Source organism: Rhinatrema bivittatum, chromosome 3 (genome assembly GCF_901001135.1).
Source record: "Rhinatrema bivittatum chromosome 3, aRhiBiv1.1, whole genome shotgun sequence".
NCBI lineage: Eukaryota > Metazoa > Chordata > Amphibia > Gymnophiona > Rhinatrematidae > Rhinatrema > Rhinatrema bivittatum.
In genome coordinates this window covers 196834953-197086266 of record NC_042617.1, presented here as the reverse complement: position 1 = coordinate 197086266, position 251314 = coordinate 196834953, and the positions used below count along the sequence as shown (strand labels likewise).

Genomic DNA, 251314 nt, shown 5'->3' with positions numbered 1-251314 from the left:
AGTAACCTGATCAAGAAAAGCTGGAAAGCTATGAGCACAAATGCTTGTAGTTTGGGTAATAAAATCCCAGATCTGCAAGCCCTAATGGTGGAGGTGGACTTGGACATTGTTGCTGTCACGGAGAGGTGGTTCACGGAATCTCATGATTGGGATACGGCAATCCCGGGCTATAACTTGTTAAGGAAGGACAGAGGGGATAGGAAAGGGGGAGGAGTGGCTCTTTGTCAGAAACAATATCCAAGCATCTGAGCTGCAAGGAAGATGGAGCAATGAAGAAGCACTATGGGCTGACCTAAAAAAAGATGATGGGGCATCCATTTTTATTGGAGTGGTTTACAGGCCTCCAAACCAAAAGGAAGAACTTGACAGAGATCTGGTTGAAGACATCCAAAAGATGGGAAAAAAGGGAGAAGTGGTGATCATTGGAGACTTTAATCTGTCTGAAGTAGACTGGAGAATCCCTTCTGCAGAATCTAACAATAGTAGAGAAATAGTGGATGCCCTGCAAGGGGCTCTGTTCAAACAAATGGAAATGGAACTCACGAGGGAGTGAACTATATTCGATTTAGTGCCCACTAATGGAGATAATGTCTGATGTCCAGGTGGGCGCCCACCTCAGCACCAGTGATCATCAAACTGTATGGTTTCATATCACAAAAAGGATACAGAGAAGAAGCACGAAGACCTGAGTTTTGCAGTTCAAAAACAGAGACTTTGATGAAATGGGGTAGTACCTGGAGGAAGAACTAGAAGGCTGGGAAAACGAGAGATATGGAACAGTGGACCAAACTAAAAGGAGCAATTACCAAGGCAACTAATCTATATTTAGATAGGTTTCATTTTTCTTTTGCTTTTCTTTACTTATCTGGTTCTCAAAGGAGGTGGCTGAAAAAATAAAGGCTAAAAGAATAGCGTTCAAGAAATATAAAGGATCCCAAAGGGAGGAGCACAAAGAAGAATATTTGGTAGAACTGAGGGAGACAAAGAAAGTAATCAAGATGGCAAAAAGTCAAGCAGAAGAAAGGATTGCCAAAGAGGTAAAGAGAGGTGAGAGAACATTTTTCAGATACATCAAAGAAAGGAGAAAAGTTCAAAGTGGTATAGTGAAATTAAAAGGTGAAAAGGATCAATGTGTGGAGAGAGAAGAAGAAATGGCAGAAATATTAAACGAATACTTCAGTTCGGTGTTCACTAAAGAGGACCCTGGAGAAGGACCGTCACTAGTTAACAAGAAACAGGAGGGGAGTGGAGTAGATTTAACTCAGTTTACAGTAGAGAATGTATGGGAAGAGCTGGGGAAACTGAAAGTGGACAAAGCCATGGGGCCTGATGAGGTTCATCCCAGGATACTGAGGGAACTCAGAGATGTGCTGGCGGGTCCGCTGTGTGACCTGTTCAATAGATCCCTAGAAACAGGAGTGGTGCCGAGTGATTGGAGAAGAGTGGTGGTGGTCCTGCTTTACAAGAGTGGGAGCAGAGAGGAGGCTGGTAACTACAGACTGGTTAACCTCACTTCAGTGGTGGGAAAAGTAATGGAGTCACTGCTGAAAGAATAGTGAACTATCTACAGTCAAAAGAATTGCTTGACCAGAGGGAGCATGGATTCACCAGGGGAAGATCCTGTCCGACAAATCTGATTGACTTTTTTGACTGGGTGACTAGGGAATTGGATCGAGGAAGACTGCTCAATGTCATCTACCCAGTATGGCAATTTCTTATGTTCTTACTTGGATTTCAGCAAAGCTTTTGATACGGTCCCACACAGGAGGCTGGTGAATAAAATGAGAAGCTTATGAGTGAGTGCCGAGGTGGTGGCCTGGATTGCAAACTGGTTGACTGACAGAAGACAATATGTGATGGTAAATGGATCTTACTCTGAAGAGAGAGCGGTGTTAAGCGGAGTGCCGCAAGGATCAGTTTTGGGACTGGTCCTGTTCAATATCTTTGTGAGTGACATTGTGGACGGGATAGAAGGTAAGGTTTGTCTTTTTGCGGATGACACTAAGATCTGCAACAGAATGGACACGCTGGAAGGAGTGGAGAGAATGAGATGGGATTTAAGGAAGCTGGAAGCGTGGTCGAAGATATGGCAGCTAAGATTCAATGCCAAGAAGTGCAGAGTCATGCATATGGGGTGTGGAAATCCGAAAGAACTGTATTCGATGGGGGATGAAGAGCTGATGTGCATGGAGCAGGGAGCAAGACCTTGGGGTGATAGTGTCTAACGATCTGAAGTCGGCAAAACAATGTGGCAAGGCGATAGCTAAAGCCAGAAGAATGCTGGGCTGCATAGAGAGAGGAATATAGAGTAAGAAAAGGGAAGTGATTATCCCCTTGTACAGTTCCTTGGTGAGGCCTCACTTGGAGTACTGTGCTCAGTTCTGGAGACCGTATCTCCGAAGGGACAGAGACAGGATGGAGGCGGTCCAGAGAAAGGAGACCAAAAAGGTGGATGGTCTTCATCGAATGATTTATGAGGAGAGATTGAAGAATCTAAATATGTACACCCTGGAGGAAAGGAGGAGCAGAGGTGATATGATACAGACTTTCAGATACTTGAAAGGTTTTAATGATCCAAAGACAACGACAAACCTTTTCCGTTGGAAAAAAATCAGCAGAACCAGGGGTCACGATTTGAAACTCCAGGGAGGAAGACTCAGAATCAATGTCAAGACGTATTTCATAAGAACATTAGAAAATGCCATACTGGGTCAGACCAAGGGTCCATCAAGCCCAGCATCCTATTTCCAACAGTGACCAATCCAGGCCATAAGAACCTGGCAAGTACCCAAAAACCAAGTCTATTCCATGTTACCATTGCTAATGTCAGTGGCTATTCTCCAAGTGAACTTAATAGCAGGTAATGGACTTCTCCTCCAAGAACCTATCCAATCCTTTTTTAAACACAGCTATACTAATTGCACTGACCACATCCTCTGGCAACAAATTCCAGAGTTCAATTGTGCGTTGAGTAAAAATGAACTTTCTCCGATTAGTTTTAAATGTGCCCCATGCTAACTTCATGGAGTGCCCCCTAGTCTGTCTACTTGTCCGAAAGAGTAAATAACCGAGTCACATCTACCCGTTCTAGACCTCTCATGATTTTAAACACCTCTATCATATCCCCCCTCAGTTGTCTCTTCTCCAAGCTGAAAAGTCCTAACCTCTTTAATCTTTCCTCGTAGGGAAGTTGTTCCATTCCCCTTATCATTTTGGTAGCCCTTCTCTGTACCTTCTCTATCGCAATTATATCTTTTTTGAGATGCGGCGACCAAAATTGTACACAGTATTCAAGGTGCGGTCTCACCATGGAGCGATACAGAGGCATTATGACATTTTCCGTTTTATTCACCATTCCCTTTCTAATAATTCCCAACATTCTGTTTGCTTTTTTGACTGCCTCAGCACACTGAACCGACGATTTCAATGTGTTATCCACTATGACACCTAGATCTCTTTCTTGGGTTGTAGCATCAAATATGGAACCCAACATTGTGTAATTATAGCATGGGTTATTTTTCCCTATATGCATCACCTTGCACTTATCCACATTAAATTTCATCTGCCATTTGGATGCCCAATTTTCCAGTCTCACAAGGTCTTCCTGCAATTTATCACAATCTGCTTGTGATTTAACTACTCTGAACAATTTTGTGTCATCTGCAAATTTGATTCTCACTCGTCGTATTTCTTTCCAGATCATTTATAAATATATTGAAAAGTAAGGGTCCCAATACAGATCCCTGAGGCACTCCACTGTCCACTCCCTTCCACTGAGAAAATTGTCCATTTAATCCTACTCTCTGTTTCCTGTCTTTTAGCCAGTTTGCAATCCATGAAAGGACATCACCACCTATCCCATGACTTTTTACTTTTCCTAGAAGCCTCTCATGAGGAACTTTGTCAAACGCCTTCTGAAAATCCAAGTATACTGTATCTACCGGTTCACCTTTGTCCACATGTATATTAACTCCTTCAAAAAAGTGAAGCAGATTTGTGAGGCAAGACTTGCCTTGGGTAAAGCCATGCTGACTTTGTTCCATTAAACCATGTCTTTCTATATGTTCTATGATTTTGATGTTTAGAACACTTTCCACTATTTTTCCTGGCACTGAAGTCAGGCTAACCGGTCTGTAGTTTCCTGGATCGCCCCGGAGCCCTTTTTAAATATTGGGGTTACATTTGCTATCCTCCAGTCTTCAGGTACAATGGATGATTTTAATGATAAGTTACAAATTTTTACTAATAGGTCTGAAATTTCATTTTTTAGTTCCTTCAGAACTCTGGGGTGTATACCATCCGGTCCAGGTGATTTACTACTCTTCCGTTTGTCAGTCAGGCCTACCACATCTTCTAGGTTCACCGTGATTTGATTCAGTCCATCTGAATCTTTACTCATGAAAACCTTCTCCATTACGGGTACCTTCCCAACATCCTCTTCAGTAAACACCGAAGCAAAGAAATCATTTAATCTTTCACGGAGAGGGTGGTGGATGCCTGGAATGCCCTTCTAGAGGAAGTGGTGAAGACCAAAACTGTGAAGGATTTCAAAGGGGCGTGGGATAAACACTGTGGATCCATAGAGTCTAGAGGATGTGAATGAAGAGAAGAGGCATGGGGGTGGCTTGCTACTACATGGAGATTAATTCCCTTATTCAATAAGGGGCGGATTTTAAAACGAGCGCGAATAGCCTACTTTTGTTTGCGCTCCAGGCACAAACAAAAGTACGCTGGATTTTAGTAGATACGCGCGGAGCCGCGCGTATCCGCTAAAATCCTGGATCGGCGCGCGCAAGGCTATCTATTTCGTATAGCCGGCGCGCGCCGAGCCGCGCAGCCTACCCCCGTTCCCTCCAAGGCCGCTCCGAAATCGGAGCGGCCTCGGAGGGAACTTTCCTTTGCCCTCCCCTCACCTTCCCCTCCCTTCCCCTACCTAACCCACCCGCCCGGCCCTGTCTAAACCCCCCCTTACCTTTGTCGGGGGATTTACGCCTCCCATAGGGAGGCGTAAATCCCCGCGCGTCAGCGGGCCTCCTGCGCGCCGGGGAGCGATCTGGGGGCGGGTCCGGAGGGCGCGGCCACGCCCCCGGGCCCGCCCCCGGAACGCTCCCGACACGCCCCGAAAACGCCGCGTGGTTCGGGCCCGCCCCCCGACACGCCTATGTAAAATAGGCTTCCCGGCGCGCAGGGCCCTGCTCGCGTAAATCCGCCCGGTTTTGGGCGGATTTACGCGAGCAGGGCTCTGAAAATCCGCCCCTAAACATACACACGGTTAATGCGACTCCAACATTGCTCTATGCTTCAGCGGCAAGAGGAAATGTGGGGAAAAAAGGATTTGCATTCACAAAAAAGCGGGGGAGTAGCTTGCTTGTTGCAGCGGTTACTACCCCAAATCAATTAAGCCTGATACTTCAATTGGAATACATATCCAGCGCAGCTCACTGCTTCAATGGCAGGGGGAATGAAGAAAAGATGATTTATATTCAGACAACAACCAACAAGGAGTGAATTGCACAGGTTGGGTAAACAAATAAGCGTGGGAGTAGCTTGCTTATTGTGGCAGTTACTACCCCTAACTAATTAAGCTGGATACTTCACTTAGATGCAGCTCCAGCACTGCTCTCTACATCAATGGCGGGTTGGAAGGTAAATAGAACCGAAAAGTTACTAGTAAAGGCAAGAGTATCAGATAAGTATGAGAAAAAAATAAGTGTGAAAGCTTGCTGGGCAGACTGGATGGGCCGTTTGGTCGTCTTCTGCCATCATTTCTATGTTTCTATGTAAGAAATTCAAATTATTCAAATTAACCCAGTTCATAGACCACAGGTCTGCAGCCTTTTTGTGGCATGTGCCTAAAGGAAGCATCACTATTAACTTTTCCATAAATGGGTGCCCCCACTGAGAGGCAGCTGCTGGGGGGGGGGGGGGTGTCTCTGCAGAAAATTAACAACCAACCAAATGACAATCGCCAAGTCACATTCCCAAGTTTATATTATAAGACTTTTTTCATTTATTTTTCATTTTTAAATGATCAAAAATAATGCATTTGGGTGTAGACCACGGCCTCTTGAGTGGAGAACTGTAGTGGCTGTCATGGTATTAATGTGCTAGGTGCTCAGAGGAGTTGAGGCACTGAAAGCAGGAGTATTTATTACTGTAGGGCTAAAGGGAAAGAATTGTATTTTTAGGTATGATATTTTAGTTTTATTTATTTTTGTATGTGTCTTATTTTATGGCTTTTATTATGTATGTTTTCATGTAATCCACCCTGAACTGTAAAATTAGCAGAATATAATTTTTTTTTTTTAAATATAAGATTTGCATACACCCTGTATGCATATCTCTCATGCATACTCATTAGGGATATCCTGAAAGCCAACTATTGCCCTTCGGGAGCCAAGGTTCCCCCCACCCACTGTAATCTAAAATTGCTACTCTGGTAATTTATTTATTTAAAAGAATTATATTCTGCTAATTCTATGGTTCAGGGTGGATTACATGAAAATATATGTAATAAAAGCCATAAAATTAGAACAGTTTATATCTCCATTCACAGGGATCATCACATGTTAGATATTAAAAGAAATGCCAACAAGTTATGCAACCTTCCTAGCATATTTTTCATTTAATTTCATATTTTAAAAAATAGTTCTACACTCCCTGGAAGTCAGCACCTGTGGGATACTACTGCTCAGGAAGCGTGAAACTATAACAGCATCTTTTTTTTTTTTAATTGGAAGCTGTATTCTCCTAGGACAATCAGGATGGTAGTCCTCACATGTGGGTGACATCATCCAATGGAGCCTGGCACGGAAAACTTAAAGTTTCTAGCAGATTGAGCATGCCCAACCTGCCACTATCCACGCATCCATGCGAGATCCCCCTTTAGTCTCTTCTTTTCCGCAATGCAGTTGCCTTGTGGTCCATGGTGCTCCAACTTTTCAAATTTTTCCTTGATTTCTTTGGATTTTTTCAGATTCTCATCTTCGCGGTCGGTGCCTCCTCGGTGTACAGTAAGGCTTTTTTGGCCAATTTTTCCTAACTCGCAGTCTATTCCTGACCCACCTCCCCACGGTGTCAGTCTGTCATCGACCACACGCGGGATATATTTTTCATGTCATCAACTGGTTTTTGTCTGTGTCCTCAGTGCCCGTGGACCATGTCCATCTGCATGAGGTTTGCATCCTCTGCCTGGGTGCCTCGTGTGATGTCCGAGGGTGCAGTCTTTATGACCAGATGATGCCCAAAGGGCGTCGGGCGCACCTCAACAAAATGGAGAAACTTTTTTGGACCCCAAAGTCCTCCACGCCTGCATCAGTTTTTTCAACACCCAAGGATCGCAGGGAGCCATCTAACCCGCTCTCCCTTGTGACCCCTCTGGCTAGTACCTCCAAGGACCAGGGAGAAGGGGATCGATCCTCGATGGTTTCTCCACTCTCCTGGACCTCGGAGTCATCGGCTTCCTCGATGCCAGGGAAAGACCGGGCCAAGAACCATAACCAATCACTGTCCAGACACGGATCCGGAGCAGCATCGGCAACCACCGAGTCGCCATCAAAGCAGCGCCGGCCATCGGAGACCATATCCTCTGGTGCCCCCAGTAGCCTGAGGTATTCCACACCGACACCAGTGCAGGGCACCATGCCTCCTCCGGGACCTGAGGATGAGCCAATGATGCCTCATCCCCCTCCATAGTCCTGGCCACCCAGGACTTCCAGGAGGAGTTGGACCGCAGGGTGCAATCGGCGGTGCTCAAGGCACTGCAAGCATTGTCAGAGCATATCACGGAGGTGTCACTGGTACGCCCATCTCTGTCCAGCCCCTCGTTAGCCGTTTCATGTGGGGTCTCCTCCAATTGAGGCCTCCTTTTCAGCCACCAGTGGTACCCTGGAACCTCAGCATTGTCCTAGCAAGACTGATGCGGCCTCCCTTTGAGCCACTGCAATCCTATGATCTGAAGTTCCTCACCTGGAAAGTCATATTCTTGGTGGCGATCAAGTCCGCTTTCAGGGTCAGTGAGCTTCAGGCCTTGATTATGTACGCATGGGTACATGAAGTTCTTCCTTGACACTGTAGTTTTGCGTACGCACCCCAAGTTCCTACCCAGGGTGGTGATTGAATTCCACATCCACCAGTCAATTGTTTTACCCACCTTTTTTCTGAGGTCTCATTCCCCCCAGGGGAACAGGCTCTCCACGCCCTGGACTGTAAACGGGCTTTAGCCTTCTACCTCGATCGCAGGCAGTCCACCCAACTCTTCATGTCCTTTGATTCTAATAAGCTGGGGAGGATGGTGGGAAAACAAATCTTGTCTAACTGGCTCGCAGATTGCATTGCCTCCTGCTATATGCAAGCAGGCCTTCAACTAGCCAGCAGGGTGAAGGCTCACTCTGTGTGAGCTATGGCAGTGTCGGTGGCTCATTTGCATGCAGTCCTCGTTGTGGAAATTTGCCAAGCTGCATCTTAAGAGTTCTCTCCACATGTTTGCAACTCGCTACTGCCTTGACATGGATAGCTATCAGGACAGTGCCTTTGGTCAGTCCGTCCTACATAACCTGTTCCAGACCTGAACCCAACTTTACTCGTACTTCTTGTGGGAACTAGACCGCCCCCTGTTTACCTACAGCATCGCAGTTGTGTTGTGCCCGTTGGCACCTTGTTTGCCCGCTGTTGGTCTCTCTGAATGCGTGGAGCCGTCTGGAGCTCTACTCGCCCACATGTGAGGACTACCATCCTGTTTGTCCTAGGAGAAAGCGTAGTTGCTTACCTGTAACAGGCATTCTCCTAGGACAGCAGGATGTTAGTCCTCAGGAATCCTGTCCGCCTCCCCATGATGTTGGGTTTGTTTTATTTTTCACTCGTATTTTGCTATGTTATGAGACTGAAGGGGAACCTTGCATGGACACATGGATAGTGGTGGGCTGGGCATTCTCAGTCTGCTAGTCAAAGCTTCTAGAAATTTTTCACAAACGTTTTCCGTGCTGGGCTCCATTGGATGATGTCACCCACATGTGAGGGCTAACATCCTGCTGTCCTAGGAGATCATCTGTTACAAGTAAGCAACTACGCTGTTTCCTCTATAATGGTGCTTCCTCCTTCAGTTCTTTGATAGTCTTGGGGAGGGCTACAACTGAGTAGCTCCTGTAGGACAACCCTTTCCTCATCATCCACCCACACCAGTCCAGATTCATGGGTTTATATTACACTACCAGCACAGATGGAGACTGAGAACAGGTTTGTTGATGTCACACCCCTTATAGGGTAAACCATTAAACATTAAATTCTCTGCTTAATTTATATTGTTGCAGAAAAAGGAGGAAAAGCCCTCAGAGATAATCTGCCATGGCTTCAGTGAGCCAACTTAAGCAGCTATATAATCTAATCACAGGTTAGAAAAACCTCCCTAACCATCTTTTTTTTTTTTTTTTTTTGCTTGAGCAGCTTGTCACAATGATGGTGAGCAATTAAGAGTGAAAATAAAGCCGCCGTTCCTCTGCATTCAAGCAGGCCCGTCCCCACCAGTGGGTTATGCACCTTTGCCAACAGAAGAAAACAGAGTAAGAAGCTGATATGGATACCTTTTCCTGGATAAAAAGAATATGCCACACAAAAAAAGGAAAGCTCGTATACGAGAAATTACTTCTACTCCTGAACGGGATTCTTCTCAGCCAAGGATTGACAAAGTCTTCACTAAAATGCCGACAGATTACCTGGAAGTTGGTGTCGCTGGAGCCGCTACCGAGCTCCCAGACCTTGGAAATATCATTAAGCCCGGGTGCACCAATAATGCCAGAACCACCGCGGGGGTATCCTGAGGACAACCCGAATGTGGATAGCCCGCGAGAGCCGCGGGAAATTCTTGCGAATAATTTTCTAATGGCAGCAGGCGACCAGAGGAGAGTGGAAAGTTACTCCGTCTCTTCGGAGAACCATGGGAAACCGGGTTCCAGGAGCCTTGAAAATCGGGAGAGTCAGCGGACCCCAGAACAACGTAGAGAAAGTGGAGAAGGCCTTATCGAGGCAGGAACTGTGAGTAATAATATTACATTATTTCCTGTCATGTAGCAGATGGACTCAAGACAAGTGGGTATAGTGTGCTCGTGCTAGCAGTTGGAGATGGATCTGACGTCAGCACGGGTACATATACCCCCACAGGAAGTGAAGCAACTCAGTAATTTCCATCTCCAAAGCAGTTTGGAGCTACCTCCCGCTCGCTGAGCGTGTTTCCAAATTCTAAACTTCTACAAAAAAGAAAAATAATTCTCGACTTGCTGAAGACAAGCCCCGCACTCCTGCGGGATACCATTCGGTTCCTCCCCCAGTTGAGTTTCCCGAGCTGACTTCCGTGGTCCCTCGGAGGTGAGAGCCTCGGTCCGGTCGCCGGGTCGCAGCAGGGACCTAGCCCCCGAGCGAGGAGGGCTCGGGCGTGGCATAGAGGCAGCCTCGGACCCGGCGTGGACTTGGCCCCCGAGCGAGAAGGGCTCGGGTGCGGCCTAGAGGCAGCGGGTGCACTTCCTAGAGCAGCGGTGAAGGTACTTCCCCTCTCCCCCCGCAGCCGGAGACCGCCCAGGTTCCAACCGGGAAGCGCCGAAGACAAGGTAAGGTGCACATCTTTTCTGTGGTCTCCGAGGAAGTGTGGACTAGCTGGGCCTGCTTGCGAGGCAGCACGCCGAAGAAATGGCCATGTTTCTTGGTATTCGCATACTGCGATAAGCGCCCGTTGCTCCCGCTGCCGTACGCTTTTCTCATAGGCACACATTGCCCCCGCTCATAGGCGCATGTTTATAAGACGCCCGCTCCTAGGCGCACGTTTATAAGACGCCCGCTCATAGGCGCATGTTTATAAGACGCCCGCTCATAGGCGCATGTTTATAAGACGCCTGCTCATAGGCGCCTGTTTATAAGACACCCGCTCGGGGGCGCACATTGCTTAGGCGCCCGCTCATAGGCGCACGTTTCTAAGACGCCCGCACATAGGCGCATAGTCCGGTTGGGTGGTAATAACAGCAGACATGGAGCAGCAGGCATCCACGGAGCCGGCTCCTCTGGGCTCGGACATGCGAACTCTGTCTCTGCTCGGTATGTAACCTCAGAGCCACCCAGAGCGAGGACTCCCTATGTGCCCAATGTGAGGAGGCCATGGGAGCACCGGGCCAGAGCAGGTCCCAGCCCGGCGGTTCCTCGGGGAACACTCCAGACTTGGCAAGCAGCGGCGAGCAACCAGGGACGTCGAAAGGCCTGGTGCCCTTACGTCCAGATCTGGCCTCCTTTTCCTGGGTGGAGTTCTTCCAGGGACTTCACACCTTTGTTCAGATGCAGTCTGCCCCTCCAGTGGGTCCTTCCATTCCGGTGGCCCTGGACCCTCGAAACCTCGGCTCCGCCACTCCCTGCCCGGCAGCCCCAGCCTGGGGGATCCAACTTGTTCCGGGGAGGGAGAAGAATTCCCCGAGGAGGATGAACTTCCCTCTGGGACGGCTCCATATCGGACCATGAGACGCTACTTTCAAAAGGAAGATCTTCCAGGCTTGGTGTCACAATGCCTTTCAGAACTGGCCATTCCGGCCCAAAGCGCCCAGGGGGACCCGAAGATGAACCCTCTCCTGGAGGGTCTGCGCCAGACGGCCCACCATTTTCCTCTCTTACAGGCAGCACAGCAGCTGATTGAATTAGAGTGGGAAGTGCCGGAGGCCTCTTTCCAAGGGGGTCGGGCATATACCCTCTGGACCCGACATCTAAGGAGCTTCTGGCGTGCCCCAAAGTAGATGCCATCGTTAGCGCCATTGTGAAGCGCACCACCATTCCGATTGAGGGGGGAGCGGCCCTCAAGGATGCCCATGACCGACGCATGGACACCATTTTGAAGAAGGCGTTTGAGGTGGCAGCTATGTCCTTGCGAATTGCGACTTGCTGCACCATGGTTACACGTTCCTGTTTGTCACAGGCCCGAACTAACACCCCTGGGGAAGACATGGAGTCCGCTCTCGCATAATCTCACTGACGCAGCCTCCGACCTCGTCCGTATGGCTGCCAAAGGAGTGTCCTCCTCGGTGGCGGCCCGGAGGCAGCTATGGCTACGCAATTGGGCGGCCGACGCTTCCTCCAAGTCCCGCCTCACGAGAATGCCCTTTAAGGGTTCCCTACTGTTCGGCAGCAACCTCGAACAATTGGCTAGGACATGGGGTACCTCTCCATTACCCCGTCTCCCAGAAGACAGGTCTAGGAGGAGCCAGTGCACCTTTTCAAGGCCACCTAGAGGTGGCAGCTTTCAGCGCTTCCACCCTTATAGGACCCGCTACCAAGCACCCCGTCCTCCGGCCAGGAATCAGCCCTTTCGGGCTAAGCACAAGAGGAGACCCAGCCCGGGTTCTGGCCCCGGCCGGACGCCGCAATGACAATCAGCCGACCCATCCGGGGGTAGCGGCCATAGGGGGCAGGCTAATCCTCTTCTACCACAGGTGGGTCGAGATCACCTCGGATCAATGGGTCCTTACCATCATCCGAGAAGGATATTACCTGGATTTTCTTCGGCTTCCGCTAGCCAAGTTTGTGGAATCTCCCTGCTCACCTCTCAAGCAGACAACATTGGAAGAGACCTTACGGAGGCTCCTGGCCCTAAGAGCCATAGTCCCAGTCCCTGCAGGGGAAACAAGTTCTGGGCATTATTCCATTTATTTCATAGTGCCCAAGAAAGGGGGCACTTTCCGGCCAGTCCTGGACCTGAAGTCTGTCAACCGACACCTCCGGGTCTCCAGCTTTCGCATGAAAACTCTGCAATCCGTCAAGAATGCAGTACGACCAGGGGAGTTTCTCACCTCCCTGGATCTGTCGGAAGCCTATCTACATATCCCGATTCATCAGGACCACCAGCGCTATTTACGCTTCAAAGTCCTCAATCAGCACTTCCAGTTCCGAGCCCTACCCTTCGGGTTGGCCACTGTGCCACGGATCTTTACCAAGGTAATCGTAGTAGTGGCAGCAGCCCTCAGGAAGGAAGGAATTCTCGTCCATCCCTATCTGGACGATTGGCTGATCAGAGCAAAGTCGCAGGAGGAGAGCCGCCGGGCAACCGGCAGGGTTATAGCCCTCCTGGAAAGCCTGGGTTGGGTAGTCAACTTAAGCAAGAGTTCCCTACAGCCGTAGCAGTCGCTGGAATATCTCGGAGCCCTATTCGATACCCAGGCGGACACGGTCAGCTTGACCTCCAAGAGGATATTAAAGCTTCAGAATTGTCTGCAGGTCCTGCTGCGCACCTTCCGGCCCACAGCTCGGGATTACCTGCAAGTCCTCGGCCTCATGGCATCCACTCTGGAAGTGGTCCCATGGGCGCGGGCTCATTTGAGACCTTTGCAACACGCCCTCCTATCCCGGTGGAGCCCACGATTGCAGAACTACACCGTACACCGCCATCTACCAGCCAGAGTACGGATTCAGCTATGATGGTGGTTGCAGCCCGGCCACTTGAGCCGGGGCTCGAGAATGTCCTCCCCAACCTGGACCCTGCTCACCACAGATGCCAGTCTGAACGGCTGGGGAGCACACTGCGAAGAGCTCACCGCCCAGGGGCGGTGGAGCAGAATAGAGTCGGGGTGGAACATCAACCGACTGGAAGCAAGGGCAGTCAGGCTCGCATGCCTGCACTTTTCTCACAGACTCTGCAACAGAGCGGTCAGAGTGATGTCGGACAACGCCACCATGGTGGCGTACATCAACTGACAGGGCGGAACCAGGAGTCAACAGGTATCCCTGGAGATCACTCCACTGATGATTTGGGCAGAAGCAAATCTCCAAGATATCTCCGCCGTCCACATCGCAGGGATGGACAACGCCAAGGCAGACTTCCTCAGCAGAGAAAGCCTGAACCCGGGAGAATGGCAGCTGTCGCCCAAGGCTTTCCAGCTGATCGTAGACCAGAGGGGGACGCCGGGCATGGACCTACTAGCGGACCGGTCCAACGCCCAAGTTCCCAGATATTTCAGTCGCCGGCGGGATCCTCTATCCCAGGGGATCGACGCCCTGGTACAACCATGGCCTCAAGGGATTCTGCTATATGCCTTTCCTCCGTGGCCCCTGATGGGCGCCATTCTACACAAGATTCAGTGGCACAGAGGCCTAGTTCTTCTAGTGGCCCCGGATTGGCCAAGAAGACCCTGGTACGCAGACATGAGAAGACTGCTGGCAGGGAACCCATTACCCCTGCCTCCTTACCGGGACCTGCTGCGGCAGGGCCCCATCATCCATGAGGATCCGGCTCAATTCTCTCTTACGATTTGGCCATTGAGAGGGCTCGACTGAAGAAGAGAGGTTACTCGGAGGCGGTAATCGATACACTCCTCCGAGCATGCAAGTTCTCCACATCGCTTACATATATAAGGATCTGGAGAGTTTTTGAAGCTTGGTGTGATTCTCACAGCACCAATCCACATGCCGCTAAGATACCTATCATTTTGGACTTCAGAAGGGTCTTTCTCTCAGCTCCATCAAGGTACAGGTAGCAGCGCTATCTTGCTATGGTCCCCGGAGGGACGGCAACACCATTGCCACACACCCTGATGTGTCACGCTTCCTGAAAGGAGTCAAGCACATTCGCCCGCCACTGAAGTGGCCGGTGCCTCTGTGGAACCTCAACCTAGTGTTGGATTTTCTAGCGGGATCCACCTTCAGGCCCCTGAGCGGTCTGTCCCTTCGTTTGTTGACCTTGAAGATGGTGTTTTTACTGGCGGTCTGTTCCGCCCATCGCATTTCAGAGCTACAAGCACTGTCCTGCTGTGATCCGTTTCTCAGAATCACTCCAGAGGCTATCCATCTTCGCACAGTTCCTTCCTTCTTGCCGAAGGTCGTCTCACAATTTCACCTCAACCAAACCATATCCTTGCCCACTAAGGATTGGTTTGCAGAAGTCGAAAGAAGGTCGACTACTACGTCATCTCGACATTGGCAGATTACTGCCCAGATACCTGGACATGTCAGAACCAGTACGAAAGACAGACCACCTGTTTGTCCTGCACAGCGGAAAGAAACAAGGGGAAGCGGCCTCACGGCCGACCATCACCCGCTGGATCAAAGAAGTCATCAAGGCAGCCTATGTAGAGGCAGGAAAGCCGCCTCCACTACAGGTCAAGGCTCATTCTACCAGAGCGCAAGCGGCCTCTTGGGCAGAAACCGGGATGCTGTCACCGGCGGAGATATGTAAAGCGGCGACGTGGTCCTCCCTTCATACTTTCTCCAGATTCTACCGTCTGGACGTTCAGGCCAGGGAGGACACAGCATTTGCGAGGGCAATCCTACATGGACCTCTGGCAGCCTCCCGCCCAGTCCGGGAGTAGCTTTTGTACATCCCACTTGTCTTGAGTCCATCTGCTACACGACAGGAAATGTAGAGATTACTTACCTGATAATCTCCTTTTCCTTAGTGTATGCAGATGGACTCACCATCCCGCCCAGCTGCTGGTATTCATGGAGATTCGCCGATTCACAATAAGCCATGTTTTGCTTATATAGGGCCTCCACCCTGCTGGGTGTCGACGCCTTCCGGTTGAAGAACACTGGTGGTCTCCAGCTACTATCAATCTGTCAGGGTAATCCTGTTTCTTTAATTGATCGGTCAGCTACACTTATACAGCTCATACAGCTTTTGCAAGGAAGATTACTGAGTTGCTTCACTTCCTGTGGGGGTATATGTACCCGTGCTGACGTCAGATCAGTCTCCAACTGCTAGCACGAGCACACTATACCCACTTGTCTTGAGTCCATCTGCATACACTAAGGAAAAGGAGATTATCAGGTAAGTAATCTCTACATTTACTGCATCTCTAGCTCTCGCGCCCTCCCTAGAGGAAATAAGAAATATTTTGATCTCAGTGCAAAGTTGATTAATACCTTAACTATTACTGTTCAAGAAGCCATCACCAAAGTACAAGTAATAGATGAAAAAGTAGTAACAATGGAGAAACAACTAAAAACAACAGATGGGAAAGTAAAAGAGATTGAAAATATCCAATCCAATCTGATAAAATGATGGAAAACAAGATGTAAATCCTTGAAAATCAATCCAAGAGGGCTAACTTGAGGATTTTAAACTTCCCCAAAACGAAGTTATCATCTCCTTTGGAATTATTTAAAAGTTACCTTTTAAAATATTTTGAAATTCTCAACAAGTTCATTACCAGCTATATCAATGATGTATTACCTATCTGAGAGACAATCTTTGGAGAATAGTACACAGCAACAGGAAAAGAAAGAAGATTCAGACTTGAATTTAACTGATTTTTTGGAAAAATCTTTTGAGGCGGATATAAAATCAAGAGCCACGTTATTAGTGCAATTTTCCTATATAACTGAAAAGGACAATGTGTTGAGACATTATTTCAGATTCAAAAAGCTGAAATTTCGTGGGCAACCCATTCAAATCTTCCCTGACATTGCGAGGGTAACTCAAATAAAGAGGAAGAAATTTCTAGCGATGAGAGGGGAGGTGGTGGATAGGGGAGTAAAATTTGTTCTGCGTTTTCTGTGTCGTATTTTGCTTTGTGGTAATACTAAATATATTTTCAATGATCCGGAACAACTTAAGTCATATTTAAATGATAGATCAAGTTTCTGAGATCCTCTTTAAGGTATTGGTAACAAGGAATGTTAGACATACCCTTAGTGCTCTTGCATACTTAGAAATGTTATTTTCTTAAAATTTCTGCTATGTTTCTACTCTTGGTCTCCCCTTTTCTTTATTTTGAATCAATGTGTTTCACAATCAGATTGTATATGTTGTGGGTTCTACCAAGAAAAATTATTTCTTTGAATATTTTTTCCTAATCTGTATTGTGTATATATCACATTGTAAAATTACTTTTATAAAAGCAAAAGTGCAATAAAGTACAAATAAAAAAAAAAAAAAAAAAGCTGATATGGATATATAGTCCTGCTCCAACATCAGCCTGCAGTATTCTCCGTTTCCAGCAGATGGACATACATTTTCCTATTGGGGATTGCCTATGAAAAAAAAAAATAGATGAAAAAAACAAGACGACAATTATATAGCACTGCTTGCCTCCTGAGGTGATACCATTGGGTCCCTCCCTCAATTGAGAACCTTCAGTCTTGGTAGCTTTGTTCTGGAGTGGACTTAATAAAAATTGCAGTTACAGGCTGAGCAAGGCTCGGCGGTGAAGGTTTTTGCCCTCTCACCCTCGTAGCTGTGAACCCATTCCTGCTCTCAATCAGGGAGGGCAGAGCTCAGGTAAAAGGCTTTTATTTAAACAGAAAAACACAAGTATTTTAGTGAGCCTACTCCCTACCAGGTCCTTCACCTTGGCGTTTGCCATCTACCATTTGCACGTCTGGGAAGTTTTGTGAGCTGTAGAGGCAGCTTGGGCATGGTGAGTTGAGCAGCCTTTTGGCTAGGCCCTGCTATCAGGCTTCCTTCCTGGGCCACATTGTAGGCTGTGGTGGTTCCTTTGCGCGTTTGGTGATGTCTGCATGCGCAAGCGCCCCTTCTTGTGCACCTAGTTAAGCCCATCGCTGAGCACGATTTGCGCAGGTAGCTGTGCATTTTCTTTGCACATATTTCAACATATTTTGTGTGTATTAAGTGCATATAGTTGAGCGCATACCCTGACCATTGCGTGGGTATTGAGCACATAATTAACCATTGTGCAACCTCAAAAAGCCTGTAGCCATTTCTGCTGCATAAGGGCGATACATCCGGAGCTTTCTACAAGCCATTGTCAGCACTACCTCGATGCTCGAGGAGATTTGCTGCCTCCCAAATTTGCCGACAATGGTCTATTGCTTCGGTCTGCGGGGAGTGGAGCTGAAGGCAACATGACAAGGGTGTCTCCTTCGTTGGTTGATCCACTGGCTAAGTCATTTTCAGGGAAGACTCGATCTCAGGTCATCAAGTTCAGGCCTATAGGGCCTGGTATGAAGCTGCCATCCTTTTCCTGGAATTCTTCCAGAGATTATAGACCTTTCTACAGGGGTGTCCTGAGTCACAATACCTTCTAAATCAGGATTACATGCTTGAAGTTCCCCTGTGTCTGCCACCATGGGCAAATGCCATGGCACTGCGCATCTTGACAGTGTTTGAGTTGATGTGGCTCAAGACAACACTGAGGATGATTTGGGTTGCTCTCCCCCGGATTTAGAGCCACATCATACTCTTCTATATTTCTTTCATAAAGATGAGTTGCTGGGTCTGATCTTTCAGACTCTAAAGACCATTGGAGTGGCTGGGAATTACTTTGCAGAAAGACTCCATATTGGTCACCTTATGTTTCTTTGCCCTCCTGGATGCTATTCAGGAGTTGATTGACCTTTAATGGAGTGCACCAGAGGCGACCTTTAAAAGGGGGGTGCACCTTGGCGGGTATATACCTTTTGGATCTGTAGGCCAGAGAGCAGTTGTGTTTCCCAAAGGTGGATGCATTGGTGTGTTCTGTCATTAAGCAAACCATCATCCCAGTGGAAGGAGGGGCAGCTCTAAAGGATGCTCAGAATAGGAGGATTGAAGCTATTCTTAAGCCTTTGAGATCGTGGTTATGAATTTGCAGATTGCTTCTTCTTGTGCCTTGGTGTCTCGAGCTACCGTGTGTCTTTCGCAAGACTCTGGCAGAGCCATTTCAGTGTTAGAACCAAGGGCAGCTTTCTTGGCTGATGCAGGATATGTCCTGGTTTACACAGCCACCAGATGAGTTGCTTCCGTAATAGCGGCTAGAAGGCAGCTATGGCTGCATAATTGGTCAGCCAACACTATTTCTAAGTCCAATCTCACCAAGCTGCCCTTCAAGAGGTTCCCTTTTGTTTGGCAGTGAGTTGGAAAATATGGCAAATTGATGGAGAAGCCCAGGTCCCTTGTTTGCCGAAGGATAAGAAGCCGGCCACTTTCATGACTATAGGCGAATTGGTTCTTAGAGGGGAGCTTTTTCTCAGAGATCCCAGCTCAGTCCTTTTGCCCCAAAAGGCTTCGGAAAGATCTGGGCTCCAGGAGGTGGAGCCTTTCAATCTTTTCAATGAAGGTTTGCAGACTCATCTGGTGCAGGAGATAGAAAGCCATCTATCTCACTATCATCAGGTGGGTCCTAGAAGTGATTCAAGATGACTGTCCTCTAGAATTTCTTTGCATTCCTCCAGATGCCTTTATGATATCTCCATGCAACTCCCCTCAGAAGAGGGTAGCAGTGGGCACTACATTGAAAAGACTGTTAGCCCTGAAGGCTGTGATTCCCATTCCCAAATCGCAGCAAAATATGGGCCGCTTTTCCATGTATTTTGACGTACCCAAGAAAGAAGGGTCCTTTTGACCTATCCTGGATCTCAAGAGAGCTATTGTCATTTGCAGATCACTCATTTCCGAATGGAAACCGTATGTTCTGTCATAATGGCAGTACAATCGGGAATATTTCACGTCTCTGGATCTGACAGAGGCAAATCCGCATATTCCCATTCACTGGGAACCTCAACGGTTCCTATGGTTTGCCATTCTGGGTCACCATTACCAGTTTCAGGCCTTGCCCTTTGGCTGGCTACTGCACCCAGGACCTTCTCCAAAGTCATGGTGGTGGTAGTGGTGTTCTTGCACAAGGACAACATTCTTGTGCACCGGTATCTGGACGACTGGTTGATATGAGCCAAGAGCATGGAAGAAAGTCTCTGGGCCTCTCGCAAGATAGTCTCCTTACTACAGGAGCTAGGCTGGATGGTGAACCTAGCCAAGAACAGTTTATGGCCATCTCAGACACTGGAGTATCTCAGCGTTTACTTCAATATGAAGCAGGGCAGAGTATTTCTGCTGGAGAGTCTAATTCAAAAGCTGATTGCTTAATTTCTCACCCTGATAAGCACTTCTCACCAGACAGTGTGGTCTTATTTAGAGGTCCTGGGTTTGACAGCAGCCACATTGGAAGTAGTTCCCTGGCCAAGAGCTCATCTGCAACCTCTTCAACGCCCATTGCTTTCCCCCTGGAGCCCGAAGTCGCAGGACTACGCAGTGAGACCTGCTATTGGAGGTGAATGCCCAGTTGCAGTGGTGGTTGCTGGCGGATCATTAAAGGAAGAGAATATCTTTGGAGATGGTTAGTGCTCATAACAGATGTGAGCCTTCTGGGTTGGAGGGCTCACTGTCAGAAGTTGATGGTGCAAAGTCACTGGAATGCCAAGGAGCTGCAGTGGAGTTTTAACGATTGGAAGCTCGGCGGTTCATCTAGCATGCTTACAGTTCTCCGAGCATCTACAGGATCAGGCAGTCTGGATAATGTCAGACAGTGCGACAACAGTGGAAGGTGGAACCAAGAGTCAATAGGTGTCTGAGGAGATAGATGCGCTCATCTTATGGGCGGAGAAACATCTAACATATCCGCGTCTCATATTGCCAAAAAGGACAATATCAGAGCTGACTTTCTCAGCAGGAGGAATTCGGACTCAGGACAGTGAGAGCTAGCGAATGAAACTTTTCAGCTCATTGTGAAGCACTGGGGCCACCCATACCTAGACTTGCTGGCGACCTCCGTTGACGTGAAAGTTCTGCAGTTTTTCATTTGCAGTCAGGACCTGGCAGCACTGGGCATCGATGCTGTCATTCAGTTGTGGCCGAGAGGCAGCCTGCTATATGCCTTCCTATCCTGGCCTCTGATAGGCAGGATCATTCGGAAAATTGCAAGTCAAGCTGACACCAACCTTTTGGTGGCTCCGAATTGGCCCCAGAGGCCGTGGTATGCCAATCTGCAGAGACTGCTGGTGGGACCCATTCTACATGACAATCTGGGTCAATTTTGTCTTACAGTTTGGCCATTGAGAGAACTAGGTTGTTGAAACATGGTTATTTGCCTGCTGTGATTTCCACTTTGCTTCAGGCCAGGAAATTTTCTACATCTCTGGCCTATGTTAGTGTTTGGAGAGTTTGAGGCCTGGTGTATTGAGTGAGGTCATCAGCCTCTCAAGGTGGACATTCCCTTAATTTTGGAATTCTTACAGGATGGATTGCGTAAAGGACTGGTCCTTAACTCCTTAAAGGTTCAAGTGGCAACCCTCACTTGTTATAGGGGGCGAGTCAATGGTAGGCCTTTGTCTTCCCATCCTGATGTGTCCCAGTTCTTGAAAGGAGTTAAGCACCTTCATCCTCCTTTACAACTTATGGTGCCTCTGTGGGACTTTAATCTGATTCTGGAATTCTTGGCAGGTCTGACCTTTCGACTGCTGTGTGGTCTTTCCTTGCGACTGCTTACCTTGAAGACAGTTTTTTTCTGGTGGCAATCTGTTCTACACATAGGGATTCCGAACTGCAGGCCCTTTCTTACCATGAGCTTTTTCTGCGTATGACTCCGGGAGTGGTACAGTTTTGGACTGTACCCTCATTTTTGGCGAAAGTGATTTTGGAGTTTCATTTGAATCAGTCCATTTCCCTGCCTACTTTGGACAGGGACAGAGATAAAAGTGAATATAATCTTTTACGTATGTGCTGTGCTACTTAGAGTTTACTAAATATGTCCCGAAGTCTGATTGTCTGTTTGTGCTTCCTGGTGGCGGCAAATAGGATGCTCCGTTGATGCGGGCAACTGTAGCCCATTAGGTTAAAGAAGTCATTACAGCCGCCTATGTAGCTGCAGAGATTCCTTTGCCAAAGCACATTAGACTGCATTCCATGAGGGTTCAGGTGGTATCATGGCTTATTGTCACCTGTTGTGATTTGTCGAGCGGCAACGTGGTCATCATTGCACACCTTTTCCGAGCATTACCGTGTGGATTTTTGTGCTCAGGAGGACCCCATGTTCACATGGGTAGTGTTGACTGGACCATAGGCAGCTTCCCACCCTGTTTGGAAGTAGCTTTGGTACATCCCACTGGAGGGGATTGGCCTGCCTGAATTTAGAGGAAGGCAAAATTACTACTTACCTGATAATTTCCTTTCCTCTAATGAGGGCAGGCCAATCCCCGACCTACCCTCAGCTGCTGCATTTTTACCTTTGGTTTGCCTTTTTGGTGTGCACATTGCAGAGTGGTGTTCCTGCTATTCGTTTGAAGACTAAGTGGCTTAACCAGCCCCTCAGTTTAGTGAATATTTATTCTTTTGGCTGAGCTCAGTGTTCTCCCAGGGCAAGCAGGATGGTAGTCCTCCATATGGGTGATGTCACTGGAAGGAGCCCTATCACGGAAAACTTTTCTGTCAAAGTTTCTAGAAATCTTTGACTGAGTGCACTGAGCATGCCCAGCATGCCATGATGCCTGTGTCCACAGGGGTCTCCCTTCAGTCTTCTTTTTTCCGCGATGCAATTTGCCTCGCGTTCAGGAGCTCTGTGAGAGATTTCTCACAACTTTTCCTCCCGGAAACACTTGAAGTTTTACTTCACAAATAATTTTTCCCTACACAGGTCTCCCTTTGCATACATTTCATCGATGCTCTGTGAGTACTATACCCTGTTTTTTGGTCGGTTCCTGTCACCTCACTAACGTTTCCCCTGGGTTACCAACTGAACTGCTGGCTTCTCTCTCCCTATGTTTTTCACCCTCTGTCAGCCCCACGATACCTGTGAGTGTCCTTCCTGCGATCCTCCACCGGGTTCATCGGGGCTACAGGGATAGGGATGTCCACGGTTACTGTTGCCGCCAGGGCCGCTGTCGATGCCATCGATGCTCTCATCGATTCCTTTGATGCCCTCATCCATGCCGTCGATGCCTCTTTCGTTACCTTCGATGCCACCCATGACGCCGTCAGTGCTTCTGTCTACTACCGAAGCACCTAAATCAATGTCCTCGATTAAACAAACCGCTCCATGCTCCGTGTTCTAAACCAGAGCACCATTTAATCCTTGGAACCTCTCTACCAGCAACACAGGATTGCTTCGAGACATCCTCCTGTTGCCAGTAACAGGACTCTCTACTCGATAGTACCTGCCTTCCAGCCTCTGATTTATGGCCCAAAGTCCAGGATAAACTAGCTGATCTGCCATTCAAAAGGTCCAACAGCCAGTGCCTCAATTGCAAGACCACCGAGAGACCTGCAACAGCTCTCTACGTTTCTTGTACACTAGAGAGCGAGAGAGAAAGATGCTTGAAAGACCTTATACCGCTCATGCTCTCGCCTGAGACTAACTGATATCAAGATTATACCGGCTCCGCCAGTCGGGCAGGCTCCTGGATTCTTCGACCTTGCTAGGCAACAGAGCGGCCATCCCACTGAGAACCAGGGCTCAGGGCACCGTTCCCCCGGCATGACAATGCGGAGGATTTTAATCCCGCTATTTCCTTCTTTCAACGGAAAGCAGGCAATCTCCGCACATCCTGTACTTCAGACTCTCAACAATTTTCTTCAGACAGGAAAGTTCAGAATCGTGTCTCTCAGCACCATTCTTCCCTTACTACAGTAAGTGGGTTGCCTCTATTCTCTTGTCTTTCTATGCACTTCATAGTGAGTCAACAACATTTTCAATACCATGTTCCTGTACATACCCGGATCAGTCCAGACAGTGGGTTGAGCCTCCTTTCCAGCAGGTGGAGACAGACTAAAACTTGAAGGATGCCCTACATCAGGACAGAGCCTATCCTCTACCCCTTCAGTATTCAGGTGCAGCATCTCCCCTTCGGTTCTCTGCTGTAGGCTAGTCAGCCTCTTCTTTCTTTTTCAGCTCAAGCAAGTAGTTCTTTTGATTCCCGCTTGTTTTAGAAACAAAGGGAAAAATCTGAAGGAAATTTTGCCTTCTTTTAGTGCTTTTACTGTTTTTGTGTGGGAGACGTCTGTCTCCCAGCTCTTGTCTGGCTCAGGGGGGCTTTGCCCCTTTTGCAGGAGGGGGTTCCCTGCATAGTCCTGAGTCCATGGACGCTTCCAGGTGTGGGGACCGACGCTCTCCGGGCCTCGTTCCCCCTCTGGCTGCCGAGAGGGTTTTAAACCCGCTGCTGCGCTCAGTAAAAAAAAAAAAAAAAAAAAAAAAAAAAGTTTAAAAGTTTCAAACTTTCAATAAGTTGCAAGTACTCACCTACCTCTAACTTATTTGCAGCAGTTGACCAGCTTTTTTATTTTTTTCTGGTCAAAGTAGGGCTAGAACCGGCAGCCAGAGAAGCAGAAGGCAGCAGGTTTCCCGCCTGCTCTCTCCTGCTGTGCAGGCTGTCAATCAAGCTTTTTTTCTTAAGCCGCGGCTTAGCTATGTCCCGGCTGGCAGTCTGCCTTTCTTGTGGGCTGCCCTCTTCGCGTTTTTCGCAGCAGGGCCTCTGCACTGCTTGCCTGCCGGGTGGGGAAGGTCCCTCCTCAGCAGGACAAGCAAATTTAGCCCGGGGCTCCACTCCTCCCAGCATGGCTAGGCCTTTCCCGGGTCGGCAGAGCCCGGGAACGGCCGCCATCTTGGATTTTTCATCTGGGCCGATTTCAGTGCTCCCTGGGGCTGGGGGGCCAGATTTTTTTTATTTAACCCCCGATTTGGCCCCCGCGGGTGCCCAGGATGGGGGTCCTGACCTTCCCTCGCCTCCCCCCCCCCCCCCCCCCCCGCCAAATCCAGGGTCCCTTTTTCAGCGGATTTCGTCCTCCTCATGCACAAATCTTATCTAGCTAGCCTGCATGAGCTGGACGAAAGCTCCCCCCCTTGCTCCCCCTGCCAAAAATCCCTCATTCAGTGCCGTTGACCACTGGACTGGCCACGGAGCCCCAGGGACCGGTGCGGGTGGTCCCGGGGGTGCCCCCCCCCCCCCGTGTCTCCCGTGTCCTCGGACCCCGCTGCTTCCTCAGATTCAGCAGATGCCCCCCCCCCCAGAGGGGGATGACCCTAGAGCCCTCCGTCTTTTTCGTAAGGTGGAATTAGAGCCCCTCCTCCCTTTTGTTTTGCAGGAGCTGGGTCTGGAGAGTCCCTCCGTGGATAATCTCATGGCCTTGCTCCCTAAGGATATGAACCCGGTTCTGGGAGGGCTCCGGGCTCGGGCCTCCGACCTCAGCCTTTCCCTTCCACCCCATGCTTAAGCTCCTTATCCTGCGGGAATGGGAGGCTCCTGAGGGTGCGCTTCGGGTGGGGCGTGCGATGGATAAGCTCTATCCCCTCCCGGAGGAGGGCTTGGAGCTGTTGCGATATCCATTGATGGATTCTTATGTTTCTGCAGTGGCCAAGCACACTACAATTCCGGTGGAAGGTTCCACGGCCTTGAAGGATTCACAAGATTGTAAGCTGGAGGCTCACCTGAAGTGCATCTTCGACGTTCTGGCCCTCAGGGTCCGGGTGTCTTGCTGTAGCAGTCTCATGATGCAAGCGGGCCTCCAGTGGGTCCAACAGTTACTCTGCGCCTGGGAGCTTCCGCCAGGAGAGGCAGAACAAGCCGAACGTCTGGAGGCAGTAACCACTTACGTATCGGACGCCCTCTATGATCTGGTCCGTGTCCAGGCGAAGGCGATGGTTTCGGCAGTGGCGGCCCGGAGGCTCCTTTGGCTACACCACTGGTCGACTGATCAGTCCTCGAAGACCCGGCTGGGCACGTTGCCCTTCAAAGGTAAGATGCTCTTTGGTGAGGATCTCGAGAAGCTTATGGACTCCTTGGCTGACAACAAGGTCCATAAGCTCCCAGAGGACCGCCCTAAGTCTTCCCGATCCTTCGCGGCCTCTCGCTCTCGCTTCAGGGGCCAGCGTCGCTTCGCTTCTCGGGGGCAGGGCGGTTCTGCGAGGGGGTCTTCTCGTGCGCAGTCCTGGTCCCAGTCCTTTCGTGGCAGACGGCCCTTTCGCGAGGGCCAGCCCGTGCGTGCCACCGCTAAACCTACCACGCAATGAAGTTCAGCCGACCCATTCCTCGGTTCCTTACCTCGGCGGACGCCTCTCCCTGTTCTTCGAGGAATGGGTCAAGATCACATCGACATTATCAGAGACGGATACGCTTTCGACCTCATCAGGGAACTTCCAGATCTTTCTTTTCTCGCCTTGCGGCTGGGCCAAGAGGGACGCGGTGGTCCAGACTCCCTCCAAGCTTCTGGATCTGGGAGCGGTGGTCCCAGTCCCGGAAAGGGAAATTGGCACTGGCCAGTATTCTATTTACTTCACCGTGCCCAAAAAGAACGGGTCCTTCCGCCCAATATTGGACCTCAAGAGGGTCAATCAGGCTCTCAAGATCCCCCACTTCCGCATGGAAACCCTGCGGGCGGTCATTGCGGCGGTCCGCCCCGGAGAGTTCCTTGCTTCCCTCGATCTCGCAGAAGCTTATTTTCATATTCCCATTCACTGCGACTATCAGAAGTATCTCCGATTCCACATTCTCAACCAGGACTTCCAGTTTCGAGCTCTCCCCTTCGGCCTCGCGACCGCTCCTCGCACCTTCACGAAGGTCATGGTAGTAGTAGCGGCAGCTTGCGCCGGGAGGGGATTCTCGTCCATCCCTATCTGGACGATTGGCTCATCAGGGCCAAGTCGGAGACCTCTGCCGGCGGGCGCTGGATCGCATCTTGGAGCTCCTTGCCTCTCTCAAGTGGATAGTGAACTTTTCCAAGAGCAAGCTTCAGCCCTCCCAGGAGTTGGAATTTTGGGAGCCCACTTCGACACCCGAGTAGGCAAGGTTTTCTTACCTCTGGCGCGAACCCTCAAGCTGATCGATCAGGTCCAGACTTTGATTGCCCTTCCTTCCCCGACAGCCTGGGATTATCTCCAAGTCCTGGGATCCATGGCTTCTACCATCGACCTTGTCCCCTGGGCTTTTGCTCATATGCGTCCATTACAGAAAGCTTTGCTGTCCCGTTGGCAGCTAGTGTCTGAGCAGTTCCACGTAGTCCTTCCATTCTTGGATTCTGCTGCCGACGAATTACAGTGGTGGCTGTCTCTTCCTCATCTTCTGCAAGGGATGCCTCTTCAAGCTCCACAGTGGACGATAGTGACCACGGACGCCAGCCTGTTGGGCTGGGGTGCGGTCTGCCTTTCTCAGTCCACCCAGGGAACATGGTCGCAGACTCAGTCGCGCTGGCACATCAATCGACTGGAAACTTTGGCGGTCCGCCTGGCTCTTCAGGAGTTCCTTCCCCTAATCCGCGGCAAGGTGGTACGAGTCCTGTCCGACAACTCCATCACAGTCGCCTACATCAATCGCCAAGGGGGCACTCGCAGTCCCCTGGTAGCCTTAGAAGCCAGCCGTCTCCTCGCTTGGGCGGAGCGTCACCTACAGTGCCTTGCAGCCTCTCACATCGCTGACTTCCTCAGCCGGCAGTCGCTCGATCCGGGAGAGTGGGAGCTCTCGGACGCGGTCATGGCTCTGATAGTGGACAGGTGGGGTCCTCCTCACCTCGACCTCATGGCGACTCTGTGCAAGGCCAAGGCCAATCGGTTCTTCAACCGCTGGAGGGAGCACGGCGCAGAGGGCGTGGATGCTCTGGCTCTACCTTGGCCAGCGGACGTCCTTCTGTACGTGTTTCCCCCGTGGCCACTGGTGGGGAAAGTTCTCAGGAGAATCGAGCTCCACCGGGGACCGGTGATTCTCGTCACTCCTGAGTGGCCGCGAAGGCCGTGGTTCGCGGATCTCATCAATCTAGCGGTGGACGGGCCCCTGCACCTCGGTCATCTTCCTCGTCTCCTCCAGCAGGGGCCTGTATATTTCGACCAGGCCGATCGCTTCTGTCTTGCGGCCTGGCTTTTGAACGGCATCGCCTGAGGCACAAAGGTTATAGGGAGGAGGTCATCTCCACCCTGCTGCGAGCCCGGAAGCAGTCGACTTCTCTGGCCTATGTGCGCATCTGGAAAGTTTTTGAGTCCGTGTGTACGGAGGCGGGTGTCCCTACGCGCTCCGCCTCTATTCCTTTGATTCTTTCTTTTCTTCAGAAGGGTCTCTCTAAGGGCCTCTCCTTCAGTTCTCTACGCGTTCAAGTCTCTGCGCTCGCTCTCTCCTGGGTCGGGTGGACGGTCATGCCTTAGCAGCTCACCCTGACGTGATTCGTTTCCTGAGGGGCGTTAGACACCTCCGCCCCCCCTCTCGGTCTACGTGTCCGTCGTGGAGTCTCAACCTAGTCCTTCGTGCTCTCTGTGCGGATCCCTTCGAGCCTCTTCACCACGCTACGCTCAAGGATCTTACTCTAAAGACTGTCTTTCTGGTCTCTATTTCCTCTGCTTGCCGTATTTCCGAGCTTCAGGCGCTGTCCTGTCGGGAGCCCTTCTTGCGTTTTTCGGATTCCGGGGTCTCTCTGAGGATGGTTCCTTATTTATTTATTTATTTATTTAACAACTTTTCTATACCGACATTAAAATACACATCATATCGGTTTACATTGTAACAAAAGGTAGAAAATACAAATAACAGGGGGTGGGGTGGGGGGAAAAACTAAGAACGTGGGGTCAGAGGGGAGACCCCAAACTAAGATAGGGAAGGGGAGAAGGCGATAGGAACAGTAACATGTTAATTAAATGCAAAGGAGCAAAAGATATACTATAAATAATATACATAATATACAAATGGAGCCAGGAATCGAAAGGGTGGAGGCAGTTATACGATTAAATGAGAATACACATATGCAATTATACAAGGGGGGTGGGGAGGGGGTTACCGGGGGTCTGTGGGGGTGAGAATGTTAATCTGGGAAGGCTTGATGAAAGAGCCATGTTTTTAACTGTTTTCTAAATTTGAAGGGGCAGGATTCCATACAGAGGTTGGGCGGTAGGTCATTCCAGAGCTTAGGGCCGGCAATGGAGAAGGCGCGATTCCTGGTGGTCGAGAGGCGGGCTTTCTTGAGAGAGGGAACTAGGAGAGTACATTTATGAATTGTTCTGGTCGGGCGTGAGGGTTGTGTGGGTTGGAGGGGTTCATTAAGCCTTCTTACCTAAGGTTGTCTCCGCTTTTCACCTCAACCAGTCGGTAGAACTCACCGCGTTCTCTCCGGAGGAGGTCGCGGGTACGGCTGGTGGCGACCTCCGTCGGCTGGATGTCAAACGAATCTTGCTTCGTTATCTCCAGGTCACTAATGACTTCCGCGTATCGGACCACCTCTTCGTCCTTTGGAGTGGTCCCAACCGGGGTAAGCAGGCTTCTAAGATCATGATTGCGCGTTGGTTGAAAGAAGCCATTTCCTCGGTGTACCTTTGTCAAGGTCGTCCGCTTCCTGAGGGTCTGAAAGCCCATTCCCTGCATTCTCAGGCTTCTTCGTGGGCGGAGAGTCAGTTTGTCTCCCCGCAGGAGATTTGCAGGGCTGCCACTTGGACGTCTCTGCACACTTTTGCTCAGCACTACCGTCTGGATGTACACGCTCCGGTATTCGGTTCCTTTGGGCGGCAAGTGCTTCGAGTGGGACTGTCTCGGTCTCTCACCCAGTTTAGGGAAGCTTTGGTACATCCCACTGTCTGGACTGATCCGGGTACGTACAGGAAAGGAAAATTAGTTCTTACCTGTTAATTTTCGTTCCTGTAGTACCACGGATCAGTCCAGACGCCCTTCCCTGTCTGTCTTCTGTCCTCTCAAAGCTTGTTTTCTTGCAGGTCTGCAGATTTTCATATATTTCTTTGTGCAAGATTACTGAGCAATTACACCGGAAGCCTTGGTTGTTTTCTTATACCAAGTTGATGCAAGAGCGTATAGGTATACCATGTTTTTCTACATTATTCTATATTTGCTCCGTTGAGCTTTACAGTTACTTGCTTGATCCTATTCTTGGGTTTGTTGTTTTATGCTTTGACATACGTTATACTGAAGGGGTAGAGGATAGGCTCTGTCCTGATATAGGGCATCCTTCAAGTTTTAGTCTGTCTCCACCTGCTGGAAAGGAGGCTCAACCCACTGTCTGGACTGATCCGTGGTACTACAGGAACGAAAATTAACAGGTAAGAACTAATTTTCCTTTCTACCATTCGAACTACATTCGACAACTTGTGTATTCATCAAATGCCTAACAGTGACTGCCACATTTCTACAAAGAACAGCAGCATTCATGCTTTCCTTACTTGGATGACTGCTTAATATGGAGTCAATCCAAGCAAAGGGCTCTACGTTCTCTAAGATTCACTATAAATCTACTACATTTGCCTAGGATATCTGTTCAACTACTATAAATCCCATATGGAGCAGTTCTGGGCACTACAGTCGCAATGAACTTCCTGCCCAACAACCGCGCAGTCATCCTGTCAAATTCTCCACATCTCTGTGCACATGCAACATAGCCTCAGCCCCTCAATTCTTTCATTGCTGGGCCATTGGGTTTTCATTATCCATGTCACTCATATGACCAGACTAGCCATAAGTAACATTCATTGGATTTTCAAATTTCGGTGGCTCTAAGCTGTTCGACCGCTTTTGTCTCTGATCCATATTACCAATCCCTTACCAAATCCTCAGATGATCCTGGCCACGGTCGCATTCACCTAGGGTTGAAGAGTTAAAATCCACATCTTCCCAACCCAAAATGCATCTATTCAGCTCCATGAAGCTCCACATCAACTTTCTGGAGCTTCGAGTCATGCGTTATGCTTTATGCCTTAAAATACTGCCTCTGACACAAACCTTTGTGCATACAGACAAACAGTATAGTGGCAATGTGGTATTTCAACACACAAGCACACACAGCCCCTTATCTGCTCTGCCAGGAGGCAGCACAGCTCTAGCCCTGGGCCCTTGCACACTCCATGCCTCCATGGGCCACTTATCTGATAGGCATACCGAACGTAATAGTAGACCTTCTCCATCCTCACGAATGGTCTCTAAATCCATGTGTGGCGAGCAAAATCTTCTAGCGCTAAAGTCAAGCAACCTTTGACCTCTGCATCCGAATCGAACCACAGAGCAGACAGATTCTACTCCCTACACATGCATCGAAATGCGTTCCCGTGGATGCCTTTGCTTGCCTTGCAACAAAGGCCTCCGCTAGGCATCTCTTCCGATACTGCTCATAGCCAAAACTCTTGTGATGCTACAGCAGGACAGGTTTCCAATGATTCTCATAACCGCATCCTGGCTTTGATAAGTATGCTTCCCTATACTTCTCGACCTATCACCCCAGTAACCAATTCGCCTGCCCACAGATCAATCTCATAACATAGACTCACTGATGTTCTCAGGTACTGGTACCTTCACAACACACTTCCACATGTAAATCTTACCATTCAAAATGGGCAAGATTTACCACATGGTGTGCACAAAAAGGTATTAGCCCCTTTTTTCTGCACAACTCCATCTTTCTTAGGCTATCTAGCATACCCCTCGGATTCTGGTCCCCAGACATCCTCCGCACGGGTACACCTCAGTTCCATTTCACTGTACCACCTGCGAGTAGGGGATTTCCGATTAATGGCTCAACGCCTTATGAGTCGGCTTATCATGAATTCTCTACAGATTAAGCCTCCTCTATGATCACTGGTTACGGAACGGGGCCTACATGTAGTGCTTATCAGACTTGTACGTTCCCTGATCAAGCCTTTGCATTCCTATACCTTTAAAATTCTAACATGGGAAATTCTTTCCCTTGTAGCCATCACTTCTGCTAAAAGGGTCAGTGAGTTACAAAACCTTGTTGCATACTCACCCGACACTAGGTTCCTCCGTGACCGCGTGATCCTCCGTACGCACCCTAATATTCTTCTTAAGGTAAATGCAGCCTCTCACTTTACTCAGAATATACTCTGTCCACTTTTCCCAAGGCCTCTCTCTCACCAGGACGAGAGGGTTTTCCACTCCTTGGAATGTAAGTGTGCACTTGCATTCTATCTAGACCGCACTGCACTCCATAGAAAATACACCCAGCTCTTTCCTTCTTAGACAAAGACAAGCTGCAAGTTCCAGTGGGCAAACAAATTCTCTCCAACTGACTAGCAGACTGTATCGAATTCTGCAATGAAAAAGCAGGCCTTCTTCTCCAGCGGTGAGTGAAGGCACATTCTGTAAAGGACATGACAACATCTGTACCACACTATCGTTCAGTAACAATTGCCGACATTTTCTGGGCTGTGACTTGTAGCTCTCTTCACACATTCGCAGCCCTTATTGCTTACATATGGAAGTCTATCAAGACTGCCTTTGGCCACCGGTCTTCTACAACCACCTGCTGTGATATAGGCTGCCTCATCATTGCCAATAGCACACAATTATTGTGCCTGCGCACGAGTTGTCTGCTATTGGCCTGTTCTAATACGAGTCAGCCTGGGAGAAAGCAGAGTTGCTTACCTGTAACAGGTGATCTCCCAGGACAGCAGGATGTAGACCTCACGAAACCCACCCGCCACCCCACAGAGTTGGGTTCGCTAACGTTTCTTATTTTATTTTTTCGCTCGCACTTTTGCTACAAATGAGACTGAAGAGAGACCCATGTGGACACAGGGATCATGGCATGCTGGGCATGCTCAGTGTGCCAGTATCAGTCAAAGCTTTCTAGAAACTGATAGAAAAGTTTTCCACGATAGGGCTCCGTCCAGTGACGTCACCCATATGTGAGGACTACAACCTGCTGTCCTGGGAGAACACCTGTTACAGTTAAGCAACTCTGCTTTCCCTTTTGGTTGGAAGTATGAATGGCTGATTGCTAATCATTTTTTAGTTTAATCAGTTTGGCCATAGTTTGGCTTTTACAGAGGATACTGGCTTGCTGATGTTAGGGCAGGACTATATATCGATGAGGTCAGCTTCTTACCTCAACTCCATTGGCTGCCAGAGATGAATAACCTACTGGTGAGGATTGGCCTGCCCTCATTTATAGGAAAGGAAATTATCAGGTAAGTTGTAATTTCTCCTTAGCCAGCATTTCACACTAGATTCAAACTGGGCTGCTTCAGAGTAATATCTACAATAAAATATATTTCATTTATTAAACTATTGTCAAATAAATCATGACATTCATGCAAATTCACTTACTGCAATATTCTCTTCACAATATCCAAATACTTAGCTGGACTCTGAGCACAAGCCCTCTATCTTTTCTCGAAAAAAAATGCTCACACATGCGCATTAAATTCTCCTATTTGAAAAAATCATAATTGATTTTCCAATGATGAATTGCTTTAGCCAAAAAATAGATTCCATTCAATTATTGAATTCATCCCCATTAGTTCTAGACTTTTCAAATGAAAAATCCTTCTGTGTTCTAGTTTTAATAACTTCTCTGTCTCCCTCTCTCAGATCCCTTTTAACATGATCAATTGCAAAACATAGCTGTGTAAAATCATGATGCTTATTAATACAATGTGATACAATTGGCGATTCAAGTTGTTTGTTTTTAAAACAACTTGTGCTCTGCGATCTGTGTGTACAAGCATCTTGTTTTCCCACATAATATAAAGTACATGAACACAAATGACAATCAGTGGCGTACATAAAATGTTAAAAATATGTGATTATCAATCAGATTAATGAATTTTTGATCTGAGCTAATTCACAGATTGACATTGGATATGAATTTGCTCTATACCAGTATCCTCAAGTTGAAACGATTATGTTACTTAAATATCAAGAAGCCAGCCAACCAGCTACAGCCCGGCTGGGCTTTAATTCCACACCCTGTTAGGGAGGTGGACCGGAGACAAGCCTCTCGCGAGGCCTCCGAGGCAACACAAATTTAAAGAAAAAAAATAAAAAAACCCAGTGGCGCCAAAGCGGACGGAAGCAGGAAACAGGAACGGGTAAGCCCTCCCCGGAAGCCCTGACGCCTTCCCAGAGCCCTTTAAAGGGCTGAAACCGCTCGAGGCGTCGCGCGCCTAAGGAGCGCAACAAAGGGGCCTGCCCCTTTGTGTGCCCCTTCGTGTGAACCGGAGCACAAACTGAAACCACCTACACCAAAAGACTCTGCCACACACCCCGGCTTTTAACCGACGCACGTTACATCAACAGCAACTAAGCTTACTTCCAGCGATCCCATTTTCCAGGGCTCACACCCATACCTGCCTCCTCAACACTTACCCAGACCCGCAAGCTTGCAAATAACATCACCAGCAATCATCCAGACTCACAAACAATCAATTAACATCGACAGCATTCATCCAGCCTCACCAGCAATTCATCCAGCATCACCAGCATTCATCCAGCCTCACCAGCATTCATCCAGCCTCACCAGCAATTCATCCAGCATCACCAGCATTCATCCAGCATCACCAGCTATCAATTAACATCACCAGCAATTCATCCAGCCCCACCAGCAATTCATCCAGCATCACCAGCTATCAATTAACATCACCAGCAATCATCCAACCCAGACACCATTCACCCAGCGTCTCCAATACCTATTGCACCATTTTCAACATTACACCACTGTTCCCAACCAATTGAGCCACAACAATGCACCTCTGCACCATACCTAAAATCTGGCACAAAATCAGAAAGCACACAAAACCAGCAATTCATCACATCACACGACAACAAAGACTATTACCTATAATGATCTCACCGATAACACAATTCCTAGGACTCTCTTTATTTACCTTAACACTATTCAACGCTCAGTCGCTCTCCAAAAAAATGGACATCCTCAGTGACTACCTCATAGAAGCCAACCCAGATATCTGTGCAATTACAGAGACATGGCTAAAACACACAGATACTGTACTCATAAATCAACTGCCCATACAATCTTACGACTTATTCTCCGTCCCAAGACCCAAAAAAAGAGGTGGAGGTCTCTTTCTTGCAACAAAAAAAGGTCTCAATATTACCTTACAACTTACCAATTCCTCCAACAAACTAGAATTCTCCCTCTTTAAATCTATACAAATCCAAATAGCTTTAGTCTACGCACCACCAGGAACCTTAGAATTGGATCCCTCTCTACTGATAGAACTTATAGCCAAACACATAAACGCCGACAAACCTGCTATAATCCTCGGAGACTTTAATTTACATGTAGATGCTTCTCCACAATCCATCAACTGCCAAACAGTTCTTTCCTCTCTCAAACATTTGGGCTTTACTCAAATTATCAACAGTTCTACCCACAAGGCAGGCCATACTCTGGACCTCATCTTTATTAACGAACCCTTTAACATTCATACTAACCCAACTTGCTCACCAGTACCATGGTCAGACCACAAAGTTATCCACACCACCCTCAAGATCAACAACCCACCACCTCAAACCACTAACAAAACCACCATCCACTTCAGAAAACCATGCTCTCCAGACATACTCAGTGAAAAGATGTCGGATGCATTAAAGCAACTTGATCTCACAGACGCAACAACTGCAACTACCTCTTGGATCAATATTAACAATAAAATTGCAGATCAAATCTGCCCAACTACAACCAAAACCATACAACCCACACTAGACAATAAGAAACCTTGGTTTACACCCGAACTTAAATCCCTTAAACAATCTCTTAGAAAAAAAGAACAAAGCTGGAGAAAAAACCCAACCACTTCAACACATGCCATCTACAAATCCATCCTCAACAACTATAGGAATACAATCCTTAGAACAAAGAAAGAATTCTACGGAAAAAAAATACACCACTTCATATTCGATTCAAAAGCTCTTTTCTCCTACGTCTCCTCTTTAACCAAACCATCTCCTCCTACTATCCCAGACCACCAAGCTCTCAACAAAGCAAACGAACTAGCCAGCTACTTCAAAACAAAAATCACCAACCTTACTCAGTCAATCACATCCAACAGCCTTACCCTAACACACCATCTCACATCCTTGCCGCAACAAACCACAAACCTGGATTCATTCGAGCTCACTTCTTCACTGGAGATTGAAAACACACTCAAAAAATTCAAATCTTCCTCCCACCCATCTGACCCAATACCAACAAATCTCCTCATCGCCATACCAAACACCATCTCAAAACCAATTGCAGAAATTATCAACACATCCCTTTCTCAAGGTTTAGTTCCTAACCAGTTAAAATTGGCAATACTAAAACCATTACTAAAGAAACCAAACGCTTGCCCATCAGACCCAGCTAATTTTAGACCCATTGCAAACTTACCACTTATCGCCAAACTGATGGAAAAAATTGTCAACAAGCAACTGTCAGATTATCTGGAAGATCATAACATTCTATCCCCAGCCCAATATGGATTCCGAAAACGCCTAAACACCGAATCGCTCTTACTATCTCTCACTGACACAATCCTCGTTAATCTGGAGAATAAACAATCTTACCTGCTCATTCTTTTGGATCTTTCCGCTGCATTTGATATGGTAAAACACTCTACTCTAATAGACCAACTAGCCAACATAGGGATCAAAGGCACAGCCCTTAGATGGTTCCATTCCTTCTTAAGCAACAGATACTACAAAGTAAGGATAAACAACAAAGAATCGCACCCAATCCTGACAGAGCAAGGAGTCCCACAAGGATCATCACTTTCACCCACCCTCTTCAATATCTACCTCCTCCCTCTCTGCCATCTACTCTCAAACCTTAAGCTTACCCATTACCTCTATGCAGACGACATACAAATCCTCCTTCCGATCACAGAATCCCTTCAAAAAACCATCACGTACTGGAACGAATGCCTACAGCCCATCAAAAACCTACTCTCAAGCCTTAACTTAGTATTAAATGCTAATAAAACCGAAATGCTCATTGTCTCCCAGGATCCACGCACAATCTCTTCCAGCCTTTCTCTACCTAACACAAACAACTCGTTCTCATCTGACGTCAGAGACCTTGGAGCATGGCTAGATAATCATCTAAACCTAAAAAAGTTTGTAAACAATACTACAAAGGACTGCTTTTACAAACTGCAAGTCCTTAAAAAACTTAAACCCCTCCTTCACTTCTCCGACTTCAGGCTAGTACTGCAATCCATCATTCTTTCCAAGCTCGACTACTGCAACTCCCTGCTACTAGGTATTCCCGCCAACACTATCAAGCCATTACAGATGGTTCAGAATTCAGCGGCTAGAATTCTAACTAGCACTAACAAAAAAGACCATATCACCCCAATCCTTCGGAGCTTACATTGGCTCCCCATTAAACAAAGGATACTCTATAAGGTATTCACTATCATCCACAAAGCGACAAACAATCTAGCCCCCATCACATTAAGCTCTCAACTCCAACCGCACACTTCCTCCAGACCAATCAGAAGCGCATACAGAGGAACACTGCATGCTCCGCAAATAAAATCATCATTGAGCAAACGTGCGCTATCTTCAGCAGGCCCACACCAGTGGAACACGCTTCCCCCAGATCTTAGACTAGAACCCAGTTATCAAGAATTCAAAAAAAGACTGAAAACTTTTCTCTTCCAACAAGCTTTCCCAGACGCTTAATCTTACTATGACTGACAGACTTCCATCCCTTAACTATGGACACTGTATAAAGTACTACTTTTAAGAATCTGCAACTGGACAATTATCTGTGAGCTCAAAAATTCACTTTAAAAAAAATAAATAAAAAATTCACTTTATTTCATATATATATTAGGCATTGCCTATATTTATATTTATTGCTACGTTAAATAGTTATAATTCTTATATAAAATATTATATTTCTTTATTTATTACCAGTTAAAATATTATCACTTTATTTAGCACTATGTTAATTGTCAACCAGTTATACTGTTCCATATGTTATACGGTTCCATGTAAAGCTCCGCTATCTGTTGAGCAGTTCTTCGTTTTATGTAAACCGGAGTGATTTGTAGTCCCTACTAGAACTTCGGTATATAAAAATTAAAAATAAATAAATAAATCATAATGTCCTCATCTGCACACAGTAGAGATGTGCTTCGTTTAAAGTTATCGTTCGGGCTTCGGATCGAAATTTCGTTTTCCCACAGTTCGGGTTTTTTTTGGCAATGTTTGACGAAGTGCGTTAGTGCGCACTAATGGGCCTTACTGTGCACTAACAACCAGTTAGTGCGCACTATCTCAGCATTAGTGTACAGTACACCGAACGAGATAGTGCGCACTAGCTAGATGTTAGTGCGCACTAGCTAGATGTTAGTGCGCACTAGCTAGATGTTAGTGCGCACTAGCTAGATGTTAGTGCGCATTAAGGCCCGTTAGTACACACTAACAGGTTAGTTAGTGCGCCCTAATAGCACTTACAGCGCACTAAGTATGTAGTAGTGCGCTGTAACTAATGTTAGTGCGCACTAAAAAAATGCAACTTAAAATGAAAAAGTATCAATTCAGGAGTTCGTTAGCTAGAAAAACAGTGCGCACTAATTGGTATTACTGCGCATACGAATACACATCCCTAACACACAGTGCCAACTGGTTTTGTTAGTCAACTGCTTACATTGGCTTTAACCAGGAATTACTTAACATGAGCAAGCAGCACTCCTGTAGCATTCCAAACCTCACCCTATTTTGACAAAGTACACACCACACAGAAAATGGGTTTAAACAAAGCCACCGTTTATTAACACAACACCAAAACCCGAGCCAAATCTTAAATAATACATCCCCCAAACACCCCCCCCCCCGAAAACCCCTTCAACATTCATTGCTAGCTGTTATCTAACCTCCACACCCCAGAGGTGGCCACACAGAACTTATTTCCTCACCCCACCCCACCCACAACAGCGGACCTCTGCCAGCAGCATAGGCTTCTAGGTCACGACGCAGCAACTCAAGCAGTGACCTCACTGCCATTGCACAGCCCATGAGGCAGCCCCCCCCCCCCCCCCCCCCCCCAGCTACACATGCTCTTCCTTCCAGATTCTCAACACAATCAAAAGTTTCATACATTGCAACCCCTTGGCTTGGGTTACCCACCACAACAAGGATGCCATAACATCCTTGTCCTCCCAACTGCGGCCTACTTATTTAGATTCGAGAACTTCCTGAAGCAAGTTTTTAACATCAGATAAGTGAAATCATTCCGGTCGAAATTGCCCCAAATAACCATCCCATGACCACTATGTTTAATTCAAAAAAACCCTTGAGCCACGAACTACATACCCATTTGCTTATTAACCTCTTTCATAGAGGCAACACACTAAATTTAGACCGAATTATAATGTTAGACCAACCCAACTTAGTACCTCTCAAAATGTTTAGTAAACAAGTTAAATCCTTCCTTGCTGCTACAATAAAGTCCCAGCAAGACCCCTTCCCCACATCATTATCCCCCCAAATGGATGACCAGGAGCTCTGGCTGCCATCTCCATATGGACTGCTGGGAAGTCATTTGAAATAACTAGTCCCATTTCATTCCACGGAGCCCCATCCAGATCACCCGATGATTCTCAACTTCCATTCCCGGATATGTGCCATAAGACCGAGACAAGGCCTGATAACACTCCCGATGTATGAACGAATAGCCCACAATCCAGGCATACCCAATCTCTATCATGCCCACCCGAGGCACTGCAAAAAACACAAAATCAATATTACATTCCAAATATTACCATACCATTACAAGATATTTTGGGAATAACCCAAACAACATAAATATTGCACTCCTGGTACCAAACCCTCACCAAATATAAATCCCATAATGTTGGGATTATAGGCTTTTCTCCTGATAGCTGATAGAGTATGTCAGGGGTTAACTATCAACACATCTATCTGCCCTTTTCTTGGGCCTATGCTGAGTATAGCAGAAATGTCATATTCCAACCGCAGTTAGCAATAGCTTGTAAACAACCCCTAACAACCCCCATCTGCCACTAGCTAACAGGAAATCAGTCTGCACGTAGACATATCTAGTGCAAGCTTTTAGCTGCCCTCGAAACAGCTCTTGGCCTACTTGCTCTTATGTGGTTTTCACACTTAGACAGTTCAGCACAACTGCCTCACGACCAGCTGGTGACCTCCCCCCTCCCTGCTGGAAATACTCTGCCCACCTGCACCTACTCGGAAAGAAGGCACAGGCATTTACGGTAGAAAACGCTGTAGCAGCAAAAACATGTGACGTATGTATGCTATGCTATGGAATTATGTACAATAAAAGGAGAGGCTTCCCAGAAGCCGAGAGGACGCTTCACCATGAATACTGTCTGAGGTGTCTTCATTGCTGCTAAATTTTGCTGCTGCTACATCTGGTGACCCCGACGTGATCCAAGACGTGATCCGAGACGTGACAACTCCCTGCTCATTCGGCTGGACAAAGCCTAGGTGCGCATCGTATCAGTAGACTCACTTCAGCAATCGTAAGTATTTTTTAAGTTTTTTTTTCTCAGTGAGTCTGCTCCCCACACTCGTGAGTATGGGAGGGGAACTTTCCGGTCAGCAAATGCTTCATGCGAAAGAACTGAAAAAAATAGTAAAGAATCATTATTTCGTCACCAAGGGAGAAATAGTACAAGTTAAATTAGGAGACGTAGAAAAATTGATAGGAGAAATAACTTCCCGTTGTCCCTGGTATCCGGAACCTGGAACTCTGGATGTTAAAGATTGGATTAAGATAGGCAATAGCCTTCATACGTCTCCACGAGCCCCCATAAGGCAATTGTTGTTCTGTCAGAAATGCACAGAGGCTCTAGAACACATAGGGACCAAAAATCTCAAAGCATCATCTTCAGTTCATGAGTCCTTAGAAACAGACAGTAAAAAAACAGACAGGCCGGCCATCGGTACACCTGCTCCTCACACTCCTCCGCCATATCCGCAAACTACCTCAGAGACAGCAACTTCGCTGTATCCTCAGCTTCCCATGCCAGAACCCATGACACAGCCCATTCAGACCTCCCAGCCTTATTCAGAAAAACAGCCCCTAAGCACAATCGAGCCACAACCTGGCCCGCGCGGTGTAGTTCGAATGGGTTTTCACCAGGAACAACAAAAAGGAAACCTTACAAAGGAAAAACCTCAGGAAACTAAAGACACTGAAATCAAAGAAGCTAGCCTCCCTCCACCTTACCAGCAAGTCCTTCCCCCACCAACCACCAGCTCCCTGTACCCCCAGCTGTCATTGCCTGAGACAGTCATTGATTCTGCATCACCGATTTGTCTAGGTAAATTACCATCTCAAACCGCCGCTCCCTGTAATGATTTATGTGCTGCGGTCAGCATGGAGTTTCAACTAGAACAGGTGAATGGAAATCTCACAGGGGAGGAATTATTGGGAGGGATTCAAGCATTTCCCATCACGGAGGTGCCTAATGTTCTGGATGAGATTCAGTATCAGTGGTTACCACTACCTTATACTATTTTAAGGGAACTCCGCACAAGCATCAAGGAGACAGAGTTCCATTCCTCTTACACCCGAGGGTTGCTAGAGGGATCCCTGACAGCAATTGAACTGAACACCGCCCGGAGTGCCGTAAGCAGTAACTATGCCCTCAGGTCTTCCAAGAAATTAGCATATATGACCTCGGGCCAAGTAGCCACATTCCTGATATCACAGTGGCGTTATAAACAAAAACAGTTCCAATGTGAGAGAAATGATTTAATGAGACAGTACAATGCTCTGTTGGAAACCAGAATAAAGCAAATAATTAAGCAGACAAAACAAACCTGCAAGGAATGTATATCTTGGACTTTGATAGTCAGTTACAGGAAACCTATATATTTAGAGCGCATTTCCCTACAGGAAATGGCAGTGGCCCCTCATACATCAGAAAAGATTCAATGCACATAGGACCTTACGTTGCAACTGTGCTGAAATTTGGACAAGACACTGTAAATTTCATGTGAAATGTTCCCCTTTTCACAAAGTTAAATTGGACCACATTTAAAATGACCTTGTTACTCTGAGCCTTATTTTTATAGCTATTGTTTGGATTGCCAGTGCACAAAATTTGCATATTTTTTTCTTAGTATTGCAGTTTCTCTCCCTAATTTCTGTATTTGTTATATCTCTGATACATTTCTTTAACTGTGCGCTGCAGCTTTCAAACGGGACACGAGACAGATCAGATCTCCTGCTGATCCAAGCCTCTTTTCCCTCAAGCTTCAAAACTAAACCTTTTTAATACTTTCAAACTTCTTTAATACTGAACTGAGGTTACTGACAAAGAAAATTTAGAATCTGAAAGGACATTTTAACCACAGAGTTAAACTGTCTCTTAGGGAAGTAAGAGTTGCTTTAGCGTGTGATAACAGGCAAAACACTGTTCTAGGGAAATGCTTCTGTCAGTTCAGTGCTGAGCGAACAGAAAAAAAAAAAAAGAGGAAGTAAGGGTTATGGTAAAAGGCACAGCACTGCTTATAGAAGTATGTTTGTCAGTGCTGTGCGGCGAACGAAAAAATAAAAATAAAAAAAATAAAAAGTTACTTTTGTTTAAACGGAGCATATTTAAGCTCTACTTATTTGATAATTAACTGTTTGATGCTTAAGTTCCAATTATTCTGATCAATTAGTATTGGTATTGCATATTGATTTTAACCTCAGAGTATTATTGATTAAATTTATTTTAGGTTGACATCTATACAGTGATAGTGCATCCACTAGGAGGCACTGTGCTATTCTAACAGTTGTACTATATTATTATTTTAATAATTCTTTGTATACTAGTTTTTATCTTTCAGGTCTATGACCCTCCTGTCTTAAGGAAACTTCAGTTTTATTTTCTTTTTCTAAATTTTATTCAGAATTCTGAACCTTTATTTTTTTTACTGATAGAGGTTGCTACATCTAAAGCAATCCCTCCCAAGCCTTTTCTTGCAAATCCAAATTGATTTTATTAAATGGTATAATAGAATTGATTTTCCGAGGTTAAAAAGTAAAAATTTCACTTTAATCATTACCTTCATAATTTTTTGCTGTGTGCCAGATTTTAATATTTTCCAGATTGACAGCCTTCCTGCCATGAGAGATGTGAAGATGAACACTTTGCAGCTTATTTTAACATTTTTCAAACATTTCTCTCACACCTTTTTGATTTTTGATCTAATTTTATTTCTGATACACTTAAGTTGTTTCTTCATTGTTTTTAATAATAAAGTGGGAAAAACATTATATAAGATTAGTAATAGTAGAATTATAGCCATGATGAAATCTTCTCATTAATTAATTTGAATTTCAGCTTTTTTCCTATATTAGGTATCCGAAGCCATAAGAAACACATATCATAATTAAGCCTTGATGAATGAAAAATTGATACATCTTGCTGTAAGATTGACTACGCCATCATTAAATTTTATTAATCTTGCTGCAGCAGTCAGCGCAAAGAGCAGAACTAGCTGCAGTCATTCTAGCTTTGCAATGTTTTATCAATGCTGATTTAAACATTATTTCTGATAGCCAGTATGTTTGTAATGTTACTTCTTCTCTTCCTGGAGCACATGTAACCCCTTCATTAGACGAGAATCTGCTATCCCTATACTTACTCTCATTTACTCTGGGCTACTCCCCAGAAGGGGGAAACTACTAAACATGTCATTAATCACTGTATTAAAACATTCTCTATAATGGGATTACCCTCTGTTCTGAAAACTGATAATGGCCCTGCTTACAGCAGCCATTCTTTTGCTGAATTTTGCCAACAATGGAACATTAAACACATATTTGGCATACCCTACAATTCCACAGGGCAAGCCATTGTGGAAAGAGCAAATCACACTCTTAAAACGGCCCTTGACAAACACAAACAAACAGAAAGCGGGAAATGCCATTGGACTTCCCCCTAAACAGGACTGGCTGAACAAAGTATTGTTCACTTTAAATCATCTAAACATATCAAATTCAAATCAGACCACAGCCGTGGATAATCATTATGGGACTAGGGTTAGTCACCCACAGCCGCCAGTTTTGTATAAAAATATTACCTAATCCTGTCTGGCATGGCCCCATTCCCTTATTAACTTAGGAATGCAGGCATGCTGCTGTGCTTACTCCCACAGGTCCAGTTTGGGTTCCGACCCGTTGCGTGAAGCCTTGGAAAGATGGCATGGCATCAAGGTCTACAGGACCCGATCCCCAACTTCTCCCTGAGCCTCCACAACCCACAGAAGGACAGAGACCAGACTCCCCGCAAAAAGCAGCTCCAGATGACCTGGGGATAGATCAAAGCCCTATCCCACCAATCTGCACAACTCTTGGAACAGCAAGGCCTTGAGAAAACTCCAGAGAACTTCTAATTAGCTGCCTTCTCTTGCCTGAATGCCAACTCATTAACAATTGTGTTCTGTATTCTCATATTTGGCTTCATCTCTCCTGCCATGGCGATGTCTGAACAAGAACTATTGGCAATCCAATATGTACATTACCGATGCACAGATTTTATCACAACTATTGAACCAAACAGATTGCTGGGTTTGCATGCACATGCCAACCCATTCCAGAGAAGGACTATTGATGCATGCAGTTCTTTTTAACCTATCAGGATGGACTACTTACCCATGGACTTACAGATGGGTCTTTATAAATTCACCAGTCAATTACACAGCAATGCATTTGGATAGTAGGGTACAAATGAACGCTGTTTTTGTTGGAATATAATAATGACAGTATCACAGGGCTCAGGGTAGGGAAATACCCATATTGCAATCAAACATTCATTCTGCACCACATCATGTCTAGAAAATACTCCTTCCTTAATGCAACCATCACTGAACACATGCACAATTTCACAACATCTCCTGGCTCCAGGTCTCAGAAAGACTATTCTCATTGTATTACTTTATATTGTTATTTTAATATGTTGCTGTTGCTGTATTCATTGCTTACCCAATTTCATGTCCATGCTGAAACCTCGCTTTTCACCTAGATATAAAGATGTCCTGTATGCTGCTTAATAGGGAATCATGAGCCCTGCAGTAGTTGCCACACCACGCTGCATAAGCTCTAGGTGATGTGGAGAATCATGAGCCCTGCGGCAGCTGGCACACCACGCCGGTTCAGCTCTTTTCACCACATCCCCCCTTTCCCTATCCCCAGCCTTACACAAGCACAGCAGGTTCCAGTTTGGGTCTCAAGCATGGATACAGAAATATTCTTTACGCTGCTTAAATAAAAACAGAAAAGGTGAGATGTTGGGATTATAGGCTTTTCTCCTGATAGCTGATAGAGTATGTCAGGAGTTAACTATCAACATATCTATCTGCCCTTTTCTTGGGCCTACGCTGAGTATAGCAGAAATGTCATATTCCAACCGCAGTTAGCAATAGCTTGTAAACAACCCCTAACAACCCCCATCTGCCACTAGCTAACAGGAAATCAGTCTGCACGTAGACATATCTAGTGCAAGCTTTTAGCTGCCCTCGAAACAGCTCTTGGCCTACTTGCTCTTATGTGGTTTTCACACTTAGACAGTTCAGCACAACTGCCTCACGACCAGCTGGTGACCTCCCCCCTCCCTGCTGGAAATACTCTGCCCACCTGCACCTACTCGGAAAGAAGGCACAGGCATTTACGGTAGAAAACGCTGTAGCAGCAAAATCATGTGACGTATGTATGCTATGCTATGCTATGGAATTATGTACAATAAAAGGAGAGGCTTCCCAGAAGCCAAGAGGACGCTTCACCATGAATACTGTCTGAGGTGTCTTCATTGCTGCTAAATCTTGCTGCTGCTACACATAAGCCCCAGGCTTCCATTTCCCAATGCGTTTAATGTCTTTAACAAGACATACCCATCTCAGCCGCAGTGATGGCTGCCCCAATGTGGAAAGAAAGCGTTTTATAAACCTCGGGGTTCCAACCCAAACTTGAAATAACCAAAGAAAACACCCTTGCAAATTGAAAGCGAGTCAAAGGAGACCCATCCTCATGTACTAAGAAAAGGCCACCCACTTCAGGTCACAACCTAACAAAATCCTGTGCTGCCCTCACTCGGCAAACAAATACTTCCCCTGCCCTACCCAATCAAACTGTCTGCCCCTTTCCAAACTGATCCACTTGTGATCTTATAATGAGAAACTGCACCCCTTCATCAAAAATGTGCACATTATCTTTCAACAAACCTAAAGAATCTCATCATGATTTTTGACTCAGCTACTAATTCCCCTACACTCAAAGCCCCAAAAAAGGCAAACAAGACCAGCACACAGCCAGTAATCTCACTAAAATAACCCTTAACTCTTTATACCTCATAGGTCGCCTGGTGTTAGATACCTTGCCCCTTTTCCTCCTCCAACCCCCCCAACATTCTCTTAATCACAAAACTAGCTCCTGGGTTACCCCAACCAGCCAGTTTTTGGAAAAAAGAAAACCTGGCTATCCTGGCTCTAACAAAACCCAAAGAAAGCCCAAACTCCCTAATCTAAATTACATATTGCATGATTTCAAAATCATGCACTAGACCACCCGTCCACCCCCTGGAACCGAGAAATTCTGAAATAGCACCTCTGCCTCTTAAATAAAATGCCCGTGTTGCTGGCACCATTGAAGCCTTTATCAGCTCTCATGCTTCAGCAAGCCAAGTTTCCATATATAGGCTGGAACCGGAGCTCCTTCCACGTCTGCGTGTGGGGCCAAATGCCTGAAAGAATCCCACTTGCAAAGAGAAAGGGCATCTGCAATTAAATTTGACACCGTGAATTTGCTTAAGTCTAGCAGTCTAGCAGTAATATTCCATCTTAAGCACAAAAGGACAATCTCCCTCAATAAAGCAGACACGAACTCATATCTGGCTGACTGCCTGTTAATCACTTCTATAACACCTATATTCTCACATCAAAACAGAACCCTCCTATCCCTTAACCCATGACCCCATAAAGCCAGGGCCACAACAATAGGGAGGAGCTAAAAAAAAAAGTGATGTTTCTAGTGACACCCGCTTCAACCATTCCACAGGCCACCGAGCCACACACCAGGCTTCTTGCCAATACACACCAAAGCCCATGGCACCCACTGTAGCAGAATATAACTCTTAACTGTTGGTTGGACACCTGTTCCTTCTGCATAACTAGTACTCCATTGAAAGAATCCAAGAACGAATCCCACACACCCAACTCACTCTTTATCCTTTTGGTCACCCGAATGAAATGGTGTGCTACTTTAATTGCTATCGTCGTAGATGAAAGTCTGCAAATAAACATATGGCCCTTAGGAATGACCCAGCAAGCAAAGTTAAAAGAGCCTATCAAAGACTGCATCTGACACAGTGTAACTTTCTTGAAAAAATGCACTAATCGCACCAATTCCTTCAACCTTCCCACCTTCTCCATTGGCAAGCGACAAACCATATCCACTAAATCTAGTTCTATACCCAAAAATGTTTTGCTGTGAGCAATTGATACTTCAAACACCCTTGCCACTTCCATGAAACCCTGTAACAGTGTCTTGCAATCCTGCCCCCTCCACCCGCCCCCCATCCATGGGTCCCACAAATAAGAAATCGTCCAGGTAATGCAACATAGACTCACATCCCACCATCTGAACCATCACCCAATGAATGAACTAAAAATCTCGAAAAATGCACAGGACATCATGCATCCCATTGTAAGGCAACAGTCCACAAAAAAAATGATCCTGAAAGATAAAGCCCAGCAAGTGAAAACTGTCCGGATGAATAGGTAGCAACCTAAATGATTCAATATCCGCTTTGGCCATAAGGGCACCCCGCCCCACTCTTCTCACTAAATCAATTGCCTCATCAAAACTTGCATACCGAATAGAACACCAGTCATGTGGAACAAAATAGTTCACTGATGCACCTAAAGGAGTGGGCAAATTCAATATCATCCTAAACTTGCCTGCTTCTTTTTTAGGCACTACTGCCAACGGGGACAAATGCATGACCTCGAAAGGTGTAACTGTAAAAGGACCTGCAATCCGCCCTAAATCCAACTCCACTGTAAACTTATCCTGAACCATTCCTGGAAACAAGTAACCGACCTGGCATGCCTTAGCCCACCCCCACACCCCAGACCTTCATAAGGAATCAAAAATCCTTTGTCAAAACCCTCCCGCAAAATAACTGCTGCCATCTCTATTTGAATATCTCTCCAACCAGCCCAACATTCTTTCTAAACAAACAGTTGTAGGAACTCTACTAAACAATACATCCTTATTTGCCTCCCCCCCCCCCCCCCCCCCCCACACACACACACTGTACCACCCCCAGCTCTTTTACCACATTTGGAAGCTGAATGGGCTTCTCCACAAATTGAGCAAGTATGCTGGAATTTGCACCATGGACAGGCTAGGATGGAGGGTTCTCAAATCATGCTCGGCATCAGGCACCACCGCGCTGCACTCCTCACTGCCGCTAGAATTCCTGGCATCCATGGCAGTTTCCTCAGGCCCAGGACCAGCAAATACATGCGGGAGCTGAGGGTAGGGCCCGCTGAGAAAAACAGAGGGGAGAGAAGGGGGAGGAGTGGGAGAGGGAGGAAGAGGCAGGACGGGAACAAGAGAAATAGCTGGAAATGCAGAGGTAGGCTCCCGAGGGGAGGCGGACCCGAAGAAGCCATAAAAGCACAAAAAAAAAAAAAAAGATGGCAGATCTTCCAAAGAAAAGACAAAATTATGATGGAAGGAGGGAGCTGCTCACAAAAACCCTCCAAACCAAACAAGCACTTGACTAAGGTACTGAAGGAACTCAAAAATGAAATTTCTGATCTATAAAAATTTGTAACCTATCATTAAAATCATCCATTGTACCTGAAGACTGCAGGGTGGCCAATGTAACCCCAATATTTAAAAAAGGCTCCAGGGACGATCCGGGTAACTATAGACCAGTGAGCCTGACTTCAGTGCCAGGAAAAATATTCTCAAGATCAAAGATCAGAATCATAGTGCATATAGAAAGACATGGTTTAATGGAACACAGTCAACATGGATTTACCCAAGGGAAGTATTGCCTATCAAATCTGCTTCATTTTTTTTGAAGGGGTTAATAAACGTGGATAAAGGTGAACCGGTAGATATAGTGTATTTGGATTTTCAGAAAGCGTTTGACAAAGTCCCTCATGAGAGGCTTCTAAGAAAACTAAAAAATCATGGGATAGGAGGCGATGTCCTTTCGTGGATTACAATCTGGTTAAAAGACAGGAAACAGAGAGTAGGATTAAATGGTCAATTTTCTCAGTGGAAAAGGGTAAACAGTGGAGTGCCTCAGGGATCTGTTCTTGGACCGGTGCTTTTCAATATATATATAAATGATCTGGAAAGGAATACGACGAGTGAGGTTATCAAATTTGCGGATGATACAAAATTATTCAGAGTAGTTAAATCACAAGTGGATTATGATACATTACAGGAGGACCTTGCAAGAATGGAAGATTAGGCATCCAAATGGCAGATGAAATTTAATGTGGACATGTGCAAGGTGTTGCATGTAGGGAAAAATAACCCTTGCTGTAGTTACACGATGTTAGGTTCCATATTAGGAGCTACCACCCAGGAAAAAGATCTAGGCATCATAGTGGTTAATACTTCAAAATTGTAGGCTCTGTGTGCTGCAGCAGTCAAAAAAGCAAACAGAATGTTAGGAATTATTAGGAAGGGAATGGTTAATAAAAAGAAAATGTCATAATGCATCTGTATTGCTCCATGGTGAGACTGCACCTTGAATACTGTGTACAATTCTAGTCGCTGCATCTCACAAAAGATATAGTTGCGATGGAGAAGGTACAGAGAAGGGCAACCAAAATGATAAAGGGGATGGAACAGCTCTCCTATAAGAAAAGGCTGAAGAGGTTAGGGCTTCTCAGCTTGGAGAAGAGACAGCTGAGGGGGGATATGATAGAGGTCTTTAAGATCATGAGAGGTCTTGAACGAGTAGATGTGACTCGGTTATTTACCCTTTCGAATAATAGAAGGACTAGGGAGCATTCCATGAAGTTAGCAAGCAACACATTTAAGACTAATCGGAGAAAATTGTTTTTCACTCAGCGCACAATAAAGCTCTGGAATTTGTTGCCAGAGGATGTGGTTAGTGCAGTTAGTGTAGCTGGGCTCAAAAAAGGTTTTCCTAGCGTGTAGCAGATGGACTCAAAACAAGTGGGTATAGTGTGCTCGTGCTAGCAGTTGGAGACGGATCTGACGTCAGCACGGGTACATATACCCCCGCAGGAAGTGCAGCAATTCAGTAATTTCCGTCTCCAAAGCAGTTTGGAGCTACCTCACGCTCGCTGAGCGTGTTTCCAAATTCTAAATGACTAAATTCATAGACGAAACCTACCTGAAGACGAGCCCCACACTCCTGCGGTGATACCATCATTGGGCATTCCTACACTTTTTGGGCGCACAGGCATGCCTGCGGACGACCTTACGGGCCTCACTTGGATTTGTCCAGCAGAGGGGTGCGGGTACATTGGCTGGGGCGCAGGGGTATGGTCTGGGACGAGTTGATACCTTGCGTACGGAGGGAGTGTGAGCGGCGGGGTCTGCCGCGCGCCCTCATGGTCCACTTGGGAGGTAATGACTGGGGTAAGATGTCCGGGAAGCATTTCATTAGCATCGTCCGTAAGGACTTGATGACCATTTCTATTTTGCTGCCGACCACCGTGCTGTGCTGGTCAGACATAATCGTGCGGCCTGCTGAATGGGAACAAGTGATGTGGCGTAGGAGTCGGTCCAAAGCCAATCAACAAATTGGGTCGTGGTTGGCCCGATTGGGCGGGCGCCACATTCGGCATGACTGGTCCTGGGGAAAAGTCACGGGGTTGTTCGGGAAGGACGGGGTCCACCTGTCATTCCTGGGGATGGACCTCTTCCTTAATTCCATTCAGGAGGTTCTGGAGGAACTGTTTCCTCGGTAAAGTGAGGCCGCATCTTTGGGGGTCACTGGGCATGGTATGCCCGTGTCTTTGGCGGTTGGCCCGAGCCATAATGTTATTGTTATTGTTGGTTAAAGGGGTTTCAGCTTGAAGCGAACGGTGGTTGACAACTGGGGGCTGTTGTCGGTGATGGGGGCTCCCTGCTGAAAGTGGTGGGAGACTCTTGGCCAAACTCCTTGCAGGTTGGCGGCGGGAGTCCACCCGGGTTGGTTCCTTGCAGGCAGGTGGCGGGAGTCCGAACCCGGTGTGAAAGGCTGGAACATCGAGCCGAGTGGCTGGTATGAACTATCCTGCCGGGGAGCGGCGGATGGTTGGGGGATGGAAGCTGAAACGTATTTGTTAATGGTTAATTGACCGGCTCGGGCCTGTATGTTAATTAAGCTGCGGCCTTATTTTTCCCAAACGGATGTTTAATGTCATTATTAGTTGTGAAAGGATGGTGGTGAGCGAGTGTGGTCCTGGATGCACATATTATGGCCAAAGACTTAAATGAACGTAAAGGAGGCTCCAAAATGCAAGCAGGTTTGCCTGGAGCAGTGCTTCTACAGCAACTTGGCTCACATGCACACATGAGCCGGACCCAGAAAGGGCACCCTGTACTTGGGGTGGGAAGTGAGCGAGCATCTAGGCATCATAGTGGATAATATATTGAAATCGTCGGCTCAGTGTGCTGTGACAGTCAAAAAAGCAAACAGAATATTAGGAATTATTAGGAAGGGAATGGCAAATGGTGGATGTAATAATGCCTTTGTATCGCTCCATGGTGAGACTGCACCTTGAATAAAGTGTGCAATTCTGGTCGCTGCATCTTAAAAATAAGATATAGTTGTACTGGGGAAAGTGCAGGGAAGGGTGATCAAAAAGATAAGGGGCATGGAACAAATTCCCTATGAGGAAAGGCTAAAGAGGTTAGGGCTGTTCAGCTTTTAGAAGAGACAGGAGGGATATGATAGAGTCTACAAAAGCAGGAAAGGACTTGAACAGGTAAATGTAAATCAGTTATTTACTCTCTCAGATAATAGGACTAGGGGACACTCCATGAAATTAGTAAGTAGCTCATTTAAACAAATTGGAGAAAATTATTTTCCACTCAGTGCCTTTTCTGCTGGGACATCTCAGAAGTGGGTAGAGAGCAGCAGGACCCCTGCCTGGAACTAAGCTGCACCGACAGGTCCCAGGGCTCTCTTTCAGCTTCTTGATTGGCACCCACTGCAGCCTGTCCAAACAGAAGGCACTGTTCCACTTTCAGGCACCATGTACAGTTTCTTCCCATCATGATCAGATGACTTCTCTGCCCCTTCCGCACCAGTTCCCCCCACCTCGACTTCAGAGAAAAGCCACTGAGCCACGAATGCTCCAGCCAATCCAACACTGCACTGCCTTTTCACAGTGGATGGGATGGGATTCTGTAGGTGTCAAATCACTCCAGGAGCGAGCAGACCTCCTCCCCAAACCTCACCATTCAGATTTAAAATATGTGTTCAGCCTGTGCAGAACACACATTTTCCAGTCTGTGCAATTTTTTAAAACTCCTGATGCATTAGCATAGCATTAGCTTGCTGCATCGGGAATTAAAAAAGAATGTTAAGAAACCGTGAGCTAAATTTGGCACACAGTTTAATGGATGTTATTGATTCAGCTATTAGCTGCTATTAGCTAGCAGTCCACACCATATTGAGTTTTCTCTTATCTGCATTTGGTTATAAAGGGAGGTAGTCTATCATGATGGGTTTATTTATTTAAAAGTTTTTATATACACACAAAAGGCATTTTTATACGTCCATCTAGGCCTTGAGCTTGAAAGGGTTAGAAAAAAGCTGCCTTAGGGCTAAAAATTATTGCGGCGGTTACTACCCCTACTACCTCTAACTAATCAAGCTAGATATTTCACTTGGATGCAGCTCCATCACCGCTCTCTACATTAATGGCGGGGGTGGAAGGGAATTAGAACCAAGAGCTAAGAGAAACAGATAAGTATGGGAGAAGAAATGAGGGAAGCTTGCTGGGCAGACTGGATGGGCCATTTGGTCTTCTTCTGCCGTCATTTTGAAAGGCCGACCGGATCGCAGTGTCCGGTCGGCCGGGGTAATGTGGGCCCAGGCCCACGAATAAAGGCAGGTACGGGCCGAGTCAGAGTGCCCGGTGGGCACCTGAGAGGCCAGGATGTGGGGGGGGGGGGGGGTCAGCAGAAGGTCGCGGGGCGGCGACAGCTGGGCGGGGGTAGGGGCACGGGCTGGGTGCGAGCGCACGTGTGCATGAGAGCACGTGCGTTCGAGCCGGGAAGTAGGGGGGTTAATTGGCTGTGGGGGGGGCGGGACAAAGCTGTTTGGCGGGCAGGGATTGGGGCTGCAAGGGTCTCCGGGGGAGGGTTTATGCGGGCGTTGAGCCGGCTTGCTCAGTTGCTCGTGGCTTCTGAGCGGCAGGCTTCGTTTTTGTGCTGCACGGGGGTTTTTTGGTGCCGTGCAGGTTTTTGTGCGGGGCGGGCTTGGTCCTCGGTTGACCGTGGGAGATTAGCGCTCGTCTCGTTCCCTCAGCGCCAGTTCTTGTGGTCTGTCGTCTGGTGTGCTGTTCGTGATCCGGAGGAACAGGTCGCTGGGGAGCCGGGGGCTGCCGGCTTGTGTGTGTATTCTGGGCGCTGGGCTGACTCGCTGGTTGTCCTCATGGATTCGGAGGAGGCTGCCTGGGTCCCTGGAGATGAGGAGGAATTCGGTCTGCCTATCCTGATGCCGGGCCGGCCTGCTGCAGGGTCCGGGACCAGTCGGGTGAGTGCTCGGGGGTTTGGTGGGGTCCGAGGTGGCAGGGGGGGGGGGGTTTCCACAGTTCCCCTTCTGCTTCCTGGTGCTGAGTCCGCGGATGCGGTGGGGTCCTTGGTGTCCGTCTTTCCTGTGTTGGGCAGGGGGCTGAGTAGGGGCAGGGGGGCTCGTGTTTCCCGATCCCGTCCCCGGGGTAGGATGGGTGCTTTGGCTTTTGTGGGGGGGGCTGGGCCTTTGGGCGGTGAGGGGGCTGGGGTGGGGTCTGGTGGCCGGGGGCGCATTGAGGGGGGGCTTCCTGAGCCGGTTTTGGTGGGTCTATCGGGGGTTCCGGGGGTCATTTTCCCTGGGGAGCCTGGTAGGCCTGTGTCTCAGTCCGGTAGGGGGCGGTCCCGGGGTGCCCGGTTGCAGGGTTTTGGTAGTGGTTCTCTTCGCGGGGCAGATAGGGGGTGGCGGGCGCCGGTTGGGGGGGCTGCAGTACAGGGGCGCGGGGTTTCTGTGGGCGGTGGTGGGGGAGCTTTGGGTCTGCCTTCCCGGCCTCGGGGGGGTGCGCTTTGGGTTGTGCCTTGCGGGGTGTCGGGGTCTGATGAGAGTGGAGTGGAGAGTTCTGGCCTTCTGGAGTTGCCTCGGGGGCGGGGCAGGCCGGGGCCGCTTGGCCGGGGTTTTGGGGCTGGCTCGGGTGGGCCGGTGGGGCTGGGGGGGTCCTGGGCCGCCTCGGTGGAGGTCGGGGGCGTTGCTGTTGCTGCCCCGGGTCTCGCTCCCGGAGGGGTATCTCCGCTGGTGTCTGGTATTCTTTCTCCGCAGGAGGAGTGGGACGAGGGCCAGTGGGATGCTCCTGGCCCTTCGCAGCGGGAGGCTTGGCGGACGGCAGCGGTGTCAGCTGAGCGCGGTATGCCTCGGGCGCCGGAGGGGCCTGTCGGTGCTGCGGAGGAGGAGCGGCTTCCTCAGGGTGAGTTGGTTATCTTTCCTCGGGAAGGGGAGAGGGTGTCGGTGGGTGCCTTGGAGGATGGAGGGGTGGGGGCGTTAGGTGCGGTGGGGGTGGCGCCAGTCCGAGGGGGGGACGACGCGGGCGTGGCTGCGGGGCGCAAGAAGGGAAAAGGGAGAAAAAAGCGAGGGCGCTCGAGTTCGTCTGCGTCTACCTCGTCTTCCTCCTCCTCCTCGTCCGACTCTTCTGATTCGGGTCAGTCCATGGGCGCTGGGGCGCCGAGTGCGGCCTCTGATAGGAACCCGCCTGCTTTGGTGGCCCTTACGGAGTTATGGGAGGAGGTTCCCCGGAGCCTTAGGAAGAAAATTTACGGCAGAAAGTTTATTGATATTTTCCGGCTCATGGAGGGTCGTAGGGGTCGGAGGAAGGGGAAGAAGAAGAGGAAGACCGGGGATCGTTTTCCCGGGGCGCATCCTACGGTGGCCAGAAATGTCCATAATTGGATGCGGGCTTTTTTGCGTTTGGCCAGCGTCATAGGGCACCGGGACCCTAAACAGTACGGTCCCTTGCTGGCGTATGGTGACGCCATTCTGGCCGCCAGCAAAACGTACGAGGGTTGGTCGTGGTTGAACTACGACGAGCGGTTCCGGGATCGGATGGAGGGTAACAAGTTCATGACTTGGGGTACGCAGGATGTGGGCCTTTGGCTGACGCAGATGACGTCCAAGACTCCTGTTAGTTCGGGACTGCAGGGCGGTAGTTCTGGTCGGCCTTTTCGTTCGGGGCCTCCCGCGGCTGGAGCGGGGCGGCAGACTGTCGGGACCGGTGATGTCTGCTGGCGGTTTAATAGGTCGTCCTGTCTTTTCCCGGATTGTAAGTTCCGGCACGTGTGCGCCTCCTGTGGGGCTGGTCACCCCTCCTCTCGCTGCGGACGGCGACAAGGGGAGGGAGGGGGGGTTCCCCCGGGACCCAAAGCCCCTGGTAAGTAACACCTTTGCTAGGGCGGCCACTCCGATCAGGGTTGAGGCGTTGGTTCCCTGGTTGCGGGCTTACCCCAAGCCGGAGGTGGCTCGGCTCCTTTTTGACGGGTTCTCTGGGGGATTTACTATTCCGTGTGCGGAGCAGGGGTTGGTGGGTGGGGGGATCTCTTGTCCTACGGTGACTCGGTTGTTGCCGGTGGTGACGGCCAAGTTGCACTCGGAAATTGAGCTAGGTAGGATAGCGGGCCCCTTTGAGGAGCCCCCGTTGCCCGATATGATTTGGTCCCCCTTGGCAATTGTTCCGAAGCGTGAAGCGGGTAAATACCGCCTAATACATAATCTCTCGTTCCCGGCTGGGGGGTCGGTTAACGATTGTATTCCAAGGGATTTGTGTGCGGTTCGCTACGCTTCCTTTGATTCGGCCGTGCGCAGGGTTCGGAGGTGTGGCTTGGGCGCCTTGATGGCCAAGGTGGATGTGGAATCCGCTTTTCGGCTGTTGCCTGTTCACCCGGGGTGTTTTCGTCTCCTGGGTTTTCGTTTTAATCACCGGTTTTATTTTGACAAGTGTATGCCCATGGGCTGTTCCATCGCCTGTGCGTACTTTGAGGCTTTTAGTTCCTTCATTCACTGGGTCGTGGAGGTACGGTCAGGGTCGCAAGGTATTGTGCATTACTTGGATGATTTCCTCTTTGTGGGGCGAGCAGGCACATTGGACTGTGCCATCTTGTTGCGCTGTTTCCAAGGGGTAGCCAGGGATTTTGGTCTGCCGCTGGCGTCCGGTAAGACGGAAGGCCCGTGCTCTCGTCTGGTCTTCCTGGGCATCGAGTTGGATTCCGTAGCCATGCGTTCGCGTTTGCCGGATGACAAGGTGCGGAGGCTGCGGGAGTTGGTACGGAGGGCGGTGGAGCGGCCTAAGTTGTCCCTGGTAGAGTTGCAGTCCTTGGTAGGGAGCCTTAATTTCGCGTGCAGGGTGATCCCCATGGGTCGGGTCTTCTTGCGACGGCTGTCTGCGGCTATGGCTGGCGTGCTCCGTAGGCATCATAGGATTCGGGTGACTGCGCCGATGCGGGCGGACTTGCGTGTGTGGGACGGATTTTTGGTGGATTTCAATGGATCGGAATTCTGGCAGACGGACCCCACATCCAATTTTGCTCTGGAGCTGTACACCGATGCGGCGGGGTCGGCGGGCTTTGGGGCGTATTTTCGGGGGTCTTGGTGTGCTGCGGCGTGGCCGGACGCTTGGGCTCAGTCTGGGGTAACGAGGAACATCACCTTCCTGGAGCTCTTTCCTATTGTGGTGGCCCTTCATATCTGGGGCGAGCGGTTGACTGGGAAGAGAGTCGTATTCTGGTGCGATAATCTGGGGGTGGTGGAGGTGATCAATAGGAGGTCCGCTAAGTGCCTGTTGGTGTCGGACCTCTTACGGGAGTTGGTGTTGCGTTGCATGTCTCTCAATGTGACTGTTTGGGCTCGGCATGTTCCTGGTGCTGTTAACACTATCGCTGACTCTCTTTCTCGTTTTAAGTGGGACTTGTTCCGAGAATTGGCCCCGGATGCGGATCTTCGCGGGACTTCGGTGCCGTCTTTCCTTTGGAAATTTGGTTCCCGGAAGCCTGGATGTTGCTGAGGTCTTCGCTGGCGCCCTCCACGTGGTCTGCTTACGTGGGTGGGGCGCGCAAGGTGGTTGAATTTCTTTCTTCTGTTGGTTGGGCGGGGGGCCCGGTATCGGATGGCTTGGTTTTGCTTTTCTTGGAGGAGGCCCGGCGCCTGGGTGGTTCTCGGGCGGCTGTGACTCGGCAGTTGGCCGGGTTCTCCTTCTTCATGCGAGCGCATGGGTGGGGATTCCCCTCTGGGCGGTTCCTGGTGCGGCGGTTGTTGTTGGGCTGGTCCCGGTGTTCGGCGAGGCCGGTGGATAGACGGTGGCCGATTACGCATGATATCTTGGTGCTGCTCTGGGAGTCGTTAGCGGGGGTCTGTTCTTCTCCTTATGAAACCGTTCTGTTTCGGACGGCATTCGTCTGGGCCTTTTTCGGCGCTTTCCGGGTAAGTGAGCTGGTTGCTCGGTCGGCGTCCAGTGTGGAGTTTCCCGGCCTCTTGGCTGCGCATGTGGTGGTCACCACTTCCTCGGTTGCCATTCGCATACCACGGTCCAAGACGGATCAGCGTGGCCGTGGTTCTTCGGTGGTGTTACAGGCGGTTCCGGGTTTGCGTACTTGCCCGGTGGCTAACGCGGCGCGGTACTGCCTTGTTCGGGCTTGGGGTGCGGTCCAATTTTTGGTTCATGCCGATATGCGGCCACTGACGAAGTATCAGTTTGAGATGGTTCTTCGTTCCGCCTTGACTGCCGTGGGGCTCGACGCTCGGTCCTTCGGGACGCATTCCTTCCGTATTGGGGCGGCTACGGCTGCTTCAGAGGCGGGGTTGCCGGAGGGAGTCATCTGTAGGATTGGCAGGTGGCGTTCCAGGGCGTACAGGGGTTATGTGCGTTCCAGGCCGCCCCAGCCGTGAGCAGTAGTTACCTTTGTTTTCTTTTCAGGTGCGGTGCCTGCTGGGAAGTCCGCGTGGATCATCGGCCACTCGTATACCCACTGGGCGCATAAGCATGCGTGCGGACGTCCTTATGGGCCCCATCTGGAGTTACAACGCAGGGGGGTGACGGTGTTTTGGTTGGGGAGGAGGGGTATGGTTTGGGGTGACTTGCTTGCGTGTGTGCGGCGGGAGCGGGATCGGTTGGGTCCTCCGCAAGCGGTGGTAATTCACCTTGGGGGGAATGATTGGGGAAAGATGTCCAGCAGGCAGTTTATTGGTATGGTGCGTAGCGATTTGATGGCAGTGTCCCTTTTGTTGCCGTCCACGGTTCTTTTGTGGTCGGATATCATCCTGCGACCCGCTGAGGCGCCTAGGGTCATTTGGAGGAGGAGTAGAGCTAAGGCCAACCAACAGATTGGGTCCTGGTTAGAAAGGGTGGGAGGCAGGCACATTCGTTACGAATGGTCTTGGGGTTCCTCCTCAGGTCTTTTTGGTAAAGACGGGGTGCACTTATCATTCCTTGGCATGGATCTCTTTTTGAATTCCATACAGGAAGCCTTGGAGGACATTTTTCCCCGGTGATTGGGTCCGCATCTTTGGGGGGTCACGGGTTTGTTTTACCCGTGTCTATGGCGGATGGCCCGAGCCAATGCAAGTCAATTATTATGTAAAGTTGGTCGCCATTAAAGGGGGGGGGCAACTGGGGGCTATTGTCTGAGTGGAAGGCCCCTTGCTAGGAGAAGGCGGGGGCCGCATTGGCCTGATTCCTTGCTCGCCAGCGGCGGGAGTCCACCGGATGAACCTCTTGCTTAATGGCGGCGGAGGTCTGATCTTGGTGTAGGGGCCGGTGGGGGTGTTTGAGTCGGTTGGCTGGTATTGACCGCTTGGCTGAAAGGCGGCGGTCAATGGGGGATGTTGGGATAAGTTATTGTTAAGCATTAAATGTTATAAGGCTCGGGTCTCCTGGTCAATAAAGCTGCGGCCCTGTTTTTACCCAATCTTTTGTGGTGTCAGTTTGTACAAAGGGCGGTTGTGAGTGAGTGAGGTCCTGGATGCCCATATTATGAAAGGCCGACCGGATCGCAGTGTCCGGTCGGCCGGGGTAATGTGGGCCCAGGCCCACGAATAAAGGCAGGTACGGGCCGAGTCAGAGTGCCCGGTGGGCACCTGAGAGGCCAGGATGTGGGGGGGGGAGGGGTCAGCAGAAGGTCGCGGGGCGGCGACAGCTAGGCGGGGGTAGGGGCACGGGCTGGGTGCGAGCGCACGTGTGCATGAGAGCACGTGCGTTCGAGCCGGGAAGTAGGGGGGTTAATTGGCTGTGGGGGGGGCGGGACAAAGCTGTTTGGCGGGCAGGGATTGGGGCTGCAAGGGTCTCCGGGGGAGGGTTTATGCGGGCGTTGAGCCGGCTTGCTCAGTTGCTCGTGGCTTCTGAGCGGCAGGCTTCGTTTTCCCTCCCACCCGCCCTGTTATTCTGTTATTTCTGTTATTGCTGTTATTTTGTTGATTATGCTGTTGTTTGTTAATTATTGGGGGTTTGTCGTCGCAGCGGGGTGGTTCTGGCGGATGGCCCGAGCCAATGCAAGTCAATTATTATGTAAAGTTGGTCGCCATTAAAGGGGGGGGCAACTGGGGGCTATTGTCTGAGTGGAAGGCCCCTTGCTAGGAGAAGGCGGGGGCCGCATTGGCCTGATTCCTTGCTCGCCAGCGGCGGGAGTCCACCGGATGAACCTCTTGCTTAATGGCGGCGGAGGTCTGATCTTGGTGTAGGGGCCGGTGGGGGTGTTTGAGTCGGTTGGCTGGTATTGACCGCTTGGCTGAAAGGCGGCGGTCAATGGGGGATGTTGGGATAAGTTATTGTTAAGCATTAAATGTTATAAGGCTCGGGTCTCCTGGTCAATAAAGCTGCGGCCCTGTTTTTACCCAATCTTTTGTGGTGTCAGTTTGTACAAAGGGCGGTTGTGAGTGAGTGAGGTCCTGGATGCCCATATTACTATGTTTCTATGAAATATATTTCAGTTGCACATTGGAGGCATACTGATCCTAAGAACTGTGAAATATAAAAAGCATGTAAAATTGTTTGATATTGAAGTATATTTAATAAGAGCAACTCTTCATCGAAGCATTGGTGGTTCAGTGGTAGAATTCTCGCCTGCCACGCGGGAGGCCCGGGTTCGATTCTCGGCCAATGCAACATAAATTTTTCTAGCATAGAAATATTTTTAAAACAGAGTAATACCTCCAAAGCTTTTCGATTAATTGTATAATTTTATGTAGTTATTTATGTTTCCCCTCGTTGTTAAATAATTCTTCAATTTCAATTTGCTGTCTAACCTTTGTTTTTTCCTCTTTCCCACCTCCTCTTATCACCCTCATATCCGATGCCGACCCAGCCGAGCTCAAAAGTGTATATCTAGGAACTAAATAGCAGAAGGGGGGGGCAATGCCTCGCACATTTCCATAGGCTCACAACATGGGCGCGTTACGTCGCAGCAGGAAAAACAGGGACCGGGGGAGGTGACATTACGCGCACAGAGGAAATGACGTAGAATAAACTGACTTCAAAAACTTTGGTGCCGGGTGAGGACCGGCCAGGGAAAGGGGTTGTTGGGAGTTTTATTTGGTGGGCACGGAAGGTGGTAGGTCCTGGAGTGTCTGCGTTTCGCCGGTCGGTTGGTTGGTTAAGGGCGGCCTGAAATTCGCCAGTCCAAGCCTGGAGGATCCGGGAGCGCGAGAACGTGGGAGGAGCAGGATCCGAGCGACTCGCAGGTGAGAGAGCGCACGCCTGCTGCTGAGGTCTCGCCTCTGCCCGCTGAGCACCTGCTGCAGTGCCACCACCTCCCCGCCCCTTACTGCTACTGGGGTTGGCGGTTTCCGAAGGCTACTTATGATGCACGGATTGCTTCCCTCTTCATTCGTTAGGCTGCATGCCTCTTTGGATCTTTCAGTGTTTCTGCCTTTTTGTGTTTCCTTCTTGGATTTGTTTCAGGAGTTGACACTTTTTTCTTTTGGGTGATTTATGGATATGCCCTTTTACATGGATTTTTAACAAAATAAAAGCTCGTCCAAACTTAAAAGTAGCAATATCTAAAGTTGAAGCCTTGGCCATAGGTGCCACTGCTTCCAAGACTTGGACTGATTCAACCGTATTTTGGCCAAAAGCTGGATTGGAGATCTTATTAGTTTCTGTATCACGTCTTGTGTGGGGCTGATCTACCTGTTTTTAATTGTGTGAGAGCTGCCTTAAATTGCTGGTTGTCACTACCTTACTTGCATATAAAAACTATAGCGGTGGACGTTGTCCGTATGTGTTTGGACTTTCTTGGCAAACTGAGCATTTTGATGGAATCGGTGAATAAAAATACTGGTCCATTAGTCTTTTAGCATTTGTTATTTTAAGTGATCATTCTTTTGAATGTTGTTTTACATCTGTTGCATGCTTGTGATCCTGAATACCTTTGCTTGTTTTTCAACTGCACCTTAACAAAGAAACTATTATAAATTTTAGTGTGTATATATACTGCATTTTGTGCTGTATGTTTTTATGCAACTTGCTTTTCTAATGTTTGAGACAAGGCGGTTTTTCTTGTGATTTATGCCTGGTAATACAAATCAGGAAAAGGATCTGGGTGTTGCCACATGAGCGCCGAAAGTCAGGCTTCTTGTAAGGCGGGACATGAAATTGCAGGCAAGCGGAAACAAGTAATAGTTGTGTACGCCCACTGGGTCTACAGGGAGTGGCATTTGTTGAGCTATGGAGAGCTTCTGTTCATCTACAGCAGGTTAAGTCATTTAAGTACAATCCATGTTTTAGTGTGCATTAAAACTCACTAGTATATGTTGCCAGTGCCTGGATCATGGTGAATTTCAGAATTCACCTGTACTTCATAGAGACACTCTGGGGGGGGAGGGGATGACCATCCTATGAAAGATGGGGATATCTACTTTCTAGTAGAAAGTCAAACTGGTTTTTTCCAGACCTTGTCTTGAATTATAATCATTGGCCATACAAATGTGATTTTTTTTTTTAAATAAATTTTCAATATACAATTTTTAGAAAAAATAAAAGAACTTTCAAGTAAACTCCAACGTATTATTGTTCTCCCGGTTCTCCTTTAAGAACAAGAACACCACATTGGTGTTTCAAGTAAAGTTCTTTTATTTTTCCTAAAAACTGTATATTGAAAAATTCTTTAAAAAAAATCAAATTTGTGTATGCATATATATATATTTTTTTTTTTTTCACGAGTGTGTCTATGAAGTACAGGTGAATTCTGAATTTTACCATTGTGTAATTGATTATTTACCCTTCGGTTCAATTTCTATAAGTAATGTGTAGATCATGCCAAAACATAATACCAAAAACCAGGAATGCAGTGGTGCCATCAGTTAGAATCTGACATTTGATTAACCAATCTCTCCAACTCATACCTGCTATGCCAATCTATTGGTGTTTTGAGTTGAATCAGGGTCACAGATAGATACATGCAGGATAGACACAATCTCCTCATTGGGTGCTCCTTTATTGCTTTGTCTACGAATGCATATTGGGGTACATTTTATAAAAAAGCACGTAGTTTTGTTCACGCACCAGGTGCAAACAAAAGTACGCCGGATTTTATAAGATACACCCGTAGCCGCGCGTATCTTATAAAATCCGGGGTCGCTGTATGCAAGGGGGTGCACATTTGTGCACCTTGCGCGCGCTGAGCCCTGTCCGTGCTGCCTGTTCCCTCCGACCTTTATTCCTAAAGTTACGCCTGCTCGAGTTATGCTGCGACACGCCCCTGATGCCTCCCAGGAAAGCCCCCGGGACTTATGCACGTCCTGGGGCTTGCGCGCGCAGCCGAGCCTATGCAAAATAGGCTCGGCGCGCACAGGGGGGGTTTGGGGTAGGTTTTCGGAGGTTACGCACGTAACCCTTTGAAAATATACCCCATTATCTCATCTTTTATTTGTGACTCGCTTTTCCACAAAAGGAGTTCAAAGCATTAGTTAAATGATCAGCACAGTACTACAGAGCAGGGAATAAAGAGAGAGACTAATCAGTTTAGTTTTCCTTATCTAAAGAACTCTAGAGATGGGGTACAGTGTATTCCTATTCCAAAAAATAATCAAGTGGAAGGTGACAGTATAGAAGATAAGGAGAGTGACCATTTAATCATGATTATTGGGTACAGATCAAAATCAGGTGACCATAATAGATTTAAAATCTGAGCACAAGTTTAGGGTTCAAGTAATAGTTGCCAATGATTAATGGTATCAAATGCTGCTTTGACCAACAAAACTTTCAATAGTTTTCTAAATAGGAGGCCAAAAACCAACCCGATGTAAAGAGGATAGGGAGTTCAGAAGGGTGGGACAGGGCTTTATTTGACCCAGGACCATAGTTTTGTCTTGGGAGGTGGGTTTGGGGGGGGAGGGATGGCACTGGGTTCTTTTCCCTGCTTTTATTTCTGGTCCCAGTTCCATGAGGCGTTCTGATTCTTGAGCTGTAGCTGCTGCAGGCTAGGTGGACTTGGGGGCGAGGGGCAATATGGGTTTCCTGATGAGACCTGATTTCTTCCTTCTGTGTGGGGATTCTGGCAAGTCATGGCATGTTGCTCTTTTTTTTTAATGGCACCTATTCCAGGGAGGCTTGCATCTGTGTTCGTAACTGCACCAGCCCAGCACTCATCGTCAGAGTGGTGGTAAACAGGAGTTTTGCATCCATTTTCATGCCCATCTGTGTTTGTGTCCCTGTTGATCTGCCACTGCCGGCCTTTTCCTTAGGGCATCTATCATGGTTCTGGCCTTATACTGTTGGCAAGTCTACGAGGTCTGGGTGTGAGACAGGGCAAGTGGCCTTAATCTGCTTTTTTTTTTTTTTTAATTTATTGATTTTTAATCATATTTATAAAAGTAAACATAACATTATGTAAGGTTTATTTACCTCTTTTTTTCATGGATAATCTACAATATAAATGGGCTCTGACCGGCCCGCAAATGCGCAGTAGAGAGCAGCTCTACTGCGCATGTGCGGGCGAGAGAGCACGTCGGTCGGAGTGGAGCAACATGGCGCTGGGAGGAAATGGAGCCATGTAGGGCTGCCTTGGGAGCAGTGGTGGCGGTATCCAAGTGTTGGGTGGGCCAGCAACGAGCCCGGTGGTGAGGCACGTGCGAGAGAGACCCCCAGAGACCTCCCGACTGTGCCGTCCAGCGGGCCGCGCTTAACGGGACCCTGGGGTGGCGGGTGAGTGGCTGACGTCTTGAAGCAAGAATGAGGGACCTGAGCTGCTGCCGCCGCTGTGCAACAACATCGGGAGAGGGAAGGGGTTCTGGATGAGGTGAGAGAGGAAGGAAAGGGAAGATGAGGGGATGGAAGGAAAAGGGAAGAGGATATGAGTGAGTAAAGTGGGAAGGGTAAGAAGTTGTGGAGAACAGAGCGGCTCTAACCATCTGGTCTGACCAATGGAATCTCGCCCGTTTTAATGGGCTTAACGGCTTGTAAATAAGAAAACAAAAAACCCCCTCACAATATTCTTCAGGTCTTCATCTAGGAGCCACTAAAGAAAAATAAAAATCAGATATAAACCATCCCTCCCAACCATTCCTACAGTCACTCTTCAAATTGTTTTGTTCAAAATGAATGTTTCTAGATGAAGCGCATCTCCAAATATAAGCATATTACCGTTAAATATAATCACACATTACAGGGGAATTTTAAATAAAATGGTGCCCTTATAGATTGGACTTGGGTCTTTAATTGGAGAAATTGCTTCCTCTGCTGTGTCTCCCTAGAGACATCAGGAAACACCTGGATTTTTTTTGCCCACAGAATTGGGAATCCTTTATATTTAAACAGCTTTTCTTTCAACAATATTTTATCACTAATCAAGACAAGACATTTGCAAGAAGATCTGAGCTGGAAATAGGTGCAACACATTTATTGTACCTTCCTTCTTGTTCATTACTCTGTTCTTATCAGGAATATAATGAGACAAAAGGAACTTTTCCTCAGGCAAGAACTGAAGATTTCAGAAGCACATTTCTTAAACATCTCTTACCCAGAAATTAAGTGGGAGTAAGGAAAATTTAATAGGCGAAGATTATTAAATCTGAACCTATTCTCAATAGCTTCACATTTTATAGTGAATAATTAAATTATCCTTAATTTGGATGCTATTGATGCTTGTATGTTAAACATAACTGTAGCCTGGGAAGCAGAATTAGTTTCTAAAGATACCAGTCTAGAATCAACTTCAGTTAATTTTTTTGATGTATCAGAAGACAACTGACACAGCTGAGTAATTGAACTAGACACATTTTGAATCTATATGCATTACAATCTTCCATATGTCCTTCAAAGTTATATCTTCCAAATTCAGTGCGGTGTTTAAGCCCTATCCAGTTTTAAGGGGCCAGAAACAGGCACTATGGATACCCAAGTATTCAGAGGGGCCATTGAATTACCAGAAGTTACGATAGTCATGTCCTTGATAGTAGGATCAGGGGGTTGAAGTTTTCACAAAAATAGATAATGAAGAGAGATTAGCAGAAACCTGTCACGATTCAACCCCTTACTGACCGGTGGTTTACAGAGGGTTATGATGGGGGTAACCTGTTGTCAGGACTTAAGGAGAACTCTTCCAGTTCGGTACTCACTTTCTCGTGCAGTGGTGAGCTGGGGTGCAATACATGTAGATCCATTGGACCACGAATGGTGGTAGATGCTTGAGAAGGGGTGAGTATTCTCCCCTTCTGCTTTTTACCCATGCTTAGTCAGCTCAACAGAAAACTGAAATAAGGGTTGCCATCTTTTGGTAGGCCCCCGATGCTACGGTGGAGATCGCATTGGGGCTGCCCAGATGGTGCTGGCAGCTTTTCTCCTCTCATGCGTTCTGGAATCGGCAGGCAAGGTAGGGGCTGGCTTAGTCTCTCACAACAGGTTGCAGTCTTTTGTAGGCCCCTGGCACTACGGTGGACATCACGTCGAAGTTATCCAGATGCTGCCAGTGGTTTTTCTCTCACATATCCTGGAATTGGCAGGCAAGATGGGGCTGGCTCCAATGATCTGCTTTCTAGCTAAAACTTAACTACTCAAATTTTGGGGGGGATTACTGTTGGGTTGTCACTCTTAGGACACTATGTTGATTTTGGTTGTGGAATCCATTAACTATCCCATCTGGTGTTTTATAGTCCTTCGCTCCTCATGCTGGGTCAGGTTGTACAGCCAGGAATGTTTTCCCTGTGGTCCAGTCTGGAGAATGACCTCTCCTATATGTTCTCCAATGCCCACCCAGAAGGCTTGAATGATTTACTCTCTTCATCCAGCTTTCATAAGAATATAGGAATGCCAGGCTTGATCAGACCAGGCAGGGTGTGTGCGTTTACGTGCCCTGTCATAGACAGCAGAGGCAAGATTTTGTCTCGGGTTTCCTTGGCTTGATGATTTGGTTACTGGACTGCTCCTCATTCTTGCCATTCTCATGCAGGAGAGATCTGGTTCTTGAGTTCCATTGTTCTGCATCAGCTTCTCATGGCTGTATCTTACCTTGTAAAGGGGCTGTCTGTTTGGGGCTTGTTTGATTCGTGACATTTGGTAAGAATTTCTTTTTGATATGATTGCTTCAGGCTATTGTCACCTTGTCTGTCTGAGGAAATAGGATTCTTGAGTCTCCTACCTCATGCATTGTATCTGTGTGGGACCCCTGTGCTGTGCTTCCCAGGTGGAATCTGATCCAGAGCAAGGAATTGTCAACTCTTGAAACCCTTCTTCATGGATATTCTTGAGGCAGTCACTAATGGGGGGCCCCATGTTTGTTCAAACTGTGTACACATGGAGAGGGATCTTTTACTTCATGCCACTCTCCTTCATCAGACTTGCCTCAGGGTGGTCTTTTGATATCTTACAAACTTCTAGGTTGTGGTACTTCCTGTGCTTATGTGCTTCTGGCAGATGTATCATGCATGTTTTTTCCTTTTACCCCTTTCTCCCAATTCAGTTTTGTGCCATCCATAATCTTCACAGCTAGTAAATCTATGAAGTCTAGCAATAAGATGGGCATGTTATCATACCACTGAAGATAGAAAGGTAGAAATTTCTATATCTGATTGCACTTGTAGAGAAGTACTGGCAATCAAGCTACCTTGTCCTGACACACCCTTCTGTGCCTCTCCCTGCTGTTTCTGCATGTTTTTGGCATACATTTAGATGTCGTTATGTGTATCAAACAAGTCGAGTTGTGACCATTACAGTGTATCTTTGCTTTGACTATCCATGCTGATATACACATTTTTCTCAGCCAGCAAGAAAGGTGACATCATCAGAGCATGCTGCACGGACCCTTCTCTCCTAGCTCATAGAGCTTTTGCTCTACTGAGAATGGGTAGGAGTTCCCTCATGGGTGCTGCTTTGTGAGCCCCTCAGTCATTTTTTATTGTCAGAGCTTCTGCATGGATGTGAATGTGTATGTGTACAACTAACCCTGCCCCTGATGGCATCTGCCCACAGGGTTAAAGGGCAGAGTGCAGCACAGGAAGCCTGACTTGCCTTTCATGTTGTGACCAGGAGATCTGCAGTAGCAAGATATTCCACTTAAATGACTGCTGCCATAAATAACCATTGTTTCCACTTGACCGTGACTCAGCTAACCCTGCCCCGATGTCATCTGCCCTCATGGGGTTAAAGGACCAAGTAGAGTGCCTGAGGGACACAGGATTTGTGCATGCATGAAGGAGCACACAAAGGAGCTTCCCTGTTTGTGCAACTCTTCATGTGTGCCTTTTGTATCCTTTGCATGTTGTGTATTCTTACATTTTTTATATTCTGTGTATTTTGTTAAACATTTTTCACAAATTTCAGTTTTATTGTTTTTTTGGTTCCTGGAACAACCTCTTCAGCTCCCATGTGTCCTCCAGTGGAGTAGTCATATTCTAGTATTGCAATTCCCGTTCTTATGGGACATGGTCAATATGGGAATCTGTGTTCTGATAAGTTGTTCAATAAAACAGACTGCTCATCTTATGTATATGTTCCTCTGACCACTCACGAAGTCAAGAATAATAGATTTAATTTATTGATATGTTCATAATAGAACTTCAGCTATCTATGATGGCTAAACGATCACCCAGATGTATTTTGCATCATGGAATCCATCTTTTAGAAATGGACCACAGTGTCTTGTCACAATTGTGCCCTCTGAATTATATTTTCTCAAAGTCTAGGTCAAACATACTGTAGGGGAAAGGGTGGCTTACCTGTTGCAGTCTGTGATAATATCCGTCTACTGAAAAATGAGACAAAGTTGAATTTAGATGCTCATTATGAGACTCTTTTTCTGACTCTTCAGTCCTGACCTGGGGCATTTGTCTTTTTTAATTGTCATTCCCCCCCCCCCCCCAGCCTTATGACATCAAATTATTCTCCAGTCATTGAAGCTTTGTCTGTCTATTTTTTTTTAATTTTATGCATTTTCCAATGTCACAACAAGAATTATCACTTCTGTTTGCATACAGATAACATAAGTAGAGGAAACATTTAAAAAGAAAGAAACAAACATTTGCATTAAGGAATAAGGCATTACTTATCTGTTCACGTCGGGTAATGCTGGGAGAGTAGGTGCAATAAGCGGATATAAGGAAAGAAAAAACACAAGGTTTTAAATCCATTGAGAATAAAGAGATACAAAACATCCGGTAATACATTATCCATCCTCCGAGCCCATTGCTGTAGCCTTTTGGGTATGTGAGTCCAGAAATGCACAAAGCTGCGATGATTTGAAGAAGCCATATTTATGATTCAAGTATTGCATCTCACACTTGCATGAATATTTCAAAGGAACTTGCCCCCTAGGGCTAACACCTTGGAGCGCATTCCAAGAAATTTCTTGGGTGGTTCTAGACAAATCCGGATACATCCCATATCTTTTTCACCATGGAAATATGCTGTACGATTTGCGCATAAACAAGCGCAGCACAGAATCTCGGTCAGTTGAAAGCGCAAAGGAAACTTGAAGTGTTAATCTTCTAGATATGGGAAAAATAACCCATGCTATAGTTACACAATGTTAGGTTCCATATTAGGAGCTACCACCCAAGAAAGAGATCTAGGATTCATAGTGGATAACACATTGTAATCGTCGGTTCAGTGTTCTGCGGCAGTCAAGCAAACAGAATGTTGGGAATTATTAGAAAGGGAATGGTGAATAAAACGGAAAATGTCGTCATGCCTCTGTATCGCTCCATGGTGAGACCGCACCTTGAATACTGTGTACAATTCTGGTCGCCGCATCTCAGATATAGTTGCGATGGAGAAGGTACAGAGAAGGGTGACCAAAATGATAAAGGGAATGAAACAGCTCCCCTATGAGGAAAGACTAAAGAGGTTAGGACTTTTCAGCTTGGAGAAGAGACGGCTGAAGGGTGATATGATAGAAGTTTTAACCCGTTGTAGACCTATCATGATTTTAATGTGAATCAGTTATTTACTCTTTTGGAAAATAGACTAGGGGGCACTCCATGAAGTTAGCATGTAGCACGTTTAAAACTAATCGGAGAAAGTTCTTTTTCACTCAGTGCACAATTAAACTCTGGAATTTGTTATCGGAGGATGTGATTAGTGCAATTAGTGTAGCTGTGTTTAAAAAAAAAAAAAAAAGGATTGGATACGTTCTTGGAGAAGTCCATTACCTGCTAATAAGTTTATTTAGAAAATAGCCACTGCTATTACTAGCAACAGTAGCATGGAATGGACTCAGTTTTTGGGTACTTGCTAGGTTCTTATGGCCTGGATTGGCCACTGTTGGAAACAGGATGCTGGCCTTGATGGACCCTTGGTCTGACCCAATATGGCATGTTCTTATATTACAGTATCTATTGAGGTCTCAAGTATATCTGTTAAATTTAAAGAAACCTGCTGGTTTATTTTCAGTTGTAGTATCAACCTTGGCTGGAAGATAGTATATCTTTGAAATAACAGGGAATGCTTGTAATGGCATTTTCAAAACTTGAGTAAGGTATACTTTAAACATTTCATATGGTGATATCATTTTCACATAAGGAAAATTAAGAACCCTAAGGTTCAAATATTTTAGAGAATTTTGTTTTCCAGTTTTTTTCCCCATTCACAATGTCCATACGAATACATTTTTGCTGCCAAGCCTCAACATTTTCCACCTGAGATTCCAATGATTCCAAACTTTGTATTTAAGAACATTGAATTTTCAATATTTAGAAAACGTTGGTTAGAATCAAGAGTGATTTTAGTCATTAACTACTGCTGATTCCAACAATTTTATAGCAGACCACAAAGAGTCTAAGGTGATCTCCACAGGTTTCTCCAAGGAGGGTATAGCAACCGTAGCAGACCTGGGCTCTATTACACCCGCTGCAGCCTGGCTCAAACTTCTCGTCCCCAAATCAATGGCTCCTGACAGAATACCAGAGTCTCTGGTTGACAAAATGGGTGTAGGCCTCACCTGAGGAGAAATCTCTTTACTGTCCAATATTTCCATGAAGGGAATTTCAGGCGGCAATTTTCTCTCCTCTTCCTCTCTGTCTTCTGGAGGGGCCAAAACGATATTCACATGTTGGGGTGGAGGAGTACTTGGAGCGGTGGGACTCAAGGATATTACTTCAGCCAGTAAATCAGACACCCGCTCCATGTTGGCATCTACAGTGACTTTCTACTGGCGTTGTCCCCGATGCTGCCGCGAAGAAGGTCTGAATCCTCTGCTGAGGTGTCTCCGGGGTGGGAGATGAGGTGGAAATTTCCCTCACCTTTGCCTTGAGCTTAGTATGCGGCATTGTGCAGAGGAAATACAGTTTAGAAATTTTGCGTGAGGGGAGCCTTCTTCGTGTCTATCTCATGCGGCGGCCATCTTGCTCTCCCCTGGGTTGTCTGTTTACTTTGACTTAAATTATGACTTGGCGATTTTAATATGCACATAGATGCTGTTCCCGTATTTATAACCTGTGAAGGGTTTTTATCATACAGCACTCGGCTGGGAAATTGTGTGCTTGTTCCTACACATTATGAAGGGGACACACTTGTTTTGATATTTCTCAATGAGGACACTTCTCATTGGGTGTACCTAAATCTCCTGCTCCGATCTCTTAGCTGGCCCTTGATCAGCTGTTTGAATTAAGCCAAAAATCCATAATCAGTTTTTAAGGAGAGGTCATGTTAATTTGGACATTTTAAAAACAAATGGCTGCCTCATTTAAATATGCTCTGTTCTGTTTTGGTACAAGAGGCTGGCATAATTCTTATGGCCTAATTCACTAAGGCATTTCTCACATTCTCTGTCTATGGGGAAAATGCCTTGATGAATCACGCCCTTAGTTTGGTTATAGATGAAATGGCTTCTCTAAAGCCAATTTTTTTAGATCTGGTGAAAATAAGGCATCATGGTTTACCAGTAACCTGCAAAAGGTTAATACATACTTCTGCAGACTGGAATACCGTTGGTGCAGAGAGAAATCTTTTCCAATACAGTGATGTGTAATAATGCTTTAGAGAAATATAGAGCTGATGTCACCTCTGCAAAAAGGGACTATTAATCTAGAAGAATACAAAGAGCAGAGATTAAGTCTCAGGAATACATAGTAACATAGTATTGATATTAGAAAAAGACCAAATAATCAATCTAGTATGCCTAGCAAGTTTCTTATGGTAGTAACTACCGCTCTGTGCAGGTAACCCCCATGCTGTATGTTAAGGATAGCAATATTTACAGTCAAAACCAAGCAATTGTCTAACCTATAACAAATTACTTCTAGCAACATTTTTATATGGTGAGCAGTCTTCCTGTTAATTCAGGCAGTGGTGCTTGAATGTGCCTTGCTTTTGGAATACACCGTAGAAGCAGTCCTGTGCTTTATCCCTAATATCTGTATATCAGTACCCCACACCATAAAAGTCTGGGCTAGTGTTGCCTGTCATCAGAATCCATTACTCTTCTCCCCCCCCCCCCCTTTCCCATCAAACTGGAGCATTATGTTGTGGTTGTGTCAAAAGCATCAAGGCTAATTGTTAAGGTTAGTAATCCCCGAAGCCTTTTTTTAAGGGTACTAACTGCCACTCCTTGCAAGTTAACCCCATGCACCCTTTTCTTCATTATAAGCCTTTAGGGATCCACAGTGTTTATCTCATGCCCTTTAGAATTTGTTTACTGTTTTTAGTCTTCCACACCATTTCTGGAAGGGCATTCCAGGCATCCACTACGCTCTCCATGAAAAAAAAAATTTCCTTATGTTGGTTCTGAGTCTTCCCCCCTTGGAGTCTCATTCTGTGACCCCTGGTTCTACTGTTTGCTTTCCAACAGAAAAGGTTAGAAGTTCATGCATCATTAAATCTTTTCAGGTATCTGAAGGTCTGTATCGTATCTGCCCTGCACCTCCTCTCTTCCAGGGTATTCAGAATCTTCAGCCTCTCCTCATAAGTCTTTCAATACAGACCCCACACCATTTTGGTCGCCCTTCGTTGGACCGCCTCCATCCTGTCTATATCCTTATTGAGAGATGGGCTGCAGTATTGAACACAGTACTCCAGGTGAGGCCTTGCCAAAGACCTGCACAACAGCATCATCACCACCACCTTTTCTTACTGGTTATTCCTCTCTTTATGCATCCCAGCAATCTTCTGGCTTTAGCTATCGCCTTGTTATATTGCTTTGCCGCCTTTAGGATGCCAGACACTGTCACCCCAAAGCCTCTCTCTCTCTCCCAGCCTGTGCACATAAACCTTTCACCCCCATCACATACATAATTATTTTCTGTTGTATCTCTAATGTGTTGGTTTCCACATATGGCATGAGCTGATAATATGGAGGACCCTGACAATTTTGCAAATAATTTTATTTTGAAAATTAACACCATTTGTTCAGAATTTTTCTGTTAAATTTGTGTTCCAAACTATATCTGACTTGTTTAACTGGGAACACATTTCAGCATTCTCTGAGGATGAGATTTTACAGGTTTTGGGAACTATGAATACTTCCTTTTTTCCATTTAACTCTGAAATCCAGTAATTCTGAGAGCAATGAGGCAAGAAGAGATCTTTGTGCCACTAGCTAAACTAGTAAATGCTTCGCTAGCTGAAGGTTATATGCATTCTTGGTGAGACCTTTATTCAAGAAGCAAAATCTTCATAGCCATAATCTCACTAATGTGTATCTGATTTTCTTCAAGTTTTATTGTAGAGACAGTGGTTGAGTCTGTAATTCAGACCCAACTAAAATAATTTCTAGATGATATTGTCAATTTGGCTTCTGCCCCAAATTTAGTACCGAGTTTCCTACTGGTATCAAGCATCAATATGATTTGTCAAGGATTTGATGTTTGTAAACAATTTTTGCTAGTTTTACTTGATATGATTAAGCATATGAATGGCAAAGTTTTGAAATCTTATTGAGAGATCTATTAGTATCTTGTGTACAGTATTGAAATGGTTTCAGTCTTTTCTGTCTGAACACAGTAGGAACATAAGAAATTGCCATACTGGATCAGACCAAGGGTCCATCAAGCCCAGCAACCTGTTTCCGACAGTGGCCAATCCAGGCTACAAGAACCTGGCAAGTAAATTCCCACCAAGTAAATTCCATGCTACTGATGCCAGTAACAGCAGTGGCTATTCCCTAAGTCAGTTTAATAGCATTTAAAGGACTTCTCCTTCATGAACTTATCCAAATCTTTTTTCAATTCAAATTTTTATTGCTTTTTCATAAAGTATCATTTACATACTTCATCAGGAAAAATAAGACATGTAATATACAAATATTCTTGAACAAACCAAATTGCATACATGTGCTTATATTCGAGGAAATAGAAACATGACTCCTAGATTGCTATATAGAGGAGTTCTAAAGTAATACTAATCACCAAGAAAAACTGGTTTAACGTGTGATGTCAGTTAGCATTCTTTGAATTGACGTATTAGCCTACTGCGATGGAAGTAGTCACAGTCCTAGCATACAAAAAGGACTTAAGTTGCTCTGCCGCTATAAACACATATCTCTCCTCTTTTCGACTAATTAGACATCGACAAGGATATTTAAGCATAAACAAATATCCTAATGCTTGAACTTGACCTGAAACTAAGAAACTCTTTTCTTCTGACCTGGGTTGGCCTAGAAAAATCTGGAAAGATTTTTACTGTTAGACCATGAAAATCTTGACCCAAATTTAGGAAATAATTCCACCTAACCTTACTTATGTCTCCCTCAGAAATGAGAGACCTAGAAGGCACTCCTGTCTAATACTTCAACCTCAGTTTTCAATAAATTGGGTCAAGTTTTCTAGGGCACATATATGATTTTTCCCGGTATTTTTTAATGATCTTGTCAGGAAAAAAGCCTTATTAACTAACAGCATTTGTTCACTTTTAAACTTTTAAACAATCAGAAAAATACTTTAACGGTGCTTAGAGTACTTTCACCCAAAGCTCTAGGGAAATTAGTGAACCTTAAATTTAAATGTTTGGAGAACTTATCCAAATCTTTGTTTAAACCCAGCTACACTAACTGTAGTAACCACATCTTCTGGCAACAAATTCCAGAGCTTTAATTGTGCGTTGAGTGAAACAATTTTCTCCAATTAGTTTTAAATGTTCTTATGTACTTGCTAACTTCATGATGTGCCCCCTATCCTTCTATTATCCGAAAGAGTAAATAACAGGTTCAGACTTACCCATTCTAGACCTCTATCATATCTCCCCTCGGTAGTCTCTTCTCCAAACTGAACAGCCCTAAATTTTATTTTTTTTTTCCCTTTCCTCAAAGGAAAGGGAAAAAATGTCACTTATTTTGGTCACCCTTCTCTGCACTTTCCCCAGTGCAACTATCTCTTTTTTTTTTTTTTTTTTTTTTTTTGAGATGCTGTGACCAGAACTGTACACAGTACTCAATGGGGTGGATTTTAAAAGGGTTACGCGCATAACCCTTAAACCCCCCCCACCTGCGCGCGCCGAGCCTATTTTGCATAGGCTCGGTGGTGAGCGTAAGTCCCGGGCTTTGTCGGGGGCGGTGCGACGTTTGGGGCGTTCTGGGGGGTGTGGCCGAGGCCTCCGGGTCGGGTGATGGCATGCCAGCGGGCCACCGACGCACGCAAATTACGCCTACCTTGAGCAGGTGTAACTTTTGCGATAAAAGTAGGGGGAGTTTAGATAGGGCTGGGGGGTGGGTTAGGGAGGGTAAAGTGGGGGGAGGCGGAGGGAACGGGCAGCGCGCGCAGGGTACAGAAATGTGCACCCCCTTGCGCGTGCCGACCCTGGATTTTAAAAGATACGCGTGGCTACGCGCGTATCTATTGAAATCCGGCGTATTTTTGTTAGCGCCTGGTGCACGAGCAAAAGTACGCGCTCGCGCTTTTTTTTTTTTTTTTAAATGTACCCCAATGTGTGGTCTCATCATGAGCGATACAGAGGCATTGACGTTTTCCGTTATATTCATCATTCCGTTTCTATAATTCCTAACATTGTTTGCTTCTTTTGACTGCTGCAGCACACTGAGCCAATGATTTCAATGCATTATCTACTATGATGCTTAGATCTTTTTCCTGGGTGGTAGTTCCTAACATGTAACTACAGCATGGATTATTTTTCCCTATAGGCATCAGCTTGCACATGTCCACATTAAACTTTATCTGCCATTTGAATGCCCAATTTTCCAGTCTTGCAAGGTCCTCCTACAATTCATCACAATCCACTTGTGATTTTTAACTATTCTGAATAATTTTGTATCTGCAAATTTGATAACCTCACTCGTCATATTCCTTTCCAAATCATGTATAAATATATTGAGAAGCATTGGTCCAAGTACAGATCCCTGAGGCACTCCACTGTTTACCCTTTTCCACTGAGAAAATTGACCATTTATTCCTACTCTGTTTCTTGTCTTTTTTTTTTTTTAATTTATAGTTTTATTAAGTCGAAGGCTAATCAAACAACGGAAATATACATAACACCGACATAGCAAAAGATACAAAAGCTTTCAACTTTTACAAACAGTCTACCCTGTTCCTCTTCCCCTCCCTCTTCCATGAGTTCATGTGAGACATTAAGGTAGAAATCACCACACCTGGTGTGTTACTATGTGTAATGCAAAATTTACAAAGCTGACTCTACTAAGATGATAAATCAATGTCCTGGTATGAATCGTATCTAGTTATCCAATGTTTTTTGTTTTTTTTTTCCCATTCCATGAAGGGTGACCATGTGGCCTGGAAAAGAGTTGTTGTTTTGTGCAGCGCTGCTGTAATCGCTGCCATCTTGCAAAAGTAATGAACTTTTTGTTGAACTTGCTTGAGTGACGGAGTGATCGGCTGTTTCCAATGTTGTGCAATGACCAACCGTGTTGCAAAAAAGACCTGTTGACACACAAAAGCTTGTGGTTTGGTCAATTCTTTTATGTGGTAGGTGGAGTAGCATAAAACCAGAGTCCAGTAGATCGGGCACGTGCAAGATGAGTTCCATCCAATGTGCCACTTCTGTCCACAAGGAGAACACAGGGGGGCAGTACCACCACATATGCATATAAGTGCCTTGGAGCCCACAATTACGCCAGCATGAATCATTTATATTGGGATAGCGTTTATGCAATATTTGAGGAGTCAAATACCACCGTGTGAGCATCTTATAACAGTTCTCCTGCAGAGTTGCAGATACGGAACACTTTTTCGCTGCCATATACAATTGTGACCATTCCTCAGCAGTAATAACCCGATCCAGATCCCTCTCCCAGGCCTGAGTATGAGGGAAGGGTTTAGTATCAGCCCCCTGCAATAAAACATACAATTTGGAGACCATCCCCCGTTTCTTATCAATGTCATCACAATAGTGTTCAAACAGTGTCTTGCCTTGGCTATGGAGGAAAACACTGGGGCAGTATGAAGAAAGTTGGAAATCTGATAGCCTGCTAGAAAATCCCTAGCGGGTAGTTGATATACATCTTGACGCTGTGGCCATGACAACACTGAGCTGCCACCAAGAAAGTGCTCTATTTTTGTGATTCCCCTCGTATACCATCCCTGAAATGTAGGGTTAAGATGCCCAGCGGGGAAGTTAGCCAGGTGCGAAACATGGGTGGAATAAAAATACATGCGATCCCCTATAACATTTTTCTTCCATTTAGCCCAGAGTCTCATGGTGGTGTCGATAGCTGGGGGTAAAGTGCCCACATTAATCCAAGTGGTACGTGATTGCCACATCATGGCGGATAGTGGCATGTTTCCAATAATATGTTCCACCATGGATACCCAGTGTTTAGCAGAGGACACCCTGTGACTGTCTAATATTACAAGAAGTTGTGCCGCCACATAATAGCATTCTAAATTAGGCATTCCAAGACCTCCCCTATCCTTTTGGTAAGTACAGTAGATGGTGAGAAATTCTTGGAGGTCGCTTACGCCATATGAAATCAAAAAGTATCTTTTGCCATGAGTGCAGAATAGCAGGGCTAAGGTATACGGATAAAGTAATAAACAGATATAAGAATCTGGGTAATATGTTCATTTTCACTATGGCGATTCGCCCCATCCAGGAATGCTGACCCCTGTTCCATGCCAGTAAATCTTTTTGTATATTTCTAAGTAAAGGAATATAGTTAAGGCGATAGAGATCATTGACATTCGCCCAGACATGCACTCCTAGGTATTTAATAGAATCTGTTGCAAGCTTAAACGGGTAGAGCTGGTGTAGATCCCTAACAATACCTTCATCAACCAACACGTTAAGAATCTCAGATTTATCTAGATTGATTTTGAAGCCGGAGACCTCACTAAATCTTTTAATTTCAGTGGTGATCTCCGGCAATGAGGTAGTCGGATTGGTAATTGCCATGAGAATATCATCTGCAAAGAGATAATTTCAGGTGCAAATCCCCCAGCTGCACCCCAGTAATATTAATAGAGTCTCGCACCCGGGCAGTGAAGGGCTCCAAGAAAAGAGCAAATAGCAAGGGCGATAGTGGGCACGCCTGTCTAGTCCCGCGTTGTACCGGGATCGTACTCCCATATCACCCATTAATTTTTATTTGGGCCTCGGGGTGATGATAAAGGGCTTGGATCGATTGAAGGAATGTAGACCCAAAATTCATTTTTCGTAGTGTTGCAAAGAGGAACTCCCAATGCACTAAGTCAAACGCTTTTTCTGCGTCAATTGCTAGCAGCAAAAGCGGTATATTCTGTTGCTTAACCCTCCACATGGCATCAGTGACTTTACGCACATTATCTGCCGCCATCCTTTGAGGAATAAAACAGACTTGGTCCCTGTGAACCAACCCTGGAAGTACCAAATTAAGGCGAGCTGCCAATACCCTGGCTAAGATTTTTAAATCTACATTGATAAGAGATATTGGTCTATAGGAGCTGCATTGAGAGGGGTCTCTGCCAGGTTTCGCCAAGACCGTGATGCCCGCTATATTGGTATGTGGGGGTAATTGATCTCCTTCTCGTAAACTATTAAAGTCTACAAGAGGGGTAGTAATATTCACACTACATTTCTTATAGTAAGTTCCCGTAAAGCCATCGAGGCCAGGAGACTTGCCTGCTTTCAAATCGCTAATAGCCTCCTGCACCTCTGCCTCGTTAATTAGGGCGTCCAAGACCTCCTGCTGGTCTGCAGACAGGCTGGGAATTGATAGGGTTTGAAGATACTGCTCAATAGACGGATCGGAGATATTGTCATCTTTTTATAGAGGCCTTCATAAAACTTTAGTAAAACACTCCCTAATCTCCGGTGTGGTAGTGACATAGTGCCCCTCCGGGTGTTTAATCTTGGCAATATTATTCTGGATGGCACGGTGCTTCAACTGTCGGGCTAATACTCGGCCAGCTTTGTTGGAACCTTCAAAGTATGTTTCGTGCGATCCAAAGCATGGGCCACCCAAGCTGCATCTAACAGATTTAATTCTGTGCGGATCACCCCCAATTGCTGCAATATGTTGGGATTCAAGGAGAGCTCATGTTTTCGGGCCAGTCTACTCAGAGCCTTTAATAATTCCACTCTACGCTGTTCTCTTTTCTTTTTCCCCGCGGAAGCTAGTGCTATGAGCCTTCCACGGATGACTAGCTTGGAGCATTCCCATAAGGAACCTGCCGCCAACACAGAGCCAGTATTCTGCTGGAAATAATCTTTAAGATGGCTATTGATTACGTTACACTGCTCCTCATCTCCCATTAAGTCTTCCCTTAGCCTCCAGAACTGCATTCCGGTGTCTGAGGAGACTGGCATCAATGTTACCCAAACAGGGGCATGGTCTGACAATGTGTTATCGCCGATACCCACATCTAAAACCTGATTCTGGAGACCCTTATCCACAAAAATAAAATCAATCCGAGAGTATGAAGTGTGTGGAGGTGAGAAATAGGTGTACATCCTAGAAAAAGGGTTACGGGATCTCCAAATATCAACCAGACCCCAGTTTCTCATGGTTGTGGACAATTCAGACGATGCCACCCAACTACCTGATTGTTTGCGGTGTGAAGTATCTAATCTCAGATTGCGCACTAAATTGTGATCACCCCCCCACAAAACCTGACCTTCCACAAAGTGGGACAGTTTGTCATCTAAGGAGCACAGGAAGGATCCTTGATCCTTATTAGGAGCATATATATTCATAATGGTGTAAATTTGCTGATCCAGCTTTATCTTTAGGAGGACGTACCGCCCAGCTGGATCCGCTATATGAGAGAGAGATTCATACGTGACTACCCGTGAGATTAATATGCCCACCCCAGCGTATTTGTTACCTCGGGTGCTTGCGGCCAGGTATGCATTGGGGTAACCAGCAATCTGTAATAACCGTTCATGATGTTTGCGTAAATGAGTTTCTTGAACTAGTGCTATAGAAATCTGCTGTTGCAAGTCTCTCTGTAATAATTGCCTCTTTTTTTGTGGGAGTTAAGACCCTTAACATTTAGGGACCATACCTTTAATGCCATGTTTGCATCCTAACCCCCCCTCCTAACAGTTATAGAGCTACGGTCCCCCCAAAAGTACAGTCTGACCAGGATCAGGTATCGTGCTACACCATGCAAACCTTGTGAACTCTGGACCATTTTCCCTCCCTTCCCATCCTCCCCATACAACATGTATCCTCGCCCAGGATACCTCCAAATGTGGGGTGAGAGGACACCATGAGGCATGTGGTTCATCCGGCTTATAATATCTGAGTATAGTGCAATGATTATGAAAAGTTTTATATATAAATCTTATCAGTCCTTGAGTGCAACAATACCTTCCCAAGATATGCACTAAAGCATAAGTTCCTGTAATAGGCGCATGGTAGGCATCCAATATGTGTAATCCATAGACAGAAGCCCTCCACCTGAGATCACAGGCCTGATGCTTGGTTTCGAGTGACTTGTGATGAAGCAGTCTTCTGCCGTGCCAGGCGCTTGTTATTGCCTACTCTTTGCCAGCCCGGTGTGGCCGTCATGCGGAACGGGACCTCCCCCGGTTTGCTGGTAGGCAATGCATTGGTGGTGTTGGCTTTAGCGAAAGCTTCCCGGGCCTCCGCCCAATTCTTGATCCGATGGGTGACTCCCTCGATGGTAAACATTAATCCGAAGGGGAAAGTCCAGCGGTACCGGACCGCCCTCTCTTGCAGAATGGAAGTCACTGCCCTTAGCGTGTACCTTTTACGAAGTGTGGAGGCCACTAGATCTGTATAAATGCTGACAGTATGGCCTTCCCAAGCCCAGTCACGCTGCTTTCTGGCCACTGCGTAAATTTGTTCTTTCTCATGAAATATTTGCATGCAGAGTAAAATGTCTCTCGGCCGATCCCCATTGCGGGGGCCTTGTGCTCGATGCGCCCTTTCAATACTATAAGTAAGAGAAGATGGCTCCCCCTCTGAGCCTGCTGACAATTCTGATTGCATAATAAAGCATAGCAGGCGGGCGGCCACCGCCTTGCTATCCACGTACTCGGGCGTATCGGGGATTCCTCAAATACGTAAGTTGTTTCTACGAGACCTGTTTTCTAGGTCTTCTAGTTTTTCTTCTATGGCCATGCGCTCAGAACGACTTACAGTTTGTGCTTCACTCGCCCTCTGCATAAATTCTTCTTGCTGCTCCATACGGGTATCGAGTTCGTCAATCCAATTACCTAGGGCGGCCATATCTTCTTTAATATCCGAAATGAGCGATTGGAGCTCCTTCTTATGTTTCATGTCCGCTCGGAGCGCCACAAACCAGTCCCGGAGCTCCGCGTGGGACGGCAAATCACTGAGGGTCTGTGGCGCTGCGTGGTCTAACTCGGGCTCCTTGTCGCCGTCTGAGACCTGCTCCTCCAACTGCACGTTAGAGTCGCCGTCCGTTTTCGTGTAGGAAAACAGTTTTAAATTCACAGTTTTGCGCTTCCCCGCCATCGGGTACCTTCAGGGCGTCTGGGTATCCAAGTAGTTCCAGAAAAATGCAGCGGATGCCTGCGATATTAGTGAAAATTTACAGGATGATGCCGGGAGCTTTCTCTTAAGCCACCATGCTTGCTGGTGACGTCATCACGCCCCTCAATGTCCTGTCTGTTGTCTTTTAACCAGTTTGTAATCCACGAAAGGACATTGCCTCCTATCCCATGACTTTTTAGTTTTCTTAAAAGCTTCTCGTGAGGGATTTTGTCAAACACCTTCTGAAAATCCAAACACACTACATCTACCGGTTCACCTTTATCCACATGTTTATTAACTCCTTCAAAAAAAGAAATGAAGGGGGAGAAGGGAGGAGGTCCGTTCTTCCTGCACTTTGCCACTGCCGGTAATTATCATCATCTGGAGGCGTGAGAGCTGCAGTTGCGCAGCTGTGATGTCAGTTCAGATGTCCCCCCTACTGACTTTAAAAACCTGCGGAGGGGCAGAAACACGCCTAAGCCGGGCGCACAGCTTGGTCCGGCTTAGACCGGAGACCGGCAGGATATTATGTGTTTGTTCTTATATTATTTCCCTAAATGGGCAAAAAGAGGAAAGCGCGGATCGTAACATCTTCTCCCATGCAGCAGCAACAACGCACTGGACCCATGGACCACCACGTGGTTAGAGTGGTGGAAACTCCCAGAGAGGACAGTTTGGGAGCTTCTTCTTTTGTCTCCCTAAGTCCTGCAATGGTCTGACTTCCAGTCAGACTTCCATCAGACGACGCGGCTGGAAAACCCGGTAGGTGCAGCCCAAAGGGACTCTAGCCTATTGAATCAGGCCAATTCTCCATGGACTGAGAATGTAGCTACTTCAATTATTCAAGAGACGCAACCTTCCGGTAATGAAGGGAACTATACCCCTGTGGTATTACAGGGAATTTTACCTTGGACGATCTAAGGAAAATGATATTAAAATTTGATAGTAATGATTCATTCATCTTTATAATATTACTAACAGTGATTAAGGTTAACAGGAATCTAATTGAAGAACAAGGAAAGAAAATTGTTAAATGCGAGAATGAATTGATTTCTATAACAAATAGAATGCAATTAATACAAAATTCTGAGAGTGCCTTTATTCATGATAGTTGGGTCATTCATAAAGATTTAGAATATATGGAGAATTTATTAAGAGCAAAAAATTTAAAAATTATTAATTTTCTTATGTCTCGTCTTCTGTCGTCTTGGGAGCTGTTTAAAAATTTTTTTAGAAGAGAATCTATTGTATGAAGATGAGGAGATCCCTAAACTTTCTAAGATTTATTATTTGCCTAAAAAGATTTCCCAAGAAATTGGGGGACAAATTGTTGAAACATTTTTTTTTTGCCGTTAGAGATATGTTATTCTGTGGTCATAGAGTCCAAATCTTCCCTGATGTGGCGAGGACCACTCAAGCAAGGAAGAGGACTTTTTTGTCCCTGAAAAGTCGGGTGTTAGCACTAGGTGCTACATTTTTTTTTAAAATTTCCCTATTTGGTTTTGTTGACCCAATCCAGTTAGAAACGTTTATAGTAGATAAAAAATCAGGTGGTATTATCAGTGACAGACACCCAATAAATAAAGATATAACGCCTTTCTCCTTATAGTTTTTTTTTCTTTTTTTCCTTATTATCCAGCAAATTTGATTAAGTTTTGATGGACATTTCTTTGGTTGATTATTTGTCTTCTCCCTAATTATAGGGTTTATGTGTAATGTAATAAATGATTATTGATGTTATGGTATTTTCTGTTTATAATAATATATTACATTGTATACATATTTTCCTGTTTTTCAAGATGTATATCATTGATGAAAATTAATGAAAATCTAAATTAAAAAAAAAAAAAAAAAGCAGATTTGTCAGGTAAGACTTCCCTTGGGTAAATGCATGCTGACTGTGTTCTATTAAACCATGTCTTTCTATATGCTCTGTGATTTTGATCTTTAGAATAGTTTCCACTATTTTTCTCAGCACTGAAGTTAGGCTCACTGGTCTATAGTTTCCTGGATCGCCCCTGGAGCCCTTTTTAAATATTGGGGTTACATTGGCCATCCTCCAGTCTTCAGGTACAATGGATGATTTTAATGATAGGTTACAGATTTTAACTAATAGATCTGAAATTTCATTTGAGTTCCTTCAGAACGCTGGGCTGCATTCCTTCCAGTCCAGGTAATTTGCTACTCTTTCGTTTGTCAGTCTGGCCTACTACATCTTCCAGGTTCACAATGATTTGGTTCAGTTCATCTGACTCATCACCCTTGAAAACCATCTTTGGAACCGGTATCTCCCCCACATCCTCAATAGTAAACACAGAAGCAAAGAATTAATTTAGTCTTTCATCAGTGGCCTTATTTTCCCTAAGAGACCTCTTTAACCCCTTAGTCATCTAACAGTCCAACAGACTCCCTCACAGATTTCTTGCTTCGGATATTTTAAACATTTTTATTATGAGTATTTGCCTCTACGGCCAGCTTCATTTCAAATTCTTTTATCCTGCTTTATCAGTGTTTTACACTTTACTTGACAATGCTTATGCTTTTTCCTGTTTCCTTCAGATGAATTCTTCCAATTTTTGAAGGATTTTTTTTTGTGGCTAAAATAGCCTCTCAGCTCACCTATTAACCATACTGGTAATCGTTTTGCCTTCTTCCACCTTTCTTAATGCATGGAATACGTCTGGACTGCGCTTCTAATGTATTTTTAAACTATGTCCTCGCCTATTGTACACTTTTAACCTTTGCAGCTGCAACTTTTAGTTTTTTTTCTATTTTCCTCATTTTATCAAAGTTTACCTTCTGAAAATTTAGTGTTAGAGCTGTAGATTTACATATTGGCTCCCTTCCAGTCATTAGTCCAGATTTGATCATGTCACATGGCAACTACGAACCTCGCTCCTATGGTGGACAGCCATGAACAACTTGCTCAAAGGTCTACCTTTCCAATAACCAATTATGCAAATGACGTTAACTACAGATGCATCCACCTTAGGCTGGGGAGCACACATTGGTCATCTGCAGACCCAAGGTACTTGAACAAAACTCGAAGCTACATTTCAGATAAACGTCCTAGAGCTTCGAGCTATATGTTATGCGCTGCATGCGTTCAAGGACTGCCTCTCCTACAAGACTGTTCTGATACAAACAGACAACACAGTAGCCATGTGGTACATCAACAAACAGGGAGGTATGGGCTCGAATCTCCTTTGTCAAGAAGCAGCACAGATTTGGGACAATTATTGCTCCCTGCTCAAGCAGAAAAATCGCTTACCCAGGGACGCCTTTGCTTGCCATTGGAATTCAGGCCTTCTGTATGTGTATCCTCCAATACCGCTAATAACCAAAACTCTAGTGAAGCTACAACAGGACAAAGGGTCCATGATACTCATAGCCCCATATTGGCCTCGACAAATATGGTTTCCAATACTCCTCGATCTCTCGATCAGAGACCCAATTCGCCTGGGCACAACACCCACTCTCATAACTCAGGATCAGGGCAGGTTGCGCCATCCCAACCTTCAATCCCTATCCCTCACAGCGTGGATGTTGAAAGCTTAATCTTACAACCACTCAATCTTTCAACTAATGTCTCTCAAGTGCTTGTAGCTTCATGTAAACCCTCCACACGAAAGAACTATCGTGTGGAACTGAATGCTCATTGTGGCTAAGTATTCTTGCTTATTACTTATAAGTGTTTTGTGGAGGGCTTCTGTGAGTAATTCCTGTCTGTGTTTTCATTTCTTTATAGTAAGATATTATTCTAGTAAATTAATTTGCTGTTTGGTTGCTCTGCTATAGAGTTAAGATTTAAAACAAAAAAAAAACAAACCAAAACCACTCCAGCTTTTAATCTGATAAAATCTATTTCTCATTTGGAGTTAGCTGGCACAAATAATCTGTTTAGATCTTAATATTGGGGCATAAAGACTGTTTGAAAACAATTTACAAAAAAGGACAGACAGACAAACTTCTAGAAGTGACCTGATCCAACTGGATTGGGTGGGTCTCAGAACTTGGGGGAAGTAAACTTAGAGAAGCAGAACCATTGTTGCCAGTGCAGAGGGGGAGCTGATTTCATGCATTCAAATGCCATGCAAAGCAGCTCATTGTAATAGGGGAGGGAATCTGGCGAAATTTATGCAAAATATCGCAAATATCTTGCGATATTGCCACGATAAGTCTATATCATGCAATATATTGCATTTATTTAATGATATATGCTGTTTAGCGCATGTTGTAGCCCTACCGCAATTTTATGAATCTCCCCCTGTTTGTATTTGAGGCAGTGGAGGATGAAATGACTTGCCCAAGGTCACAAGGAGTTTTGGTGAGATTTGAACCCTGGCTTCACTGGTTTCCCTGGTTTAGAGCCTACTGCTCTAACCAGTAGTGGTTCAGTGGGGACTTGGGTTTGCTTCCTGGGTTCTCTGGAGATGATGTAGAAATAGTACTCGCACTTTCTGGGGACAGGGATTCCTAGTCATTGCACAGCAGCAGCACTTAGTATCTGGATTTAGCGCCCATGACTGCAAGATTCTGGAAGGAGTATTGGTATATGGTTCCTGGCTGCTGACTGTCACTTCACTGATGCTAAGTGAGTTGGGAGGGGACATAAAATGGGGAAAAAACAGGTCACATGATGAGGTGAACTCAAGCAGACATGTGGCTTTGAGCTCCGGGCACCATCCCTCTGAAATCCCTCTTTATTGGAGTAATCCACCTAGACTCCTTACTGAAAATAGTGGGGTGAGTTGGATTTATGAATAAATCTTTGGGAATTATGCCCCCAAAAGTGGCAAAAAGAGATGAGGAAAAAGTGAAAACTGCTGATGAGAAAATGGTGGGCTCGGGCATGGCAGCGGGACCTGCTCTATCTAGCAAGACTACAGTTGTAGTAGTGGCTTTGACAGAGAAATTAAGCTCCATAGCAAAGCAGATAACAGAAGTTGAAAAAAAAATTCCCTGGTCAAAATAATTCCAGATTAAGCAGATGGAAGGGAAGATTTCAGTAGTGGAAGACTGAGACTGTGGTACTTACCAGAAAAGGTGTGACACTGGAAAAACAAATTAAAAGTCAAGGACAAAAATTAGAGGGCCTAGAGAACTACACCCACAGGAGCAATATAAGGCTAGTAGGCTTACCTGAATCAATAGATTGCAAACTGCCTAGCATTTTGAAAAAAGTGTCTGCCTGACAAGTTGGATATGACTGAGTAACAAGGCAGCCTAGTAATAGAGCTCTTAGGCTGGGCAGTTGCAGAGCATGGGATAATTGGCCTCATCTCATTATCTCAAAAATTTTAAACTTTGCACATAAACAATCCATCTATAAGCGTTCTGCAAATGCCGGAAGTGAAATAGGGTGAAAATCTTTCATGACTACTCCTTGCAGTTGTCACTGATGCATAGAGAATTCATGCCGCTATGCAAGGATTTAGTGGAGAAACAGATTAAATTCATGCTGCAGTACTCGGCCCGCCTGTGAATCTGGCGCGATGGTTCTATGCAGATTTTCGATCAAATAGAGGAAGCACGGTAGTTTGTGAACTTTCGGAATAAACCTTAATAATGGACAAAGAAGCATATTGCAATATGCTTATTTGATTCACGTTATAGTAGGATGGCGGGAATATCAAATTGTTGACTTTTATTTCACAGCTGCCCAATTAAGGGCCTTGGTAGACATTGCTCGGGTACATTCAAAGAAACAATGGGCTATAATTGAACAAGCTATCGTGGGAAGCACGATAGCTTGTTCATGATAGCTTGTTGCCATGGTAATGCTTCTAAAGCATTACCATGGCAACCATGGAACTCCTGGTTAACCAGTACAATCTATTCCGTGGACCTTCCACACCACCTTGAGAGTATGGTTTTGTGGGAGAATATTCTTACTTCTATTAATCACTTATAATACATTTTTTCCAGCTGACTTCCAGAGTACAACCTTCCAATCCTGGAACAGGGATGGTATCTCCACAATTGGCCATCTTTTTAATCATGGTTCTCTGATCTCTCTGGACCATCTTACACAACAACTTTCTCCAGGGCAGGGTACCTTTTTATGCTTATGTACAGGTGAAACATTTTATAGACTCACTTCTTCATTCAAATTCATTACGAACAAGTAGGTCTTTGAAATTTTTGTACCAATGCTGATTAGATTACTGGATTAATTTACCAAAACTTATGGCATATTAAATGATTCAGGGAAGAAAACTTTTAACCATATCACGCGATGGAGGAAGATTTAGGGGCGGAGCTTAACCGTAAAACTTCGTATATCTTTACGAATGCTGGCAAATCCTCCATTTCGGCTAAATTACAGGAGCACTATTATAAAATGTTTCGATGGCACCTTGCCCCGGAGAAATTACATAAAATATACCATCATATATCAAACCAATGCTGGAGAAATTGCAGCTTGCTAGGCTCTTATTTTCACTTATGGTGGACATGTCCTAAGGTGGTTGTATTCTGGAAGGCCATAATATCTTGGTTAAACACACTACTACATGTCTCCCTTCTATTGGACGCAAGGGTAGCATTACTCAATGTCCCATATACGGGACTGGACAGATATCAGCAAAAATTTTGTATTCAGGTATTCTTGGCTGCTCATTTTACCTTTGCTCTCCATGGGAAAGCTGAAAATACCCCGGCCCTTTCAGAGGTTTTACTCAAACTTGCTGAAATTAAACGAATGGCTGCACTGACAGCAGTAAAAAATGACAAATTATTGTTTTTCTATAAAATTTGGAAGTTTTATCAGGACTAAATCTATCTCTTGCATTCTTCTTGTGGGATATATATGCACTTGTAGTAAAGAAGAAAAAAAAAAAGAAAGCTCTCCGGATAATCTACCATTTGGAATACGATTTTGAGTTTTATCCAGTCTCAGATGTTCCCCTTTTGCGTTACATAAGAGTCTAAATAAGTAATGATACTGACCCAAAGAATGATTACATGATTTAGGGAGTGCAATGTGTGGTTTTGCCATTCTTGTTGAACTGAACAGCAACAAGTTTTTGTCTATTTGTTTATTTCTCATTTATATACCAGACATTGCTGTGTATGAGCATTTAGAGAGCTCCAGGGGGTGGGGGATAGAGGGCTAGGGGAGGGTAAGGGACGGTGATGGCCTTTCTTTATTGTGCTTATCCTTTAGAATGTTTGCAGTTTTGTTACAATCTTTTATGTCTATACGCTGTGTTGCAAACTTGATGATAATAATAAAATTCTAATTAAAAAAAAAATTGACTTTTGCTGGTGACAGCAATTTTATGTTTCTGGCAAGTTGAGTTTGCAAACTGGCACTGGCCATGTTTTGGAAAGATTATTCGTGTGAGAGGCTGCAGGAACGTACCTTTAATTTACAGCCTGTTTAGGAGTTACTTATTTACCGGTACACAAATTGAGTATTTAGAGGCTATCTGAGTTCCATTAAATGGGCTCATTGGACACATGATGAAGAGTGAATGGGCATTTTGCACTGGAGGCTGCCACATGGCATGGAGGAGAAGTGGCCATGCATATAGAAGGTACTGAACAACAGAGTCCAGGAACTTACGGGTTTTCGTGCCGGAGGAGTTAGAGGGAGACCTTAGCAGCTCTCCACTGTAGAAATTAAGACTTGCAATGTTTCATGTGTTCATAGGTTTGCCTTTTGAGAACTTTCTGTTTAGGAATTAACATAGTGGTGGCTGGCTGGCTGGAGATAGGTTTAGTTGAAGTTATGGGGATAATTCTGTACAATTATGGGGAATTGGTTTTGCTGAAGGGGAAAGTATGTGTTGATTGATTCTTGTTTCCTCTAAGCTGCGGGTTTGGGGGGGTGAAAGAGGGATGGTGATTGATCATGCCACAATCTTACTCTCTTAAGGAGGCTGTTATATGTGTGTATTGGGATTGGAATTGGAGGGGGTAATGGCAAGGGGGGGTGATAGGAAGGGAGGTGACAGGGGAAGGGGGAGACAGATACTTGGAAGGGATTCTATAGAAATTGGTGTCTAAGCTGGGGGGATACACTTACCTGGATTTTAGTTTTTTTACTCAACTATACTAAATTAGTTAATTGCCATGTGATGCACGCAATTAGGATATTAACATGGAATGTAAGTGGAATAGAGTCTGTAGTTAGGCTATATCTGCATGGAATTTCTTCATAGCCTTCAACAATTTATATCTTATTTACAAGAAACTACGTTAACTAGAGAGCATGAGAAATTGTGTAAACAATGGATGGGGCAAGTGTTCTCAGCCTCCTTGGGGGATTGGAAAGCAGTGGTTGCAATTTTAATTAACCGCTCAGTACCATTCCAGGCAAAGAAGATCATATAAGACCCTTTGGGGCGCTATGTCATTGTGGAGGGGATGCTCTTTGGGTCACCTATAATGTTGGAGAATGTATATGCTCTGTATATATGCACATGTTTTGTCAGTTTGATCAATCTCCTTGTGCAATACTCTTAGCTACCTATCTTATTGGGAAGAGATTTCAATATTGCACATGATCCAGCCTTAGATCTCCCATGAATTCTTCTATGTCCAACGAAGGGAATATCCTATATATGTTCTTCTTTGAGCCTGTTGGTTGTATGGTGTAGCCTTCATCCCAGGGGACGTGACTATAGTCGAGCTAGGCTGAATTATATACTGCTGTCTATTTTTGATTTTAAGGGGGCGGGACAATGATAGGGTCCCATAGAAATTTTGGATCAAGCACCAGTGTGAGTGGACTTGAAGGGCCTTTGGCCCCAATCTTTCCATTTGTGAAGGTTCCCTAAATATTTATATAAGGATTTACAATTTTGTGAATATCTAAAAGGGAAATGGAAAGATTTTAACTTCTTTAATCACTAGCACCATAATGACCCACTATTATTTTGGGAATCCACAAAGGCAGTTCATAGAGTGAAAATTATTTCATATGTGGCATGCAAAAATCAGGATATGGCCCAGGAAATAGTGAGGCTGGAAAATCAATTATGAAGAGAAACTCATGTTGGGTAGGATCCCCTCATCAGAGAATAAGGCCTCAGTATTTAGCCATACAGGTTAAACTGAAATCCCTAATTATACCAGAGAATGAAAAAAGGTTTGTTCTATAAGCATACATTTTTCCACTATGGTAACAAACCTGACCATATGATGGGGAACTTAATGAAAAATAAACTAGGTAAACGGTATATCATAGAAATGAAAAATGCTGAAGGGAAAGTGGTCCACATATCTTTGGAGATAAGTGATATTTTCTATAAGTATTACCAAGATTTGTACATGGTGGGAAGTGAGGATATTTAAACTATTCATAAATATTTAAAAGCCTCCTCCCTGCCAAAATTAATAAAGGAACTACTGCAAGCTCTAAACAGACCCATAATGTTGCTGCGAGAAATTTGGATGGTCATTCACCACTCTAAGCTGTTCAAGGCTCCAGGGGAGTGGTATGAAATCTTAATTGATGAAGTATGTGGCCCTTTGGAGAGGGTGTTTCAAGTGCTCCCTGATATTGAGGAGATGCTCTTTGGGTCAAACAGGGCAAATATAATTGTTCTTCCTAAACTAGGTAGAGATCCTGTGAATCCTGGGGCATATTGACCAATTTCTCTGCTCAATTATGATATGAAACTTCTAGCTAAAGTTATGGCAGATCGTTTGGCCCCTTGTTTGGAAGGGCTGGTAAGGGTCGAACAAGTAGGATTTGTGAAAGGTAGGGCATCGGTAACTGTCAGGAAGGTCTTGATGATCATGGTCCTGATGATGCAAAAGGCATGGTTGTTGTTAATTCGTTTCGATGTTGAAAAGGCTTTCAATAGGGTGGACTGGGTGTTCCTGTTTGAATCTTTGAAGTTTTGGGGATTTGATGGGAGGTTCTTGTATCTTTTGCAAGTGCTATATAGGAATAATAGAGCTCAAATAATGATTAATGGGTACATGTTTCAGGAGTTCACTTTACATCGAGGAACAGGGCAAGGGTATCCATTGTCACCTCTTTTTTTTATTTGTGCTTTCCTTGGACCCTTGATTGAGAGACATTATGGCTAATGCATGAATATGGGGCATTTTGATGGGCGCACAGACCTTGAAGTTATCAGCATTTGCAGATGACCTTTTGTTACATGTAATGGAGCCAGAGACTTCTATGAGGGGAAGTATTGAAGGAATTTCAGTGGTATGTACAACTAGCGGGATTTGGATAAGTCTGAATCAGTTAAAATAGGGGACTGGCATGCAAAGGATTGGATAGGAGAGTTTCCTCTTAAATGGGCGGATACTCAAACATGATACCTAAGAATCATATTCTCTCAAGACCTGAATTTGTTGCAAAGTATGAATATAAAGCGGTTGTTGGATGCTTCTAAACAAGTATTGAGGGCATGGGCTCCACTTAACTTTTCTCTATTGGAGAGGGTATATTTACTTAAGATGGTGATCCTGCCCAAATGGTTGTATGTATTTAGCATACTTTCCTTATACCTTGGTAAGATTTCTCTACAGATATACACCAAGGAGGTTAAAGCCTATCTATAGAACGGGAAGAAGGCCCATATATTGATGAAGCAACTTATGAAACCATAGGTTAAGGGGAGTTTAGGATTACCTAAATTAAAATTATAAAACATAGCAGCAAACTTGCACCATATTGGGGACTGGTTATTGGGAACTAAGTTTTATATAGATAACCAGCCTGAATCCTACTTAATGTCCTCACTTTCATCATCCTATATTCTTCATATTACCAATGGCAGTTGCCTACCTACCTCTTTAATCACTGATTAATCACTCCCTTTCAGAAATCGTGGCAATGGCTTACTAGGAAATCACATTTTATTTATTTATTTATTTAAAATCATTTATTTATCGCCTAACAGAAAATATCTTCCTAAGCGATTTACAACATAATTCAAAACATATGTAGGACCAAAATACATATCATCCTCAATACTTCTGGGCAAATTTTTTAATTCCTGTTTACCAAGACCTTCTATTTACTAAACAATTTCATTTAACAAGTAGGTTTTTAAAACTTTCCTGAAGTTAGAAAGATCTGTTTTCTCTCAGACTAAGCAGTAAATTATTCCAGAGATAGAGAATCGTTATGGTGAATGATCTTGCCTTCAGATGGGTATGCTGGAACATTTTGACATCCTGAGCCCTTAGAAAACAGCCTTTCTGGGACCTTAAACTTCTATTCTGGCTAAACCTCAATTGTTGTGAACCAATTCCTTTCAGGGTTTTAAAAGCCAAAGTCAAATTCTTAAACTTATACCTAGATCTCACCGGTAACCAATGTAATTCCAGTAGTAGTATTACCAATTGTCAGTAATACCGATTTTCTGCCCAGCATACAATCGGAGGGCCCTCTGAGATGGAGAAGCCAAGGGTTGAAGTTAATAGGCAGTTTTGAATGAACAGGGAAAGTGCTTTTCATTTAAAGAACTGTAAGAAGTATTTGGAATCCAGGGGAAGGATTATTTTAACTATCTTCATGCTTGTCACTATGTACAATTTTTTAAATGGGAGACATTGATTCAAGAGAATTGGGAATTGGTGCAAGAGTGGTTTGATATTGATGACCCGGGTAGAGGCACCCTTCTTTCTATAAAGCATTGCTTCGTATTGAAGGCCCATGGGACTTCAATTTATTATGGTCCAGATGGTTAGATTTGCAAATGCAAACCCCTATTAGAATTCTAGTCACAAACATTTGCATGTTACTAAGATTTCAAACAATATACAAATAAGGAAAACCCAATTCAAATTCTTAAACAGTGCTTTTATTTCTCAACGTCGGGCTTTTTTAGCACACATTACAGATTCAGAGTTATGTATGAAATGTTCAACTACAAGTGGGACTTTGGGACATTCCTTTTGGATATGTTCCAAGATTCAGATATTCTGGAAAAAAGTGTTTTTCTTATTTGGAAAAAGTAACATTATTAGTGTTAGTATTTGATTCATCAGTATCCCTATTTGGAGAGATCTGGGCAAAGTCTCGGTGTTCTACATTTGAGAGGAGGTGGATAAGGAAGGCAATGGTGTTGGTGAGGCAGATTATATTACATCACTTGAGATAACAGGATCTTCCTTCCATTGTTTTCTGAAAAAATAAAATACATCATCTATTGGTAATGGAACAGATGTCCTGTAAATTTCTCCATTGATGTAGTACAAAGTTTACTTTGGATACATGGCTTCCATACATTATGACACAGTCAGCTTTTGAATGATTTTTTAAACAAATGTTCATATAGGTCAATTTTATTGGTACAAGTGGGTATTCATACAATTGTTATATTATAACTGCTTATTATTTAGGAGGGAGGGATTTGAGGAGTGGGAGGGTAGGGTGGCTCAGGGTATGAATAACTGGATTGATGTTACTGTGATTATTGTTTCGTTGAACTTTATATGGATTATGTATCTATAACTGAGAATCAGTAAAACAGATTGATTAAAAAGAAATAAGAGAAAAATCCCTGGGTACTTGCAAATGAAGGCTCATGATGCTATAACCCCAACAAAGACTAGTTCTAAGTGAGCTGGAAGCCCAAAGATGTAGGAAGAAACTGGGCCAAAAAATGACTTGCATCGATATTCCATTTTGTATGAAATATTAACATTTAAAACTGAAACGTTTTTTTTTTTTGTTTTATTTTTTTTATATAAAGCTATTCAACATGAGTCTTCTGATGATTACTGAGAATGTAAAACTGGCCCGTGAGTATGCTTTGCTGGGAAACTATGATTCTGCAATGGTCTACTACCAAGGAGTTTTGGATCAAATGAACAAATACCTCTATTCTGTCAAGGATGCATTTCTGCAACAGAAATGGCAGCAGGTAAGAGAATGTCTCATATGCAAATATTTCATTGTCTATATATCTTCTAACATGTTTATTCAGGTGTTAGAACATATTTTAGTTAATCATGGACTGCAAAATGAGTGTATCTGCCTATAGCTTTGACATCAGGTGGCCATCTCAGAAGATGTCATTGCCTCCGAGGGGGCTTCAGTTCTGTCAGGCTATATCCCTGCAGGTTCCCTCCAAGGCCATGGAAGTCTCTGCTTCCATCGCCATCTTCATCATTGGGGATCATGGCTCAGCCTATACTATTGGTTGTGAGTAGAGGAAGATTCTATGGGAATCTCATTAGCTCCCTTGCCTTAGCATCTTCTGAAGACCTCTGCTGCTCCAGTCTTGGACAGACTTGCAAAAGCACTTAAAATCAATTCCAGAAAGAAGCTGACCTGAGGATGTATGTCTTCAGGTTGTTATAGTTCCTGCAACCATGTTTCCAGTACATAAGCTGCCACATCCTTGTCGGAAGATCATGAAGCAATCTCTCACTTTGTGTCTACTGGTAGCCCGTAAGCTTGATTTAAAGTACAGGGTGCAAACTGCCCCTGGTTTTTTGAGTCTGGTTTCCTCACTACTGTATTCTCAGGCATGCCAGCTGAACTCTGGAGTTCTCTAATACACCGCCAGGGAAGATGCAAATCTTCTAGATATATTTTGGCAGAAAGTGTTTCAGAGTTGTATGCTAAGTGCCTGGATTGCAATACTTTTCATGAGTGTGTTAAGAAATCGAAGCTGTTGCTGGAGTCATTTACCTGGCACTGGCTGATATGTGTAATGGTGGACGATGCAAAAGAATAAAAAATGCCTGAACCATGCATTTCATAGTGCAATTTATTTTGGTGGCAGTCATTGGGATGCACAGGCTGGCATGGTTACAAGCTAGTAGTCTATGTAAGACATTTACAGTTGTCTTGCAGGTAGGTGTCCCCTGTGCTGAAGATAATCTATTTGGGGACAAAGTCAAGGAGACAGTGGCTCGAATTAAGGAGCATCATGTTATAATAGTAGTTCTCCAACTTGTGAGGACCAGATAGAAAACTATTTGGCCAGACATCTGTTCTCTTTAAAGTATCTGTTCTTTCAGATGTGCCCCTTCTGCTTTTACCAGCATCATTGGGCCCCCTTCTATTCTGCAGCAGTAGCTTCCTACTAAGAGGCATCAGAGAGAGGTGTTGGCAGAAATCTCCTCAGCAAATGGAATTGAAACCGGACCCAAGTTTTTGATGAAGCTCAAACTACACTCCCTGCTTCCACTAGTGGGGGATCAGGGAGGTTCCAGTCCTTCCAGAGTGGCAAAAGATCACCAATGCCTAGTGTGCCCTAAAGATTTAGAGTGAGACTTCACATGTAGGGGGCTCTCTTTTTCTTGCCTCCTTCCAACCCAATGTTTTTCAACCTTCAATTCAGTCTAGTCTCCATCTGTCTGGCTACAGCTGGAAGTGAAGTCGCTCCTTCTGCAGAATGCAATCGAGCTGGTATCTTTCTAGGAGCTTGGTCATAGAATTCTTCTCCTGGAACTGACTCATCCCCCAAGAAATTGTGAGGGTTGCGATCCAGTGTTCATCTAGATAATCCACAACTGAACATCATGCAAGAATTCTTAACCGCAATAGAAACTCTACGTCTAACCCAACTAGTAAATGGACCAATCAACACAGCTGGATATACGCACAATGTGGTATTGGCCCAACTCCAATTTCTGAGTGAGCAAAAATTTGCAACCAAGGGAAGGCCCCTGCATCAGCCCTGCTGCTTCAGAGAAGCTCTCTAGGACAGCAGCCTCCCACATCAGCAGTAGGTGTCTATCCTATAAAAGGCAGTGCTATCAGTTCAATTTGGGGAGAGATGAAGGGAAGGGCTTGCCATCAGCTGTACATAAGAACAAAAGATATACCATGGCGGGTCAGATCAAGGATCCATCAAGCCAAGTATCCTGTTTCCAACAGTGGCCAATCCATGTCACAAGTACCCAAATATTTAAAGGATCCCAAGCTACTATTGCTGGTAACAAGCAGTGGCTATTCATTATTGATGATTAGCAGTTTATGTACTTCTCCTCCAGGAACTTATACAAACCTTTTTTAAACCCAGCTACGCTAATTGCCTTAACCATATACTCTGCCAATGAATTCTAGAGCTTAATTATGCGTATGTGTGAGAATTTTCTCTGATTTTGTTTTAAATGTTCTACTTGCTAATTCATGGAGTGTCCCTACTACTTTTATTATCTGAAAGTAAATAACCAATTCACATTTACCTCTTCAAGTCCTTTCATGATTTTGTAGCCCTCTATCATATCCCCTCTCAGCTGTCTCTTCTCTTCAAGCTGAACAGCCCTAACCTCTTTAGCCTTACATCAGAGGTGACCTGTTTCATGCCCTTTATCATTTTGGTCACTCTTCTCTGTACTTTTTCCAGTGCAACGATATCTTTTATGAGATGCGGCAACCAGAATTGCACACAGTATTAAACGATACATATCATAATGCCTCTGTATCGCTTGATTTGCCATTCCCTTCCTAATAATTCCATTCTGTTTGCTTTTTTGACACCACAACACACTGAGATGAAGATTTCAATGTATTATCCACCATGGCACTTACATCTCTTTCCTGGTTGGTAGCTCCTAATATGGAACCTAACATTCGGGCCGATACAGTACAGTGTGCTCCGGTGGAGTGCACTGTTACCCCGCGTTTGGACGCGCTAGCTCTACCCCTTATTCAGTAAGGGGTAATAGCGCGTCGAAAACGCGCATCCAAACCCCCCCCCCCCCCCCCGAAACTAATGGTGCCCGCAACATACAAATGCATGTTGATGGCCCTATTAGTTATTCCCGCGCGATACAGAAAGTAAAATGTGCAGCCAAGCCGCGCATTTTACTTTCAGAAATTAGCACCTACCCAAAGGTAGGCGTTAATTTCTGCTGGCGCCGGGGAAGTGCACTTAATATCATGGCGATATTAAATCGGAGGTCCTAAAAGTTTAAAATAGTTAAAAAAAAAAAAAAAAAAAAAAAGGCTCGCGGGTTGAAAACCGGACGCTCAATTTTGCCGGCGTTCAGTTTCTGAACCCATGGCTGTCAGCGGGTTTGAGAACAGACGCCGGCAAAATTGAGCGTCGGCTGTCAAACTCACTGACAGCTGCCACTTCCGTCAAAAAAGAGGCGCTGGGGACATGCTAGGGTCCCTAGCGCCTCATTTTACCGCGAGCCCTCATTTGCATAGGAGAGTGGCCTGTGCGTGCGCCAGGAGAGCGGGCGTTTGCCCGCTCTCCTGCGCGTTTTTCTGAATCGGCCTGATTGTGTAACTACAGCACAGGTTATTTTTCCCTATGTGCATCGTGTCCACATTAAATTTAATCTGCCATTTGGAAGCCCAGTCTTCCAGTCTTGCAATTTATCACAATTCACTTGTGGTTAAACTACTCTGCCTAATTTTGTGTCATCCGCAAATTTTATCACCTCACTCGTACCCCTTTCCAAATCATTTAAAAATATATTAAAAAGTATCTGTCCAAGTACAGATCCCTGAGGCACCCCACTGTTTACCTTTTTCCACTGTGAAAACAAACCATTTAATCCTACTCTGTTTCCTGTCTTTTAACCTGTTTGCAATCCACAAAATGACATCAGCTTCTGTCTGATTACTTTTTAGTTTTCTTAGAAGCCTCTCATGAGGGACTTTGTCAGATGCATTCTGAAAATCCAAATACACCATGTCTACAGGTTCATCTTTATCCACATGTTTATTCACCCCTTCCAAAAAAATGTAGATTTGTGAGGCAAGACTTTCCTTGGGTAAATCCATGCCAACCGTGTCCCATTAAATCATGTATATCTAAATGTTCTGTGATTTTATTCTTTATAATTTGTTTCCAAAATGTTTCCTGGCACTGAAGTCAGGCTCATCAGTCTGTAGTTTCCTGGATCACCTCTAGAACCCTTTTTAAATATGGAGGTTACATTGGCCACCTTCCAGTCTTCAGGTACAATGGATGATTTTAATGATAGGTTACTAATTACTTATAACAAGTCTGAAATTTCGTTTTTGAGTTCTTTTAGAACCCTGGTGTGTAAGCCATCTGGTCCAGGTGGTTTACTACTCTTTGTTTTGTCAATCTGGCCTGTTACGTCTTCTAGAATCACTGTGATTTGGTTCAGATAATCTGAATAGTCACCCTTAAACTGTCTCCATAACAAGTATCTCCCCAACATCCTCATCAGTAAACAATAAAGTAAAGAATTAAATTAATCTTTCCTCAATGGCCTTATCTTTCCTTTAGCGCTCAAGGGGTTAATGGTCCAACAGACTCCCTCGTAGGCTTCCTGCTTCGGATATAATTTTAAAAGTATTATGAGGTGTTTTTTTTTTTTTTCTCTGACCAACTTCTTTTCAAATACTCGCTAAGTCTGTCTTATCATTGTTTTACATTTAACTTGCCAGTGCTTGGGGTTTTTTTTTTTTTTTCCTATTTTCTTCAGATGGATCTTTCTTCCAAGTTTTGAATGAAGATCTTTTGGCTAAAATAGCCTCTTTCACCTTGTCTTTTAACCATGCCGGCAATTGTTTGGACTTCCTGCCATCTTTCTTAATGTGTGGCATACGTCTGAACTGCACTTCTAAGATGGTATTTTAACAATGTCCATGCCTGTTGCACATTCTTAACCCTTGTAGCTACACCTTTCAGTTTTTCTCTATTTTTCTCATTTTCTCAAAATTTCCCTTTTGAAAGTTAGGTGCTAGAGCCGTGGATTTACTTATAGTCCCCTTCCAATCATTAATTCAAATTTGATCATTTTACCAATCTGCCCCCACCACCATTTCTTCTCTCACCAAATCCTGCCCTCCACTAAGAATTAGATCTAAAATAGCTTCCTCTCTTTTCTGTTCCTGAACAAATTGCTCCATAAAACTGTCATTTATTCCATCCAGGAACTTTATTATTCTAGCATGTCCTGATGTTACATTTACCCAGTCAATATTGGGGTAATTGAAATCTGTAAACAAAAAAGGGGAACTGAACTTTAATTCAAAATATTACCTATAGTGACGGTGTCAGCAAGCCAGACATTGTGATTCAATCCCGAATCCAACCGGACCTCTAATCATTCACCATCACTTGAACAACTATTTTATTATTTTTGTATGAAACTATTTTTTATGTGTTTTTCTTTTTCTTTAAACAATTAGTCAAAAAGACTTATATAATTCACTCCATAAATGACGTGAAGGCAAGAAGTAGCTGGCATTCTCTGAGTGTTGTATACAAAAACGCCCAACACGGCCGATGTTTCGCTTATTAAAGCTTCCTCAGGGGCATCTAGATGGATATCAACATGGGAGTGTTTTGCCTAAAAATTTTAAAGAAACAGTCTTAGCAACTTTCAATGAAATAAAGTGAAGAACAGTACTTATCTGACTGCCGTAGTTCACGCAAAAAATCTCTTCGAACGGTTTTTACAAAGGGGTTATCCGCGCACATGCATTCGAAAAGCGTATTTGCGTGCAAAATTTGCACATCGTGAGTGGTTATTTTTGCCTAACAATTCTACTGATAATTCCACTCAAATCACTTGTATTTTACCTTTTTCAACACAGGCATATAAAATCCGCAGAGCCATTTACAATAACTGGCATGTGTTGCAGTTGCATGAAGTTTTTCAGTCTCCCCCCCCCCGGATTACATTTTCAAGAGCACCCAATTTAAAAAATATGTTCGTTCAGATTTCACCACCAAGAATAATGACAATATTGTTATGGGTTCTCATCAACCATGCAATTCTTGTTCAGTCTGTCCAATGTCTATGTCAACAGAGAGTGTCATCTCACAATCAGGTTACAAAATTTTCTTGAAATATGTAACATCTTGTATTTCCACAATGGTAATCTATATGATTGTATGTCCATGCGGATTACAATATATAGGCAAAACTAAACGTCTTCTGAAAACACGAATGATAGAACACAGATCCAACATAAAAAATTCCCGGATTGAAGAGCCACTGGTCACACATTGTTTAACACATAAACATTCTTTCAATGATCTTAAATTCTGTGCTATCGATCATGTTCCAGTGCACTGGTGCGGCGGTAATCGTGAAGGACAGCTATTGAAACTAGAACAACGCTGGATATATCGACTGGGGACCGTGAGTCCGGCAGGTTTAAATGCTGATCTGGAATTACATCCTTTTTTAGGATAGGAAAATTTGTTCTCCCATATATACAATGTCTTATCTTTCCCAGGATTCAGTGCTATATTACTAATTAATCAACAAAATTTTTTTTGACACATGACACGTCATCTTCATGACGTCACACCTGTTGTATATTTGATAGGACGTAAACGTTAGCCTCGTTTCCTCCCTACGACGCAGAAGAATGTTTGAGACGTCAGGTCCATTTTGAATCGGTAACCTACAGCGGTCAGATAAGTACTGTTCTTCACTTTATTTCATTGAAAGTTGCTAAGACTGTTTCTTTAAAATATTTAGGCAAAACACTCCCATGTTGATATCAATCTAGATGCCCCTGAGGAAGCTTTAATAAGCGAAACATCGGCCGTGTTGGGCGTTTTTGTATACAACACTCTGAGAGAATGCCAGCTACTTCTTGCCTTCACGTCATTTATGGAGTGAATTATATAAGTCTTTTTGACTAATTTTTTAAAGAAAAAGAAAAAAACATAAAAAATAGTTTCATACAAAAATAATAAAATAGTTCAAGTGATGGTGAATGATTAGAGGTGCGGTTGGATTCGGGATTGAATCACAATGTCTGGCTTGCTGACACCGTCACTATAGGTAATATTTTGAATTAAAGTTCAGTTCCCCTTTTTTGTTTACAGTTCTCCAATAGGGTTACTGTGTTGACTCTCCTTGATATATTTTTTTGGTAATTGAAATCTCCCATTTTTACTGCACTGCCAAATAGGTTAGCTTCACTGATTTCTCTTAGCATTTCATAGTCTGTCTCATCATTTTAGCTAGGTGGATGGTAGTTTACTCCTATCTATACTCCTTCCCCAATACACAAAGGATTTCTACCCATAAAGGTTTGATTGTGCGTTTAGTCTCTTGCAGCATCTTTATCCTGCTGGACTCTATGCCATCCCCCCATCACCCACCACCACCAAGTTGCTCCTCTCTATGGTTGCAATATAACTTGTACCCTGGTATTGCATTTTCCAATTGATTATCCTCCTTCCATCATGTCTCTGAGATGCCAATTAAGACTTTCTAATCATTCACTGCTATACATTCTAACTCTCCCATCTTACTTCCTAGACTTTTGGCAATGGCATACAAACATTTCAAGTGTGTGTTTTGTTTCTATTAACATTCTGCTTTTCAGCTGACAGGGATAATTTGGAATGTGTTAGCTCAGGTGATTCTTTTTAAGCGCATGAACTACTTTTCTTTTTCTTGGAACCCCTCTGTTGGGATGCTCTAAGTATACTATTTCATTAGTATCCTTCGAAGATACCTCCCTCCAAACCATGCGCTATCTGCTTTCCCCTTAGAGCAGCTTTTTAACTAAATCAATCTTTTTTTTTTTTTTTTTTTTGTTTAGTGCCAGTAGCCTGGTTTCACCCTGGTTAAGGTGGAGCCAATCCCTTCGGAAAAGACTCCCCCCTTCCCCAAAAGGTTGTCCAGTTCCTTACAAAACTGAATTCCTTTTCCTTGAACCATCGTCTCAGCCACATATTGAGACTCCAGAGCGCTGCCTGCCTCTGTGGACCTGCGTGTAGAACAGGGAGCATTTCAGAGAATGTTACCCTGGAGGTTCTGGATTTTAGCTTTCTACTAAGCCTAAATTTGGCTTTCAGAATCTCCCGCACACCTTTTCATACCCTAATAGTTTACATCTGCTCAAAAGCTTTTAAGCTCTAAAAATTTCCCAAAGCAGTATTTACCGATTCTCTTCAGCTACCAGCAAGATGATCCTTTCTGCTCAGTGCTCCTACTGGATTGTGGGTTATTGAGCTCTTTCCCTACAATATATCTTGTGTTTGTAAGGCAAATTAGTACTACTGCGTTAGGACTGCTGCCTCCCTCCCACATCATTGGAGGGCGACTAGACCCTACAAAAAGGCAGTGTTAGCAGTGTGCCAAAAGGGCACGCCCCTAGGATTGAATTTTGGACCACTCTGTGTGTATTCTTATGTCTTCGGGATGAGCGATGGATAAGAAACGGTACTGTGCACTTTCTCCCATACATTACGGCTGTGTCTTTCCCTTCATCACTGCCCAACCTAGAGGCTGTTTTGCATCGCCAGGCAAGAATAGAACTAGGGACTTGGGACATCAGGACTTAGGGAGACTGAGGTCTCATTGAGAATGGAGCCAATCACCCCCACAGATTGATTCATTACCTCAGATGAGAACTGCGGTCGGGAATGAAGGGGTTGGTACTGCTACTTTCTCCCAACTTGGTGTTCTTCTCAGCTCTGGGTGCATTTTCGTTTACACGTTAGGGGATCTGGAATATTTTGTCATTTGCCTGGAAAATACTTTTTTCTAGAATCTATTCCATGTTAGGGTCTCTTTGGGCAGTTATCTAAGAGGGTTTAGGAACATTCTCAGCTAAAGATCAGGGTGAAAAAATGTAAAACAAAATTAAGGGCAATTGCTCTAGATTGCATGAATGTAATGTTAATCTCCATAAGGCTAATCAAGAATTACCTCAGATTAGAAAACTTGGATAACTTTTTAAGAAGATTGAATTTTAAGATTTCCTTAACTTTCCTAAATGTCCTTTAACTTCTCCAACAGAGATGGTAAAAGAAGTACTATCTTGATTTTTTTTTTTTTTTTGAAAATTTCTTTAAAAAAATGCCCTTAATTGCTAAGGTTCACTATTTCTCCAAGGGCAAGCAGGATGGAAGTCCTCACACATGGGAGACCTCTCCAGATGGAGCTCCAACACGGAAAACATGTCAAATTTTCTAGAACTTTGACTTGCTACACAGTGTGCCCAGCATGCCCTGTACCATGTGTCCATGCAGGGTCCCTATTCAGTTTCTCTTCTTCATTGGAGCTGCAGCATCGCGGTGTATAGCTTTACTATTTTTTGGCATATTTCTGGAAAACTTCCAGTTTCGCTGTAACGTGGTTATTCGCAATGGTAACGTTCCTAGTTAAGGGTTTTCGATGTTTATTGGTAAGTTTCCTTTCTCAGTCTATATTCCCCGGCAATGCTTCAATGCCTGTCGTCATTGATTTTGATCTTGCCTCCTGTTTGTTTCGTCTCGTCAAGGCCGCGTCTGGGTTTAAGCAATGTCATCTGTACCTGAGGACCATGTCAGTCACTGATCCTCCTGATGAATGTGTCCTCTGACCGGGGTTGTTGCAAATGCACCCAGCTGACTCTGAAGGGACATCGCCTTCGACTTGACAAGATGAAATGCCTCTTGGGGTTGAAGTGCAAGCTATCGGCATTGGCAACTGAGCTGCACAGATAGCCATCAACATTGGCGGGACATCTGTTCCATCTGCAGATAGGGGCACCAGAGACCGGCTGTCATTGGGCTCCTCCAGGCTGAGGACGTCAGGTTCCTCGTCAGCCTCTGTACCGGGGAAAGACCATGTCTAGCATCAAGGGAAGCTGGAGAAGCATCAGTCTCTGTCTATGCATGGGGAAGCACCAGCTCCTGCTGTGATGCCCTTGAAGTGACCCTTCCGGCAGGAGTGCCAGTCCTACATTAGTGCCAGGGGTCCGCGATGGTCTCCATCGGTCCAGGTGCCTGCCACCAATCCTCATCTCTGTTCTGAAGAGGATATGGTCACCCCTCCTTCCTTCCAGTTTGTGTTGGAATGGGCAGTGGTTGAGGAGGAGCTCGAGAGGTGAGTACAGCTAGCAGTTGAGCGGTCAATGCAGGACATAAGTCCTGTGGCACTGATGGACAGTGCCATCTTGGAGCCGCTGTTGGAGTCTCTCCATGCACTCATCAGCGCATTACTGACCCAGCTGGTGTCTTTTCCCAGGTTGGCATCTGTGTTGGAGCACCACAGTCTCCCCTTGCTGATATGATAGTTGTGCCTGGTTCCTCGGAAGAGGAATCTCCGCGTAGGCTGCCGAGACCTGCAGCACCCCTGTCCTGCCCCATTGGACCAAGGCCGAGCACCCAGGGCCCCATCCCTTATCTGTGTCAGTGAGGATGAAGGCCTCTATGACCCCTGTGGGAATAATAATACGGAGTCCTCCACTGATGGCTCTGAGGGTTTCCCCGACCAGAGGAGCAAAGAAGGTCTCTGCCTGAGGACCTAACATTCGCAGGTTTTGTTCAGATGATGATGGAGGCCAGAGCAGAGAGCGTGTTAGCAGATAGACTGAGTTGTTCCTTCAGACACCATAAGTGGTTTCTGGACCAGGGGGTTGCGGAGCTGATCTTCCGCCTCTGGGGGAACCAGAAGTGGATCTCTTCATGTCTCCTTGCAACAGAAGGATACCTCTGTTCTACTCCCTGTACAGGACAGACTGCAAACCAGCCTCAGAAGCCCTCACCCAGCATTGGGGCAAAGTTTTGTCTTTACGTGTATCCTCAGATTATCTTAATAGCGAAGACTCTTGAAATTTTGCAAGGACAAGGGGACTATGATCCTCATAGCCTCTTATTGGCCGAGATAGGTCTGGTTTCCACTCCTGGGAGAGGAGTCCATTTGGAGGCCATTCAGTCTGGGGACTTCTCTAGATCTCATCATGCAAGATCGAGGCAGGTTGAGACATCCCAACCTCCATGCCCTGTCGCTCACAGCCTGGATGCTGAGAAGTTAGTTTTGCAACCACTTGATCTTTCAGAAGGCATGTCTCTGGTCCTGGTGGCTTCTAGAAAGCTTCCACTAGATGGTCTTATGGACTGAAGTGGAGAGCTTTTCTGTGTGGTGTGAGCAGAAGGCTGTAGATCTGTTCTCCTGCCCCACACAAATTCTGCTTGACTACCTTCTAAACCTATCTGAAGCTAGCTTGAAATGAAACTCTGTTAGAATTCATCTGAGTGCAGTTGGTACGTACTACAATGATGAAGATGGTATGCCCATCTCTGTACAGCCTATAGTTATACGTTTCATGTGGGACCTTTAATTGAAGCCTCCCTGCTCTGTCTTGGGACCTCAACCTGATGTTAGCTCAGCTGATGAAAGTTCCTTTTGAGCTGCTGTGCACCGGTGACCTGAAGTACCTGACCTGAAAGGACATATTTTTGGTGGCAGTTCCTGCAGTGTTAGCAAGCTCCAGGGCTCAATGACTTATCCCTATATGCAAGGTGTTGCATATAGGGAAAAATAACCCTTGCTGTAGTTACACGATGTTAGGTTCCATAATAGGAGCTACCACCCATGAAAAAGATCTAGGAATCATAGTGGATAAAATCATCGGCTCAGTGTGCTGCAGCAGTCAAAAAAGCAAACAATGTTAGGAATTATTAGGAAGGAAAATGTCATAATGCCTCTATCGCTCTATGGTGAGACCGCACCTGGAATACTGTGTACAATTTTGGTCGTCTCATCTCAAAAAAAGATATAGTTGTGATGGAGAAGGTACAGAGAAGGGCAACCAAAATGATAAAGGGAATGGAACAGCTCCCTTATGAGGAAAGGCTGAAGAGGTTAGGGCTGTTCAGCTTAGAGAAGAGATGGCTGAGGGGAGATATGATAGAGGTCTTTAAGATCATGAGAGGTCTTGAACGAGTAGATGTGAATCGGTTATTTACACTTTCGAATAATAGAAGGACTAGGGGGCATTCCATAAAGTTAAGTAGCACATTTAAGACTAATCAGAGAAAATTCTTTTTCACTCAACACACAATAAAGCTCTGGAATTTGTTGCCAGAGGATGTGGTTAGTGCATTTAGTGTAGCTGGGTTCAAAATAAGTTTGGAAAAGTTCTTGAAGGAGAAGGCCATTAACGGCTATTAATCAAATTTACTTAGGGAATAGCCACTGCTATTAATTGCATCAGTCACTAACCAACCTCTTTCCCTTCTCAAAAATACTCCAACATGAACATACAAGGGAATGTTTGCTTGGTGGTAATCTTGTACGGGGGTTATTCAATGAGGGTAACCGATTTGCAGTTATCCTCTCGTGAACCTCCGTCTATTATTCTTTTATTAAATTGAACAATGTCTCAAACTTTTTGAATTTTTTTGGAATTTCCAATTTTTTCTAAAAATCCCTTCTCCCCTGCTGCTTTTCCGCCCCACTGTTATCTTATTTCATACTTATCGGGACGTCGCCTCTGTAGTGTCTTATGGGTACGGAGCTGCTTGTCCGACACGGGCCATGTTTCGGCACGGTGTGCCTGCTTCAGGGACTGTGGGAGAGTATGCTGTGTCCAATACTGGGTTCACAGCGTGTAGTAAACTTGTGTACAGCTTCTTTTGTCTTACGTGCGACGCCTGTTGTGCTTGTCGCACGTAAGACAAAAGAAGCTGTACACAAGTTTACTACACGCTGTGAACCCAGTATTGGACACAGCATACTCTCCCACAGTCCCTGAAGCAGGCACACCGTGCCGAAACATGGCCCATGTCGGACAAGCAGCTCCGTACCCATAAGACACTACAGAGGCGACGTCCCGATAAGTATGAAATAAGATAACAGTGGGGCGGAAAAGCAGCAGGGGAGAAGGGATTTTTAGAAAAAATTGGAAATTCCAAAAAAATTCAAAAAGAGTTTGAGACATTGTTCAATTTAATAAAAGAATAATAGACGGAGGTTCACGAGAGGATAACTGCAAATCGGTTACCCTCATTGAATAACCCCCGTACAAGATTACCACCAAGCAAACATTCCCTTGTATGTTCATGTTGGAGTATTAATTGCATCAGTGGCATGGGATCTTCTTAGTGTTTGGATAATTGCCAGGTTCTTGTGGCCTGGTTTGGCCTCTGTTGGAAACAGGATGATGGGCTTGATGGACCCTTGGTCTGACCCAGCATGGCACTTTATGTTCTTAACACTAAGTTTTAACATGACATGTCTTGCTTAATGTAATGATGGTCTTCTTTCTTAACTAGTCAATCATCCTGCCAACATTCTTTCCCAGGCCCCATTCATACGAAGGCAAATGAGCCCTGCACAGTTTAGTCCTCAAGCAAGCCTTAGCTTTCTATTTGGAGCAGACAGACACCTATAGGCAGTCCACCCAACTTTTTGTTTCTTTTGATAGAAATATGTTGGGCATTGTTGTTGCCAAGCAAACACTATCGATTTATATCTCGTTCTGTTATGCCCAGGCAGGACTGCATCTTGGAGGTCATGTCAAGGCTCATTCTGTCCGAGCCATGGCTGCGTCAGTGGCCCACATGCAAGCAGTTCCCATGGAGGAAATCTGCAAAGCTGTGAGTGGAGTTCTGTTCACACATTGACATCTGACTATTGCTTGGATATGGATGGCCAACACAATAGTAGTCAATAAATCATGAGCTATGCTCAATCGCTGGAATAATATATATTTTCTCAATAAAGTTATTTATTTCTTTTGAAAAGTTATTTGAAATAAAAAATATTTTATGACACCTACTATATACCGTGTATGTGTGAATTAATTGTTTATATATTATATATGAATAATGTAAAGGAATTGGAGGAAAGTTTCATATAAATTCATTGGTGTCTCCGCACCACGATTGTGTGGTGTTATAATCATTAACTGTCCCCCTCCTCCTGTGTGAGTTTTTTTTGTGAGATTTTTTGGTTAAGTTACTTCACCTCTGTAACCTCTTCCGTGTGGTGAGCATCAAATAATTTATATACCATGACGGTATTTTTTACTAGGAGCTCTGAGCTCTCTATATAAACTGTAAGCTATAAAGGAGTAAAGTTCAGACTTCCCTTTGAGAAAGTTGGTTGTGTTGTCCGGTTTCACACGATGGTCCCTCAACTTTCTCAAAGGGAAGTCTGAACTTTACTCCTTTATAGCTTACAGTTTATATAGAGAGCTCAGAGCTCCTAGTAAAAAATACCGTCATGGTATATAAATTATTTGATGCTCACCACACGGAAGAGGTTACAGAGGTGAAGTAACTTAACCAAAAAATCTCACAAAAAAACTCACACAGGAGGAGGGGGACAGTTAATGATTATAACACCACACAATCGTGGTGCGGAGACACCAATGAATTTATATGAAACTTTCCTCCAATTCCTTTACATTATTAATATATAATATATAAACAATTAATTCACACATACACGGTATATAGTAGGTGTCATAAAATATTTTTTATTTCAAATAACTTTTCAAAAGAAATAAATAACTTTATTGAGAAAATATATATTATTCCAGCGATTGAGCATAGCTCATGATTTATTGATTATAGTTATAATCGCTGTAGCAGTGGCAATTTTGATTTCTCCTGGTTCAACACAATAGTAGGGCTAGCTAATCTGTCATTTGAAATCTGTTTGAGATGTAGAAACAAACTCTCTCCAGCCTAGATCCTGTTTGGCTTCAGGCTGTCTCCCCCTCTTGTCACCATCAGCACCATTGTTGTTGTGCCTGTTGGCACCTGTATGAGTTTTTGTTGGCCCCCCTTTTATGTTGGGGGATAGCCTGTAGCTAGGGATTCACCCATGTGAGCATTACCAACCTGCTTGTCCTCTGAGATGTTAGTCTTCACGAAACCTGGCCACCACCCTGTGGAGTTGGGTTTCTCCTGTTTTTTGATTTATGTCTAATTCTGTGTTGTAAGACTGAAGAGGTACTCCGCGTGGATGCATGATATAGAGCATGCTGGTCATGCTCAGTGTGTGAAGTCAAAGTTCAAGAAACTTTGACACAAGTGTTCTGTGTCTGGGCTCCATCTGATGTCACCCATGTGTGAGGACGAATATCCTGCTGTCCTCTGAGAACATCTGTTTCAGGTAAGTAACTCTACTTTATCAGATTGTAAGAAGGTTTCTTCATGTTCAGATGTGGATAAACCAGCAATTTTCCCTGACAACTTTGATCTTACAGGATTTTTAGAACAAACTGATTCTGAAATTATGGAAATGCCAATGCTTTTATTTACATTTGCTCAAGAATCTGATAGTTATTTTTTTCATCTCGGAGAGGTCTTTTTTTTAGGCCAACAGATTGTGCTATTTACAGAAGTTAAATGCAGAAAAGATGGAAATGTTCTTCTTTTGAAGAACCAGAGTGAATGATTTAGGGGGTATTTTATTTAAATTTTTCCTGTAAATGTGTAAAAATTAAAGGAGTCTGTGACAGAGCGTACAGACAACTCTCTCATTCTGCTTTATGGAGCCTTGTTCAAGGTTTTAACCCAGTTCTCCTCAAGACAGAATGCAGCAAGGGATTCTGGGTGAAGGGAGGTTCTTTTCACCCTACCATGACAAACTAGGCCTAGAAAGGCTTGGTGAGGCCCTAGGGAATTTGTAGGACATCATGATACACCCAGACGGTGGATGTTTACCTGTTAGTTGTGCCTGATGCAAGGTGAGCTAATATCTTGATTCTTGTATTTTTGGAGCACCATAAGTAAGTTGGTCCAGTCTTATTATATTCCTGTAGCTGCAGCAGGCCCGAATACACTACAGAGTCAAATGTATTTTGTTTTGTTTTTCAATCCAATTCAGTTAGCAGCTCTTCAGAATAGTCAATTCCAGGTACTTCTAATTATGACTTGTTTGTTTTGGCATTTTAAAACTTTTCAGTGCTTTTATGGTGGTTTTTGCTATATTGAGAGAGAGAAAATATCCTGTACAATGTTTCAAACAGATGCAGATTTCAAAAAGTGATAGGGCCATTTCAGATTTTACCCTTTCACCCTCTTCAGGGGGTTTAATATCAAACAACGGCATCCCTTTTTTTTAATTTTTTTTATCTTGGACTGCTTTTATCTTGGACTGCATGGTTTAAATCTATCACTTTTTGAAATCTGCATCTCCCATTTTCCTTATCTTCTGGCTATTCAGCAAGAACCACATTTTTTTCACCCAGCATGATCAACTCGTTCTATAGAAATTGTTCTCCCATTTCTGTGTGTATCACCTGAATTTCAAAACTTTTATCTCCTCTACATATGACTGCAGTTTATTCAGCTTGTCTTCCTCAGGAGCATTCTCTGGCCATGCCTTGTGTTAATGGTACTGCAAGCCTCTCCCTTTCCAGTGCTATTTTAGCATCTTTTTTTTTTTTTTTTTGTGGTGGTGGACGTTATGTAGCCATCTCCAGCAAGTACCACTTTACAAATTTATGTATATGCTGGTTCTGTCTTTTGGTTTAATTATCACTTTAGCTCCTGTGTTAACTTGATTAATTTAGAGATTATTTCTTCCTTGAGGCAAATGTGGTGTCTTTCTAGCTTGGTTTCATACATGCCTCAATAAATTGGTAGTCTATAAGGTGTCATCGTACTCTGTCATTTTTGCTATTACAAAGTAGCACGACATCACTGGAAGTTTATCATACATAACGTCACCCTTTAATTTTTATTGAAGACTTTAAACTAGATAGTTATGTGATTTAGTCCTATGGCATTTGTGGATTGCTCTCAATTTCAAGGACTTTTCCTTAGTTACAGCATAAAACCTGCATTTTAAAAAAATTCTACTTTTCTAGGATTAAATATCTTGCTGTGGTTTCTTGTATTTGCTTGCTTTAGTGGAATTACGATGTAAGATTTTAAATGAAATGCTAAGAAGTGACTGCATTGTCGGACAATGACTGCTCTGATGAGAGACTTTTGTACATGTTTGTCATATAACATTCTTTTATTTGAGCCCTTTTAGATGAGAAAATACATCAAAGCATTCATGATATGAAAAGTGGAGAGAAAAATGCATTTTTTTAAATATTTGAATAAGTAGTCTTTTTTTTTTTTTTTTTTTTTTTAAAGGTTTAGTTCTTTTATCTGGTTTCTTTATATACTCTTCCCTGTGCACATGGCCAAGGCACTTATGGAAACATTGCTGTTGACCTTCATCTGTTACTGAGCTATAAACCCATTAAATCTAGGGGGGAAAAAAAGATGTGTGTTTAGCCTTATCTAGAGGGTAGATGAAGCTGTTCACACGCTCTCTGAAAGAATTGCAAATATAATTCCCAGTCTTGGAAGAAAACTGCTTGTCACACACTCCAACTTAACCACAGGAATGGTGGGAAAGCATTCTCCGTTGGAATTTGACAGCAAGAGAAGCACCAATCCGGATGGTCCCCCAGATACTTTCATTGATTAACAGTGACTGCTGGTCTTACATTTTATAATTGGAAATTGATCTGTCTTCTCTAGCAGAATCAAATTTCCTACTGGAGTATTATTGTCGAACCCATTAGGGTTTTGACACTAGATATAGTTGGTTCTTCATGAACTGTGTGATTGGAACAATTATGGTGGTGCTCATTGAAATCTTCATTAAAATTACTTTTTCATGGTCACACTAAATATTTTAGCATATGAAGGTCATGCTTTTTCTTACAAATTAACAGCGTTGATAAAACTTTATATTTTCTTATGATAGATTTGGCAGGAGATAAACGTGGAAGCTAAACATGTCAAGGATATCATGGCAACGTTAGAAAGTTTTAAACTAGACAGCACCCCAGTGAAAGCTACACAACAAGATCATCCATCGCAGGATGGGGAAGTTTGGTCCTTGCCAGTACCTGTTGAACGTAGGTAAGGGGAAAATCACAAGCACTGACAGACATGAAATTGGTCAAGTAAACCTTACTAAAATGTGTACTGAAGAGCAGAAATGTTTTTTGTGCAGGGTTACAGCTCACAGGAATTCCTAATGTTGCATGTTAAATAAAACCTGTGCTGCCAAAAAAAACTATGTGAAGGTGCTGCTGCATGTTGCTAGTCATGAAAAAGATAAAACTAGCAAAAACTCAGACTGGAGACCATGTATTTTTATTTTACCTTTATGCAGACTCTGACCTGGGTTTTAGTACCAGTGTTACTACTGGCCCATTCTTGATCATGAAAGAAATTAGAGACTGGACTGGAAAGAGAATAAAGCTGAGTTTGTGTATGTAGTGAGTACAGTTTTTACAAGAAGATATCTGCTTTTAATTGAAAAATTAATCTTTGTGCACGAAGCCTATGCTTACACTGATGCAGTGAAAGATTTAGGATGGCACACTTTGAGAAGATGAGAAAAAAAAAAAAGTACACCCAAAACTTACTAGTGAAAGATTTATGTACCTATTTTATTTAAATTTTTTGGTATCACTGGTAATGTGTGAGCCCCTACTTTTCTATTACTGTAGAGGGCCATTTTCAAGGTTATATTTCCTAGCGTGTAGCAGATGGACTCAGGACCAATGGATATAGTGTGCTCCTGATAGATTGAAATCTGACTCAGTCTCCAACTGCTGACATCAGCAGTACATATACCTGTGCAGGAAGCTCTGCTCTCCCCAGTATTTTTCAGTCTCCTTAGCAGTTCGGGACTATACACACGCTTGCACAGTGTTAGAAAATCCAAACCAAAGAAGAAAATAGACTTAGTTTTTGGGTACTTGCCAGATTCTTATGGCCTGGATTGGCCACTGTTGGAAACAAGATGCTGGGCTTGATGGACCCTTGGTCTGACCTAGTATGGCATGTTCTTATGTTCTTAAAATTCCAAAACCAAGAAGAAATAATCTTACCTCTGCAGACAAGCCCTGCTCTCCTGTGGTGATACCTAAGGGTCCCTCCTCAGTCGAGAATTCCTGAGGTGATTTCCGAGATCCCTCAGAGGTAAGCCTCAGTCTGGTAGCCGGCTCCCGGCGTGGACTTAGCCCCCAGGAACAGGAGTGGCTGAGAGGCAGCGGGTGCAATACTGTGCGCGGTGGTGAAAGTACTTTTCCCTCTCCCCCCGCAGCCGGAGACCGCCCGGCCCGAGACCGGGAAACGCCGAGACAAGGTAAGGTAGAAAACTTTCTTAAAGTCTCCGAGGCTCGGATAGCCGCACAGATCTCCAGCCGGCGCCTGTCCTAGCAGGTTGATCAGCCCCATACGGGCTAGACCGCGATCCGGTACGAGGGTCCTCCCACGTGGAGACCCTCCGGGGGCGGGGGGGAGGTCGCCATCTTGCCCACGTGGTCGTCTGCGCCATTTCCCCCTTCGATCGCCGTACTGTCCGCTGAACTGAGCCAAGTGAACAGCGGCGAGCCGGGCACATAACTTACTTGTGCGCACAGCGACATGTGCATGTGTGCCGGGCGCACAGCGACGCTCACTAGGGTGCCGGGTGCATAGCACCACGCCCAACGACGCCAGGTGCACAAGTTCAGCCTGTGTGCACAGCAGCACGTGCATCTCTGTAAGCGCACATAGTGGCCTGCACACATATCTTCGCAGTTTGCACGCACATCTTCAACGCCCCCGGAGCACACATCTAAGCCGCCCGGTGCGTGCATATAAACGCACAGACCAGTCTTGAACGACCCTATGCATCCAAACCATGGCACCATCGGCCAAGAAAGCCAAGGCACAAGTCCTCTGCCCTGCCTGCCATCTAAGAGCTGCGCAACACGAGGAGGATTCTGCCCTGTGCCTACAGTGCGAGGCGGCCCTGGGGGAACCAGGACAAGGGCCCCCCCTGGCCAATAGAGGAATCCGGCTCCACCAACGATAGTACCCCAGACCTCTCTATCCCCAGCTCTGCCCCTTCTCAGTTGGGCCCCTTGGGGAACGCCGCTGGCTTCAATATGGACCCAGGAACCTTTTCTGAGTAGAATTCTTCAGAGGGCTGCAAACCTTTGTCCAGGCACAATTGATGCCACCGGTGACACAGCCACAGCCTCCACCAGAAGACCAAAACATTCCAGGCCCCTCTTGGCCTCCCCAAGACGTGCCCCCTCCGGACAAAAGCCTCCTCTTAGGGGACACGGACACCTCTGAGGAAGAACCAGACTCCCTGGAGGAAGGAGAAATCCCTCCAGGAATGGAACTATACCATACTATGATGCGTTTCTTCTCCAGAGACGAGTTACCAGACCTCGTGTCTCTGAGCCTGAAGGACCTGGCCATCCCAGGCATAAGCGCCACAGCGGAACCAAAGACGAATCCTCTCCTGGTCGGGCTCCATCAGGCCTTACACCATTTCCCATTGCTACAAGCTGTACAACAACTGATCGACCTGGAATGAAATGCTCCAGAGGCCAGCTTCAAAGAAGGACAGGCCCTAGAAGCCCTATACCCTCTGGATCCCTCAGCCAAAGAACTCCTAGTGTTTCCCAAAGTGGACGCCATGGTCTGTGCTGTCACAAAGCACACTACCATTCCAGTCGAAGGAGGAGTGGCACTCAAGTATGCCCAGGACAGACGTCAGGAATCCATCCTTAGAGTCATTTGATGCAGCAGCTATGTCACTACAGATCGCTGCCTGCTGTGGTGACACGTGCCTGCTTATCACTTGCCAGGAACGCTACCACGCCCATCGAAACATTAGAACCAGCGATATCCTTCCTCACGGATGCGACGTCCGACCTGGTGTGCACCTTATCCATTGTGGCAGCCAGAAGGCAACTCTGGCTCTGAAGCTGGTCAACCAATGCAACCTCCAAGACTAAACTCATGAGAATGCCCTTTAAAGGAGCCCTCCTGTTTGGAAATGAACTGGAGAAGTTGGCCGACAAATGGGACGAATCCCCAGTACCTCGGCTACCGGAGGACAAGAACAAAAGAAACCATCGCCCCTCTCCCCGAACATCCAAGGGCAGAGGATCACAGCGCTTTAGACTGTACAAGAATACATACCAAGCACCTCACCCCGCAGGCAGGGGTCAGTCCTTTCGGAACAAACACAAGAGGGGAGCCAGCTCAGGTCCAGGCCCCAGCCACACCCCACAATGAGAATCAACAGACCCATCCACAGGAAGAAGCCATAGGGGGCAGGTTTGCCCTAATCTACCAAAGATGGGTCGAGATAACATCGGACTAGTGGGTCCTAACTATCATTCGAGAGGGATACTATCTGGACTTCCACAGCAACCCTCCAGACAAATTTGTGAAATCCCCTTGCCACTCCCCCTCCAAGAGGACAGCAGTGGAAACCACACTGACAAAATTGTTCTCCCTAGAGGCTATAACACCGGTGCCCAAGCACCAACAAAATACTGGGCATTATTCCATCTATTTCATCGTCCTCAAGAAAGAGGGAACGTTCCGGCCCATCCTGGACCTCAAGTCTGTCAACTGCTACCTGAGGTTACCACACTTTCGCATGGAAACCCTACGTTCGGTCATAAGGGCAGTACAGCCGGGAGAATTTCTGACCTCCCTGGATCTGTCAGAAGCCTATCTGCACATCCCGGTTCATCACGACCACCAGCGTTTTCTACGCTTCGTGATCATGGACCACCACTACCAGTTTAGAGTGCTACCCTTTGGACTAGCCACTGCCCCTCGAACATTCACCAAAATCATGGTGAACGTGGCAGCGACACTGAGGAAAGAAGGAATCCTCGTATACCCATACCTGGACGATTGGCTGATAAGAGCAAAATCTCCAGAAGAAAGTCATCAGGTGACCTCCAGAGTCAAGAACCTACTACAAAACCTTGGGTGGGTCATCAACACACCCAAGAGCTGTCTGCAGCCCTCCCAATCTCTAGAATACCTGGGAGTCCGGTTCGACACCCAACAGGACAAGGTCGTCCTTCCTGTTACAAGGAGAAGGAAATTGATGGACCAGTTGAGAACTGTTGAACGGCGTTCGCCCCACGGTATGGGACTACCTCCAAATCCTCAAACTCATGACATCAACCCTAGAAGTCATACCCTGGGCAAGGGCCCACATGCGACCATTAGCAACGTTCCCTACTGTCACGATGGAACCCGATGTCCCAGGACTACACCGTCCACCTCCAGTTGCCGGTGGAGGTACGGATCCAGCTCCTATGGTGGCTACAAGAAGACCATCTGAGCAAGGGAGTACGACTATCCCCACCAACCTGGGTCTTGCTCAGCACGGATGCGAGCTTACGAAGGTGGGGAGCCCACTGTCAGGAACTGATGGGACAAGGAAGAGTCGGAATGGAACATCAACCGACTGGAAGGCCGGACAGTCAGGCTAGCCTGCCTACGATTCAGTCACAGACTCAGAGGAGAAGCTGTCAGTCATGTCTGACAATGCCACAACAGTGGCCTACATCAACTGCCAGGGAGGAACCAGAAGCCAACAGGTGTCCCTAGAAATATACCCCCTAATGACGTGGGTGGAAGCAAACCTGCAAGGGATCTCTGGCGCCAACATCGTGGGAAAAGACAACGTCACTGCGGATTACCTCAGCAGAGAAAGTCTAGACCCAGGGGAATGGAGGCTGTCAACCACAGCCTTCCAGTTGATAATAGACCGCTGGGGAACCCCAGCCATGGATCTTCTGGCAACCCGGTCCAGTGCCCAAGTTCCCAACTTCTTCAGTCGCAGAAGAGACCCTCAATCCCAGGGGATCGACGCCCTCGTCCAAACCTGGCCACAGGAAGACCTGCTGTATGCCTTTCTTCCATGGCCACTACTGGGCGGGATCATCCGCAAGATAGAACACCACAGGGGGCTAGTACTTCTAATGACCCCGGACTGGCCAAGAAGACCGTGGTTCGCAGACATGCGAAGACTTCTGGCGGGGAACCCCCTGTCTACCTCCACACAGGGACCTGCTCCAGCAAGGACTGATCCTTCACGAAGACCCAACTCTATTCTCTCTTACGGTCTGGCCATTGAGAGGACTCTCCTGAAGAAAAGTGGATACTTGAGGGCAGTAATTGACACCTTGCTCCGAGCACTCAAGTTTTCCACATCTTTAACTTATATATGACTATGGAGAATATTCGAAGCCTGGTGTGAAGACAGTGACATCCTTCTGTGGACAGTCAAAATTCCCATGATCCTGGAATTCCTGCAGGATGGCCTAAAGAAGGGGCTGTCTCTCAACTCCATCAAGGTTCAACTGGCCGCGCTGGATGGCATCAGTCTATCTTCCCATCCAGACGTCTCCTGCTTCCAGAGAGGGGTCAAGCAAATCCGACCACCACTAAAGTGGCCGGTACCCCTATGGAATCTCAATCTAGTACTTGTCTTCCTAGCGGGAGCTTCCTTCAGACCCACACGCGGTCTGTCCCTACGGCTCCTGACCCTGAAGACTGCATTCCTAGTGGCAATATGTTCAGCCCGTCGCATCTCCGAATGTCAAGCTCTATCCTGCCGGGAACTGTTCCTCAGATTCATACCAGGATCCATACAGCTTCGCACTGTCCCCTCCTACCTTCCAAAGGTGGTTTCTCATTTCCATCTAAACCAAACCATCTCGCTGCCATCTCCAGACGAGCATAAGGACTCGGAAGACTCACGCTGCCTACGCCATCTTAACGTCGGCAGACTCCTAGTCCGCTACCTGGAAAGATCAGAATCTGTACGAAAGACGGACCACCTATTCGTCCTTCACAGCAGGAAGAAACAAGGGGAAGCAGCCTCGCGGGCAACCAAAGCCCGCTGGATCAAAGAAGTAATCAAGGCGGCCTACATAGAGGCAGGCAAGCCTTAACCTCTACAAGTCAAGGCCTGTTTCTGCCCAGGCAGTGTCCTGGGCAGAAACAAAGATGCTATCACCCGCCGAGATCTGTCGGGCGGCGACGTGGTCCTCCGTTCACACCTTCTTGAGGTTCCAGGATGTTCAGGCCAGGGAGGACACAGCATTCGCAAGGGCAGTACTAAGTGGGCCACAGGCAGCCTCCCACCCGGTTCGGGAGTAGCTTTTGTACGTCCCATTGGTCCTGAGTCCATCTGCTACACACTAGGAAATGGAGAAATTACTTACCTGATAATTTCGTTTTCCTTAGTGTAGACCTATGAACTCTGTATCCTGCCCACAGCTGCCTCAAAATATGGAAACCTTGGGTGACAATCCCAGAGAGCAAGACAAGCAAGGGTAAGCTAGACTTACCCCCAGTTAAGACACCCATAGTTACTGTGTGTCGGCGTTTCTCAGTTGACGACACTGGCGGTCTCCAGCTACAATTCACGTCAGCTAGTTCAAGTTAATCAGGTTAATCAAGCTATCCAAACACACACACATCCACTATTGCTTTTCGAAGAGAATACTGAAGAGCAGAGCTTCCTGCATGGCTATATGTAGTGCTGACGTCGGATTGAAATCTGACGCCATCTCCATCTGCTATCAGGCGCACACTATATCCATTGGTCCTGAGTCCATATGTCTACACTAAGGAAAACGAAATTATCAGGTAAGTAATTTCTCCAATGTAAGTACATTCTCCCACATAAAACAGTGTTTTGAAATTTGCCTCCATATATGTGGCCAAAAGTACATGTATATTTCTAGTTATTTCAAAAGGGGGATGGGACTAGGGCCGGGTAAAGTAAAATACATATGGGGATTTTATTTTGAATGTACTTTAAAACTGGTGCAAAGTACAAGGATATAAAAGTACCTGCCTTTCCTGCTAGTCTCTTTAATTTTAAAAGGCAAACTTGGCAGTAGTTTTCCTTTCAAATTGATCTGAGAGTAGTTTTCCTGTAAGATCTGTGAGTTTGTGCAATCTGTCTGGGGACTCTGAAAATTATCCCCTTAATGTGTGTAATGAATGAGGTCATCTTTTCTTTTATTTGTTGTACACAAGAAATAAAATAGAATTATTTTTGTATTTATTATGGGTAAGACCCCCAGGGCCCAGGAAGCGGCAGTCTGCTCAGTGCAGTGATCAGAGACCTCAAAATAATCGTGTAAGTGCAGCGGTCAAAGGCCAGAACCGCCCACCTTCTAGAAATGCCAATAATGACCGAATTAAACCAGCCAGAAGTCGAGAAAAGAAAGATCAGCAGAATAAAGGAAAAGAAGAAAAGGTAAGTACATGGGTTCAAATTTCCAGTGTAGCCAAAAAGGGTTGCTGTATTGTTAAAGGAGGGCAAAGCCATAGCGGCTGTGACAATTCATTGTTTCCTAATCTATATGCTGTATTGAAACATTGAAATTGATAGCAAAGGCTGCCAGGCCGATCAAGTCTGCTCATTTTCTCTTCCTACTTCTTGTACTGTAGTCCCTTTTGCTGTTTTACTTGAAATGTTAATAATTCACATAAATGTACCAAGATTGTATGGATTAAGTAGGTTTGAATATATGCAATTTTACTGGCAAAGATTTTGAGGTTTAAACAGAAAATTACATACAGTATATCACTCATGGTAACAGGCATACAAAGTGGTGGAATTAGTGCAAGCTTGAAACAAGGTTTAAATAAAGAAGTAGTCATTTCTTTGAAGATGAGAGATTTAGCAGTCATACAAATGGGTTACGTGACTATACTTGGCACCAAATGAGTAACTTCCAAAGTCTTTCTGCAGGTCGGTTCCCCTGCTACAGTAGGCAGAAGTTTCTCCTCTATTTCTTATTGTCTGCTGGATGCATCAGGCATTGTACATAGTGCCCATGCCCCATTCCCTGAGCCTACCTGTAAGCAGGCACTGCATGTGAAGGCCTGTTTGCGACCTGATCACAGGTAGAATTTCGGCGGCGTGTTTTTATCTCCTGCTCGACTCTCCTCCCTGCCAGTCTTCCTCCTCCTCTGATGTGCGTGGTTTCCTGTCATACCAATGACAAGGTCCTGGTGAGGGGAGGGGAAAGCAGTCATGGCTGAATGACATCATGGCCCGCGGCACAGTCATTTTTGTTCCTGGCCAGCCTTTTTTTTTTTTTTTCCCCTATAGCAATTCTGCAATTCATGTGAAAAGTCTCTTCCTACGCTGACCTGCAGAAAGACTTTGGAAGTTACTCATTTGGTGCCAAGTATGGTCATGTAACCCATTCAGCCAGACTAGACTTGACTCAAAACATGTTTTATTCATTTCGTTAATCATTTTCGTTATTCCCCATTTATCTGATCCAAGTTCTATGCCCTGTTCAATGTAATCGCATTCTTACATGCTTGTTTTTTCCGTTTATAATGTAAACCGAGATGATATATAATATTTTACATGAATCCCGGTATATAAAAATGTTAAAATAAAATAATAAATAATTTGTATGACTGCTAAATCTGCTCATCTTCAAAGAAATGACTACTACTTTATTTAAACCTTGTTTCAATCAATGTGTAATGGTAAATGGAAGCTGCTTTAATGATAGAACAGTGTCAATGATCAGTTTTGGGTCCGGTTCTGTTCAATATTTTCATAAGTGACATTGCGGAGGGGTTAGAAGGAAAAGTTTGCCTTTTTTGTGGATGAAATTAAGGTCTGCAACAGAGTGGACACGCTTGAAGGAGTAGAGAATAAAAAGTGATTTAAGAAAAATTGAAGAGTGGTTGAAGATTTGGCAACTGCAATTCAACGCCAAGAAGTGCAGAGTCATGCACCTGAATGTGGAAATCCAAAAGAGCTGTACATGATGGGAGGTGAAAGACTATTGTGCACAGACCAGAAGAGGGACCCTGGGATGATTAGCGATCTGAAGGTGGCAAAGCAGTGTGATAAGGCTAAAGCCAGAAAGGATGCTGAGGTGTGTAGAGAGAAAAGGGAAATAATGCCCTTGTATAGATCCTTGATGAGGCCTCACCTGGAGTACTGTGAGTCCTGGAGACCATATTTCAAAAAGGATAGAGACAGGATGGAAACTGTCTAGAAGAAGGCGACAAAAATGGTGTGGGGTCTATTTCAGAAGTACTATGAGGACAGGCTGAAGGATCTAAATATGTATACCCTGGAGGAGAGGAGGTGCAGGGGAGGTTTGATACAGACCTACAGATATCAGTGCTGTACAAACCTTTTCCGCTGGAAAGGAAAGAATAGAACTAGGGCTCATGATTTGAAACTCCAGTGGGAAAGACTAAGAAGCAATATCAGGAAATAGTTCTTCACAAAGAGGGTGGTGGATGCCTGGAATGCCCTCCCAGAAGAGGTGGTGAAGATGAAAACAGTTAATGAATTCAAAAGAGCATAGGACAAACACTGCAGATCCTAAAGACTTAAAGGGATGATATACCACTTCTGCATGGGGGTAGCCTGCTCGGAGCAGCAGTTACTACCATAAGCAAATTGCTGGGCAGACCACATGAACAATTTATTCTTTTTCTGCAGTCATTACTTTGTTACTACGATGCTTAATTAGAGCCATAGCAGAATGGCCACCATCTAAGAGGCAATTTTTAAATAGCTCTCAAAGCTCCAAAGTCTTTGGGTACTTTGTATCTGTTTTCCTTTTTGAAAATTGCCTACAAACGTAACCTTTGCACCTGCAATTTGTGTAGACAAATTTTGCTGGAAAACAACCTGCCTTTCTCCCTTTCACAGGGAATGCCTCCCTTTAATCCAACTAAACAAATATGCATGCTGTGGAAGCTAGCATGTACTTTTAGTTGGGCAGAGAACTTTTTTTTTTTTAGCCTAACCATTTTATCTAGATAAATGGCTTTGAAACATTCTTTTAAGATTTACCCCCAATTGAGGAGGTTTGTATGGTTCTGACATGCAGTTTGGTCCACACATTTGCATCCCATTTCTGTTTAGACACTACTTTCCAATTTGGCTAGTAGGTTGGAGACTGTTCATCCTCCATGATCTCCTGGAGGGGATAGAATTTTTCTCCTTTATTTATAAAGATGCATAGAAATGCAAACCTGAACTTATGGAAATGTTCAAAAGCCATAAACAGCAACATTTATCTGAGTACAAAGCATCCATCGTTTAAAACACACAATACAAAAATCATACCAAAGCACTGATAAGACATTTATCCACATTTGCACACAGCAAATAAGACTTCCACAGTTTCATGTCAATCAAGAAGAATATTCTAAAATCTTCAAATGGTCCTTTACCAATAATGGTAAGTAATCATGGAATATCTGCCAAGCTCTATCTTTAGCTCTGTGTGTAAAGGGCATAACATTGTTCTAATTGTATCCAGTTGGATAAGGACTGATGCCATAACAAAATAGGAGGTGCACCTCCTTGAAGCCAAAATTTCAGGATACAGAAATGTGCTATCAAAACAGCTACATAAATTTCATATATCCTTTGGACAAAGGCAGTTTAAATTTAGATAATCCTAATAGTAGTAAACCTCCATCAAAGTCTAAACAAATTATAGTAACCTTTTGAATAACAGATAATTTTATCTTTTTTTGGGAAGAAGTATTTAGGGCACAGTAAAAATGTATGCACTGAAGTACCTCTATCAACTTGACTTTCTATGCATAAATCTGTTTTAAGTTAAACCTGATTTGCAAGCTTTTACTGCATCCACGTAACTGTGATGTAAAATCTTAAAATATATTTCCTGGTGTTTAGCAACACTCTCAAAGCATAATATTATATCAGCAGTGATAACCTCTGCTTCTACAGACTAGGACCAGTAAGATGCTAATTCCTCCATATCTGGTTTATGCTTAAGCAAATGCATTTTAGACCAGTATGACAGCTTATATATTTATGCCCACAGAACAGAGAATCATCTTTTAAGACTCAGGATGGTAATGCCCCTCAGAAGACCACTGCAATTGCCAAATGTCTTACTTGCAAATATACATAAAAATATTGATGTGGTAATTCTTAATTTTAACTGTAATTGCTCAAAAAAATGAGGCTAGTCCTTTTGTTTGCCATTCCTGAAAGACTCTTTCTTAAGGGCCTGGAAAAGATTCCAGATTGCTCACCAAAGGTAAACAGACAGAAATAGTAGGATGAGCACCTCACCATTTACATAAGCTCCAAGTTAATAAAACTAGTCTAAAGGACATAGTTTTAACCTCTCTGATAATTCGAAGTCAGCCATATTTAGCAATCCAATAATAGACAGAGGAGCAGCCTTAGATTCCAACATACATGGTGTACAATAATAAACCTTTGAGATCCATTCTCCCCCAAAAAGAAATGGACATGCTACATTGTAAAAATGAAAAATCGGGCATATTCAAGCACCACAATTTCTTTGGTATCATTAATTTAGCGTAGCTTATTCATACACCTTGCCCTTTGCAAATAAAATGAACCCCAATAGATTGTAGTCCTGCTGCATCTTTAGCCATTAGCCAACATGGTAGATTCGTAATCTGTATAAAGGTTTAGGCATAAGCGTCATTGTAAATGGAGCATAGCTACCAAATAGACTGATTCTTGTCCTGTATAACAACTATCAAAGAACTAATGTTTAGTTTATATAATAGATGGTATTATTACGGAATACAAATTCCCAAATATTTACTCTGTGTGGTAGCCCATCTAAAAAAAAACCTCCCCTGATCAGTTGATTCTAGTATTCACATGTAATGGCACCACCTCCAATTTAGAAAAAATGATCTGTAGCCCAGCAAAGATTCCAAATCCAGCAAAGAGATCAAGTACCTTTTTAGGCCTAGATGTCTGAAGAGTGCCTAAAAATAAAAGTATGTCATAAGCTAACCTGCATATCTTACATTCAGATAGACCCAATTGCAGCCCTTTAATCTCTACAGATATTTTGATTTTAAGGGCCAGAGATTCAATCATCAAAATATATAATAAGGAGCAACCATGTCTCATGTCCAGAGTGTAGTTAGAAGAGCGACCTGACAATTCTAAAACAAGCTTGTGGGGAAGAATGCAACTGCAGTGTTGAAGAAAGATCTTTTGTATACCATATTGCTCTAATATCCAAAACATATACTTACATTGGACTTCTATTAAAAGTCTTTTCATCCTCAAGACTAATCACTATTCCTTTGCCTTTCTCCAGATAGAGTATAAAGTGCTTCCATCAACTTCTGAATACCCCCTGCATGAACCTAGCCTTTTAGCTTAAAATTTCAAACAAATATTGATCATATGAGCTCGCTTCTAATAAGCGTTCCCCTTATTTGGGAAAGAGTAATGAACAATAATTTGCACCCTGAGGAAAATTTCCCCTGTTGCAAACAAGTGATACAACTGTAGCACCTGAGAAGGCATAAAACTGTGTATTTTATAAAATTGTGAGTCCAGTGCATCTAAGCCAGATGCCTTTCCTAATTTTAAAGTTTTAACAACACAATCCACTTCCCATTTAATAACAGGTGTATTTAATATCTGTAAATGGGAAGCGGAAATATTTAGTAGAGAAACAACTTAAAAAAAATCAGTATAAATGTTATCTGGAGTAGATTCTTAAAAGTACAAATCAATATAATATTCAATCAAAATTTCAATTGTGAGGAATAGAAGAAACAATACCTCTCATTTTTCAAAGCTAAAATATAATGTTGTGACTTCAAACTTTGAGACAATCTAGACAACAATCTACTAGCTTTATTTGGCTTTATTGCCAAAATGAAATTTACTACGCAACCTCTGCAATGATCTAAGTTCTCTGATGTAACAGTTGATTAAGGAAACTTCTAATATTCTGCATGGCAAATTTAACCTCCTCAGTCCCCTTAACCAACTTCTGAGTTAAGTGCAAAATATCATCATCCTTTGCTTATTCTGATGAGTAACATAAGCAATAAGGAGTGAGGTTATTACTACCTTGCCTGCTTTCTAGAAAATATCAGGAAGAATATAAAAAATGGAATTATATTTCACATATTCCTTACATGTATCACCAATATATCCTTTAAATGTCTCATCAAAATATAAACTAGGTCTAAGATGCCATTTAAAAGTTTTAGCTTGAAATATACCTGATTGAAACCACAGGCAAACAGGTGCATGATCCAAAATAGTTATACAGCCTATATCTGCCTGCATAATGAGTGACAGCGATGACTGAAATAAAAGGATATCGTTAATATGAGAATAACAATTATATGGCTCAGAATAAAAAAAAATCTAATTCTCCTGGATGAAAAATCTGCCATGTATCTAATAGCGGAGGTTCTTTCATAAGATCTTGGACTCCCAAAAGATGAGATTTTTTTTGTTTTAACCAATCTGGGTGATTTAGTATCTCTAGTGAGATCAGCTGTAACATTAAATTCCCCTCCTAGAAAAATGTTGTCCTAGCAAGATCACAATTTTAGAGAAGAAAGAATGGTTTATATTAGGTGCCAATACATTGCAAAAATACCAAACAAACCATTTTTATGATGTAGTGTATGGCTAACTATCTCAGAACACTCTTTGGGATCATGGACTTTTTTCTAAGAGACAAGGAAGATTCCTATGGAAACAAAACTCCCCTTAGGACAATATTTAAAAGCTATTTAGATAGATAACTAACAAGTTATTTGCTGTGACAGAGGCAGTGCTGGAGGCACTGGGAACAGGGAAGAGGGTCCCTCGCTCCAGCTGAGCTGAAAAAGGTATCTGCAGGATACAGGTAGGGTGCAGGTAGGACACTTCCTTGTGGGAAGGGGGAGAGGCAGGCTGATTTTGTTTTGAATGTAAAAGCAGGACAGGGCCCGGCTTACAATACTGGGCAAATTGCTACCAAATTAAAAAGGGGTTTTTTTTTGGGGGGGGGGGGGATTTAGGATGCACTCCTGGCTCGTATTATGCTTTTGGGGGGGAGGGAGGGAGGGGATTGGATAGCTTGTGATTTACTTTAGTTTAACTGCTGATGACAGCGCCACTTAGCCAGATACCGTTTCAAGATATCTAGCTAAGTAGCATTTTATCTGACCACATATGGCCACATAACTAAGAAACCTACCCAGCTATATTAAAACATAGCTGGTTAGGTTTCTTAGCTATCCGGCTATTTGTAGCCAAATAACTTTTTAGACCGTTTTATATTCAGAGGGCTATTTCTCCCACTGAATGAGACAACTTTAGCCCGATAACTTGTTCACTAGCCGGCCTACTGAATAGGGACCACCACTCTGCTGTTATGCGCATGGGCCTGCTCACCTTCACGGTCCCAGGGCAGGTCCCGGGTCGGCCTCCCTAGCTGGTAGTTGCCAGCTCCTCTAGTCCCCGGTGGCGGTTGCCGGGCCTTCCACTGCGTGCCAGGCCTCATGCCGAGGCTCGGCATCCTCAACGATGTTGGCCACGCCCCTGCGCGCGCGGACCGCCCGACCTCTTATAGGGCCAAGGGCGGGCCTTAGCTCCACGGTGCGCCCTGATTGATCCCCCGATTAAGGAAGTTCCTGTCTGTGCTTCCTTGCCTTGGGAATCAGGTCAGCTTGTATGCTAGATTGACCCTGCGTTTGTTCCTGCTCTTGTCTTGTTCCAAGTCTCGTTCCAGTCCTGTTCCTGCCTCATTCCTGCATCCTAGTTCCTGCTCATCTTGTTCCTGTGTTCGTCTGTACGTTTCCCCAGGTAGTACCTCCATACTGTCTAACTGGTACTGACCTCAGCTTGTTACTTGACCTGCCCGCCTGCCTCAAGACCTCAGCTTGTTCCTTGACCCGCCTGCCTGCTGCCTGCCTCCTGACTTCGGCCTGCCTGTGACCTTGTCTGACCTCTGCCTTGTTGACCATCCCACAGACTGACCTCTGACCTTTGCTCGCCTGATTTCGTCCCTAGATTCTGGCTCTGTTCCTTGCCTTGTCATCACCTACACTGTGCTGGTCCTCCTTGCTCCATCGGACCTCCAGTCTCGAACCCGATCGTGCTCTCCCTGTGTCTGTGGGCATGCCGGACTTCTATTCTCCCAGGAGACCCTGTGAGGCCCACCTAAGTCCAAGTGGCCTGGGTCCCTACGGGCTCCTCCCGGGGGGACCTCTGGCTTCCAGTGGTGAAGCTCATCAGAGCCTCTGTCTCCTCCAGTGCTCCACCCCCTGGAGGCAGTTGCCTTCTGTTCCCTATCAGAAGGTTGTCTCTCCACTGCCCCAGGACAAGGGTCCACCTCAGAGCGCAATATCTGCAGCTTCTCAGTTCATGGTCATCACCAGAAATCAAAACTCATTTTTATGATTTTGGGTTTTTCTCTTTTTTGAAAAAAAAAGATTTTTTTAAAATCCCAGCAAAAATATTTCCTGCCTGTTGGCGGCAGTGGTTGTGATTATCATTGTTCACCTTTTTCAATTAAAAAAAAACCAAAAAAAAAACCAGTTCTTAGCTAGAGAAGCCCAAAGGTGTTTTGAATCTACTTCTCTTTGGGGAAAGTGATGTTGTCTTTGGAGAGTACCTCTTACAGATAAACAGTGGTTCATCAGTTATATACTCCTTCCCACCTCCTCTTGAAGGAGTTCTTCCACCCTTTGCAGTAAACCTATAGATATAAAATGGAGTGTGGGCACTACAGCATAGGAACCATTGCGCAGTTTCAGTATTTTCAAGTACAATAATACCCTGACCAAAAAATGAATAAATTGGTTTAACCAAGGTTACAACAAATTTAAGTGGGAGAAGTAGAATTTTGAGCCTTGATTTGCAGTCCATTGGTTGAATCACTAGGCCACTGCTTCTCAACAAATGGAACTCTGGTCATGTGACCTACTTGTGTGAATTGTGAACCTTTTTTAGAAAGCACTCATTACAGGTAAGCAAATTTTCTATCTCAAGCAGTAGCCAAAGGAATGATTACAGTATTTAGATATAGTGGAAATACTAATTTCCACAAACACTGGTCACAGGCAGTATAGGAAAGTAATTAAAGCAATTATTCGTGTAGTAGGTATTAAGATAATGTAACTCTTCAAAAATTACAACTGGCTCTCTGAAATTATGAAGGTAGCAGCAGTCTATACTTAACTTTGATTTCTCCTTTGCTTGTTTGATTGTCATATAAGATTAACCTGTTTTGTGTCAAAATAGCATGTGGTGTGATGTGCCTCAAAGGGATTATTACATACAGAATTCTGACGGAAGTGTCAGTCACACTGGAGCCAGTCATTCTGTCTTAGAAGCCTTTGAAATTTTGGGCTTTTGAAATGATTTTCATGTTAGAATTATTGGAAAGTAAAACTTCCTATAGCACCAGTAGAAAAAGGAGGTAATTTTAGAACTGGTTGCAAGCTTTTGGAGAATTATTTGTAGATATGGTGTTAGTGAAAGTGTTTCACAGGAGAGTGAGGACAAATCTGGTCAAAAACATTCTGCAAACATTTCTTTAATGCTTAGTGAAAGATAAGTTCCCTGTACTTCCAGGATCAGTCCAGACAGTGGGTTATCTTCCCCTTCCAGCAGATGGAGTCAATTAGAACTTTGAAGGATGCTTCCTTATAAGGTAGTGCACCCTCTACTAATCCTTAGTATTCTCTTGACTCCAGCTGATGACAGTGGTGGCTTTCGTTCCCCACTGAGATGACTAGAAAGCTATTTTAGGAAATTTCTCTATTTTCCTCAGCTTTCCTTTCTTTTGGATGGATCAAGTCTAATTTAAAAAAAAAATCTTTGAATTTTGAATTTTGTGAGGGAATTATTTGGAGAGCTTTCCTGTAGCCTCCACTCCTGTTTTAGTGGGAGCATTCTATTGCTTGCAGGCAGTACTATTTGCAGCTCTCCCCACCCCTCCCATCTCTGTTGTCGGGGTAAGTTTGTTTTTATTTCCTTTTGACAGGTTATTTCCTCTCTTCCTCTCTCTGGGGTGCAAGTTGGTGGTGCCAACCTCTCCCCCTGTGGCTGCTATCCGACCCGCTGCCCCTGAGACGCAGTTTTCCTCGGGGCAGCCGGCACAGAGAGGCGTTATTCCTCTCTGCCTCTATCTGTAAGTCGCTGAGGGATAGAGAGAGAGCAGGACTGAAGCAGAGGTGATTACCCGCTTCTTACAGCCATGAACCTGGTGAGCGTGAGGAAGAACAGGCTGAAGCAGAGGTTTTTCCCGCTTCCCACAGCTTTAAACCTTGCCTGTTTCTCGCGTTAAGAACAGCTGGTTCCCTCGCGGCTCAGTCGGGGTTCCCCATGCCTCGTTCGTCCAGGTGCTGCGCTTGTGGAGAGCCCGGGTCGAGGCTCTCCCGCGAGGGGATTTACACAGCTTGCCTCCCTGGTGGGGAGGGACCCTCTCAACCGCTGGGCCGCTCTGGTTCTAGTCTTCTGGTGTGCCTCGACACTCAGGGGCCGGCCCTGATCCCGCTGACCGCGGGAACGGCAGCTATTTTGTCTCCAGACTCGGCTGCTCCGGCGCTAACAGGAGAAGAGCAGGACGCTCCTTTTTCATCTCAGCTGCCGGTTTTGACACTCGTTCTACCTCTGGAGCCTTTTCCTCCATCAGGGGATTTTCCCACTCTTCATCCATCGGGGCCACCTCCGTTTTCCACGGATTTTGTTCTCCTGCTTCACAATGCTTACCTGGCCAGAATTGGCCAGCACCAGGAATTTTTGGCGGGACCTCCTCCTCCTAAGGTACCCAGAATGGCTAATTCCACTGAGGTCTTGGGAAATGCCCAGACCGTGGGGAGTGCCCAAGGGTCAGCGGTCCCGGGACCATGGGTACCTCCGACCATCTCAAGCGCTCAGTGTCCGTTTAGTACACCCCTCTGCGGGGGGGGGGGGGGTTCTGTTCCTCAGCAGGACCTGGATCCAGATGAACCTTCAACTACGGCTCAATTGGAAGGGGATGATCCTATATAATATCCTATATATTAACACTATGTAATTAATCTGAACACTAATTAATTAATTTATTGTAATTGACTAAATTGTTCCAGCTACTCTTCTTCTTCTCCAAGTTCTAAGTTTCGCTTGTTTATTGTAACTTTCTTCACTACATATCAACACCAGTTTTCGTTCAATGTTATCACTCCCCTGTTTTCTGTAAACCGGCATGATATGATTTTATCATGAATGCCGGTATAAAAAAGCTTTAAATAAATAAATAGAGTCCTGCGGATCTTCCAGAGGGATGAGCTGGACCCCCTCATTCCACATTTCCTACAGGAATTGGACATTGAGGCCCCTCAGGACCCGCCTGAGCCTAATCCACCTGCAAAGAAAGAGGACCCCCTTCTGGCTGGTGTAGGTCCTTTCCTTCCCATCCCAAGTTCCTTCAACTGTTATCCAGGTAATGGGATTCTCCGGAGACCTCCCTCAAGGTCGGCAGAGCCATAGATAAGCTATATCCTCTCCCGGATGTTTTCCTGGAGCTTCTTAAGGTTCCCAAAGTAGATTCTGCAGTCTCAGCGGTGACGAAAAGAACTACCATTCTAGTAACGGGTGGTGCAGCCTTGCGAGATCTTCAAGATCGAAAGCTGGAAGTTTCTTAAGAGAATTTTCGAGGTGTCTGCCCTGGGGGTCTAGGTGGCCATTTGTAGTTCCTTCGCTCAGTGTGCAGGCCTCCGCTGGCTTCAACAGCTGCTCAGCTCCCAGGAGTTGCCTCCTGAGGAAGCACTTCAGGCAGACCACTTGGAGGCAGTCATAGCATATGGAGCAGATGCTCTATATGACATTCTGAGAGTACTGGCCAGATCTATGGTTTCTGCAGTCTCGGCTAGATGCCTCCTCTGGCTTCGCAACTGGTCGGCAGATTCTTCTTCCAAGTCGCTGCTGGGATCCCTACCCTTTAAGGACAAGCTACTATTTGGGGAGGATCTGGACCAGATTATCAAGTCCCTTGGAGAGAATAAGGTATACAAACTGCCAGAGGTTCGCCCTCATTCTTCTAGGTCTTTTAATTCCACTAGAAGCCGATTCAGGAATCCACGTAATTTCCACCAGGCAAGGCTGCACCTCCTCGTCAGCTGTCCTCTCGATCTCAATCCTGGACTCAGTCTTTTCATGCCCAAAGACAGCCCCGCTCTGGTCCGGCCCAGGGGACGTCCTCCAAGTCTTCACAATGAAGCTATGTCGGCCCACTCCCCGATCCCCAGGATAGGGGAACGTCTCTCCCTTTTTTACGAGGAGTGGGTCAACATCACGTCAGATCAGTGGATCCTGGATATTCCAAGACACGGCTACGTGTTAGAATTTGCTCGGTCGCTAAGAGACAGGTTCCTGTTCTCTCCATGTGGCCCAGTCCAGAAACAACTCATAGTCCGGCAGACACTTGACAGGCTTCTGGCTCTTGGAGCGATTCGTCCAGTCCCCCCCTGGAAGTAGGCCGGGGACATTTTTCGGTATACTTCGTAGTCCCCAAGAAGGAAGGTTCCTTCCGCCCGATCTTGGATCTCAAGATGGTCAACAGGGCCCTCAAGATTCCCCACTTTCGGATGGAAACCTTGCGCTCCGTGATAGCGGCGGTACACTCCGGAGAATTTTTGTCCTCCCTGGATCTGATGGAAGCTTATCTACTCATTCCCATCCTCCAAGCGCACCAGCGTTTTCTGCAATTCAAGATTCTGGGACAGCATTTTCAGTTCCAGGCTCTACCCTTTGGTCTTGCGACCGCTCCTCGAACCTTCACGAAGGAGATGATAGTAGTAGCTGCCGCTCTTCGGAGGGAGGGAGTCTTGGTGCACCCATACCTGGATGACTGGCTCATTCTGGCAAAGTCCTCAGCCCAGTGCCACCAGGCGGTCGACAAGGTGTTGACGCTTCTTCACGCCCTTGGTTGGCTGGTCAACTTCGCCAAGAGCAGCCTTTCTCCATTTCAGTCTCTGGACTTCCTGGGGGCGCATTTTGACACAGCGCTGGGCAAAGTGTCTCTGCCCCCGGACAGGACTCATACACTCATAGCTCAGATACAGCGATTCATCAGTCTCTCGCTTCCAACGGCGTGGGATTACCTCCAGGTCCTGGGATCCATGGCTTCCACCATCGATCTGGTCCCTTGGGCGTTTGTACATATGCATCCCTTACAGCGCGCCTTGCTCTCCCGCTGGAAGCCGGTGTCTCGGGGCTTCCACGCCATCCTTCCTCTCCCGCAGGGAACCAAGGATAGTCTCTCGTGGTGGTTCAATCTCTCATCTTCTCCAGGGTGTTCCTTTGGACATCCCGAAATGGGTAATCATCACGATGGATGCCAGTCTCTCTGGCTGGGGAGCGGTGTGTCAGATGAGTTCTGCGCAAGGGAAGCGGATGCCGTCCTAAGCAACTTGGCCAATCAATCGCTTGGAGACCAGAGCAGTGCGCCTGGCATTGAAACACTTCCTTCCTCTCGTCCATCATTGCGAAGTCCGAATACTCTCAGACAATGCGATCACTGTGGCCTACATCAATCGCCAAGGGGGCACGAGGAGCCGGCATGTCTCTCGGGAGACAGACAGGTTGATGGCGTGGGCGGAGACTCATCTCTCCTACCTAGCGGCTTCCCACATCACAGGCGTAGACAACGTTCAAGCCGACTTTCTCAGTCGTCAACATCTAGATCCTGGAGAGTGGGAACTCTCAGAAGAGGTGGTGAATCTCCTGTTCCTCAGATGGGGGACCCCCTATCTGGATCTAATGGCAACCTCCCGGAATGCCAAGGCAGCTCTGTTCTTCAGTCGCAGAAGAGAGTTCGGCACAGAGGGAGTGAATGCCTTAGTCCTCCCCTGGCCCCGTCACGTTCTCCTCTACGTGTTTTCCACTTTGGCCTCAGGTGGGCAAGGTGCTCCGGAGAATACAGTCCCACCAGGGTCCGGTAATGCTGGTAGCGCCGGAATGGCCCCGTCGTCCGTGGTTTGCAGACTTGATCAACCTCGCAGTGGACGGACCTCTTCGTCTGGGTCACCTTCCACGCTTGCTGCATCAGGGTCCGGTATCTTTCGCCCAGGCCGATCTATTCTGTCTTGCAGCCTGGCTTTTTTTTTTTTTTTTTAGTTTGGTTTTATATTTGTGACAATATGAACAAACAATGTCAACTACACGATTCCAAGTGTCACATTTTCAGATTTCCAGTTACATACATACGTTCCAGAACTACAAAACGTTGTCAGTGTATGTAATTTCCAGCCAGACTCTTTGATGCCGGAAAAAACAGCAAAGAACAATGTCCAGAACAAACTTTACAACTAAACAACCTCCCATACTCCCCCCCCCCAGGACATTGGTCTATTAAACAAAAGAAATAAGTAACCTAGGACTGCAACAAAGAAAAAAAGTTAGAGATATACTCCAGAACAGTTCAAGATATAGGTAAATCATTAAGCAGCAAACTTCTGACAGAAGGAGAAACAGAGTTCAAATATGTCTCCCAGCGGTTCACAAATTGTATACAGGGGCGAAACCATTCCACTTTAAAGATATATTTATCCAAGAGACAGGTCTGATGGATAAGGTTACGTAATTGCGTTAGAGTCGGCGACTCAGGGGCCAACCACTTTTGCAAAATGCATTTTTTGGCTAATAGGATTACCAAGCGGAACCACCACTTCGTAGTTGTCTTAGCAAAAAAGATGCCTCGACTATCATCCCAAAGAAACACATTAACATAAAACGCAAAATGCCTGGCACAGAGTCTTTGAAGATAAACATGCACTTGTTCCCAAAAGAATCTAATTTTAGGGCAGGACCAAAATTGATGACCTAAGGTGCTCCTAGGGGCTCCACACTTTGAACAGCCACCGGTACCACCCTTCCCCATCTTACACGCCTGCGCAGAGGCCACATAAAATCTATTGAAAAACTTAAATTGAAGTTCCTGTAAAGGGGTCGGTACAGAGAAAAAATGAGACCTGGAAAAACACTTTCCATAATAAGGTGTCGTGAGGGAGGTTCCCAGTTCTCGATTCCACCCAGTGACCACTCTGTCCCATAAAGGTAAGACCCGAGAGTCCTCCAATAATTTATACCAAAAAGAAAGCCTATGGCGCGTTGGGTCCACCATATCTAAATAATCTGACAAAAACTCCCAAGCAGATTGATGTGGATCCGGTAAGTGTAAAGCATGGATGTAATGTCTGACCTGCAGGTATGCGTAAAAGTGAGAATTTTGCAGCCTGGCTTTTGAGAGGTGCCGGCTGAGGCGTGGATACCTAGAGGCTGTTATCTCGACCCTCCTCAAGGTTAGAAAGACGTAAGAACATAAGAAAATGCCATACTGGGTCAGACCAAGGGTCCATCAAGCCAAGCATCCTGTTTCCAACAGTGGCCAATCCAGGCCATAAGAACCTGGCAAGTACCCAAAAACTAAGTCTATTCCATGTTACCATTGCTAATGGCAGTGGCTATTCTGTAAGTGAACTTAATAGCAGGTAATGGACTTCTTGTCCAATCCTTTTTTAAACACAGCTATACTAACTGCACTAACCACATCCTCTGGCAACAAATTCCAGAGTTTAATTGTGCGTTGAGTAAAATAGAACTTTCTCCAATTAGTTTTAAATGTGCCCCATGCTAACTTCATGGCGTGCCCCCTAGTCTTTCTACTATCCGAAAGAGTACATAACTGATTCACATTAACCCGTTCTAGACCTCTCATGATTTTAAACATCTCTATCATATCCTGCCTCAGCCGTCTCTTCTCCAAGCTGAAAAGTCCTAACCTCTTTAGTCTTTCCTCAGAGGGGAGCTGTTCCATTCCCCTTATCATTTTGGTAGCCCTTCTCTGTACCTTCTCCATCGCAATTATATCTTTTTTGAGATGCGGCGACCAGAATTGTACACAGTATTCAAGGTGTGGTCTCACCATGGAGCGATACAGAGGCATTATGACATTTTCCGTTTTATTCACCATTCCCTTTCTAATAATTCCCAACATTCTGTTTGCTTTTTTGACTGCCGCAGCACACTGAACCAACTATTTCAATGTGTTATCCACTATGACGCCTAGATCTCTTTCTTGGGTTGTAGCACCTAATATGGAACCCAACATTGTGTAATTATAGCATGGGTTATTTTTCCCTATATGCATCACCTTGCACTTATCCACATTAAATTTCATCTGCCATTTGGATGCCCAATTTTCCAGTCTCACAAGGTCTTCCTGCAATTTATCACAATCTGCTTGTGATTTTAACTACTCTGAACAATTTTGTGTCATCTGCAAATTTGATTCTCACTCATCGTATTTCTTTCCAGATCATTTATACATATATTGAAAAGTAAGGGTCCCGATACAGATCCCTGAGGCACTCCACTGTCCACTCTCTTCTATTGAGAAAATTGTACTCTGTTTCCTGTCTTTTAGCCAGTTTGCAATCCATGAAAGGACATCGCCACCTATCTCATGACTTTTTACTTTTCCTAGAAGCCTCTCATGAGGAAATTTGTCAAACGCCTTCTGAAAATCCAAGTATACTACATCTACCGGTTCACCTTTATCCACATGTTTATTAACTCCTTCAAAAAAGGGAAGCAGATTTGTGAGGCAAGACTTGCCCTGGGTAAAGCCATGCTGACTTTGTTCCATCTCCTATATCAGGGTATGGAAAGTTTTTGAGAACTAGTGTGCCTCCATACCTGTGTCGCCATGGACCACCTCTGTGGCTCAGAATCTTTTCTTCAACAGGGACTGGACAAGGGTCTGGCCTACAACTCGCTGAGAGTGCAAGTTTTTGCCCTAAGCGCTCTACTTCATAAACGAGAGGGAACTTCCCTCTCCTCTCACACGGATATCATCCGATTCCTCAGGGGGGTGAAGCACGTGAAACTCCTGGTCCATGCTTTTTATCCTTCGTGGAGTCTCAATCTCGTTCTCCGAATCTTGGTCGGTCCACTCTTTGAACCCATGCGTTCTGCGACCCTCAAGGATATCACTCTCAAGACGGTTTTCCTGGTAGCTATCTGTTCTGCCCGCAGAATCTCGGAGCTTCAAGCACTCTCGTGCAGAGAGACCTACCTTCGTTTTACGGATTCGGGAGTTTCCTTGCGCACTGTGCCTGCTTTTCTGCCCAAGGTAGTTTCTGAGTTTTACTTGAATCAAACGATAGAGCTTCCGTCCTTCTCAGCGGACGCATCGGCGGATCTACACAAGCTAGATGTCAAGCGTATCCTCGTTCTCTATCTGGAAGTCACTAATGATTTCGCTTGTCGGACCATCTTTTTGTTCTCTGGCATGGTCCGAGGAAGGGGGCCAAGGCGTCAAACTAACATTGCTCGCTGGCTGAAGGAGGCGATCTCGGTGGCCTACATTGGAGCGGGTCGACAACCTCCGGCAGGTGTCAAGGCCCATTCTCTTCGAGCTCAGACTGCTTCCTGGGCAGAGATGCAATCTGTCTCGTTCCAGGAGATTTGTTGAGCCGCAACTTGGAAATCGTTACATACCTTTGCTCGTTATTATCGTCTACACATACAGTCTCCTACTTTTGGCTCCTTTGGCTCTAGGTCATTCGAGCAGGGCTTTCCGGGGCCCACTCTACGTAGGGAAGCTTTGGTACATCCCACTGTCTGGACTGATCCTAGTACGTACAGGGAAAAGAAAATTATTCCTTACCTGCTAATTTTCATTCCTGTAGTACCAAGGATCCGTCCAGACACCCTCCCTGACTGTTTTATTGGGTTTGGGATTGCCTCTCTGCTCAAATTGTTCTTCAGTGCCTTTTTCCTTTGGCTGGTTAATGAACCATTAACCAGCCAAAGTTGTTTGACACTGTTTTTTGTGCCTTTTGCACACTGTTATTTGTTACTTAATTCTATTGTTCTTGATCCATCCTGATTTTCCTCTTTGCTTTGATATACTCCATACTGAGGATTAGTAGAGGGTGCACTACCTTATAAGGAAGCATCCTTCAAAGTTCTAATTGACTCCATATGCTGGAAGGGGGAGATAACCCACTGTCTGGACTGATCCTTGGTACTACAGGAACGAAAATTAGCAGGTAAGGAATAATTTTCTTATGTACATGGTTTTCTGAATAGGTATTGAAAACTGACAGACTACTATATGCAAACCCATTAATATTTATATAAACAATTTGTTTATTTTTAGAGCAAGTCATCTGATGTTTCAGAGTCGGAACCAAAAAGATTTGATGGCACTGGTTATGATAAAGACCTAATAGAAGCTTTGGAAAGAGATATAATTTCTCAAAATCCCAATATCAGATGGTGAGTTAAATTTAAAAGTTTAAATTTGGAAGGTGTTTAAGGATAGGCTGCAGTTTCTTTAGAATTGTGTTTAGTAGATGTGTGTTGTCCTTTAAAAGGGGTGAGAAACCATCCTAAAGCTACTGCCATTTGAGGACAAAATTACCTAAGTAACTTTATGGGGGGAGAGCAAATCATAGGTTTTGAATGTTTGAAAGAGATATATTGCTCTTAAGGTATACTTTAAAAAAAAAAATTTTTTTTTTTAAGATCAGTCTTCCTGTTTTTCACTTTGTGAACCGAGCAAATTATATTTTGTGGGAGATTTGTTTTTAATCAACTAATACCAAAGTTATAGCAATTTTGGACAGGTGGCTAATTGGGTAGCTGTTTGATTTATTATACTCCAACATCTGTAGAGAGATTTATTGTGGTGTAAACTTTCTATGGAAAACAACCAAATTTGATAAGGCATTTTTGGCAAGTCCATTGACTCCACCTCTCAAGTAACCATGGCTGGCTTGATTCTTAACTTGATTTCCTGAGGAATATAGATGTGCTCTTTGCCTGCTTGAAGGTTCAGAAATGCTTTCTTTTCAGCCTTTGCACGCAGTACATACAGCTTCCTTGCGCAAGGAACCTCATTAGTTGCTTTGGACTAGAATGACACCTGCTTGCAAATGGAATTGTTTCTCCTCTATCTGTGCTCCCTGAATATTAAAATACTTCAGGGTATACAAGCATATCATACTAAAACTGTACCCATATGCTTTTTTAAATTGCTGCAACTTAAAGTGCCTTATTTCTGTCGCTTTGCCTCAGTTCCTTAATGTATTTTCTGATTTATTTTCCTTTATTTTGATGCACTTTTGACATATCCCTGTGGTGACTTCTGTGTCTGTACTTTGAGACACTAAAAATGTAAATATTTACTTGCTGTAACATGCTTCAAGCTCTGTAGCTGGAAATAATAACGAAAAAGGAAAAGTTGAAGATATAGGCTCTGTATTTTCCCCTTCTAAACAAAAGACACGTTATGTCTCTGGGAAATCTAGAGAACATATGCATAGAGGTATATCCAAGTCACAGGAAGTACCTCTAATTTATATTAGGGAAACACCTCCAGTATTATATACTGCTTTTTTTGGCCTAGAATCAATACTATGGGTTTGCACAGTATTGAAATCTTACTGTTGTAACTGTAAGTTCATAGAAATGTCGGCAGAAGACCAAACTGCCCATCCAGTCTGCCCAGCAAGCTTTCACATTTATTTTTTTCTCATACTTAATCTGTTACTCTTGGCCCTTATTAGTAACATTTTGGTTCTAGTTACCTTCCACCCCCACCATTGATGTAGAGAACAGTGCTGGAGCTGCATCAAAGTGAAGTATCAAGCTTAATTGGTTAGGGGTAGTAACCGTCTTAATAAACAAGCCTCACCCACGCTTATGTTTACCCAGACTATGCAATTCGGTCCTTGTTGGTTGTTGTCTGAATGTAAATCTTCTTTTCTTCATTCCCCCTGCTGTTGAAGCAGAGAGCTACGCTGGATATGCATTGAAAGTGAAGTATCAGGCTTATTTGGTTTGGGGTAGTAACCGCCGCAACAAGCAAGCTGCTCCCCTGCTTTTTTGTGAATGCAAATCCTTTTTTCCACATTTCTTCTTGCTGTTGAAGAATAGAGCAATGTTGGAGTCGCATAATCTGTGTGTATATTTATTGAATAAGGGTATTAATCACCAGGTAGTAGCTGTTATTCCCGCAAGCCACCCCCATGCCTCTTCTCTTCATTCACATTCTCTAGACTTTATGGCTGCACAGTGTTTATCCCATGCCCTTTTGAAATCCTTCACAGTTTTGGTCTTAACCACTTCCTCCGGAAGGGTGGTCCAGGCATCCACCACCCTCTCCGTGAAGAAATACTTCCTGACATTGGTTCTGAGTCTTCCTGGAGTTTTAAATCGTGACCCCTGGTTCTGCAGATTTTTTATTTTTTTTTTTCCAATGGAAAAGGTTTGTCGTTGACTCTGGATCATTAAAACCTTTCAAGTATCTGATATAGGCTCTGTATTTTCCCCTTCTAAACAAAGGACACGTTATGTCTCTGGGAAATATAGAGAACATATGCATAGAGGTATATCCAAGTCACAGGAAGTACTTCTAATTTGAATTAGGGAAACACCTCCAGTATTGTATATTGCTTTTTTGGCCTAGAATCAATACTATGAATTTCATGTGTTCCTTATTTAAACAATTGGCTGGTCAAGAACTAATTGCAGTCAGGAGCAGATTAACATATGCAAAGCACCATCTGGGTGCTGTGGTCACTAGAGTTTATCTACCCCAAATCTAATTTGAGCTTGACAACTTGGTTGGAATTTATAGAGGCTCTGCTAGACACTATGCAAACCATTGCTTGTCTCCCCTATAATAGTGGCTGCAGCAGAAGGAGTGATTCAGAATCAGCTTGCTCTACATTGAAAATGTTGGACACCTGGGCTGGCTCAGTGGCATTTCTGCACATTGCTGTATGGAGGTCTTTGATTAATTTCCTTGATGAGGTTTTCCACTCTGTTCTAGCCATTCATAGCCTTTGAGGGAAGGAAGACCCAGCCATGGGACTTTCTTCCTAGTGGCTGGATTTAGGGTCCATGATTGCAGATTTCCATGCTTGCCACCTAGGTTAGGTGAGCTGAAGGAGGTATATAAAGTGTGTGTGGAGGAGGGGGGAATAAAATTCCTGGGTACTTGCAATTGATGGCTCATGGTGCTAGATTGCAACCTCAGTTTTGACTGAGTTGGAAATCCACAGGTGCAAAAGGAATCTTTTTTTATTTAAAAAAAAAAAAAAAAAAAAAAAAAAAAAAAAGTTCTACATCTGATCTTCTGGGTCTTGCAGCCTAGATGTTTAAAGAGAATTAGATGTCTGAAATCATTCTGGCTTCAAAGAATGAATCCACCAGGTCTTAGTTTTTAATTAGGCAGTTTGCAGTTTGGTGTAGGGAAAAGATCCATCTCTTGTCCAACACACAAGCTGCTTGTATACTTTCTACATCTGAGTCTAACCTTTAAAACCAGCCTTGTCAGGGTTCACGTCCAGTGCAACTGGTATATTATCAGCATATAGAAGGAAACCCCATTTTTCTACAGCCTTTATGTATCAATTCAAGCAATGCTTGATTAATTTGAAGCATCCTGCAGTGTCAAGGGGATATCAGGATGGGGGCTGATATTCAGCCACGGAGCAGCTAGTTAAGTTAGCCAGATATAGCTATCTAGCTGACTTAATGGAGGTATTCAGCGGCACAGCCACACTGCTGAATATACCTGGTTACATTAAAATTAGTTGGATATACTTATGCGGCTAACTCTGGCTCGCCCTGAAATGTCTCCTGCCTGCCCCAGACCGCTTCTGATTTATGCGGCTAAATTCTAACATATGGCTTCAGATATCACCACTTTGACATTTAGATGGATAACTTTTCAGTTATTCGTCTAAATGACTTCTGAATATCCGCTACATCGTTTGTACCTAGCTGATGAAAAACCCTTTCAGTCTTTGGATTCCTGTAGGCTTAAATAACTGACGAAGGGTCATTCCAGCCTACAGTCAGTGAGTTTCTCTCCCTAGTGACTTATCCATCATATACCAGATTTCATTATCACAGAGTGGTACTTCTTACATATCCTGAGGTCTAGCTGAAGGTGATGTTGAATTTCCACATTTAATCAGTCATCCTTCCAAGACTTTTCCCTAGCCACATCTCAAAGATGAAAGGACCCTTCATCTCTGGTTTAAAAGAGATTTCGATTTTATATGATAGGAAAGTGATTAAACTAAACTTTGTTTTATTCTTCAAAGAGCAGACTAAAGTCCATAGAACAGGGGTAGTCAATTCAGGTCCGATTTTTCAGGATATTCATGAAGAATATGCATTTGAGAGATCTGTTTGACTTATATTCGCATATAGTGGAGGTATCTTACGCATATTCATTATGGATATCCTGAAAACTAGGTTTATCTGTGGCTCTTGAAGACTGGAATTAACCACCCCTACCATAGAAGGTTCACTCAACTTTTTGTTTCTTTTGGCCTTAATAGGCCTGAAAATATGGTGATAAAACTCATCATTTCTAACTGAATAGCACATTGCATCTTTTTATTTTATTTAAAATATTTATATTCTGCCCATAATAATCAAATAATTCTAGGTGGATTACAAAATAAACATAAACTGTGAAATACATATTAAAACGAACATGAATCAGAACTAAAACACAAATACTAAAAATGGCAGCACACACAAATACTAAAAATGGCAACACACATATATATATATATATATATATATATATATATATATATATATATATATATATATATCTATCTCTATCTATATCAACAATGTCACTCAAGTCTGGGAATACCCCTTAAAAGTCCAGGATCAGACATTGACTGTCCACCATAAGGCACACCCAGAAGGGAATCCTGGTCCCAGGGCATTCCCTGAGCAAGGGATTAAGAGAGTAGGTCCAGGAGGAAGGCATGTATGTTGCCAAGACTGAGTGTTAGAAGTTTTGATATATGCTGCTGAGGTAAGTATATCTTTTATTTTGCTGCACTGTGAATAAAGCATTTTCTCTGTGGAGAAAAGGCTGGAGTCCAGATTGTTTTATCCTCTAGCCTGTCTAAAGCCTAAGACTGCATGGCATCACATATGGTGGGATTTCTGTTCTCAGTGCCAGCACAGAGACCCATGCCAAAGAAATCAGGAAATATTTTTGCTGTGGGCTTCTCTGCAGTGGCAGTCAAGAGTTAAGGCTAAGGAGGCTAGCCCTGCCTGTATAAACAGGGATGTCTAGTGAGTTAGAGCCAGACGGGCTAGGTTATTTTTTTCCCCTCTTTCCCTGCCCTGAAGCAAAAGAGGGACTTTTTTTTTTTAATTCTTGTGCTCTTGATGAAGGCAGTGGGCCTCTGGGATCCGGAAAAACTTGGCTACAGCGGAACACGTACTAAAGCCCAGCATGGAATGTTTTTTAGGCCCTCGCAATAGGCAGCAGCAGGTACAAACTGCTATACAGATCCAGTGTGCTTAGTAGCAAACCGTGCAGGAGAATTTAAACAAGCAACAGGCTTCCTTGATACGGATTATAGAAGCCAGGCACCAGCAGCTACAAATTGTTGTACAGGCCCAGGACGCCCAGCAGCAAGTACTGTAGGAGTAACTGAACAAACAATAGGCTTCCTTGATACAGATGGTAGAAGTCATAAGAACATAACATATGCCATACTGGGTCAGACAAAAGATCCATCAAGCCCAGTATCCTGCTTCCTCCAGTGGCCAATCATATCATAAATACCTGGCAGGATCCTAAGGGATAAATAGATTCCAAGCTGCTTATCCCAAGAAAAAACAGTGGATTTCTGCAACTCCACCTTAATGGTTTATGGAGTTTTCATCTAGGAACGTCTCAACTTTTTTTTTTTTTAAATGCAGCTACACTAAAAACGTTCACCACATCCTTTGGCAATGAATTCCAGAGCTTAATTATGCATTGAGTAAAAAAACCTATTTTCTCTTATTAGTTTTAAATGTATTACCTAGTAACGTCATTGTGTCCCCTAGTCTTTGTACTTTTTGAAAGAGCAAACAACTGATTAACATTTATTTGTTCCATCCCACTCATAATTTTATAAACCTTTGTCATATCTCCCCTCAGTCGTTTCTTCTCCAAGCTGAAGAATCCTAACCTCTGTAGCCTTTCCTCATAGGAGAATCATTCCATCCCCTTTAACATTTTGGTCACCCTTCTCTGTACCTCTTCTAATTCTGCTATATCTTTTTTTTATTTTTATTTGTATTTTTTTTTAGATGATGTGATCAGAAGTGCACATAATCCTCAAGATGAAGTTGCACCATGGAGTGATAGAGGCATTATGATATTCTATTTTATTCTCTATTCCTTTCCTAATAATCCCTAGCATTCTATTTGCTTTCTTGACTGCTGCTGCACACTGAGCAGAAGATTTCAGTGTATTTTCAACGATGACACCTAGATCCTTTTCCTGAGTGGTGACTCCTAATGTGGAACCCTGCATTATGTAACTATAATTTGGGTTACTCTTCTCTAAGTGCATCACTTTACACTTGTTCACATTAAATCTAATTTGCCTTTTGCATAGTTAGTCTCCCAGTTTTGCAAGGTCCTCTTGCAATTTCTCATAATCCTCTTTGAAAATTTTTGTCATCAGCAAATTTGATCACCTCACTTTTTCACATTTCCAGATCATTTATAAATATATTAAAAAGCAGTGGTCCCAGAACAGATTCCTGGGGCACTCCACTATTCACGTTTCTCCATTGGGAAAATGTATCATTTAGCCCTACTCTCTGTTTTGTCTTTTTAACCAGTTGACATTCCACAGTAGGACACTGCCCTCCATCCCATAACATTTTTAATTACCTAAGTATTTTAAATGCTTTCTAGAAATCCAGATACACTATATCAACTGGCTTAACTTTATCTACATGTGATGGCATAACATTTATCCCAGGACAAGCAGGATGCTAGTCCTCACATATGGGTGACGTCACTGAACGGAGCCCAGGCGGGAAAACTTTCTGTCAAAGTTTCTAGAAACTTTTCACTGGCCTCGTGAGGCCACTGAGCATGCCCAGCATGCTATGATATTCTCTGCCACAGGTGTCTCTCTTCAGTCTTCGTTTTTCCGCGCTGCAGTTAGCATCGTGGGTCCGGAGCCGTTGAGTTTTCTCAACTTTCTCTTGAAACTTCTTAGTTAAAATTGATATTCTCTCTCATAAAAATATCTCGGGGTCTCTCCTTACCGGCCGGTAAGTAACCCAGTCTTATATTTCTTTTTTCGGAGAGTAGAAAATTACCTCAGTCGAATCGACGGCCGTCGATCGATACAAAGATGTCAACAGGTTTTAAAAAATGCCCTGTTTGTGCCAGAAAAATGTCACTTACAGACCCACACACCGAATGTGTGTTGTGTCTGGGTGACAAACATGATGTACAGAATTGTCCGCAATGTGCGGAAATGACGCCGAAATCTAGGAAGACCAGGCTCGAGAAAATGGAACATTTATTCAGCCTGCAGCTTATACCTTCTCCGTCGCAGTCATCGAGATCGTCTCCGGCTGGAGCGACTAAGCGAGTAATACTTAAAAAACCTCGCCCGGGACCGTCGGGGGATCATTCGTCCCCTTCATAGTCTTCGACGTCAACAAAATCGTCTGAAAAATCAAAGTCGAAACACCGACAAAGAAGCCCCTCGTTGTCCGACCCGGCTTCCCAGGAGCCCTCGACAGCGAAGCGGCCTAGATTTCAGGAAACGTCGGAGTCTTCAACGCCGCGGCCTACTTTGACTCCATTGCCGGCACCAGATCCAACACAAGGTACATCTCAAGAACTTGTGCTTCAGCCTGCACCACCGCCCTCAACCGCTCTGCTTCCAACGGTTGTGCGGCCGGAATTGACAGATTTAATCCGACAAGCGATTTCACAGGCTTTGAAGGAACAACTTACAATGCCGACTTCACTGTTGATGCTGATGATTTCCACATCTATGCCGGCAAATTTGCCGATGCCGGTGGGCACACCGATGCCGGGGTCATTCTTGACTCCGACGGTACACAGAGACTCGACGTCGATATACGCTCAAATTCCGGCTATTTCATCTATACCGATACCTGCGATGTTACCACCATCGACAGAATCGACACCGAGAGCACTACCCTCGACGACTTCATCGATGCCACCTATCCTTCCCTCGATAACAACAGAGCAAGAGGATACTGATGCTCAGGAATTGGCACTTTTTCAACGACTTTTACAAAAATATCAAAAAGTCGTCGACACAGCTCCTCAGAAGGTTATGGAGGTTAATCCTCCAATAATTTCTATCGATGACCCTTTACCTGGACCATCAGGTATTTCTACAAAGAAAACCCCAAGAACTCCATATCAAGATCCAGATGAAGAAGATTCTTGGGACGATCAAAGGACAGATTCATCTTCTGAAGAGTTCATGTCAGAACCATCACCACCTGAAGTAAGGAAAAGATCCCCACCAGAGGACTTATCCTTTTCAAGTTTTGTCCAAGATATGGCAGATACAATTCCATTCAAACTTTCATCAGAAGATGATTCAAGACAACATACCCTAGAGGTGCTACAGTTTGTGGACCCACCAAAACAAGTTTTGGCTATTCCCATCCACGAAGTCCTGTTGGACCTACAACAACGAGTGTGGGAACACCCTTGCACAGTTCCAGCAGTGAACAAACGTGTGGACACTACTTACCTAGTGCAGCAAGCACCAGGCTTTCAAAAGGCACAGTTACCACATTAATCTGTGGTGGTAGAATCTGCCCAGAAAAAATCAAAAAGGGTACGTCCACATTCCTCAGCTCCTCCAGGATCATCGCTTTCTAGACTCCCTAGGCAGGAAAGTGTACCAAGGTGCACTTCTATCTTCCAGAATCTCTGCCTATCAACTGTATATGACACAGTATCAAAGGGATCTCTGGAAGCAAATGGAGCACTTCACAAATTCTCTCCCAGAACAATTTCAAGAATCTGCACAAACCATCATTGCCAAGGGCCTGGAGGCTGGGAAACATGAGGGTAAGGGCTGCTTATGACAATTTTGACACAGCCTCAAGAACAGCAGCAGCTGGCATTACAGCAAGAAGATGGGCCTGGTTGAAGGCATCAGATCTCAGGCCTGAAGTACAAGATAAGCTTGTAGATCTGCCATGCCGAGGAGATAATTTGTTTGGCGAAAAAGTACAGGATGCTGTCCAACAACTTAAGGATCACACAGAGACCTTAAGACAGCTATCACAATTACCTCAGGAACCTACAACCCAGGCCCCTAGACGTTTTCCACGTAGGGAACCTAGACGACCATACTACAGACCAAGAAGGTACTACAATCAGCCTGCCAGGGCTAGACCTTCTAGGCCTACCCAGCGCTCTCAGGCCAGGCAACCAAGAACAGCCCGTACCCAGCCTCCTCCACAGACTGGTCCAGCTACGGGTTTTTAAACATAAATCCAGAGATCAGACCCACCCTCCTAAACCCCGAACACCTACCAGTGGGAGGAAGAATTTCCTATTTCCACACAAATTGGGGAAAGATAACAACAGACCAATGGGTATTTTCCATTGTAGCTCAAGGTTACAAACTAAATTTTCTCTCAATTCCTCCAGAATTCCCACCAACTTCCTACCCACAACAAAATTCCCAAATAATTCAATTACAAATAGAATTATCCACCCTCCTGACAGCCAGGGCCATTCAACCAGTGCCCAGGTCTCAGCAGGGCAGAGGATTCTACTCCAGATATTTCCTCATTCCAAAGAAAACTGGAGGCCTACGTCCCATCCTCGACCTCAGAAATCTCAACAAATTTCTAAAAGAAAGGTTCAGGATGGTTTCTCTAGGCACAATGCTCCCACTTCTTCAAACAGGGGATTGGCTCTGTTCTCTGGATCTTCAAGATGCCTTCGCCCATATACCAATATACCCTCCTCATCGCAAATATCTGCGCTTCAAGGTGGGCCTTCAACATTACCAATACAGAGTACTGCCATTCGGACTAGCTTCTGCTCCCAGAGTCTTCACCAAATGTCTGGCAGTAATAACAGCACACCTACACAAAAAAGGTGTACACGTTTTCCCATATCTGGATGATTGGCTCATCAGAAGCCAATCTCAACAAGGAGCAATACAGTCTCTCAACCGAACAATTGCTCTACTGCACTCCATGGGATTTATCATCAATTATCCAAAATCACATCTAACTCCAAACCATCTCCTACAGTTCATAGGAGCAGATTTGAACACCAACCTCTCAAAGGCATTTCTACCAGAAGATCGAGCAAACACATTGTCTCTACTGGCAAACGCGATTCACTCCAAGAAACAAGCAACAGCTCATCAGTTTCTAACATTACTAGGCCACATGGCATCCACAGTTCACGTCACTCCTATGGCAAGACTGGCCATGAGAGTAACTCAATGGACTTTAAGATCACAATGGATCCAAGCCATTCAACCACTTTATTCTCCAATTCAAGTAACCCACCAGCTACGTTCTTCTCTACTGTGGTGGGTGAACAAGGACAATTTGTGCAAGGGCCTACCCTTTCAAAAACCAGTCCCACAAATAACTCTGACTACAGATGCATCCACCTTGGGTTGGGGAGCTCACATAGGGAATCTCCAAACACAAGGAACATGGACAAAGCTCGAAGCAACATTTCAAATCAATTTCCTGGAACTTCGAGCTATACGTTATGCTCTGCATGCCTTCAAGGACTGCCTTACAAACAAGACTGTGCTGATCCAAACGGACAACACAGTAGCCATGTGGTACATCAACAAACAAGAAGGGACAGGCTCGTACCTCCTTTGTCAAGAAGCAGCTCAGATATGGGGTTGGGCCTTGAACAACTCAATGTTTCTCAAGGCCACTTACCTAGCAGGCATTCACAATGTAGTGGCGGACAGACTCAGTCGTCAATTCCAAGCACACGAATGGTCCCTAGATCCCTCAGTAGTGACCAGGATATTTCAACGTTGGGGACAACCGACAGTAGACCTCTTTGCATCACATCTGAATCACAAAGTGGACCACTACTGTTACCTATACAACCTGAACAAGGGACCATCCAAGGACGCATTTGCTCGCCCTTGGAACTCAGACCTGTTATATGCGTATCCTCCGATACCACTCATAACCAAAACTCTAGTGAAGCTATAACAGGACAAGGGGACCATGATTCTCATAGCCCCATATTGGCCTCGACAAGTATGGTTTCCCACACTTCTAGACCTCTCAGTCAGGGATCCCATTCGCCTGGGAGTAGCTCCCACTCTCATAACTCAGGGTCGGTTACGACATTCCAACCTTCAGTCCCTATCCCTGACAGCATGGATGTTGAAAACTTGATCTTACAACCACTCAATCTTTCATCCAATATATCCCAAGTTCTTATAGCTTCACGTAAACCCTCCACAAGGAAGAACTATGCTTCCAAATGGAAGAGATACACTTTGTGGTGCAAGCAAAACGACATCAATCCTTTCACTTGCCCTGCAAAGTCTTTACTAGACTACTTGTACATCTTTCAGAATCTGGTCTACAGACTTCATCTGTAAGAGTACATTTAAGTGCAATTTCAGCTTACCATAATCACGTAGCAGATGCACCTATCTCTACACAACCTCTTGTCAGCAGGTTTATGAGAGGTCTAATTCACCTCAAACCACCAATTAGACACCCAGTCACACAATGGGATCTAAATTTGGTTTTAGCAAGACTCATGCGTTCTCCTTTTGAACCCATAGATTCCTGTGATCTTAAATTTCTCATATGGAAGGCTATCTTCCTCATAGCCATTACATCAGCTAGAAGGGTTAGTGAGTTACAAGCACTTGTCACATATGAACCCTACACTAAGTTCTTACATGACAGAGTGGTTCTCCATACTCATCCTAAATTCCTTCCTAAGGTAGTTACGGAATTCCACTTAAACCAATCTATAGTTTTACCCACATTCTTTCCAAGACCTCACTTCTCACCAAGGGGAAAGAGCCTTACACACCTTGGATTGCAAGCGTACTCTGTCTTTCTACTTAAACCGCACTGCAGTTCACAGGAAATCCAATCAACTCTTTGTTTCCTATGACCCAAACAAACCAGGTAAAGCAGTGGGTAAACATACTCTATCCAACTGGTTAGCAGATTGCATACAGTTTTGCTATGACAAAGCAGGCCTTCCTCTCAAAGGGCGAGTAAAGGCGCATTCAGTAAGAGCAATGTCAACCTCAGTAGCACACTATCGTTCAGTGCCAATACTTGACATATGTAAAGCAGCAACATGGAGTTCTCTTCACACCTTTGCAGCTCATTACTGTTTAGACAAGCAAGGAAGACAAGATTCAGCTTATGGACAATCTGTCTTAAAGAACTTGTTTCCAGTTTAAACCCAACTCCTACTACAACCAAACTTCTGTGATCTTCGGCTGACTCATTCAACAGAAACATTGCACTACACAATGACTCAGCCTCTAGCTCGCTATTCACCCATATGTGAGGACTAGCATCCTGCTTGTCCTGGGATAAAGCAAAATTGCTTACCTTGTAATAGGTGTTATCCCAGGACAGCAGGATGTAGTCCTCACAGAACCCACCCGCCTTTATTTTTATTATTCTTTTTTGCTAATGCTTTTGCTACATACTAGACTGAAGAGAGACACCTGTGGCAGAGAATATCATAGCATGCTGGGCATGCTCAGTGGCCTCACAAGGCCAGTCAAAAGTTTCTAGAAACTTTGACAAAGTTTTCCCGCCTGGGCTCCGTTCAGTGACGTCACCCATATGTGAGGACTACATCCTGCTGTCCTGGGATAACACCTATTACAAGGTAAGCAATTTTGCTTTCTGCATGGGGTAACTTGCATAGAGCAGCAATTATTACTATAAGAAAATTGCTGGGCAGACTAGATGGACCATTTGGTCTTTTTCTGCTGTCAATAAAATGTTACTTTGTTACTATGTTATTTACACCCTCAAAAAAAAAAAGTTACAAATTGGTGAGGCTAGACTTCCCTTGGCTAAATCCATGTTAGCTTTGTCCCATTAAACTATGCCTATCTGTATGTTCAGCAATTTGGTTGTTTAAGATTGTCTATGCCAGGGAAAATGGTATAAACAGACTCATTGGTCTGTACTTTCCTGGATCACCCTTGATCCCTTTTTAAAAATTGGCATGGGGAGCCCTACCGACGGAGGAGCCGCGCTGAAAAGCGCTCGGGCGAGAGGGACCAGCCCCAATTGAGAACACAGCTGATTCCGGTGACGTCATCTTTCCCTGCCTGCTGCACATATTTAAATCGGTGTGCAGCGGCAGAGGACGGGAGCCCTACCGACGGAGGAGCCGCGCTGAAAAGCGCTCGGCGAGAGGGACCAGCCCCGATTGAGAACACAGCTGATTCCGGTGACGTCATCTTTCCCTGCCTGCTGCACATATTTAAATCAGTGTGCAGCGGCAGAGGACGGGAGCCCTACCGACGGAGGAGCCGCGCTGAAAAGCGCTCGGGCGAGAGGGACCAGCCCCGATTGAGAACACAGCTGATTCCGGTGACGTCATCTTTCCCTGCCTGCTGCACATATTTAAATCGGTGTGCAGCGGCAGAGGACGGGAGCCCTACCGACGGAGGAGCCGCGCTGAAAAGCGCTCGGGCGAGAGGGACCAGCCCCGATTGAGAACACAGCTGATTCCGGTGACGTCATCTTTCCCTGCCTGCTGCACATATTTAAATCGGTGTGCAGCGGCGCGCAGCCGTCGGCGCGCTGCCGAAGCCGCGCGCCAAAGGGGCGCGCCCCTGGGGAATTTTTGTTTCCTGGAAGGAATCCGCTTGAATTCGGCCACCAATGGGAAAAAAGAGGAAAATAAGACCTATGGCGTCGACTCCCGTTGGAAACACGATCAGAGGACCGATGGACCAACATATACTCAGACGGGTGAGTCAGACCTCAAGAGAGGTAATACCTGATATCTCCTTCTCTTCCGGAGCCTCTAATAGCCCTGCCCAAAACCAGGACTCCAACACTCCCTCTATAGAAAATGGGGCTAGTAATATTGCTAACCCAGAACTGGTGTTAATATCTCCAGCCATTAGAGGGAGTACGCCATCTAGACAGGAAGAACTATCTCTGCCTATTGAATTAGAGACAGAGATACCAGATCCTGATAAAATAACTTTGATGGATGTTTGGAAAGTCGTCAATAAAATGGAAAAGATGCTATCTTTGTCCATGGTACAATCAACCAATTTTACCAAGGAGACTAGAAGTATATTGGATGCCCACAGTAAGAGGATCGAACAGCTGGAAACAGCAAGTGCAACTACCTCAACACAAATAGTGTCATTACAAACATTAGGAACCACTTTTATGAAGGACTCCCTAATGATCTATAAGCAACTAGAAGGGATTGAAAATCTTATGAGAAATAAAAATTTGAGAGTATTGAATTTTCCTAATACTAGACTGATTTCAGGTCAAGAAATGTTTAAAAAATATGTTAAAGAAGTTTTGAGTATTCCAAAAGATATTTTGTTATCTAAATGTTATTACCTGCCTAGTATGAAAAGAGAGGAGGATCCACAGGAGGGGGGACTAGATATTATCACCACAGATAGTCCCAACTTAACAGCTTTCCTGGAGGCATCTGTGGATGATATTTCAACGAGGGCCACTCTTTTAGTGGCCTTTGTTTTAGAGCAAGATAAAAATCTAGTCCTTCAGAGTTATTTTAAAAGCAAGGATTTCTCTTTCTGTGGCCAAAAGGTCCAGATATTTCCGGATGTCTCCAGAAGTACTCAGTTGAGGCGTAAGCAGTTTCTAACACTAAAACAGAGAGTAATTGGCCTTGGGGCCACTTTCTTTCTTAAATTCCCATGCAAGTGCATAGTCACTTTTCTTAAAAATAAATTTATTTTTTTGGAACCTGCACACCTAGAAGTATTTCTAGTAGACAAGGGGGGATGAGTACATATAGACGGCCCCAGTTGGGGTGAATTAACTGGTGAAAAAAGTTATTCCTCCAAAAACACAATATTGTGATTTCAGTTATAATTTCTTTTTTCTTTTTTTGTAAGCTCCCCTATAATGTGGACTATGAAAATTGGAATTACAAATAGAATTGTTTTCTTTGAATGTTGGTTGAAATTGCCTTTGTAATCCATAAATATTCTTTGTTTTTTATCATTGTAAAATGTTTTAAAAAATTAATAAACTACAAATTAAAAAAAAAAAAAAAAATTGGCATTACATTGGCATCCCTACATTCTTTAGGTACCATAGACTATGTTAATGATAGTTTACAAATTTCCAGTAGTAGGTCCGCAATTTCATTTCTCAGATTTTAGCACTCTGGGATGTATACCATCTGGAACAGGCGATTTGCTACTATTTAGTTTGGCAATTTGCCTAGTACATCTTCCAGGTTCACTGAGATTTGTTTCGGTTCCTCTGAATCATCACCTTTGATTATCATTTCTGGCATGGGTATATCTCGTGCATCTTCCTTAGTGAATACTGAAGCAAATAATTCATTTAGTCTCTCTGCTATGGCTTTTTCATCCCTAAGTGCCCTTTTTACCCCTTGATCATCTAATGGTCTAACTGACTCCCTCACAGGCTGCTTACCTCATATGTATCTTAAAAAGGCTTTAAGAGTTTTTGCTTCCACATCAGCTTCTTTTCAAATTATTTCTTTATTTTCCTTATCAATTCTTTGCTTCTATCTTGCCAGTGCTTATGCTGTTTTCTGCTTTCTTCATTTGGATCCCTTTTCCATTTCTTGAAAGATGTTTTTAGCTATTGTAGCCTCTCTTACCCCACCTTTTAACCATGTTGGTAGTCCTTTAGCCTTCCTTCTACATTTTCTAATGCTTAAAAATTTCATCTTGAAGCACAAACCAGATGTATTTCACACAGGGTTCATTCCTGAGCTAAACTTTTAACCTTTGCAGTTGCTCCTTTCAGTTTTTTCCTAACCATTTTCCTCATTTTATCATAGTCAACTTTTTGAAAGTTAAATGCTATCACAGTAGATTTCTTTAGTGCCCTCCCTCCAGACAAGTTTGATCATGTTGTGATCACTATTGCCAAGTGGCTCCAACACTAAATCCTGTGTTCCACTAAGGACTAGGTCTAAAATAGTTTCTCTTCTTGTTGGTTCTTTAACCAGTTGTGCCATGAAGTAATCATTTATTTCATCTAGGAACTTCTCTAGAATGTCCTGTTGTGACAGTCACCCAGTCAATAGTGGGGTAATTGAAACCACCCATTTATTGTGCTGCTGATTTTGTTAGCTTCCCTAATTTATTTTAGCATTTCATTGTCTGTTCATTCTTGCCAGGTGGACAGTAATACACCCCCCACTGCCATTTTAGTCCCCTTTTCACCTGGAATATCTATAAATTAAGATTCAGCATTGCATTTATTTTTCCTGCAGAATTATTATTTTGTTTGACTTAATGCCCTCTTTCACATATAGTACCATCTCTCCACCAATTTGATCCATCCTACCATTTCAATATAATTTGTACCCAATATCAGTGTCCCATTGGTTATCCTCCTTCCACCGAGTCTCTGAGATGCCAATTATTTCTCTCTTCATCCAGTCCTCTCCCATCTTATTTTTTTTTAGACTTCTAGCATTTATATACAAGCATTTCAAAGTATGTTTTATGTTTTGTATTAACAACCTGCTCATCAGTTGACAAGGGTAATTCAGAATCTGTCAGCTAAATTAGACACCTGGTCCTCTTTGGCATTATATAGCCCGACCTATCGCTCTGAATCCTATAATATCTAAGTCCCTGAAAAGACCCAGTCTGTTTTCTTGTGAACTTTGAACTAACTGGTTGCCTAGCAGTTTGGCCACAGTCCACTTGGAGCACCTGTCTAGGCAATTAACTGACAAGCACCAGCGAGGCTGTCTTTCAAGTTGCAAACCCTGATGGAAAGGCCAGCTATGCAAAGGTTAAAGTTGCCATACTTGAGAGCTAGTTGTAACCCAGAAGTGTACTGACAGCTATTCCAGTGGGGAAATCTCCATCCAGGAAAAAGTCCACAACCTTTTCAACTGGTTAATATGTAGGCTGGAAATGGCTACAGCCTGAGTGGAAGATAGCCACTGAAGTAGCTGAACTGATATTATTTGAGCAGTTTGTGGATGACTCTGACCCACCTGTGGTACAGTAGGTACACCAGCACCTGAAGGTTACTATAGAGGCAACCAATGCTCTTCATCAGGCATATTTGGTGCCATAGTGCCCCAAGCCATCTGAGAGTCCACCTTCAGAGGGAATGGGATGTTGCAATTCAAAAGTAAGATAACAGTTGAGATCCAGATCTGGCACTCTATTTCAGCTGTAGGGAGAGAAACTATTTTTCTTGTGACTATCCTTGGGAAAGGGGTGAAAATATAGATGTCAATGGGAGGAACCTTCATCTTTACAACTTTTGTACATTAGCTCCCGCTTGAGTGGTTTTACTATTGTGATTCTGGTAGAACTGGATGGCTCTCCCAGGCAAGATCTGGTATGCTCTAGGAGCATAAAGGCTCTCATCTGGAGGGAGCAGATAAAGAGTATAAATCAACCATAAGAAGATGGTGACCCTTGCTTGTATACATGATGATCAGCAACAATACCTGACTAGTCAGGTCTTATTGACAACCTCAGCTGGACAGGCCAGCATAGAAGTGGGCCTACTTCCCAGGCTCGCTGTAGTTCTGGGATGCAATTATGTAAAGTTTGAGACTGTCTGGGCCCAGCATATTATTAACTCAACTAGCCCAGATGATGGTGCGGCATCTTTCCAGGAAGCTTTCCTGTCAGAAGAGCCAAACTTAAATGTCAGGAAACTTAAGGTGTTCAGATCATGATGGCAGTACCAAAGAAGAAAACATAATTTGTTCCAATATTTAGAGACTGCTATAGATTCACCCAAGTTCCACTTGGGGTAGTGGAAGTTCTTCAAACTCCATGATCCCATAACTCCACCAGAAGTGAACAAGGAGAGCAACCTGGCTAGTTTTAGGAGTACCCAAGAGGAAGATGATTTAGTCCTGCAGGGCTTTGAGGTCGGCAAGCACGAGGTGCGATCCACCTACGACGTCTTTGAAACTGCAGCTCGTGTAGCTGCTGTGGGCATCGGCGCCCATAGGATGGCCTGGCTCAGGGCTTCTGATCTCCTTCCAGAGGTGCAGGAGAAACTAGCTGACCTCCCCTGCACAGGTGACAACCTCTTTGGGGATAAGGTCCACTCTACTCCCTCAATCTCAGGGAGGTTTATGCTCACATAGCCATCTTCCCCGGCCACAGAAAATACCTCCGTTTCATGGTGAGGAAGGTGCACTACCAGTACAAGGTGTTGCCTTTTCGGGCTGGCGTCCGCCCCTCACGTCTTCACCGAATGTCCAGTAGTGGTGGCTGTGTACCTCCAGCGTCATGCAGTTTCACGTCTTCCCGTACCTGGACGACTGGTTGGTTGGTCAAGAGCAATTACCACAAGGGGGCCCTGTGTGCTCTGACCCTAACAGTGTGGATGCTGCAATCTTTGGGATTCGTGATCAACTACCTCAAATCTCCTCAGCTGGACTTCAAAGGAGCCAAGTTGGACACTGTACAGGCAAAAGCGTTCTAGTCCCACGACCGGGCTCTTAGTCACCTCACTGGCAACTTTTGTGTGCAGCAGCCAGTGTGTGACTGCCCGCTTCCTGCTCAGATTGTTGGGCCACATGGCGGCCTCGGTCCATGTTATCCCTCTCGCCCGATTGTGCATGCGCAGGGCATAATGGACTCTGCGGGTGCAGTGGCGACAGGTCTCTCAGGACCTCAAGACTTCTCTCTCTGTCACTGAATCCTTGAGGACATCTCTGTCCTGATGGGAGGACATCTCTAACCTACAGTGGAGAGTTCCCTTCCAAGCTACTCCGCCTCAGGTGGTACTCACAACCGATGCCTCTCCTCATGGCTGGGGCACCCATACCATGTTTCTCCGATAATAAGACAGGTCTTATATTCTTTTTTTTTATCTCCGAAAAAATGGCTAGGGCTTATTTTCAGGGATGTCTTATTTTCGGGGAAACATGGTACTAGGTATCATATGGCCAACCAGACCGATTTTATTTCGGCTGCCTCAACCCTTCAACCACCCATTGCTCCTACCATGTGACAGAGGCCGGCCAATGGCACAGAGAGCCTGACACATGGAAAGGGCAAAGGACCATCAGCACCATTTTGATTACTGGTAGCCGACTGCCTGAGAGTGGGATATCGCTCCCAGGACCCCCCGCTGGACCACCAGTCAATTTCTGCAAGTTTTGTGGGGGTTGGGAGGGTGGGGGGTGCAATAAAGTAAAATTGAAGGGTTGGGGTGGATTGGGGGGGGGGGTTTACAAACCCCCCCCCCAATCCACCCCAACCCTTCATTTTTGTTTTTATAACCCCCCCATCTGCCCCCCCCCCCCCCGGGTTTCGGACCCCTCCCCAGGGACCTTCGGTAAGTCTTGGGGGGGGGGGGGGGGGAGGCCGCAAGTCTTGGAGTGGAACCGCGTGTCCACTTAAAAGCTAGGGCTTATTTTTGGAGTAGGGCATATATTTCAAGCCCTATTCCAAAAATCCTGAAAATCAAGCTAGGGCTTATTATCGGGGAAACACGGTATGGATGGCCTCCACACACAGGGTATCTGGACTGCTCATGAAGCCCGCTGCCAGATAAACTTTCTGGAGCTCTGGGCAATTCGCTACGCTCTGTCCCACAAAGACGGTCCTGATCTAGACAGACAAATAGGTAGCAATGTGGTATATCAACAAACAGGGAGGCATGGTCTCGTTCCTCCTCTGCCATGAGGCAGTGCAGGTGTGGACCTGGGCGCTGTCGCAGGGTATGTCACATGCGACATACCTGCCCGGGTCCTTGAACGTGCTGGCGGACCATCTGAGTTGCTTCTTCCAGCTACACGAATGGTCCTTCAGTCCGGAGGTAGTAGCCAGCCAAGCTGTTTAATCAGTGGGGTACTCCAGATGTGTACCTTTTTTGCCTCCCTGCACAATCACAAGGTGAGCAGGTTCTGCTCCCTGTCGTCAGGAGGGCGGACATCTGGCCTACAATGCCTTCCAGGGAGGAAGATTCAGAACCAATGTCAGGAAGTATTTCTTCACGGAGAGGGTGGTGGATGCCTGGAATGCCCTTCCGGAGGATGTGGTGAAGACCAGAACTGTGAAGGACTTCAAAGGGGCGTGGGATAAACACTGTGGATCCATAAAGTCAAGAGGCTGCCAATGAAGAGTGGGTGACTCGCCAGAATGATGGCTACTGCCTGGAGTCAATACCCTTATTAAATAAACATACACATGCTTACTGTGACTCCAACATCGCTCTAAGCTTCAACAGCAAGAGGAAATGTGGAAAAAAGGATTCACACTCACAAAGAGGGGAGTAGCTGGCTTGTTACGGCGGTTACTACCCCAAATCAAATAAGCCTGATACTTCACTTTCAATGCATATACAGCATAGTTCTCTGATTCAACGGCAGGGGAGAAAAAAAACTGATACTTCACACATCCAGCAGAGCTCTCTGCTTCAACGGCAGGGGAGAAGAAAAGAGGGTTCGCACTCACAAAGCGGGGAGTAGCTGGCTTGTTACGGCGGTTACTACCCCAAACCAAATGTGCCTGATACTTCACTTTCGATGCACATCCAGCATGGCTCTCTGCTTCAACAGCATGGGAGAAGCAGAGAGCCATGGCTCTCTGCTTCAACAGCATGGGAGAAGACTGATACTTCACGCATATCCAGCATAGCTCCCTGCTTCAACGGCAGGGGAGAAGAAAAACAACCAATAAGGGCTGTATAACATAGTCTGGGTAAAACAAATAAGCATGGGTGTAGCTTGCTTATTGCGGCGGCTACTACCCCTAACTAATCAAGCTAGATATTTCACTTGGATGCAGCTCCATCACTGCTCTCTACATTAAAGGTGGGGGTGGAAGGGAAATAGAACCAAGAGCTAAGAGAAACAGATAAGTATGAGAGAAAAAATGTGTGAAGCTTGCTGGGCAGACTGGATGGGCCATTTGGTCGTCTTCTGCCGTCATTTCTATGTTTCTATGTTTCTCCCTCCACTGGGGGAGAGGTCTGCTGTTTGTGTATCCTCTTCTCCCGCTCCTCTTGAAGACCTTGCTGAAGCTTCAACAGAACAGAGGGACCATGATTCTCGTGGTACCTTTTTGGCCACAACAGGCCTGGTTCCCTCTCCTGCGGTACCTGTCGATCAGGCCCCTCATCCGACTGGGGACCACGCCCGATCTGATCACGCAGAACCAAGGCATCCTGTGCCATCCGAATCTCCGAGCGTTGGCCCTAACGGCTCAACGGATGTTGAGTGCTTAGTCCTTTGGCCCTTGCCCCTCTCGGACAGTGTCTCCCGGGTGCTGGTGGCTTCTAGGAAACCTTCCACCCGGAAGTCCTACAGTTTGAAGTGGAGAAAATTCTCTGTCTGGTGTGTGCGACATGGTTTGGATCCATTCACATGCCCCCTTCCCCAGCTGCTGGGCTATTTATGGCACTTTCTGAGTCTGGGCTTCAAACCAGCTCCGTCAGGGTTCATCTCAGCACTGTAAGTGCGTACCATCGAGGCATTGCAGATACACCTGTATCGGTGCAGCCTTTAGTGGGTCACTTTGAGGGGCCTGCTCCAGCTGAAGTTCCCTCTTCAGCCTCCTGTTGCGTCCTGGGCCTCAACATTGTCCTGGTGTGGCTCATGTGTCCTCTCTTTGAGCCGCTGCGTTCCTGCAACACGAAGTTCCTCACCTGGAAAGTTATATTCCTGGTAGTGCTTACTTCGGCTCGTAGGGTCTGTGAGATTCAGGCCTTGGTTACATACCTGCTATACATGAGGTTTTTTTCATGATCATCTGATCTTGCGTATGCACCCTTAGTTTCTGCCTAAGGTTGTGACTGATTTCCCCCTTAATCGCTCCATCGTTTTACCCACCTTCTTCCCTAGGCCTCACTTCCACCCAGGAGAACGGGTTCTTCATACTCTGGATTGCAAGAGAGCCTTGGCTTTCTATTTAGATTGCACAGCCAGTCACAGGTAGTCCATTCAGCTCTTTGTGTCCTTTGATTCAAATAGGCTGGGAGTTGCCGTGGATAAACAGACTTTATCCAACTGTCTGGCAGATTGCATCCCCTTTTGTTATGCGCAAGCAGGCCTTCTTCTGGCCGACAGAGTTAAAGCTCACTCTGTGCGGGCTATGGTGACGTCAGTGGCTCATATGCGAGCAATCCCCGTCGTCGAAATTTGCCAGGCTGCAACATGGAGTTTGCTTCACACGTTTGCAGCTCACTACTGCCTGAACAAGGATGGGCGTCGGGACAGTGCCTTTGGTCAATCCGTCTTGCACATCAGTCTAGACCTAAATCAAACTCTTCCTGCGTAGTGCCCCTGGTGAGAGCGAGGTAGTCCCCTGTCGACTAACAGCACTGCAGTTGGCACTTTAAGAACATAAGAACATGCCATACTGGGTCAGACCAAGGGTCCATCAAGCCCAGCATCCTGTTTCCAACAGTGGCCAATCCAGGCCATAAGAACCTGGCAAGTACCCAAAAACTAAGTCTATTCCATGTTACCGTTGCTAGTAATAGCAGTGGCTATTTTCTAAGTCAAATTAATTAATAGCAAGTAATGGACTTCTCTTCCAAGAACTTATCCAATCCTTTTTTAAACACATCTATACTAACTGCACTAACCACATCCTCTGGCAACAAATTCCAGAGTTTAATTGTGTGTTGAGTAAAAAAGAACTTTCTCCGATTAGTTTTAAATGTGCCCCATGCTAACTTCATGGAGTGCCCCCTAGTCTTTCTATTATGCGAAAGAGTAAATAACTGATTCACATTAACCCGTTCTAGACCTCTCATGATTTTAAACACCTCTATCATATTGGTAACTGGTCTCACCTGCTAACAGGGACAGCCTGGAGCTTGGTATTCATCCACATGTGAGGACTACCATTCTGCTTATCCTAGGAGAAAGTGCAGTTGCTTATCTGTAACAGGTGTTCTCCTAGGACAGCAGGATGTTAGTCCTCAGGAATCCCATCCGCCTCCCCACGGAGCTGGGTTCTCCTTCCGGTTTAATTAATTTTTTTGCTCATATTTGTCTATGTTACGAGACTGAAGGGGGACCTTGCATGGATGTGCAGATAATGACATGCTGGGCAAAGCTTCTAGAAACTTTGACAAAAGTTTTCTGTGCCGGGCTCCATCAGATGTCACCCACATGTGAAGACTAACATCCTGCTGTCCTAGGAGAACACCTGTAATAGGTAAGCAACTGTGCTTTACAATCTCTCGTTAATGTATTTTTCAAGCATCATTAGTATCTCCTGTTCTTTTATTATAGATCTTTACTTTATGATTTTAGTTAGGTTATATGTGTTTTCAATAGCCATGTTTTTAGTTCACTTTGAAATCTTTCTGTTTTGGTGTCAATCGTAGCATTTCAGGTAAAGAATTCTAGAGTTTTGGGCCCGCTATGGAAAACACACGTTCTCTTACCTGCGATGGGTGTGTGCTCTGTTTTATTGGAACAATCAGTCCTTTATTTTGTGATCTTAGTGTTCTCTGCGATGTATATGGTAATAATGTCACACCTATCATACTGGTGTTAGTAGTGTGAATTATTTTGAAAATTAGCATTAATACTTTAAAATAGATTCTGGATTGTATTTGCAGCAGTGTAGAGAAATTAACAAGGGTGTAAAGTGATCAAATTTCCTTAATCCTAACAAGAGCCTTGCTGAATCATTTTGTAGTATTTATAATGGTTTTAAGAGGCATGTGGGAAGGCTGAGAAATAAGGAGTTACAGTAGTCTAGGTTTAAGAAAATTAGTTTGCAGTACAGTTCTGAAGTCTTCAAAAGTTAATAAAGGTTTCAGCCAATGTAATATACACAACTTGGCGTAACCTTTATTAATTTGTTGATGTGCTTTTTCATAGTAAGGTTTTCATCTAGCTGGATACCTAAATCCCTTACTTTATTTGAGGGAGTAATTTGGAAATTGCCTAGGTCTAGAGCTAGTGATTTAGCTATTGAAGATCTTCTGCTTAACTAGATGATTTCAGTCTTTTTAGGGTTTAATGTTAAAGTTGCGATAGTTCCTGCTGAATTATTTTCATTTAGGTTGAAAGTGTCAATACTGTATTTTCAACAAATTTGGAGAATGGAATATAGAACTATGTCATTGGCATATAGGAAGAATGTAATTCCTAAGTCTGCCAGTAGTTTGCATAGTGGGATCATATAGATATTGAAGTGTTGCTGAGAGTACTGAGCCTTGAGGGACACCTGTATCGACATGGAAAATATCAGATATATGATTGCCTAGTTTGACTTGGAATGTTCTATTAGATAAGGCAGAGAACCATTTGAGAACATTGCCTTCAATTCCAATATTGTTCAACTGCTGGCACAACAGGCTATGTTCCATGGGGTCAAAGGCAGCTGTTAAATCCTATCTTGTGCTAATCAACTTATCAGCATCAAACCCTCTTAACACAGAATCTGTTAGAGAGGAGTAATGTCTCAGTTGAACAATGTTTCCTAAATACGAATTGATTTGGGAAGAGAATATCTTGTAAATAACTTAGGCGACCAAGTTGGGATAACACTGCTTTTTCAAGTATTTTAGATAGAAAAGACAGATTAGATATTGGTCAATAGTTGTCCCAATCATCAATTCTTCCAGTTTTTAATTTTAGGGATTGGCTTTATCACAGCTTGTTTTAACCCATGTGATACAATTCCTTCTGAGAGAGTTAAGTTCACACGTTTACATTCCATTACTTGTTTGGATATGGTGTTTTTATGGGATTGTCTGTTCACCATGGCCTCTTGGAGAAAGTCCAACTTTATCCCTCCCAAGACCCATTATATTTCAGGTTGTCTTTCATGTTGGAAAAAATATGCAAAGGATACAAAAAAAATAAAAACCCCAAAAACTTCCTCCAGCAAAAATGTTTTCAGCTTTTTGGTGGATCTTGTTTCCATTTTTTGTTGAAGACCATCTTTAGATGGGGAATACTAGTTGTCTGACTAAATAATGTTTGTATCTCAAAAAAGATATAGTTGCGATGGAGAAGCTACAGAGAAGGGTGACCAAAATAAGGGGAATGGAACAGCTCCCCTATGAGGAAAGACTAAAGAGGTTGGAGAAGAGACGGCTGAGGAGGGATATGATAGAGGTGTTTAAAATCTTGAGAGGTCTAGTACGGGTAGATGTGAATCGGTTATTTACTCTTTCAGATAATAGACTAGGGGGCACTCCATGAAGTTAGCATGTGGCACATTTAAAACTAATCGTAGAAAGTTCTTTTTCACTCAGTGTACAATTAAACTCTAGGATGTGGTTAGTGCAGTTAGTGTGGCTGTATTTAAAAAAGGATTGGATACGTTCTTGGAGAAGTCCATTACCTGCTATTAATTGTTGACTTAGAAAATAGCCACTGCTATTACTAGCAACAGTAACATGGAATAGACTTAGTTTTTGGGTACTTGCCAGGTTCTTATGGCCTGGTTTGGCCTCTGTTGGAAACAGGATGCTGGGCTTGATGGACCCTAGGTCTGACCCAGTAAGGCATGTTCTTATGTCCAGAGAAAGTAAAGTTGCTTACATGTAAAAAGTGGTGAACTGCTGTCTTCAAACATCAGTCACATACGGTAGCCTCTCCTTCCCTCCTCTTGGAGCTGTCCCCTCCCCAGTCAAAGCTATGCTAGTAAAATCGATGTAGGCTAGAGTGCCATGGCAGTGCAGGAATTCCCATGCATGTGCAGTAAAGGGCTTTCTAGAAATCTCTGGAAGGATTGTCCAGTGCTGAATATGGTTACATGATGCACTTATGACTGAACTGCTTTCTTCAGAGAACATCTGTTACAGGTAAGCAACTTCACTATCTGTAGGGCCACAACCGTTAGAGCACCAAGTGAATTGTCAGACTTGTGATCTAAGAATTCACAGGATCAGCTAAGCATTGATTTTGGTTCGTGCAGTGCTGACGCCAGGCTTTAGCATACCTTTGTGTGTTTAATTTGGACTTTTCATGACACTGTATCTGGGTACATTTTTTTTTTTCCATAAAAGAAACTTCAGCATGTTGGTAGCAATTGTGAAAAAGTTTGCGGGGTTTTCAGGCTCATGGGTACATTGTATCTGCAGACCTGCAAGCTTATTTTCAAAGGAAAACTCCCTGTGGTGCTTCCCTTTGAAAATTGAGACAGCTGTGGGAAGTACCTGCATATTTTTCCTTTCCTTTCCCTGACCTAACCCCACCCTTCTTATGCCAAAGATGTGTGACAGCATTGGGACATTTACCCATAATGATGTGGGGGTAGGGGGATTTCAAACTCAGCATTTCTGCAGGCAAAAAGCTGATTTGCCAATGGAAATGACTTTGAAAAATGCCCTCATTAAGCCACTTAGATGTTCTAGTGGAATCTTTTATACCACATGGTAGGGTTTTGACTTGATGAAATTGGGAGTTTCTCTTGCAATTAAAAGATGTTATAAAATCAAAATAGTTGTACATTATCCATTTTTTACCCTTTTGTAAGTAACAATCTGAAAATAGTATGCCTGTTGAAACCTTATAAACAGCCAAACTTTAAAAGTGAAAATACTTGCATTTAAAAAAGAAAGAAAAAAGGGATATACTTTCTCTACCCAGTTTTGCTGAATTTCTTTCAACTAATTTTAGGTTTGGAACTGAAATTTGATAAGGGTTTAATACCTCTCATATTAAATACCTCTTTTCTAGGGATGATATTGCAGACTTAGAAGAAGCCAAAAAATTACTGAAGGAAGCTGTAGTATTACCTATGTGGATGCCAGAGTTCTTTAAGGGAATTAGGAGACCATGGAAGGTATGAAAAAAATATGTATCTCTTATAGTCTAAAAATTATTATTATTATTTTTTTTTTTAAAGAGATATCCAACGCCTAGGCCTTCTAGTGTTAGGCGATTAATACATTTTAATAAATGAATGAAATGATCCACTGACACTGAGGTGCTTTATAGTGTCATACTGAATATTCCTATTTCAATTCTTGTCGTAGTTGTTTTCTATTTTATAACATTGCTTATAATTTTTTCAAACATTTACAGTAGCAATTTGATACTACATAAGCTTGTGTAAAGTCTGTACTTTTTAAGTGGCAATAAATATTGCAGTTATGAATAACTAACATAGGGGGTCATTTATCAAAGTGCTATATGGCGTTTTCGCATGCAAAAAATGCCTTTAACGCATACGAAAAATCCATAACGCATAGTGCGATGCAAATTAGAAAAAGGGAGGAGTTTGGGGCGGGATTTGTGGCCAAGTAGGCTGGCTTCATAATTTGCGAAGCCATATCGCACAGCTTTAATGCGTATTTTAACTACACCGTTTTCATTTGCGTAAAGCCATGTGATAGGGCTTTATCGCACTATGCTTGATGTTACTCAGGTAGAGAGAACATTGCACAAATCTCATCTTTGTGTGAGTTTCCTCACTGCAAAGGTCATCAAATCTTCACAGGAGAGCACTGTTCTGTTTGTACGTGTCACTTTGAATGTCAAAGTGGCCCCTAACCCCCTACACTAATACCTACACCTTACCTCGAGTGACTAGGTGACTACCTACCTAGTATGATGGGCATTATGGCTAAAGTCTCTCTCTTTCTCTTTCTCTCCCTTTCTCTTTTTCTCTTTCTCTCTCCCAGTTTCTTTTTTTTTTTTTTTTTTTTTGTAGAAGGGCCCTGATAGCTAGGCTGGATCTCCAGCAGCTTAAAATGGTCCCCCCAGTGGTTGTACGTAGGAAATACAAACAATTCTGGCGAAGCTCTAAGATAGGCAGTTTATCGCAAAGTGCGCTATTATCATAAAACACGCCCCTTTTCCTATTGCATGCGATATTTAGTGCATTTTGATAAATCCAGGCCATAATTGGCTACAAATCTTATCCTAAAAATACTTCATTGTACCAAGACTGCCTTTCCACTTATCAAGCCTTTGGAACAGTAACACTAATATTAAATTGCTGCCATGTTTGGAGGAGGTTGCAATCGCCATCTGTCTGCAGAGATTGATGCAAAATGGTAATCCCAGTGTATAAAGATGTAAGAGTCTTTTGGCATGACAACTTCACAGGTGTTTAATTGGTGGTTGTCTCATATATTATGAAATGATACTCATTTTGAGTAAAAAAAAAAAAAAAAAGGCTAAGTAACTGGATTAACTATTGACAAACTAATCTTCCATTAAAATATACATTTTAGTTTGCACTCATTAAAATATTACACAAAAGTCTTTGTTTTATGCAATTACTCCCCTTCTATTGGCTGAGGGCTGATATTAGAAAGATTGAAGCCTCTTGTACACAATTTTTATGGCATAAGAAGAGAGCTAGACTGTCACTATCAAGACTGGATACCCAAGAAGGAGGGTGGTTTAGGTTTTCCGAATTTTAGATATATGAGAGTGATAGGTGACTGGCTGTTGGGTAATGGTGATTATTTATTTTTTTATTTTTTTATATACTGGTGTTCGATTTTACATATCACATCGGTTTACATTCCAACTAAAAATGCAGGAAATCAAGCTTTTCCTTTGTCAATACATTGAACAATAATAAACATGGAAATTGATTATATAGATTATTCAGTTGAAAGTAAGGGATTTCATCCTTTTGATTTAAAATGTATATTACATGCTAAGCCAGAAGAGATTCCTGTGAGTCTAGTGAGGCAGGATTTGATGCACCCTATGCGCAGAACATGGAAACTATTTAGGGGTAAATTTGGTTTATCCACAATAGCGTCCCTTTTATTACCCTTACAAGTTAACCTCAATTTCCCTTCGGCTTAAATAATTGCTTTCTTCGGCATGAAGGGATGGGAATTTCCAATGTCCTGGGTGATTACATAAATAAGGAAACACAAAAGATGCACACTTTTGCATAAAGTCACCAGACGGGTTTCACAGCAAAAGATCATTTTCTTTATTTACAAATTCATAATTTATATTACAGCTACAATAAGTAAAAGGAAATAACCCGTGGTGTCTCCTGTTTTTAATGCTTAAGTGAGGATGTGTCATAAGCATTAAATCATTCTGTATCTACTGCTATGTAACGTTTTATGCAGTTTAGACACATACTTTGTTGGAAATACTGGTAGCGGTATGGAAAACTGATTTAAAAATTGGATGAAGGACATGGGAGTTTGTATTAGACTGAGAAAAAATGGAAATATTTTATGTCTGTCCTTATGTTTTGATATTTTTCTGATGCATTATTAATAAACAGTTATTTAAAAAAAATATATATTTTATCCTGCCTTATTTGTTTTAAAATTTATCAATCTTTAGCCATAGTACTTTAACCCTAAATTTTTTGGACAGGGAGTATTGATGGTTGGTCCACCTGGAACTGGGAAAACTCTTCTTGCAAAAGCTGTAGCCACAGAATGCAAAACAACGTTTTTCAATATCTCTTCGTCAACACTTACTTCAAAATACAGAGGAGAGTCGGAGAAACTTGTTCGTTTGCTGTTTGAAATGGTAAATATTTATTCTGGTAGCTGTGAAATATGTTATGGTGTACCTATTTTTATAGTGGTTTGCTACCTGTAAATTTTCCTAGCTGTTTGTGGTAAAAATCCTTTGAAAATTTAACCCAGGTATCAAAACATTACTGTACTGCTCTTTGGAATCCATTTGCCACTTGGTACTTTTAGTTGGTCCTTTTTCTTTCTTTTTTCAGCTTCAGCTGTTCAGCCCAAACTTTATTCTTACTCCCTGGTTGTTGCCTCTAGAGGCATTGACCAGCTCCCCCTCTTCATCAAAATATCAGGGTTTAAGTTCACTGTGTTTTTTTTCTCGATAATGATGAAGAAATTAAGTGATTTCAAGAGATGCCTGCCCTACAGCCATAGGATATCTGTTGCAGATTATCACTTAAATTTGCATGTTTTGTTTGGGCTTACAGCTTGATGACCTTGGCTGTGGTATGTGCTCAAGAATATCTCCTATGTACATCAAGTTTCAAAGTTTGCATTTCCTTGTCGTCCATGTCAGACCAGTCCAACTCACACTCACACTCACACTCTTACTCTCACACTCACACTCTTACTCTCACACTCACACTCTTACTCACACTCTTACACACACTCTTACACACACACTCACACTCACACTCTTACACACACACACACACCCTTACACACACTTCCAAGCTGATGTCAATGCCACTATAGTGGTCTGGTGCTACCTTCAGCTCTTCAGTATTTCTTCGTCTCCGGCAAATGATGCAGACATGTGGTCTGGTGCTGCAGCCAGGAGTAGGCCGCTCTCGGGTGGACTTTAGGCCCAGGGTCCCAATGGAACGAAGGCAGCACCTTGGACTCTCTGGACAACAGTCCCAATTCTCTCTTTCCCCTTGGGAACAGTTGAGGTCTGAGTTACTTTGTTCCCTTGGTGAGTCCAGTAGCAGGAGCTACTGATGGTGCACACTCCCTCTATTCTCGAAGACCAACAAGGAGGCAGTAAAGTGGGTTTTTTTTTTTTTAAGGCAGCTTGTAACAAATGCTCTTTCCCGAACTTGCTCCTGGTCTTCTATGATGCTTTTCTGGATTTGGACTTGGTCAGGGGTTCTGATATGATCACTCTCCTCCCCCCTCCCCCCTTCCCTCTTTCTGTTTTCTTCGGGTATGGCTATAAAAGAGGGAGGTATGGCACCACAGGTGTGTTAGCTGGTGCTTTCTTCATGGCTTGGGAGTGGGCAGATGCCAGATGGGAGGGTGCAATCTGTGGAGGAGTCAGCATCTTGCAAAACTGGGTGGGTTTCCCAGATTGAGCCCTGGTTCCTACGATGAAACAGGGCTGCTTTGGTGCTCTTCATATGGCAGAGTCAGCAGACATTTTATCACTGCTTTGTGCCAAAAATAATAAATAATGCATGCCAGGCTCTTTACTTCCCCTCTTCCTTCACAGTTGAATAGAGAAGTTCTGTTGGGGCTACATATTTTTCCTCAGGAACAATAGCCTGCATAGATCCAGTCTAACAAGTTATTTCATCAGGTGACCTCACATGCATGTTTATCCTCTCTCCTTCCCTTTCTGATAACTGAGCAATGGAGAGAGCAGCCTGCAAAAACAGATCTCTTCCCCCTCTACACACATGAAGCTTCTCAGAGGTTCTTTTAAAGCCAAATTAGGCTTGTGAAGTTGTAGACTGATGTAGCCTGTTAATTAATAAAAAAAAAAAAAAATCCCAGGGTGGTCCTGCTTGGACAGCTTCTTTATGTATTCCTCCTCAAACCCTTCCTAGCCCTTATCCATGTCCTCACACTCTTTTGTTTTATTTATTTATTAGGTTTTTATATACTGGCGTTTAGACTAGCCATCACAACTGTTTACAAACATTTTGTACAAAACATCCAATAAGAATAGAAATAAGATGAGCTATTAGTCATAAAACAGAGTTAATAAAGATAAAAAAATTAATACAAGGCTTCTCAGTTATAAAAACAGTTAATAACCAGTAAAAGAAAATAAAAGTATAAGCATATAAAATTAGGCTGTAAAAACTGGGGTACTTAATTTTTATCCTCCAGTTATATTTTTATCCTTTACCTGGAAGAACTTTAGGTTAGCCATGGCAACATTTGGGGTGCCAAAATACTTTACTGGCTGGGAAGGTCCTAGGTAATTGTCTGGGCAAAAGGGCAAGGAGATAGTCAGTCCAGCAGACAGGGAAGATTACTCCTTCAGAAAGGGACAATGCATCAGTGGAAGGCTGCTCAGGAGAGAGGAGCTGGTGACTATTATGGGGCATGACCTTTTGCAGTTCTTGGATGAACAGTGAGAGGGGAGTGGGCTGAAGGAGACATGACGGGGGTGTCCAATCCCTGGATTGAACCATAGGCAGTCGTCAAGAGCTGCTGGCTCTCACGACGTCTGGTTCAGGCCGATGGGGCCTGGAATAAACCTGTCCTCCTTTTCCTGAGTAGAATTCTTCCAGGGATTGCAGATGCTTCTACAGGGCCAGTCTTCTAAATTGGCACTGCCTATTAAGGTTGGTCCATGCACTTCAAATGATCCTCCACCTGTCTACATGGTCAAGTGCTGTGATACAATGCAGCCTGACTAAGCTTGAATGCAGGTGGATCAATATGATGCCAATGGTGGTGGGGAACATTCCCCCAGATTTGGAGCCATATCGAACTCTTCTCCATTTCTTTCATAGAGATGAGTAGCCAGGTTTGATCTCTCAGGCCTTGGAGACTCTGAGTAGCTGGGCCTGACTCCTTGCGGATGCAGAAGAATGTTCCTATTTTGGTCACCCTATGCAAGGCATCTTGTTTCCTTCCCCTCCTGAATGCAATCCAGGAGTTGATTGATCTGGAATGGAGTGCGCCAGAGGTGTCTTTTAAAGGACGCTTTCCTAGCGTGTAGCCAGACGGACTCAGGACTAATGGGTATAGTGTACTCCTGATAGCAGATAGGAGATGGAGTCAGATTTCAAAGCTGATGTCAGCCTACGTATACCCGTGAGAATGCTCATCTCTTCAATATTTCTCCATGTCCCATAGCAGATGTGGACACTATTCCACACTAGAATAGTGTTAACAATTACAGCAAAAGGAAAAAAATGTACCTTTAAGAAGATCAAGCCCCAGTCGAGAATGCCTGAGGTGATTTCAGATATCCCTCAGAGGTGTGCCTTGGTCCTGGCGTGGACTTAGCCCCCAGAGTGGCTGAAAGGCAGCGAGTGTGCATCCGAGCGCGGCAGTGAAAGTAAAACCCTCTCCCCCCCCCGCAGCTGGAGACCGCCCGATACACAAGCGGTAAGCGACGAGACCAGCTAAGAAGGAAACTTTACTTTAAGGTCTCCGATCTCCAGAACTCAGATCGCTGTACCTGACTCTGCTTCCAGCGAGTTAGAGGGAATTCCGATCGGGTCGAGCAGCCTTGGTTAGGCTAGACCCCGATCCAGTCCAAGGGTCCACACACATGGAGACCCTTAAGGGGGGGGCGCCATCTTGCACGCGGTGGTCGTCGGTGCCATCTTCCCTCCCCCCTCGGCGGTACGTGCAGGATCTTCCGGTGGCCTATGCGCATAACATGTGTGCACCCCATAGTCACGCGCACAACTCGGAGCCGAGTGCACTTCCGAGCCGCGCAACTCTGTCACTACGGATATGCACAAACACTCGTTGTGCGAATATCTCCGGTCACGCACAAATGCCGAGCGCATAACTACGGCTACGCACAAATTCTTGCACGCAGTGGAACTTGTGCACCTAGCATAGATTCAAATGCACCAGTGTCTAAGAAGGCCCTTTCTTTGCACAGCCTGCGACATAAGAGCTGCGCAGACTGAAATGAAGTCCTGTCTATGCCCGCGGTGTGAAGAACCCAGAGGGAACGGACCCCCACTGCTGGAAGAGGTCCGAAACTACTGAGGAATGATTCCCAGACCTACGTATCTCAGCACAACCTCCCCACAGGAGGACACCACTGGGGCATAACTCCACCCCTCTCCTGGGATCATCATAGACCCAGGGACCCTCCTCTTGGGTGGAATTCTTCAAAGGGCTGCGAACAGCCTCCGCTGCGCACCAGGCTCAACCCAGGCCGGGAGCACAAGATCCTCCCAGCACTACTCGGATGCCTCAAGACAGGCCTCACCTAACCAAGAATTTCCCTATTAGGGGCCCAGACACCTCAGTGAGGAGAGTGACTACCTGGAAGGAGAAATTTCTCCAGGGATGGAACCATGCTTCACTTCCACAAGGACGAATTACCAGCCCTTGTTTCTCAGACTGAGACACGGGGCATTCCGGGCACTGACCCTATGGCGGAACCAAAGAGGAACTCTATCTTGGTGCCTTCTCGTAAGGCCTCATGCTACTGTTCTATGTTGGAAGCCATCCAGGAACTGATTGACCTGGAATGGAATGCCCCGGAGGCCAACTTCAAAGGGAGGGCGACCCTTGGAAACGCTATACCCTGGAAACTGCGGCCAAGGAGCGCCTGCGTTCCCGAAGTGGATGCTATGGCCTGTGCAGTCTCAAAGCGAGCAACGATTCCCATTGAGGGAGGAGCGGCCCTGAAGGACAGATGACTGGAGTCCATCCTTAAGCAGGCCTTAGACGCAATAGCAGTGACACTGCAGATTGCTTGTGGCTGCGCACTGGTAGCATAGTGCCTGATTGCTCTTCTCGAGAGACGCAAATTTGGCCGGAAATACGATGGAATCTGCAGCATCCTTCCTCAGACGTAAGCTCAGACCTAGTGTGCACCCCAGCCAGAGGCGTTGCCTCAGTAGTAGCAGCCAGAAGACAACTATGGCTACGAAATTGGTATGCGGATGCGACATCTAAAGCAAATCTCATGAGATTCCCCTTAAAGGATCTCTTATTCGGGAGCGTTTTGGAGAAGTTGTACATAGAAGTACACTAATTGTATCTTTTGTTACTACTCAAGATGTGAGCAGTGTTATGAAAATATACTTTAAAACATTTCCAACAAGTTTTCATGGCCAGGTGGTCAAATTCTATCCTGACTTAGCACCAATTACCAGAACAAGACGTAGGGAATTTTTAGCCCTACGTCAACAGATTGTCTCTTTGGGATTTGTTTTTTTGTTACAGTTCCCATGTAGATGTGAGTTAAAGAAGAACAAGTGTATGTATTCTATCAAATTGACCAATTACAAAAATTTGTGGAGGCACAGCAATCTAGTATAGGCCCAATAGAAGCGCCTATAGCAGAATCATCTCCTACAAGTGTTACACAGATAAGTGAGTAGCTATGATGGGCATAGAAATAGAAACAGTTGGTTGTGAATTTAAAGTTGTTTAATTATCTATAATATATCTCCTTAATTTCCTAGTTCCTTAACTCAGCCTCCAACTTTTCTCTTATGTTTATTGCAAATATGAGTATTTTTCTTTTTTAACCTTATTGTTTTATTAGATTTTGCATATATGGAAACAAATTGAAGAATTCAAATAATTTTTGTAATTATTTCTCAATTTTTTCAAATTATTTTCATATTACTACTTTGTTTTCTGTATATGCATGGTATTCTTTTCAACATTTGTTTTGATTAATAATTTCTTTGTAAATCTGAAACTAAAATGATAAAGAATTAAAAAAAAAAAAAAAAAAAGTACTCATACTAATTGTGCAATTCTTTTCCCCCCCTTTTTTTTTTTTTTTTTTTTTTCTAGGCACGATTCTATGCTCCTACAACCATATTTATTGATGAGATAGATTCCATCTGTAGTCGCAGGGGGACATCAGAAGAACATGAAGCCAGCAGGAGGGTAAAGGCGGAACTGCTCATTCAAATGGATGGTAAAATAATCTGGAAAACCTGCTGAATAGGATTTCATGCTAGCATATATTAAGATTTTTACTCTGGCAATAAAACAGGAAAACTAGGCAGGAAACTTGAGCCACTTTTTTTTTTACCAGTCAGGAAGCTTTTAAGGTAATATGGTAAAATATTGGCAAAGTTTTTGTGATCTGGCACAATCTCATAAAATAGGAAAGCTCCAGCATCATTTGAAACACGAATATTTTTCAGATAAGTAGGCTGCTGTTTTAATAGCATTCCACAAGCGAGCAATTATTACTGGGCTGTTTTTCTCATTTTATAAAAGCTGGAAAAATTGAAAATAAATGCCCAAAATCAGTTTGACAGGCCTGGGATTTGAAACCAGACTTTTCTGGTGTTCTAGGTGCCAACCACTAGCTAGTTTCTTATTCTTTGCAAAAAAAAATAAATTAATTTCTAACTTTGTGTAATAACTAAATACTAAATTTAAAAGCAGATTTTCCATGGATTATTATAAATATCTGTTAAATGTTATTCAAGTTTCATAAAGCATTGAAGTTTTAAAAATCATATAAAACTCAATGCTTCAGTTTTTGTAGGATTGGGAAGCCTACATTTAAGACATCAAGTGCAATATAATTAGGGTGACTTTCATAGCATGATTTCTCCAAGCAGGGCTGAATTAGACATGCCACATAGGGTGATATCAAAAGATGGCACAGACAGACACATCTCTCAAAGCTTAGCAAAAGGCTCACTGAGCGTCCAAAAAAAAAAACCCCGCATTTGCGAAGGCTCGAAGAAGATGTAATTAGAATTTTGTAATTTTACTATACATTTGCAAGGATAGCAAAGTATAAACTTAGTGCAACATGTCAAAGCCTCAGATCTCATAGATAAGAATTTTTTTCACCTTTCGGTTATCCGAATGATGTCTGGATAAATTGTGTAGAACGGCAATTGTGTAAAGGTGATGGAAACTTCCTTTTTCTTTATTTTTTTTTTTCATGGATATTTCGCTATTTTTGTTTTTCTTATGGTTCCCCTCCCCCCTTTATTTCCTATGTATTTAGGGCTACACTCTATTTCTTTGTGACTTTATTAAGAATGTTAAGATTGGATTTCTTGTCTCTTTATTGCTGATACATGTTATATTGTGTTAAATTGAAATGCAATAAAAATAAAATGTCCTAGCGTGTAGCAGATGGACTCAGGACCAATGGGTATAGTGTACTCCTGATAGCAGTTGGAGACAGATCAGATTTCAATCTGATGTCATTCCTAGTACATATACCCCTGCGGGAAGTGCAGCTCTTCAGTATTTTCTGTCTCCATAGCAGTTCGGGACTCTATGCACGCTAGCACAGCGTTAGACCTAGCCCCCGACTTTGAGCGAGGCTGAGAGGCAGCGGGTGCAACTTCGAGCACAACGGTGAAGGTATTTTCCCTCTCCCCCCGCAGCCGGAGACCGCCCGGAACGAGACCAGGAAGCGCCGAGACAAGGTAAGGTAGAAATCTATTTAAAAGTCTCCGAAGCTCGAGGAGTCGCACAGGTCGCTAGCCGGTAACAGTGCCACTGGGTTGATCTGCCCTAGTTAGACCCCGTTAAGGTCCGAGGGTCCTCCCACTTGGAGACCCTCCGAGGTGGTCGCCGTGACCATTTTGATCTGTTCGCCCTGTCTTGTGCGCACAACGTCGCACGCCCAAGTACTGTGCGCACAAGCGACTTGCATAGCCACGTGCTTACTGTGTCGGGCGCATAACTTCAATCTGTGCGCACAACAGTGTGCACATCTCCCTGAGCACGTACCAATCCTATGCGCACAACTTCGACGCACCGGAGCGCATAACTGTATTTTACGCGCACAAGCCATGGCACCACCGAAAAAAGCTCAAGGCTCAGGGCCTTTGCCCAGCATGCCACATTAGAGCTGCACAGCATGAGGAGGCCACGGCCCTGTGTATACAGTGCGAGAAGGCCCTGGGGGATCCAGCCCATGCCCCCCCCCACCCCCAGCTGGTGCAGGGTTCCAGCTTCTCGAACAGTACGCCGGACCTAGCGTCTCCCAGCGGAACCCTCCCTCCAACGGGGCTCCTCAAGGACACAGCACCTCTTAATTTAGACCCAGCATCTATCTCCAGGGTGGAATTTTTGAAAGGCCTGCATACCTTCGTCCACATGCAACCGGGGCCTCTGATAATACGGCCACAATCTCCACCAGAGGACCTCAACATCCCGGGAACCTCTATGCCCAGGGAAGTGATTCCACCCCCCCAGAAGCACCACCTTCGGGGACACGGATAACTCAGATGAGGAGTCAGAACCCTTGGAGGAAGGGGAACTCCCTCCGGGGACAGAGCCCCACCAAACCATGAGGTGCTTCTTCACCAAGGATGAGCTTCCAGACCTGGTCACACACAGCATGAAAGAGCTTGCTATCCCAGGCACAAGTGCCTTAGGGGAACTTAAGACGAATCCCCTACTAGAGGGTCTCTGTCAGACCTCCCGTCATTTCCCACTATTACAAGCCGTCCAGCAGCTAATTGACCTGGAATGGGATGCCCCGGAGACTAAGTTCAAAGGGGGGCGTGCACTGGCAGCCATGTACCCTCTGGACCCAGCTGCCAAAGATCTCCTGGCATGTCTGAAAGTGGATGTCATGGTTTGCGCGGTTTCGAAGCACACTACTATCCCAGCGGAGGGAGGAGCAGCACTCAAGGATGCTCAAGACAGACGTCTGGAATCCATCCTCAAACAGTCTTTTGACGTCTCCGCTAATTCTCTACAGATCGCGGCCTGCTGTGCCTTGGTGACACGCGCCTGCTTATCACAGATCAGAAACAACACTCCTGGGGAAGCCCTGGAACCAGCAGTATCATTCCTCACGGATGCCGTTTCTGATCTGGTACGCACCACAGCTAGAGGAGTGTCATCAGCCGTGGCAGCCAGAAGACAACTCTGGCTCCGAAGCTGGTCGGCCGATGCATCTTCCAAAATGAGACTCACAAGGATGCCCTTCAAGGAAACCCTCCTGTCCGGAAGCAAACTAGAGAAACTAGCCAACAAATGGGGCGAATCCCCACAGCCGCGGCTACCGGAGGACAGGAATAAGAGAAACCAGCGACCCTTCCCCTGAGCATCCAGGGGCAGAGGATCACAGCGCTTCAGCACATACAGAAGCATATATCAAGCGACTCGCCCCGCAGGCAGGAGCCAGTCCTTTTGGAACAAGCACAACAAAAGGAGAGCCAGCTCGGGCCCAGACCCCAGCCGCACCCCACAATGAAAATCAGCCAACCCGTCCAAAGGAAGAAGCCATAGGGGGCAGACTTGCCCTATTCTACCAAAGATGGGTTGAGATAACTTCGGACAAGTGAGTCCTAGCCATCATTCGAGAGGGATGTTACCTGGATTTCCATCACCTCCCTCTGGACAAGTTTGTGGAATCCCCCTGCCACGACCCTTCCAAGAGGATGGCAGTGGAAGCTACACTAACCAGATTGCTAGCCCTAGAGGCTATAACACCGGTGCCCACACAACAAATAAATACTGGACATTATTCCATCTATTTTATCTTTCCCAAGAAAGAAGGAACGTTCAGGCCCATCCTGGACCTCAAGTCTGTCAACAGCCACCTGAAAACTCCTTGCTTCCGCATGGAAACCCTACGCTTTGTAATAAGGGCGATACAACCGGGAGAGTTCCTTACATCCCTGGATCTATCGGAAGCCTACCTACACATTCCGATCCATCAGGAGTGTAAGTGTTTTCTACGCTTCTTGATCCTGGACCATCACTGCCAGTTCCGGGCACTACCATTCGGATTAGCCACAGCACCCCGGACGTTCACCAAGATGATGGTGGTAGTGGCAGCAACACTGAGGAAGGAAGGAATCATCGTACACCCTTATCTAGACAATTGACTGATCAGGGCGAAATCCCCAGAGGAAAGCCACCAGTTGACCAGCAGAGTCAAAACTCTACCGGAGAGCCTCGTGTGGGTGGTCAACACAAACAAGAGCTGTCTGTAGCCCTCCCAATCTCTAGAATACTTGGGAGTCCGGTTCGATACCAAACAAGACAAGATCATCCTGACATCGACAAGGAAATCAAAACTGATGACCCAGTTGCGAACCCTGTTGAGTGAGCTTCGCCCCACGGCATGGGACTACTTCCAAGACCTCGGCCTCATGGTATCCACACTGGAAGTAGTGCCATGGCAAGAGCTCACATGAGACCTCTACAGCGCTCACTACTATCACGCCCAGGGGCAATGGAACATCAATGGCCTAGAAGCCCGGGCAGTCAGACTAGCCTGCCTACGGTTCGGTCACAGACTCAGACTAATCAATCAGAGTAATGTCAGACAATGCCACAACAGTGGCCTACATCAACTGTCAAGGAGGAACCAGAAGCAAACAGGTGTCTCTGGAAATAGACCCCCTAATGTCATGAGTGGAAGCGAACCTTCAAGAGATCTCAGCTGTCCACATCGAGGGGAAAGACAACGTTGCTGCAGATTACCTCAGCAGAGAAAGTCTAGACCCAAGAGAATGGAGGCTGTCGACCACAGCATTCCAATTGATAGTAAACCGTTGGGGAACACCAACCATAGACCTCCTGGTAAACCGGTCCAACACCCAAGTGCCCAGCTTTTTCAGCCGCAGGCGGGAACCCCAATCCCAGTGAATCGATACCCTGGTACATACCTGGCCACAGGAAACTCTATTATACGCCTTTGCACCGTGGCCCCTATTGGGAGCAATCATCCACAAGATAGAACACCACAGGGGACCAGTACTTCTAGTGGCTCTGGACTGGCCAAGAAGACCGTGTTACGCAAACATGCGAAGGCTGCTGACAATGAGCCCCGCCCGTTACCTCCACACAGAGACCTGCTTGAACAAGGACCGATCCTCCACGAAGATCCAGCTCGATTCTCTCTTATGGTCTGGCCATTGAGAGGACTCGCCTGAGGAAGAGCGGATACTCAGGGACAGTAATTGACACCCTGCTGAGAGCTCACAAGTTCTCCATATCCCTAATATATATAAGGATTTGGAGAGTATTCAAAGCCTGGTGTGAGGACCACAACATTGTTCCACACTCAGTCAAAATTCCTGTGGTTTTGGAATTCCTGCAGAACGGACTACAGAAGGGATTGTGTCTCAACTCCATCAAGGTATAGGTGGTTGCATTGTCATGCTACGGAACCAAGAGCGAGAGCGGCAGCATAGCCTCTCACCCAGATGTCTCCCGTTTTCTGAAAGGAGTCAAACAGATCCGACCACTCCTAACGTGGCCGGTGCCTCTCTGGAACCTCAACCTGTTCTTAGACTTCTTAGCAGGAGCCTCCTTCAGACCTCTTTGCAGCCTGTCTCTCTGACTATTAACATTGAAGACAGCCTTCCTGGTAGTAGTCTGTTTGGCCAGTCGTATTTCCGAGCTATAAGCACTGTCCTGCCGGGAGCCGTTCCTCAGACTCACCCCAGGAACCATCCAGTTACGCATAGTCCCATCCTTCCTCCCCAAAGTGGTTTCTCACTTCCACCTTGCTACCATCGCCAGATGAGCATAAGAATTCGGAAGAGTCTCGCAGTCTACGCGCACCTCAACGTCGGCAGACTCCTAATCCGATACCTGGAAAGGTCGGAATCCGTACGAAAGACAGACCATCTATTCTTCCTTCACAGCAGGAAGAAGCAAGGGGAAGCAGCCTCGCGAGCAACCATAGCCCGCTGGATCAAAGAAGTCATCAAGGTGGCCTACGTAGAAGCAGGCAAGCCACCGCCTTTACAAGTCAAGGCCCATTCCACTAAAGCCCAGGCAGTGTCCTGGGAGGAAACAAAGATGCTGTCACCCACCGAGATCTGTCAGGTGGCGACGTCCTCCATCCACACCTTCTCCAGGTTTTACTGCCTGGATGTTCAGGCTCGAGAAGACACAGCATTTGCAAGGGCAGTACTAAGTGGGCCACGGGCAGCCTCCCACCCGGTTCGGAAGTAGCTTTTATACATCCCATTGGTCCTGAGTCCATCTGCTACACGCTAGGAAATGGAGAAATTACTTACCTGATAATTTTGTTTTCCTTAGTGTAGACAGATGGACTCAGCATCCCACCCATGGCTGCCGTTATTCATGAAATTCTCGAGTGACATCCCCAAGAGCGAGTGATTCACGGGTAAGCCATGCTTTCCTCCAACTAGGACACCCACCCTATAGGGTGTCGACGTTTCTCAGTTGAGGGCACTGGCGGTCTCCAGCTATAACCAATTCAACCAGTTCAAATCAAGTTATCCAAGTTATAAAGTTAATCAAGTTATTCAAATTATTCAGTCATACATATATCCACAATTGCTTTTCAAGGAGAATACTGAAGAGCTGTGCTTCCTGCAGGGGTATGTGTACTAGGGCTGATGTCAGATTGAAATCTGATCTGTCTCCAACTGCTATCAGGAGTACACTATACCCATTGGTCCTGAGTCCATCTGTCTACACTAAGGAAAACAAAATTATCAGGTAAGTAATATCTCCATTAAAAAAAAAAAGGCTCACTGAGCATGTGCAGTAGATCTCTCTCACACATATGCACACACATCCTTCAACAGGACTTAAGTGCTGCTAGTACTAAAAAAAACAAAAAAAGGGGGGAAAAGTTTTTGCAATATCCAGGTAGAGGCCTAAAAAGAAACTTACTGTCAACTGCTTCAAGGCCTACACCTGTGGACACTGGATATCTGTCATAGATTTCCATGAGGCTATAGTTAACTGCTATATCCTTCATCATATGTTGTTCTCTCCCCCCCCCCCCCCCCCCCCCCCCCCCCCCAAGGGCTGTACAGTCTTGTGTCTGGAAGATGCAGTATCTCTGAAGAGCACTTAAGTCCGGAAATTGGAACCATACTTTATTCTAGAGCAGAATATCTTCGGGCTCTTGCCATACTGGGTCAGTGTTCTTATTCCTGTCCTGTGGCATTGGTTTCTGGATCTGCCTCAGGCCAGGGTCAAGGAAAGCAAAGAAATGCCATGTTAGGTGCCACTTTTTGTATCTCTTCTAGCACCAGGCACATTCTGGAGGTGGAGCCAGTTGGAACCAAAGAAAATGAAACTACTTAGCCCTGCAGCTGTGGGGCCATCATCAGCACCTAAGGTAGTTAAGGCTACTTAATGCAAATACCATGATGGTATGAAAATTTCCATGGTGCCCTCCAGAACACTGTTGGTCGATCCAATATGAAGCATACACTCTAAGGTACCATAAGAATGGAGACATGAGACGCTGCTGCTGATTCCATCTAAGCCTTCAGCAACTGTGGTGCCAGATCAAAGCACATTGGTGCAGAAGGCCGCTATGGAGGTCTCAGCGTGGAGCATGGTATAGTCAGCGCAGAGCATCTCTGAACCTAATCTTTCCTCAGAGCTAAGTACATTATTGTTTTCCATCAAAGTGGGGAGGAACCTGCATGGATTTTTGAAGAGTATGTCTTTCTCCAACTCTGGCCCAGAGAGCACAACACCCAATGGATCAGCTCATTGAATTGGTGAAGAATTTCTTTGCCTCCTTGACTTCTGAAGACAGGAGAAGAGCTTCTGTTATCTAAAATGGGATTGGTATTCCCACAGATGGTGCTCTACATAGTTCCATGTCAGTGTGTATCCCAACTTGCCGGCCATAGGAGTTAGCCCTCAACAATTGGGCAAGCCTTCTCCTGTGATCAGGGAGTCCCATGCTGAGTCAGAGGAAGGAGCTTCAACTAGATCAGCTTCTTTCCTAAGCAAGTTGCCTCTAGGGCGGCAGGTTTTCACCTCTCTTACCATCGTCATCATAAGAGTCTTGGATCAGCACTCCCCCACTATCTGAATCAGAAGAACATTCAGCAAGAATTTTGTTGAATCCCTTGACTGATTTACCATATTATCCTCCCCTTTAGAAGACCTATGCTATTTCAGATTTATGGATAAATTGGCAAATGCACTGGGCATCAAGGTTAAGAAAGAGATGGACCTTAGAATGGAAATTTTTGGTCTTCTATATCTCCATTGGATTTGGCAGTGACCCCTGTGCACAAGTTGTTTCAGGATCTCCAGTCCAGGATGTGGCAGAATCCCACTACTTGCCTGCCAGTAACCAGAAAACTTGACTTTAATTACAGGGTGCAACCAGCCCCTGATTTTGGAGTGGTCCAGCTCAGTTGAAGTTGTCATCTCTCAAGCAGGCCAAGAAGAGATCCCCCAGTACCACTCTGGAGAAAGACCTGATGCTCATGGACTCCTTTGGAAAGAAAGCCTTCAAGAATTCTATGTGAGTGCTCATATAGTGGCATGCCAGATGTACAATATTGCATGAGTATATTAAGAAGTTAAAGCCCTTAACAGGCTTATTAGACTCTTTTTTTTTTAAGTAAACTGAGGTTCATAAAGTAGTGAAGAACGCAGAAGAGGGCAAGAAACATCTAATCTACTCTATATATGAGATTTGATTCTGTTGCCAGAACTTTGGCAGTAGCTGTTGGGGTATACAGGCTGGCTTGGTTATAAGTCAATGGACTTTTAGAAGATTTACATGATCAGACAGATGTTCCTTATACTGGAGATAAGGTCAAAGACTGTAGCTCAGATTAAGTGACCTTATTTTTGACAGACATCAGACCTGAATCCCCATAACCTCTGATGGGGATTCCTTTCCAAGAGCATTGTCTGGGATCACTTCTCTTTACTTCCTCCCAAGAAAACCAAGCAGCTGAGACCTATTCTGGATTTACAAAAACTGAATAAACTACAGTTTATTCTCCAGACTATCCTCCCAGTCATTCAGCCTGGGAATTGGATGTGAACCTTGGATCTCAAGGACTTGTATGCTCATATCCTCATCCATCCATCCATCTCACTGGAAGTACCATAGTTCCATAGTGGATGGATCTTATTACTACTAAAAAGTCCTACCATTTGGCTTGTCTGCAGTCCCAAGTGTATTCACAAAGTGCCTGGTGGAGGTAGCAGCGCATCTTCATTGGCTGGGAGTCTTCATCTTCTCCTATCTAGAAAAATGGCTGTTGATGGGTCCATTTTAATTGGAGGTTTTGACTTCCTCTGGAAGACCATTCAACTCCTTTAGTTTCTGAGGTTCCTGGTCAGCTTTAAGTCAAACCTCACTCCTGTCCAGAGTATTCAGTTCATAGGAGACTAGATAGATTCAGCAAGGGAGCAGGTGTTTCTCTAGAATGAAAGAGCTATAGTGCTAAGGGGCTTAGTGAAGGCCCTCCTGTGGCAGGATTGGACTCCAGTGAGATTAGTCTTGGTCATCCTTGGTCACATGGCAGCTGCAGTTCATGTTCCCATGATATGATTGAACATGAGGGCATATGATGGTGCCTTTGTTAGCGGAACCAGCTAAGGCAACCATTATCCCTTCACATCTTGGTGATGGCCTGAATAAAAGCAGCTCTAGAGGGTTTGAAGCAGTTCGTCCATTGGATTTGGATCCACCTCCAGTGACTCTTCACTGATGCTTCTACTAGGGGGTAGGGAGTCCATACTAGTACAGCTTGAACTCAGGAGACAGTCTTTAGCAGAGAGTCGTCTTCAGATCAGCCTCCTAGTGCTGCATGCCATTCATTAAGCTCTGAGGGCTTTCTCTCACATGTGCATACATTGCCTCTGCCTCTCACTAAAACCTCCACTCATCAACACCCTCTCTCACTTACATTCCACCCACATATACTAACTCTGACTCATGATGGGGACCTGCCTCTCTCCCCTGGTGTCTTTGGCCGCCAGCAGTATGGGCTCTGCTAGCAGCCTCTGGTCTTCATCTGCCAGTGGGATGGGCTCCATTGGTGGCCACTAGACATTTTCTTTGGTCTCTGCAGGATGAGGTCTGCAGTGGCCTGTTGTCTTTTCCTTTGCTGCTGTAGGAAACAGCCTGCTCCTTCCTCTTCTTGGTGTTTACTGGTATATATTTGATTTATATTCCACTTTTCAGGCACTTCAAAGCAGATTAGGTTCAGGTACTGTAGGTATAAGAACATAACATGCCATTCTGGGTCAGATCAAGGGTCCATCAAGCCCAGCATCCTGTTTCCAACAGGGGCCAATCCAGGCTACAATTACCTGGTGAGTATCCAAAAACTAAGTATGTCCCATGCTACCAATGCTAGTAATAGCAATGACTATTTTCTAAGTCAGTTTGGTTAATAGTAGTTAATGGACTTCTCCTCCAAGTACTTATTCAAACCTTTTTTAAACCCAGCTACACTAACTGCATTAACCACATCCACTAGCAACAAATTCCAGAGCTTTATTGTGCGTTGAGTGAGAGAGAATTTTCTCCGATTAGTTTTAAATGTGCTTCATGCTAACTTCATGGAGTGCTCCCTAGTCCTTCTATTATCCGAAAGAGTAAATAACTGATTCACATTTACCCATTCTAGACCTCTCATGATTTTAAATGCTTCTGTCATATCCCTCCCTCCCCCCCCCCCCCCCCCCCCCCGCCAGCCGTCTCTTCTCCAAGCTGAAAAGCCCTAACCTCTTTAGTCTTTCCTTAAAAGGGATGGAACAGCTCCCCTATATCATTTTGGTTGCCCTTCTCTGTACCTTCTCCATCGCAACTATATCTCTTTTGAGAGTCGGCAACCAGAATTGTACACAGTACTCAAGGTGCAGTCTCATCATGGAGCGGATCAGAGGCATTGACATTTTCCATTTTATTCACCATTCTGTTCCTAATAATTCCTAATACTCTGCTTGCTTTTTGACTGTCGCAGCACACAGAGCAGACAATTTCAATGTATTATCCACTAGGGAGGAGGAATAGCCTAGTGGTTAGAGCAGTGGACTATGAACCAGGAGACCAGGGTTAGAGTCCTGCTGTCGCTCCTTGTGACCTTGGGCAAGTCACTTTACCCTCCATTGCCTCAGGTACAAAAACTTAGATTGTAAGCCCTCTGGGGATAGAGAAATACCTACAGTACCTGAATGTAAACCAGTGTGATATCTCGATTGAGATCGAATGTTGGTATATAAAAATAATAAATAAATAAACTGACGCCTAGATCTTTCCTGGGTGGTAGTTCCTGATATGGAACCTAACATCATGTAATTATAGCATGGGTTATTTTTCTTTATATGCATCATCTTGCACTTATCTACATTAAATTTCATCTGCCATTTGGATGCCCAATTTTCCAGGCTCACAAGGTCCTCTTGCAATTTCGCTGCCCCAGTGGGTTCACAATCTTAAGTTTGTACCTGAGGGAATAGAAGGTAAAGTAACTTGCCCAAGCTGCAGCAGCGGACCAGGTTTTCCTCTCTATAGGAGTAATGAAGAGGCCTCAGACAGCTTTCATGGCAGGCAGGAAGAGAGAAGGCAAAGAGGGTTTGTCCTCAGAGCCTCTTCCTTTTATTGTACATTCATACAAAGGCAGATGATGTGTCATTACATGATTGGCTACTTTCCCATAGCAACAGAAGAGTCATTACACCATTGGCTTTGGCTCAGGGGGTGTGCACGGATCATATCATTGGCTGCTGAAATCTATACCGCCTGACTTTGTCCTGCCTCTGACTAGGGAAAACCCAGCCCCTCCCCCAGGAATTCAGGGCCAACAGGTATCCTTTCCCAGGCAGAGACTTAAGCACAAGTGATGCTTTTATTCAGGCAAATGTCAGGGAGAAGGGAAGTTAGTGTTTAACCCTGATGAAATGGCTTGCTGGCAAGCGCATATTTCCCACATCTCACCCTTTCTGTTTTTGTTTAGGGCAGCTCAGTAAAGCTTTAGACCCTTACTGAAATCTGTTATGTCTTGGTATGGGCTGGAAATAGGGGAAGAGGGATTATGGAGAGAAGAAAGCTGATTCGGCGTGGTGTGCCAGCCACCGATGAGCTTCTGAATCTCCATATCACCCAGAGCAGGTGCAGGTGGTGTGCCAACTCTGCAGGGCTCCGGATTCCCTATTAGGCATCTTACAAGACATCTTTGTATCCGGGCTGAGAGCAAGGTTTCAATATGGATATGAGGGTTGGGTATGCACTGAATACAGCATCACAGGCAGATAATTAAGATAATTACAGTAATTATAATAGAAATCACCCCTTAGAGACCAGAAATATCAGGGAGCCAGGACCATAGCCAGTCCCATGGAGAAGTTGGTATTCTGTCTGAAAATGGTGCATCAGCAACCATGGTTTCTATCTGCTCTATGGTATGTGTGAGGTTTGCTTTATAGTCTGATATGTACACACAGCAATGAGATCCAATTAATGCACAAACACCACCCTTTAAGGCTAAGATGGTTTCTAAGGTATAGCTGTTCTGTAATGCTACTTCTCTAATCTGAGAAACTTCTGTTGTGAGTAGTTTTAATGCATGGACTGTCTGATTAAATAGGGCAGTCGTCCAGTTAGCTAGGATGTGTAAGTCCCTGTAATTCATAGCTGTTCCCATTGGAGGAAACAGGCTTCTAGCTATCTGAGTTTCTGTATACTTTTCTATGGGATTATTTATCGCCTCCCTTTTGTTACGGAGCCTTGCTTTGGGTAAATTTTTACGCCCACATAACATCCATATGTTTCCTAACAGATTAGTGGACATGTCATTGGTTATCATTTGGGCTATATAACTACAAAAGGTAAATCCTTCATCCCCTCTATACTTTCTGTACCTGCTTGGGTCTCCCACTGCACATCCTGAAATCTGCCAATTGTATACATATATGTGGTATAATTATGCAAGTGTTCAGTGATTAATACAAATGTTCGGTTACAATATGGATATTTCCCACCTGAATTCCCTTTCCCATCCCCTGTATCAATAGTCCCAACAAAGAGCGGCAGTCTCTTGAATACAGCTACCAATGTGTAGTATGGTATTATTAACTGGAGAGTTAATGAAAACCTCTCTGTAAAGGATAATTAGTCCATACTGTAAGGTTAAATGGTACAGCATGCATCAGTAGTTTTCTGCAGGCTTGGGTTGGCATGTGTGTGCGGATCCAACAGTCTGTTCGATTCAACAGGTGTGAAAAGTTCTGTCAGAGTCCTTGTTCTGAAATCGCCATAGCTGGAGAAATAAGGCAAAAGATGAGGATGCAGAACACAATTGTTAATGAGTTGGCATTCAGGCAAGAAAAACGGCTAATAAGTTCTCTGGAGTTTTCTCAAGGCCTTGCTGTTCTAAGAGTTGTGCAGATTGGTTGGATAGGGCCTTGATCTGTCCCCAGGTCATGTGGTGCTGCTTTTTGCAAGGAGTCCGGTCTCTGTCCTTCTGAGGGCTGTGGAGGCTCAGGGAGAAGTTGGGGATCGGGTCCTGTAGACCTGGACACCTTTCCATCTTTCCACGGCTTGATTGGACCTGTGGAAGCAAGCAGAGAAACATATCCTCGTTCCCCATTTTAAGGGAACGGGACCGTACCAGACATTAAATAATCTATACAAAACTGATGGCTGTGGGTGACTAACCCTAGTCCCATAATGATTACTCATGGCTGTGTTCTTATGTGAACCTGATATGTTTAGATGATTTAAAGTAAACAATACTTTGTTCAGCGGGAAAATCCTACTTTGTTCAGGGGGAAAATCCAGGGGCAATCCCCCTTTTTTCTTTTTGTTTGGTCCAGAGCTCTTAAGGGTATGATTTGCTCTCTCCACAATGGCTTGCCCTGTGGTGTTGTAGGGGATGCCAAATAAGTATTTAATGTTCAATTATTGACAAAATTCATCCAAAGGAATGGCTGCAATAAGCAGAGCCATTTTTAGTTTTCAGAACGTAACCCCATTATCAAGAAAGTTTTTATGCAGTGATCAATTTTCATTCAGTAAAATAGCAATAAATGTAAATTAATCATTTAAAGGAAAAGTCATTTGCAGTAAGCAGAATCAAATGACAAGTATATTAGACATTATATTAAACATATGTTACACAAGACTGACATATATTCATTCATCTTGCAAATATTCATTTACACAAAACTGACACATTCATCCATCCTGCAAATATTTCTTGCATCAAGACAGACAACAGATAACACATAATATGAGCTAAAAATCTTATCAAAAAGTTATCAAAAACAAAATTAGATCAAGGATCAAAAGTCAAAAGGTGTTAGAAAAATGTTAAAATAAACTGCAAAGTGTCCATCTTCACATCTCTTCATGGCAGCATCAATCTGGAAAATATTAAAAACTGGCATACAGCAAAAAATTACTAAGGTAAGGATTAAAGTGAACTTCTTACTTTTTTAACCTTGAAGAAATCAATTCTATCATTCAATTTAATAAAATCAATTTGGATTTACAAGAAAAGGTTTGAGAGGGATTGCTTTAGATGTAGCAACCTCTGTCAGTAAAAGTTTTAAGGTTCAGAATTCTGTATAAATTTTGTGAAAAAGAAAATAAAACTGAAGTGTCCTTAATACAGAAGGTCTGTAGGCCTGAAAAATAAAAACTATTATACAACAGAATTATTAAAACAATAATATAATATAACTGGTAGAATAACATAGCGCCTCCTAGTGGAGACCCCATCATTACTTTATAGATTGCAACTATTGTTCCAGGTTGCAATCAGTAATACTCTGAGCTTAAATTCAATGTGGAATATCAGAATAGAATTTCTTCTTATAATTATTAGAATAGGAAATTAAACACGCTGTTTGCTCAGCTCTGTCTGCTGCATGCTAAAGTGACTGTAACTACTATTAATCTGTCTGAGTTATAACATATATAAACTAGAGAGAGAAACTGCAGTACTAAGTCCAGTTTTTTTTCTTTCTTTTCAAAAGTTCTCCCTCCCTCCCCCATGAGTGGCTAGCAAGAGTTACAGAAAAAGGGGGGGGAGGAGCAGTGTTTCTCAAAAGAAAAGAACTGCACCCAAGGAGTTAATCCTTCAGTCAATAGAAACTTAAAGATAGCTTTGTTTAACAATTGACCACAGACAATGGCTTGGCAAGTACTGATTCCTTGCAGACAGGTTCTATTTTTCTCCTGTAGGGCAAATCACAATAAAAGTAGAAGTTCTGTGCACTGGCAATTCAAACTATAAACTTAAATCTCAGAGAAATGGAGTCATTTTAAATGTGAGCCAAATTAACTTTGCAAAAGGGAAACTTTCACATGTAATTTACACAGTAATTGTTCAAATCTCAGTACAGTTTGTAACATAAGGTTCAGCATTCACTTTGTGGGGGAAAATACTCTCAAAGTATGCAGATTTTTTGTAACTGAATTCAAATAGAAACTACTCCTTAAGCATGCAGTCCCTCTGCAACTGAACATCGAAGACCAGGAGAAACCATTTTTTCCAAATTTGTACTGTCTGCACAGTTACTTTGCCTAATCTGGTCTGCAAGAGGTCATTGAAGTGTATAATTAAATCCTTTTTTTCATAATGATATTTTCTTTGCTTGTAACGCAGGAGTGCAGCTGCTTGGCCCAAGGTCTTATACGCTGATTTCTTTGAAGACCTGGGGGCATAGCCACTGCACATGGCACTCCGGGCTGCACTCAACTCTATTGCTGCCACACCTAGTTCTTTGTTTCTTTCTGTAATGGGAAAGGCTTGAATCCCTTTCAATAATTCCTCCCTTGTGAGATTTCCATGTTCTAGGTGGAATCCCATGCTGACCGCTGCACATAAATTGTTACCGGGAGCAGTGGTTTGAGATAGTAATTTACCTGGACAAATTGGTGATGCAGAATTAATGACTGTCTCAGGCAATGGCAAATGGAGGTTCAGGGAGTGGTTAGTGGGGGAAGGGGGTTGCAGGCAAGATGGAGGAAGGCTAGTTTTTCTGACCTCAGTGTTTTCTATTTCCTGGGATCTTTTCTCTGAGGTGGATGCAGAGGAAGCCACAGGAGCCATGTGAGTGTGTGTCCCCAGATGTTCTATTTCATTTTCTGTCCCCCTTTGTTCATGGTTCTTTTCTGTGATGGGGAAGGCTTGAAGTCCTTCTAATAATTCTGTTTCTGTAAGGTTTTCTTTCTGCAGTTTCTGCTGAAATTCAATGCTAATCGCCCCACCCAGGCCAGGTTGTGGCTCTATTGTTCTCAAGGGTTGGTTTTCTAAAGAAATGGGGAAGGTGTGAATTGCTTGTGCTTTGGGTGTAGGTATGGGGAGCTGAGGATACAAAGAATTTGCTGTCTCTGAGGAAGACTGAGAAGATGGGGGAAGGGTATGTCTGCCTGCTTCTAAAAGCACATGGTTTGAAACTGCTGTTTTTAAACCTTTTTTTTCTACCATGTGTTCGATGGCCTCTGTACATTTTTGCCAGATTAATCTTAGCTTTATGGGAGCTCTGGGAGCCGTATGAAGATAATTGCCGATTGAGATCCATTCCTGGGTATTTAGAGTTCCAGACTCCATCGAATACCAAGGGCAACGGCAAGCTATTTCACTTATTAATTTTTCTAAGTCCCCCAGGCTGACTTGCGCTATTTTTCTTCTGGTGATGAAATAATGATTATTGATGATTTTCTGCAGCTGCTTGGCATGTAGCCTCTGCTGCATAGATAAATCACTGCCCATGCTTACGAGTGTGGGAACAAACTTGCTAAAAAATACTTAAATATACTAAAAAGTACTTTAATATACTTACGCTTAGCAGATCTGTTGAACGGTACGTACCTTTAAGCTATGACCAGCCGAAATAAGCATGGAGTTTATCATCACTGTCGCGGGTCACCAGATATAGCAGTAATGAAGAGGCCTCAGACAGCTTTCATGGCAGGCAGGAAGAGAGAAGGCAAAGAGGGTTTGTCCTCAGAGCCTCTTCCTTTTATTGTACATTCATACAAAGGCAGATGATGTGTCATTACATGATTGGCTACTTTCCCATAGCAACAGAAGAGTCATTACACCATTGGCTTTGGCTCAGGGGGTGTGCACGGATCATATCATTGGCTGCTGAAATCTATACCTCCTGACTTTGTCCTGCCTCTGACTAGGGAAAACCCAGCCCCTCCCCCAGGAATTCAGGGCCAACAGGTATCCTTTCCCAGGCAGAGACTTAAGCACAAGTGATGCTTTTATTCAGGCAAATGTCAGGGAGAAGGGAAGTTAGTGTTTAACCCTGATGAAATGGCTTGCTGGCAAGCGCGTATTTCCCACACCTCTCCTAGGGCCTTCTTAGTGCAGTGCTTACATTTTCTGAGCAGCTGTACTTCCCACAGGACCACCTGTTATCATCTGACTGACCCCTAGGGGTCTGCAGACTGCAGGTTGGGAACCACTAGGCTAGAGGACTGTATTGTGCGCTGTTATGCACTAGCTGGCTTACAGTGTCTGTTTATCAGGTTAGAGCCATGGCAGCTTCAGTGATTTATCTTGGAGCCGCTTCCATTGAAGACATTTGCAAAGCTGCAAATTGGTTTTCAGGGAACACCTTCACATCCCACTGTCCGGACATTTCAATTTATTAACATGTATATCCTGCATGTATCATACATTCACAGCGGGTCACAAAAGTGCGTACATAGTAAATTACAAAAACATAGACATTCCTATGAAAACAGAAACTTGTAAGTCAAACTCTAAAGTCAAAAGGTGAAAGTTTTGGACTAGCAGTTTTGTTTAGCTTGTTCACCCAGTAGTCGACTTTCCACTGGCGGGGCCAGTTTGCTTATTCTGTAATTGCTCTGCTCTGCAACCCTCAGTTTGGGACTCCTCACATGCATTGGCTAATTCAGTCATCCTTGTTGATGGAGAAATCAAGTTTGCTTACCTGTAAACAGGGTTCTTTGCAGGATGAATTAGCCATATTTATTAGCCACCCACCTCCCTGGAGAGTCTACTAACTAGCTAAGACTTAAGTTCTGAAATAAACTGAGGGGATCATGAGTCAGCATGCATGCAGGAACCATTGTGCGTATTCAGCAAGACATTTACTGAGCTTTGAGAGGTCTATTTTGCATCGTTGGATGACATCACCCCATGTGTCTTTATTAAAAAAAATTTTTTAAATGTAGAATCCACCTTTCATGACATTTCAGAGAGGATTCACGCAAGCACAGTGTGAACACTATAAGAGAGGGAAATAGTATCTTTAACTATTCACCCAACCATATATTAAACTAGACTGGAGACAATATCATAGGCAAAAGTGCTCACAATGAGTTCTCGATCTGCTGTCTCTCGCCCTCAATGGGCCGCAGGCAGTAATCAGCCTGTGAGCTCAAATGGTTTTTAATCATTTATTGTCTCCTGTCTACCCAACCCTCACTCCAAAGAACATACTTTATTTAATCAAATAGTCTTTAAACCATGAAAGTGCAAAATTATCGAAACAGTTCATGTATTTCTCAGAATCTGTAAACTTACTACCGGTTAATAACTCACTAATAATCAACAAGTATTCAGCCACGTGAGTGGTCATTCAAATATCAAAAAGGTATACTTCCATTATCCACCCCGACATGGTCCATGTTTCGACTCACAAGGAGTCTTTTTCAAGGGGAATGAAGCTGACAGATCACTATGTCACCGGTATATTATTTTCATTCAGTTCCTATGAAATAATATGAAAAAATATATAAAATTAATTAAAACCAAAATCCTAAACCCGCACACACACACTAGCAAAATGCTCCCAGCTACTATTCAACTGAAAAACTCCGTTAGGGCTTGAAGGCTAACAGGTCGATACAAACATCATCCTTAAAAATGACAAACCATTCAATCTGAAAAATGTCATTCGGTGTAAAGAAAGTAAAAAACTCACCGGAACGCCAGAATCATTGAACTCAACTTCACAGCATGGCGATGAACGCCTTTGTTCAACCGAACTGACTAGCCTGATTTAAATAGCCCGCTGAGTAATACAAAACCGGAAAACTCAGAAACACCTGGTTTCCGGTAACATGTTTATCCACCGAAAACTACTAGTCCCAGCATGCCCTGCCGTAATAGATTAACCCTGCTAATACAAAACAATCACCTCCTATGATTTCAAAAAACAGACCAATCAATTTCTTTGTTGAGTCCTCTCGGGATCACTGAATCAAAAAAGTGTATCCATTTTTGTTCCCTTTGAGTAAGGTACAGATCGAAATTGCCCCCCCGATTACTCGGAATGGGCTGTTCAATCACAGCAAATTTTAATTCTGCAAAAGTATGGTTCTTGTCAACGCAGTGCTGGACGCATGGTGCCTCCAGTCTGCCTCTAGTGATGGCACTCCGATGTTAAATCATACGTGTCTTGAGACATCTTTTGGTTTTCCCAGTGTATAAGAGTGGACACGGGCACCACAGAGCATAGACCACTCCTCTGGATGCACAGGTAGTGGCCGCCGCCAATTTAAAATTACCTTTAGCAAAAAATGGCAACGTGTTACCATCATATGATTGATCACAAACCGAACACTTCATACAAGGATGATGCCCGGCATGAAAATTTATTGCCATCAAGTTATCCTTCATCTCATCAGAAAAATCTGAATGTACTATCAGGTCCCTGATGTTTTTACCTCGTTTGAACGCAAACATTGGGAAACTTTGAAAACCATCATGCAGACTTAATATATGCCAATATTTTTTAATCACTTTTTGTACTTTAAAAATCTGGGATGAAAATGGTAATACACATACCAACTGTTCTGTATCCCTACTTCTACAAGTAGGTTGTAGTAGTAAATCTCTATTAATCCAGCGGGCACGCTTATATGCCTTTTTGATGATATGTAAAGGGTAACCACGTGAAGTAAAATTTTGAATCATCACCTGTGCCTTCAATTTATAGTCAAATACGTCTGAACACAGACGTCTTAATCTTAAAAATTGACCAAACGGTAAGTTGGAACGAAGATGAAAAGGATGACAACTGTCAAACCGAAGAACCGTGTTCCTATCGGTCGGTTTTCGATAAATAGAAAATTGGAACCCCATCTGCTGAATGCTGATAGAAATGTCTAGATAAGAAACGTTTTTTCTGTCAAAAATATAAGTAAAACTTAAGTTGACATCACAATTCTGTAACCATTGCATGAAGGCTATGAAAGTTGATTCATCACCTTCCCACACAACCAGGATATCATCAATGTACCTCCTCCACAATTTCACATGTTGACCATAGGGGTTATTCCTCAGATGTTTATACTCAAAATCTCCCATGTACATATTAGCAACATCTGGTGCCATAGTGGCACCCATCCCCACTCCTTTGGTTTGATGGTAAAAAATATTGTCAAACATGAAAAAATTGTTTCTTAAAGCCACTTCTGCCAAAGCACTCACAAATTCTGCAGGAATACGATTGTTTAAATTCCTGGTATGGAGTGTATCTTTAATAATATTAATGGCCTCTGTCTGTGGTATGTTGGTGTAAAGAGATACTACGTCAATGGTGGCTAGTGCTAACGCATCATTGGGGAATAAATCTCCTGTGATATCTTCTAGTTGAGTCATCAAGTCAGTGGACTTGGGTGAATAGTTAAAGATACTATTTCCCTCTCTTATAGTGTTCACACTGTGCTTGCGTGAGTTAACTATTGAGAGGTGTTGCTTCTGTTGAGTGATTTTATATCAGTAATCTGTTGAAGCTTTTAAACTAGTGACCATGGCATCCAACTGGCAGGATGTTTTTAGCTTCACACACACACACTTACAATAAGTATTAGAGACTCCTTCATTTTTTTCATTACCGGAGGTGGTGACAACACCGATAGATGTGTGGACACAGGTTTTGAACTTGAAAAAGCGGTTGGTTAGAACCGAGATGCATGGCAGTACACTCATCGAGTATTGCAGAGTACAGCGGATACCGCGGGGGCTCCGTATTAATAAAGAGCCTCTGCTTTACACTGAGGACAGCACATTTCTGCATAAATGGAACCAGATATTAAACAAATGTTCCTTAGATTTGATGCTGGCAATCATTGAACAAGCAAGAACTACTGGAGATATCATTAAAGGAGAAATTGCACAGTTGATGGATATAGCCAAAGGTGATATGGCTGCCTCTGATTTTGAACAAAAATCCATTGAAGTTAATGAGATTATGACACCATTTTCCAAACAATTGAAGGACACAAAATTAGAGAAATACGTGAGGGACGAAAAAGATTACCAGAAGGGGTCAGTATACTTCTGGATGCAGCCGAATTACAACAGAAATCACAATCGGAGGGCTCGGACTTTTGATAATTCGAGCTCTTCTTCAGATTCTTCGGGAGAAGATAAAGAAGATGGTGAACATTCGAAAACTGGTGTTCCTCCAAAACAGAATAGAAAAGTAAGATTCCAGAACCAACATCAAAAAAACCAGCAAACGTCAGGACGGAATCCAGGGATGGGGAACAATGCAGTACGCTCACGTCCAACAACTCGATCTCAGCAGGATCAACATCTACGGTAATTAATTTATCTAATTTACAGCTAACTGTAGAACAGACTGCCATGCTTGAGAAAGGTTTGTCATATGTACCTACGGTTAAATGCGATATATTCGAGATTGAAAAATTTTTTCATAAGTTCATCCGGAATCTGTCTCTTAAGGTTTTCTTTTCCAAAAACAACATCTGCACTCCGGATACGTCGATTGTTACACCACAATCTAAATGGTACCCCCCAGGACCAATGGATTCGGCTATTAGTACTTTTCGAGATCTGGTATTAAGTGAAATAAGGAAGAATAAATTTTTCTCTTACAATACAGATTGGAACTGTTCTTCCAGAGAAATGTCAGCTTTGAGATCTTTAGCCAAGGAATCTTCAGTTATTGTAAAATCAGCTGACAAGGGTGGGGCGGTTGTTGTCATGAATACTGATGACTGTTGTGCAGAAGTTATGAGACAGTTACAAGATACTACCTATTATAACAAATTGGATATAGATCCCACAGCTGAATTGAAGTCCAATATTGATTCTCTGATTGAGATGGCTTTCACTAAATTCTGGATTACATCGCGAGAAAAAAGGTTTTTGGTCGTGGATTTCCCTAAGACACCAGTATTATACGTTTTGCCGAAGATACACAAATCTCTTGATAAACCACCAGGGAGACCTATAGTTTCCACTAGAGGTTCTTTATTAGAACCGTTGTCAATTTTTGTTGACAAATTTTTGGCCCCTTTGGTTAAACAATTACCATCCTATGTCAGGGATTCCACTGACTTGATGACTCAACTAGAAGATATCACAGGAGATTTATTCCCCAATGATGCGTTAGCACTAGCCACCATTGACGTAGTATCTCTTTACACCAACATACCACAGACAGAGGCCATTAATATTATTAACGATACACTCCATACCAGGAATTTAAACAATCGTATTCCTGCAGAATTTGTGAGTGCTTTGGCAGAAGTGGCTTTAAGAAACAATTTTTTCATGTTTGACAATATTTTTTACCATCAAACCAAAGGAGTGGGGATGGGTGCCACTATGGCACCAGATGTTGCTAATATGTACATGGGAGATTTTGAGTATAAACATCTGAGGAATAACCCCTATGGTCAACATGTGAAATTGTGGAGGAGGTACATTGATGATATCCTGGTTGTGTGGGAAGGTGATGAATCAACTTTCATAGCCTTCATGCAATGGTTACAGAATTGTGATGTCAACTTAAGTTTTACTTATATTTTTGACAGAAAAAACGTTTCTTATCTAGACATTTCTATCAGCATTCAGCAGATGGGGTTCCAATTTTCTATTTATCGAAAACCGACCGATAGGAACACGGTTCTTCGGTTTGACAGTTGTCATCCTTTTCATCTTCGTTCCAACTTACCGTTTGGTCAATTTTTAAGATTAAGACGTCTGTGTTCAGACGTATTTGACTATAAATTGAAGGCACAGGTGATGATTCAAAATTTTACTTCACGTGGTTACCCTTTACATATCATCAAAAAGGCATATAAGCGTGCCCGCTGGATTAATAGAGATTTACTACTACAACCTACTTGTAGAAGTAGGGATACAGAACAGTTGGTATGTGTATTACCATTTTCATCCCAGATTTTTAAAGTACAAAAAGTGATTAAAAAATATTGGCATATATTAAGTCTGCATGATGGTTTTCAAAGTTTCCCAATGTTTGCGTTCAAACGAGGTAAAAACATCAGGGACCTGATAGTACATTCAGATTTTTCTGATGAGATGAAGGATAACTTGATGGCAATAAATTTTCATGCCGGGCATCATCCTTGTATGAAGTGTTCGGTTTGTGATCAATCATATGATGGTAACACGTTGCCATTTTTTGCTAAAGGTAATTTTAAATTGGCGGCGGCCACTACCTGTGCATCCAGAGGAGTGGTCTATGCTCTGTGGTGTCCGTGTCCACTCTTATACACTGGGAAAACCAAAAGATGTCTCAAGACACGTATGATTTAACATCGGAGTGCCATCACTAGAGGCAGACTGGAGGCACCATGCGTCCAGCACTGCGTTGACAAGAACCATACTTTTGCAGAATTAAAATTTGCTGTGATTGAACAGCCCATTCCGAGTAATCGGGGGGGCAATTTCGATCTGTACCTTACTCAAAGGGAACAAAAATGGATACACTTTTTTGATTCAGTGATCCCGAGAGGATCAACAAAGAAATTGATTGGTCTGTTTTTTGAAATCATAGGAGGTGATTGTTTTGTATTAGCAGGGTTAATCTATTACGGCAGGGCATGCTGGGACTAGTAGTTTTCGGTGGATAAACATGTTACCGGAAACCAGGTGTTTCTGAGTTTTCCGGTTTTGTATTACTCAGCGGGCTATTTAAATCAGGCTAGTCAGTTCGGTTGAACAAAGGCGTTCATCGCCATGCTGTGAAGTTGAGTTCAATGATTCTGGCGTTCCGGTGAGTTTTTTACTTTCTTTACACCGAATGACATTTTTCAGATTGAATGGTTTGTCATTTTTAAGGATGATGTTTGTATCGACCTGTTAGCCTTCAAGCCCTAACGGAGTTTTTCAGTTTAATAGTAGCTGGGAGCATTTTGCTAGTGTGTGTGTGTGCGGGTTTAGGATTTTGGTTTTAATTAATTTTATATATTTTTTCATATTATTTCATAGGAACTGAATGAAAATAATATACCGGTGACATAGTGATCTGTCAGCTTCATTCCCCTTGAAAAAGACTCCTTGTGAGTCGAAACATGGACCATGTCGGGGTGGATAATGGAAGTATACCTTTTTGATATTTGAATGACCACTCACGTGGCTGAATACTTGTTGATTATTAGTGAGTTATTAACCGGTAGTAAGTTTACAGATTCTGAGAAATACATGAACTGTTTCGATAATTTTGCACTTTCATGGTTTAAAGACTATTTGATTAAATAAAGTATGTTCTTTGGAGTGAGGGTTGGGTAGACAGGAGACAATAAATGATTAAAAACCATTTGAGCTCACAGGCTGATTACTGCCTGCGGCCCATTGAGGGCGAGAGACAGCAGATCGAGAACTCATTGTGAGCACTTTTGCCTATGATATTGTCTCCAGTCTAGTTTAATATATGGTTGGGTGAATAGTTAAAGATACTATTTCCCTCTCTTATAGTGTTCACACTGTGCTTGCGTGAGTTAACTATTGAGAGGTGTTGCTTCTGTTGAGTGATTTTATTTCAGAGAGGATTACATTCTGGTACTGTCAAGGCTAATTCATCATGCTGTCTACAGAGAACCTGGTTTACAGGTATGCAGTCTTTGCTATCCAATGTTTGTTTGAAAGGTTCATGTTGGAAAGGAACACAAACTTGTACAAGCACTCAGCTCAATCTCCCTAACAGTTGGTTCCTTCCAGCTCCTACCTAGGGGAAAAAAGTCCACAAAATGGCCAGGGCAGAAATCAAGTGAGGGCACTCTGTCGCTCTAGATCTAATGAGCTGTCAGTCTAATAGAGTTTAATACTTTGCTTCAAAGTATTTGTTTAAAAGTTGGCTTATTTATAATTGAGAAAATCCACTGTTACCAAACCACATGTGCAAAGCTTAAAAAAAAAAACCTGTTTATAGAATATTAGGGCTCTGAAATTACCGACTTGTATTTGTAGACACTGTTAATGTTTCTCTTGAATATATACTGCCTTCCTCCTTTTGTTTCATTTTATTTGGGGGCTGATGTCCTAAAGAGTTTTTCACATTTTGTGTCTATAGGGGAAAAGCTTCCTAGATGATATTCAGCAGCAGCAGAGTGGACAAACTTAACCAATTAACTTTGTCCAGATATTCAGCCATGCTTAATTGGTTAAGTGTGCAGCTGGCTAGCTGGTTAAATCTAACTGGAGTTGCCTACGTAGATTTAGCCTGTTAGTGCCAACCTGCTAAGTTTAAAAGGCCCACCCTAGGCATGCCCTCTCTTTTTATCTTCCTAAATCTGCAAAAAGCAATTTTGTGTTTGCAAAATTTAGCTGGCAGCAGTGAGAATATTTAATAGGGATGTGTATTAATTTCAAATGAATGGGGGGAAAATAAACAAATAGGGTCCAACTTATTTCTGGGGCCCCGAAATGAATTGAGTGAGACACTCAAACAAATAATTAGTTTCATTTGTTTTGAATAGAAAGATTTCTATAAGCCATTAAAGTCAGGGGACTCAAAAATCAATAGGAGAGCAACAGGTGTACAGTTAGAAATTGATACAAAGTATAGAGCATCCAGCTAGTAGACATGGGTAGGATGGATATATCAAGGAGACAACAGGGATGACATATCACATTGAAGCATTTTTCCAGCCCAACTTATTGCGCACCAGGTACAGTGATGCTGATCTTGATGACTGAGCATGTCAGAGATTTGCTGTGCCTTCCTTCTGAAGGCATTGTCTATGAAGGAGCTATTTCTTTGAACTTTCTCTGAGTTCTTAGTTAACTTTTCCCCAAAAATCATTTTGGCTACTGCCCATTTTAGACACTTGCTGTGCCAGTCACACAGTAGAGGAAAACACCCAGGCAGCACTGTGTCAGAGAAGCTCTGGTTCAGAACAGACATTTTGCATGGTATTCTATTTTTCCTTTGTTGAGGCAGACTGGAGAGTTCTTACAGAGCTTCTACTGATTTTGTCTCTGCCTGGGCAGTGGGCATAAGGTGAAAACTGAGAGCAGGGCAGAAATTGAAGCAACCCAGGTTGTGTTGTGAAGCCTGTCACAAAGTTCAGCAGTGTCTGAGAACTAGTGCACAATTTGACACTCAGTGCAGGATTGTCTCTGTTCCCCCCTCACACACACTAGCATAGCACAATTGTAGGGCATACAGCTTTTCCACAATTTCAACTTGGTTCTCCCACACTGTTTGATGGTTGATTACACTAGGGTGGTTTGTCCAAAAAAGCCCTCATTCAGAGGAAGAAATACTAGCACAAGACAAGAGATGCTCAAGGGAAACCCTTTCCTGTACTGAATGTATTAAGAGGTTAGAGTTGTAAGAGGGAACTCATGCAAAACCTCAAATCAGGAAATGCAACAGCCAGAGTTCAGGTACATGATATGGGAGTTCCTTTCTATAAAAAAACAACCCTCACAACTTACTATTAACCCTGGCCCCTATCATTTTGAAACCATTTCCATGCACTACATGTGATATCAGTCTCATTTGGAAAGCCCATTTCACAAGAAAATCCAAATTCCACCCTACACTTGGAGTCTTTGTGCCACTCAACTTTGCTTTTTTACCCAGACCTTAAACCTAGCAGTTCTTTGTCACTGTGCCTTGTTGTATCCCAGACTTTACACCTGGAGTTGCTCTTGCCAGTCTGGGTGTCTCATGATGCTTTGGAGTCTTAAAGCCACTGTTTGTGCTGCTTTACCCTTTTTATCAGTGCCTGCCCTGGGTTTTTTCTGCCATCTTTTCTGCTTCATTCCCCCTTCATACTGCCTTACAAAGCTGATGCCACTTTTGGTGCAAATTTGCCACTTGAGATGCTATCAAGGGTTCATGTCACTGTTGCTGGTGCCCTCTTTAGAGTTCTGGGGTGGTGGTCTCACTTTTTTCTGCTTTTTGGCTCCTCACAATGATTTGGAGAACACCTGCCAATGCTGGTACCTCTTTTCCCCTTTATGGAACTCTAAGACTTTATGGAGTCTTAGACTATTCATGCCAGTTTTGGTGCTACTACCCTATTTTCCGGTATATAAGTTGGGTTTTTTTTTTTTGTTTGTTTTTTATTTCTGTCAGTGCATCTTATACAGCGACTTATGTGCTCTTCTTATTTTTTAAATAAATTGCTTCTCTATCTCTATCCTTCTCATTGGCGCCCTGTAAAGAGAAATGCAGGTGTGTCTTATATAACTAACTTTTTCATTAAAATGACTGTTTATAGAGGGGTGCAACTTATACAACAGTGTGACTTATGCACTGGAAAATAAGATATCCAGTATCCTCAGTCTTAGGTACATTGGAGTTCTTTCCCCCTTCTGTTGATTTTCTTCCCACAAGTTTTAAGACAATTTATTAGAAAACTCCAATTTTGGAGCCCAATATAGGATGTGATGCTTTCCCCATTGACTTTAATGCAAATGAAAAATGGATCAATTTAAATTGGGGGGGGGGGGGGGGGTTCGTTTTGAAATTTAAAGAAATGAATTGAGGACCCCACAAAACAAAATTTGAAACAAAGTGAAGTTTTATTTCTCCTGCACAACCCTGGTTAGATTTATGTGGTCAAAAGTCACATGGCAGAAATATTTTTAATATCAACCTCTTAGTATTTAGGTCACTCTATTCTTTTTTGTAAATCTAACATTTTGGTCTCTGGAAAAGAGAAGTGGCATCCATCAACAGCAGTAGCTAGAGGTCAAAATGGGGAAGGGAAAACACTGCGCTCGATTACTGTCCCAGGTACCCCCCCCCTCCCCCAATAAACAAGCAATAACCAGTTGGCTTTAAAATAGGCCGCAGTTTAATAGCAAACTAACCTGAACCCTTACAACAACTTTAACTATAACAAAATCCCTCCCCAAACGCCCTCCTCCCCCACCCTTTTCCTTGGCCTCCACCATCTTAACCCCAATGGTGGAGTTTTTTCTCTCCCATTTCCACTTGCTCCGCCTCGTACCAGCGAGAGCAAGCTCTACCGTGAACCTTAGCCCCACGGTTCTCCAGTCCTGTGTAGCAGCCCCCCCCAACTACACGAGGCACTCCCCCCTCCCCCCCACCAACCAACTCCCCCCTCCCAGCATTCCAACATAACATGGGCTCAGGTTTTCTGCCACTAAGAAGCCGACCTTGTCGGCTTGTTCCCCCACTGCGGCCATTTTACCACCTGCTAATCTTCTCCAAACCCTCTTGTAGTGCGTTGTTGAACAAGTCTATCACCACTTCTGAGAAATGAACCCCGTCCCCACTAAACAATCCCGCTTCTACTTCCCAAGACCATGAGTGTCTTACCCAGAATCCCCCTTCCCAACCCATCCACTTCCCCTTTTGTCTATTTAATTGCACTATTAACACTACTCATTATCAGCACTACTCATAGTTGAAAACATGTCTCCTCAGTTAAAAGAAAAATTTGCTTGAATACCGCGGTTCTGCTGACTATTAATTTGACAGCCCATGTCTGTCAAAGTACTCAAACCAGTTTTTTACACAACTAGCCAACAAAGCTATATTAGCGTTTCACATCAACTGATGACTCAATCAGACAGCAAGAAGTCTTTCAGCGTTATGCTCTAGTCTAATATCAAAAAATTATTTTTAATATCTAAAAATTTTGCTTGGATGCCGCAGTTCTGCAGACTATTGATTAGACAGCCCATGGCTATCAAAATGCACAAAATGTTTTTTAAGACTTGCCGCCACAACTATGTAAGCGTATCACATCAGTTGATGGCTGTCAGACACCAGGCGGTCGTGCAACGCTGTGCTCTAGTGTATTACCAAAAAGTATGATTTAAATGCCCAAAATTTGAAAATGCATCTAAAGTAATAAAACAAAAATTTTTTTATTTTTAAACCTTACCGCCACAGCTAGGTCAGAGTCTCGCATCGGCTGATGGCTCAATCAAACGCAGAACCGCAGCATCCAAGCAAAATGTTTTTATATTAAAAATAATTTTTTGATATTAGACTAGAGCTTAACGCTGTAAGACTTCTTGCTGTCTGATTGAGTCATCAGTTGATGTGAAACTAATATAGCTTTGTTTGCTATTGTGTAAAAAACTGGTTTGAGTACTTTGACAGACATGGGCTGTCAAATTAAGTCAGCAGAACCGCGGTATTCAAGCAAATTTTTCTTTTAACTGAGGAGACATGTTTTCAACTATGAGTAGTGCTGATAATGAGTAGTGTTAATAGTGCAATTTTTGTACCCCTGGCTTTCTTTTCAAGCTAAGAGCAGTCAGAAATTTGTATAATTATCCTTTAGATTAGAGCAGACACTGTTTCATTCAGACTATACATTGCCATTTAGTTTAAAAGACTTGTTACTTTGTTTCTATACAAGTGGAATGTGTCATGTTAATTATGTCTGGTCTTTCAGCACACTGAGAGAGCTTACCAGACACATGGAGACTAACTATCAGCAATAGAATGAATAGGTAAAAATCTTCTGTTGCACCAAATTTTCTGTTACCATAGATTGCACCAATGGTTTAGATAGACTGCACATTATTTAAGCATGTTCAATATGGGAACACATAATAATCATCGCACAATATATAAAAAATTTTATAATCTTGTCTGAATGACGCATGTCTGTCTTAAGTTTGTTTTTATTCGTTCTTTTTTATTTTTTATTTTTATTGTATATAATTTCAAATAATGTATTTATGTATGGTGTATATGTTTTTAATGTTTTTATTTGTATTTATATGTATTTATATGTTTTCACAAATGTTTTATCTCTGCTAGCCCCTGAAGCAGCTCAAAGAGCGAAACTCGGCCTGAGTCGGGCTTTTATTCCATTCTGTGCTCAATAAAGATTTCCTGGTGTCTATTGATCCTTCTTCTTCTTTGGTTGCTACTGCAATATTGGATCAATTTCCAATCTGTTTCTTTATACAACAGATCAGTCCAGGATCCCGCCCAGCTGCTACTGCTGAAAGACTAATTTACCTAGCGGTTAGCTGCTGTACATAGGGAATCTATCAGAATGATTCTATAATATTTTGGTTTTTGTTATGAACTGTGGTTCAAACCTGATTTTCAGGTATTGGGGTCGTTTGTTTCTGACCTTTGAGGGAGTGTGTTCCTGTTCGTCCTTGTTTTGGGAATTAGATTTTTTTTGGTCAATTATATTTTACTTGGGTATCGATAAATACTGATGAGCTGCAGCTGGCACACTTGGGATACCAGTGCCTCAAAGCTTTGCTCTCTGACTCCATCTGCTGGTGGGAGTGCATAACCCACTAGTCTGGGCTGATCTGTGGTATTACAGGAATGAAAATTAGTAGGTAAGAACCAATTTTCCTTTGAGTGCTTGCAGTCTCTGAAACCCCCATCTTGCGTCCACGTCGTCTGATACCACTCTTCCACAACAGTTCTATGACCTGGAGGAGGGGTCAAGGCACCTTCTACTCACCATTTATGAGGACTTCGAGACGTCCACCCAGACTTCAGTGGGGGCCCAAAGAATGGTATGGTTGTGCACCAGTGCTATTCGGGAGGATGTGCATGAAAAACTAGCAGACCTCCCATGTAAGGGTGATAATTCATTTGGGGACAAACTGTGGGAAACTGTCTCCCATTAAAGGAGCAGAATGTGGCGGTCCTGTCATTAGCGTCACCTATGGACTAGCAGGCCTCGGGCAGAAAATACTATCCAAGCTTCAGAAGGAGCCATTATCGGCCCTTTCAGGCCATACCCGCCCTATCGCCCGCCAAGTTTCCAACAAAACAGGCCGCAGCAACAGCAACCCCGAAACAGACCCTGGGGCCAGCATCAGCAATGTCCACAGCAGAGCAGCATCCCAAAACACCAACAGGGTTTTTTAGGGATAACCGGGCCACCTCTACCACCATGTGTGGGAGGCAGAATATCTTCTGTCTACGATTCTTGGACAGCGATTACCTTGGATCATTGGGTATTGAACATTGTCAGAGAGGGTTACCCATTGAACTTTAAAAAATAAAAAAAATCAAAAAAAAAATCTCTGAAGTCGATTCTACCCTTCCTGCAACCCAATGATTGGATGTGCTCACTGGATCTCAAGGATGCATACTCCCACATCCCAATGCACCGCTCCTCCTGGCGCTACGTATCGGCCCTTTCAGGCCATACGCGCCCTATCGCCCGCCAAGTTTCCAACAAAACAGGCGCTACGTATGGCGCTACGTATGTTTTCAAGTCAATATGCACCACTACCAGTACAAAGTCTTTCCCTTTGAACTGAATGCCACCTCAAGGGTCTTCACAAAATGTTTAGTGGTAGCAGTGGCCCATCTCAGAAGGAATGGAATTAAGCTATTCCTGTACCTGGACAATTGGTTAATAGTTGCACCGAAACCCTCCACTCTACAGAGTGGCCTGAAAATGACAATACATTGTCTGAAAGAGCTAGGCTTCATCATCAACTACAAAAAATCTAGCCTCCAACCCACACAAACCCTACAGTTCATTGGAGCCCAGATAAATACTGTTAGGGGAAAGACGTTCTTGCCAGTGGACAGGACCCAAACACTTCACACCCTGGCCTTCAAGCTGAAATATTATGCATGCACCTCTGTCCACCAGATCCCGACCCTACTGTGCCACATGGCAGCAGAGATATATGTAGTGTCGTGAACTCATTTGCACAAGCGATACATGCGGTGGGGGCTGAAAGCATGCAGTGGAAATTCTCCTGACCACTTTCCAAAAATGTAAGTCTGACCCCAGATATGCAACTGGATCTGACATGGTGATTGCACCCAACAATTCTTACCATCAGAGCACCAATCCATCCCCCAGCCCATCAAGTGGTTCTTACCACAGATGCCTTAACCAAGGGATGGGAAGCCCACTTGGAGCATGTGCATATGCAAGGTCTTTGGTCCACATGGGAACGACAGTAGCAGATAAACCTGTTGGAGCTCAGGGCGATAAAAAATGCCCTTCACACATTTGGAAACTTCCTGCGGGTCGAAAAATGTCATGATCCACACGGACAATCAGGTAACCATGTTCTACATAAACAAGAAAGGAGGGTCTGTTTCCTGGATCTTGTGCAGGGAAGCTATCCAGATCTTGGAGTGGGCAGGGGAACATTCCATTTCTCTCCAGGCGATGTATCTTCCAGGCGTAGCAAACACCACAGTTGAAAGATTAAGCAGAGTATTTAATTCGCATGAATGGGCTCTTCACCAAGACATGGCAAACCAGCTCTTTGTGACGTGGGGTCTTCCGTGCATGGACCTCTTCACTACAGTATGCAACATGAAGGTGAAAAGATTCTGCTCAGTCTATCCCAACAGGTAGTGATTCGCACAGAAAGCATTCCTCATACCATGGTCAGAGGGCCTTCTTTACGCTTACTCGCTGATCCCGCTAATCTCCGGGACAGTACAGAAGTGTATTGCGCATGTCACAGACCTCATTCTGATTGCTCCAGCTTCATCCAGACAACTGTGGTTCGCATAAGTAGTTCAACTTTCCATTGCCCCACCCCCATCCCCTGGGCAACAGCATGGATCTCCTAAATTAGGAGCATGGCACCCTACTTCACCCCATGCACTCCTTGCTACATCTCACTGCTTGGAGGTTGAACGGAGTGTACTGAGCCACTTGCACTTGCTGGCGGAGATCCAGGAGGTCTTGGTGTCTTTCAGGAAGACGTCTAACAGGAGAAATTATCAAGGCAAGTGGCACTGGTACTCACCCTGGTATGAGGGTAGAACCTTTCTCCTGATCCCCAGAGCTGTTACTGGAGTATCTCCATTCTCTGTATCAAGAGGGTCTGGTGACTGCATCTGTGCGGGTCCATGTGAGTGCCATCGCTGCCTATCATCACCTGTGCAACGGCCTCCCAGTGTCCAACCACCCTCTGGTCTCCCTATTCATGAAGGGGATATTGCGATTAAGACATCCTGTGATTAAAATGCCTGTTCCATGGGACCTTAACCTAGTGCTGGAAAAGCTTATGCTAAGTCTCTTGGAACCACTGCATACCAGTCACATGAAGTATTTCACATGGAACATGCTCTTCCTGGTTGCGGTAACCTCGGCAAGAAGAGTCAATGAGTTAGTAATTGGTCCACTACTCCCCGTATCTGCAGTTTCACCATGATAGCCACCTTGCAATCTCATCCGTCATTTTTACCCAAGGTGGTGTCAGCTTTCCACCTTAATCAAACCATCACATTGCCAACATTCTTCCCAAAACCACCCGGCAATGAGAGAGAATGGCTGCTCCATACAGTGGACTGCAAAAGAGCCTTAGCTTACTATAAAGGTAGAACGCATTTCGAGAAAAGGACTTTGCAGCTATTTGTTTCCTTTAATCCGACTGTGCCGGGCCTCCCAGTGACCAAACAAACTCTGCCCAGTTGGATTTCATGGTGTATTCACTTCTGTTATACCATGCCATCAGCAGCCCTTGCTAGCTCGCCAAAAGCACACCAGGTAAGAGCAGTAGCAGCTTCAGTGGCTCATCTCCACAAGGTTCCATGACTGGACATTTGTAAAGCTGCTAAGTGGTCATCACTGTATACTTTTGTATCTCATTACTGTCTTGTTCATCAAGCCTCTTTGGACACAGCTCTGGGCTCGGCAGTACTGCAGTCAGTGACAAGATAGCGAGACTGTCCGCTACGGGGGTGGGTTGAGTGCACAGTGACAATCCAGGACGGCAGGACTATGCTACATCCTGTCCATGAATCCTCAGACTGTGCTCTTAGCCCTCAGCTGGGGTCTCCCAGACAGCATGGGTAATTCAGCCTGCTTCTCTGTGGGGGGAAAAAAGCAAGTTTGCTTTATGTAAACTGTGTTTTCCATAGATAGCAGGATGAATTTTCCATGCTGATCCACCCACCTCCCTGAACATCCTCTAAGTTCCACGCTTCGCTTATCAAGCTATGTTATAGACCAAAGAGAAAACATGGTGCCGCGTGGGAAAGGACACGCAGCCGCACATATCCAAAGCTCAGTGATCTTTGGGAAGCTCCGCCCCGGAGGGACGTCCCAGACAGTATGGCTAATTTATCCTGCTATCTACAGAAAACACTGTTTTATGGTAAACAAACTTGCTTATCAGAGTGCATGTACCCCAATAACTTTATCTTAACTAGCTGTATTTAAATGATATAACTAGTTAAGTGCCAAAAACAAAATTAAAAAAAACAAAAAAGGTAGTGGACCTGCAGGCCCAATCCCCTATCCTACTAAATGTGTTAAACTAAAGTTGGATATTGTACCTGATTTCCACCACCCTCCCCACATATGTAAGTCCACTATTGAGTTCCTATCAGCTCTGTGAGCAGCACCCAACCCTACCCCAATATTGCTTAAGATAATGGCTTGTGGGCCCCTCCTCAGCCCCCACCCTACTCCCTGCAAGCGCAACCTCAGCCTGAATAATACTCTAGCAGCAATGCAGGCCAAGGGTTTTTTCAGAAGTGCTAGGTGGAATGGAAAAGTTTGGGTTGGGGTTGCCAGGATGCAGGGAGGGTTGGAGTGGATGAACTGATCTGGAAGCAGATACCTTTTGAGCAATTGTGGAGGGAGGGTTGAGGCAGCTCATAGATCCAATAAGCCTGCAAATTTATTTTTATCTTTTGGGGGAGAGGGGGAATCGGATACAATGTCAGACAATGGTTTAATGTATTAAGTGAGGTGGAGGGATGAATGATTGCACCTGCAAGCCCACTAACTTTTTTTTTTTTTCCTTTCAATTTTGTTTTTGGCACTTATATTCAAACGATATAGTCTGTTATCTGGTTAAAGTAATTTAATCCTGTGCCAAAGCTCATCCATGCTTCGCCAAATAACTTATTTGGCTATCTGAATATCTCATTAGCAGGGTAAGTTATTTGACTAAAATAATACCTTCATTTTATCTGGATACATTTTATCCATTAATGACTTAGCTAGATAGTTAATCTAGTTACAGGGATCCGATATTCAAACCTTGCTTTATCTGGCTAACTTCAAAGTTATCCGAACAATCCCCTTTGAATATTAACCTTTTGATGTAAAGACAGGAAACGAGGTATGATTGTTCCTAGGAAGCCTATTAAGTTTAACATTATATCACTATTTTTTCCATTCTTTTTATCTTGACATTGTAGACTATTTTCCAAAGCAGGTGCAAATGCAACTTTCATGTGTTCTTATTTAGGTGTTGGAGGGGCATCAGAAAATGAAGACCCTTCCAAAATGGTTATGGTCCTTGCAGCTACTAACTTTCCATGGGACATTGACGAGGCACTAAGACGACGTCTAGAGAAGAGAATTTATATTCCCTTGCCATCAGGTCAGGTTCAAATTTCATTTGGAATACCTGTAATTTTATCACTGGATTCCTATGGGCCGAGTCAAATACAAGGTTTTCTTCCTCACTTGTGTTTGTGGGTTGTTTTTTTTTGGAAACTTACTGTTTGTTAAACATCACAGTAGAACTAAAAAAAAAGTATTATTCACATGCTGGAGGGAGAAAAGTTTATGTATGATCTTCTGTGGGGCGGCTAGATTGAATTTTATGCCTTCGGAAATGAGGTTTAAACCGTTTTAAGTCTCTCTTACAGTTTCTGACTCTATTGATCTGCTCACAAATCAAATTTATGTAACTTTGTTCATGTCAATTTTTTCTGTAAATAAAAAGTTTAAAAGAAAAGTATTCACATTACAAAATCAATCAAAATATATGTACGTTTAACACCGAACAGATTCTTTAAGGGCTTCTCTAAACAGAGCAACAGTGATGTATATCCTTCAGTAAATTAATTTTAACACTCCCACCCCATATTTCCGTATCACCTTCCATTCCACCAGTCTTTAAGTTTAAACATACACTCCCCCATCCAAAAATGAAACTGTGCCTTTTTCTCTGACTCTCAAGAATTTTTTTAATCTGTTCCCATTCCTTTTGTCCCAACAGGAATCTCTCCCTGCATTTAGCTGAAAGTAATTCCATTACCATCCATCAACTTAACTCATATATAGAAACATAGAAATGACGGCAGAAAAAGACTGGCCCATCCAGTCTGCCCAGCAAGCTCCCACACTTATTGTATTTTTATTTATTTTTATTTATTTAAGATTTGTATATACCGGCATTCATGATACAATCACATCATGCTGGTTTACAGTTGAACAAGGGGTGCAAAATACATTAAAACTGGAACAAGTGCAAGGAAATTGCAGTTACAAATAACAAGGGAGATCGAACTGGGAGAATAGAGAAATACAGTAGTAGATTATCATGTAGAGTTATTTACAAAGAGCAGCTGTGACCGAGTTGTGGAAGTTGATGAGGAAGCAATTAGGAGGGGTCCGAAAAAGCTTGTTTGAATAACCATTTTCCCATACTTTCCCATACTTATCTGTTTCACCAACATTTTCCCATACTTATCTGTTTCACTAACCACCAAGTTCAGGGCCCTTGTTGGTAACTGTTTGATTCAAATTTCCTGCCACCCCCTGCCATTGATGCAGAGAGTAATGTTGGAGTTGCATCAAAGGTCAGCATGAGGCTTAATAGTTAAGGGTAATAACCGCCACATCAAGCAAGTTACCCCGATGCTTGTTTACCCAGACTGCACAGATCAATGCCTTGTTGAATGTTGTCTAAATGTAAATCCTCTCTTCCACATTTCTCCCTGCCATTGAAGCAGAGAGCAACATTGTATATGCATTCAAAGTGATGTATTAGACTTAATTGGTTTAGCGTAGTAACCACTGCAATAAGCAAGCTACCCCTATGCTTGTTTACCCAGACTGCACAGATCAATGCCTTGTTGGATGTTTTCTGAATATAAATCCTCTTTTCCACATTTTTCCCTGCCATTGAAGCAGAGAGTAATATTGGAGTTGCATTAACCGTGTGAAGGCTTATTGAGTAAGGTTAGTAATCACCAGATAGAGCCTCATTTCCAGCAAGCCACCCCCATGGCTCTTCTCTTCATTCCCATCCTCTAGCATTTATGGATCCACAGTGTTTATCCCATGCCCCTTTGAAATCCTTCACAGTTTTAGTCTTCACCACTTCCTCTGGAAGGGCATTCCAGGCATCCACCACCCTCTCCGTGAAGAAATACTTCCTGACATTGGTTCTGAATCTTCCTCCCAGGAGTTTCAAATCGTGACCCCTAGTTCTACTTATTTTTATTTTCCAATGGAAAATGTTTGTTATTGACCATGAATCATTAAAACCTTTCATGTATCTGAAAGGCTATCATATCACCCCTGCTCCTCCTCTCCTCCAGGGTGCACATATTTAGGTTCTTCAATATCTCCTCATAAGTCATTTTATGAAAACCATCCACCTTTTTGGTCGCCCTTCTCTGGACTGCCCTCATCCTGTCTCTGTCCCTTTGGAGATACGGTCTCCAGAACTGAACACGGTACTCCAGGTGAGGCCTCACCAAGGTCCTGTACAAGGGGATAATCACTTCCTTTCTCTTACTAGATATTCCTCTCTGTGCAGCCCAGCATTCTTCTGGCTTTAGCTATCGCCTTGCACATTGTTTCGCCAACTTCAGATCGTTAGACACTATCACCCCAAGGTCTCTCTCCTGCTCCGTGCACATCAGCCCTTCACCCCCCATTAAATACAGTTCTTTTGGATTTCCACACCCCATATGCATGACTTTGCATTTCTTGGCATTGAATCTCAGCTGCTATATCTTCGACCATTCTTCCAGCTTCCTTAAATCCCGTCTCATTTTCTCCACTCCTTCTGGCATGTCAACTCTGTTGCAGATCTTAGTATCATCCGCAAAAAGACAAACCTTACTTTCTATCCCATCCGCAATGTCACTCACAAATATATATTGAACAGGACCGGTCCTTTCAACACTGATCCTTGCACCACTCCATTTAACACAGCTCTCTCTTCAGAGTAAGTTCTATTTACCATCACATATTTGTCTTCTGTCCATCAACTAGTTTGCAATCCAGACCACCACCTTGGCACTCACTCCTAAGCTTCTGATTTTATTCACAAGCCTCCTGTGCGGGACCATATCAAAAGATTTGCTGAAATCCAAGTAGATGACATTGAGCGCTCTTCCTCGATCCAATTCCTGAGTCACCCAATCAAAAAAGTCAATCAGATTTGTCTGACAGGACCTTCCCCTGGTGAATCCATGCTGCCTCTGGTCCAGCAATTCTTCTGACTGTAGATAGTTCACTGTTCTTTCTTTCAGCAATGACTCCATTACTTTTACCACCACCGCTCTTCTCCAATCACTCGGCCTCACTCCCGTTTCTAGGGATTTAGTGAACAGGTCACGCAGCGGACCCACCAGCACATCTCTGAGCTCCCTCAGTATCCTGGGATGAACCTCATCAGGCCCCATGGCTTTGTCCACTTTGTTTTCCTAGCTCTTCCCATACATTCTCTTCTGTAAACAGAGTTTCATCTACTCCACTCCCCTCCAGTTTCTTGTTAACTAACGACAGGCCTTCTCTAGGGTCCTCTTTAATAAACACAGAACCGAAGTATTCGTTTAATATTTCTGCCATTTCTTTGTCTCTCTCTACACATTGATCCTTTTCACCTTTCAATTTCACTATACCACTTTGGACTCTTCACCTTTCTCTGTATCTGAAAAATGTTTTGTCACCTCGCTTTACCTCTTTGGCAATCCTTTCTTCCGCTTGACTTTTTGCTGTCTTGATTACTTTCTTAGTCTCCCTCAGTTCCACCAGATATGCTTCCTTGTGATCCTCCCCTTGGGATCCTTTATATTTTTTAAACGCTGTTCTTTTAGCTTTTATTTTATCAGCCATCTCCTTTGAGAACCAGATAGGTATCATTTTATTCTTGCTTTTCTTTACTTTTCTAACATATAGATTAGTTGCCTTGGTAATTGCTCCTTTTAATTAGGTCCACTGTTGTTCCACATCTCTCATTTTCTCCCAGCCTTCTAGTTCTTCCTCCAGGAACTTCCCCATTTCAACAAAGTCCGTGTTTTTGAACTGCAAAACTCGGGTCTTCGTGCGACTTCTCCGTATCTTATTTGTGATATGAAACCATACCGTTTGATCACTGGTGCTGAGGTGGGCTCCCAACCGGACATTAGAGACACTGTCTCCATTAGCGAACACTAAATAGAGTATAGCTCCCTCCCTCGTGGGTTCCATTACCATTTGTTTGAACTGAGCCCCTTGCACGGCATCCACTATCTCTCTACTATTGTTAGATTCTGCAGAAGGGATTCTCCAATCTACATCTGTCAGATTAAAATCTCCAACGATCACCACTTCTCCCTTCTTTCCCATCTTTTGGATGTCTTCAACCAGATCTCTGTCAAGTTTTTCCATTTGATTTGGAGGCCTGTAAACCACTTCAATAAAAATGGATGCCCCATCTATTTATTTTTATTTATTTATTTTTTTTTTTTAGGACGGTCCATAGTACTTCTTCTTTGCCCCATCTCCCTTGCAGCTCAGATACTTGGATATTGTTTTTGACATAAAGAGCCACTCCTCCCCCTTTTCTGCCCTCTCTGTCCTTCCTTAAGTTATAGCCTGGTATGGTGTGATTCCGTGAATCACGTTTCCGTGACAGCAACAATGTCCAAGACCCGCCTCCACCATTAGGGCTTGCAGATCTGGGATTTTATTGCCCAAACTACGAACATTTGTGCTCATAGCTTTCCAGCTTTTCTCATTCAGGTTACTGCTTTTCTTGGACTCCTTTTGTGACTTATTTAGCTGACTTTTGTTATCCACTTCACCCTTTTCCATTGCATTTGTATTTGGTGGGTGACATTCTAAATTCCTTCTGCCACTCCCGGCATCTAGTTTAAATGCCTTATGACATAGGACTTGAATTTGTCTCCTAGGATCCTTTTTCTTGCCACAGACAGATGTAAACCATCTTTGACAAAGAGCTTTTTACTGTTCCATACATGGCCCCAGCCCCCAATATATCCAAAACTTTGTTCCTTGCACCAGGATTTGAGCCATACATTGAAGTTATCAATATGTTTTAGCCTCTCTCTCCCCTTTCCATGAACAGGTAACACTTCTGAAAAGGCAATGGTTGTCGCGAAGTGACCAATCTGCTTCGCTAGAGACTGGAAATCTCTCTATACCACTTGGATGCTGGTCGTTGGTTCCCAGGTGGATGATATCAACTTTAGAGTCTTTGCTGCTTTCTTTGATCGCTTTGACTATCTGAATAGCACTTTTGCCAACCGATGATCCTGGAAGGCTTTTAACTGGAGTGTTTCCCTCGAAAAGAGTCCCCAAATTAGTGCCCCTGATAGTCACATAGCACAATGAGTTTTTTCCTTTGGTTATTGATTGTATTATGAAATTTCCATATGCATTAGATTTCTTCTTTCTTTTCAGATACCTCTTCAATCTCTTTTGCAAGAGCTTCTTCATTATCTAATGCAGAGAAGACATTTTGTACTTGTGTCACTTGAAAGAGCATGTGTCTCGGCATCACAGGTCTTACTTTACCAGAGCCTACTGTAATCCTGTTGTTTTTTGGGTTTCTTAACGTCCTGTGTGAGTGGGTGGGTAGACATGTGGGCTGCACAGTTGTGAAGAATGGGTGCTGTGGGTCACAGATCTTATCCTACCTGAGCCCACTGTAAACCCCATTTTCCTTGAATTTTGGTTTTTCTGTGGTAATGGGGAATTAAATCCTAAATACTGTAAAGTGGGTGAAAATTTCTTTATTGCAGCTAATTCAGCTTTAACTTCAGAGAGCTCCTTTTTCAAGGAAAAGAGTTCTGAACAAATGGGGCAAGCCCTAAGTTTCCAGATGATTTCCCTCAAAATAAAGGCTCCACAATAGTTACATTGGATAGTCCTCATTTTGGTAAATGTATTTGATGGAGAACACCTGATGAATGAACAAATTTCCAAATTATCTTGTTACCAATTATGTATTCAGGCAGCCTATATCAGAAAAACAAACCCTTGGGTGGGTGGGTAGAGGGGCAGGGTGGGAGGGAGTTAAACAGTTAACACTTGGCCATGGCTGTTCACTGGACCCTGTATCTGCTATTGATTTTTAACAGACCCTCTCCCAGATTGACTAGCTAAGTTAAGCTTTTTCCTTAGCTCTCCCCTAGATTATGTAGTTATGGCTGTCTCCTTGAAGTTCAAAGCAGACTGAAGACTTGATTGCCCCCTGCAATGTACTATGACTCACCCACCCAAAGCTAAAGAGCCCACTCCCCCTCCCCCCTTTTTTTTTTTTTTGCTTAAACAAATACATAGCAATTTAATACAGCAATATCAATATCTGGGACAATATAGAGAATAAGGCTAGCACTACACAAAACACAGAAAAATATAAGCAAGAAGCCCTCTCAAATAAGTTGGTGATAGATGGAGGGGAAGTACCATATTCCATTGTTGCAAGATTACTCTTCCCCTCATTTTTAGCTTTTTAAAAATATTCAGTTTCTTTCCCTGACCACCAACTCTCTGGCACATGAAGCACCAATAATCCTGGATCTTCAGTAACGTCTAGTCCCAACATATTCCAGTTATAACTTTAACATTATCCCAAACCCTTTTAATTACTGGACAAGAAAACAGCACATGTCATCCCCTTTACTACCATACTTTCTCCAATATTAATCTGATCTCGATTTATCAATAGTTTTTAAATGCCACATCCAGTATTTTTACTTCACTAGGTTCAGTGATCTGATGCATTTCTAAATACCTTCTAGTATCTGGTCCCAGTCATTCTGTGATATTTGCAGACCTAATTCTTTGTCTCAGGTTTCCCATATTTGTAACGTCTTTTAAGTCCTTAGCTTATGGTATCGCTTTATATATTTTATTAATTCACCCCTTCATTATTCTGAAAAATCACTTTTGCTAGCTCTGGGTAAATTGGCCCAAACCCCAGTGCTCATGGGTACATTCTGAAACTCAAGAAAAGTAAGGGGAATTCTACAAGTTCAAACTTAATCTTAAAATGTATTTATTTAGCATTTTTATATACCGATATTCAGGTAACAAAGTTACCAATCATTTCAGTTCACATTTTAACAATAACCGTGACATGAGGATGCCTTACATTGAACAGGGTGGTCGAACTTGGATACAAAGAACTGGGTTTTACAAAGAGTAAAAGACGGCGATTTTTTAGTTAAAACATATGTACAAATATCAATGTGTCAAGATAGGGATTACTAGTGGGAAATGTACAAATAGCGAATTGCCAGGACGGGGTCATCTAGTAAATGGCCAAAATCTGACCGTTTGCAAAAAGTCCATTTATTAAAGAGCCGGGAAAGTCTTCAACTTAGACCGTTGTCATACCTTGTTCTGGTTCCAGAGCCTGCATAGCTCATCACAGTCCAATATACAGGTTATGCCTAATATACCTCCCCACCCCTTTCCTTTTAATTGCTCCAGGTCTCCGTGAAGAACTGGACCGGATGGTTCTGGAGGCCGTCGATAAGGCGATGCTTACTGTCCCCTTTCCAGTCATTTTAGGACTGTTTTAGGAATTTATATTTATATTGATTTTAGCATAGATTTTATTAATTATTGTATGTACTTAGTATAGCTTATTAGAATGTTAGTACTTATTGTTTTACTATGCTGATTTATATTTAATTTTAATTAGCATATGTTTTTGCTTTGTTTATTGTAAACTGATATGATGGAACCCCGACATGTTGGTATATAAAGAATAATAAACTATAAAATCTGTATCTTCAGGATTCAGAGCCCCTCCGACACCTAAAAGATGTAGTTCTTTACATAAATATGAAATCTCCTTCCATTTCATATTCCTTAAACCTCTGATCCCTGGGGAATTGTCTATTGTAGGATCGCTCACACAGTTATAATCTCTTACCATATGTAAGTGTCCCTTTGTATTCACTAAAATTATATTTACTAAAGCATTAAAAAAAAAAGGTGTGATTATCTTATTAGGAGCATAAAGGTTGCATATTGTAACTTCCTTCCCATTTGGTTTTCCAATAAGAATTATGAATCTCCCTTCTGGGTCTTGTATCACTTTCTCTTCTTGGAGATGGACACTTTTATTAACGAGAATAGATACCCCATCTTTCTTGCCTTTAACTGCTGAGAAGAAACAGACATTCACCCAATGTCTTTTCAATATGTCAACTCTCCAGTTCTGAAAGATGTGATTCCTCTAAGCAGCCTACTGAGATCTTATGTCTTTTCAAGACATGCAACACCTTGTTCCTCTTGATTGGTGTTCCCTACCCATTGATATTCCAGGAGATGAGCCTCAAGACATTACCCATTTTGGAAATGTGCCGTAAATGAGAAAGGTATACCCATATGTATAGACACGAGGCACCCAGCCTTGCCTCATTCCTTAGCTAGAAAACTAATTTTTATATTAGCCAAATGCATCCAAATTTTAACTTACCCTGATGTTATTCTTATACCATAAACCTTGAATTCTCCATTCACAACCCCCCCCTTTCCTGGTTTTCAAAGCTCTTCCTTGATTTTTTTTCTCTTGGTATTTTCCCCCTCCCCCTTCTTTACGTGCCCCATCAGGTATGTCAAGTATATGTACTGATGCCATCCCCCATTGAATTAAAAACCCAATAACACTTAATTCTGCATTATCCCTTCTAACCCACCCTGTCCTCCACGTATCGGAAAACATTGCACAATTTACCCCAACATCAGACACAAAGATCATCTTTCATAAGTCTTGTGAATTTATACACATTCCCTGAAGCCCCCTTGCTCTTATTCACAGAGCTCTTCCTGGAGGATCTAATATCTAATATCGGGCCATGCTAGAGTTACCCCAAAAGTATTGGGGTAACTCTAGCATGGCCCTGTTGGTGCATGCAGTCTATATGCCCCACTCTTCATGTACTTAACTCTCCTGGAACCACTATGGATATGAACAATCTGCATTTAGACACTCAACAAGCAATCCCTTCCCATCCAGCAAGACAATCAGACATTTAGCAAAGACGTAAAAGGCACAATCCCAGGTTTCAGTTGGAAACAGCGGTGAGATCTGGCAAATTCATCCCTCCTCAATGTTCCCCTCCCTCTGCTGAAGTTGCTAGGCCTCAAGAACAAAAAACTTTATTCCTCCTATGTTAGACACATAAACGGAAACTATCTCTAAACTCCTTATCAGGAAAAATATAATTATAAAACCAGCATAGTACCAAAGTTCAAGGCAATTGATCAATAAACTCTTTAGAACATAAGATATGTCATACTAGGTCAGACCAAGAGTCCATCAAGCACAGCATCCTGTTTCCAACAGTGGCAAATCCAAATCACAAGAACTGGCAAGTACCCAAACAAATAGATCTCAAAATACTATTGCTTATTGATTAATAATAGTTTATGGCTTTTTCCTCTAGGAACTTATCCAAACCTTTTTTTTAACCCAGATACACTAACTGCTGTAAACACAGCCTCTGGCAAAATTCCATAGCTTAACTATGCACGGAGTGAAAGAATTTTCTTTGACTTGTTTTAAATGAGCTACTTGCTAACTTCATGGAGTACTCCCTAGTCCTATTATCTGAAATACATTAAACTGTAAAGTGGGAGCACTGAGAGGAGAGGATCACCTTGCTGGTGGCTGAAAGGAATCAGTAAGCTTTGCTTGGGAAATTTTCTGTTTTAAAAGTATTGGGGCGAAGTAAACTATTGGGGAATATTATTTAGTGTGTTTGTGCTTTCAACCATACTGACCTTCCTGCAAGGGGGACTGGGTAAGGGATTAGACCTTTAATTCCCCAAAGGTTCAGGTGGCAGTGATTTCCTGTTATAAGGGATGGATTCAGGGGGCCTCTGCTTCTCATCCAGATGTTATCCTTTTCCTTCACACAATCAAGCAAATCAGTCTTCTCTTCAGGGCCCAGGTTCCTCATTGGAATTTTAATTTGGTCCTTTCTGTGCTCACGGGTCCTCTGTTTGAGCCTCTTAGATCCTTCAACAATGCATATCTATCTCCAAAGGCAGTATTTTTATTGGCCATTTGTTTGGCCAGATACATTTTGGAATTACAGGTCTTATTATGAAGAAATATTTAGTGTTTTCAGCTGAGGCAGTCTTTTTGTCCAGTGCCAATCTTTTTATTCCAGCCTTTGCCAAAGAGAGTGTCTTGGAAAGGATAGGATTCTTTGCTTCTTTCATGCTTTTTGAGTGCTCCTCTGGTATCTGAAGATGACTAGTCATTTTAGGAAGGCTGGTATTATTTGGCTGTCCTCATAAAGGAATGGCATCTTTGACCTGATCAGGGAGACAATGTCCTCTTGAGCATAGATGCTGAAGGGCCTACAGGTTACAGAGTACCTTTATGCTCATTCTGTGAGGGGTCAGGCTTCTCTCTGGGCAGAGATAACTGCAGTTACTCCAGATGACCATATAGCCGCCTTACAAATATCATCTTTGCATTCTTTCACTAAGCTATTTCAGTGGCCAGGCTGATTTATATGGAATATGCCTGAATGAATATCTTACAATTACTTCAGACACTACAACTTTTTTAAAAACCCTGAAAATGTGGTTTTTTCAGCAGGTCTTTGGGAAAACAGATAGATGAAGTACCTGTCATTCCTTCATCCTGGACTAAATCATGACCAAGTATAGTTATAGTGAGCCTTTTATCAGGCCAAATTGTATGTCTTTGTTTCTTTTTTTTTTCTGTTTTTTTAGTTTGTATATGTTATATACTTGTAAACCACCACGACCATAGAGTGTGTGGTAGAAAAATTTATTTTAAATAAGCATTACATGGTGGATGTACAGGCTAAAACAGATGCAACCTTTGAGAAAAGTGTTCTCTTAGAGAGCTCTGTCTTCCTCCCATCTGTGCTGGTTTGGGTGCTTCCTCTTTATCTGGCCTAATCTAGCAGGATGATAAGAGAAGAGATATTTAGTCTTAATTGTTAATTTCCTTTCCTTGAATCCTGCTAAACCAGTTCAGGACCCTTCCCGGGAAGTTAGCGCCTGTACATTTTAAGTTGCCCTTGTTAGAGAGGTCTCGGGTTTCACAGATAAATCATATTTCCTACTATCTTTTTTGTAAGGAGAGCTTAAGGTTTATTTGAATCAGTTAGGCTGTTTATGCCTTCCACTTCTCTTCTGTTGGAATGTGAAATGGGGATTTCCCCCAGTTATTGGTTTTCTTGCAGAATATTTAATGAAATTTTATACAGGGTTGTTTCTCTTCCATTTCTTTGACTGTAAGGATTCTGGCAAATAGCAGTACTATATCAATACTAATACCAGTGATGTCACTGGAAAAGCTGCATTCTGCTTCAGTCTGCTGGCAGGGTGGCATAAACCCACACATTAGGACTGGTCTAGCAGGATTCAAGGAAATGAAATTAACAGGTAAGAGTAAATTTCTCCATGGGGTCCAGTTTCCCATCTCTTACTCTACCCATGGCTATTTGTAAACATGACTCAACTACATGTCATGAAACAGAGTACCTCCTTGGCAATGTTGTGGTCAATGGGAATTTTATGTTTGAACTGCAGAAAATTAGCAGTAAGAAAAATGGTGATCCTTTTGGAATCTTTAACACAACACATTGTGTAGTTGTGTATCAGTCTAACGTTATTCTGGTCACTGAGCCTTCAGAGATTGGTTAAAGTGGTGGGTCTGGAAAGGAGGGATTGCTAGTGCGTAACTGATGTGCACATACATTTTTTGATTTGTTTATTGACCTAGCAGTTTCCTCCTCTTCCATTATACTTCTAGCTCAGCTGGAACCAGGGCTAGCATCTGGTGCCAGGAGCTTTTGTTCACAACTGTCTGGGAACCCACCTGTTTCTCTGAAAGTGCACTCTTTGCTGTTCCTAAGGTTTCATTGTTCCTGAAACAAGATTGCCACCCTTGAAGCCATAACATACACTTTCTCATATGTACAATGGTTCTTAGTTTCACATACAGAGTAGTTTTAATTTAAGCAGCCATTGGTTTTCTTCTTTTTTTGGGTTTTGTTTTTTGGGTTTTTTTTAAGACTCTAGGGAACTTTAGATTATCTGGAAAAATCTACTCTCTGGAATAGTCTCCATCCAAATGATTCCAGATTAATAATGCTCTATTGTAATACAGTTGTGCTCATAAGTTTAGATACCCCTGACAGAATTTGTAAGATATGCAACATTTTAAGAAAACATGAGTGTTCAGACAAAAGGCATGTTTATTATTTTTCATGTTTCAAATTAAACTACTTTATGCATCAAAGAATAGCACATTCATTAAACCATAGCAATAAAGGAAATAATAAAATGGTCCTGCTCATATTTTGTTGAATAATTGAGCCATATCTGCCCATCTGGTCTGTGGCCCACTTCTATCTCCTTCCTAAAAATCTACGCCAACTTAGCTCTATACTCTTCAATGCCCTTCCTTCTCAGTTACTGGGAGATCTGCCTCTTAATACTGTGTAGGCGGAAATTGGTCGTGCAGCAAGCCACTATAGAATAGATCACACAAGGACATTCCTGATCCTCCAGATGTTGTTGTTGTTTTTACTTACTCCATCACATTCGTATTTTGTGCTGTGTGCAAGGGGGGAGGGAGGGAGGGGAAGGGGGGTTGGGGAGGTTGGGGTGTGGGTAAATTGTTAAAAGGTGCCATAGTTTGGCATTCTCTCTTGCTATGCTGTATGTTGTGCAAGTTTGACACCAATAAAAATGTTTATGCAAAAAAAAAAAAAAAATGGTCCTGCTCAAAGCTTTATATACCCTTAGTTCTTTTTTTTTAACACTTTATTTATAAATTTTCAATTAACAAACAAGATTTGTTTATATCAGAGAAAAATCAATTTGGATATTTTACAAGGTAAAATACAAAGAAATATACATTATAGAGAAAATAATACATTGTAGTTATCCAATCCAAAAATATATAAAGAAATAAGAAAGGGGAGGGAAGACGAAAAATTAAGGGGAGAAAAAAGGAAATAATGCCCTTAGTTCTTAATATCATGTATTGCCCCCTTTTTATATCAATGACTGCTTTCAATCAGAACATAAGAAAATGCCATACTGGGTCAGACCAAGGGTCCATCAAGCCCAGCATCCTGTTTCCAACAGTGGCCAATCCAGGCCATAAGAACCTGGGAAGTAGTCTTGTGATAGTTGTGAATGAGATCCTTTATTTTCTTATATGGTAAAGCTGCCTATTCCTCTTGGCAAAAAGCCTCCAGATCCTGTAAATTCTTTGGTTGTTTAGCATGAACTGCATGTTTGCGTTCTCCTCAAAGTGGCTCTATGAACTTGAGGTCAGGAGACTGTGATGGACACTTCAGAACCTTCATTTTCTTCTTCTGCAGCTGCTGAAGGGTCGACTTGCCCTTATGTTTCATATCATTGTCATGTTGTAAAGTCCAGGTGCATCCCATGCACAGCTTCCTGGCTGATAAATACAAATTATCCTCCAATATTTCCGGATAGGTTTCTGCATTCATCCTGCAATCAATTTTGACTAAAGTGCCTGTGCTACTGTAGCTTGCATACCCCCAACAGCAGAGATCCACCTCCATGCTTCACGATAGGGATGGTTTTGACTCCTTTCCAAACATATCGTTTATGGTTGTGACCATAAAGTTCAATTTTGGTCCCATCACTCCAAATTATTTTGTTCCAGACATTTTGAGGCTTCTCTAGTTGCTATTCTGTATATTGTAAGTGGGCTGTTTTGTGGCATTTGTGCAGCAATGGCTTTTTTCTGGAATGCAGCACATTTTTGTTCAGGTATCTCCTTTTTGTGCATGCTGAAATACCCACACCACCTTATTTCAGAGAAGCCTGTATTTCAGTAGAAGTTGCGTGTAGGCAACAAATTTTCCTGGCAGTTGTCTGAAATCTTTTTTGGTCTGGCTTGGTATTAATCGAACCCTTAATTTTCACTTCTTTAATCAGTTTGAACAGTACTGAGTGTCATTTTAAAATCTTTGGATATCTTTTTATATCTTTTCCTGATTTATAAAGTTGAACTACTTTTGCTTGCAGATCATTTAACAGTTCTTTTGCTTTCCCCATGCTTCAGTAATCACCAAGTCAATGCAGCCCTAGTTGAAATGCACAAGGATTTCTCAAGAGCTAAGAAACTCATTGACTATTTATACACAGACCCTAATTTACAATTAAACAAGGCACAAGTGTGCCTTGTTTAATTGTAAATTAGGCAATGAAATGGCAATGAAGGTACAAGTGTGCCTTCATTGCCATTTCAACCTGTGTGTCAAATTGAGTGTATATTATCAGCCCACACATTCAAGGGTATGTAAACTTTTGAACAGGCACTGACAAAAAGGACCGTAAATACACTGCCTCCTTTCAAAACAATAGAATGTATAAAGACAGGCTACCAATTACTGCTCACTCTTTTATAAATATTTCAACACTTAAAGTCAAGATATACTCTTTATTGTCTACTCAGTATTTTTCATTATTAAATGTTCCACAATTAAACATCACACAATATTTACTTCCTCACATTCAATCCACATGCATACCAACTCTCACACCCCACTCCCCATCCCATAACCCTAAAACATTCAATATTTCTGTTAATCCCTACTGCTCTGTTTTAACAAAATTTCTCCCTCAAGAGCCACAACCCTCTCTGGATACTAAATTGCTCTAGTTATACTTTATTTACTATGTGTACAACTTAATTCAATCTTTTTCACAGGCCTGACCCACTTTAAACTTAAGAACTCATTAATCATGAAACATCACTAAAGGCGGGTCACCCTCTTCACTGTAATAGTTACATCAACCCCATTTCTCTTCCAATACCAGCAATGTCTCTGTGTTGTATCTCAAATCAAAGTTGTATAAATGTTTCTCAAATCAATGCTACAACAGAAGAATGATTCAAGCCACACATCTTTAAGTTCATTGCTGAAATGTACCAGACGCCATGGCGTTTTGGTGGCTATCCTGCCGCCTGCATCAGGGGAACTTTTTAAACCAACTTCGGAATCCAACCGGCTCGTTGGTACAGTTGTAAATATGGCTGTTCACTCCAAAATAACAGAAAACATCACTCTGGCCACTGGCTCTCGAAAAAGATAAATCATACATCATTTGTAAATCAACGCTAATATACCCCCCTCCCTCCACACCCCACATATACACTTACCCGAAAACACACCAGATCCTTGTTCATTCACTTCTTTTCGCGGCTATGAGCCTGGCCGCTACATTTCAGCTTTAAAAAGCCTAAGCCCCATCCACCCACCCCTCATGTTGTGACATCACTGACGCACTATTTCCTTAACCATCTCTTATGTCATTCCTCACCCCTTTTCTCATCTACATCCTTCATCCAATGATGTAACACCTTACACAAATCTGAAGTCACTGTATTATTCTATCTTATCTCTCGTAACCCCAACCCCCATTCAGTTCCTCTCTTGTATCAAAAACAACGTGGGGGTGGGGCTTGGGCTTTTTAAAGCTGAAATTTAGCAGCCAGGCTCATAGCTGTGAAAAGAAGTGAATGAACAAGGATCTGATGTGTTTTCGGGTAAGTGTATAAATTTACAAATGATGTATGATTTATCTTCTGATTCGTACAAAGAGAACCTTTTTCGAGAGCCAGTGGCCAGAGTGATATTTTCTGTTATTTTGGAGTGAACAGCTGTATTTACAACTGTACCAACAAGCCGGTTGGATTCCAAAGTTGGTTTTAAAATGTTCCCCTGATGCAGGCAGCAGGATAGCCACCGAAACGCCATGGCGTCTGGTACATTTCAGCAATGAACTTAAAAATTTGTGCGGCTTGTAGCATCGATTTGAGAAACATTTATACAGCTTTGATTTGAGATACAACACTGAAAGACAATGCTGGTATTGGAAGAGAAATGGGGATGATGATGTAACTATTACGGTGAAGAGGGTGACCCGCCTTTAGTGATGTTTCATGATTAATGCGTTCTTAAGTTTAAAGTGAGTCAGGCCTGTGAAAAAGATTGAATTAAGTTGTACACATAGTAAATAACAAACAAAGTATATCTAGAGCAATTTAGTATCCAGAGAGGATTGTGGCTCTCGAGGGAGAAATTTTGTTAAAACAAATAGTAGGGATTAACAGAAATATTGAATGTTTTAGGCTTATGGGATGGGGCGTGGGGTGTGAGAGTTGGTATGCATGTGAATTGAATGTGAGGAAGTAAATATTGTGTGGGCTGGTTTTAAAGGTTGTATGATGTTTAATTGTGGAACATTTAATAATGAAAAATATTGAGTAGACAATAAAGAGTATATCTTGACTTTAAGTGTTGAAATATTTATAAAAGAGTGAGCAGTAATTGGTAGCCTGTCTTTATACATTCTAACTTTTGAACAGGGCCATTTTATTATTTCCTTGATTGCATTGGTTTGTTTAATGATTGTGATATTCTGTGATGCATAAAATAGTTAAATTTGAAACACAAGATGTGCTTTGTCTGATCACTCATGTTTTCTTAAAATGCTACACATCTTACAAAGTCAACTGGGGTATGTAAAATTATGAGCACAACGTTATACTAAGTGCCATGTTTTGTGAAACCAATCTGAGTTTGTGTGATTGCTTTTTTTGTTGGCTTGATTGGCACATTTAAGGCTTATTTGGTTGATTGGGGAGAATCGACAAGTGAGAGGTGGAATAGAAGCTGCAAAAATGTTTTGCTATCTGTATAGTATAAGTGCTACCTTGCCTTTATACTTAAGTGCATGTGAAGATTGTAATGTTTATATTTACATACTATGTATGTTCTTAGTCTGTAAACTGCTCTGATATTTTTTGGAAGGATGGTATATAAATACTTGTAAATAAATAAAAATAAATGTGTAAAAATGCTAAGGACTGGGCTCTCAATTTGCTTGGTTTTTTTTTTGGTTTGTTTGGTTTTTTTTATCAAAAGGAAGTCAAATCTGAGCAGAGGTATGTTCTAAAATGCCTTAGGTGCATCGTGGGTTGCACATCATGGCTTGTTAAAAATAAATAAATAAAATAAATGTTCTTATTTATCTGGGTTTCAAGTTAATTTTATGCTTTGAGCTGCCAGTATATTGGGATAACTAGAGTAGAGAGCTCTTTGATCCACCACTTGTGGTGTGACAGCTTAACAGATTTTAATTACAAGCTCTTTTGGGAAAGGACTTTGCAATCATGTGTATGATCTAATGTGTTGCTAAATTGCAATTTCTTATCTATTACTTTTAGCAAAAGGCAGGGAGGAACTTTTGCGAATCAACCTGCGAGAGCTAGAACTGGCTAATGATGTTGACCTTGAAACCATAGCAGAGAATATGGAAGGATACTCAGGCGCAGACATCACCAATGTGTGCAGGTATGTTATAGATGTAAGCCTTCTTTTCAGACCACAATGGTTTAATGCTTTTTTGAAAACTAGATTCCTTTGTGTAGTTAGCCTGACTAAGCAGTGTAATAAAACTGGGCTATATTGTTCCCTACTTTCATCAAAACAATGATTATACAACAGAACAGAATTTTATATATATTTTAGTTTCATGCTAGTTCATTTTTGAACATTTTGTACATTTTATTTGTTGAAGAATCTGGTTTAAAAAAGGAAGACAATGTTTTAGGGAAACTATAGTTCTGAGCGATTCTTGGTCATAATAAATAAACTGTAACAAATGAACATATTAAACCTCTATAATATGAAACAATCCTTGCCTAGTCTTTTTTTTTTTTCTCTTGTGAACAGTAGCATTCCAGGTTTATGAAATTTGATTTATAATTTTGGTCCTCTATATTATCAACTGTATTCCACACAATATAAAGTTTTATTTCAGACGTTTCTGTCCTTTTGGTTGCATAGTTTTCCTTTATGTAAATTACTTTACAGACATTCAGTGTCATCATTGGCAATAAGAGGCTCTTCCTGTTTTGAAAATATGCCAACTGAGCATTTGCTTGGGATAATATTGAATAAAGTCTATACTTATAAACTTTAGAAATGTCATGCTTTTCTGTAGAAAAGATGGTATCAAATGATTGTTAATCTACATTTATTTGTTTAAAAATCTCTTATAACCTGTACCCTCCAAGGTTTGGGGTGGGATACAATAAGAACATACATACATGCATACATACAAAAATAAATAAGTTAAAAACAAGATCACAATCATATATAACATGGCAAGACAAAACAAAGCCCCAGGCAGGCCTATGACATGCAAAGCCTAACTTGTGGGATGGGTCAGGGTTGTTTGAGGAAAATTACAGGAAATGCCTCATTAGGTTGGCTGTTTGGGCAGCAAGTCTTTGAAGGCAGTTGAGAAAAGAAATGTTTTTTTAAGGCCTTCCTGAACTCTTTTGGAGCTTCAGTATTCCATAGGTGTAAGGGCAAAGTGATCCAGAGAGTGGGGTCAGCAAATGAAAAGGCCCTTTCTTTGGAATCAAGTCTGGTGTGCCTTGGAGAAGGAATTTCTAGATGCTGCTGGCTAGAGGATCAGAGGGAGTGACAGGGAGTGTACAACTTTAAAGTTGTTTGCCCATGGAAAGGTGGTGATGTGGAGCAGGCTGTGGATAACATGCAGGCTGATACAGTAAAACCTCCGAGGCGAGTGCCCGCTCTCCCAACGTGCGCACAGGCCACTCTCCTGTGCGTGCTATTTAATATGCAAATGAGGGCCCGCAGTAAAAACAGGCACTAGGGACACTAGCATGTCCCTAGCGCCTCTTTTTTTTTGACAGGACTGGCGGCTGTCAGCGAGTTTGACAGCTGACACTCAATTTTGCTGGCGTCTGTTATCAAACCCGCTGACAGCTAGCGTGTCAAACGCACAGCCAAACCCAGGCTAACAGTGTGCTCCAGCAGAGTGCACTGTACTGTATCGGCCTGATGGTTTGTTACTGAGCCCTCATATAAAAAAAACCCTACTTGTTTTGTTGTGACCTGCCTTTGGAAGTTCAAATATACTGGAAGCAAAAAAAGGGAAGTTTTCACTAAAATGGGAGATCATATCAGAGTATTACATCTGGTTTAAATGATTTTTATCTAAATCCCAGCTGAAAAAAGTCAAATATGTAAGTTAAGTGACTATATTTGATACCAAACAGATTATTCCAGAGCTACAAAATCATCCAAAGATTTATAATCTTTACCAGGTGGCGAATTGGCCTGATCACTCTGCTTTGGAGAGGGCAGACTCTACTACTATCGAATTATGAGGTAATTGCGTAGAGTCATAAAGAGTGGAGTTTCGCATTATATATTTTAAATCTGTTTTTTGGGATGTTGGACCAGAAGAAAAAGGTTTTTCCCAGATCTTGTGTAGTACCAAATTTAAAACTGTATGAGGGGGTAACACAGTAGGCTCTGGTGGCATTTCAAAAATTTTGAGAATCCCCAGAACTTCTGATCTTGGATCCGGGATTTTTCCAGTTTCTATATTTAGAAGGCCACCCACCTTTTCAATAAACTTTGCATAAGTTGAGTCTTCTGGTGGGGAATAGGGTTCCGGAAGACCTTCTGGGGGGGTCAGAAGGCATACCTGGGGATTAACTTGGTGAAGAGGTTGACTATCTGCACACTCTCGATGTGGAGATGATGTAGGTGGTTGAGTAGGCTTTGATGGACCCGGTGCATCTGTTGGTGGAGATGGAGTTGCAGGTCATGGGTAATGGATTGTAAATCCTGGAAGAAGGTATTGAGAGCATGAGAAATCTGAAGCATAGTTTGGATGCGAGAGGTGGCTGCAGTTGTAAAGGAAGAGCAGGCAGACAGGTCTTGAGATGCTGCCTTTTTAGGCTTATGTGGCTCTCTCTGGGGGGACCCTGGTCTATTGTTAGATGATGATGACCAACCCGAGATTGAATCCCCACTGAGTGAAGGAGCTGCAGGGGATTTAGATCCTGAAGAGAGTTCAACTTACGTCAGATTCTTCATCTTGTTGGCCCAAGGCAATAGAAAGGAAGGGATCCCGAAGTATATGTTTGGTCTTCTGGGTCTTCTTCTTTGGCTCTTGTACTCTTGAGCATTTGCTTCGAAGGAGTCGTATGCGCCGGTGGTGTAGGCTGCGCCAGTGCTCTGCTTGGCATTGATGCGCCGTGTTTTACACATGCCTCGTGTGGCATCAATGTGCCGTGGTGTGCCAATGCGCGTCTGGCATCAATGCCTCGATGTGCCGTGGTGTAACTTCCCGTGACGCTTCAGCTCCTTTGTTTTCGGCGTATGGGGGAGAACGGGAACAGGGCCCTGTAACCCAAGAGGCTCATGAGGGGATTTATGAGGCATGGCCTCAACCTCTCTTTTTTTTTTTTTTTTTTTTTTTTTTTTTTCAGCGCTTTTGGTTTTTCAAACCTGGCCGCTGCTGCATGGTGGTCTCCTGGCTCCAGTGACGCAGCTCTCTTCGAGGCCTTCACCGGTCCCAGAGAAGAATGAGTCTAAGGCGATCTGAGACACGTTATTCTTCCAGTGCGATGCCTTTGGGCCCGGGGAGACATCTGACCACAGTCTCTGCATGAGGCTTGGTCATGCTCCAGGCCCAGGCATATGTAGCTGTAATTATGTCCATCTGTTATGGACATAATTTTGCCACATTGGCAGTATTTAAAATCGGATGGCTTAGGAGCCATCACTGCCAGAAAAAGTGGAAAAAATTCTGAAAAAAGTCGCAAAAAAAAATCGCAAAAAAATGTGAGTGAGGAGTGAGAGAAAAAAAACCCCTGTGTGCTATCGGCTCGCGGAGGAAAAAAATGGAATCGCACAGGAAGACGACCATGCAGACGCACAGAGTTAAAAACTCTGTCACTACTAGAGAGAAACTCCGCCTACTCTGGTCGCGTCGACGCTCCCAGAAAGCATGGCTAATTCAGCCTGCTATCAACGGGAAAAAGCCTTTAAGCTTTTGGTTTTAATATTCTTCGATGTTAACCACCAAAATTGAACATCATCAGTTTTACATAATCCAGTACCTCTTTGAAACACTTCAACAATTGCGTCCACTCTGCCTAGCCTCTGACAACTCCTTGCCACAACTCTTCACTGACATGGAGGAAGGACTTCCAGCATTTGCTCAGGACGGTTTGAGTCCTTCGAGTCTACCTCACGATGTGCTGCCGTGGCTATCGCAGCACATAGAATAGCTTGGTTGAGGGCAAGCTCAATACGAGAGGATGTTCATGAAAAATTGGCTGATATCCCCTGCATGGGAGACAACCTTTTTGGCGATAAATTTGCTGAAACCGTTGCACATCTAAAAGAGCAAAATTCGGCAGTGCTCTCACTTACAGCACCAACAGATCCCCACGCTTCCTACAAAAAATTCTACCCTAACTTTAGAAGGCATACATACCCAAAATCATCGTTCAGACCTTTCCATCCTTATCGTCCTCAACAATATACTCAACCACAATTACAGTCTCAACCTCACCAGTCTCGTGGACGCTCTAGACAACAACATCCGCAAAAGCAAGCCACTACAGCTCCTCAAAAGCAACCATCGGCTTTTTGAGCTGTCCCGAGCCACCCCCACTGCTATTCATAAGAGGTTGCCTACAGCATTTCTATACCAACTGAATAGCAATCACTACCGATCGCTGGGTGTTAGATATCATCAGAGAAGGTTATCATCTAAATTTCATAACTCCTCCAGAAATTCCCCATGTTCCCCCTCTCAGAGAAACATCATTCCATGCCTCCTTTCTTCAAGAAGAAATAAGAAACCTACGTCTCCAACACTCCATTCAAAAACTTCCTCTATCAACACGAAATCAGGGATTCTATTCCCATTACTTTCTCATTCCAAAAAAATCCGGAGGCCTTCTTCCAATCTTGGATTTAAGGAATCTCAACAAACACATCCAAAGAGAAGTTCAAGATGACCTCTCTCAAAAACATACTACCCCTTCTACAGCCTAACGACTGGCTATGTTCCATAGACCTGAAGGATACTTACTCCCATATACCCATGCACCCTTCTTCGTGGTGATACCTCTGTTTCCAGGCCCTGAATGCACACTACCAATACAGGATCCTGCCCTTTGGCCTTTCTTCAGCCCCAAGAGTAGTCACAGCTCCTGCAACCCCTCTCTACCAAGATCCAAATCACCAAACAAATGCACGTGGATATCCTTCGCAAACCTATCCTCGGGAGCTCCCTTTTGATTGCCTCCACATCAACTAACGTTAACGAGGGATGCATCCAGAAAAGGTTGGGGAGCCCATCTGTTGGACCTAAAAACTCAAGGTTGCTGGTCGCGTCAAGAGACTACATACCAGATCAACCTTCTGGAACTTTGCGCAATATGGAGCGCACTCCAGACCTTCTCTCCTCAAGTCAGACACAAAAACCTCATGATATACACCAACAACCAAGTTGCAATGTTTTACCTAAACAAGGAAGGAGGGTCCGGTTCATGGACCCTATGTCGGGAAGCCCTTTGTATACTTTTTTGGGTGAATGCAAACAGGAGTAACATTTCATGCCACTTACCTACCGGGGCTGGACAATGTCACAGCGGATCGACTCAGCAGGATTTTTCATCCACACGAATGGTATTGAATTGCAAGGTAGCTCACAACATTTTTCAACAATGGGGCTTCCCGACAATCGATCTCTTTGCAACTCAAAGCAATCGACAAACATGAACCTTTTGCTCCATTTACCCAAGCAAACTTCGTTACGCTCCAGACGCCTTCCTCATTCCATGGACCTTCCGTCCATGGAATGAGGAAGGCGTCTGGAGCGTCCATGGAATGAGGAAGGCATCTATCCGCCCATTCCACTCATCTCCAGAACGATTCAGAAATGCATTCAGAACATAGCGGACTTGATCTTAATAGCTTCAGCTTGGCCAAGACAACCATGGTATACGACTCTCCATACGTCCACCCATTCCCCTGGAATACCATACACACCTGTTAACTCAGGAAGGGGGATCCCTCCTCCATACAATGCACCAATCCCTCCATCTGACAGCATGGAGGTTGAAAGGCAAGTATTAAGCCTCTCCAGGATTAGAAGACATACTGCTCGCATCTAGGAAACCCTCGACTAGACGTAACTATGCGGGAAAATGGCATCGTTATACACAATGGTGCCAACCACGGAACCTAGATCCTTTTTCATCTACTTCGACCCAACTACTGGAATACCTTCATACGCTCTACCTCTCCGGTATAGCGTACTCTTCAGTTCGTGTACATATTAGCACCATTGCAGCATTTCATCACTATCATCAGGGTCTTCCAATTTCTAATCACCCGTTAATCTCGAGATTCCTGCGAGGCATACTACACTTAAGACCACCAATAATGAAGCCTCCTGTATCATGGGATCTGAACATTGTACTCTAATAACTCGTGGCTTCTCTCTTTGACCCTTTGGACTCATGCCATATAAAATACCTAACCTGGAAGACTGTTTTCCTGGTAGCAATTACATCAGCATGAAGAGTGAGTGAGCTACAAGCCTTAATTCACTATTCTCTTTACTTGGAATTTTATCATGACAAGGTCACTCTCCGCACTCATCCTACCTTACTCCCGAAGGTAGATACAGAGTTCCATCTTAATCAAACGATTACACTACCAGTTTTCAAACCCAAACCTCATCATAATGATCGTGATAAACTCCTATACTCATTGGACTGTAAGAGAGCTTTAGCCTATTACAAACAGAGAACACATTCTCCATCCAGGCCATCTCAATTATTCCTTTCCTTCCTTTGCTTCAATCCAAACAATCTGGGGCAACCTGTTGCAAAAAGAACCATTGCAAACTGGTTAAGCCAATGCATAGAATTCTGTTATAAAAAAACGCTCTATCACACTTAGTAGCAAACCAAAGGCCCACCAAATACGGGCCACCGCTACTTCAATTGCCCATTTCCGGAAAGTTCCACTACAGGACATCTGCAAAGCGGCAACTTGGTCTTCTCTACATATCTTCACAGCACACTACTGCATTGACAAGCATGCGTCTTCTGATGCTGCACTGGGCACAGCAGTCTTGTCCAACTTGCCTGACACCTAGGACTGTCTACTCTACTGTTGTCATCCTGAACTTAAACAGCACATGCATGCAAACACAACCCGGGAGCTTGAGACTCCCAGAAAGCATGGCTAATTCAGCCTGCTATCAATGGGAAAAGCAAGTTTGCTTACCGTACACAGTGTTTCCATAGATAGCAGGATGAATTAGCCATGCGCTCCCTCCCAACTCCCTAGACAGACCACTATGACTACTTCCTATCTTCTTTGCTATACATCTTGCTTGGTTACAAAGAGACTGTGGAGAAAAAATGGAATCGCACGGGAAGACGACCACGCAGACGCACAGAGTTAAAAACTCTGTCACTATTAGAGAGAAATTGTGCCTACTCCGGTCGTGTCGACGCTCCCAGAAAGCATGGCTAATTCTTCCTGCTATCTACGGAGACACCGTTTACAGTAAGCAAACTTGCTTTTCACTGCTTGTTTTGTAGCTTCTGTGCTACAATAACCTTGAAGTTCCCTTCAGTTTATTACCACAAGATGTGTTCTTCATTCTGTGGTCCCACAGACCTCAAAAAGCTGTCTTTCTTATGACCCTTTATTTCAGACCCTCATTAGGACTTTTGTTACTTTGCTGGTTTTCTTTTTCTTCATCATTCTGCTGCCTTGCCAACAATAAGACCAGCTTACATTTTTCATCTTAGGCTGTATTTGTGAAGAGGAAATTTGATTTTTGCCTCCTTAATTATTCCTCACCTGTCAGAGAAGCAAGCCAGTGAATCAAGTACTGTTTCAATCGCAAACATAAGATGTCAGATACTGACTATCACAAGATTTGCTGCAATTGTCTTGAACAAGACCATGTCAATTCCAGGCTGTGGCATCTACACAAGGATGTCTTCCAGAATGGTTCAGGTCCAAAAGATAAGGCTTCTTGCCTACCTTACTAAGGAGAAAAAGTCCAGCTGATATTGAAGGAGAGTTACACTGACTGCTGGTGGCTAGGCCATGCTGAAGAAGCCTTCAACCTCCTTGTTTGTATGGTCAGAGGACAGATCCAGAGAAACACAATGATGGCAGAAAAGGACCAAATGGACCATCCAGCCTGCCCAGCAAGCTTATGGTATTATCTGCCGTGCCATACAAGTCACCCCCATACTCATCAGTTTCCCAGACCATCAAAGTCAGGGCCCTTGTTGGTTGCTGTTTGAGTCCAATTCCCCATAACCTCTTGCCATTGATACAGAGAACAATGTCTGAGTTGCATCAAAAGTATCAGGCTTATTGGTTAAGAGTAGTAACAGCCGCATCAGCAAGTTACCCTCATGCTTATTTGTTTTCCAAGACCATAAAAGTCAATGTCCTCTTTGGTTGCTGACTGAATCTAATTCCCCTTTTCCTCTTTTCCCCTTGCCATTGAAGCAGAAAGCAATGATGGAGTTGTATTAACAGTATGAACGCTTATTGTTAAAGGTAGTAATCGCCATGCTAGCAAGTTACCACCATGCATTATTTTCTTCATTTCCATCCTCTAGCCTTTAGGGGATCCCCAGTGTTTATCCCATGCCCCTTTGAAATCTTTCACTGATTTTGTCTTCACCTCCTCCTCCGGAAGGGCATTCCAGGCATCCACCACCCTCTCCGTGAAGAAATATTTCCTGACATTGGTTGAGTCGTCCTCCCTGGAGTTTCATTTCGTGACCCCTAGTTCTACTGATTTCTTTACAACAAAAAAGGTTTGTGCATCATTAAAACCTTTCAGATCTGTATCATATCTCCCCTGCACCTCATCTCCTCCAGGGTATACATATTTAGGTCCTTCAACCTCTCCTCAAGTCATTTGATGGAGACCACCCACCATTTTGTTTGCCTTTCTCTGTCCCTATTGTGGTCTCCAGAACTGAACACAATACTCCAGGTGAGGCCTCACCAAGGACTTATACAAGGGGACTATCACCTCCTTTTTCTTACTCTATGCAGCCCAGCATTCTTCAGGCTTTAGCTATCACCTTATCACATTGCTTCACTGTCTTCAGACCACTAGACACTATCACCCCAGGGTCCCTCTCTTGCTCTATGCACAACAGCCCTTAATCCCCCCCATCACATACAGTTCTCTTGGAGTACCGCACCCCAGAGGCACGACTCTGCACTTCTTGGCATTGAATCCTTGCTGCCATATCTTCAACCTTAATTTTTAGCCTTCAGGTCTTAGACTGTATGAATGTAGGATTATAATAATGCTAGAGAAATTCGAAAGAAATGTGATATTAGAGATTGTTTGGGGTCTATGCAACTTGACATTTTGTATCTCGTTGAAACATGGCACTACAAGTACGGTATGGTTTCGTTGAATAATACTTGTCCTGCGGGATATACTTTTATCCCAGGACAAGCAGGATGCTAGTCCTCACATATGGGTAACATCATTGATGGAGCCCTATTGCGGAAAACTTTCTGTCAAAGTTTCTAGAAACTTTTGACTGGCCCTGTGAGGCCAATGAGCATGCCCAGCATGCCATGATATTCTCTGCCACAGGGGTCTCTCTTCAGTCTTCGTTTTTCGTGCTGCTGTAGGCATCGCGGAGCAGGAGCCTTTGTGAGTTTTCTCAGTGTTTTGTCTGACTAAAAGTCACATTTCTCATTCTCATTTTCTCCCACATCGAGATCTCTCAGGTTTCCTCCGGCTGGTGAGTAATCGTTGACTCGTTTTTACTCTCTGAGTAAAATTTTTTCCTCTCACGTTTTTCTCCTCATTTCATCGACGGCTGTCAACGTTAAAATGGCTACGGGATTTAAAAAATGTCCCATCTGTAATCGGACAATGTCCATTACAGACCCACACCTAGAGTTTGTGCTTTGTTTGGGGGAAAAACACGACGTAACAACCTGCTCTAAATGTGCAGAAATGACCGCGAAGGGAAGAAAGGCCCGCCAAGAAAAGATGGAGCATTTATTCCATCTACAACTTCTGCCATCTCCCTCTACATCGACAAAATCGTCTCCGGCCGGAGTCTCAAAGTGCATAATTTTGAAAAAACGTCGTCCGGAAGGGTCGGGGGACCATCCATCGCCAACGTTATCGATAGCATCGATGAAGTCTGCGATCGAACACTGCTCGAAGCACCGTCATCGGCACAGACACCCATCGATACCAGAGGCGCTTCTCTCCCCAGAGAAATCGACCGCGAAACAGCCAAGAATCCAGGAAACACCGGTACCTCCGATGCCAGGGCCTTCATCCCATGGAGATGCACCAGTTGTCTATCCTCCACAGGGCTCTGTGGAAGGAACATCGACACCGCCACCGCATACAGCTGCTCTGCCTGCACCAGCTGTAACGCAGGAATTGTCTGATTTCATCCGTCAAGCGGTGCTCCAGGACATAAAGGAACAGATGTCGATGCTGGTTCCCGAACCAATGCCGGTACCTGTACCAATGCCGGTAGTTCCACCGAAGCCAGTGCCTGCACTGATGCCAGCACCACAGCCTAAGTCTATGCCGAGGCGACCGTCGATACAAACACTGATTCCATCGTCTATACCAGACCCGATACATTTTATGTCATAGGGCACCCAGGATGTTGCCTGTGGCTCAGTCAAATGAAGAACGAAACTGCTGATGCCAGAACCAACACACTGGTATCACTCGGGTCGGGGCAGGTTGTCCCTAGTGCTCATAACAATGGAACCTGCAGGAGATGTAACAGATCGTCCTGCGCCTTTCAAGATTGTACGTTCAAGCATCTTTGCTCAATCTGCATGGCTCCTCACCCAGCCACAAAGTGTCAGAAGAAGGCAAATCCAGGGAGTAATGTCAAATCCAAAAGAGTATAGCGTATTTACAAAGGCACCATCCTCAATAAATCTTGACATGATGCGGGGTTGGCTTGATTGTTATCCGAAGAAGAAACAGGCTAAGCGGTTGATCAAGGGTTTTCGCGATGGATTCACCATACCTTTTCAGGGAGACATTGAGGGAATGCGCGTGGTTAACACCCCTTCAGCAGCAAGGCATGAGGATCTAGTCTAACGGAAACTGGATGCGGAATTGTCGAAGGGCAGAATGGCTGGGCCATTTCAGTTTCCTCCTTTCGGCAAAATGATGCTCTCCCCTTTGGCTATTATCCCGAAGAAGGAACCAGGGAAATACAGACTGATTCAGAACTTGTTTACCCGTGTGGAGCTTCGGTGAATGACCGCCTGCCCGAAGATGAGTGTTCAGTGCACTATGCGTCATTTGATAGTGCCATAGACATACTCTGCAGATGTGGCAAAGGGGCAGTTATAGCGAAGACTGATATTGAATCTGCTTTTCAGCTACTCCCATGCACCCCAGCAGCTTCCTGGTATTGAGTTTCTGTTTCAGAGGCATGTATTACTTCAAATGCATTCCTATGGGATGTTCCATATCATTTATTTATTTATTTTATTTAAAAACTTTTCTATACCATCGCAACAGTTTACAAATAGGCACATAGACTAAGGTAAGTAAATGTAGGATATCGTACATTCTAACAGGTGCCAATAAAGTTTGGTGACAATTCGAACTATTTAGTTCATTTCTGCATTGGGCCACTGCCAAACAGGATGGGCTGGATAGCATAGTCCATTATCTCGACAATTTTCTGTTTGTTGGCCCACGAGTCTCGCAGGCTTGCTCCTGCTTGCTGTACGCTTTCCACAGTCTTGCTTCCCAGTTCGGAAGAAGCTCTCACGGAAGAGCTTAAGGAGGAGATCGCAGAAAAAGTAGAGGATTCTATTATAAGGTAATCAAATTCTTGGGTATCGAGTTTGATTCCACCCAGATGGTATCCAGACTCCCTCGGGATAAACTCCTGAACATACAGACTATGGTGGAGCAGGCTATGTCGTAAAAAAAAAAAAAAAAAAGTTAGCAAATGTCCAATCCCTCATTGGCACCCTTAACTTCACATGCAGATTCATACCCATTGGGAGGACATTTTTTGAGGAGGCTAACCGCAATTACCAAGGGTATTTGCCGCCCCAATCAGCTTCAATGCATATTCAGCATAGCTCTCTGCTTCAACGGAAGGGGAGAAAGACAGTTACTTCACGCATATCCAGCATAACTCTCTGCTTTAACGGCAGGGGAGAAAGACCGATACTTCACGCATATCCAGCATAGCTCTCTGCTTCAGCGGCAGGGGAAATGAAGAAAAGTGGATCTATATACAGACAACAACCAACAAGGACTGAATTACATAGTCTGGGTATGTTTCTATAATCACCGCATTAGAATTACACGGTCCGTGAAGGATGACTTGGTCTTATTGCTATCCTTTTTGAGTAAGTTCAATGGAATATTCATATGGCAGGGGCCCCCCCCCCCTTTCCAATCGCTACTTGGGTATATATTCTGACGCTTCAGGAGGGTGTGGTTTTGGTGTTTATTGGCAGGGCTCTTGGTCAGCAGAGCAATGGCTGGCGGCCTGGGTGGAATCGGGCCTAATGCACGACGTTACTTTCCTGGAGCTCTTTCCTATTCTGACATGCTATGGAGCACAAAGAAAACGCCAGACCGCTCACCCTTCCACTGCCCCTAAGGCCCACACACTTGTAATTTCTGTGCTTTCCGGTGCTGCACGCTGGGCGATGACTGCGAAAGTGGTGGCAAATGCAGAGAAAAGGAGAGAGCAAGGGGCAGGATTTAAGTAGGGGCTATGATATGTAACATGTAACTGTCACGGAGGTCTAAGATCAGGTCCGATCTGTTTACTGGTTAAATAATATGGAGATTACAAGTTTCATATTTTTCAGTTTAATAGTTGCTTGTTAGTTGAAATGACTGTTTCCTCTCTGAAAAACACAGTATTGCCTCTTGGGGAGGGGTCATACCACAAGGGGTAGGGGAAAGCGGGAGGGGAGGGGGGTAAAGAAAGCTTACCAACAGTGGGGTAACGTATACAGTGGTGAAAGCACGGATCTTTATATGGAGGGGAAGGTACGGAAGGCTATCTGGCTCTATATCTCAAAGAATGGGGGAGATCATTGTTGATTTTTATATCTGCGCTTACACAATATTCATAAATGACTATAAATTTCTCTCCCTTAACGTTAAGGGATTAAATTCTCCCTTAAAACAACACTGCCTATTTTCTGACCTGGCACAACATCAGACAACAATAGCATTTGTTCAGGAGATTCACCTCAAAAGGAGGTATGAACGTCTGGTTCAGAACAACTTATAAATATATATGCAAATTCTGCTCAGGATATATTTATTGAGAAATTGTCCTAGCTTATCGACACCAGTGCTGAGGGTTATGTCATTCTGGGGGGGGATTTTAACCTTACAGTTAACTCCCATTTAGACAACTCAGCTGGCTCCGCCCAGTTTACTGGGAGGGATTGCAAGATTATCAAAAACTGTTTTACTAGGCAGGGATTACTTGATGCTTGGAGAGTTAGATATCCTAAGTCCAGTAGTTATACTTTCTTCTCCAGGGCTCACCAATTTTACTCAAGGTTAGACTTATTCTTCGTGGGCAAGGGATGTATTAATCAGATAACTCACCCAACTATTGAACCAATAATATGGGCTGACCATGCTCAGATTACTATGAAGCTTTCTATCTCCTTGTACGATAAGGGCCAGCAATATTGGAGGTTTCTGTGCACAGCTCAGGTCAGATATAAATGAATACTTATAATTTAATGGCAGGAACAATATATCTCCAATGATTTTATGGGACTGCCTTAAAGCTGTTATTCAGGGTAAACTAATAGCAAGGAGGGCATATCTGAAAAAACAACGAAACAGACAGGATGGACATTTTAGCTAAGTTGCAGCATCTGGGTGATAATCATCATACTACTGGATCCAGCAACACCTTAGCTGAAATGGATCAGCTTAGACTATGATTGGGGGAGCTTGATGCGGCACAGATAACTTTGTTTGCTAAGCTCTAATTTATAAGCTATTATGAAGGAGGGAATAAGACTGGTAAGCAGTTGGTGCGTAAATTAAGAACGAAGCAGGCACAAAACAATATTGTAAAGCTAAAGGATGAATCAGGTCAGATAATGACCACTAATACCGATATTAGGCAAAGGTTCCTATGATTTTACACGGAACTGTATCAAACTGCCCCTAACATTAGTAAGGAAGAGAGGTATCTGCTATCCCATTACCACATATACCACCTATTGACAAAGAAGCTCTAGATAAAGATATCATGGGAGCTGAAGTCGTATGGGCAATAAATTTGAAACTGAGCAAATCATCCGGTTTGGATGGCTACACGGAGTCCTTTTATAAAAAAAATTCTCAGATATTATTATGCCCATATTGGTTAAATTATTTAACTCATTACAAGGTCCATTAACTCTTTCCCATTCTGCTAATTTAGCGGGAGTGACCCTCATAGCGAAACCAGGGCGGGACCCAACGGTCTGCGGATCCTATTGTCCAATCTCACTTATCAACCTTGACATGAAACTTTTAGCCAAAATTTTGGCTAATAGACTCGATAATCTCCTCCCGGACCAGTCGGGTTTCATTCCTGGGTGGATGGCCTCCAATAACGTTCGTAAAACAAAGGATTCTTGTGGTGGGCCTGGTCACAAAACATACCTTTGCTGCTTTTAGCAGTGGACGCTGAAAAAGCTTTTGACTTAGTGCATTGGCCTTTTCTGTTCCAAACGATGCGGGCTTTCCAATTTGGAAAGAAGTTTATTAAATGGATTCAAAAGCTTTACGACGATCCAAAAGCTTGCTTAAAAATAAATGGGGGATATTTGCAGCCGTTTTCAGTGGGATGGGGTACAAGACAACGATGTCCCCTATCCCCCTTACTTTTCGCCATCTTTCTGGAACCCTTCACATATCGGATTCATAATACTATTAAAGGAATTCAGTTCGGAGATGTCTCCTCTAAACTATTGTTGTTTGCAGACGATATTTTGTTTACCATAACTGAGCCCACTCAATCCCTTCCAATGATTACTGAGGAGATCATGGCCTTTAGCTTAGTCTCTGGCTTTAAAATCAATTGAGAGAAATCCGAGCTACTTAATATATCGGCACCGCAAGTTTTGGCTGACCAGATAAGGAAATCTCATTCCTTTAAATGGGCCACAAATATCTAGGTGTATATATATAGGATATAAGTGTGACTTATTTCAACTTAACTATCCCCCTCTAATGGCCAAAATCTATAAAGATTTGGAAGAGTGGGACCGCTACCATATCTCCTGGTTAGGACGACTGGCAGTCATAGAAATGAATATCCTTCCTCGTATATTGTATCTTTTGCAAACTCTGCCACTTGAAATCCCTACCAAAATTCTAGATAAATGGCACCAAAGATTGTGTAAATTTTTATGGAAGGGTAAATGACTTCGGATTGCCAAGGTGACACTCTTGTCCAAATTGGGCATCCTCATACCCCCCTGGGATTTACATTATCAAGGGGCGACCCAACTTAAAGCTGTGGTTGATTGGCACAAACTTAAACGGTGAAAACCCTGGGTGCTATTGGAACAGGTATTATTGGGACCATTACCTATAAATGCTTTACTTTGGCAACAGCGCTCCACTTGGAGACGACATCTCATCTCCCGGATACAGTACAGGTTACTTTAAAGGTATGGGAGAGGTGGAAGAAATTTAGTGGGGCAGAGAACTTATTTCTTAAGCACACATCTATTCCATTATCTTTCCTTTAGCCCAGCTGCAAACCTACAGGCCTTTTGGAGCTGGACATTAAGGGGTATTATGCAACTCGCTAATGTTTGGGAACAGGGGGGCATGCTTTCTTTTAGAGTTCTCTATGACAGATATCATTTAGACGAGGCTGAGATCTTTAACTATCTAAAGCTAAGACACTATTATACAGAATAGAGTGATGGATGATTTGGCACATGAGATTTCTGCTTTTGAAACTTTGTGTAGATATGCTGATAAAACTTGTAAACTTATCTCAAAAATATGTTATTAAATGGTAGTTTCCAGTTGGAGGCTGCCCACATTAAAGCAAGGGCTCAGGACCTACAGTGTGACTGGCTGGTGGAAGACTGAAAACAGATTTATACACGACTGGGGAAAGGTCTGATTTCGGCCCATCACATAGAGAATGGATATAAATTGTTTTTTCGGTGGTATACAACTCCCGACAAATTGCATCACATGTATCCCGGATCTTCAGGTTCATGCTGTAAATTATGTCAAGATAAAGGCACTTTTTTTTCACCTGTGGTGGTCTTGTACTAAACTACAACAGTTATGGCAAATGGTGTCGCGTTGGCTTGCCAATGTTCTGGAGGGCCCGGTATCTCTCACTCCTCCTCAGGCTTTACTGAACCAGGCGGTACCAGGCTGGAATAAGTCTCAAAATTGCTTTATTAAATATGTGGTTACTGCAACTAGATGTTCTATAGCAAAATTATTGAAGGATCCGAAGGTACCTACGTTGCTGGATGTTCAGCTACAAGATCTCAATATGCATACGTTAGGGAAAATTACCGCATTTAAACAATGGTCTACTCCTAGATTCTCAGCCACCTGGTCGAGATATGAAGCATGGTTGTCCTCAAAGAATCAGTAACTTGGACTGTTATACCTCCTAAGTGAATTATCCAAGACTTGCGTGCCTTCACATATTTAATGTATGCCTAATTATATAGACTTTACCCACACGAAATGAATAGTAATGCCTCATTTGGTGGGGAAGGAGGGGGCTGATATACAGGTAAAATAAGGCTATGTAACATAAATTGGTCATGACCAGCATCGTTGTGAACTTTTAATAAGCTTTACCTGTTTAGAACTGGTGACTTTGGTATCAACTCTTTGTGTTTAAAGTACTGGTTATTTATGTGCCAATAAAAATTTATAAATTAAAAAAAAAAAAGTAGATGGAAGTCTAATGCAGTTTACACTTATATCAGGACAAGTTGCACATGAATGTATAACTTCTCTTTTGACCTCTTTTCACAAAGTTATTCCAATGGCAAAGGATTCTTTGAATTGTTGGACACTCCTTTGTTCACTGGGCAGCAAAGAGAGGGCTCTGGTTTGTTCGTACAGGTCTCATTTGGGTTTGGCCCCATAGGACATTCGCATTGGGGATGGGGGAAGGAGGAATGTCCTGGGACCAGCTTCTACCTTTTGTTCAACTTAAAGAGCCTAATGTCATTGTTGCCGCCAAGAATTATGACAGTCTCGGGACATCATCTTGTGTGCACCTAATCCACCGCATAAAGAATGATTTGAGCGTACTAATTTCCTGGTTCCCTAGTACATGTTTCATGTGTTCCAATATCATCCATCAATTTAAAATGGAACAATAGTAAATTATGGAAAAGAAGTTGTAAGAAGGTTAACCAGCAAGTGGGGCTATGGGTCCAGAAGTGGTCAGATGATCCTTATGAAGGCCTATACAGACTTGACCAAATTCACCTTTTGGATATTGGCTATAATCTTTTAAATAATGTGATTCAGGAAGCTCTCGAATCTTTGTTGAAGAGGTGGCATCTTTAGGGGGGATCATGAGGCAAGTTTCATTACCTCATGCTGGTGGCGGGTGCACGAGCAAGTGGGCCGAATTGATAGGCCTTGGGTGGCCCCTTGCTTGGAGGTCACAACAGGGGGCTGGGCTGGATGGGCTGCTTTGCTAGGAGACAGGGTGAGCAACACTGGGGACACAGTTTGTGTCAGAAGTCAGAAAGCGGCTCGTGCAGGGTCCATGCGTTTGTTGTTATGATGATAATGTTTGTAATAAAGCTGCGGCCTCTTCATCCACCAGAGTCTGTTTTCATTTTGTTAAGGGGTACGGCTCCGGGGATGTGGTGGGCATGGGTACTGACAACTAGCGGATCTTGATGTTATGACTAGGGCTCTCGCTCAATGCCTGATGACACTCTATTAAGGTTCGAGGCCGTGATCAGGCACGTGCAACCAGACACCATCGCTAATTTCTCCAGGTCGCTTGTGCACACATGACCTGTTCACCCCCCCCCCCCCCCCCCAAAGTTGCATTGGCACAAGACCCATTTGTAACGCCATTGTACTTGCTTATCAGAAAACATATACATTCTTGTACATCTAAGAGCAGATAGAAGCGGATTTCCTCTTAATGTGTGTCTGAAATCCTACTACACATAGGACAATGAGCCTTGGTCATGGCCCCATATCCACTCTTGGTATTGTAAATGCATCCATGGTGAATTATTGAACTTCTTGCAGTATTTGCAAAATACTTCTAAACGTCCAGGTTTTTGTATTTAATATTGAGTGTACAGATATGAAATTTCTTATGAGTGGGTGTCTTTAGTCCAGAATTTAGATAAGTTTGCATGTGCAGTGTGCTGTTTTTATTCAGTTTATAAATTTTGATGTTTTTAAGTTGCCAAAGATTCCAGTAATTTTCTCCTGTCCTTTTACTGATGTATAACCTGCATAAACTGTCTTCTGGTTGGACTTTGCTATGGGGATTTTGACATCAGAGGGGAAGAACAATGGATTCAGTGTTTGTGACTTGCTATATCAAAGTGACTTACAAGCAGGAAATGTCTATTTTTGTTTGACATTTTATTTTTTCATACATTTTCAGGGATGCATCTCTGATGGCTATGAGAAGACGGATAGAAGGTTTGACACCAGAAGAAATCCGGAATCTTTCCAGAGATGATATGCACATGCCTACAACCATGGAAGACTTTGAAATGGCTTTAAAAAAAGTTTCTAAGTCCGTGTCAGCTGCGGATATTGAGAAATATGAGCAATGGATAGATGAATTTGGATCATGCTAATTTTTTCCCCTCTCTCCTAATGCTGAAAACAGTCTGTCATCTTTCTTAAACTGTTTTAGGTACTATGAATAGTATAGTGTATTGGAGCACAGAATGCTATATTTAACTTTCTATCTTTTTTTAATAATGATTGAATTTGTAGGGAAATGGCAGTGATTTGGGGTAAATAAAATGTATTTTTAAACATAAAATGTGAAATTCATAACAGAAGAAATTAAAGAATATAATAAACAATTCTCCTTTTCACTTTCATAATATGTTTATATATGCATATATTTGTGTGTGTGTGTATATATATATATATAAGCAAGTTTGCTTACCGTAAACGGTATTTCCGTAGATAGCAGGATGAATTAGCCATGCTGTTATGGGAACTGTCTGTCAGGCCTGGGAGGCGGAGCTTCAATAGTGATGTCAGAGCTTTGCTCTGAGGCTGTGCGTGGTTTCCAGCGCTGGAAAACGACTCTCCTCAGTCTGTGATAAAGCAAGCGTGATCGTGTAATTGAAGTCAACTGACAGGGAGGTGGGTGGGTCAGCATGGCTAATTCGTCCTGCTATCTACGGAAATACCGTTTACGGTAAGCAAACTTGCTTTTTCCCGTCAATAGCAGGGATGAATTAGCCATGCTGTTATGGGAGTCCTAAGCTCCCCATCACGCTGTATTCAAGTTAATTGTCAATGCAAAGAAGCGTGATGCCATTAAGTGTCTGTCGACTTTGCTGTACTCATTGCAAATGTTTGTAGAAGAGAACGCCCCAATCGGGCGTCATCTGTTGTTTGTTGATCCAAACAGTAATGTGCTGTAAATGTATGAAGGGAAGCCCAGGTGGCCGCTTTACAGAATGTCTAACAGTGGGACCTGTTTGAGATGAGCCAGAGATGCAGCCATCGCTCGTGTCTGGTGTGCTGTAGGGCATGTAGCTAAAACATCTCGCCACTTCTCATAACAGAATTGAATGCATTAAGCGATCCAGCTAGAAATAGTTCGTTTTGCCACTGGATGGCCAGATGCATTTGGGTTGAAGGAAACAAAGAGCTGCGATGGTCGAGTGGGCCGTTGCGTTCTCTGTGTATAATACTCTAACGCTCGTTTACAGTCCAACGTGTGGAGGAGCTTTTCTTGCTCTGAAGTATGTGGTTCTGGATAGAACGTGGGTAGTTCAATGGATTGATTTAGATGAAAAGATACCACTTTTGGAAGAAAAGAGGGGTGCGGTCGCAACACTACCTTGTGGTGGTAGAATTGGAGATATGGATTATAGTGGACTAGTGCTTGTAGCTCACTGACTCGACGAACAGACGTGATGGCCGTTAAAAAGACCACCTTCCACGTAAGGTATTTGGCATGAGCTGTGTCTAAGGGTTCGAATGGTGATCGCATGAATTGTTCCAGAACCAAATTTAGATCCCAAGGAACTGGAGGTTTCGAGACCGGAGGGCGAAGGTGGGTGAGGCCCCGTAGGAAACGTGACACCATCGGGTGGAGAGAGATTGGTTGACCTTCGTGTAATCTGTGGAAGGCCACGATTGCACTTAAATGAACTCTCACGGAGGCTGTAGCTAAGCCAGACTGGTATAGCGTATGGAGATAATCTAGGAGTCACGTCTGAGGACAGGACAATGGATCTAGACGCTCAGTGGCACACCACAGGGTGTAGCATTGCCATTTAAATTGATAATTGCGGCGTGTCGATGGTTTTCGTGCCGCCAGGATCACTTCCTGTACTGTAAGGAAGAGTCCCTGTTCTGATAGAAGGATCCATTCAACCTCCAAGCTGTGAGATGTAACGAGGCATGGAGGGGGTGAAGTAAGGCCCCTTGTTCTTGCGAGAGGTGGTCTGCCCGGAGTGGCAGACGGAACGGTGGTTCCATGGACATCTGAAGAAGATATGTGTACCACGGTTGGTGGGGCCACGCTGGTGCTACGAGTATGAGTTGCGTCTAACATGCACTTTTGTAGCGTGCGTGTAATCAGTGGAATAGGTGGAAAAGCGTACATTAGCGGTTCTGTCCATTGCAGGAGAAATGCGTCTTGCGCTTGGCGTAGTTGACTGGGCCACACTGAACAGAAACGGGTCACTTTCCTGTTGCGTTCTGTGGCAAACAAATTGATGGTCGGTCGTCCCCACCTGGCGAAGATTAGCTCCGCCACCTCCAGGTGGAGCGCCCATTCGTGTGGGTGGAACACTCGGCTCAGCTTGTCCGCTTGAGTGTTGGCGATTCCTGGAATGTATGTGGCTTGCAGGTGGATGGAATGTTTGCAGGCCCAATTCCAGATGTGCAGGGCTTCTTTGCATAGGGTCCAGGATCCCGAGCCCCCTTGCTTGTTGATATAAAACATGGCCACTTGGTTGTCCGTGTAAACCATGACCCTGAGACCTTGAAGATATGGAAGAAAGGTGCGTAATGCGTAACGTATCGCTCTGAGTTCCAGAAAGTTGATTTGGAAGTGGTGTTCTGTCTGTGACCAGAGGCCTTGCGTCTGCAAATGGTCGAGGTGAGCCCCCCAACCTTTGCGGGAGGCATCCATGGTAAGAACCACGTTGTGTGGAAGGAGGGTGAAAGGTGCTCCTCTCGACAGAGTCCGGCCCCTGAGCCACCAGTTGAGTTCTGACGCCATAGGTTTGGTAAGCAAAATCTTCCAGGTCAGTGGTTGTGAATGTTGTTTCCACTGACGTTTGAGGTGCCACTGAAGCAAGCGCATGTGTAGGCGCGTGTTGGCAACTGCATGGGTGGAGGCCGCCATGTGTCCCAGAGCAATCAGGACTTGTCGGGCCGAAGGATTGTGATTCATTCGTAAGCTGTGGAAAATATAACGCATGGTCCATCTCCTGTCTTGTGGAAGGAAGACTCTGTGTTTCATGGTGTCCAGTACGGCTCCGATGAACTGGAGCACCTGCGTGGCCTGGAGGTGCGATTTCTGGTAGTTGACCCGCAGGCCCAGACGATTGAGACATTGAATCGTGTCGCAGAGGTTTTGATGAAGGGTGTTGGGGTCGGACGCCACCAGTAATCAATTGTCCAGGTAGGGAAAAATGATGATCCCCCGTTGTCGGAGGTGTGCCACCACCACCGCCATGCACTTTGTAAACACCCTGGGTGCTGTTGACAGTCCAAATAGGAGTACTTGGTATTGAAAGTGCCGGCTGTTGACTTGGAAAGAAAGGTATCGCCAAGAGGAAGGATGCATTGGAATATGTGTATAGGCATCCTTGAGGTCTATGCTGCACATCCAGGCATTGTGATGGATGAGAGGTAAGATGGCTTTGAGAGATACCATCTTGAATTTCTCCTTGACAATGAATTTGTTGAGTTCCCAGAGGTCCAATATAGGGCGAAGGTCCCCTGATTTCTTGGGATTGAGGAAATAAGGAGAGTAGAATCCTCTGTTCTGCGAGGATTGTGAAAGGAGTCGAATCGCTTGTTGTAGCAGAGCCTTCACTTCTTCCTCCAATTGCTTTGGATTGGATCGAGTCCCCCTGGCCGGTGGATGAGGAAGAGGCGGAAGTTTGTGGAATGGGATCCGATATCCCCGACTCACGACTTCCAAGACCCACTGGTCCGAGGTGATGGATGCCCATTGATGGAGGTAGAATGTAATGCCTCCTGCGACTACCTTTGGTGATGGTGGCCTGGGTAACCCTAAAAAGACTGTGCTGGCTTGCTGGAGGATGACTGTTGTTGGGTCTGCTGACGTTGGGGACGTGGGCGGCCCCGACTAGCTTGGTTTTGAGGGGTCGTTTGGCGTGCAGGTGGTTGGTACGGGGGTGGTCGGTAGGAGGCGTAGGGTCAGAATGCCCGTCGCTGGAATGGCTGGCTGCAATACAGGGTATAGAACCTCCGTGAAGAGGTGTAGGTGTGAGGTGTGGTGAGAGATTGTACCGCTACTGATTGTTCTTTCAGTTGAGCAACCGTTTCTTGCAGTTTTTCACCAAAAAGATTGTCACCCCGGCAGGGGAGATTCCACAATTTATTGTGGACATCTTCTCGTATAGAACTGGCCCACAACCATGCCAGTCTGCGTGCCGCAATCACGCTGGATGAGACTCTGGAGGCGGTGTCGAAGCCTTCGTAGATGGTACGGAGTAAATGTCTGCTTCCTCTGTCCTGCACTGGACTAGCATCCCGGAGGGGTTGATCTTCCTTGAGGCGCTGAATGCAGGCGAATAGGTATTGAGCCAGATAGAATTGGTGATGGTTGATTTGTGCCCCAAGCATTGACCCCTGGTAGGCCTGTTTAGCGAATTCGTCCAAGGTGCGAAGATCTTTCCCTGGGGGTGACGTGGAGTGTAGTTTGGTTTTCCTCGCTTTCCCCATTGCCGACTCTACTACTAATGATGCATGCGGTAGCTGAGGATTAGTATAATACTGGGATTTTTGCATTTTATATTTCAAGTCGATCTTGTGGGACACCGGTGGTAAAGTGAAAGGGGTATCCCACGATTTTTCAAGGACTGAGTCTAAGACTGCGTGTGGCGGTAAGGCTGTAGGTTCGGCTGGCAGATCGGAGATCTTCAGGAGATCCAGCATATCTGATCTGGGGTCCGGGACCTTTTGAACTGAAAGGTTAAGGACTTTCCCCATCTTTTCTAGAAATTTTGGGTATGTCAAATCTTCCGGCAGAGAGTAGGGCTCTGCCGGTTCTTCCTCCGGATTCGACGGGTACCCCGTGGATGAGTCCGGTGAAGTATCCGGAAATTCTGGATGCACCTCAGTGGGTGGGTTATATTGTGGGTTTTCCAACGGAGTTGGTTCACGAGGCCGTTCAGTCGGGGACTGTAGACCCGTATGCACAGGGGAAGTGTGTGTTGCAGGATGTGGGGATCCCAGTGCACTCGCCGTAGGAGAGGTGGGCATATGGTAAGACGACTGCATCGCTTCATAGAACCCGGCCAACGCTAGGGACAGAGTAGTGAATGCGTCCTTTGTCCGCAGGGGCATGGCAGGTTTGGCAGCGGTGATCGTACCCCTACCGCTGCCGTGAGGATGTCTGAATCTTGCTGGCTACCTGTAGGGTGGGTGCCACGGGTCTCCGTTGGCAGTCTGTTTCTTGGTCAGTGGCTCCTGCAAGGAGCTCTGGTCCGATCGTCGTTGTGAAACCAACGATAAGTCTGAGTAGACCCGGCCTGAGGAGGATGATGTTGACGGAGACCGTGATGAGTGGGTCCCGGACCGGACCCCTTCAGAAGCTGAGGAAGCCACTGATAATGAGTGACTACCCGGCTCCGTTGTGTGGCTCCATTTGAGAGGCCGAGGTTGCAGAGTGGTCGGTCCTGGCCGATGCTGTACTTGTATTGCCTACTCCTGCAAGTCTCTTGGCGATACTCTAGAGACCCGTACCGGGGTGACATCTCCATGTGACGCTGAAGTTTGGGGGGAAGGATCTGACCTCGGTCTGTCCGGCCCTGTAGGGAGCGGCCTCAAGTGTGTTGACTTATGCTTTTTGTGCGCATGTTCCATATGCATTGTCGGCGCGTGCATCATCGGGTTTGATAACCTAAGGGTCCTGGGCGCCTTCTTTTTCTGTGGCTCCGGCGCAGCATTGTGCGTCGGCGTCGCTCCCTGCGTCGGCGTCGTGCCGTGTGCTGCGTCTCCTCGTTGCGGAGCGGCTTTAGGCGGTGACGTAGACGGCGCATTCTGGGCGCGATGTTGTGTTCGGTCGCGGCCTCGACGCTCTTCTGCCCTGCGTCGTTTGCTAGGCTCACGGTCCGATCTCATAGCCACGGGCTCCGCCGACACCCCTCGATGCTTCGGTGGGGGCGTCGGCACCTTCGGCCCTGGAGAGGAACGCGTCTCGGATGGGGGGGGCGTATGAACCCCCCCCCCCCCCCCGAGCCAGCTTTAAGACCTCCATCCTCTCTGCTCTGTCTTCTGGCCCTCGGGGGCATCCGCCCACACGAGGGGCACGATTGTATTTGGTGGTCTGGGCCCAGACATCGATAACAGCAATCGTGGCTGTTGGTGATGGACATCACCTTCCCGCACTTACATGGTTTAAACCCTGAAGGCCGGGGACCTTCTTTCCGGCCGTGATCTGCCATTCTTGCGGTTTTTTTTTTTCTTTTCGCTGCTTCTAACTGAGGAGGTCTGAGGCTCCGCGTGCGATCCGGCGCACGGAAAAACAGACAGGAGAGTAGTTTTCCAGCGTGGGAAACCACGCGCAGCCTCAGAGCAAAGCTCTGACATCACTATTGAAGCTCTGCCTCCCGGGCCTGACAGACAGTTCCCATAACAGCATGGCTAATTCAGTCCTGCTATCGACGGGAAAATATATATATATTATGGTGTTTTTGGGTGAAGAAGAATGTTGAAACAAACCATGTATCCTGGTTTGATAGATTGTATAAGAGATTTTGGTCTTATACTTTTAATTCAGAGGATAAAAGGTCCAAGTTCATGCAGAGAGCAGAATGCCTACACCTTTTTTGAGGCTAAGAGCAATGGTTTTTATTCTAGCAGCCTAAAATATACAGTGGTTTTATGTACAGTAGATATTATTTTACATTTCTGGTTTAATAGAGCAAATCATTCTCATTGCAAAGATTATGAAGACCCTTGCATTTAACTTAAGTTAACTTGCTAAATGCAATGCCAGCTTTAAATGGTAATTTAGCCAGTTATCTCTCTCTCCGCAGCAGTTGGGTCGTCATCCTGGAAAATCGGGGTCCTGTTTCAGCAGAGAGGGCAGTCAGCTGGACTGATGGCAGGCAAACAAGTTTAACACCAGTCTCAGGGTGACAGATGCAGAACTTACAGAAGCATCTGTGAGTTGTGCAGGCAAGGGTTAAGCAAAGATTGGTTTAGTCTGCGAGATCTTGTGCATGGGTGGGACTGGCAAATATGATTAGGCAGCTACTCCAAGATTAATAGAGCAGAGCTGGCTGAGCAAGGAGCTTAGGCTCGAGTGTCTCAGTCTTGAGTATCAAGTTCATGGGTATGAAGTTTGTGTGAACAGCAGCAAGTGGTGTGCCAATGCAGCCCAGAATCTGCAAGTCCAAAGTCTTTTTCTTTCTTCTCTAAACTTTATAGATATGCATATGATCCAAAGATTAATCTTGACTGGATGTTATCACAGTCCATGTGCATATGGGATTGGTAGGCTTCTGATATTATTTCATCTTAGCTGGTACATAAACATGTGCTCAAGAAGATGCTGGCATGAGTCAGACATATGAATGAGTTTCATTGCTGGATACAAAGTTTGTCAATGCCACAGCTTAGCAAGTTTGTGTCTGGTGGTATCAGCAAAATTGTAAGGTGAAGATAGATGCTTGATTATAAAGAACAATATCAGCTTTTTCACATCTGTGAAGTTCTCACAGGCACTAAAACTGCAGGGGTTATGAGGTGGCTGGACCTCCATCTTGTGTTGCTCAGGCCTGCAGAGCTTGGTTCAATTGCACATTCCTTTTAGGTTGACTAGCTTATCCCCATAATCGTGATTATGTATATACTTTCATTAAATGTCTCTTTCTCTATCAACAAGCAGAACAGTAATCAGTCACACACGTGATTCCTATGCAGTCACCATGGCACAAGTCTCCTTCAGTCTTTTTTTTGCTTCTGTTCATGTGAAAGGATACATTTTTGCTGACTTAGCTGCTCATCAAAAACGTTTTTCCTCAGTGTGTTTTCTTTGTCTCCTAAAAAAAAAAAAAAAAAAAAAGTTTCTATTCAAGCTGTGAAAATTGAGTTCAACAGCTTCCATTCTATTTTCAATGGAGGACAAGAAACCAGGGTTCAAAAGATGGCCTTAGTGGATCTTAACAACCGCTGCCTCTGGGATAAGAACATAAGAAATTGCCATGCTGGGTCAGACCAAGGGTCCATCAAGCCCAGCATCCTGTTTCCAACAGAGGCCAAACCAGGCCACAAGAACCTGGCAATTACCTAAACACTAAGAAGATCCCATGCTACTGATGCAATTAATAGCAGTGGCTGATCCTTAAGTAAACTTGATTAATAGCTGTTAATGGACTTCTCCTTCAAGAACTTATCCAAACCTTTTTTGAACCCAGCTACACTAATTGCACTAACCACATCCTCTGGCAACAAATTCCAGAGCTTTATTGTGCGTTGAGTGAAAAATAATTTTCTCCGATTAGTCTTAAATGTGCTACTTGCTAACTTCATGGAATGCCCCCAGTCCTTCTGTTATTTGGAAGTGTAAATAACAGAGTCACATCTACTCGTTCAAGACCTCTCATGATCTTAAAGACCTCTATCATATCCCCTCTCAGCTGTCTCTTCTCCAAGCTGAAAGTTAGAGACATCAGTTGCATGATGTCTCGAACTGCAGGTCTCCTGGGGCCATAAAATTCAAGAGTTTCCCCATTCAGAATTACTGACATCACATCAACCTTCTTGAGCAGTGAAAAGGAAACTAATTACTAACAAAAATGACAGAGATCTCTCACGCTAAGTACCATGACTTGGTAAAGTCTCAGCCCTCTCTATAAAAGAGGGAGAAAAACTGTGCTCTTCGGTGCCAAACCAAGTAGGTACCATGATAGGCCCCATCTGCATTCTTGACTCCTTGGTGCACAGAATTAAGGTGCCTTTATTGCCAACCAATTAAAAAACTTAGGGATCATTAATCGGAAGGTTTGTCCAACTATGTTAAAGATTTAGCTGAACAAATACTGGGTTTTAAATTCCCCATTGTTCTGAATGCCTCAGACTTATCCAGCTAACTGATTAAGTTAGCTGGATAAGTTGAAGGTGTTATGAGGTGGAGTTGTTATATTCAGATTTAACAGGATACGTTATCCTAAGTCTGGTTGTGCAGTCTTACAATTAGCTGAATAAATTATCAGACTATATAATAGGAGGTGTGTAAAATTGGCAGCTCTCTACTGAATATCTGTGATAATTTATTCAAAAAAACTTTAGAAAAATTGTCCACTTATTTCATTGCTGAATGTTGACCTCTTAATTCATTTGGAATCTAAACAAACCATGCTGATTTTAGTTCCAGAATTGGAAAGCTCTTCTATGGGGGAATTCCTCCCTCTAGTTCAGATCACCACCCCTTCATGAGGAAAATGTAGCTTGACTTTGTAAAAACAAAAAAAAAAACCCAACTAATATTCATCGTTCTCTACCTCCTCCATCTCATTTAGACCAAATGGCTCCTATTTTGGAATCTGTGGCACAGA

The 251314-nt window shown here is 44.0% G+C and overlaps 1 protein-coding gene and 1 non-coding gene across 2 annotated transcripts; both read left to right on the top strand.

Annotated features, from left to right (window-relative positions):
- The first annotated feature begins 59709 nt into the window (after positions 1-59709).
- Positions 59710-59780, top strand: TRNAG-GCC. The gene has a single exon. It is a non-coding gene; the product is annotated as a tRNA-Gly (tRNA).
- Positions 59781-60115: 335 nt separating this feature from the next.
- Positions 60116-242407, top strand: KATNA1 (katanin catalytic subunit A1). Its single transcript, XM_029594070.1, has 11 exons — positions 60116-60356; positions 93628-93798; positions 111290-111447; positions 118444-118627; positions 136341-136459; positions 162879-162984; positions 165504-165662; positions 171341-171467; positions 206626-206760; positions 223636-223762; positions 241957-242407. The coding sequence occupies exons 2-11, from the start codon at positions 93637-93639 to the stop codon at positions 242153-242155; spliced, it is 1476 nt and encodes a 491-aa protein (XP_029449930.1). The 5' UTR covers positions 60116-60356; positions 93628-93636; the 3' UTR covers positions 242156-242407.
- Positions 242408-251314: the final 8907 nt, after the last annotated feature.

Coding starts and splice junctions, on each gene's coding strand:
- KATNA1 (XM_029594070.1), top strand. CDS start 93,637: ATGAGTCTTCTGATGATTACTGAGAATGTAAAACTGGCCCGTGAGTAT. Junction 162,985..165,503: donor GAATTAGGAGACCATGGAAG/GTATGAAAAAAA, acceptor TTTTTTGGACAG/GGAGTATTGATGGTTGGTCC. Junction 165,663..171,340: donor TTCGTTTGCTGTTTGAAATG/GTAAATATTTAT, acceptor TTTTTTTTCTAG/GCACGATTCTATGCTCCTAC.